This window comes from Ixodes scapularis, unplaced genomic scaffold, assembly GCF_016920785.2.
Source record: "Ixodes scapularis isolate PalLabHiFi unplaced genomic scaffold, ASM1692078v2 PGA_scaffold11__112_contigs__length_91849675, whole genome shotgun sequence".
NCBI classification, from domain to species: domain Eukaryota; kingdom Metazoa; phylum Arthropoda; class Arachnida; order Ixodida; family Ixodidae; genus Ixodes; species Ixodes scapularis.
This window is the reverse complement of record NW_024609837.1, coordinates 15,913,309-16,201,666: the sequence shown is the minus strand read 5'-3', so window position 1 is coordinate 16,201,666 and position 288,358 is coordinate 15,913,309. Positions and strand designations below refer to the sequence as shown.

General features: G+C 46.3%; 4 protein-coding genes and 1 pseudogene across 7 annotated transcripts; 3 read left to right on the top strand and 2 right to left on the bottom strand.

Annotated features, from left to right (window-relative positions):
* Nucleotides 1–46,995: 46,995 nt before the first annotated feature.
* On the bottom strand, nucleotides 46,996–161,168 carry LOC8043288 (insulin-like growth factor 1 receptor). The gene is made up of 27 exons (XM_029972774.3): nucleotides 160,737–161,168; nucleotides 116,829–116,962; nucleotides 89,539–89,616; nucleotides 83,755–83,999; nucleotides 82,231–82,504; nucleotides 80,614–80,801; nucleotides 78,286–78,460; nucleotides 76,866–76,964; nucleotides 75,346–75,493; nucleotides 74,628–74,848; nucleotides 73,402–73,537; nucleotides 73,267–73,320; nucleotides 72,300–72,457; nucleotides 71,111–71,290; nucleotides 69,773–70,001; nucleotides 68,345–68,636; nucleotides 67,488–67,626; nucleotides 67,088–67,254; nucleotides 66,085–66,253; nucleotides 65,198–65,297; nucleotides 65,074–65,138; nucleotides 63,252–63,394; nucleotides 58,722–58,786; nucleotides 55,761–55,893; nucleotides 53,930–54,234; nucleotides 52,731–52,865; nucleotides 46,996–51,782 (listed from the first exon to the last, which is right to left on the bottom strand). The coding sequence occupies exons 2-27, from the start codon at nucleotides 116,911–116,913 to the stop codon at nucleotides 51,188–51,190; spliced, it is 4,578 nt and encodes a 1,525-aa protein (XP_029828634.2). The 5' UTR covers nucleotides 116,914–116,962; nucleotides 160,737–161,168; the 3' UTR covers nucleotides 46,996–51,187.
* LOC8043301 (leucine-rich repeat-containing protein 49) lies at nucleotides 160,641–212,654 on the top strand. 4 transcript variants are annotated; one of them, XM_040207620.3, is made up of 18 exons: nucleotides 160,641–160,774; nucleotides 161,393–161,447; nucleotides 161,585–161,631; nucleotides 161,720–161,827; nucleotides 165,717–165,848; nucleotides 167,161–167,242; nucleotides 171,025–171,231; nucleotides 171,577–171,643; nucleotides 176,383–176,529; nucleotides 180,669–180,730; nucleotides 180,983–181,130; nucleotides 181,720–181,803; nucleotides 185,254–185,411; nucleotides 187,611–187,824; nucleotides 189,518–189,700; nucleotides 206,799–206,890; nucleotides 210,345–210,393; nucleotides 212,365–212,654. In XM_040207620.3, exons 3-18 carry the CDS (start codon nucleotides 161,604–161,606, stop codon nucleotides 212,560–212,562), a joined length of 1,959 nt encoding a protein of 652 aa, XP_040063554.1. In that variant the 5' UTR covers nucleotides 160,641–160,774; nucleotides 161,393–161,447; nucleotides 161,585–161,603; the 3' UTR covers nucleotides 212,563–212,654. The 4 variants fall into 4 exon arrangements, with proteins under 4 accessions (XP_040063554.1, XP_040063553.1, XP_042144765.1 ...); XM_040207619.1 differs by lacking the exon at nucleotides 160,641–160,774 and adding an exon at nucleotides 161,205–161,291; XM_042288831.1 differs by lacking the exons at nucleotides 160,641–160,774; nucleotides 180,669–180,730 and adding an exon at nucleotides 161,205–161,291 and having other exon boundaries at nucleotides 181,029–181,130.
* Nucleotides 212,655–231,375: 18,721 nt separating this feature from the next.
* On the top strand, nucleotides 231,376–236,533 carry LOC8043290 (endothelin-converting enzyme homolog). The gene is made up of 3 exons (XM_040207649.2): nucleotides 231,376–231,417; nucleotides 231,563–231,859; nucleotides 234,325–236,533. Exons 1-3 carry the CDS (start codon nucleotides 231,376–231,378, stop codon nucleotides 236,239–236,241), a joined length of 2,256 nt encoding a protein of 751 aa, XP_040063583.1. The 3' UTR covers nucleotides 236,242–236,533.
* A 16,103-nt stretch (nucleotides 236,534–252,636) lies between these two features.
* On the bottom strand, nucleotides 252,637–257,961 carry LOC115313783 (annotated as a pseudogene).
* Nucleotides 257,962–276,512: 18,551 nt separating this feature from the next.
* Nucleotides 276,513–278,485, top strand: LOC121046103. The gene has a single exon (XM_040499866.2). The coding sequence runs from the start codon at nucleotides 276,513–276,515 to the stop codon at nucleotides 278,463–278,465; it is 1,953 nt and encodes a 650-aa protein (XP_040355800.1). The 3' UTR covers nucleotides 278,466–278,485.
* Nucleotides 278,486–288,358: the final 9,873 nt, after the last annotated feature.

Here is a 288,358-nt window from a genome sequence, read left to right as displayed (position 1 = left end):
AGTTCGTCTCTCCCTCCCGCTAATGTGCCGCGACGGGTACTCCTCAGCGTCGAAATGAAACCTGGCGTCGACGCGCTACGCGCTGTTGGGCTTGAACCCAACATGAAACGAGTATCACCGAGCATTTTGTTACGCTCAAACAACCCTAGTTATACTACGCTTCACTTTAAGTAAAAAGTAACCGTGATGTGTACATGTTCAGACAGCGGGAAGCTAGTTAGATACAGTGGGCGTGCGGGGAGCTAACGAACTTCTCACCGTGTAGACATACACACGTCACAATTACTTTTTCATCTACGGCGGAGACCACCATAGATGATAAATAATTTTGCCAGTGAGATACGACCGCTAGCATGAGATCGTTAACGTGGCATCACGCAGTACTGATTCCACGACCGCTCGCCGGTACGATGCTCATCTAGATCGAAACGGCGAGACATGAGGGAGATTTTGTAGATCGTGAGTAAGGGCTTTGCGTTGCTATAGCGACAGCTCGTGCCGTCACTTTGAGGGCGGACTGAGCACGCGCCCACAGAGCCCGCAATCCGCAGCGTACGATTTCGAAAAGTCCCTAATGCAGCGACAGACCGCTGTTAGCGCAATAACATTTATACAGGATGGCTGATGTGCAGCGCTTGCTTCTAGCCATTTTAGTTTCAGGGTAATATCGTAATTCAAAAAATAAAAACAAAAGGGCTCCGGGTAAAGCGCCATCCGCGTCAGCCGGGGGGCATTGTGGCCGGGAGTCGCTGGTTTGGCGACAGCCTTAAAAAAAATATCAGATTTTACGCTCTTCTTTTCTCAACTAATTTTGTAGCATCGTTTTATTCACAAAACTGTCCCGTGGTCACTGCTGCCATGCGGTCACATCCGTTGCCTGAAGATAGTCCATGCGCTCAATGCAAGATCCCTGAGCGGTGCACAGGGCACTCAGCGAGCGGTTGCACGGATGGATACATGCATGCGGCTGAACCTTTTGAAACAAGTGGCAATTGGCGCCACCTAGTAAGTATCGTTAAATAATGACAGGTAACAGTAACATGACCTCCGCAATTGCCGGCGCGCGTAACCTTCTAGGGAGAGAGATCATAAAGGTGAAAGCGAGTTTAAAGATGGTTCGTCGACACAATACCCCCAAATAAAAGAGAACGAAATGCGTAACTCAATCGGCTCAGTAAAGTAGGTCACGGAAAAGTCCCCTGCGTATCTCCTCTGAGAACACCTTTTCGTTCATTTCAAAGTCAAACAAGTTGGGAATTCGTAAAATTTGAATATCCTTTATTTCTATTTATAATTGCAACTACCTTCGCTTGACCTTTTGTTTTCACTTGTGGCACATGCACCTAAAGAGTAAGGACCAACAACAGCCGACACAAAGTCCGCAGCGTTGCGAACATTCGTTCAAACGGTCAGCGCGCATGACAGCAAGTCGGCCTTCGCGAACCCAGACCGGACTTTCACCTTCACCGCACGAAAGCAAAAAGAGCAAGCCAGACGTCAAATCCTCCGCGAAATCGACCCAAGTTCAATGGGGAAAAGTGTTTCTGTTTGGTCCCCGCCCTGACACATCGGCCCCTGTTCTGCCCCCCCCCCCCCCCCCCCCCCCCCCCCGTCCCCCACGAAGCACCTAAAATTCAGCTCGTGGGATAGCAATACGACGCGTCAATGCGATTCGCTGCAATAAAAAAAAAAGAACACGAAAAGTAAGTGAAGAAAAATCTGAGGGAACTCGAACGCTGTCGCTTTCGGGACAAGAAAAGGGACGTTTGTTTCCCTTTTTTTATCGCGCTTGTTCTTCCCTATGCTGTTGTCATTTTTGTAGCTCGATTTGTTTCTAAAGTTGCAGTTGTTCCTGTTGTTTTGTTACCTGCTTTCCTGGTCTCCTCATTTTTTTTCTTCTTCTTTTTTTATTAAAACGTGAAGTTAGGCGATGTGGTAACGCATCGTATTGAGAAGAATAAAAACCAGATGGTCTCCGATGCCTTTTCGTGCGTCCATGTTTGATGGTTCTTTAATATTTTCTTTTTACTCAGAGTAAGTGGCCACACATATGCTGGATGACGGACAGGCGAACAAAGCATTCTTGACCTTTTGGAATTAATGATAATGGCAGTTTTACATGTTGTTCGCTGCCCTCGAGTTTCTACTTAGTACTGCTCGAAACATGGACGCACCGTTTATTACAATCCGAGGTCAAGTTACCAGGATTCATTTGTCAGCGAGTATATTTGTACCTTCGGACACTAAAAATTTATATTCGAAATATTTTATGTTACGAATGTCTCGACGGCAGGAACTTGTACACCTTTCACTCCCTATATACTCAACACAACTCGCCATTTCTTATTTGCAACTTTTAGCCATGGCAAAGTGGTGGTGTGGCAATAGCGTTCCCTAGTTCGTGGATGATAGACTTCATGCTCAAGAAGCTTGCTAACGTTTCTTCTAATACGAAAAAAAAGGAAAAGGCCTTGAAATCGCTTTCGTGTTCAACAAAGTTAGAATTTTTTGTGCGTCACAGCCCTAACCTCGTAGTGCTGTTTAACGCTAATCATCCAGAGACGACAGCCATTTCGATAGACGTCAATGCGGCTCCTACAAGACGTGAGAGCTGCGAGTAAGCCAACATTTGAGGAAACATTTTTTACGCCCTCACTTTGACTCCCTCCTAAATTAGTTCTGCCCCTCTGTAAAATATTTGTTATTTTGTTTCTGCAACTTGTTTGATATTTTGTATGCCTGCATGTCTTGTTAATGAAATGTACCCGCCTGCTAAAATCCCTTTCAGGGATTTCATTACCAATAAATAAATAAATAAATGAAATCTCTCTCTACTGCCCCTTGCTTCCAAACGGGCGAGGCTTCTCCAAACGATCAGAATATACCTCACATCTAGTTTCTTTCTAGACCAACTTTTGCTCGGAGCAAATGATTTGAGACCCACAACCCCAATCCGGTTGTGAGCCCCGGAAACACCCTACGCTCGGGAAGAACCGTCCCAACATAACAGCAACCCAGCGACGTTCTAGCCCCTTCAACCCAAAACCAATTCCACGCACTCTTCCTGCCCTCGCGAGCACGCAGGAAAGTCAACCTTACCCCAGCTCGCAGCGCTGTTTATCAGACTTCCCCCCTTCCTCTCCTTCTGTTCGATGCCCGAGGGACCTTCTTTTTGCACCTCTAACGATAGGCCAATGAACCCCCGAGGGTCCTAGCCCTAAAGCATCGCGCTACTTCTCGTTTGGGCGGTCTGGGGGCAACCCCTTCGTGGATCGGCGCGGTTCATCAAAAGCATTCGCGGCGCCCTTGCGAGGGAGGTCGGCACGCGGACAGCAAACATGCCTGAGAGACAGGGACAACCAACTACGCACAAACACGGGCAGCTCGAGCAGCGCGTCCCGTGATTGGATGGCTATCGGAGAAATTCGGCCTTCGCGCCATCGACCCAACACCGCGGCTCGTCCTAACAGACCAAGCATACAAGAGCGTATATAACGCTTAATACGGACAGTCCGGTTTTCTGTGGCGTTCTTGGGGGGGACTGTAACAGGATGGCACTTGATCGAGCTCGACCGCCTCTGCCCCCGTCATAACGAACAGAACATCCCGCGTCCGTCCAAGACAGCTTTCTAGTGTATTCGTACTTAGTTTCGTACTTGGATACGGCACAAACCGCTCCGATATAGCGCGGTTCGTACCGTATTGGATGTTTAAAAACGGTTCATTAAAACTTTCTATTGGGGAGGTTTAGGGAACCGTTTTTACACACATATAGCACGATGGGCCCTCCGGTACTAACTGCGCATTGCTGCAGCGCATGTGCAGTGCATACCGGAGGGCCCACCCTACAGTGTCGTATGTGCGAAAATGGTTTCCTAAAACTCCCCAATATCTGTAAAGGCTCTTTTATATGTAATACCCTTAAAAAAGGCAGCGACATCTTCTCCCTCCTCCACTGACGCGCACACTTTTTTTTTTTTTTTTTTACATTCGCACGTCGACTGTAGCGCCACCTGGATCGGCCCAAGATAGCAGACGGCCTTCCTATACTTGAGTCAGAGGTATGGTGCCTGGATCGCGTCTTTGACTGGTGTGTTTACCGCGGCCAAAAAAGTGGTCCCTCGATTTCCGCCTGATGACGTCATAAAAGTGTCATGCTGTCGCCGGTCGCGACCCTGGAGGCGTCTCAACAGTTATGGTGTATGTAGCAGATGCCTGTTCTGCTGCAGGTCGCTTTCCACTGTGACAGTTCACGGAAGCTAGTGCAGCCGGAAGTTGGGACGCCTAGAGGGACGCAGTGACGACAGCGACACTCGCGTTCGCTCGTGCTTTTTGCCAGCATTTCTACGGCCAACCGCCAGGATCGCGACAGGCAACAGCATGACACTCGCGTCATTTGTTGCCACATCGGGACCACTTTTGATGTATGGGCGGGATAGGACGCTAAACACACCAGTCGAAGACGCGCTCCAGGCACCATAGTCAGAGCGCAGTCAAAGGCTGAAAGACACGCGAATACATCCACACAGACTAAAACCGCACTGTCACAGTCTACCAGCATTGAAGGATGTGTTCAAAGAAAGACGATGAAAGCTGTGACGTTGCACAATCGGCGTTATTCGATTGGCGACATGAGCTCATAGCATGCACTGCACTCCGACAGCATAGGCATTCCTTCTCCCTCCTCGTTCCTCATGCACACTCTTATTGTTATATTTTGCTCTTTCGCGCTCGTGCGTTCACGGTAGCGCCACTTGGATCGGCCCAAGATTCGGCATTCTTCAAAGGATGTCGCTTCGTTTTCGTAAAAAGGGGATTTCATATGCGGTATTGGGAGACTGACTGCGGTTTTACTGATATACAGCCCTGATACAACGCGGCACTTTCAGTGCACAGTTGCGTTTCAGGTCAGAGCTGCGTCAGCGCTGTTTCTAGCGTTGGTTTATAATGATTCCATGAACGTGGGAACCGGCCCTAACAAAAACGTGCCTCCCAAACCTTTCTCAAATTCACTGATTGGGTAGTTTTGATGATACTTAGCAAGTCTCTAAATGAAAGCCTGCGTTAATTTTGACCGATTAAAAAATCTAAATGACAAGTTTCAGTTAATTAGTTTACGTATCGTGATGATTAGCCCCTATAATACATCCCCCGGGTCCATATAACTCACCCGCAGAAATCGCATAAATGTATACGTCTCGCGTTGTTGTTTTTTAACAAATCTTTAGAACCTACAAAATACAGCTTCGATATTGTATTCTGTAAACAAATACCAATCAAATTTATTGTTTTACAGTATACGCAAGAAACTGAACTTGTTATAGCCTGTTTTCTTATTAATGATCGGCGGCGAGAAGGTTACACTGGTGAGACCATTGCTCAAACCATGGCGTTCCCATTCGTGCTGCAGAAACACACTCCAAAGCGAAGCGATGGTGCTACAGCCCTTCATCTCACTCAACATAGGATTACAAAAGTGGTGCAAAGGTGCAAATTGTCAAACGCAAGAAACACTTGCAGGCCGTTTTACCTGACATTTCATTTGAATGCTTACAGACTTTAATGGTGATAATGATGATGATGATCATGTTGCGGATCTTTCATTTAGGACGGGCGGACTCGAACTGAGTCTGTGCTCAAGAGTAGGACATTGTAAAACTTAATGGCTCCTGAGGTGAAGATTTTTACATCAATCCACCAGCATCTCTTTCTCTTTTTTGCGTGTGGGTGACTTACTTGGAGCGAATTAACACGCCACGTATAGTGGCTTTAATATTCAAACCTTCCAAAACTAGCTGCAATTAGTTTTTTTATTGTATCAGTTCTTATAGTTGGCCCATACCCGGAACAAATTGAAGCTGTATTATTCTCGTAGTACAACAAAACAACAGTCTAAAAGTGGTGGTTTCGTCAACGCATCGCTTAAGAAGCCGAAGAATTAATAAAACGCCGTTTTCTTCGAACAAATTATAATATATATAGGTGTTTGAGAACTCTGCAAACTAAAAAAAAACAAGGCTAAGCAGCGACGTAAAAGTTTGTAATTATAAATAAACGAGTAATCAAACATAATTAAGGTAGCTATAAACATAATTAAGGTAGCTAGTAAATGGTAACCATCCCAATAACAACTAATGATAATTCATTTTAAAAGTCGAGTAAATGTACCAAAGAAACTTGCACACATTCCAACGCAAACCCTTTAATTTATTACAACGATTCACTTTTCACGACAAACTTATTCTCACCTGATCGACTCACATCTTCCAGGATTGATCATTCACATTCAGAATTGAAGTCGAATCCGTCAAATCACGGCTCAAAGATTGTTTAAACAAAGTTGTGAAGAGCGTATTTAATAGTGTGTTCTTTTCTCAATGACTTTTGTATTTTGAATAGTACTTGTTTTTCTTACGCTTGTTGGTGTATTCGGTTTAGGAAAATGTACCTTTTTATCTTGGGGGTCTCGTATTTCGTACTCCCCAACGTTATAATTTTAATATTGATAGTTCACTTCTTGTTTTTATAGCATAAAAATAGCCCATCTCTAACCAGTTATAGTTTTTCTTTACATGTACCGAATTTTCCTGCTTTCTTCCTTTCCCCTCCTGCGTTTGCGGCAAACCAAATGACATTAAATTATATTTAAAAGAAACGACTAGCATCTATGCTTCTAATTTGGTGCCGCCAGCATGCAACGTTAACTACGATTACGTTTAATAATTCTTTTATATATAAACCAGTATACATAGTTTTTTTTTTCTGGCAGATATGATTTTTACGTTACAAGTAAAAGTAACGTATAATAATCTAAATATAATTTCCCAATCGCCTTGGCCCCGTTTCTTTCTAAACACAATACTTGCATCTTTCTGCTTTCCCCAGAGCAATCCGAAATAACCCATGTGACATAAAACGATAAAACATTCGCCCTATAAAACACATCTAACGAAACCCACACATGAAGTAAAGCGAGCAGCACGAACACGCAAAAAAAGAAAGAAGAATAAACACCCAATGAGACAGAAAAACGACATGCCTAAACGAGCCGACGACGCAAACCAAATACGATGTACCCAAAAAAGAAAGATGAAAGATAGGATAAGGCTCTGGATCCCTCGCTCTTTCCCGACACCGCAATACGGCCCCACGCGCCATGGACGCCCAAAAAGAAACGAAATACACCAATAATAAACGGTCGGATTCGTCCTGAATGCACTAGTCATCGATATCGCCGCCCGCGCAGGTTCCCGGCGAGGACCTGCGCGAAAGAAGCACGCGTCGCTCGCAAACACAGCGTCCCGCGCGCCAAGGGGGAGCCGTAAGTATTCGGGAGCCGGCCGGGCGACCACACCTGCGCCAGACAGTTCAAAGGCGAGACCAGCAGCAAATCCCCGAGCCTCCCCAAATCCAGCATCCGTGTGCTGACGGCGCGCGCGCACTCCCTTCGCGATCCGAGCTCTTCCTAACCCAAAACCGGAGAAAAACAAACTTTAAACGACGAGGAAACAAAACACAAAAAAAAAAAGAGACCTTCCCGAAATAAGCGAAGCGTCGTGAAAGCTTTCGAGTGTGTGCCACTATAAGGGAGCTGGGCGAGATCGGTTCACCGGAAAACTAGGTTCTCGGGATCCACGACACGACATTAGGCTTCCGATGGCGGACAACTGCTTTGGCAGACGACTGCTCCCCGCAGTAGTCTGCCGGCGATGTTCCGCAGAAGTGCTGTCAGTCGGAAGAGCGTCTGCATGCTGCTTCGCGGCTCCTGTATGCTCAAGCTGGCCACGGTAAGAATAAAATCGTGCAAATAAAAATTTTTAAAATAAAGTTTGGCTGAGATTTTTTTTTTATGCGGCTTTCTTTTGCGTGTTTACGCGCAGCTACCGACATCCAAGTATTTGCTCGGATTAGTTAGCGAGTCAATTTTCGCTTCATAGTTAGATATAATTATTGAGTAGACTAAACGAAGGAACGTTGAACTGTTCTGTGTGCTTGAGATTCAAACCGAGATAAGGGACGACACCACCTTAGTCAGTGACGGGCGTTTAAGACCCGTTACGGGTCTTAAACGCATTGACGTAAACGGCGCAAATAAGTTACGTAAGGAAGAGACAACAGGAAGGAAAGAGCGCTGCCTCTTAAACGCCCGTCACGTTCTGCAGAGAGCCCCCCCCCCCCCCCCCCTTCGTATTAGGTGTATACACTTAATACGAAGGGGGGGCGGGGGGCTCTCTGTAGAATAAAGCAGACAAATCGGTTTCTTTCCACATTGTGAACTCAAATTATCATCACAGGTTTCTTTAGCGGTGGTTTTACTTTGCGAACTTTCAAGATAGAATAGCATCTTTGTACAGAGCGCGACACGGTTAGCGCGAGCAAGCGATCGCCGGTTTTCCCAGTTTTTTTTTTGTTTTTTTTGTTTTTTGAAACCAAGGGATGTCATTTAATTTGTTATTGCTATGGAAAGAGATTATTTAGTTCTATAATGTAAGCGATAAAATGTCGTGCTCGCTAATGCTATTTAGAAGTAAAATGCGAAAATGCGCCGATGTGGTGTTCGCGCTAACAGTGTCGCAATGTGTACATGTGAACGCAGAGCACCAATGCAGATGACCGAAGGAAGTCGACAGTCAAGTACGGTGCATCAGTCGAGAAGCGAAACTCATCGTAATCAAGTTAGAAATTGCCGAAACAACGATAGATTATACACTGGAGATAGCCTTCGTATAAGATAACTCCCCTGTTAAATGGATCCTTCACGCAACAAACAAAAATAAAGTTTAGATTGTGCAAACCCACTGCAAGTGTATCAGTCACCAGTGCAGCCTGCTTTCAATAACCTATGGTGCCGCACCTCTCTACAATTTTCCAACGCTCTTGTCGCCGTGTTGAGTGACAGAGCTTCAAGTATGGACAAACTAATCGTTTTGCTCTAGCCACAGCACTTGAGGCCTGTTCACACATATAGCGGAGCGCTACAAGCGTAGCGCTGACCTCGCGCTAAGCGCATGCTGACGGGAGCGTTCACCGGCTTCGTGTCGCACCGTCAATACTGTTGTTCATGGCAGGCAATAAGTAGAAGACGACACGTGAGAAACGCTAAATTAGCGCTTCGCTGCATGTGTGAACCGGCCTTTAGAGGGACCATGAGCCAATCTTTTTACTTTCGCTAAATACTACTGAGATTCACCCCTAACGTTAAAAACCGAATAAACTTGCCTTAGTTTTTTTTTTTTTTTTTTCTCTAAGCAATGGCAGTCGGCACATAAATTCTAGAAATATGAGTATCGTTCATTACCTCAACTCGCAGTGAGAACAAGCGGACGCGTGGCCTGGTGCCTATTCTATGCCGCCAACGTTAATCATAGCCACGCGCCGGGGTTAGCCGGGGTTGGCCAAGTAGAAAACGCGTGCTGAGCTTTAGGCATTGTTAGAGTTGGGTTATTCTCATTACCGCAGCGGTTAGACACGAGCCACTACCCGAGCGTCCTCCGAGACATTGATTGTTACGAGCCGAAGTCGAGTGCTCACGCAGTTCTCGTGTCCAATCCATGAGCCGCGCTCGTCTGTCGTGAGGCGGGTGGTTTCAATCCCCCAATTACGTCATCAAGCTTTGCGAAGGCGAGACTGAAGAAAATGGTCCCCTTTTATCCTCGCAATTTCACCGCGACCAAGAAGCCTCTGAATCAGTGGCGGTTCGTACGAGTATACTTAGGTCCAGACTAGGACCAGTACGCCTCTCCAAATTCAAAAACATTCCAACTAGGGTTGTGCGAATAGTGGTTCGAATAAAATAGCGCTGCGTCATTGATAGCCTTGACAGTGTAAGGAAAAGCCAAGACGACCGGTTCTTTCAACAGTGCAGAAACTAGGAATGAAGCTGGCGCTATTCGATTCAAACCACTATTCGCAGACCCCTAATTCCAACTTGATATTTTTTCATGAACCCGTTAAGCCGGTAGTCACACTCCTTATACACCACACAAATTACCGCCTGCATACAAATTCGAACGCGAGTCACCGCGAGATACGTGCTTCGAATGCCGCGTGACAATGAGTTCGAGGAAACACTTGGAACGCGGCATTCGAACCACGGGTGTTGCGATGACTTTTGTTCGCAGACTGTCTTTTGTATGATGTATCAGCAGTGTGACCCCTGCTTAAATTTGTCTATGTTTAAGCGTAACTGTCGCTCGTTCATTGTTTTTTTCGAAATTTCTTTTTTCGTATATGGAGTTGTTTTGTTTTTTTGTTTTTTACTTTTTGTAAGCCGCGTGTTTTTGGTGTTGGTGACATTCACCAGCATGGCGAGTGTCTTTGTCGACGACAGAAGTCACCAAGTTCTACCAGGGACCTATTTGGGCCCCATAAACCTATGCTTACTATGCTTTTGTGACTAGGGTTGGGCACTTAATGGATTAACCTAGCGATTAATCGATAATGCTTTAGTCGCGATTATTTTTTAATCAATTAATCGGTTAAATTTTGACTAACAAAAAAAAAAGAAATTCAACACTTTCACCACGCAGGCCTGCACGAGTACACCTGTATGAAGATAAACTTCCCGTGATAATCGGAGTTAAAGTAAACTTTAGGGGCGAGATTTGTAACTCCAAACACGGTAGAGAAGTCTCTACGTGTCCCAACCACTTCTACGCTGTGTGAGTGTCCATTTAGCGCAGTAGAGGCTGTTGTCAACAATGTATACGGAGCCCGCTATGGACAGGGAATATCAACAAACCTTTTTGCATTTGGGGCTGAAGTAATAATTTGTGAGTGTGGGCAGTGGCGTACGAACTTGTTTTCGAGTTGGGGGGGGGGGGGGCTAACGAGCCCCCCCCCCCCCCCCCCCTCGGGGGCCGGTGCCCTTGGTATCCCTTGGGCGCCGCCGCGGCCAGTGTTTGCCCTGCTCAGTGGCGGCTGTTTCAGGGGAGGGGGGGGGGGGGGGGGGGGGGGCGGGCAAAACAGATGCCTTGCCCCCCCCCCCCCCGCACTCTGAGACAGAGACCTTGGCGGGGGGGGGGGGGGGGGGGGGGCTTGCCCCCTCCCGGTTGGTACGCCTGTGAGTGTAGGTGTCTTTTGACTGCTCTCAACCGCGCATCAAGGTTGATTTAAAATCCGATGTTGTATACATTGCATCGTTTATCGCACATTCAGCATAGGCAAACTATTTAATTGTGACTTTTTTTTAAAACTATTATACGTGGAAATAACGAACCCGATTAATCGACTAATTATTTGATGGACTGATTATTCAGGTTAAAAGTTTTAATCGACGCACAGCCCTACTTGTTACCCTTTCGGTGATGTTCCTGCTGCAACTGCCGGGCCATTTTGACCGCAGACGGTTTAACCTCTCGAGTGTCGGCTCGTGTGCACTTCGAATAAATCCCTATACGTATATAAATTTGGTACCAGACGATGCTACTTTGTCTCGACGGCGTCTGTCCCAGTGAATCTCCACCCGGAAACACTTGAGGGAGCGGGAAAACACTGTTTCCGTACATGGAAGGACACCAAATGAAAGTTCATCAACATGGCATGGCGTCCGTCGTTCAAATTTTCAAGGAGATATGTATATATATATATATATTTAGAATAGTGCAGAGTCTTGGAATTTTTCAGGATCAACCCTAAAACAAAAATACGCTTTAGATAAAATTTCGAGCTCCCTAAGTGTAAATAACAATATATTTTTATTCGTTTTTTTTTTTTCTCGTTTTTTCTTCTTTTTTTTTTTTTTTTTTTTGCAGCTTGAGGGTCGCGTTACCCGATGCATCTTGTTAACATCCTTTATTAACATTGAGCGCCTTCACCCGACAACAAAGGACCACGTATGTGGGAAAACAGGCGACAGGCGCTACTGGGATTGTGCGGTTTGTAGAAGCAAAACTGCTTTTCTTGTGTATGTTAGCAACGCTGCTTGTCTGTTTGTTTAGTACACAAGAGCCTCAGTGCTTCTTTCTGCCCCAAAAGACTGCTCTTTTTTATTCAAGAAAATTTCCGTATCTTTCTGAAGAGACCTGTTCTTCCCAGCCTCAAAAAAAAAAAAAAAAAATTCTAGAAAAAAAATATATCTTTGCGGGTTTTTTTTTTTTTCATTTTGACACTAGTATTTTAAGATATTTGAGCGAGATGAATTCACCTTCAAATATGCCTCCGCATGAGAAGACGGATCCCGGCACACAGCCGTTGATGGATACGCTTTAGTGTACTCCTGTACGCTCCCAAGAGAACAGAGAGGTATATTTCACGCTGATTCAAGTTTCAAGTTGCCATTGTACACCATTCCACTTTTTACAAGAATGCTAAGGCTTCCGAAAAACTCGCTTACAGGAGGTGCGTGTTCACATAACGTCACGTCACGCCATTGGTCTGAACCGTAAGCTCCTATCGTACAGTGGCCAATCTGACTGTCGGTTGTCTCCTTCCCGAGAGCGATTGCGCTCAGGGGAAGAGACTGAACAGTACAAAATTGTGACGGGAAGTACGTATATTTACAGTTTAAAATTTTATCATTAAAGAAAAAAATGGTAGGTAAAGTTGAAAAAAAAAAAAAGCAATCTTTTATTTCGCTGTTTAAATATACTACAGTTTCCGGAGAAACTGCCCTCCAAGCGGCGCGCCGGGATGAGCGCTAGAAGTTTTCAAGCTCGCCGCGGCGTAGCTTTGTACACTTAACACCCGCCCCAAGTCGCGGCTTTGACTGCATTCAAGTTGATCGAAAAGCGATTTCTCTGCCCGTGAAGCATCACTTCCAGCTGAGGGAATATCCGCTCTAAAGAGTTTAATTTAAGACGACAATTGAAGCCGTGCACCGAACAGCACCAAATAGAAGAACAGACGCTCCAATAGAAATACTGGCTGCGACGTGCCGTGCGGGGAAGCAAACACATGGCTTGGAACCGCATTAGAGCGTTACGCCATGACCGAGCGTTTACTTTTTACGAAGAGATTCATCCCCTGAGCCATTCAAAATATTCTCAGAGGTATGACATTGCTGGAAAAAATAAACATGTTGGGAATATTTTTTTATTGTTTAGGCAGTCACCGAGAAATTCCATATGTTCAAAACGACCAGTATAAAAGACGGAAACGCAGAGCTCCGGCGTAGTGAATGGGTTAGTGTGATGTTTGTATGTGCAATGTATGTTTATGCGCCCAATGTATGTTCAGCTGATGCTCGTAGTATGCCTAATGGGCCTACATGTCTGTATAATAAAGGTTCCCGAAGAGCCCGAAGCGCAATGGAGCGTGAGGAAATAAGAATATTCTTTGCAGAACATGAATTGGGCGGTACCTAGCGCCACCTGGCGTAGCTACTTGCAATTACTCTGCTTGACCCTGCCGTCTGGTGGCAAGGAACCTTCTTTCACGCTACGCGATCAAGAGCAAATTCGAGTTTTTTTAAGAGCGGCTTTTGGATTCGCGGATTGGTTTGCCATTCCTCGGTGATGTGCGGTTGACGAAGGAATTGCGACTTGGGGAATAGCAAAGGTAAGACGTAAAGTGCGCGAAGTAACCATGGGTATCGGTTATCTCCGTTTAACATCGCAGTGCCGACGACGAGAAGACTGAGTAACTGGTTTCGAAACGAAAGTTTCTTCACCTGCGGGAGGAATCTAGCTTCGTAAATAAACAGTGTTCGGGGAAAGCTCGTGTTACGCTTTTATTTGCTGCTCCTCTCGTCCCGTACAAGAGACGTAGCGTCCTCGTTAAGCCTCACTGAGCTCGATTTGCTCGATTCGGGGCCGCCATAATGAGATGCAGGCGACGGAGGAACTTTGTTCACCTACTTCAAGGACGAAAGTTTCTCCCTTTCTAAAGGAACATGGGTTACAAGACCGTTCCTCCCCTTAGGAAGGATTATCAATACACTCTTTTTGAAGAGTGTGGGGTACTGACGGTTCTTTTTAGTTTCTGGTTCTTTCGAGCTTCGGTGTGAAACTATCACGGTGAACCGAACGCTCGTAGCCCATAAAGTACCGACATGGCCGCGAATGACGTTACGGGCAAGCTTTAGACCTTTTCCGCTTACTCTCGCCCCGACCGCCAAGTAGGCGTATCCGGTATGGGTAACGAAAAATATTAAAAAGTTTCAACTAGCAAATACTAAAAAAAATGTAGGGGAGAGAAAACGAGAATGGGTGACGGTTACGCTTTTCTCCTAAATGCATTCTATTAGCATGGCGACGGCAAAACAATCTTTTCGCCCATACTGGAAGTGACGACAATTCAAGGTGGTGGCGCCCTTGAAGGAAGGGTCTATAGGTATAGGCCATAGGGCGTACAGTCCTCAGATATTACTACTTAACTTCATTTCAGCCAAAGTCCAGACGTAGCCGATGCAACAAGCGCAAGCATGTGGTTCTGAAGAGTGCTTGCACTGCACGAGCGCGCGCCTGCTAGGCAGAGATGCTGAAAGCGCGGAGCTCGCGCTTGTAGCATCGGTTGCATCTGGACTTAAACTGAAACGAAGTATAGGCGAGATTTTCAAGCGCTGACGCCACCAAGCGGCAATGCTCGCAACTACAATACTCTTGGCCGTGCATGACAGATTGAGGGGGTTCGGTGGAAGAGTGGGCTAGTGCACACTAGAGCCACTCTATATGGCAGCGTAGCTGCCAGAGTAGCGACACGAAGCAAAATTATCTAGATGCACGACGTCAGAAGCGCTGATAGTGATCTCCATTTTGGGCCTGGGAGGTTGCCATGGTAACCGTGCTTCTAGCGACGCCGGGCGGCAACCTTTGTAGTCTAGTGGATATCTCCATTCGTTCATCGAAAATTGGTATAAGACGCTTGGCATCGCGGTACGGCAAGAGCCTCTGGAGGAACGGTGCCTGTATTTTTTTTAAAGTGAGACGATTTGCAGCCCGTGGACTGTCGGGCGACGAGAGCTGCTATGGTATCGTACGTGCACGGACAAGGCGAGTGGTTTTCGGCGCCGCCGGGATGTCGGCCGCTTCGTGGGACGAACGTACCGTCCTAGCACTTTCGGACTTCGCTCCGATGGAACAAAATGTGATTACGCCGGCCACGACAGGACTATTGGCTCGGGACATGACTGCTGCTCGACTGCCCCATAGTGAGCGAGTATATGTTTAGCATCATACTTCTTCAAGACCCGATCATCCCTTCAAGATGAGATTTTCTCACCGACTGGTGAGGAACGACGTCGACGGGGTTCAACCAAGAAGGACGGCATGGTGGTCTCTAGGGAATCGTTGACGCCATCAAAAGAGACGGTCGCTGGATATGAGGTGTTCTTGCCGACAGGCCAAATGCTCGTTCGGAAGTTTACCGTCATTCAAAAAGTCAATATTTTTATCTGGTGTAGCACAGATATCCGTGTTAAAGGGACCACGATTTTATTTTTAAACTTCTTCTTCCTTGCCTGTAATCCTCAACTCAAAAGAGAACTATGAAATCACGCAGTCGTGACATGCTAGGGCACCGGTGCGATGACCCCAAGCTTTCACCGTGCTTTTTAAGCACACCGTAGAACTTGGCATTCGCAAGTGACGATAAGTTTTTTCAGGACACTCATTGGCCAGGAAAGCGAATTCAAATATCCATGGACGAATTGATTGCTGACGAGCGCATACATCCGAGCGACGCAGTTTTCGTGTCCAATGCGTGAGTTGGGGTCGGCTGACGTCATTTTGGCTTTTGTAGGCATTGTAAAGAGGATATTTGGAACCAAGCACACTGACATTAAGGAGCACAAAGCGGGCCCAGCTACAGAAAATAAATATTACACTCGTAAGAAATAAATACGTCTGTAACTTGTTAATTACAAAGACGAACACACCTCTGAGCATCTAAGTTTAATAGTATGTGTTGATGCATTATTATATATCAGGACATTACATATACGTCACTTGAACAAGCGCCAGTTTTTCACTTGAAAAACAAACCAAAAAACACTGCGATCAAATGCAAGCTATTGCAACGAAAGCAAGTTATATCAAAATCTTCAGAACTGGCAATTCGTAAAATTGGCGATTAGTAAAAAAGGTTAAAGATCGCAGGAGCTTCCTCGCTAAAAAATGCTGTGATTATTCGGTGACCCAGCGCTGAAACAATTTCCCCAAGGCCCTACAAGCGCCGTATAGCTTTCGTTATGATTCTCAGAAATTAAGAATTTCAAAGGAAGCTAGATAAATGCGAAAAATTTATCCTAAAAGCTATGTGTAGCGCAAGTTCGTCTGCTTCTTTTTGCAGGGGTTGTGGTGACGTCAGAACGTCGAGATCTGAGTGGCTCCGAAAGAAGGATAATGGGTAGACTTAAAAGCAAGCTGCTTTGAGGCCTATCCACTATTCTTTATTCAGAACCAATCAGAGCTCGGCGTTCTGACGTCACCACAACCCCTGCTAAAAGAAGCAGACGAACTTCCATCACGCACATCGTAAAATCGTTGACTAGTATACTTGGGGGTTGTGTGAATATTTATACAGCGTGTAGTTGGTCAGCCATTTCAAAGTACGACGAGTCACTCGCTGTAGATGAGCAATTTAGCCAATGCAGTATAACCGCTAGCCTGGGGTCTATAGGTCATTAACGTGCACCACGCAGTAGGGATACACAACCGCAGGCCGGTACGATGCTCATCCAGATCGAAACGGGCAGGGGTTGGGATTGAACCCAGGCTCCCTGATTGATTTGTACAAAACGTAAACATCGCAGGAGCTTCCTCGCTAAAAGTTTGTGATCGTGCGGTTACCTAGGGCAAAAACAAATTTTCGAAGGCCCAAAATGCGACGCATAGATTTCGCATCGATTCTCAGACACTCCAACGTTCAAATAAAGCTAAGAGAATGCGAAAATTGCATGCTAAATGTCTTATCGATCCTCAAACACATCCGGAAACCCAAGCACCGCTAAGGCGATATTACTGATGCTGTCGCACAGGTGCTAATATCCAGAGCGATCTTGCACAGAAAGGGTATAAAGTATCATTCTTTCAGGTCTTCACGTTATACCTACGTCAGAAAGCACGAAGAAGCCCTAAATCGTCGGCAAGCTGCGGCACATCACGACTCCGCGCACCGAACAAACTCGCATCCACCAGCTCTGGGCGCTGCCATCTTACCGATGACATCATGGCTCTTAAGAGGTCACGTGACGAATCGTCACTCGGTTGCTACGGAAACCGAGCCAGCTCAGCTCGTTGCTATGGTACCGCGTGTGACCAATCTCGGTGAGAGGCGGCACAGGGAAAAGCGTGGCGCTACTCTGGCAGCTACGCTGCCATATCGAGTGGCTCTAGTGCACACTAGAGCCACTCGATAAGTGCACACCAGCTCGGAGCACGTGGAGTGAAACCTCGCGCTGCAGGATCCCTGGGGATCGAACCCAGGGATCCTGGGTTTGATCCCCACCTCCTGCCCGTTTCGATCTGGATGAGCATCGTACCGGCGTGCGGTAGTGTATCACTACTGTAAGTGCGGCGCTTTTGACTGCTCGGGTAAGGCTTGCGGAAGGCGAGAAAATGTTTAAATATATAAAATACGTCGCAATTCTCTCCTTCGATCGACCGAATGCACCAGGAAATCACAACAGTGCTCTTTTTGAAAGCGCTGTTGTGACTACTTGGCGCATCAGCCTAAAATACAATTTTGATATTCATGATTCCGAAAGCCAAATGAAGATGATTTATTTTTACAGTGGAGCTGTTAAGGGCGAGTTTCCCCAGTTTCTTGTCCGTGAACAAAAAACATTTTCGACACAACCTTCTGGACAGCTACTGCCATCTATAAGTAACGGCGGCAACCACACACTCGGCTTGCCGGTTGTCTGGTGTCCGCTGTTGCTCATAGATGGCAGCACATAGTACAGCTCCGCGCGCTCCGCGGCTCCCTTCCTTCTTCAACAAAATAAAAAAAAACAGTTTTTTTTTTTTCAAATACACAACTGTTTTTATTTTTCTTTAAGGGTGAACGGAATACAGCGCGATTTTCTGGAAAGATCCTGTCAAAGGATTTTTTGTACTTCTGATGCAAATCTGTTTCGTTAAAACGACTTGTTACATTTTATGAAGCAGCTTCTTTTCGTCTATTTTAGCAAAAAAAAAAGAAAAAAGAAATCAGACTATGAATATCGTCAAGACAACGTATGTAACAACTACAGTGCTTCCCGTATAAATACAACGGAAAACAATCAAATACACGTCGTCCGAAAAATCCGCGATCCGTCAATGAATTTTAGAAGGTACTTGAGCCGCAGGGAAATTCAGCTAAGTCGCAGTCTAGTAAACTGCATTCATTACTGCATTCTATGGGAAAAGTAGTCACAAGAAAGGTATTAAAAATAAACGTGTATGCTCTAGTTTCTTTACAATGTACTTTTCCCCACCCGAACATGAATAAAAATGACGGCGGCACGGTGTACATATAATCTCATTGCTACCCTAGTACACCTAAGCAAGTGCATAATAACGTTAGCCATCTTCTCAACTATACGGAAAGCCTCATGAATAGGCCCAAAAGCACTCTTTTTTTTTTCTTTTTGTTTACCCAATAAAGTAATCTCTTTCAAAGAAACACGAAGGCTATTCTACAGTTGATCGATGTAACGTCTCTCAAGTTTGCATTTTTCTTTGCTTTGTTGTTGTTGTTTTTATTGATATTTAAATGGAGCAAAAAACGTTCTGAATACGTGCGAGCAACTTAGTTGCCCTCTTTTTCTTTTAAGAAGGAAAGGCAGGGTGGGCGGTGTGAGTGCCGAGAGTATCGTACCGCGACCAATAAAATGGCGGCGTCATCGTACATGGGCTAAGCAAGATCCCAATAGGCCACGCCATGTGCTTCGTAGCTTTGAGTGGCTAGAGGTGTTTAAATCTGTAATTAGCATCGCCTAAGGGCTCAGAGGATACCAGGTGACGAGGATTTGAAACACTCACATAACACGTAACTAATGAACAAGGAAACCCATCGTGAACATTTGCTATATAATCCCAGAGAAGTGAAGAAACGCCGGGCGTGTCCTAATATAATCAATCTTCTCGCTGCGTGATCCGTGCTCTGGTGTTCTTATCGGCTAATATTAGCTGCAGAGCGATGATAAGATACGCGAGACTTGCGCCTGCCTTGCATTTCGTAAGCCCGTCAGTGATAATATCATTGAATTATAAGAATGAGAACATCGCGAAAGCCTTGGGAGGCTTCACTCCCCACCCTTCCTCCTCCAACCGCCTCCACAAGAGAAAAAAAAAAGTAATGTTGCAATCACACAAAACATGGATGCGTTATCAGTGGCCATCTTGCAAAGTACTACTCAGCGACAGGTGAAAAACACCATTGAGCTGAGAATATATAGTGTTAATTTATCATCGACTGTCCCTGCAGGTTGTATCCACAAAAATGCCGCAATTTGATGAGTAGGGCAGCGATATACCATTTCTCTTTTTTGGGGGGGGACTTACACCGCGAGTGTGGGTTAAGTTTAAACAGAGCAGGAAGTAAGTTAGCCCCCAGTTGTGAAGCCTGTTGCCTCTGGTGTAGACGAGGAATGTAGCCACCGCAGTGTATACCTCCGCTACCCTGGGGACGTTAACGTGCGTCACGTAGAAGCATACACGACCGCACGCAGGTACGATGTTCAACGCAGTTTGTTGCATATGCATGATGTATCGTTGTAAGTGTTTTCATTATTGATGTATCGCGGTGACTTGCATTGGCGTGCTGTTATGGTTATCATCCACGTGCCAAATCTTGCATTGATACCATGTGACGTCATTGTGAGCGCATCAGACTCTGGGGTGGTCGCTGTCTGGCGGTCCCGCCTGTTTGGGATAAACCGTATAACCACACTCGGCGTCTGTCGTTACAACACAGTCCAGCGCAACGTCACTTGATCAAAGTCAGTTGACGAGCTTCTAATCACTACCTAGGATGCTTGGCGTTTTCTTCGTGGCCCGTCCTTTCGGTGGCGTATGGACAGAAGCGGAGGAACCGGCAACAACGTTGGATGCACATTGCCTACGGTGGAGAGTGATTCTATAGAACTTCTGCCAAATTACCCAAGCACCAGGGAGCCTGCTGCGAATGTAGTTATTCGCGCTGCACGTACTAACTTCTGCAGCAGCAACTGTTCTAAAGCAAAAAACTTAAAACAAAATGGCATCTTGCACGCGCGCGTTCGTCAACGCCTTATTTTGGTTCTTTACCTGGAATCTTTTATAGGGGAAGGCGAGCGCGTGAGGCGCGTGTATACCTACATTCCCAACATTCTTTTTGATGTTTGATTAATTTAGCAAATGGGTCTATTGAGATTTTTTTTTTTTTTAGTGGTAAACATGAAGTTTGCGCAAGAAAAGCGTCGTTTGAAAACGGCCCTTCTTCGTTGCCCTTGGAAGCGCTACCGCTGGTGGCGCTGGGGAAGCTATCCGCCCAGAGCTGTATCCGCCTAGGGTGCCTACATGTCTGTCTGTATCAGGGTGAAGACATTCATTGTTGCCCTGGATGTGACAGCGCGTGACGCTCTCGAGCGCTCGGTGCTTGACTTGTGCGGTAAAATGGCGTCTATGCGTTAGCAAAAGCTACGCGCTCGAGCTGACTGACACCGGATTGCGCGCACTTCAAAATGCATAAAAAAACGACAGGGCGGAAAAATGGCTGAGATGTCACCACTCAAGCAAAAGCGCGCGTGTGTATGAAGGCACTCTATATCCGCCCGTTAAATGCTCACGTGCCAGCAACAACAAAAAAAAAAAGAAACCTTTTCGTTTTGTTTAACGACGCTTTTCCGTGCAGTTTGTCAACTGAGAGTTGGTCGAACCTAATCAAACGCTATCTGCTAGGCCTTTAACAGCAAATCTTGCGATGGTGCAGCTATAGTATGCCAGTACTCAGAAGCTCGAAGAACGATACCCGCGACAGTCAACCGGAGAACCACACACAGATACCACAAAGAAGAAGAAAAAAAGCGCGGCAATAAAACTGGGCCGCTGAAATATTGCGTCGGTGCACCCAAGACGCAATGTCGCATCGGCGGGCGAACCAGCCAAGCAAATCACAACTTGCAGCCAGCGAAACAGCAGCTGTCGAGAAACCACGCGCTCCGCCTCGCCCGCCGGTGCTCCTGCAGATTTATGGACGCCACTGCGGGGAAATATGGTGAAGTCGCAACTCTTCCATTGTGGTGGTGGTCTGAGCCTCGACGGCGATATCGTCGTCTGCGGCCGATTGATGAATAGACGAAGGAGGACATGTTTCATTACTTACGGCGATCGAGTCGAGGGGCTTCCTGCCGAGGATTGCGCTCGTTTTTCAGTCCGCAAAGAGGGGGGCGGCAATTGAAAATGGGACTCTTCACTCATCAGTTGCGAAGGACGTGACACGAACCGACAGCGCAAGCAAGCAACAACGGGAACAACGTATCCGTGTATAGTGTGACCTCGTGTTCGATGATGACGTCATCCGGCCGCTGGAGAGGTCGGGGATGGCTGATGGGACGACGTTGAGAAACAGTGTCGTTCGTACGGGCACCATTTTCCTGTACGCAGTCTGACTTGCTGAAGAGGGGAAACTAAAACACGCGGGGCTTTTAGAGCAGAATGTCAGCGTTGTTCAAGCGCGTCGTATACGTTGAGACGCTCCGACATGCTCATCAAAAGAATGCGTCTGTCTGTGGCGAAGTGCATGCATAGTCCTTTTCTGCATCGCAATAGACCCTTTCAGAAATGCAGTGCCATCTAGAGGTTTGAATGTCAGTCAAATGTTTTGTACGCTAATGGCGGTCGAAAGTCTAGTATATATTAGACAACGGCAGGCGTGCGAAAGTTTTGGTGTTTTTCGCCCTGTACGATTCTTTCTCTATTTGTTTCAGTTTCACTCGTGCCAAGAAACCATAACTCTGTACGGGGGCGCTCACTCGAGAAAATCTCTCGGTAATATTCATTACGTTTTATTGTCATGAGCAAAGTGAGGCATGCTGAAGCCCAGCACTCCGAAGATTCACGGGATACCCTCAAACGCGTAGCGCACAGACGCTAACGAGACTCATCACGCTGACATTGCACAACCTCGAGCGCTCAGGCAACGCATTGGTGCCTGGTTTCAAATTTTTCTTTCAACAGCCATCAAAAGGCAGCCATAAGCAAGTAAAGACGACCTTAGGCGATCATAGTTATCGAGGTGGCCAGACTAAATTTTGGAAAGGGTCTACTGCGTTGTTTTTAAGCCCGATCTCGTTGTTTGAGGCATTTCATTTCATTTCATGGTTTAAGGCATTTCGCTAGTATATTATTGTGCTAAACTAACACGAAGAAAAAGATGGCATTGCCACTAGAACGCTGCTATCTTTGTAGAATTGCCGTTGACAAGTGGAGAGCGGCAGGGACGAGCTTCAGTTGCCCCGCCGCCAGCCAACACCAAAAGAGTCAAAACACTTTTGACGATATCCCACTGAAATCGAGCGAAGACACAAACGGGACGCGACCACTGCGTTAGGGTTCGGTTGGGACTTATTCAGGGGACTCATTCAGGACTTTACCCACCAGGGTAGTAAAAGGAAAAGGTGTAGTTTGGCTTTTAACCAGTGCGAGCGCCTGTCGATTCTCGCTACCAATGCCGAGAGCAAGTCGTCTGCTTACTTGCGCAGGAGTTGCGATGACGTCAGAACGACGCCGAGCTCTGATTGGCTGTGATTGAAGGATAGTGGGTAGACCTCAAAGCGGGCTGCCTTGAGGTCTACCCACTATCCTTTAATTAGAACCAATCATAGTTCGCCGTTCTCACGTCTCCCCAACCACAGCAAAAGAAGCAGACGAACTTGCGCTTCGCATAGGGTGGCAGCGACCAGAAAATGTTTCCGTGGAATGGGGAGCAAAGTACGCGCATAACAGAAACAGAAAATAATGATTCTGTTCCGCCACTTCTTCTTCGTTTCTTTGGTAAGCGCAAGATTAGAATCGCGCAGAAAATGAAATACTGTGCGTTTGTTTACGTGTTGTTTACAGATGTAACGCACGAGTGTCAAAAACGGGTGATCGACCCCCGGGTGAATGGAAGAGAGGAATTGTTCCCGCGATCACGTACGGTCCCGTAATGATATGCCCGTATATCCATCACACCGGGCCGTTTCATAAACCTGCCCGAAAGAAAAAAAAAAAAAGAGCAGAGGCACAATAAAAAGACAACTGTTTGGTGGCGCACTTCTGTGTTTGCGAGGAAAGCTTCGTTAAAGAGGCGATGCAACAATTTTTGTACTTTGCGTAAATACCGCTTAGAACGGATCCCTCACGTTAATGACCTATGAAACACGCGTCCGTTTTTCACCCCACGCAATAGAAGTCCCAGAAAAAAAATTAAAGAAAAACGAACAGCGTTTGTACCCCCTCAACTCGCAGCCAGAACAAGCGGCCACATGATCTGGAGCCGATTATATGCCGCCAATGTTGATCATAGCCACGCGCTGGTGTTGGCAAAGCACAGGACACGCGCCGAGTTCTAGACATTGGTATGGCTCGGCTATTGTCGTCGTTGCAGCGATTGGACACGGGCCACTACCCGAAGGCTTCTCGAGCTGGTAATCATCACGAGCCCAAATCGAGCGCCCACGCAATGCTCGGGTTCAATCTATGAACCGCATTCAAATATTGTCATTGGGGTGTACTGCGATCCCCACGTTACGTCATCAAATTTTGCAAAGGAGAGATTGAATGAAAATGATCGCTTTTGTCTTTAAAATTACATCCGTAACAAAGGAGTTTCTTGGCCAGTGGCGTTGCGTGCGAGTATCCTGAAGTCTCACTAGTGCCATCAAGCTCGTGTAAAGTGAAAAAACATTCCAATTGAATATCGTTGCACCGCTCCTTTAATCATCCGAGGAGTCTGGGGAGCGCCTTTGCTGCGGAGAAATCGGCAGCAAACTTTCCGACCTACAGTCGACCGGCTGCATTACTACGAACGAGGAGCTTCCCCTCGTCTGCCTAAACATTACGATGTTAAAACTATTGTACTTCGAGCTACACGATAGTAGGAAGCTGCCTTTGCCCAAGGACATCCCCAAGTCTATTATTGGGTGGTCAAAACGACCATTTAAAGCTGCAGAGTAGCTCAGTGAAAAGGTGTCCGCTTCATACACAGCGGACACCCAGGTTCTTCCATTCAAAAAGTAAACGTACTGTTTTGTGTTCTTTTTGTTGTTTTTGTCAAACATTTTGCAATATTTACACTTCTTTTTTTTTACAATTATCACTGAAAGAAACAAATGTTGTGGACGAAATGTCGCTGAAATAAATGGTATGTGACTCCCTCTCTGAAACCTGCGAACTCAATGTAGTCACTTTCCACAAAATGCAAGGAGCATATAAATCGGGTAACGTCCGCCTTCCGAGGTGCCCGATAATGTTCTACAGGAGTTGCAGCCAGCCATTAGTCCTGATCCCGCTATTCTTTCGGAAACTTGTGCGGACTCTGCCGCACAATGCCATTTTCGGATGCAGAAAATGCAAACATGCAACATCTTGAGGACATTCTTTTCGAAAACGACCAGGGGCATTCACTACGGGCACTCACTACCTATTTCCAACTCGTCAATGTACTAAGCAACTCATCTTGAAGAGCAGAACAGCAAGCGGAACAAACATAACTGCGAAGCAATCGCACGGCAAACGGTTCCCACAACGGATGTCGCCTGCTGCGCGCGGCCAACAAATAAAAACGGAGAGAAAAAAAGCGCACTGTCGGGTGTAGCAAGGTGACTTTCGGCACTCATTCTCTCCTCTATATTTCTCCGACATCCGTGCGCATGTTTCGGCTTCGGTTTCGAGCAGTTGCGTTTCTTGGCTTTATTCAAAATATAAGTGACTCTGTAGCAAAATATTAATTGGGTAGTCGTCTGACACCATTATAAATCGCCCGGCAAAAACGAATTCGAAAAAAAAAATGTTTAAAGGGTATTAGTGTCCCTTTAAGCGCACGGCTGCGCGGCGGCGAAACAAGTCCAGAGATCGTTGGGTCCGCTCGACCGATATTGCTTCTCCGCAGTGCACTCCTACTTGAGGAGAAGCGCACTCAAGGGGAATAACCCGCCGCAATTAACACTTCGAAAAGTATGAATATTGCAGTTCCTTTGCAAGCGAATATCAAATAACGTATTATTTGAAACTACTATTAGAAAATTAGAATATTCGAGCAGCCTCACTCTTCGCACATAGCACATAAACATAAAAAACTGTACATTCTTATTTTACAGTAACATCGAAAACAATGTCACGTGCCAGACACTTTCAGTTTCCTTTACGGGAATCCCTTTCGGCGCAGATAGGCGCAAATATCGCACAAATACAGCCTCTGGAGCAGCACGTAGCAAGTTATTTGTTCTGTCGCAATTTGGCGCAATGGGCTCAGCAGTTCCACCACTGCGCTTTACGTCTTGCCCACTTAATCCTTCCAACCAGAGCGCGGTGTCTTGACGTAGCCGCGCGCCCTCCTCGTCTCCTTCTCCCCTTCAGTTTATCCCCGAATAGTCCTTTTCGAACAAAGTCCGAGTGCGGCCAACGCCCATGATCCGATGGAGCCACATCGAGAAGCACCAAAAGTGCGTCGTCACGACGCTCCTCGTGTGTGTCCGTTTGTGCCATCACGGGATAGACCAATCACGCGGAGAAACAAAACAAAACAAAATTGAGCAGTCCCCGCGTTAATCCACAGTATAACAAGTATTCACTGGCGGCCATAGCTGTGTGCGCGGCTGCTGAGCGCGTGCTGATGGCTAGCTTCCCCGGTTTTTTTTTTTCCAACGTGCATTCCACAGCATCAAGATTGCTGGTCTTAGCAGCCTATTAATGGGGGCTCGTTCAGAGCATGCGCTCTAGACATCACCCACAAATATGGCGCCCAGTGAATACTTCTTATACAGTCACAGCGACAGCTGCAACACGCGCACGTCTCGGCAAAATCGTTTGGGGGTCGGCGTCGCGTTGACGCACCGTGGGCTGTGCGTGAACAAAAGCGTTCTGAATGAAATCGACATATCTGTTTCGTGATCCGAACGCTTTTTGTTTTGTTCCATTCTGTTCCAAGCGCTTTTTTTTTTTTTGGATGAGCTCTTGGCATTAACAGTGCTACGACAGCGTTTTGTTATATGCTATTTTTTTTTTTCTTTCTTTCGAGAGAGAGAGGCTGTGCGTGCAGTTAGCATCGGGTACTACAGAAGAAAAAAAAAACTAGTTTAAAACGGGTTTTTAAAGTTCATGAGGGTAGTGAATAGACAGCAGTAGTGCAATGTAAATGAGAAAACATAAGAAACTTGCCGCGGATGAACTCTGTACAGAGTGGGAATTACTCATACAAGTTCAAATTGAAGCATTGGTGCAAGAAAGCCGCATAAAACAAGAATAGCGTCGAGAAGAAAACAGTCTTCGTCTGTATCTGTAGGGACTTCATGCAGAGGAAGGAAACAAGCCGGGCGTCTTTGAAGACGTCATTAACAATATTGACACAAAATCAGGAAAAGCAGATGAAAAGCGCTATAAAGGGGCGATTGTGAGGGCAAGAGCCACGAAGCTGCTGGTTGGGAAAATTGCCCACCAAGCGGGCCCTTGTGCTAGAAAAGAAATATGCGAGTGGTAACTAGATTGCAGAAGTACAGAGTTAAGAGCGATCACGTTATCATCCAGCGAGCGTTTGTTGATTATTATCAAACATTATTTGAAAATAAAAAAAAAGAAAGAAAAATTAAGGTTCCAATCCACGCTTTGAAGGTGGTTGGACAGCGAAGCTGTGGTATCACCTTCAACGATTGCCCACTTGCACTATAGACCTTTTTTTATGGCCAACGCCACCAGGTGGTGTTCCAGTCTTTGACGTCCCAAAGAACTTCCGGTTTATAAAAAAAAAAATGGGTTGCCGTAGCAACGAGGTCACCTTAAAACCGCTGCTTGAAATGTAGAGTGAACATTTAGCCACTAATTCTCCAGGTGAACGCTAAAAGAACGATGGAGTGCGAGATCTGTTCAAATGTTTCCAGTATTCTTGTAAACCAACTTGACTCCTCCAAGATGTAATATTGTACAGTCGAAGGCCCTCGTTAAATCTCCAACTTTGTTGTCCGTTTAGCATTTATTCTTTCCTAGCACTCGTGACATAAGCAAACTGAACAGGCTTGCAAAGGCGGTGCAACCGGAAGTCGCTTGGGACGTAAGCGGCAGTTCATATTTGTAAACGGAAAAAGAGTCTTCTACCAAATGATTGACGAAAAAAAAGTAAACGCACTGTACCAAAACTTTTTTTATATATAAAAAAAAACTTCGTACGCTGCCATTGCGCCGGCAGCTTATACATTCGCAATATTTACCGTGAAACGTATGAGGGAAGTGCTGCGTATTTCGCGTTGTTAGTGGGGCTACACTCTAAAAAAAAAGGGTATCACCTTACACCCTTTTGTCCCATATAATACACCCCAAAACTTCATTTCGACGTACAGCGCCCTATAGTCGAACAGACGGCACCAAATTTTACGATGGGCTTGATAACGGTGCGATATAACTTGTTAAATTGCTAAATTGCGTATCAAAGTCCAAGGGAAAAAAAAAACACGGAGCTTTTGCAGTACGGCCAAGAAAACTCAGATAATCTTTTTTTGTATTCAATAATACGTACATCAGCTACCTTAATAAGTTGTGCCACACGGCTATCAAGCCCCTCGTAAACGTTGGGGCCGCCTGTTCGATTATGGGGCGCTGTACGGTCGAATTGAAATTTTGGGGTGTATTATATGGGACAAGGGGTGTAATAATACACCTTTTTTTCTGAGAGTGTATAGTGACGTTACTCCACACTTCGCACTCTGCCGTTGCCGCGGCACCTCGTGCAACCGCAATCTTTACCGCGAAACGCATGCGGGTAGCGATACGTGCTTATCATCTATCACATGGTTTTGGCACTTGTTTTGTGGTTTTCTTATTGAAACAAGTGTCAAAACCACATGACAAGAGACAGGACCGCGCGAATGGTAAGGGCCCGCGCGTGAGTTTTCTGTCGACTACTGTTTTGTCGACGGAGACAAAAAAAAAAAAAAAAAAAACGACCAACGATTTCTAAATCTCTTCGCTGTAAAAAAGGTTTGATACCTTTTTCTGTACGGGTTACTCGCTGCTTTCTATATAAAACAATAAGCACAAAATAGCGCCTTTATTGCTTGAGGTTATTTGCAGATCTTATCAGGTCAATGCACTACTCGCTTCCTTTTTGTGTACTCATACCGTCCTTATCCCCCAAAATAATGACGCTGCAAAACCTCGACACACAAAAAACTATAGGCCGACTGCACTGGCTAATGTCGATTATAAAATCCTAATGAAGGTGCTGGCCAGATGGCTACAAAGTGTAATTTTGAAAATTGCGGGCCCACACCAGACGTGCGGAATCAAGGATTGCAGCATTTGTACTAATATGCACACCACTAGAAGTGTGCTAGAGGAATGCGACTCCGTGTACCAGAACATAGCAATGTTCCAATTAGAACTTTGACCGGGTGAGCCATCAGGTTCTCCCTTTTTGGAATTTTAGATTATATTGGTGTTGGTTCCGTTATTCTCCAAGGGGTTAAGATGGTTTATTATAACTGTTTTACAGAAATTCTTGTAAATAGGCAAGTTAGCATGCCGATAAATGTTTTCTCTTCGGTGCGGCAAGGACGCTCATTGTCTCCCTTGCTTATCGCTATCTATATGAAGCCTTTCTGACACTACATCGAGCAATTGAAAGACATCAGAGGGTTCACTCTTAATGAAACCGAAGTCGAATTATTAGCATACGTCCAGCGATATAGTATTTATTTTTTTTTTTCAGATACGCAGAGCATCTCTTTCAAGGGCCGTTGAGGCGACAAAGCGGTTTTGTGATGTCACAGTTTGTGCGGTTAAGTGGTCCAAGTTCTACGGGTTATGGCACGGCGAATAGATAACCACTCCAAGTTTCTTAAAAAAAATATTCAGCGGTCGCAGATGCCCCAGAAGTACCTGGGTGTTCCCCTGGAACGTTATCGAGAAAATAAGGAGTATTGGCGACGGGAAACGGAAAAGGTGAAGGTGGCTGCAGAGAATTGGTTGAAAAAAAGATTTGTATTTTTTCGCGCGAGCGACTGTGTGCAATATTTTTTTTTTATATCAAAACTCTGGTATGTATTTCAAGTCCTACATTGTTCCCGAGTCAACAATCAACGGTTCCATCGCGTGTTTGCGGTATTTATTTGAGCGTCGGAATGGAAAAAAACCAGCAGAACAAAAGCGGGTGGCGTTGGGATATGTCATTTTTTCATTCGACAACTCGTTTCATGATTTATGTTCGTACGCGATCAACCTAACATATTTGTTACCACAACAACAACAACAACTGCTACTAATTCTCGCCGCTAGCAACAGACGTCGTTGCTAGCGGCGAGAAGAGCCCGTAACAGCATGCGCTGTAAAAAGCGCAAGATCACTCATTGGTGCATGATTGGGTTAAAAGTCGCCGATTGCACGCCATGGCTGTGTCGAATAACTCGGGCACAACAACTCTAGGAGCTGGCCCGAAACGTTATGTGTGTTAAGAAAAAGGGAAGCTGATGTCAATGATGTTAACCTAAAGCTTCCGTGGAACCGCCACTAAAGCTCAAGTTTCAATCTCAACTTCCTGGGCTGTGCTCTCGAGTAGTTGAGGGCATACGTAGAAGTGATGAACACAATAAATTTTAACCCAAAGTGTCGCCCTGCTGCATCTAATTGAGCAATATATGAATCCTGTCCCTACAACCAAATATCCTTTCTTTAAATCTAAGGAATCTAAAACTTGATACATTAAAACGATATGCGGCTCTCCCTCCTCACTAATGCAGATAAACGAAATTGACTTGTTAAGGGAAAGGAGGACAAAGGCTTGGCTCAAGTTTTTGTTTCTTGTCGCAAATGATAGGTTTTCTATTAATCGCCACTCATATCTACAACCCGTTCCTACGAGATCATCAGCCACACTTACTGGCTCCTTACTATGCTCGCATCAATCTTTTTTTTTAATTTTATTTTTCCCTAGAACAATTAGTGACTGGAATTCTCTTCCCACTGAGTTAGTCGTGTCCTCCCAGGTCATGACTACATAGGATCTCACTGCTATATTGCCTTCTACTGCTGGTGCATTTTTATGTTCTGTATAAAATTTCTTCATTTGTATTTCCTGACGAAGGTATTGCTCGTAGATTGTCGTATATTGAGTGCAATTTACTCTTTCGTATTTACTCCTACTTGGACCATCTTGACCTGCAGTATGTTAAAAATAAATAAAAAAAAATAAAAAAAATGTTTAAGGTGGTGTTTTTTTCTTTTGCTGTGTCTTGGGAGTAGTCAAGCTGTTTTTAACGGCTTCTTTTTTCCCCAATGTCTCCACCAACAACGTATTATTTTTGTCGAAAAATACAAGATTATTATTATTATTATTAATCTTGCGGGGCTCCATATAAAAACGCAGGTATAGAAGAAAGCTATAAAACCGCCATACCTTCGAAGAGCTCGTATAACTTGAATGTCTTTCTGAGGATTAATCCATTGGCCGCATTATTGCTCGTCCGTTGGGAAGAAAATGTGTATCTTCTGTTCCCCGGCATAACTTTCCCGACACAACCCTTCGTCGCCGAGGGACGTAGAAAAAAGAGGGCCTCGGTCGTATCTCGTCTCCGCATTTCCAGCGACCTTCTACGCCGCACTCCCCGTCTAGCTTTTCGTTACTTGCGAGCCATTCGGCGTCTGATAAAAGTGCGTCGTCATGTCGCGTAATCTTCTTTTTTTATATTATATCTATACTTCGTTTTAAGTCCAGCCATAGCCTAACATTACGAGCTAATAATACCAATCAGGCAGCGTCAAAACCGCAAGTCACTCGGCCTTTTTCTGCTTATGATTGATTCGATGATGATAGAACACCGAACACTACAAAAACGTGACAAACACCGTGACGGTGCGCTTTTGCTGTTGTCCTATTGGTCCCATCAGCTCGTAGCGTCGGTTGCGTCGCCATTTCGAAAGAACGGGGATGACGACCACTGACCTCTTTTGTACTGGGTGACCCAAGGAGCGGCCAGTCTCTTTAAATCGACCGCAAGAATCGGTTTCTTAACCTATCGCGTTCCGATTTTGTACAGCGTTGGTCACAAATAATGCATCTTTTTTTTTTAATTTGCAAAGAGCGAATTTATCTGAGGAAAAGGTAACGAAAAAAAAAAAAAGGCTTAGCTCCTGTGGAAACGCAGCGAAGACACCGGTCTTCAAACAATACGGCGCCGATTCGCACGGGAGGCAATAGATGGCGCAAGCGGTCGCGACGCCAACTGCCGCCAACGAACGAGCACACGGCGCCGAGAGCCGGCGTGTTTAGCAGACAATGTTTTTGACTCAAAAGCGGCGCGCGTTCCGCAACGGCGACAGTCGCGGAACCAAAAACAGGCGCGGCACAAACGTGGCTAAAAGTTCGAAAGTTCGTCGAACAGGTTCAACCCAGTCGAACCCCGAAAGTTCGACCCAAAAATCCGATTCGACAAAGCTAGCGGTTGCGATAAGGCGCCCGCGCGATTTTTCCGCCTATTATCTAGCCCCAGCCGTGTACCTGCTCCACGAGTGGTAACTTTAGTACAATACTACGCTTCTCACTCGTCGAAAGTCTTTCTGAAAATGACTGATTTAGTGGTTTTCGATGACGCTGAGCAAGTTTCTAATTGGAACCATATGTCTATTTTCGTTAATTAAAAAGTTAATTAACGAATTTTAATTAATTAGTCGGCTGATTGTTACGATTAGCCCCCTATAATATGTCCCCCTGGACGTATAACTCACCTCCACAAGTGGCATAAGTGTAACTTTCACGGCTTTTTTTAAACAAACCTGGTAAGTTAAAAAAAAAACACCCTTTTTTTTTTGGGGGGGGGGGGGGGGGGGGGGGGGGTGGTTTCAACTCAGGCGCGGATTCGGGGTAGAATTTTTAAAATATATGTTTTGGGGAAAACTCTTCTGGTGACAGGGAGTGCAAACCGCAAGTTCAGGAGATTTTATTTTCTCGAGTATGGACATTTTAAACAGCCGAGGCGCAAACTGACCTTTCTCTCGCCTGTCAAAGGTGTCATGTTTCACTCCCTTCTACTTTTTGCCCTTTTTTGGTAGTGCAATGTAACTTTTTTCGACCACTCCCAGAATAGCGATTATTTATGGTCAATACTTTTATTGTGATTATTTATCTTCACTTTTGTTTTAAATATTATCAAAGTGTGTCCCTTTGACAATATCTGTCAAAGTTTGACCAGCTATTCCGTGTGACCTATTTGAGACATCGTAGCATATTTAGTATTTTCAAAAAGCTGAGTGTATACTCTTTCTATTGACAACAAATCTAATGTTGTGTGTAAAAGAGAAAGGACAGCAAAAACTATTTCAAAAATTTTGCAAATTGGAGGTCGGTTTTCTAAAAGGCCACCTTTTATTTGGCTGATTTTTTTTTTTACAGAAAATGTAATATTTTGATTGCATGACAGCTATAAAAGCTTGAAGTCTGATTTTGTTTGACTGTTTGGTCAGTAAATCCACTTACTCGCAAAAATACACTAGTTGAAAATGGGCGCCTCTTTTTTTTATTAGATACCTGTGAACACACTTATTCTCTGATAAATCATTTTAACACGATAATTTTTATGAAATAAATTTAGAAAATTTGCCAATATGACGTTTTTGGACGATATTTGTCATAGTTTACCAGCTTTTCCGTGTGACTTATATGAGGTGTCTTAACATATTTAGTATTCTCAGAAAGCTTACTCCTTCTAATGATAACAAGTTTAATGTTGTGTGTAAAAGAGAAAGGGCAGTATGTTCTCGTAAAGCAAGGACTATTTTAAAAATTTGCGAATTGGAGGTCGATTTCCTAAAAAAAAACTACCTGTTATTTGGCTAATTGTTTTTCTCTAGCTACATATCGCAGTACTTTATAAAGTAGAATGAACAGTAGATGTAATATTTTGTATGTATGGCGCCTGTAAAAGCTCAAATTTCTGTTTTCATTCACTTGTCGCCCAGTAATACAAGTGACTCACAGAAATAAACTAACTCATAATTAACTCCTTTACAATTTTTATAAGCTACCTGTAAATTTCTTTAATAAAAGAAGATGCAAACGGTGAGTTATTCTAATAAAGCGTCTCGGTCATAATATCTCGAATGTTTGTTTTTTAATTGTCAAACCGCCTCTCTGCAGCAATATTTGACGAAGTTCAGCAAGCTGTGCTGTGTGACCTAATCAATATATTTTTATAATCTCTACAACACCGTAAAGTTCCAATTAAGCTTTCTTCTGAGTATAATTTGAATGTTTTGCGCTAAACACGCAATGCGGAACATTCACCTGAAAAACGAATATTTAGAAAAATGTGCAAGTTTGAAGTCGATTTTCTAAAAATACCCACCTTTTTTTTATTTTATTTTTAGTTACAGTTAGGTAATATAATAATCTGTCAGGGCCTGCAAACAGAAATAGTAATATAGGGTGATTTTAGATAAGATCGACCAAAGGGTTTCTGGTCGACATTTTTAAGTCAACTGATGTTTTTATATGACATTGTCTAGTGTCTGGTATAAACGAATCCACACTTATTTTTGACCAGAAAAAAAAATTTGGAGACAAGAAAAATCGTAAGGCAGGGAGAGGTGGACAGTTGCAATAACGCGCACTGATGGAGGGGGCAAGTTTGAAAGTGAATAATTAAAACAATAAAATTAGGAGAATTTTAAAACTTTTTACAAACAAACTATGGGTACAACTTGCTTGTAATATAAAGTAATAATATTTATTAAAAATTTATTTAGTTTTCTAAAAATTGCCAAACATGCCTGCTCGAACGACAAATGGCAAACTTTGGAAATCTGTATCTCATGAAATAACTTAATCATTATTACATAACTTGCAGACATTATTTTACTAATATATGGCTATTATTGAAAAAATAAATAAGGTATCTGAGTGACACAATAGTTACAATATATTTAGGCAAACATGGGAAAAAAATCAAACAAAGAAAAATTCCAGTGCGAATAAAAAAAAAACACCACCTTCGATTCTTTTTTAAATTTGGGTACCCTGTTATACTCTATTTCGGCATTCATTTCTATTAAAAACATGTTGCATCATTGCACTGTGAAAGAAGAAACAACTCCCCAAAATAGGGTCCTTTTTCAAAGCCTACACTTAGCAGTGTCCTATACAAGAAGTGACTCTGAGTTCCAGTTTCATGAAACTTGCACAAATCTTTTATATACATTTATTCAGATGAGGTCATTGATAAAAAGAGCGATCGGTCACACAGTAAAAGGGAGGAGAAACTATATACAGCCTTTTACATAAGCGTACAAAGTGGTATCATATTAGAGACTAATGATTTGAGAAAAGATGATGCAGTGTGAAGTTGTACCTTCCGGTATATTTTACATCTAGAGTAAAATAAATAACTTTACTTACACACACAAAAACAAAGATATAATAGTAAGATATTTAGGTTGGCTGTGTATTTACGATTACAAACAATTTCAGGTGACGGATGCCATAGTGCCTAACTGGAGCAGCTTCGATGCTCTCGGTGTATGAATGAATCGTGGCAAGCCGATATATTTTATCCTGCTCGAGGATAACATTTTGGGATTTTTTTTATAGTGATCAGATAAAAATTATTAGTAACCACCAACAAAAACAGTAGGTTAAGGCCACGGTCCCACTGAATGTAGCAGTTTAGGTACTTTTTGGCAGGTCATTACTCATCTCCTTTTAAATACTGTTTTGTGGGATTGATGTCATTCGAAAGGCAATGCAATCCTCTTTCATTTGATATGTGTGTGTTGGTGTTTACTGTTCATGCGCATTTGTAGCGTTGCGAATATGATGGCGCGGACCCTCACTTGCTCCGCTAGTTCATGTTTTATGAACGATCCATTAAAGATAACACGGTTCCAATATAGCAGTTTTGTTAAGATGATGTCGGAGCAGAATGTAACGATACACTTTTTTGGTATTTGCACTACTTTGTTTTTTTCATCCCTCCAAATATTGCCCTAAAATTGACATTTTTCAGCACAAATATTTTTTTAATGACAAGAACTAGGACAATGAAATTAGCTACAGATGTAGTGCTTATAATTGCTAATATGCAGAAAAATATTTAATGTTGTGTAAAATTTTTTTGTTTAGATATTTTATATCAAACGCAGCACTTTTTTGTGCTTCGAGTCATGGTACTTCAAATGCCGCTGAGGAAATAATTAAACTACGATAAAATCTTTTATACCATTTAGATCTACAATGGTTGCCCAAGAGGTGGACGATGGCTTTTTTTCATTTTCGAAGTCATAACGCTCCAGGAGCCCTTCAAACTTACCTGTTTTTGACGCATATCTTTTTTGGACATCAAACAGATTTATTGGCATCTAATAACATTTATTGTTTGGAATAGATATACATTGCGATGTATTAGATTCTCAGAATGATCTTGCTTTGGTTTTTTAATAGGTGTAGAGCTTAGCTAATTTTAAAAACAATTAAAAACTGTTTGGGTGTTTTGTTGCGCTACTTGGCGGATGGCAGACAAACTGCTGATTTTTAATGTTCAAACAATTTCCGAGGGCGGCGTTGGCGTCTGTATCATCATCAATCTCCGTGTCTTTTTACCTTCACATTTAAAAAATATATTGGAAGATTTACTATCGACAAATGAATGGTTTAAGTACTGGGTCAGGTTAATAAATCTAATACAAATAATTACACAAGCGTAGCGTGATATAATGTGGTCATCATTCGATATGATTGAAATCAATAAACAATAAAGACGAAGAAGAAAAGAATACACCTGTGTTCACTTCGTGCCTAGAGTCACTAAATGAGCTCTAAAGTATCGGCGGCATTCTGTTCCCCAAAATTGTTTTGGGCGCCGCCATTTTGGGTCTTGCTCAGAGCAAACGCAACTGCCGATCACCATGATGCAAAAGTACGACTTCCTCAGCATTCGATGCGGTGCTAGGAAGCTGATGCTATATTGCAATGCTCTATCGCGGGTTGTTTAAACATTTGTGAGGGACGGAAAAGCGTTTCCTGTGATTTTAGATAAAGCTTCAGATAACTGGCCACCATGATTTTAAGCCACAATATGGCCAAGTGTCGTTACTCTGAACCGTAGATAATTAACTGGCACAAGCGGGAACAATGAGGAAGAGGCAGGTGTCAAAAGATAGTGGCTTGTGGAATCCACGGGGCTTACGTCATGGCCCCTCCAGGTATTACAAGCCTCTTGAACAAGAGCATGAATAGTGTCATTAAATAAGCTACGCTTCAGAGTAGTGACACCTGCCATACTTTGGCTTAAAATCATGGTTGCCAGTTATTTGAAGCTTTATCTGAAATCACAAGAAACGCTTTTCCGTCCTCCACTTTAAACAGTTTGCGACAAAGCAAAGCCACATTACATGAGCTTCCTAACACCGAATCTAATGCTGAGGATGTCGCACTTTTGAATTATGACGATCGGCAGTTGCGCCTGCTCTGCTCAAGCACGAAAATGGCGGCGTTCACAATACTGTCGGGGAAGAGAGTGCCGATACTCTAAGCGCAGCTCATTTATTGGCTCTACTTCCCTCAAATCTCCTTTCCCCTGACTGAAACTGAAACTAAATATGAATAATACGCTATTATTATACCTTATTTAGTTATAACCAACTACACATGATGAGAGGAGGAAGCGGCCGGGTAGGAAAAACGCGGGTTTTATGTGCAACCGTTCTTACCGTCTCAAGAGAAAGAACGCGCGAGCTTGCGCTGGTTTAAAAAAATACGATCCAAAGAAAAGAGGCGGCATGCTGTGTTCTTTGTGATTGTGCGTCTAATTGCTAATTGTTGTGGGTATGTTTATACAACCGGAAGGTAGTCTGCCTTAGTGGGCGTCTGGTGTCTCAGCTGTAGATGAAGAATTTAGCCAGTGCGGTACAACCGCAAACCTGGGGTGTTTAACGTGCACCACGCCGTAGTGATACACGACCGCACGCCGGTACGATGCTCTTCTAGATCAAAACGAGCAGGGGCGGGGAAGGTTCTGCAGTGCGAGCTTTCGCTCCACGTGCTCCGAGCTGGCGTGCGCTATAGACGCTTTGCAGCAGCTGTGCATGAACGCCGCCATAACTGACCTTCAGTTTTTGTTTCCTCTTGTTCCGTTTATTTCACTTCATCATTACCATAGCAGGCCAGGTAATTGCCATATTAGATTCAACTGTGTCCTTTTCTAAGGCATCGGCCTTTGTAGAGTATCGTCAACTACCGTTTTAGTTGCTCGGCATCTCGGTAAGACAAGAGAAGGTCAGCAATGGCGGCTATAATTTGGCGCGTGTGTAAAGCATCTATACTCCATTTCACCTTATGTTGTACCGCAGAGAAGGCTAGAAGCGCGAGCTCATAGCGTTGCTAGCTGCTGTTAACATACGAGAGCTTGTGCCGCCGAGGAGCAAGGAGCTCGCGCTTGTACCTTTTACTGCGGTACATCATAAAGTGAAACAGAGTATAGACCATGCACTCGGCCACCGATCCCCACCCCCCCCCCCCCCCCCCTTGTGCGTCTAATTTATATACAGGCAGAAGTATTTGAAGATCGACGATGGGCGTCGATCGTCTCGAGGTAATATAACGTATTAACATTATATAAACGATAAACATATTGAAGGACTGAACGACTCAATTTTTTAATTCTCGGATTGTAATAAAGCGGTAGCCTATTGCACTTACTGTTGATGAAGAGCAATAGGAGGTAACGAGGTAATAATTAAATGATGAGGCTCTATAAGGACGACGACATTAGTGGGTGTCGAACCACAACGTACATTGCTAGACTTGCTTCAAGTATCGTGTACCCAAAGACCTTTCTTCACCCGCAATAAAATATGGTAGAATCAATGACGATGCTTCTTTACAACTTTATGTGGAACAGGAAAACTGCACTGTGCAGGAGTGCGGCTTATTTGTTAATATGAGAGACGGATTTCTAGCACCACTCCCTGATTGACTGCTTGGAACAAAAATGGCTTCGTTGACGTAAAGTGTCCCCGTTCCAAAAGATTCTTGAAGGCTGCTGAAACCGCAAAGGAGTATGAGGCGAAAAATAAGAAAAATGAGCCTGGTGTGAAAGGTCCAAATCACCACTATAGCTTCTACTACCAAATACAAGGGCAGTTACACAATACACAAAGAGGGTTTGTGATTTATTTATTTTTACAATGAAGGGCATTGATATCCAACGTATTCAGAGGGATGCCACCTTCTGGTCAACCAACAAAGAGCCTTTTCTACTCAAGTTTTACATGGAAGGCCCGACTTCCGCTGAAATTCTTCAGGTAGACGAGTTGTCCGACCGAATAGACTGCCATTACCCCTGATTTGGGAATCTCTCGATCTTCGTTCGTAGGCCATAGTATCATGAGATCGAGGGGTGTGGCTCTTCGTCCGCCGAACATTGCTTCCGCGGGTGTTTTTACCGTGTAAGATGAGACCGTCGCGTGTTGCTGGAACAAGAACCTGGCGATTCTTCACTGAACTGCTCCTGCCGTAAGCTTCAAGAGCGCTTTCTTCGTTTCGCACACCATCTGTTCTGCTTGCCCGTTAGTTGGAGGATGGTATGGTGCACTAAGGTGATGCCTGATGCCGGTTTTCTTCTTTTTTTTTTTTTCAAACACCTGTTTATTTTATTTGAAGCAAGATTTGGCGCTTTATCAGAGAAAAGTATTTTCGGTAGGGCAAAAGTAGGAAAAACAGAGCGTAGAACGACAATGACGCCTTTGGACGTCGTGGCAGGCATCGTGTAAACTTCCAACCACTTAGAGTACGCATCGACAATGACTCCGCAAATGCGGATACGTTTCGCCACCCACCGACTGAATAATGAATCGTTTTCAATTACTTCTTATGATGGCGCTGGACTTGAGGAAGACTTCGAGTCTTTCCACAAAGTTAGTCCAGGTGCCAGCAGTGTTCGAAAAGTCGACAACGTCGGTAGCCACGTGCTGTGCTTCATACTGTGCGCTTACCATTCGCTGAGAAGAAACTTGCTTGTTCGTCTGCCACGAGTCGTCCGATATCAGGTCATCACCGCTACTCCATCGCCTGACAGAACAGATCTTCATTGTCCGCATGTCCATAGTTAGGAATCACGGCAACTTACAAATTACCGAACGCTCATAACTTGCCGTCGCTAAACGCCGTTCATTCATAGCCTCTTCATTGCAAATAAACGTCTTCCTATTTATTCTGATGATTTTCATCATAATCCTCCTAAGCTATACTTACAACATTATGTGTGTCGGTACTTCCAAAAATATTGGAACGGCGTTTGTTTTCTGGGAACCCTATAATGTAACAACCTTTACAACATCTTCCGGATCCCGTGAAACACAATATTTTGTGACGTTACTTTTCAGTCGTCATTGTAATAATGAGGTAAGTACCCTAAATCGCGGAGCAGTTTACTTGACGTCCGCTTCCACTGGTATTTTGGAAGATTGAGTCTACTGAGCGTGCATTCCTGCAGAAGTTTTCAATAATATGATATTGATACGTCAATCAACAAGTGATTCCTTCTTGGTAAGATTTATTGCGAAAACCCGTGACAACCGCCGAACCACATTTATACCCAGCCTGACATTTTCGCACAGAGGAGTTTGCTAGGCCACCCTACTTGAACCAGCTGAGCACAGCTGGCAGCGGCGCGAGCAAGGCCACGAGGGGAACGTGATGGTGCTCGAGCCATCCCTCCGTGAACCAATGTTTCGGCCACCCCACGGGTGCGTGTCGCCATCTATTGGTTGAACTAACGCTTTGTTCAAGATGGCTGCCGTGGGACCGCAGCCTTAAATACCCCGTGAAGAAAAATGTGATAAATAAGATGCCCCTGCATTCAAAATGAGCAGTCCTTGGGAAATCAAATTCGGCACTTTACGCTAAGGTTTTCCTCGCTGTACCCATTTAATAAAGTTGCTTCCAAGCAGATCCGACTGTCCGTGCTACATATACGTCACAGGTCCCTTCTGTTGATGACTTGCTGAGCCGCCACGCGTGCCAAGACTGAATGCCAGGGAAGGCGCGCACCGTCAGCCACTCTTCTTTTTTTTGTTCAAGATACCGAACAACCTCATTTTCGTCCAGATATACAAGATGCACGCCTTTCAGTTTCTTTGATAGAACGCTCACCATTGTCCTGGCCGTCTGAATTGCGCTTACTGAACGTTCTCTCAGGTTGTTCAGCGTGGCCTGGTGCTTCACGAGTCCGCCAACTCCGTCACATGCATTTTTCCCATGTCCAGATGCAGAAAATAACCACTGGGCTTGTGGGCAATCGTCCTTTGCAAATTGGTGAAGCTGGTAGCGATTCTTGAAATGACTGGCGGCGCCGTCACTTACGTACGTCACGTACGAGTATACCGCAACGTTGTCTTCAACCCACTCCTTCACTTTTTCTAGAGCCAAGCAAGCGTGAGCGGCGTCGTGACACAGGTCCTCACTGATGATGGCAAAGCTGTTTGTAGATTTTCTTGTCGTCACTACACATGTAAATATCGAAACTTTTTTTTTTTTTTTTTTCAGTGATATGCTTGCACTTCGTCAGGAAGCACGATGGTCCAGTTTTCAGCAAAGTCAAAATGAAAGACAATGCTCCCGCGTTGCATGCACTGTTTTTCATCGTAGATCGCTTTACCTTGCGTTTGCCGGATATGGTTGTGAAGTACCTAACTTCCAACCGTCACTTGGATGACTTTTAGGAAAGTCTCAGGTTCCAAAGTTTTTTTCACAAGGTCGCCGGACTCCCATGTTGCAAGCACAATCTCTTCATCCTCCGGGATATCAAGTTCCTCGAGTGTAAGAAACTGGCCTTTTGGGCAGTGATCACAGTCTCCTTGAAGGCACAGTTCTGTTGCTGGGTCGCACAGAAATGCCGAGTTCATTTCACCAGTGTTGAATGTTGAGCCTGTAACGTTCTCTAGAGCGGCAATACAAAGATAATAATTGGCGCAGCGCACACAAACGCACACTTCCTGGTGTGGAATACATTGGACCCATCTAGGGCGCAACGAATAAAATTTCGTTAGCCCAACGCCGGAATCGGGATGCTTGTCTTTGTATATACGGAAGGCCTCTCGTATTGAGCGTGTCATGAAGCGCTTTGGCACGAACGTTTTCTCTCCGTTGAGCATGACAGAGATGACGTCCTTCTGGTTGGGACTTTGGCGCGAACATTGTAGCTCGTCTTTCGTGAAGTACTCTAGGGCAGCAGACAGGTTCTCAGGGCTCACCTTGCACCTCGTGTAAGGATCCGGCTCATACCACACGCCATGCTTTTCCTTGAGTTTTCGGGATTTACTGATGAGGTACATTGAGGCCTGTGGAATCATCTTTTGAACCTCATTCTTCGTCAGTGTTGACGGCAGGAGTGTAAGCAGTTGACAACGTTCCCGGAGAGAGGTGGCGGTTTCAAAGGCCTGCCGAAAGTTGTCCACCCACTCAGTGCATGTGGAGCATGTTGGTTCGGACGACCCCGATGGTGCGTCCCTGTCGTACGCAATACGTAGCCTTGAGCGTATATTCTTGACAGCAACCTGCTCCAGTTCTGTCTGCTTTCTCTTGACATAGGCAGGCCTGTCCCGACTTCTTACGACGCTTGGTTGTCTCAGCGGCGACACATCTGTAGGTAGTATGCTGCGATTTAGATCTTCAATTGCTTCTTCAGCGGGCACAAATATGTCAGGGCACTGCTCTGAGCTTCGCATCGAGATCTCCTTAGTGATGTGCATGAAGCAATGGTAGCACAGGTAGTCCGTCGCACTCACTTTGGTGGAACAGTCAGGCGGAAGAATTTGCTTCAACGAGTTTAGGTCCAACTCGCCAACACTTCGAAAATTCCGCTGCTTTGGTATAGTCTTTTAGTGTTTGCAAAAGTAATCTGCACAAAACATTCGTTCGGAGCTCCAGGACGTCTTCATAATGTATACATAAATAATAGAAATTAAACCCCAACTGATGGCATATAATTGCCAAGTGAAAGAACTACTGGGTGCACAAGTGACAAGTCCGAGGCTGAGGAGCTCACTCACTGCAAACGTACATTTGAAAAGAGAGGTCACAACTGAGGCTGTCGGCAAAGCTTGATCCACGTCAAAGGAAGAAAGAGGGAAAGTCTCCAGACAAAAAATTGTGGTCAGCGGCCTTCGAAAAAGACTTTCCGGAATCGCACTGTCGTCCCTCCATATGAAAGCACCCGAGCTTGTACCACGTGGTTCATGACACAGCCTGAGCCATGTCGGCGACCGGTTCGCGAGGGATTGGCGGTGGGGTTACGTTGATGGTCACTCGGATTAGCCCTTGCTGTACTGAGCTACCGCCTGCAGTGCCTTATCGCCGGCTGGTGTCAACAACGAGAACACACACACCCTGTCTACACCAAAACTACAAGCGTTCACCGCACACGCGTCGCCGCCGCTTTTAAGCTTTTGTGAAATTGCTTTCTTTTGCCGCGGAGAACCGCCTTATCTTAACTACGCGCCTGAAATCCTTCCAGGCGGGCGTACACAATATCAAGCGTTTCGAGAAATGCCCGTGGAGTAGAACTATGGGAAAATTCCGAGCCCGCGATGTCGATATCGTCGCCGTTGTGTTAGTACGCCGTCGCGTACTGCAGTCCCCCGTTGGGGGAGGGGGGGGGGGGCGGTCTTACTACGATAACATGGCGACAGCGTTTACACTCTATGTATTTACGCGAGGCTCGAGTATTTGGGGATAATGCTGCCGGTTGGTGTGCCCCTTTGTGCCTGATATTATCGCCCGTGACGCCAGCGAGTGAGATGGCGACAGGCATGACTGCTCAGTAAACAGGCGTCGGCGGCCATGTTTTGCTGGTTGAAGCGAACCCCCTTGTCCTTGACAGCGAGCGGGGAAATGCGAAAAAAAGATTGTATCGGCCGTTTTGCCAGAACTAGCGACGAGTGTCGTCTGCGGTTTCCGGCAACTATTTTGCCATAATCGTGAGCTTAGCGAGGAAATGATTTTTGCTAGCCACAGAACACTACCACGCAGAAAGGGAATGCTTGAACATGTTTTTGTTCTGGATATATATCAGGGATATATATGAGAGAGAGAGAGAGAGAGAGATGAAGGTAGAGCGGAAGAGGGAATAGCATATAGTGTCGCAGGAGAATAAAGTAAACAAAGTTCCTAGTGGCCGATGGCTGCATGATCTTTTCTCGGATCACTAGTCCGTAATATGATACCTCTTTGTACACAGTAGTTTCTCCTTAATTTAAGTGTGTGAACGATTTCTTTAGTTATCATTGGCCTCATCTGAATAAAAATATATAAAAGATGTGTGTTAATTTCATGAAACTGGAACTCAGAGTCAGTTCTTGTATAAAACACTGCTAAGTGTAGGCTTTGAAAAAGGACCCTACTTTGGGGAGTTGTATCTTCTTTCTCAATAAAATGATGCAACATGTTTTAATGGAAATGAATGCCGAAATAGAGTATAACAGGTTACCTAAATTTAAAAAAAAATCGGAATTTTTCTTTGTTTGATTTTTTTTCCATGTTTGACTAAATATATCCTAACTATTGTATCACACAGATACCTTAGTTATTTTTTAAATATTAGCTATATAGTAGTAGAATAATATCTGCAAATTATATCATAATGATTAAATTATTTCATGAGATACAGACCTCCAAAGTTTGCCATTTGTCGTTCGAGCAGGCATGTTTGTCAATTTTTAGAAAAATAAATAAATTTTAAATAAATATGATTACTTTATATTACAAGCAAGCTATACCCATAGTTTGCGCCTAAAACGTATTAGAGTTCTCCTAATGTTATCGCTTTAGTTATTCACTCTCAAACGGGCCCCCTCCATCAGTGCGCGTTAATGCAACTGTCCACCACCTCATGCCTTACGATTTTTCCTGTCCCCAAGTATTTTTTCTAGTCAAAACTAAGTTTGGATTCGTTCATACCAGACACTAGACAATAGCATATAAAAACATCAGTTGATTTGAAAATGTCGACTAGCCATCCTTTGGTCGATCTTATCTGAAATCACCCTATATCGTTTGTATGGCCGCTATTAGGACTCCAATCTGGTACTATGAGCGTTTTGAACGGGACTTCGCATAGACGCTCAGCTGAGCAGAATTCTGACCTATGTAAGGTTTTCTATTTAATGTTAGTACGTGCATCAATATCTGAGCGTAAAAGCCAGTGAAACAACAATATTTATTTACTTGGCACTGGGATGATTTGCAAGGTGTCCGAGCTTCGCCCTATGTATTGACGGAGAAGATACGCAACATCTAGACTCCCGGACAAACTTAAGTCAAGAGGGAAGAGCCTAAGTAACCCGGCATGAATCACTGAAAATAGAAATGAAACCTTAAGACTAAACCATTTGAACCCTTACACGCTACGAAATGCTCATTATTTTACGAAAGGGACTGTACGTGCACAAAATAAACCGCACTTAATTCCTAAGCGTCAGATAGTAAATCGTACACATGTAATGCACTAAATGTTTGACATTAGAAAAAATGACAATTACATATCAAGTTCGGTATTTTAAACTCAAAGCCGAAAGCAAAAGGCCCCAGAGGAATTCTCTAACGATCTGCATTCCCCCGTATTGGGAGAAAGTAAGCGCTGGTGCCCGCACTTGTGGATGCGGACTTCTAAACTTTTTTTTACGTGCACTACTCCAAACTTCATCAATGTTTATGGTTGGATATTGCGATAACTGCTAAAGATAAATAGAAAACCTTGCATAAGCCGAAATTCTGCTCAGCAGAGCGCCTGTGGGTTTTTTAGAAACTGGACTTCAAACTTGCAAGTTCTTCTAAACATTCATTTTTCAGGCAAATGTTCCGCGTTGTACGTTTAGCGGAAAACATTCAAATTATGCTCCGAAGAGAGAGCTTAAAGGGGCCCACCAACAGCTTTTTGACCGGTTTGAAGTTCGCGCTTAAACGGAGCTCCATGAAAGCAGGAACACCGAGGAAAAAAAATATTACAGAAATTCGCGATATTTTGTGAGTTATTAGCAAATTAAATATTGCAGAAAACAACTTTAAATAAGCAAAACATTGCGCTTCATGACGTAAAATGAAACCGTTCGGCGATTGGAGCAAAGCGGTTGGCCAATTGGACGCGAGTTTGGTTGATAGCCTGTCGGCCCGGTCGGCTCGTCGGCCATTAGGCCTAGCTGCAACCATCGTAGCTTTGGGATCGGGTTGATAACATCGATGAATTTAGCGGGCTTATCAGGTTTTGAGTGCGGACCTGGGCGTCGCGCCGTACGAGGACACTTCACGCAAGCGCCGCGTCTCTGCCTCAGTCCGCTTCGACAGCCGCGGAAGACTCGTCTCCCGCAACTCCGCCACCGGAGCCACCTCGGCGAGTAGGAGGTACAAACTGGTGAGCGGCACCGTTGGGTACCATATAAGCTGGGTCCCGTCGCCGCACTTCACTCGAACAGTGAAAAGTCTGTCACAGCACTAAAAGAAAATAAGGGTTCCCTTGGCTCCTCTTACTGCTTTTAGTTGACCGGGACCGGGGGCGCACAAGGAAAAATACGATGCGCGCTGTCTGCACGGATCACTTGTCGTCTGCTCGCGATGGTACGTCGCGGACGCCGCTGGGAGGCGCGTATGGCGCTCTGACGAGGCGTACGAGGCGTTGCTTTCGCCCTTTTTGAACTTTACTTTGCAACTTTATTAGCTCTATAAAAATAAATTGTTAGTGAAATAATGACGGTTAACGTGTGATATACTTTATTTCGCTTCAAAATTCCTGGGACGGCTCTCGCCAATCACGAAACCCAGAAAATGTGACGTATAGTGAAAGGGAGCGCCGTTATGCGCGCGCCTTCGGCACCTCACGGCGCCACCGTCGGAGGAGGTGTTTCCGAGTTGTCAAATTAAAATACGATGCGCTAATATTTTCAAACTCTTTCGTTGTCCACTGGGTTTCCGGGACCACTAGCGTGTAGAAACCGCAAAAAAAAGTCGACGCTCAAATACTGTTGGAGGGCCCCTTTAATTGGAGCTTTACGGTGTTGTAAAGATCATAAAATATATTGTCGTCATCGAGGCAACCAGCATCAATAAAAGAGCTGCACTGTCTGGCTTGACTGCTGGTTGAGGACTTATGGGGACCCCAAGGAGGCCTTCAGGAACCCCATGTGAACCTACATTTGAAAGCCACTAATAGAATTCCACACCCGTTTGTTTTCTTTGGAACAGGAGGTGCCCATGGAAGAAATAATGTTCCCTGTCAACATTTGCCTTTTTTTTTCTCCATGTCGAGACTCGCTACACCTGGCGCCAAGTTTCCACAAGAATGCAGGTGCAAAGATTTGACTGCCTTGCGAGTTTTCAGATTTCTATAAAAAAAAATTTACCCCGAGCGCTCGACTGGCTTGTATCTGCGGCAGCATGTTCCGGTAATTTCTAGTTCTTTACAAGAGACAAGGCCAGCAAAATATAGAAAATGAATCATTCTGGCTCCCGTAATCCAAAGTTATTTCCACCGCCGTACGAACCAGCTAAGAGACCATAGGTCTTCGAAGCTGCTCCTTCAGACCGTTTCATAACTTGCAACGACCGACCATGAAATAATGTTCTTTATTCTGGCCACAAGTGCTTAGAAGAAAAATCACGTTCAGAAAGTATGCAACACAAATCTTTTTCTTCCCCTTTACAGGTATCCATTTTTTTCAAAATCATGTTCCCAGAAATCAGATTTTGCGCAAATCTGGAAGCAGCTCCACAAGTGACACAGCCATGTTTCTTCAACGAGCCACGATGCAGCAGAACGGCAACCTACCTTTGTGAAGAAGCTGCCCGTGTTTCACAGAACTCGGAGATTCCGACGAAGGAAAACATGAACAGAGATGTAATAAGGCGACGCAAAGAATAGTCGGCGTATAGAAATAAATAATGGTTTATTATGACGCATTATATTGGCACTGGAGTCTGACGCGAGCCTCACTCAGACTCCCATATATATATAATATATATGCATATATGTACACACACAGTATAATGTCGCATACCAACACAGAATGGTGTATTGTCCTATAATGCATATGTACAACTGAGGACGTGAGAGGGAATAAAAGCACTGTCGTTGTCACACACTCCGCACAACTGCGATTCCTGCTCAAATAAATACAAGCCGCACCGATGCACGTCATGCGGTTCAAACACAGAAAGACAAACACGGAGAAGAAAAACAAAATTAAAACAATTAGAGGAGGTGCCAATGCGTCCACGAAAACCTCTTTGTTAGTACGCTACTTCGCCGCCGCACACGAGAAAGGCCACAAACCAGGGAAGTCTTCGTTCCCTCCTTTTTCTGCTCGTGTCCGCAGGGTCACAGCCGAAAAGCGAGCCGTCCTTTCGCGCTTAAGTACACTCTCGACGCTGGAACGCGGCAGGGGTGCTGTCCGAAACCAAGGCCCAAGGAGAGATTGTGCCGGCCGGGCAGTCGTGGCTTTCCTTGAGGGGATGCAGCCTCCAAGCTTCTCCCAAAGACGCTTCCTCCAGTGATTACGCCTCACCTCCACAAAGGTGCTTCCTAACCTCTTTCCATTCGTCCGACGGTGTGGTTGGTGTCCGTTTTTGTTCACTACTGGCGAGTCCAGACTCAGAAAAGCATGTCACAACACAAAGAGAAATGTCAAATGCAATAGACGCAGCCTCGAAAAAAAAAATAAAGAAAGCATTGAATTCTGCAATTTTCTTCCCCACCCAGTCGCTCCAATTCTCTAGGAAGTTCCCGGCCGTGCCGTTGCCGAACCCACGCCCGCCATGTCCACAACCGGACGACCCCCGAAACGAAAATTTTAAAAGGGTGAATGTATTGACAAATAAACTACGGGCGGCCCTGCGTGCCTTCCTGCCACTCTGCAAGGCAAAAACAACTAGAGTGCATGCCACGAACCCAACAGGTACGGTGCCGCCGCACAACCGACACCCCCATCCCGAGAGGAACGGTGCATCGCGGGAAAACCCGCCTCGGCCACCCCCAGCTAGGCTTTCCTGCGGCGTAGCCGAGATACGGCGTCGCGTCGAAAAAGAAAAAACCACAACGTCGGCCGATTTTCAGCGTCGGCACGGCCGGAAGCACCCGCAAAGCACTCCGTGAACTCGGGGCCTTCCGGCATTTTGAGGTCGAATCGCCCCTTGGAGCGCGAGGGACTGCGAAGAGGCGCAACCGGGACAACCCGACTGGAACGGGGCAATCGATTGCTCGACCGGATCGGCGTCGCCTGCGCCATCGTCTCCGAGCAATCGGGTGCCAATCTAGCTTTCCCCCGCCAGACCAAGCGAGGCCGCACCGTACCGTAGAAGGACATCGAACGGGACGGACCCCACTCCCGGCAGCCATGGAATGCTCTCTCGACCGGTCGGCCAGCAACGACAACACGTGTGGAGCGACGGTCCCCAGAAAAACGCGAGAAGCTCGGCTCGCCGCCACAAAAGTCCTAGCCGCAAAGGCCACCCGAGAAAAAAGCACCAACAGACGCCGCGGGCATAGCCCCAGACCACACGAGCACGTCGGACATGCGGATATGCAGGGAGCTTACGAGAAACGAGAACCGTGTTTTTCGGCTCGGGTGGACAGATCATGCATCGCAGAAAGCTCCAAATCCGTGAGGGTGCGACCCCGGCGATTGAGATGGAACGCAAAACTTAAGAATGTGACGTCGCCTGGATCGAAAGGTAATTGGGAAAAGCGAAATTTCTCCACGAGCCGACGTCCACCTAAGCCTAATTTCGTTAAAACAAGAAATGAGACTGGGGGAGCGTGTAGCATCTATTTCAGTGAAAAAAACTTGTCAGCAAGAAAGAAAACAATATCCTCTTTCATGCTCAGGTTTTTTTGTTTCTTTTCACCGATGCTACATGATCCTACAGTGTCGTTTTTTTTGTTTTAACGATATTAGGCTTAGGTCGACGTCGGATCAAAAAGAAATTTCGTCTTTCTCAATCGTCGTTTGATCAAGGTGACGTGGCGTTCTCAAACTTTCCCGTTCTGTCCCATCCGCCAGCGTCACATTCCCACGAATTCCGAGTATACCCATCCGAGCCCAAGAACACGGTTCTTGTTTCCCGGGAGCTCGGAAACACCGCAGACACCATACTTTTTTTTTTTCTTTTTCACGTTTTGTTCTGTAGCCTGTACACAAAAAGAAAAAAAAAACAAAATGGAGCTGCGGGGAGGATGGGCGTTTTTCTGTTCGGAGAAGAGGCGAGAAACCGAGGCAACGGGCCTTCCGCGCACTCTGGACGTAAAACGGGAAACAAACGTAAAAACGACGAGAGGGAAGTCAGAGGCACTTATGAACGGCACTGCTCGAGAGCAAGCGTCGATCCTTCGTCCGCGACTCGCGGATCGCACCCCGCTCCTCGTGCGACGATAAATAATGCGGGCGGGTGCCTCGTACGTACAATGCGTGGCAGATCGTAAAACAAACGGGCAAAGCAAAACGCGGGGTTACGAGGGATGGCTAGAGAGAGAACAAAATTAAAATGTGTCGATGTCGCACACGAGAGCCTAAGAATAAAAGGGGTGGGGGGGGGGGGGGGGGGGGGGACGAAGAATGAACATGCAGTCTGCACTTGGGTGCGCTAGATAAAGCACATAAACAAAAAAAAACACAAGAAAACAAGTGAAGAACAAACCAAAGCAAGGGCAAACACACCACAACACTTCCGGTCTTTGGCACCACTGCATAACGATGGCACAGTTGTCACAAAACGAAAAAAGAACTCACTAAAACAGAAACCAAAATCGAACGAGGAACGAAAAAAAAAAAAGAAAAGAAAAACCCGTATGAGAAATATTGTTGCAGCCATCCTCTTCCTCTCGCGGGCACGGCGGCACTTCGCGAAACGCGACGCAGAGGTCGACGCGAAACCGGTTTCGACGGCACGAACCGTAATCCTGGGAGAAACCGGCAACCTTCTCCGACATGGGAGGAGGGAGTGGGGGGGGGGGGGTCACTGGGGCAAAGCTTGTCCTGAGTAAATTTCGAGGCCGCCGAACGGGGCAATCACACTGAGTTCCGTCTCTCCTGCCGGATGACCGCCGACCCCCTGAAGTCATGCCCGGGCCGATCCGGCCGATCCGCGCCGGAATAGCAGACGCTGCGCCCGTCGAAGCGTCCAAGGCGTCTGCGTGCATGTCGACTGTCAACGGCTAACTGAGCAACATTTTTTCCTCGAAGGCAAACTTGACTAGACGTAACAACCAAAACAAATAGTTCACAAAAAAAGAAAAGAAAAAAGGGCACGACAGGCATGTTCTAGGAGCCAAGTGGGAACTGGTCTTCAGAAAGAAAGAAGGATCTGTTGTTCTGATGTGCAACGGACAAAACGAAATTGGGGAAAAAAGAGCGAGCAGGGGCGGGACAAAAAAAAATGACTTCTCCGCTTGGAGCAGAAGTACCCGCTTGTCTACCTTGTGGTGTTATGGCCCGGCTGTACCCTCCTGGGCCGGTGGCCGCTGAGATGAAAGCTCTCCCTCGCCAAAGCCTCGCCCGACAATCACGGAATGTAGTTTGAACAGCCTGGCTTCCTCCTGGCCAAGCCTTCGAGCCACGAGAGACGTCCACCCTTCCCGGTGTAATCTACGAGGATCCGCACCTTCCCTACACGAAAACGTGCTCGGAACCTAATAAAAAATAGGCGTCGCCTCCTCAAAAAAAAAAAGAAAAGGAAGGAAATCTTTGAAGTGGCAAACAAGACTGAGGCACATCATTTTTTTTTTCTTTTGAGCAGCTCTGTGCCTTTTGCGGGAGGGCGCAGTCGTTCTCCGTCGCGGCGCGCACACCCTAAGACGCGGAGAATAATAAAAAAAAAGACGACGCGCCCTTTTGACAAACTTTGCCCCTCGTCTCGCTTTCCCCCCACGAAATAAGGCCACCAGCTGTTTCGCTTTCCACCCTCTCCCCGGGAACCACGGCGAAGCTCAGCAGCTCAGCACTGCGACGGCTGCGCGTTCTTCGGTCGCCGAGCAACCGCAGTTGGACGCCCGGCGGAGATGCGCCCCCGCGTGAGAGGAGAGTCTGCGACGGCCGTCGTCGCGCACAGAGAAGGAGGAGGAGCGGGGCTAGCAAGCGGTAGTCCGACTGCCCTGCTGCGAGAAGCACATGCGTCCGTTGATGATGCTTCCGTTGGACAGGTTGCTCACCTTGCTCCCCTTGCTGCCGTCCGACGGCAGCTTCTCATCGCGCGTCCCTGGCGGTGAGCACCCGCGGCGGCCGCCCGGCGCGCCGGCGCCACCCCCCGCCGCCACCGCGTCACAGCACACGTCCCCAACGCAGATGTCCTCGTCGTCATCTTCGTCGTCGTCAATGCAGTCAGAGAAACACCGCTGCAGCCTGTCGTCGTCCATGTCGTTGAGAGACGACGAGTCCGGGTTGAAGCCCGCCGACGGAGCCTGGCGTAGGGGCGTCTCCGCCGTCGAGTCCTCCTCTTCGTCCTCCGCGTCTCCGGCGGAGGGGGAGCCCCCCGCAGCGCCGCTCGGGGCGGAGGGGCGGTCTCCGGGCGCTCCGGAGCGCTCTTGCCCCTTGAGGTATGAGGTGTGGTAGAAGGAGACCTCCCGGAAGTGGCTGTTCACGTCGTTCAGCAGCATCTCGATCACTTGGACGAAGTTGGGGCGCAGCCGAGGGTTCCGCTCCCAGCACAGCGTCATGATCTGGTACCTGCGGGGCGCCGACGTGCGTCTCAACGTCGAGACCGGCGCTTGCCCTCCGCGACGGCAACGCGAGTTCTGCCGCGAGGCACGAAGAGCTATCGGAAATTAGCTCGAAGTTAGGCCTGCCGTATTCACACGAATGAGGGTCGACCCATTTTTCAATTCGTAATATCTGAAGTGGGGCCATCGACTTATAATCGAACCAAAACATTTCATCGTCGACAAAAACGAAACAATGGCGATATAAGAATACCTCGACTTTTTACACGTTCAGCAAGCTGTACCTGTAGCAATGCCCAATTTAAGGGCGCTTATTTGACGAATTCTATTTTTAGTATTATTTGCACGAACGAGTATTATTGATAGCAATTTGAAAATTGGCCCGAAAGTACAGCGCTGAACAATGCATGGTGCGCCGGACTGCCGGGGGTGGCAGGACTTCTTGTAAGAGCCATTCTAGAATGGCCTCTGGAACAGCCTCACTCCCCGCTGCATCTTTCTGCGGTTTTTGCACGATTCACGGTCGCACGTCGTTCAATCGAGTGTCAAAATCATGCTGGAGTGCCAACTATGTTTCTCTGCATGGACATGCGTGATCCGGTCAGTTTAGGTTTTCGGCGCTCGTTTATGGCCATTCTTCCCCCAGAAGCAACAAACAACTGCGCTGCTGGATGCAAGTTCAACTTGTCGGAGCGGGTGGTGCCCGCAAAAGCATAAATGTCGGAGACCTCTTTTAGGCCCATTAACTTCCCGTTGCCCAAACCTATACAACAAACTGCGGCTCTACTTCGAAATTGCGAGACAAATATTGGTACAACTAACTAATACTAGTTACGAAAAAACAGAAAAGCCTCTTCAATACGTGGCAGCCAACCCTCGAGCACGACCAGAGCACACAACTGGTACAGGGACCGGAGAGTGGCCTCAGAGGGAATTGAAGGGAGGAGCCACTTACAGCTTCTCCGGGCAGTTCTCTGGCTTCTCCATGATGCCGCCGCTGATGACATACTTGAGCACCTGCTCATTGGAGAGCCCCTGGTAGGGCTGAGATGCCAGGGTGGCCATCTCCCACAGCACCACTCCATAGGACCTGCGAGGGGCACGGGCGTCGTCGGACAAAGAAGCGAACAGACGCTGCGAAAGAATGAGGTCTCTGCCCCTTGGCCGTGCACAAGCACGTGGCAGACGGCAGAAAAAACGCAACCGCACGATGTGAAGACCGGGTTAACATTAACGGATTTTGTCGGCGGTTCCGTCGGCGGACCCTCGGCGACGCTGCAGAGAGCCAGCGGGTTCTCAGGTACCTATTTCGCCGAGTACGGCCGCGGCAATAATACGCTTTTTCGAGCAACGAGTGCACCGTCAATCGGCACGGCACCGGCTACTGCCCCGTTGTCCGACGGCAACTCGGCATTCAGGGACACTGTCAGACGTCACAATCCCGGCGACGGGCCGTACAAGTTCCAACGAAAGGCAGGAAAGGACGCGGGCATCGTCGTCGCCGCGACGCGTCCCAACTCCCGGGTGTCGAACACTTCCGTCAACCGCTCCGGCTGCCCGGAGTGACCGACACGGGCATCCGCTGCCAGGTTGTTGCGAAGGCGCGGATCGCACCAGTCCAATCCGCGCCCCGCGTCCGTCTCTGGGTGACATCGAAGGTTCGGCCCTCCGGCATCGTCGCCTAGAACGGGGGTTCTCCAACTTCGCGATTTCGAGAAACCCCCGTCTACCTCGACCAGCGGCAGAGTGCCCCTTCCCCATCCCCATCCCAACGCCGGCGGAATGGTACATGAGCCGACGAAGCTTGCCGACGAAGCTTGCCAAGAATATTGCACCTATTACGGGAGCGTATGGCTTACACTAGGTTTGTTCTATTTACCTGCACCGGTCCATAAAAGTGTAGGGCAGCGTATGTCTGGTACGTGTATCGAGATACGACCGAAACTAAAACCGTCCCACACTTTTCTGTGCTGGTGTGGTAAATGAGGGTAAATCGAATAAAGTTAGTTAGACATTGGCGAGTGGCTCGAATCTGCCAGGATAGCGCCCAAATCGGAAGAACACTTCGCTTAGAGGGACTACCAAGAGATATTGGGAGCCCACAAGGATGGGAAGCCCAGTGCAAGAACCCCTGAGCCAGATGGGTGTTCTCACCAGACGTCCGAGTGGCTGGTGAAGATGCCGTCCTTGAGGGACTCCGGAGCCATCCACCGCACGGGCAGCAGGCCCTTGCCCCCCTTGCGGTAGTAGTCCGTCTCGTAGATGTCCCGCGTCATGCCGAAGTCCCCGATCTTGACCGTCAGGTCCTCGGCCACCATGCAGTTGCGAGCCGCCAGGTCCCTGTGCACGAACTTGCTGGCCGTCAGGTAGGCCATGCCGTCCGCAATCTCTGCCGCCATCTGCAGGATCTGCTTCAGGCTGGGCGGCTGGCCCCGGGGCTTCGAGTCGTCCTCTTCCCCCTGCGTCAAGGTGTCTCTTGATGTCCCGCATCCCTAGGGCGGCGGCGAAGGTGTTGCGCAGCGCTCGTACGACACCCTCGGAGCGACAGAAATTGGCGTTTGAAATTTTCTAGCATTCAAATTGTTTCCAACTTATTTTCAATCTCACATCGTTCAGGCGGCATTCGAGGGTGTCATACGAGAATCCTCAGTGCGGGGGATATAGACGTTTTAACATTTTAACTAGGCACCTGCGAATGGAGGATTTTGAGTTCGAAACGTACAGTAGTTTGGGCCGAATATCTTATGTTTATTTATATATTTATGAACTCTGTCGCGTAAACAACAAATCTGTCGCAGCTACCCTAATCGAAGGGATTTATAAATCTGCTTACTGTATGAAAATATTATCTCATCCACTTCAATTTTGACAAAAGAAGGCAAGTGCAAATGATGAACGTGAGCTGGCAAGACATCGCTGCCTAACATGCACTCGCGTAATCGCAGCGAGTTAGCCCATTTGAAGGTGCTTCTCACCGAGCGCCTGTGCACTGCAGAGAAGTATTAATCACAAAGCCGAGGAGCTCCGCGGGTATTGCTTTCCCGCAACACTCAGGTGTTCGGCGAGAAGTGCCCTCAGCGGGGCTAACCCGTTGTGATTGACACCTCGAAAAGTATGTATACTGCAGTTTATCTCGAAGTGAGTATCGAATAACATATCATTAGAAACCATTATTCGAAAAATCGAATGTCCGAACAATCCCAGTTTTAACTCGAATTTTTTTTAGAATTTAGGTTGTTTCTGACTAATTTGTAATCTCACTGCTTTTGCAAATTACTAAAGAATTAGCTGTTTATGAGCGCAGCAAATAAGCAAATGAACGGATGTGCGAGGCTGGTTCAGAGGTTTGCACTTGAGCGTGACTGACTGCACTGCAACAACATGCAACTGGCTACATCGAGAGGGTTGCTACAGCAACCAATATCCGCATGGCATGTCCCAGTGAAACTCGAGAAGTCGTAACGCAGTCGGCCATGCTCACGTGTAAATGTCCAAACTGGCCTTCCAGATCACAAAGTTAAACATAAATGTTATCAGAGTTTACTTTTGGCTGCATTCCAGAGGACTGGTTTCAGAATCCATTCTTTATCGCAAAGTAAACATTTACTCCATTTCATTTCTGTTAAATTTTTAGAACCTCCAAAATTCAGCTCTTATCAGGTTAATTTCTGTCACATTCCATTTTCTTCATTACCATTCAAAAAAAACATTTCTTTGCGTTACATCTCAAATTCTCTCAAATTCAGTGTTTCTCCGTCACGTTTATAATTCTCCATATTAATAAAAAAAAAGAAAATATTTACTCACAAACAAATATAAAAGCATGGAAAGTCATTTTCACTGCGAGAGAGGTTTGCCGGAAATCTCTGGAATCACAGAGAACATGCAACCTTCTCCCCGTAAAAAAGGTACAGCCTAGACTGATTTCCGTTGGGACTTGAAAATTAAAACCCGACAGGACGTCACAGATAAGAAGGGCACAGACCTCGGTGGGAGGCCTGTGAGAGCGCAGGTAGCTCTTGAGGTCCCCGTTTGACATGAGCTCCATGATCACATACACGGGCTGGTCCTTTGACACGACGCCAAGCAGCTTCACAACGTGTTGGCAGCTAAATGCCCTGCAAGACGAAAACACAACACCCTTCAGCATTGCTCTCACAAAGGCCGCCGCGTCTTTCTTTTCTAATGCTGCTTGCGTTCGATCCGCCGAGAAAAACCCGACTTACCTTCGCTTTACGGATAAACGAGGAACAAGCGGAATTTGTCGGTTTGGCTCACTTTATTGCCCTCCCGCAGCGACGCCAAATCGCACGACATGGTCGTACGATGCGGTAGAGCGATTACCCGCACGCTTCTCACCTTTGACGCAGCAAAGTAACCGTCGCTTTGCAAGTCCCCCCTTCGCACGGTGCTGGAGCTTCAAGCTCGGAATCTTGGGGTCTAGAGTTTGATTCTTGTAATGCGACGTTTTAAATTTAGTTTTTCTTTTCAACTTATTGCAATTTCTTACAAATCGTGCATTCTCCTGCTTTTCCTGTAGTCTGCGTCACACATTTTATGACTGCTTCTCGCAGCGTTCCGTCACAACCCAAGATCACCAGAAGATTGATAAGAAAAGTGTGCAACCGAATTGCACGAAATTCCAATGTCTCGCGAAATTGGTCTATTACACCGATACTTCTTCGCACCAATATTGCTTTAGTTCATAAATTTGATGACCCAGTGTAGTTTTTCTTAGAGAAAACTTCACTGAAGCGAAGCGGCTTCCGAGAAGTTTGTTGCAGAGATAATTTTTATGTGCATCTTTTATGTGTGCCTGACAGGGAACTCAGAATGCTCTAATGTTGCAGATATTTAGTGGAAGCAGTATTCACTCTAGAGGGATTCAACTCTAATGAAGAGTAGGCTCGCTTAACAGCTACTGTCCCATTTCGCGTATATTTTTGGTACAAAGCAACTATAATAAAGCTGCATTTTTGTTCATTACTCCAGCCCAGTGGTTCTCAAATGGGGGTCTAGAAACACTTCGGGGTTCACAAAGGCATTCTAAGGGTTCACAAAACCCTGCCTCATCAATCAAACCCAACGTTAGAAGCAATTTTTTTAATTGATAAGATGTGTTTGGTTTTTTGGTGTGAGTGTCAATGGGAAAAGTATGCTTCACACTAGCCCTTAGTTATATCCATTTATTTAGGCATGGGCGAATAGACGATTTTGGGTCCAAATCGAATTCGAAGCGAATAGTGACTTTGGCCAAATAATTTCAAATCGAATAGTACAAGCAACAAATACCACAAGATATGTTTAAACTATAGTTTTATATTTACTCTTATTCGGTATTAGAAGCACTGCAATTGTTATTTTCAAGTGTACTGGGTTCTTGCGCTGCAGAACCCAGGGATCCCGGATTCAATTCCCACCCCTGCTCGTTTCGATCTGGATGAGCATCGTACCGGCGTGCGGTCGTGTATCACTACCGCGTGGTTAACGTTAACTCTTTCCCTACCATGGTCGACCTGGGTTCTTCCACACTGTTTGTACTGCTGCCCCCCAAAAGAGCTGGGCTCGTCCACATTGACTCGGGCTCCGACACGCAACCATGGATGAACTGGGCTAGTCCACGCGTTTCTAGTTAGCTTTGCCGTGGATAGGTGGCGCTTCACAGAAAATAAAAATGTGGTAGTTCACTGAATTTGGCAGACAATTGTTCCAACGCAGGCAACAGGGGATTTAAAAATGGCGGCGTGAACTTCTGGTCGCTGCGTTCGTAGTGACGATCTTCCCTCAAACTTGTGGCAAAATGAAGATATTGTGACGCCTCTTCAGAATCAGAAGACAAGGAAATTAATATTTCATTGGACGGCGAGAGCGATGCAACTGAGCTATTGAATTTTAGCTCGGACGACTCTGATTCCGATAAAGACATTGGGTCAGCGTGTCGGCACTGGACTAAATCATCATAGAAAATTCCCCTCCAGCCCCTCCACGTTTTGCGTTCACTACTACGCCTGGCATGAACGTCAATGTGCAAAATGATGTGCACTGTCTGTGGTAGTGCTACGCCCGGCCTGAACGTTGATGTGGAAGGTGATATGAACTGTCTGCGGTAATGCAGTGAAGCCAAACTTTAGTCCCCTTTTGTTTTGCAGTGCGTTCAAAGATTTCTCATATAATAAAATTTTTGGCCTTTGTTTTGCATATTAAATTTATAGGGCACATAAAAAAAAATTGGTATTTTCAAATAATTTTTTTTATTCAAAATTTTGGCGGTAGGCAAAGGGTTAAAGAACCCAGGCTAGCGGTTGTACTGCACTGTCTAAATTGCTCATCTACAGCGCGTGACTCGTCGCAACTTTGAAATGGCTGACCAACTTTAGTTGGTCAGCCATTTTAAATTTGCCGTTAGCCTTAGACCCCCTTTGCAAAACATGTATCTGCAGACACACACACACACAAGAAAAAAAAAATCTACACGCTGTATAATTATTTACACAACCCCAATTATTATTATATAAGTGTACCAAATCGGGAGCATGAAATGGTCGAAAGCTTGCTCCACCCTGCAGGAAATCCAAGCCAGAGTATTCGGAAAAGTCGAATAATTCAATTATGCCGAATACTTAAATTCGATTCGAAGCGAATACGGAATAGAACAGAATTTGATGGGCTATTCGTAATAACCAAATATTCGCCCATCCCTACATTTATTAAACCATTATCATAATTAACCTATACCTCTCACTATCCTCACCCCGAACGGGGTCCTCCACCATCCCCGCAGACCCACAGGGGTCCGCGAAACCAATAGTTGAGAACCGCTGCTCCGGCCAATACGCGCACACATTAGCACCCGCGCACGTGGTATGTATTGCTACCGCACGAGGCACATAAATGTGCACTTCCTTCAAATGCAAAGTTGTGGGTAATTGTAGATGTCGCGACTCACTTCATCACAGCTGCCTCCTGCAGGAACTCAATTCGCTCACGCATGGAGGCACTCTCGTTCACCGTCTGCAAGCAGAATACCACGAATCTGGTTACTCCCGGATACGTCCGGTGATCACAAACAAGTCGCAACAAACCTACGTCCCAACCGGGTTCCCAGGAATTCCCAGGGCCCCCAGTTTTCCTAAGCGATCACTGCCCCTAAGTGAAGTACTCTCCCAGTTTCAAGACAATTGGAGAACATCCGAGCCACACATTGATGCAATACCATGTTCAAAATGTGTGCATCACTATTTACAAGGTCATTATGCTTCTGCGCCACTTCACTGCATTGTTGCCAACGCCAGGAAAGGTTCCTTGGCCATCAAATTAAAAAGGAAGGCCATTCCCCGAGATGAAAAGGTTTGAGGGCCCCTGCCGTAAACAACAGTTCACATATGATAAAACCTCGTTGATACAACTTTCAGGGGACCGGGGAAATAAAACGTACGATCTGTGGAAAACACAAGGAACGAGAACGGGATTCGAGAGGCACCGGAGACGAGACAGATAGCAACTGTAACGAAACTACTTTACGCAAACATTCGTAGATGTGAACTTAAACTGGCTCAGAAAAGGTTTGTAAACATTCATAGGTGGTAAGAGTTTGTAGGTGCCATCTCAAGTACGGCCAGAAAAAGGTTGCCTATGGTCGTCCAAGCGAGCTCAAACAGGTCCATGAAAAGCTCGTGACCTCCCCCTGGCGCTTCAGGTGACTGAAACAGGGAGAAGCGGCCAAATTCTCCCTCGACCATCCTCGAGCAGGACCGCACTTGCATTATGCCTCGGGTCAGAGACGCTAGTGGTTCTTCGCACTAAGCCTCTTTATTCTTTATTCTTTATTCAATGATTACCCCGCAGTGCCCGAGGGCGTTACAGCAGGGGGGGTTACAAGGATGAAAAGAACACGTCTTCATTGAAACAGCACACTTGCTCTTCAGACAGCCGATTCCACTGTGCAATTGTTCGTACAAAAAAGGAGTTTGCAAACATGCATGTCCTAGCGCGGTACTCTCTAATTTTAAGACTATGATCATTACGACTAGAAACATAATAGGGTTCTTTTAAGTAAGTCTCGCTATTTATTCCCGTTTTATTTTTAACTATTGAGTATAAAAATTTTAGTCGCAGTTTTTCCCGACGTACGGAAAGTGGTTCCCAGTTTAACATTTTTTTCATTTCTGTACAACTTTCTTTCCTCCCGTATCGTCCAAGAACAAACCTAGCCGCCCTGTTTTGTATTTTCTCCAGCTTATCTATCAACGTTTTTTGGGCTGGATCCCAGACAGCACATGCATACTCTAAAATGGGTCTAACACATGTTAAATAAGCAGTTGTCTTTAAGTTAGGTTGTGAGCATTTTAAGTTACGTTGGATAAAATTCATTGCCCTGCCAGCTTTTAAGACTACTTCCTCTATGTGGGCATTCCATGAACAGTCAGATGACAATATGACACCCAAGTATTTGTAAGTAAGTTCCTTGGTTATAGGGTTATTATTTATAAAATACTGAGATTCAATTTGTTTCCTTTTCTTTGTAAAACAAAGGTTAACACACTTTTTGTGATTTAAATTCATTTTCCACGTAGAGCACCAACTTTGAATACGATCAAGGTCTGCTTGCAACTGGGCGACATCATCTGAACTCTTAATCTTTCTATACACTACACAATCATCAGCAAAAAGTCGAATACAAGAGGAAATTCCAACAGAAATATCATTAATATAAATTAAAAACAAAAGTGGACCCAGGACAGAGCCCTGTGGAACTCCTGATGTTACATCAACGTAATCAGATTTCTTGCCATTCAGTACTACACATTGACGACGCTGGAACAAGTAATTTTCTATCCATCTAAGCACAGCCGAGTCTAGATTTAACATTCTTAGTTTGTTGAGAAGAAGTGAGTGTGAGACCGTGTCAAACGCTTTTCTAAAATCCAAGAATATACAATCTATTTGCCCTCCCTCATCAACATCAGATGCAAGGTCATGATAAAATTCAACAAGTTGCGTAGTACATGAAAACCCCTTACGAAAACCATGTTGTTCATTAATCAGCAAGTTGTTTCTTATCATATGACCGATTACCTCTGAATATAAAATATGTTCGATGACTTTGCATGAGACGGAAGTTAATGAAATGGGTCTATAATTTACGACGTCTTTTTTTGGCCCCCCCTTATGGATAGGGACGACATGAGCTACCTTCCAGTCATCTGGCAAAAGTCCTGTGTCCAGTGACTTGGAAAAAATTAAATAAAGGTAAACCGAAATTGGGTAAGCACATCGCTTTAGTACACGCGGAGAAATGCCATCCGGTCCAGTTGCTTTTGTTTCATCTATGTTCTTTAACGCCTTCTCAATACCACTCATGCCAAGCTCAACTGGCTGCATTAATTCCACCGTACTAACAGTGGATGGATTAACATAGTTGTGTTTGGGCAAAAAGACAGACTGAAAGTAATTATTGAAGCACGTTGCTTTTTCTGTATCATCCGAAACTGTCTGTTGATTATATGTAATTTCACTTATTCCTACTGCATCCGATCCACATCCCTTTAAATACTTCCAGAAAAGCTTGGGGTTGGTTTTTAATCTGTCATTGAGTGTATTAAGATATTGTTCCTTAGCACCCTTTATGCTCCTTTTATATTCACGCGTAAGCTCAGCCAGTTTTTCAAGGTGATTACTACTTTTGGTCTTCTTATATCTATCAAATGCTCTCCTTCGCTTTTTAATTATCCTAAGAGTACTTGAAGTTACCCATGGTTTTCTTCGTTTTTTTAGCTTTCTAGAATCTATGCAGGGAACATATTTATCCGTTAATTGAAGCAACATTTTCTTGAAAACATCCCATAAATTATGGACATCATATTCCTCAGAAAGACACTCAAATACGGGAAGGCGGTCAAGAAGCTCTTCAGAAAACCCAGAGTAATTGCCCTTCTCAAAGAAAAAGACTTTCCTCGATTCGCATGAATTTACTCGTTTGATTTCAGTTTGGATATTTGCCACAACAGCGTGATGGTCACTGATACCAGGGATAATATTAACGGTGTTAATAAGATAGGGAGAGCTACAAAACAAGAGGTCTAAAATGTGATTATTCCTTGTTGGTTCACTCACATACTGCTGAAGCCCAAACGTATCCACAATGTTTTTCATTTCAAGATTATTTCGGCTACCAATCGTGCATACACAAGTGCCATCCCTCCACTCTAAGTCAGGCAAATTAAAGTCTCCCGCAAGGAGAATAATTTGGTTTGAGGCCTCAGAAACAATGTCGTATAACGATCGGATTATACTAAGATCCGAATTCGGTGGTCGGTAATACGATCCAAGAACATAGGAAGAGCTACCAGGTAACGTGACTGTACACCAGATTGATTCAATAGCGTCATGACCAAGTTCGAGTGGGGATGATCTTAGCGATGAATGAACCAACAAGAAAACGCCTCCGCCGAGGCGTGACCTATCTTTTCGATAAGAAACAAACCCTTTCGGAAAGACTTCGCTATCACTTATGGAAGCGTCTAGCCATGATTCGGTTCCGAACACGATATCAGCCTTAACTGAGTCGATTAAGCCTGCCAATTCGTCAACTTTATTTACGATGCTTCTACAGTTTATTACAACAGCAACTAGGTCACGATGAACGCGCTTTTCTTTTTTTCCTTTTTTCGTGGGGCGTCAGTCTTTTTTGACAGGAACAACTTGTTCGATTTCCGTATCCCATGTAAACACTTTATCATTTACGATGAGCTTATCAAAGTTTAGCTTTACACGGTTGCCACTATCCGCTTTTTTTGTTTTAGCATATTCCCAAAGTTTCTTTCGAATTTCACGGGTTTTCGGCGAGTAATCTTGGTCTACACTGTAGTTTGATCCCTTGAACTTTTTGGCGTTAGACAGAATATCCTGTTTTTCCTTGTAGGAGGCAAAATTAACGATGATTGGTCGTTTAAAGTTCTCACTGTGTTCTGCCTCACGCGGCATACAGCAGCAACACACGGTTCTTTTTCGTATGAATGCGATGGCGCCGTGACCGTAGCAACAGACGTCGCATTAGCTCTTGGACGAGCATGCCACTATGCAGTCGTTAAGTGGTTTGATTGACCTTCACTGTTCCTCGCGTGAAAGCGTTTGGGAGGCAGACAATCTGCGGACGTGTCTTCATGCGATCGATCCGTCCGTAAATCAGTTCTAAACTTAAAAGCCACGAAAACTAAAAAACCGGAAACATATCAACGAAGTTCTGCCATACACTAGCAGGCGATTGGCTTGTAAATACGCACCGATGGATGGCTCGGGTCTTCTAAAATAGTGCTTAAAAAGGAAAAATGCTTCACATGTGGGCAGAGACGGCCGAGGAAATCAGGGCACTTGAGAGTGGCCTGGGGGAGCACCCTAGGGTTCCTAGGAACCCGGTTTTAGAACCCCCTGGGCTAGACCAACAAGAAATACACCAAGCCGGTCTTCGGGGGCCCACCTTGACGGCGCATTTGGTCTCCGGCTTGTCCGGCTTGAGGTTGTAGATGAGCCCCTCGTAGACCATGCCGAAGGAGCCCTGGCCCAGGGCCTTGACCAAGTTGATGGACTCCCGGGGAACCTCCCATTCGTCCGGCTCGTACACTGCGCCACCAGATGGAGTTCAATGCCACGAGCGCTTTCGACGAGGCGACTGTCGCCTTACGCGTTTGTCGTGACGAAGCAAACCCCATTAAAGAATCCAGCCTTCTCGTGCAGTAGCACCCCCCACCCCCTTTCTTTTCCGTCGCAAGTTTGCAGAACGCTGGATAAACGTAGTAGTCGCTGACACACACAACCTGGACCCCTGGTTTTATTGCCTGTTTCCCGGCAGGATTTCTAAATGCCAGCCACCAACACTAACAAAAGGTGTTTGTGCCAGCCTGTGCCTACGGTGACCAACGGTTTAAGAAACACGCGGTGTGGCTCTTTACGCTTCTCGCATCGTGATACTGCGTTCTTACCGAGCAATGCCGAAATCTCGTTGTCTGCAGAATGATATTACAACAGTCGTGACTCGCCAGGCCCGTGTTTCTTAAGGTGTCGCAGACCAAGGTGGCAATCTGTTTCAGTCACCTAGCTCCGACACTTTCCTTGAATATCGGCGAGACACCTCCACATTTGCTAGACCTGCTTTTGAAGCTTATTCAAATTCTGGCATAACACTGCCCCTTCTCATGCTGCGCTTTAAGAAAAGATTTGTGGCCACGATTTCTCAACGTTAATTATAAACATGCAACCACTTGGAACGACGACCAAGAGAGGGCAGTGCAAGCGTAGACATAGCCGACGCGGGTCGCACAGCGGTAAATCTTTGGGAAACCTTTATTATCTTCCTGAGAGTCTACTGATTTTGAAAACGGTGCCTACTGATAACTAATCTACTGAATAGGCCTGTTGCTAAATTACCCAAGCATCAAGGAGAATGCAGGGAATGGTGTTCCACGTACCACACGTGCCGGCGTCTGCAACAGTAACTGTTCTAAAGCAAAAGCCTAAAAGAAACGGCATCTTGCACGCGCGTTCGTCAACGTTTATTACCTTGAATCTTTATATTGCCTTGTTATTTACCTTGAACCTTTTATATGAGGAAGGCATGCGCGTGCGGCGCATGCAGCGGTGCGAGCGTAGTTTTTGGCCACACACACGAAAAACCCACGGAACCCTAGCCATAAACAGCTTCATTGTAAAAAGAACAGAGACATAGCTTAATTAAGCTTGGTAAACCTCGATAAACCTTAGGGAAATAATGGCCTGACGTGGCATAAAAGCTAGCAGCACCAAATGCAAACCTACGTCACCATCATATGTGGTAGGCAGGTGAATCCAATGCTATCTTTTGCTGGAGGCCAGCCAGGGGGCCAATACACATAAAAAAAAATAAAGCTCACACCCAAGAGAGGTCAGACAAGAACATTCCGCACACTTTCTCTCCACAAACAGGAAAATCCGTCGGTGCGGGCACGCATACACTAATGGTACACGCAGCACAGCGCTTGGCACAATAAAACAACTTGCAAATCTCAAGCAGCAGTCACGTAGGAAAAATCCCAACTTGACGCAGCCCAGTTACACCCGTTTCACGAAGCACCGTTCCACTTCCGGCAAGTCGTCCGTGACCGTGCTGGTGATTTCTTTCCACCATTCTCCCCTCACCCAATTGTTTGCACCTGAGCAGCTTGTCGTTGGCGTCGGCACTGCCATATTTTGGAAGCATCGTATAGATGGTTGCGCCGCTGACGGAACGCAGCAAGCACCTGAGCCGACAAAGAACAGGCACTCACCCGAGCTGACATACTCCGGGTTGAAGGAAGCGTACAAGATGCCGCCGGGCACTTCGGGATTCCTCCTGCAAGAAAAGTCGCCTCAGTACCGGCCAATCGCGCGGGTCCCACCGACGTGACTCACTTCTTTCTCTGGTAGAGGACGCAGGTGATGGCGAGGAAGGCGAGCACCATCACCACCACCACCAGGCAGATGGCAATCACCGTGCCCTGCGTGATGCCCTCTGCAGGGGCGCGGCAAGGAGACGGTTATCGAAAAGAGGAATTACGGTACAATGCTAATGCATGTGTTGTCGGGCAGAGGGGTGGTTTACGTTTCATCTTGAGAGCTCTCACGGTCTCCCCATTTAGTTCACCTTCTATCTCAATCTCACGGCCACCTTAAAAAGATTGCTCTCCCTTTCTTTCCGAGCCTCTCCCGAACAATGCACGTTGTGTCAAAACTTCTGATTCATTTTAGTGTTCTGTTCCAGCATTATGCGTGGGCGACATTCACTTCGTCATCGTCGCCAAATTATTCATCACTATCACTTCGTTATCACACATTTTCTTTTGTTTGTTCTTTGAAGTGGCAAGAATTCTCGCTCGGGACGTTGGCTTAGAACGGGCATTCTTCCACGGCGTCACCAGGGGCACCACAATTGGTCATTCCATAATTGAGCCTACATTTCCAGCAGCATTGCACGGGATGTACGTGGCACAGTTGATACGAATTCGAAGTTCAGTTATACAGGTCAGTGCCAAATGCAAACAATAAATTTCATAGCCTAATTGGTGCTGCACATCTATCACGAGCAAAGTGCCCAACAAAAACAGAACTGAGCTGTCAACTTTCCTGGACCAAAATCTGAACCGTCGCTCGACGATCGCAACACCTTTCCAACTCCATCTTAGAAGTCACCCGAATGTGATATGGTTACTTTGCATGCGTAATAACAACTACACACACTCGTAGCACTGCGACCGAATTCCTTTCCAAGACTCCGGGAGTAACAAGAAGGGGATGCTTGCCAGAGCGCTCGTGGATGACGAAGTAAACGGGGCGCGTCCAGTTGCCCGGCCCTGCCAGGGAGGAGGCCATGACACGGAAGGAGTAGTTCCCCGGGGCCAGCCCGTGGATCACCCGCCCGCCGTGCCGGAAGAACTCGTGGTGCGACACGCAAAACTGGAACGGCTTGAACTGCGCATGCAGAGCACGCAAGGAATGCCTCAGACACCCGCATCTCCCGCTAAAACGACCGTGGACTGTACGCAGCATACAAACTACAGTCGCCAACCGATTTGTCGGATTTCGCAAAGTTTGAAGAAAAAAATCAGAATATTAGAGGAGTTCGAGAAATCAGCAGATTAAACAAACTTGCTTTAAGTCTAAGCAGGCTTAAAAAAGCTGTCAATAGTGTGTCACTTCGGGTTACGCCTCAGCTTGCGTTCGGACATTTTCTATTAGCTTGTGAATCGCTGAATCAATTTCTAGCGTTACGGTCAAGTACTCTCCGTGCTTCTTAGCGACACTTTGCGGCGGCGGAAGAACAGATGGGGCCGCGACGTCCAAGCCGGCGTAGTCCGAAAGCACAGTTCATTGAGATGAGATGAGAGGTGCAAGTCCATGACTGCAGAATGGCGAATCAACAAAGCAAGATGGTAACAATGACAAAGACGCGCAGCTGGAGAAAAAAAAAAGCCACAACATAGCGTACCTAGTGGTAGGACCCAGTAGTACTCAAGTAGCGCTGCCAAATCAGGCCAATCCACGTGCAGCCAACACAGAATCTATAATGGCGCCTTCTCGGCGACGTTTCGTGTCGATCACTCGTGACGACTCTGTCCGAAAAATCCAACTTTCGGACTTGGAGCCGTCCGAAACGTCGGTTGTGAGTACGCACCATCTCTATCGCGTGGGTCACAGTTCCTTCTTTAGGTCCAAAATGTCAAAAAGTCTGAATTATCGGCGTCCGAAGAATCGGTCGACGAGCATACGCGCAAGACTCTGTCATTTCTTGAGCCAGGGACCCACCTTCTCCTGGGAGACCATCTTGTATTCGACCTGGTAGGAGACGATGAAGCCGTTGGGATCCGGGGGCGGGGCCCACTTGACCAGCAGCCCCGCCCCCACGCTGTCCGACACCGTCGTGTTCTCGTACTGCACCAGCACCGTCGAGCTATCAATGTCGTCCGCATCCGCTACAAGGGAAAAGAAAAACGTCCTCCACCGCATCCAACGAGGCCCGATGCGCAGGAACCCCTCAAGTAGAACGCCGGAATCCAACGCCAAAATCCGACAGTTTTTCAAAACAAAACACAAAAACAAGCGTGCAAATGCACTGTGCGTTGAAAGAAGGCGTCACTAGAGGTCAGGGGGCAATGACCCGCGAAGCGAGTGGTTCAAAGCGACGCGCAGAGTCGATCGCACTCACCGAGCGGCAGGGTGCGTATCCGCGTGATGGACTCTACGCTGCAGCACATGGCGGACCCGTTGAAGACAGCGTCTGTGTCGCAATCCGACGGGTCCCCCCTGTAGTACTTGCTCTTGAGCTTCTGGTGGCAGGCCAGCACCTGCATCCCGGCACAGTGCACACTGAGTGTGGCCGTTCCCGCACAGGAGTGGCGTCGGGCGCCGCCCTGCCCGCATCGAGCATCGCGCTATGAGGCGACGACGCCGACGCGTGCTTTCGGCGGGTGCGGGCACGGCGGCAACGACTTCGTGCTCCCACCACCCGGTTCGGAATCTTTTCGTCGCGCTGCGGGAAAGCTTTCTACGAGGACAGATTAAAGCGCCGGACGCACTGCCGACATTAGGGGGTTCAATTAATTGGATCGCTTGAAGAACACGACGAACGGACAAGGGTTTAGAGAAGTCAAGAGTCGTTTGATGCGTGCACCCTTTCATCAAACCCCACGGACCCTTTGGAAAGTCGGACAACTGAAAACGACACCTATACTCACGACCTAGAGGTTGTATAATATCAAAATAATCGAGACACCGTTAAAAGGGTGCTACATCTGCTTATAAAAGAAATTACGGCAAACAACTTCAAAATTTCTACATTTTTAAGCTTCTCACTTTTTCTCCCGCCTCATTTTACTCCTACGCGGATCGGCACCGCATGTGGTGACCAAATTTACTGGGATGGAAGCCGCCAAGGTTTCAAGACCGGCAAGTAGTTCATCTAAGGACCGCGGCATATTGTTTGTAAAAGCACAGATGTCTATTTCCCGTCCCAAGTTCACCGTCTCCTTTTATTCGCAAAGATGGGAATGAACCCCCGCTCACTCGTATGGAGTACTCGGTGAAGTGGTGCAGGCCTTCCTGCAGCATCTGCGTCTCGTTGGCGACCCAGCCACAGAAGTGGTGGTGCTCGCTACCGTTGCCGCTTGACGGCGAGGCGCAGGGGTCCTCCGTCAACAGCTGGTCCCCCCGGGGGGCCGGGGAGGAGGCGGGGGAAACCGCCACGGGGACGGGCCCCTCCGTGGCCACCAGCGCATTGCTGCTCGCCTCCCCGCTCTCCCGCTCCCGAAAGGACCGCCGCCGCCGGTGGTCGCCTCCTCCGGCACCCTTCTTGGGCCTGGATGGAGAGGGCGCTCCCTTAGCTGGGCGTGGGTTTACGCGGGGGATGCAATGGTCTGTTTTGGGTGAAGATAAGAAGGATAAGCTCCTTCTGTAAAGCCCTCCATGCTTTCCGCTTGAGCAGAGTGAACGCCGGAGAGGAGGAATCCAAGGATTGAGGCAAGTGCCTTGTGGTAAGAGAGATCCTCGCTTCTCTTAACCTGCAACAAACTATAGTCCATAGGCAGACGCAAGCTTACGTGCGTGGATATGCGTGCATGCACGAACACAGATTCGCACGTTCTGTTCACACATGGGTAGAAGCTTACACGGGGACATACGTGTATGCATTAATGCAAGTTTACAGACGGCGGTAGCTGTCCAGAGTTTTGTGTCGACATTTATCTGTCCATGGACATGAAAGTGGGGAAACTAGCACGTAACAGCTCCGCTATGAAAACACAAATACTTCCCCAGGCCGCAGAAAAGCAAGTAACTGAGCCGCAAGAGCCTCCTAGGCGACGCCTTGAATTCTACCAGTCGTAGCAACGGGTCGAAGCAGCAAGGGCACAGCATACCAATAGAAGTGGGCATTGGCAGGAATCGAGGTGTCCAAACTCGCGGCATCCAAAAATTGCTGTCAACCAGCCAGGTTACAGGCAAGTGAGCCCAAACAGCAGTCTCCCCTTGTTAACGCTGCCTCAGAACATGTCGATTTCTAAAGTAATCGCAGCACAGAAACAGCTGCTCCTTGCTATGCGAAGTGCGAAAGTTTGTCTGCTTTTTCTGCAGGGGTTGTAGTGATGCCAGAGATGCCAAGTTTTGATTGGCTCTGATTGAAGGATACTGTGCAGACCTCAAAGCAAGCTGCCCTGAGGTCTACCCACTATCAATCAATCAGAGCCAATCGGAGCTCGGCCTTTCGACATCACCACAACCCCACCAAAAGAAGCAGACAAACTTGCACCCCGCATAGTCAACGAGAGGGAGAGAACGGCACGGCACCTCTTCCCAACGCCTCCAACGCATGCCCGTCGGCCCCCGCAGTGCTCATACTGAATCCCCGTCAAAGGTTGCACCAGAGGCGAGACAACTCCTCCGTGCCGTTCTCATGACTACGGTGGCCGTAGCTGGGGCCGCGGTGCACGAACCCACCTCTTCTGGAAGACTATGTTGTGGACCTTGTCCTCGAAGCTCGACCGCTCCTCCGCTTCGTCCTCGGTCAGCTCCCGGTCCCGCTGTCCCGGGCACGGGGCACAGGTCGCCTCCGCCGGGGCGCCGTTCTTGGGCGTCGCTGGGGCCTTCGGCACCGGCCTGTCCGGAACCTCGGGCGTGGGACTCGAACCCTCCCGCCCTTCCGACTTCCCACGAATCCCGAGCGCCGCTGCGCGGGAGACACAAGGGAAACGCGGCCGTCAAGCGATCCGCACGAAAGTCTCCCGCCGGGACAGGGCAGGAAAGCCGGTACGAGTTGGCGGCAAAGGCCCCGATGTGCGGGAATATTTGAAACTTCCAATACGAATAAAATATTCGTAATATTCGGTTCACGTGAGATTCGAGACATTCCTATTTGGCACTCCACAAAGATTCGGCTCCAAAGATAAAAAAATTCCAAGCAACGTTTTCGCTTCTTTGCTAAGTCGACGCAACAATGGCACGATGTGGCTTGTCGATGGAACGCAATTTGCGTAGGCTTCCCAACTTTGTGGCCCTACGATGGCGCCACGTCGCGATAATAAGCAAAAAAAAAAAATTGCATTGAAAAAAAAAACAAGAAAGTGGGGAAGGAAAGCCGAGGCAGGAACAAGCATTGAGCAGCGAAAAAGAAGTCCCTTTTTGCTCTCTGTTACTTGCCGCCTGCATAGAGAACTGCTGCGCAGTGTGCATTCCTCGCATCTATTTATCCTATTCTGCGTTTCTCCTTGGTCGAGCATCCCCTCACCCTCCCCGCACTGCCGCCGGAGCTCTGCGGCTTCGCTCTTCTTGTCTGGAAGAGTGGCCGCAGTGGCGATACGAGAACACGCGACAATCTGGCGGTGCGCAGGCTTGCCGAGTAAGACGGTCTGCAGCTGTGTGCGCAGGCAAAACCGCACCGCCGTCCTGCGGCGTAATCGAGCAGTGGGCAGTCAGACAGAGCGGTGGCCGGCAAAGCCACTGCCGCCCACCGTGGGGAAAACCCTAGCACCCTAACACCAAATCTAAAGGTAAGGAAGTCGCACTTTCGAATCCCGCCGATCGGCAGTTGTGCCTGTTCCGTACTAAGCACCAAGATGGCAATGCCCACAACAATATCGGGGGAAAAGTGTGCCGATACTTCAAGCGTAGCTCATTTAGTGGCTCTAGTTTGGTCTGTCCCGACCTGTGAGACAGCCATCATCAATAATAAAAAAAAAAAATTTTAAGTTTCACTGCTTGGTTTAGTTGACAGCCGAGGGCTTTGGGGATCCCACAAAGGCTTTCGGGGAACCCCAATTTGAGAATGGCCCCACTTACGGTCCACGCAGTAGTCTCGGCTCTCCCCCAGGTAGTGGTGCAAGGGGGCGCTGGGCTGGGCGATGCCCACCACCCGGTAGAAGCGCACGTCCCCGTTGGGGTACTTGGGGGGCACCCAGCTGATCATCAGCTTCGAGTCCTTGGACGGCGTCACCTTCAGGTTCTGTGGCTGGCTCGGGGCTGCAAGGGACAGTCGCACGCTTTGCAATCCCCACACCACCTCGCATTTTGTCGGTCGCCAATGTCTAGGGTAACGTCCGTCATAATAATCAACAGTGTTTCTACTGTAAAGACAACATCTTTAGCGTATTGGAGTGGCGGTAATCGCGCAGTGTTGTAAGACGTAGTTTACAAAAAAAACTTTCAACCTTTCCACTTTGGTGAAGGAAGACCAACGAAGCTGTACTATGGTGGGGACGAAGTAATGGCCGGCCGCAAGTTGGTAAGCCAGAGTGGAAAGGCTCGAAAGGTTTCCGCCATCGCTCATAGATGGCAATAGCTGTCCAGTTTCGTGTCATCATTTATTTGCTGACGGACAAGGCAATGGGGAAACTAGCCCTTAACAGCTCCGCTGTAAAAGAGGAGTTCCTGAATTAGAGGGTGAGCTCTGGCAAAATTTTCAATGGCCGGCGATTTGCTTTAAAATTGGTCCGACACATCGATAGACCCAATTAAAACTATGGGTCAAAATATTTTTTTCGTTTCGCCAAGTCATTCCATTTTTAAGTTAGGTCATCACCCTTTTGTTATTTATTTTTTTCCAAAGTGAAAGGTTTCATTGGCAACGCAACGAATGAGGGGAAAGACGTAATCTCGAAAGTACAGCCTGTTCCCGACGAGTTGTTACGAGAATATCGACGGTGCAAAACGAACGCCAAAGAAACTCTCTCCAGCCGAACACGAAAAACGCACAACGTCCTGCGTCTTCTGGACAGCCCTGCACGACCTGCCGGTTTTGTAACACGCGACCTCACCCCACCGACAGGCACACGGAAATTCTAATGTCGATTTCGTCTCTGCCCTTATTCACAGTTTTTGCCTCTGAATTCGCATCCCGAATTTAGGGGCAACGAATCGCGTGCCGCGGAGAATGAAGCCCGGGTGTGTCTCCAAAGTGTAGTGAAAAAAACCGCCCAAAGCCCTCCTCGCTCCACAAAACACTCTGTCCGGGTCGACGTGTGCCACCGACCTGCGGGTAGCGTCTTGAAGTAGGTGATGTCGCTCTGGGCCCCCTGCTCGGCAGTAGGCAGGGTGTAGGCCTTGACGTACACTGCGTACTGGGTGAAGGGCTTCAGGTGGGCAATGATCTGCATGTTCACCCCGGGGTCTGCGTCGGCCGTCTTCCATCTGCAAACGCCCCGGAGAGGGTGGCAGACGGATGGGAATTCCCGCAGGGTTGCAAGATATGCGCGCAACATTTGTGGCCATATTTTAACCCCCCCCCCCCCCACAGCCACGAAAGAAAGATGCCAACGATGAAGCGTGTAACAGTCAATATGTTTGTAGTCCAAATGTAAATAAAATTAACTTTCCTGTAGCCGTGCTAAATGTCCCTGGAACGGCGGCAAAATGTGTGTGGTACGGAAAGACAAACACTGGAGTCAATTTTGTTAACAGAACCTGGACGATTACCATGTTTTCCAGACTGTACACGTTGAAGAGTTGAAATTTTAGGCGGTGCAGATTATCAACAAACTATACAAGGATTTTTTTTTTAATAGCGTTATTACGACAAGACGTCATGAATTCAATGACGGACAGCTTATGTCAATGATGATTTCTGCACGATAAAAGCTCCTTTCTGCGCTAATCGAGAAGGCATTTTTTCTTTAAGGTGTGCCGCGTGCGACAATTTCCTTGTGCGAACAATGCACCAGATGCAGACCGGGCGCGAACTGTGCATTGGAAAATCTTTGTTTCGGCCCAAATTTTACCCCGTTCACTCCACACCGAGAACTAAGTATAGTCCAGAAAATACGGTGAATCACTTTCGTAAAATCCAGGCAATTATTACTAGGTTTTGTTTTTACCATTTCAAGTTCTTAACTTCTAGCTGCCATCACAAGCTAGAAGCCCATCTTGCATCGAGAAAACAATCTACAACAAAACAAACGGCCGTCGGAAAAAACTACAGACAAATCCACAAGCCTACGTACACGTCTCCTTGGCAAGCGTCCCGCCCGTCAAACAGTGTCACATTCTGGAAAGGCCTGCAAACGAACGCGTGAAACACGAGGTCAGACCTAGGCGACACGGGGAAGAACGTTGTACCCCGGCGACCGTAGACTCACGCTTCGCGGTAGTAGACCACATAGCCCAGGAGAGACCTGCGGTCGTAGATCTGCTTCTCAAACTCAAGGGACCAGTTGACCACTGCAATCTTGTTGCCCACTTTCTGCAGGGTTGCGTTGATCCGGTGAACTTCACCTGCCCCCCAAAAGAAGGAGGGATTAGGATCCGCCGATTCTTCTTTTTTTCTTCAGAGTTTGCGCGCGGCTGTCTGTGCATTCGTACGTGTATATTTAGAATCGTTGCTGCATATGTGCGCTGCTTATACCCATGTTCGCACGTTCGAGTAACGCACTCCAGATATACCGTTTCAAATGACCCTGCTTCGAAAGCATGCACCTGGACTCAACGTTATTACGTGCACTCGGTCGTGGAGCTGCGCATAGATGCTAAACGCCGAAGATCAACCGAATGGTAACTCCGTTTGTCAATGAAATCAGGTAAGCATTTGGAATTTGTTTGGAACCTATATCATACATGCTAATCGGTAATAAAACTAAACCTTTATACATAGACCCCACGAAGAACCTGTCCGCAGTAAAATTAAATTGTTCGCAAAAAAACGTTGGTATTAGTACAATTCCGACATCGGTACCTCAAATACCCATGCGAGCATCACAAGCACGCTTCGACTTTAATTTGCCCCATTCATACCTTGCTCAAATCAGTCTTCACTTACAAGAGGTTCAACTGCATTATCAGGAGCCTAAAGCATTTCAAAAGCAGCCTGTCACCAGCAAGACAATCCCAGAGGGCTGCTGACTACAGTCCCTCCAAAGGCCGGTACACACATGTGCGCTCGAGCGAGAGCAAGAGGCCCGTACGGGTTTTCCCTTCCAAATACCGTAAAACTTCTAGTCCAGCCCGGGTCCAAAAGCGTTCCGAGCATTATTTGCAGAATGGTGCCGCCACATTTCAACTCCGTGCAATGCATCGCGGAGGAACTTGAGGAGTCGACATGCGGCCAATCGCACCTGAGCGTGGACATCTGACCGGCCGTAACACCGAGCGTAAGCGCGAGGCAACATTACAGTGTCAGAAACGCGTCCCCAACCGGTGCGTTTCCCACGTCCTCAAACGTCGTCCCTCGATTTCCACCTCGCGACGTTGCGGAGGCGTCGTCTTGATCCCGGCAGCGGCAAAAAGAGCGAACGCCCGCTCCGCCGCGGCACGCCCTCAAGTCGATGCCTCGTCGAGAGCCGATCCGACGGCTCCGAGGGCTACTCACAGGCGGCCCGGTCGCCGTTGGTGAGCGGGGAGACGTCCTGCTCGCTCCAGTTGGCCACCTTGGCGTGCTCGTGCAGCTCCTTGATGCGCGTCAGGCACAGCTTGGGGTTGATGTGGAAGAACACCTTGCCCTTGAGCAGGGTCAGGCTGCTGTTCTTGGGCCGGCTCGACCAGTCCCACAGCAGCTGCAGGTTCTGGTTGTCCAGCACAACCAGGGAGTAGCTGCAATGGGACGTCGGGGCAAGTCTTAGGCATTGGCGGCGGGTAAGTTAGTCACCCAATTTGTGAACTAAAGAAACATAATGCTGATCGTCGTGTCGCCGAATGCCGAAGCAAGCCCGGGTGCCACGAAACAAACTAGTACTTCTCAGAAGCTGAAAACATTATAAACTGGCAAAGCACATAGGGGTAAGAGCTTGTGGCTTCTTTGCAACCGTTTAAAACACTAGATGTACGGGGCAAGTTGTCGTACACACCACTAGCTCATCAAGCCGTGGCACGATTACCGCACACTCATCGTGCACGCCGTGGTCTTTCATGCACCGTAACTATGTGGTCATGTACAACTTTAAAAATTTAGGAGTGTGAGAACGCACGAGTCAGGGTTTTCAGGAAACCACAACTTCCAGACGTAACGCATACCGCAAGAATGCTCGGACCGCCGAGGATGCTGGGAATCCGTGGGCGAAGACCGTCAAACGAAAGAAAGGGGGGCTCACTGTAGTCGGTCCAGGGCCTTGCCGTGGATGACGCGCAGCCTCTTGAGAAAGTTGAGGGAGATGAGCTGGTTGGAGCGCGTCACCTTCAGGTAGTCGCGGATTTCTTCTATCATGTCCAGGTTTGCCTCCAGTTCCTTCATGATGTTGCCTGCACCACATTGACAAGCTCGTTCAGCACAGGCTCAAGTCCAGTATGATACTAGGATGGGGCAATCTTGAACTCAAAGAGGCACGAAAGAGGATTCTGTGATAGTTTGTTCTTGGTCAAAACTGGTTCTATGGGCCCTAAACATCCTAAAAATCTAAAAATTACGATCACGCGACGCTGATTTCCTTATTTAAAATGTGATGAAAGGTTGGGACACACACCTTTCAGAGCAGATTTTTCCGCTCAGAAAAAAGAGGGCATTCCGCAGCAGCGGTGTCAGCGCGGTGACGATGGGTGCTCGTCGGCCAATCGCAAGCCGCCTCTGAGCGCCCATCGTAACCGCGCTGACACCTCTGCTGGGAAATGCCCAGCCTTTCCTGAGCGGAAAAATCGGCTCAGAAAGCGTGTCCCGACTTTTCATCACCTTTTTTTATAGGAAAATCGGTATGTCGCGCGACTGTAATTTTAGGATTTCTAGGATGCTTAGGGCCCGTAGAGTTAGTTATGACCAAGAACAGACGATCGCAGAATACTCTTTAGGGCCCCTTTAAGAGAAAAACATGAAAGCACGCAGCACATTACCCAAGTAATGTACAAAGTACATTAACCAAGCTCAGCTTGGCAAGAAATATAGAGAGAAGCGGCAGTGAAACGAGGAATTCTGGCTCAGCAAAATTTATAAGGAAATAAAATTCTCTAGTCGACGTGATTTCATTTTCGAAAATTAGTGAGGTCTGGCAAGCATTCTTTTTCATAATCTAAACCCTGAAACTGTTTCCCAACCCGTGACGTTTCCCAATTTCGCTTCTTGCAATATTTCGTTGATTAGGGTTCTGTTGCAGAGCAGCTCCGGCAACATCGAGGGTGGCACTTACCTCGTTCGCGAGCGGCAACACTGGGAATGCTGCAGCGGCGCAATCGAGCAAGCCTAACTTTGTCGGTCAATGGCGGTACACGGGTGACTTTGCATGCCAATTCACTCTTTTCGCCAGCCACGCCAAACTCCAGCAGCATATCTCAGCTTTGACAATACACACGAGCTGTCCTCTGCCATCGAAAACTATATTACGCAAAAATTCATACTGCTAGTTCGCAGCACAAAGTTTGACCACTAATGTGCTAAGAAAATAATGAAACAGCTCAATCTAGAAGAAGGTGCACTTGTTGTACGAAGAAAAGGGGGGTTGCGCAAACATACAAAGAATCGAACGTCAATCGAACGCAGCTTGCCAGCGGATTCGATATGCAGTTAGTGCGTGTCTACTTACCCGAAATGTTTAGACAGTACCTAGAGGAATTCCAGGGAGAGTGTGGCATCCATCAGATTGTCGCAGGAAGTAACGAGAATGGGGAAAGCGTTGAACAACCTTACCTCCTCCTCGTATCTGGATCACGAGAGAGCCGTTGATGTACGTGCAGCCTTTGACCCTCTGCGCAGACGACACACTGTCCACGAGGAGGCTGGAGCAGACTGCAAACCACAGAAGCACGTCTGTTAGAACATCCTTCACTGGCATGCCACTACTGCATGCAAACCCCACTTTAAAGAGAAACTCAACTCTCCCCAAAAAAGTTTTTAAGAAAGAGCCCGAATGGGAAACAGCCAATGCAAAATAAACTTTTCTTGCCAAAAAAAAATCTTAGTTGCGACGCACGTTTTGAGTTAGGAGCACTTTCAAACTGGACTTCTGTTTCGGGTCACCGACCTCGAAAGAGGCGAGTTTCGGAATGGTTTCCGACTTTTTCTTTTCCCGGGTGAAGGTGATTTTGAAATAGAAAGCGTTTCAGAGTCGCCGGCAACTCAAAATGCATCTTGCAACGTAAATATTGCGCTAAAACCTTCTCTTCTCTTGGGGAAAGATAGTTTTTCGAAATACAAACCCCATCTGCGCACCTAAAAAAATGCTTTCTCCAAGTTCCACGTTCTTTTAATGCTGTTAGCCCACTTTAAAGGGTGCCCATCAGTGCCATCCTGGCAGCGACATGTTTCAGTGGCGCCCTTTCACGCATCCTACACCTACACCTACCTACCCCCCCCCCCCCCACCCCCCCCCACCCCCCCGTCGCGAATCGGGACGGTCGGCAGCCAACAACGAGTTTGTCGGCGAGAGTAAAAAAAAATGTGGCAGAGGATCGGAGTCTTTGCGTCGTCGGACCGACACCATCAAGGCGGACAGCCCGCTGTGCTTTCACTTTTGTCAATGAGAGTCAACCGCCCTAAAGACGTCATAGTGATAATAAAAAGGAATGGTGCAAATGAGACCAGGGGCCCCATGCTACACGGCAGGACCAAGCGGAACCAAGGCACTGAGACAACGTCGTCTGCTGCAATTGGTCCACGTTGTGCCGCCGACCAATTGCAGCAGACGGCGTTGTCCCGATCCCTTGGTCTCGCTTGGTCCCGCCGTGTAGCGTGGAGCCCAAGGACAACCGAGGAGGCAGGCGCAGAGAAACAAACGAGGGTGCCTAACATGCCTCCTCCATTGCCCCAGCCCTTTTTGTGCCGTCGTTTCCCACGGCGATTCGCAAACCTGCCCAGGGAGGGAGGGGGGGGGGGGGGGGGGCAGGAAAGGGGGAGGGAGAGGGGGAGTTCTTTAACTTTTTAATCTCGAGAAAGCCCACCTCATTTCAGCCACAATGCGGCAAAGCAGCGCAGAAATCTGCAGACCTCGTAAAGAAGAAACGCCGCCTTTTCAGAGCGTCCGGCTCATGGCTAGGCGTCAACAGGCACTTCAGGCCTGCCAAGATTTAACAGGAAGAGGGACCGACAGCGACAGGAAGGGCGGACGCACTTTTAGGGCAGCGTCCTTGGCAAGGCCTGCAGGTGTAGTCATCCCTGACGTAGTTGCTGGGGCACTCCAGGGTGCAGGAACCGTTGAAGGGGATGTAGTGCCGGTACTGGGAGTCGCCGCCGTCCGCCTTGCGCTGCCGGCAGTATGCCTCGTCCACGCACCGGTGGCCCATGTACTGCGGGGCATGGGCGGCGGCATCACGCTTTGCCTCGTCCCGTTAAAGGGACGCTCCAGTCGTTTTTGGAGTTACCCATACAAATAGCATTCTCTGAGTACTCAAACTTTAGTCTTCACAGCATGCTATTTACTGTCTCGAAATGCAATATAGCTGTTGAAAAAAACCACAAGTGAAGATGATGTCGAAACCAACATTAAAACTTTGGTGCACTTCTCCAGCAGCGTGATGTCACAAATGGTACAGGCTTTCAGGTCGCACAGGTAGTCTTAAACCGAGTATGTCAAGCATTTTTATGTGCTTCTCGGTTAATGGGCCTCGAAGCATTTTTTTCCCACTATCAAACATCCTGTAATCAGTTTGGAACGGGCATCTACACTGTCCACTTTGTACAATTTCTGTCGTCACACTTTAGTGTTGCCAGTAAGGGCTGTCAGTTTGAGAAACACGATGAGAACGAAATCCAAAAATTCAACGACTTTGCAAATTTCTTTTTCTTTTGATGCAATACTTGGGGGAGTGGTACAGCCATGTCTAATGATGCGTTGAGCCAATTTTGAGGCAAATCTGCGACCATAAAAAAATTGCTGCAGTACCCCTTTAAAGGGGCACTGACACCCCAAAGGTCGTATTTATTTTTATTGTCTAAAACGATGCAAGTTGTAGTCATAGACACGCAAAAAAAACCGCATCGCGAAAAAAAATTTTCCCGCGCGCGCGCCTTTTTATTTTTGGCGTTTGATTTTCCCGCCTCTCGCCTCCTCGCTTCTTTTGATCGGCGACGTCAAAAATCAGGAAATTTAGAAGCTTTGTAGGCGACATCTCTATAACATTTAATTACGGCAATCCTAAAACATGTTTTTTAACGCAATTGCGAACGCACTACGGCCCTTCTTTTTGAAATACCAAAAATCGGGAGTTCGTTGTGGTGCCGTCTCCTGGATTTGTATCCTCCAACGGAAAACAGGCGACACCGCTCAAAACCGGTCCGCCGCAACGCCGGCGCTAGCCGGCGCTCGCTCCTATCCTCCTCGCTTTGGGTCGCCATGGCAACAGCAGGGAGTGGTGACAGGAAAGTGGACTCTCAGGTCTCCTCAATTTTTGACGTCAAGGCACCGGCGCCGATCGCGCGGGAACTTCGAATTCGGCATTTGGAAATTGTTTTTTTACTTCACGAATACTGAATTCCCAAATCTCAAATTTTGAGGGTAATGTCCCGGCATCGTTTTCAATCGTTTCGGATAATAAAAAAAAATATGATTTTGATGTGTCAGTGACCCTTTAAGGGAGTCGGAGAGAGTTGGACCTCATCACCGAACTTTAGAAAGTCCACCCATCACATTGGTGGATTGCCGAAAGCAGAATCGCATTCACATGCAATGGGGCGGTTCTCTGAATGTGTTTGTCGTTACGAGAGTACCCTGTGGCCTATTCGCGACAATTCCACTTATGACAACTTTCTGTCAGAACAAACACGTGTGCAGGAAGCAACAAACTTCGTGCGAGGCTTATTGGGCATAAATGCTAGTCCACTCGTATCTAGGTATCCTTCAGAATTAAACTAGGCTTCCTATCTCGGAGAGACTGCCCTTATGCTGTAGGACATCATTAAAACAAGCCAAATCATCCCCTTCGAAGATAAAAAAAAAAAAAATCTTTATCTTGGGGAGACTGATTTTATGCTGTACATTCCAAAAACCAACCAAATCCCCTTGTTCAGCAATCAAACGAGGTTTCAAATCTTGGCGGGACCGACCTCATGCTGTACAGCATCTCTAAAAGCCGGCCAAATCACCTTCTTCAGCAATCAAACGAGGCTTCATATCTCGGAAACACTGACCTCATGCTCTATAAGATCTCTAAGAACTGGCCAAATCACCTTCTTCAGCAATCAAACAAGGTTTCCCATCTTGAAGACACTGACCTCATGCTCTACCACATCTCTAAAAACGGGCCAAATCAACTTCTTCAGCAATCAAATGAAGCTTCATATCTCGGGAGAGTGACCTTACGCGGTACATCCCTAAAACCCGACCAAATTACCTCCTTCAGCAATCAAGCGAGGCTTGATATCTCGGGGAGACTGACCTTATGCTGTACAACATATCTAAAAAAAACTGCCCAAATGCTCAGCTAAGAGACAACTCACTCACCACGTAGGTGCTCGGGGGGCAGGTGGTGACGCAGCCGTTGCCGTATGTGTAGTGGAGGCACGCCGTGCACATGGAGAGGCCCCGGCCAGAGGAGCCGGCGCAGCCGCCCAAGCACTTGGGGTCGCAGCACCGGTCCCCCCGCTCATCGTCGCACGTCGTCTGGTTACGGTCGCAGCCCGGAGGACACACTGCGCCACGCGGCAGAGAATCAGCAGCAGCCTCAAGGAGCTCGTGGCGCCTTATAAGGTTATTTGGCTTTCAAAGTCTGTGCCTGCCCATTATACACTAAAGTCCCAAAACCAATTTGGCTGCCAAAGGGCTGTGATCGAGTCACCAGCGGTAAAATTATGTTCACTTCCTATAAATGCACTTGCTCCCAAAAAAGAGCCTAAGGAGAGATTAAAATATTTCTACAAATTGTGTTTGTTGTTTGTTTCCTCATCATCTTACACATATAGTTGCTTTCTGAAAGAGGCGAAAAACAATTTTAACTATTTTCTGCACATGGCATTTTCTAGAGTATTTAAAGCGTTCACTAATATCTACAATCCTTAACTGACAGATACCACATTGGTTGTGCGTTGAATGTCAATCAGTCAACTTACTCGGGTGGAGTTGTTATGTTCCTGACCAAAAGAGAAATTTCCTATTCCACAAGAATAGGGTACAGCTAGATTTTCTTAGAAAATAGAATGGAAATTAGGGACTTCCTTAATCCTTACAAAAAATAAAACAAAAAATGGGGCAGTCCATATAAAGAATTGAAGATCCCCAGGGAATATGAAATGTAGCTTCCTACCAAAAGGAAATCCTACGAAGAGAAAATAAGGAATGGCTAGGTTCAATATCCTTCGAAAACTTCCTACAAAGAAGTCCTTAGACCCATAAGAAAAAAAGAAGAATTAGAGATGGTAGAAAATCTCTAGGGAATACCTCATTTCCTACCGAAAAAAATTCTCTATTCTCTAAGAACATGAGATGTGTCTACATTCCCTATCTTTAGGTAATTTTTCATGGAATAAAGAATGGAAAATTAGAAATTCCTTAACCCCAATCGAAATAAAATAAAAATGGAGAATCATTAAAAAGAATAATAAGTGCCTGGGCAATAGGAAATGGCCTGTACCCAGGGGATGGAAAATATCTATATTCCCTACCAATAGAGAAAACAAATTCATTTTTCCTAATACTGAATGCCTAGATTCCCTATCCTTAAGAAACTTCCTATGAAATAAAGAATGAAAAAGAGCCTTTGCTGTTTTTTTAATTGAAAAATAAAATAAATCTGTAAATAAAAAAGGAATAGGAAATTCTTGGGGAATGTGGAATTCTCTTTGTGTTTTTAATGGGGAATACCTATATTCTTATCAAATAGAAAAATTCCCCATTTCTTAAAAATATTGTATGCGTAAATTCTCCCTCCCCAGGGGATAAGGAATTCCCATTGAATTATTGCCTGAAATAAGCAATTCCTTTTAACCAATGGAAAATTTTTAAAAAAGCATGGGAAAATTGATAAAGAGGAATGGAAATCCCTGGGTAACAGGAAATTCCCCACTCTTAGGGGCTACGGAATTACTACTCCCCTGCTCCCAAGAATAGGAAGGCTGCATTCACCCTTCTGGCAGCGCTCCCGGCTCCAGCAGAGCCGGCTGCCGCCCGTGCCCTGGGGGCAGTAGTCCGGGCACGGGGAGCACTCGGCAGGGTCCCTGTTGTCCTGGATGTAGTGTCCGTCCACCGCGTGGGGCGCGATGCGTCCCCAGTCCACCGTGTCAGCGTGGCACAGGTTGGGGTTCTTCTCGATGCGCACCGCGCCCCGCCGGATGTCCGTGAGCCGAGACAACCCCAGCTCCACCAAAGACTCCATCTCGAACACCACCAGGGCATAGTTCTGGGCAGTGGGAGCACCTTACGCTCAGGGACGCGGCGCCAAGGGTCCCCTACTCGGAGACTGCTACGAGCAGCAATGGCACAAAAAAGATCAGGGGCTTCTAAGTTGGAGACTTCGCGAGAAGGTCGGCAAGATCGCCGACCGCCACGTCTGACCAGTGCCAAGGTCACGCGTGACGCTGGCCATTGCGGCGGTCGGCTATGTTGTCGACTTTCTTGCCGAGTATCCAACTTAGAGGCCCAGGACAGTTGAGAAGACCCACACAGAAAGACAAACAAGGGCACTGACTTTCTGTGTGTGTCTGCTCTGTTGTCCTGGTCATTTCTGCACTGTTGCTGCCCGTAATGAACCACAAACTCTCCCCAGCTTCCATGTTAACAAGGTGTAGAGACTGGCTGAGCGCTTTCTTTCTTGAGGCAAGCTGGACCAGACCAGTCACAAAAGCACTCAGAGACTGTTGCAAACGGACAATAGAATTTACACAAGCTTGGTTACGCCGACTAAGACCAGGGGCACAGAATGTTTTGAATGGTTTGTGCTAGGTCTGTTTGGCTCAGATGAGCTCCGTCGGAAAACCGCACACATAAAAGTTACTCGACCCTGTTGCGCACACACGACCCTATTACTTCACTCTGTTGACACGCACATTAGAGGGTTGCTCGACCCTGTTGAACATACGGCAGGGTTGCTCGACTCAGTTGTTTGTGAACATGACAGGGTTGCTCGACTTTACACACATGATTTCAACTGGTATTACATCTTTTTGTTTTTATCACGTATGTACCACACTTGCCCTTTTACATTGTATAACTTTTTTCTTGTTTATTTACAATGCTTCTTTGACTGATGTCAAATGCTGGGCTAACTTTTGACCGTCAACCCTTTATTACCAAGGAGTCCCCTCAACAGTTTTGTTTGATAACCCGTTGGGACCCCTTCATCTTCATTTCTTCTTCTTCTAGTTGCTTTAGGGGAATTCCCAGTGCAATGAATATCAGTAAATGTTGTTGCTTTTCAAAAAAATGGTGTATGTCAGTGTTCGTCTCCCTTAAATGCTTTATTATTTCTTTCTCTGTGTTTGGGACTTCTGCTTGAATTAATATCTTACGAACTAACAACTTGTTTGAATATAAAAACATATTTTGAGTTGACAGGGCTGATCAACTTTGTTGTACACACATGACAGGGTTGCTCAACTCTGCTGCACACATGTGACATAGTTGCTTGACTGCGTCGTCAACCCCACTCACGTGGAAGAGTTCGCTGCCCCGTATGACAGCCAGGTTGGGAAAGAGGCGCCCCAGGGACTGCAGCCCGACTGCCCGGTAGAAGAAGAGGAAGCCCGTGATCTCCGTGAGCTGAGGGAAGCTCACGTTGCCCCAGAGCTCCTCGCTGCGGGTCAGCATCACCATCAGGGAGCCCTCCACCACCGAGCAGTTGCCCAGCTGGGACACCAGGCTGCTGATGCGGTTGCGCACCTCGATTCGGCCGCAGACTGGGGGAGAGGTTGCGTGATGGACACGGTTGAGGACAAGGTTGCGGGCAAGGTTGCGGGAACGTTTGTGCAACGTGGGGCCTAAGCAACAGGTGCATGGCTAGCAGTGCAGAAAAATTAATGATTGGCTTATGCACATTTTCACATCGCCAGCCTTCTACCTGTTCCATAAGCGGTAACTTTAGCGCACGCCCGCACTTCCCACATGTTTTATGTCATTCTAACATACAAGTTCAGCGGTTTTCAATGACTCTCGGCAAGTTTCTAATTAGAACCATATGTTTACTTCAACTAACTAAAAATTTAGGCAACATATTTTAGTCAATATTCGATTTATGACGGTTAGCCCCCCACATTATGTCCCACTGGCCATATAGATCACCTGCACAGACCGTATTAGAGTACCTTTTATGGCTGGTTTTAAACATCTCTCTTTGAATTATAATGAAACACCTTGCATAGACCATGTATGTAAAATATTAAGCCTGTTACAGCTCAGCTATAATGCCTAAAACACTTGGCCCCAAGATAGTTCTGAAATAATGGTTATTGTGCAAAATGTTTTAACATATATCATAAAAGCTAAAAATGCCCAGGTAGAAGTTACAGTAATTTTAAATTTCTATGTTTTGCATACTTTTAGACTTTCTTGTTTTGCGACATCACTACAGCGATGAGTAGAAAACAAGCATGTACACTCCCCGCGTAACACTGCTAGCGCAAACGCAACAATGTCCCTTTTCTGCCTTTTACTTGGACAGAGTATTGATGTGCACCAAATTTCACTGCTCAGGTTACTGCCCCAAATTATGACTTTCCACCACACTATAGTATTTTTGATGGCATCCATTCAATTTCAAGAAAGAAACAGAAAAAAGACAATTGCTTGTTTGTGCTAACAGTGTCGCGTCGTGTATAACTCTGAGCATAACAAACAAAAGAGCCATTAAATGAGCCCGAAAAGATGGGCAGGCTGTAAAGTCGTACTGAATTGCAAAGTTATACCGCTACACTCCAGAAAAAAATTATTCACATGAATGCGCTTCAGTTTAAAAAAAAAAAAAAGAAGTGAAAAGGTGGTTTTCAAGATGGGAAGAATCATAAGCAGTATTCAATTATGCTTCCAGATAAAGAATGTATTGTAACAATCATATATAGGATTGCCATTTCTGACGAAACGAGCACAGTGTTCAATTCAAATGTTACTAGTCAACAACTGTTTTACTGATCATCGGGGGACTTTGAACTCTGTCAGAAACCCTTGCATACAAGCCAAGCCGCATAAGGATTTTGGAAGAATTCTGCACCATGGATTCATAAAAGCCAAATAAAAATTGCCTGACCCATCTGAGTGGATAGAGTCACTGTGCTTAAAGCAGAAAACTTGACTATTAACTGCAGTGTGTCTATAAGTGGGAAACTAAAGAGAGCCACTGTGATATTGTTTTGTTGTGTGAACAAACAGGTCGCTCGTGGCTTGAAGTGTGACGTTCCAACCTGATAGCAGCACTTATCACTGCCGACCCTTTAACATACTATTATGAGGGTCAGAGAAGGTTCTTGATAGGTTAAAAATAGAAGGCTGCTTCACCGTCCACTGCCGAGTATTCCTTAGTGAACTGTGCCATATGTTTCAGGAAGGTACCACAGCCACTGAGGATGATAACAGAAGGGTTGCGTATGTAACTATAACTAAAAAGTTCAGAACAGAAAAAAAAAAAAAAAAGTTTAGTAACCATATACAAAAAAAAGAAGTGATTCGAATCCATCTGAGATTTTTCTCAGGCTGAGGAAGTTTTTAAATCCCTCAGCCTATTACAATTTCAAAGCCTACCAAAGTTTACTTCTGATAAATCCCAAATCCAGTAATAGAAGCGGCATCTGACCCTTTTTACCTGGTTTTGTAGCAGGTAACATATTCGTTTGGAGCAGCCACCAATGGTTTTGGAGCAGACACAAACATCTGCTACCAGACCACTTGAAAATGACTAGGTGATTGCATCGATTGCTGAATGGGTTTATCTTTGATAATAATCGAAATTTCCTTTTTTTTAGCGCTGAAGCACATTACTTTTTATCTTTTGTAATAAGAATAGATAGGACACAAAAAGAACACACAGCCTTCTTCCTTGGAAAAGGGGACACAGGTTCAAAATTAAACATAGCTCAACACCAGTTGAGATAAAGCCCCCCTCCCCTTTTGCAATCAGTAGCTTATTTAGCCCGTAAATATAATTCTCGTAAAATGCCTGCAAAACCAGCTAAGTAAATCTATGAATAAAAATATGTCCCCCTATGCCTTACGAACCTGCCAAACTCGAGATCACAAACTGCAAAAACAACACTCAACAAATATTATGAAAACCTACAGTGGTGCTTTAAAAGTGACACTGTGCTTTACCGGCATTGGATCCAGAGTTGAGTCAAAAGTTTGAAGCCCTTGACCACTGACCACTAAATAGGAACTACCTCGAATGAGGTACCTACTTAAATACACACACATTTTGTTTTTTTTATCCCCTTTCTTGACACAGCCTTTTTAGAGTTGGAGGTCAACCTACAGTCAAGACCAAAAAGGGTTGAGGTGTAATAGAACTCAGCATAACATCCGAGCCAATTGCGCTGACCCAAACGCGGCACCCCAGCGACGCGCTGGTGCGAAGCGGTGAAGGTTGACGCGGACGGCGCAGGTGCCACTGTAGACTGGGACCATGGTTCGTAGCCATGGCATGGAGGCATGTGGCAGACATGCTAATCATGTGATCTCATCACCCTGCTTCTGCATCATCACAGTAGCTGCCCATCCCCGCTATTTTGGAAAAAAAAACACCTTTCTGGAGACTTCTAGCTCCCGACGTCGCCGACACCGTCTGGAAATTCAGAGGGTGACGAGGCCGGCGCAGCCGATGCTACGATCCAATGGGATCAATCGAACAGTGTCCAAAGTGAGGCATTTGTCACCGTTCCGTACGTGTTTTTTCATAGGCTAAATCAATGACTTGCGCTTTTAGTACAGGTATTTGTGGTTGTATGTGTTTGAGCTTTCGACTGTGCTCTGACCCAAAACGAAACATATCTTGCGGTGAGTGAAGACACTGTGAAATGCATATTTGTACCATTTTCTTTTCCTCCTGCATTTCGTATATTAACCCCTTGTCTGTCTGCTAGTAACAAGTGTCCCTCCTGCCACCCCTTACAAACCATAAAGCCCGATCACGAGTGTGACTCGCTCTTCGGTTTCGGCGCTTGTGTAGCGCACTTTCTGGCAGATGGCAAAATCACTCCTGTTGCTCCATTTACCTTAGGCACTTTGTTCGTTTTGCTGTTAGACAAAAAGAGAATGCTCCATTTAGCCAAGAAAAAAAAAAGCAGTCGCTTGTAAGCATTTGCGCTAAAACAACATGGCCTTGGCACGGAGGTCCACTAGCCATCAAAGGGATACAAAACCATCTTTTTGAATGGAATTAATGCTTCATGCATATGTGACGGCCAATCCTTCGACCTTTCCAATTTTTAGGAATCAGGCGATAGTTTGATGGGAAGTGACGAGAGTGGTGAAATTGATGAGAATCCTGCAAGCATTCCGTCAACTTCGGCGTCTGCCCGTAAGTGGGACTCACATCAGAGGACCTGATTTAGAGCACGAATGACATCTGGAGTGTGTCTTCTTGTATTGGAAACTGCCCATTTAAAATAAAATTTTGTTGTGCGTTCATTGAAGAAAGAAATGAGTAGGCAAGGGGTTAAGGTCAACCAATAATAAATTAGTAGTATCTTTTGGTTTAGCTAAGTCCATCTTGGTGCAGGCGTGGCACAATTCTTAGCAAAAATGGCACTTTTGTGCAAGGTGTAGCAGAGTTTCATTCGTGGTGCAATTTGGTGCAAATAGCACAGTACTTCCATCACTGCAAGTCCAATGAAATCCGGAGGAGAAAACATAACTGACATTCACAAACACATAGAAAAACATTTTAAGTGTGAGCCATACCTAGAGAAACGCAGTCGGAGAACTGAACAAAAAGGTTGACTGGAAGTTATGCGAGTTTCCTACTCAAAGCACAGCATGTTCCCTTAGGCGTGACATGTTACGCTAGAAAGACTATGCAGCAAAGCAGAGCTATTTCTGCCAAGTCTTTCTAACGAATCCAACTAGACAAAAAGTTGCCAGAAAATATTCTCCAGGCATTTTATATACAAGACCCCTTTTGGACACAGAAAATAAAGTAACCATTCACTGGTCTTACCAAAGAATGCATGAAAAATTCAGAGGAAACAAAAAAAGGCAACTCAAAAGGGTTGCCTTTTGGAATTAAATCAAATTCAGTAGCAACAATCTTTTTTGTACTTGTCCTTTTTCCTGCAATTTAAAAAAAAAAAAAAAATTATAAACACTTCAAATTGTTTTGGGCAATTAAATTTTTATTATTTAAACTAAAGGTGCAGCCTCAGTTCAGAACCTGCCAGGTGTCATTAAAAAGCCGCTAAAACAGCTGGCTATCAGGAACCTCCAAAGCATGAGCCTCCATTTACTGCGTTGTGAAAAAGGCAGTAACTTTGGAAGTGTGCAGAGGCTTTGATTTTGCGGTAGCCGTGTCTTTACGGCCATTGAATCGTGTGCATCGAGGAAATGCCGATATCCTGTGATGCAAGTCCGCACGCAACCTTTTAATTTTTTATTTTTTTGTCTTCTTTCTTATTAAAGTGTGCTTCACAAATTAATGCTTCAAGACAATGCTGTGAGAAAATTTTTTTTTCAAAATCATCCCCCGAAGTTGATATTACAACTGATCCCGTCTATGTTTAGTCACCGATTCGACCATGCAATGTCAGTCGTCGTCACCAACTCATGGCAGTGCAGTCAAGTCGCTTGGTTTCCTGACTTTCCCCGTTTTCCCCCGATCATTCTGGCAAAATCCGTCGAGACAGGCATGTAGCCAGGATTTCATTTCGGGGGGGGGGGGGGGGGGGGGGGGGCACCCATGACAAAATGCTGTATGAGGGGAGGAAGATCCCCCCCCCTGGCAACGTGCCTGCGTCGAGAGGTTTGCTAATATGTCTAAATTCACCAACAATGACAACGGCAAATTACAGCAAATTGTCACCTCCCATGAGCTCCAAATTAATAGCAACCCTTGCAAATGGGGTGACCCACCACAGTTTTGCTCATTACTCGCTTATTACTCAATTTATTAATACTTATTACTATTTATTACTCATTACTCAATAGATAGTTCTGTTTGGTAACAACCGACAGAACTATGTATTGAAACACTGAAAAAGCTGTGACCCAGCCTTCCAAGACCACGAGACGACAAGAGCATGCATCCAGGTAATGCCTACTACCAAACGTCCCTTTTTTTCACAATGCATAAACTGAATTCCCAGAAATTTCTTCGACTTTCCCCCCAGGCTAGGCTGACCAAACCCCCTAACAACTGCAACCATCTTAACAACCACTGCTCTAAAGTCCTACTCAAAAGTATAGGGCTTCAGTTGAGCATTGACCAGTCGGTCGCAAGCTGTGGCAGGGAATTCTTACTCTTTCGGCCAGGGTCCCTGAGTGATTGGCTCTCTGGTGCCAGGTCCACAGATGCTCGCTTCTGGAGTGCCGCCATGCCTGCGGACAGAGAAGCAACGTCCATCAAATCGTGGGAACCTAGACCGCAAAAAAGGACTAGCCCACACGAGATAGTCCGAGAAGAAGCCGGGCAGGGCTAAGCGTGGGCAGCGACTTCTAAGGGCCACGAGGCAAAGGTTGCAAGAGGGACATACAACTGTTCCGAAATGCGTCCTTGGTGCGCTGGAACGCAAGGAGGGGACACACAGGGAATGCCCAATGATGAGGCAGTCGAGGGCGCGCCATTTTTCACCAAGATCGGGGGAAGCATGTGGACGCATTAAGCGGGTAAACAAACGCACGAAGTGTGCACAGAGCAGACGAGCTTGCACGCTGTATACCGCATGATGCGTAAGAAAGGAGGGTGTTGCGGACCATTAGAGTCATTCTCAAAATAGGAACCAGGATGCTGAAAAACGACACGCTTTGTGTGAATGTTTTCCCAGTTCAACAGCCAACATTAAAAAAAAATATTTAGCCTAAAGCGAAAGTATTGTAAAATACCACAGAAGCACCCACTTCGTTCAAGCGCCCACTATTAACATTTTCTAAATATGGGAATTCTGCAAATTATAGACCGACATGCGGCACGGCTCTTTTTACCAACACGGCCGGAAGGCCGTGCATGCGCAGAAGCGGCCAGGCTCGCAGTGTTTTCACCATTGCGCTGTGGGGCATGCGCTCGTTGTTGACATCGTAGAGATGCTTCTAGCTTTATATGTGCATCATATTTCTTATCAAAGTATGTCGTATGTTATGCCTGACCATTTCAGATCGCTACCCGAGCCTCAGCAGACGAGACCCGACGAGCCTCTCCTGCCCAAACGTCATCGCTAGTAGATCCCCGCAGCGCAGCCAGCGAATCTCACAGCGTCTCTCCAGGAGCGCGACGCCAAGACGGGAGCCGCTTTTCCCGCACCCCTCGTCGAGCTGCCGCTTGGGGCGGGTCCGAGATCCACAAACGATGACGTCATTCGCAGGCCTTGTCTTCAAAATGCGGTGCCCGTCTGCGCCGCAGGAGACGTCAGCGGTCCCAGGCAAGCTCAACGAAGAGCTCGACGTCTCGCGCGCATTTTGCCGGCTCAGTTTTGGTTCAAAGCCATGTGCAAAAATAAATTTTTTTTTTAAATTTAAACTTTACGATACGGTTAGACTATGGGTTTAGCATGAATTCTCCAACTAAATTATGCCCCAAAAATGAAAAGCAAAAAAAAAAGCTTATGAATGCTTTTTAGTTAATTATCTATCTAATTAACCCGTTTCTCCTCTTTTTGGGATGGCCCAAATGGCCACCAGCCACTTAGACCCAGAGCTAAAAAAAAAACCTAACCCAAGTTCACTTCTTTTTTTTTTTTTTACTATAAATTAAAAAAAACACCCTGTATTCGACGCGACCAATAGGATCTGGAAGTTCAAGGAATGTGTCTCCAAGTAAAAAGCACTGGTTCAGGCAATATCTATTCCATGTATTCGCTAAACAAAGCTCCGCTACTCTGAAGCAGGTACGTTGTCGCTTTCCCGCAGCACCCTCTTCCACACCCATTTTTACACCCTTCAGAAATAAAGAGCATTCCACTGGACCTAATTATAAAGGGTCTACCGCTTAAAATAGGGTTATGAAAGCACGTAACCATGGGTGTAAATATCTGGAACAATCGTTTTCACACGCATAAAAGTTTCGAGTGCGTGAGGCCGAGGTTTTCCCCGTTCGCCAAGTTGCGCTGTAACAGGGTGAGATGTGACGAACACGTGATGTTATTTTCATTTCTTTTTCTTTTTTTAACGACTCGGAGCTTGACTTTACGTGCACGTTAGCTCACTCGCAAAGCGGAAGGAAACGGGAGTGTCCTTATTTTGAAATATCGACGAAAATTCGAAACATTGTTGCGTAAACAGATTTGAACGCTTCGCGAAAGGCAAACTACATACAATAAACCGATATGTTTGTGTTACCCAGCTTACGACCTTCTAGAAAAAAGGAACCACGTAGCGTTTCTTGCGAGAAATGAAACCCCCTTCAAGTAGGGTGACCACCTTCCTGCTAGCGAAATGCGGGACACGCTGACCGGGTGTGTGTGTGTGTGTGTGTGCGTGGGAGGGGGGAGGGGGCGGGTTGTAAGAGAAGAACGGTATTATATTTCAACTGCAGCAACTGCAAAAAAGAACTTGGTGCGCATTCGAGCTGGTGAAAGTTTACCTTGGTGCTCTTTAACCCGAGACGTCACTTACGCAAGGACGACGGTCGCTTTCCGTAATGCTTGGTTAAGAAATGGTGTGCCATCGCCCTTACCTGTGTCCCGTTGTTCGGCAGAGCCATGAGTCGCGTAGTGAATTTTACGGCAGTGGGAATTTCGGGACATTTTGAAGAGTTTGATATTTCTTCCGGGACGCGGGACACGAGCCCTCAATACGGGACAGTCCCGCGAGTCGCGGAACGGGTGGTCACCCAACCTCCAAGCAATAACAAATGCAAACAGCGCAAAAAAAAAAAAGGTTTGTTTTATTTATTTCTTAATGTTTACAACGTCCACGCGCCTGAGTCGGCGATTATCGGAGGGCGCGTGCTATGCACGCGGCGACTTTCGAAAACCCGATAATAGGCCGAAGCATCCGGGTGCAAGCCAAACGGTGTGCTAATCATAGCCCCCGAGATTGCCATTGCGCGCGCAGCGGCTCTTTGGTGCACGGGAGATCTCGGAGGCCGCAGCTGACGGCGTGAACCGCCGCGTTCGGCTGCAACGCGCCCAGAGAAATATCAACCCACGCGGACCACTACAAAAACAAAAACCAAAACAAAAAATTCTTTAAAAAAAAAAAAAAAAAAAAAAAAAACATTGATTGGAAGTAAAAAAAATTTACACGATAACAATTTTAAAATTTTGTTATGGTAGAAGCACGCTGGATGAGACCAAGAAATGCGATGTGCACAACGTGCATAACGTTTCACTTGCTCATTGTCATATCGTTTTTTTTTTCGTTTTTTTTTTTTTTTTTTTTTTTTTAAATCGTTTTGCGAGTTTTGTTATTTGCTGGGTCACGGAACTCGTCAACCACAAAGCTGGGGGCCGAACTTCCCAGAGCATGCTGTATGAACTTTCGCGACGATGGCGTAACGCGGGACGAGGTGTCAATCGTATAAACTCTCTCGGGGATCAAATTCCAGCGAGATTGTGAAACACAAAGTCCTGGCGAGCTCCACCGGGGCGCGCGTGAGCAACACCGTGGGGCCCGCCGATTGAGCGGCTGCGCCGGGGACGTCGCGCCCGCTTGTCCCTACATCTCTACGACGCGTCATGGCGATTTCCACGGGCCGTCGTGGAGCGGGCCGGGATCGACTTTTCTGGAGCGCGCCTCTTCCACTGGGCGATCGGAGTCGAGACGGACGTGTTCCACTCGTCCGTTTCGGATCAGCTCCCACTCCAGATCTCGATCTGGATCCGAGAAAAGTCGCTCCGCCGATTTCGGCGGATTCGACCGGAAGCCAACCGGCCCTCGGCACGCACACGTGACTTTACTGCCGCTGCTGCTTGATGACAGTTGTCTAAACTTTCTCGTCGCGAGATCGTCGCTTGTGGAAGTTATTGGTGACGGCAAAGTGACGTTTCACGACTTTGGGAAGGGGTTATTTGAGGCCGAAATCTTCGCTTCGGAATCGAGGCGAAGATTGAACTTTGCGATGTTGTGGAGCCGTGCGCGGTGTACGCTACTTTAGAGCTCATCTTCTGTCACTTTCAACAATAGGGTCACCCAGAGACGGTGTATGTAGCGACGTCCGTAGTGTCCGAGAGATGAGGGGCGACGGAGGATGGCGATGTACGACCAACACACACGCACACACAAAAATAGGGGTCAGAAATTGCCATAGAAATGCTTCGGGAGAGAGAAAGAGAGAGAGAGGGGGGGGTGATTGTAGTGGAAAAGGGGGATATCCCTACCCCGAATTTCGTATACCTTTCTGAAATGTCTGGGCCCCCTTTATCCCTTTTGCCTTCTCTTTTGACGCCAGAGGGGGGGGGTTAATCGCCCCCCCTCCCCCCTAGTCCACCCCCCCCCCCCCCCTGGCTACAACACTCTCGTGCTCCTCATTAACGTCGATAGGCGAGACGGCGCGACCTCTCACGCCCTCTCAGGAGGCTATCTTTATCTTCCTGTACTCCTCCACAGAGATTCACGTGCTGGTTATAGTCTAGTCTCGACTATACTCCGTTTCACCTTCCGTCCGAGCACAGCGGACGCTAGGAGCCATCCCAGCCAATGCGGCGTTGATTGAGTGTCATGCGACCGTGAGCTCCCTGTGTCGCCCCGCCCCACCGGCAGGTCACGCGACTTTCTCCCGGCGCTGGATCGGCTGGGATGGCTCGTGGCGTCCACTGCGCTCGGACTGAAGGTGAAACGGAGTATAGTGTCTGCGGCCACACCTGGCCATCTGCCGAGAAATAAATCTCGAGGAAAAACACCCCACAGTGCGCGGCTTGCACGGGACTTTTTTGTTCAAACGCACCTAGTGGCCGACCGGGTGTATGAAACGAACGCATCTGTACTCGACACACGAGAGAGTGGAGTTCCTTCTTCGGCTGTCACGAGCTTTTCCGTCGCTCCGATTGGCTGGAGGTGACAATAGGGAGTTTTAGTAAACCGTGTTTCCCGCTCCGCTAGCCCTCCGCTACGAAGAAACCGCCACTGCGCCTGCGCGCCGATGGCCTTGGCTGTAGAGTTCCGGGTAGCGGAGGGGCTTACCGGAGCGGGAAACACGGTCTACTAAAACTCGCTAGTACATCGCTCGCTCTTTTTCGAGTTACGGGGACACAAAGTACAGACCTTAGAGATTTTTCTCTCAATCCTACAACCGTTGGAATCTGTCCAAGTTCGGGGGTCGACCGGGTAATACGGGAGACTTGGCAGGTACGGGAAGGAGAGTGCAGCGGTGACCGGAAACAAGGAAGGCGCGGGTGCGGAAATCGGCCCGAGACGAACGCGGGGAAGTGCGAGGGCGACGTCGGGCAGCGGACTCGACGGACGGACCGGACAGCGATCCTGGACGACGACGTCCCCATGACGCGGTGTGGGCGACCACCGCTGGGACTAGGGGCAGCTACAGTGGCAGCGGACCACCCTAAAACCTCGCTGATGACCGTTCCTTCCCGAACCCAAAGGTCGGCATTTTAGGTCGCCCTCACTCACCGACATCCTCACAGCCACACTCACCTAAACCCCTCACTCACCCTCACCCTCATAGCTCCACTCATCTTCAGCCCCTCACTCCCTCAGCCACACTCACCTAAACCCCTCACTCACCCTCAGCCCCTCACTCACCCTCATCCTCACAGTCACACTCACCTTCAGTCCTTCACTCACCCTCACTGAACCTCGCACTCACGCCCCTCACGCACTCACTGCCCTGACCGCCCTCACGGCCCTCACGCACTCATGGCCCTCACGCACTCACCGCCCTCACGCACTCATGGCCCTCACGCACTCACCGCCCTCACGCACTCATACCCCTCACGCCCCTCACGCACTCATGGCCCTCACGGTCCTCACAGCCCTCACTTACCCTTACGCTTATGAATTTTCCTGGTTCAGAAACTCACTCACCCTCACTTCACATGTGAAGATGAGGGTGAGTGAGGGCCCTCATGAGTAAAGTTTGCCGAAGTAGGCCCGAACCCCCCCCCCCCCCCCCCCCCCCCCATGCAATAAGCGAGTCAATAAACCCTCTCGCCAAGAGCGAAGTATTGCCGTGTCATGTTCATTCGGGGCCAGGGCCCGAGGGAATCGGTAGTTAGAAGCCCGCAAGCGACCGTTTCTTACGTTCCCATCGCTGATCCTTCATTTACTTGGGCGAACCCCTTTTACACCGCAAAAAAAAGGCCAGATTAAACTATATGAACAAAAACGGCATTTATATCAGAAAGAGATGCCGAAAACCAGGAACCCTATATGCGAGTGACATCGTCACTTTTCCAAAACATTTCTAACGTCGGCAAGTCAGTTTTCGGTTAGCGAGTAATATTTGCTATGCACATTATGCTAGCCTTGGGAGTGGTACAAATATTTTATACAAAAAATAAAAAAGCATATCACTTTACAAATATGAAACGATTCAAAATTTGTAAAACACGACCATATTACAGTTCACAGCACATGAAAAGGCGACCCTTCTAAACAAGATACCGAGTACCAATATAATTAAATAAAAAAATAGCATTTTTATTTTGGTGAAGAAGGAAGACCAGCGAAGCTGTACTATGGTGGGAATGAAGCGATGGCCGGCCGGAAGACGGCAAGCCAGAGTGGAAAGGCTGCGAAGGTTGACGCAATCTATGAGCGAAGGCGGTACTGTCCAGAGTTTCGTGTCAAGATTTGTTTGCCCAGAAACACAATAATGTAATATATATATATATATATATGTATATATATATGGGTGGTTTCATCTCAAATCGTGCAGACAAAAAGGGTCGAATTTTTAATTTCGACGAAAAAAATATATGTTATGGCGCCGTTTCTAAAACCGCAGTCGACACAAACCGCAAGGTCGTCGGATTTTTTGTTCTCGACTTATGAATTTTTAAAGAGGCCGCGGCGAAAAGCAGTGTTTTTCACACCCGTCGTAGGTCGGATGTTTCGCATGACCTCCCGCCATGGATTTTCAGTCCACATTATATTATCTTTTTTGAAGCACTCTGTGGACACATTTAAAAGGCTCCAATACCATGAAATAATTTTAGGCCTTTTGCTTTTTTTCTGTAAAAATGTCAAAAACACCTCCTCGGTCAATTGTTGACGAACTTTGACAATTAATTACTGGCGATCTACTTGGGTTACACCGATATTTTTTATGTCCACGGAGAGCCCGAAACACGCTCTTTATATTTATTATAAAATTCCTTGGCTGTATAAGATATCATTTGCGGTACGTTTACGTTAATATTATAAGAAAACCAAAAAGTACCATTTTTGAAATTGATTTTCTCAAAAAACCCATTTTTTATTTTTTTTATTTTTTGTTCAAATGTAGATATGATAGTTGTCTACACGAAAATCAGGCCTAGAAAGTGTATATATTGTTTGTATGTTCTACATTTAAGCATCAATATCGTACAAAAACGTGTTTTTACGGCTCGAAATGGACTTGCGAATTGCGCGTCTTCACAAGCTTGGAAATCGTTTTTTTTTTTTTTTTCTTTTTTTCAACGTTCCCACATAAAAATGAAATACAGTATTTCTACCCTGATATATTTATTGATTATTTAAATTTTATTATAGGCGGCAAGCTACATCGGAGGAGTTCCAAAAAGAGAAAGCCACACTTCTTAACAGACCAGCAGGTGTCGTAAATTTTTAACGTGTAGGAGTCGGCAGACGTCTTATTGATTCGGGGCCCTCATTGGCCTGCATGAACGTCCCGCCCTTTCGGAGCAAGCAGATGACCACGACCAGAGCCGTTTATACTGAGAGAGTTTGGCCTTCTTAAGGAGATTTTGGCAGTCTGACAACCACAGCAGCGTAGTCTGACAACCGGGGGATGACTACTTCCGTCCGCCATATTGTGGATCTGACTCATAGGAACTCTACGCGATTTCACAGGAATGAACAAGACAAAGAAGTAACGCCATATTGTGTTATCGCGAAATCCGCTGGTTCTAGCGGCCAACAAGCTCCGCCCATCGGCCAAACTCTCTCAGTATAAACGGCTCTGACCACGACCTTTCGCGCTCGTTGTGTTAGATGGGACGGCCCATGACAGTAAAGCGAGCAGCGCACCCTGTGTCACGAGGAGTGAAATGGTACGATTCTGTCGTTGACGCGGCGAACAGTGACAGCCACCCAGGAGGAGTCTGCCAGAGTATTGCACAAGGGAAAGCAAAGGAATCGTTGCCTGAAAGGATGAGGACACCACGGCCTTACAATGTCGACGGTCAACAACTGTTCTGCCAGCCAAAACAACGCCGCGCGCGCGCTAAAACCGGCGGCGCGGGACAGAAATCCCGCAGACGCACACACGAAGATGGGACGGTTTCATTAGGGATGTGGGGAAATTTGAAACCAGCCATTCGTGCATTGGTGAAACGATACCGCCTGTTTGCCCTAGTTTCGAGCGCCCTATCCTCACCTTGAAACGGCCGTGCTCTCACTCTCTCTCTGGGGAGATCCGATAGCACCGAAGGGTTATCTATTAAACTTGAGGAAGAAAACGAGAAGGGAGTGTTTAAGTTTAATTATCCCCACCAACCCGCTCGTTCTGTCCTTATAAAGGGTTATCTCTTTTGGAAACAGCAAAGCCCGGAGTCTGACATTAAAACGAGCGTGTTGGTAAAAAATATATTTGTGTTTGTATTCTGCCCGGAGACTAGTTGGGTCGAAGTCAGCCTCCTTGTCAACTATAACCGTTTGTGAAGAGCGGGCTTCTCCTGAGATGAAACGTTAGCGCCGGCTGACGTGTTCTTTTGAAAAAGGGAAAGGGAAAGAGAAAGTTTGAGTAACTGCAGAAACTACCTCGAAAGCTCCTCTCCAGATATGAAGCTTGAAGCATAGTCTCGGTTACCTTCTCGCGCATCGCCTGCTCGAATCTATTCTTCACTTTCTTTCGTACAGCCACTGTTCCGCACAGCCGTCGTGGATATGCGTAATAGAGGGAGGAACAGATTCGAGCATCATCTGGACGCCGTCATCCTGCCAGACTTCAATGTCGTGGGACCGACTCGTGTGTGTTTCTTCGCCCCGCTGAACTTTGTTTCTCGAGTGCGGTTTTTTCTGAACTTTTTTTTTTTATTTTTTTTTTTTCAATGTTTTTTTACTAACTGTTCGTTAGCACTGTTCAGTTGCTGGGTTTATTTTGTCATGGCGTAGCGGCCTGGCGGTGATGTAGAAAGCCTGTTCGCACGCATTTGGTTGCGTCCCGTTTAGGGAATGCCCGGGGGAGTTGGTTTTTGTTCTTGCCATGTGCGGCTGAGTTTTCCCGTCTTTAATAAATTATTGATTTTTTTTTTTTTTTTTGCTTTACCTTTACGTGCCGTCGACTTTGTCTGACTCTCCACCAGGCGTGGACCTATCGCCTTGCCACCACTCGTACCTAAATACTTTATTTATTTTTTTTAACGCAATTTTCGTTAAGATCGGAGTTGGGCAATTTAATTCCTCTTTATTTATTTTTATTTACTACCCCTCTCCATGACACACTCTGTGCGTTTCGGACCGTTTCTGTGTCACCACTTTTGTGTATTACGAAAGTGAAAGGACATTCCCTGGTGACCTGTGCGATGTGCGGTGAACAAGCCCCAGTGTTTGGTTTCGTAAAGAATTGTATATAATATATCGACGATGTGGTGACTTTCTTTGTCTTAGTAATATGACAGCTAATAGCTAGTCGTGCTAGTTTACTTTGAAAGGTTTATAAATCGAAACAATACAACGTCTGTGCCTTTTGGTTATTGAAAGTCTACTAGGCCTGCTGATTTGGTTAGATATGTATCTCATGGTTCCCGCTCTTATCAAAACATACATAAATATTCAATACCACAAAATTTGTTTATAATTGATTACAAAATGCAGAAGAAAATTTAAGAAAACTTTTTCACAATTCATAGAGACGCATGGGTCGCTATGTCTGACTTAGGTCTTGCAAAACAAAGACGTCTTGTTCCGATATTGAGGCCTAAATATAAAACATGCAAACAAAATATACACTTTCTAGGCTTGATTTTCGTGTAGACAACTATCATATCTACATTTAAACAAAAAATAAAAAAAATAAAAAATGGGTTTTTTGAGAAAATCAGTTTTAAAAATAGTACTTTTTGGTTTTTGCATAATATTAACGTAAACGTACCGCAAAGTATTATTTATACAGCCAAGGCATTTTATAATATATATAAAGAGCGTGTTTTGGGCTCTCCGTGGACATAAAAAATATCGGTGTAACCCAAGTAGATCGCCAGTAATTAATTGTCAAAGTTCGTCGACAATTGACCGAGGAGGCGTTTTTGACATTTTTACAGAAAAAAAGCAAAAGGCCTAAAATTATTTCATGGTATTGGAGCCTTTTAAATCTGTCCACAGAGTGCTTCAAAAAAGATAATATAATGTGGACTGAAAATCCATGGCGGGAGATCAAGCGAAACATCCGACCCACGACGGGTGTGAAAAACACTGCTTTTCGCCGCGGCCTCTTTAAAAATTCATGTCGAGAACAAAAAATCCGACGAATTTTCGGTTTGTGTCGACTGCGATTTTAGAAACGGCGCCATAACATATATTTTTTTCATCGAAATTAAAAATTCGACCCTTTTTGCCTGCACGATTTGAGATGAAACCACCCATATATATATTTTTTTTCTTCTCAGTTTTATACCCACGCCTTCGGCCTCCCGCCACCATGCCCGTCATATATATATATATATATATATATATATATATATATATATATATATATATATATATAGTTTGATGCAGAATAGGTTCAAGTATATTAACTCATCTTAAACCATTTATCCGAGAGACACCACGAAATAACATAATTAAAAAAAGCTTCTTGCCCCCCTGGTCTTGATATTGGTTAACCTTTGAAGCGCGAGCGGTGGCTAGCGCCACCTATAGCACTCTCACGCAGCGACACAAAAGTTCAATCACCTCAAAAAAAAAAAAAAAAAAAAATTGCAGTCAACCCGATTGTTCAACCAAACACGCAAGCAAGTCCGAGCGCAGCGGATGCTACGAGCCATCGGAGCCAATCCCAGGCCGTCGGAGTGTCATGTGACCTTGGAGAGAGGGGCACAGCGAAGCGCGGAAAGCGTAACACGGGCTACGCACGGGCTACGTCTACAGAGTGGGATTAGGGAGTTTTCGTAGACCGTTTTCGCCACTCCGCAACGCCCTCCGCCACCCGCTACGATACCCAGTTCTCTACAGTCAGGGCTATCGGCGCGCAGGCGCAGTAGCTACTTCTTCGTTGCGGAGGGCTTAGCGGAGGGGGAAACGCGGTCTACGAAAACTACTGACTAGGATAGCTCGTAGTGTCCGCTACGTCCGGAAGTAAGGCGAAACGAAGCGAAATAAGTTAATCAATCAAACTGCACTGTTTCGAACTCCATTTAAACCATATAAATATTTTACCGGAAAATGAATCCCAAAACCGCGGCTGGCTTAATCAGTGGCACAATGCCGTTTAGCCACCGCAAGAAAGAAGGGGGAAAAAAATCAAATTTAATCAGACAGCAGAAGGTAAACAATGAACGGATGAGTGGCTGAATACGGACGAAACCTTTGAAGCGAGCGGTGGCTAGCGCCACCTAGCGCCGCCTATAGCCGTCTCACGCAGCGACACAAAGGTCCAATCACCTCAGAAAAGAAGGCAAAAGAAAAAAAAAAGGCAAGGGGCCCTGTTTTTAAAGTCTACCCGACGGCCAAACCAAACACGCAACCCTGGGAATTCGGGATATACAGCCCGGCACAAAGTGGTACAATGCTTCGCGGTCCGACACAATGTCTCCACCGGCAAACACACAAAAAAGAAAAACAAGATGGGAACTAGCTTGGAACGACCGCAACATCACCATCAATCATCTTCTGTCGCTCGCTCCTGCCTTTCTTTTTCTTTTTACCCCCTTTAGTTAACGTTGACCGCTCGTAATCCCTAGCATAAAGCTGGCTCTCTCTGGTATAAGGGAACTACAATCTAAAATCCCAGTGTTATCGATGGGTTACCTCTTACCAACTAATCATTTCAGTTCACGCATTTTCTGGCTATATTTTGTTTAGCCGGCTTTTCTTTTTCGTTAATTTTTACGTTTTTGGTTGTGTGTGTCTGTGTATGTGTGTGTGTGTTTTTTGCCGCCTTCGCGATTGCGTGTTTAGAGCGCTTCGCCCCCCCCCCCCCCCTCTCCAAATACACACACACGCGCGCACACACAGACAAAAAAAAAAAAAAAGACGACGAGAAAGAGGATTGAAGATAATCAAAGACGTAGCGCGGTCGCATTCCGCAGAGGCCATTCTCTTTATACGCACACACGATATTTATGTCTGCTTCATTTTTTTGTCGCAACCGACAACTCGGCCTCGCCGCGTAAAGCGAACACGAAAACCAAAACAGTCCCCTACTGAGGCACAACCGGTTAAAAAAAAAAAAAAGGAACGGCAATACACCTCTTCAACTCCGTGTCAGTTTCCCTGCCCCTACCCCCATACCCCCTCCCCCCCCCCCCCCCCCCCCCCAAAAAAAAAAAAAAAAAAAAAGAGCGTTTGGCCCATAGCTTGTGTGCTGTGCGGAGCGTTACTTAAAAAAATCGGTTGCCAGAGGAAAAAAAATAGATAATAATTACGACGCTTTCAGCGTTTGAAACGTGAACGTTTTGAATTATCTGACTTGAAATCCACGTACGAGTATACTAATTCACCCCATAAAGGCTCCGGTATGTGATGGAAATAACCTCTCTGAAGGGAAAAAAAAAAAAGAAACGACTCCTTCGTGTCGTTATATATATATATACTGTTGCAAAGCGGTCCTTTTTAGAAAACGAAACGCATCACTGCGAGCTAGCCATATTTAGAACACGTATTGACTAGAAGGGAATGGCTAGCTTGAGGCCGCGAAACGATAGTGTAGCGTGAAGCACGTTAAAGACTCCCTCAAGTGCCTCTCTCCCTCCCCCATCAAGCTTGATGAAAATAAAGTTGTTGTTATTATTCAGAGACAACCAGACGCCATTTTAAGGCACAGACACACTTCATGCCGCATAAACACCGATCAGTACTTTTTTTTTTTCATTTTCTTTTTGACGCGAAGTTTACAAATAAGCCTTCGCCTACCATACCAACTCATTTTTGATAATCAAGCCAGAGCAGAACCCAGGGATCCTGAGATGGATGAGCATCGTACCGCGGCGTGCATCATTATACTGCGTGGTGCGCGTTATTAAAGACCCCAGGCTAGCAGCGGTTGTACTGCACTGGCTTGGCTGCATCGCATGAGACGAGCTCTTGCGATGCAGATCATCTTCACACACGAGCTAGAAACCGAAACAAAACTAAAACAATAACAACAAAATAAAAACGAGAGCAAAAGAGCGCCAGACTTTAAAGGGAGACTGAAATGCTTTTTTGAAAAAATGTCGTTCTTGATGTTATATCGTTTAAAATGTTTAAAACGTTTAAAATACCAAGTCCTAGACTACAAAACTGCCTATTCATCTCAGGGCAATAGAAAAATATATGGACTCTCTTTTTCTCGCGGACTAGATTGTCTGGACCAATGAAAGCCCTACAATGCGCACATATTCCGAATGATGTTACAATAACTCGTTCCGAAGAGACTCTGATAGGTAAACATAAGCACGGACAGAACAGCACCTCTGTTTTGTCCGTCTCTATGTTTATTCTTTGTTTTTATTTAACTTTACCAACGCGTTCACGTCGAACTAAGTCTAATAGGTACGCATTCGGATAAGACTCCTCTTTTTTCTCCGTGGGCGAAGCCATCGCTTGCAACTGGCCGATAAGCGCCCTTCACCGACCATTTCAGTCGGACAAAAATTCTTTCCAAAAAGTGCGTGTCGCGATCTTTGAACACTCTTTTAACGAGGAAATAAGCTACGCACGGTTGTGATTTCAGGTTTGTTGGCGTGCTAGATTGAGTCGTCACCACAAAAGAACGATCTCAGAATCGACTTCGTGCCCCTTTAAGACCGACGCACAACCTCGGTTTTCTCCAGTGAAGATAATCCCCTCAGCGTTCCTCTCTCTCGTAAACTGCGAAAAGAGCCAAGTCGACCCCTCCTAGAATCTAAGGCCGTAGCGCCCAGACTCGTGACGTCACAATGGCCGAAGCAGGGAGGCCACGTCCAGGAAAGGTGCCCACTCTAGTTCTTTGCGCCGGCCCTGGGGTCGCGAACTACCGCCAACGCGATCGCCGCTTCCTCAGCCTGCCCTAATCATAGAACCCTGGGCGTCTGCCGCCACTGCGATTGCGGCGACTCCTCGCACTGGGCCGGCACCATCAACATAGAGCGTTCCGTCTCTCTGATCCCATGTCAAAAGGCCTCAGATCTGGCCTTTCTTCTGCTGTCATCTACCCCTGGATGCATGTCCCTCGGGATAAGACGAACAAGTATTCTCCTCATTTCTGCCGATCGCTCATGGTCGGTGTCGGTACACGCGTTTGCGTTCTTCCCAGAACCGCCATCTCGAGTTTACCCATGAGCCACGTCCCGTTCGTCGTGGACGCCAACCTCTTCGGCTCAGCCACGAGGTGTGCTTTGGGAAGCTCATCTATCGTGTTGTGTACACCTAACTTTAGCAATGTTTCGATTACTGTCCTCTCGTGGAGGCCCAGCGCACTTTTGTACGCTCTTCTAATCGGGACATCAATTTTCTGTCGTTCCGCTTTACTCAAGACCAGGTACGGTGTGGCGTAATTGATCCTAGGGATAATAAAGGCCCGACCGAGCTGTATGGCTTTTCTCATCGATAGCCCTCCTACGATTCACAGAGCTGGGTAGTCATGGTATCAAGTTTATCGATGGTCGACTATAGTTGCCCCTGCATTGTCGAATGAGTTGGACGAGGATACGGATCTCCGTGGGCTTAAGAGACCCGCTTCCCTCCCACCAAAACCTCGATACGTCCCGGCACACTCTAATAATGATTCCTCAAGACAAGCAGTTTAGACTTCATCCGGTGCACACTGTATAGTCTTTCTTCAATGTCCGCGTCGCTCCCTTTTCGGCATCGCACCGGGAACCGCCTCCGGCAAACCCTGCAGCGCCAGGTTGAAAAGAAGCGGGGATAAAGCAGCCCTTTGAGGCGTCCCCCCCCCCTGAAGCCGAGCCCAAGCTATCGGATTTCACGCTCCCTAAGGTTAGAGTAGCCCTCCTGTCCGTTAGGAAACTTCGTACACGTATTCAAACTACTCTTCCCGCAGTGACCACGGTGCAGGCCCGAGGCTCCCCGCACTTTTCGAAGGAACCGGCTCCGGCGACATTTTATTCCCTCATACGGGCTCCGATTCTGGTAAATTTACGTCACGTGTGAGCTGCTGACTGTCTGAAAAGGAACGCCGAGACATTTCAGAAGGGAAGGGAACCGAAAGAAAAAAAAACTCCAAACACCGTTGCAGGGAGCGCACACGAGCAAGACATGGGTCGTTACTTTCGTTACTTTCGTCCCACGCCTCTGTGTGTCCCACGCCTTTTGTATTCTCTTGATACTACTGCACTTAACGTGGATTCGCGAAACAAGCCCCGCTAAGGCGTGAGTGACACCTGTGACAACTAGTCAACGATGACACTGGTCGATTACGCAGTGACAGCATGCGTTAACATTGCTTACACGATCGTAAGTGACGCTTGTCTACCCGTAACCGCGTTGACTAAACGTCTGCCGTATTTTTACTGCGACCCCTTTCGACGTGTCCAATCACGGTACGTGTCTCGCCATTTTGTGCAAGTCATTCTGTATAAAATATGCATTCATACAGTAATAATTGCGTGGCTCAATGTTTTTTAGTTAAAGCAATCACCTTTTTTTTTATAGACGTCTTATACGCATACCTCGTGCCATTTCATACCAATTCTTTAGCGGTGCAATGTTCTGCCCGTGTAATAAAAATGGTTTCTAGCCCCGTTGCTCTGGGCAGCTTTCATTTTAGCCAATAAGACACGCTTGTGTCACGAAATCCGCGTTGTTATGACGGTCGATCCACGCGCGTTGTCTTCGCTTCGACGCGCGCCCCCGATGGCCTTCCTTTGCGACGTCACGAGAAGAGTGCTACAGCCTTAGCTTCTAGGAGGTGTCGGCCAAGTTGGGGGCAGTTGGGGCAAGGTAAAAAGTGGAGAGGACATAGGAAAGGAGGAGGCGAGCCAAAAGTGGAAAAGCGCGAGTTGTATGTCGGCATTTAAGCCCCGGCCTACCGGGGTTACCCGGGAGAACAACGCGTCTCGTATTTTTTTACAAGGTCGTCCACAATGGTAATCCTACAATACTCCTCTCTCCACACAGATGGACGAGGTACTTACTGTACGTGCTGAGCATACGGTCCGTCTAGTAGAAATGAGTTTTAATTTCATCGCTCTTTATATCATCGGAATCGCTTACGCAATTCGGCGAAAATTTATCGCTCAAAGACGCCGTTCTTTCAATAACACAGAAGCGTTCGCGACCTTTCGCACGATATCGATGTTAAAAAATCGGCACGATAGGATGACAGAGCTTGTCTGAAAAAAAAAATAAAAAAAAAAAAATAAAGCGAAGTAAAAAAAAAATCGAGACGTAAAAAAAAAAAAAGGACCTTGGCTCGCGTTGTGACAACTTAAATAGTTGCAATAGGCGACACGACTATAAAAGGAGACGAATCTATTATCACGACCCCCACAATGAAAATAATAAAAAAAAAAAAAAATCTTGTATCCCAAAACAATCCGGCAGCGACAACAACGACCCGGGAAGGAAGAGGACGTCGACGCCGCCGGGACTGACGTCACTTCCGCCGTCTACCTTCTATGGCCGCACCCAAACACCCGCGTACCAAAAAAAGAAAAAAAAAAGATAGTAATAATGATAATCGCGGCCGAAACCACGGGCTGGCGATCAAAGAGGGAACAGGATCGATGCTGAAACCCCTCCCCATCAACAAGAAAAACAAAAGGAAAAGAACGTTGTGCCCGATATTGGTTTTTCCGCGCCTTTATGAACGACGAAACTTACAAATGGTGCCTTTTCCGGAGTTGCTTATGCGCATGTTCTGCTTTCGGCCGCAACAGCAATAATACAAATGCTATCGCTGGTTATATGTTTTCTCTCTCTCTCTGTATATATATATATATATATTCCTATTGCAACAAAATCAGAACGCAAAAGAATGAAACAACTATAGAAGAAAAGTAATGTCACTTTGCAAACAAAAACAAAACAAAACAAAAATAAATTAAATATTTTTTTTAACAAACAAAAAAGAAAAAAAAAGACTAAATGGTTTGTTTTAGTTTGACATCACTAGAAATAAAGCTGTTCATTAGGCCAGAGAACCCTCCCTTCCTAAATAAACTTCGTCGTCATCGTCAATGAAACTGCACTTTTCGTTCACAGTCATTCTTTCTTCCCCATCGCTATCACTGATGGGACGAAGTGATCAACCAACCTACCACGATGAAAAATGCACTTGTGGTAAAGAAGTATACTCTAGCTACATTAATTTAAATCGAATAAATCTTTTTTTTTCCCCCATTTATGCCTGGACAGACTTTGTAAAAAAGCGATGGCCGACAGAACTTCTACATAACCGAAGTGCGGACACTCAATCAGCCTCGTAGATCGTATATCCTTCGTTTAGATTTAGTTATTAATTGTATTTGGCTAATCTGTTAATATGAGAGCGCAAGAACGACGCAATCATCTTCCCAAGTTTTTTTTTTTTTTTTTTTTTTTGTCTACTCCTGCTGGTTTCTCGACTGCCAAAAAAAAAAAAAAAAAAACGCGTTCAACGCCGTTAAATTTAGCTGGAAAATATCCCACACCGCCCAAAGGCACGTATATGGGCGTGTGCGTGAGAACAACTCGAGATGAGACTAAAGGGGTATTCACACGAGGCACGCGCATCCCACGACGAAAACGTCAGGCTTTGCGATGGGCAAAAGCCTCGCGTTTTCATCTCGTGATGCTCGCGTGCCGGGGAGAAATCCCCGGGATTTCTCCCTCGTCTGAATACCCCTTTAAGGTACGTTTATACTCCAACGTAACGTCGACGGGCGCGGCGTAGCGCACCGCGCTCAGATACTGATTGGTAGCAGGTATCGAGTTCCTGGTTGACGGCCAATGAAAGGCGCGCGTTCTGCGCTACGCTGCGTTCACTGCGCTTAACGTCGGAGTATAAACAGCCCCTTAGGAACACACACGTAAACGCACATATATGTACGGAGTGAACAAGAAGCGCTTGTCGTCGCGTATTGCGCGCAGTTTCCCCAATTTGCAAGAATATAAAAAAAAAAGCGTAATCATGTTTTTTTTTTTTTTTTTTCCGACAAATTATTTAGAATTCTTCAGTTTCCAAGTACAGGAAATTTCGCGTCTTCCGGTAAACGCGGAAGCCCGGACAGTTACCTGGAAATCGTACGTCTACAGTAACCGAGAAAAAACAAACATACGTCTTAAGGTTTCTAATTTATGCGCACAAGGGGCCATTCTCGATTAACAGAGATATCACGGACAGCCGAGTATACTTGGCAAAAGCCCTCCGAGAAAAGCCCCGGCATTCAGAGTACGGAGGGAGGCCATTACAGCGCTCGCGGAGGCTGACGACAACGACCAAGCTAACCTCGGCTTCCGCGCTGGCCAAAGCACGCGCCCCCCACTCATCACCGGCGACGTGGACGCACGACGACGGGTACCCACCGATACGCGCCGTCCAAACGCACAGGAATGAACACCGGGGTCCCCCCCTGCTCCGAGAGCGCGTAACACACGGCGCACGTTCGACGCGAAAGACCGAGCCTATATATATATATGTAGCGATAACGCCAAACCACGAGACCTCTGGCACGCTTGTCGGTTTGTATATGTACATCGTAAGAATAAATTGACTTCCACATGAAATGAACCCGCGCCCTCGAAACGACAAATAGGCGCGATAGAACGAAGAAAAGGAGAAAAAAAAAAAATTCTACCCGGTTAGGAATTCGATTCCGGGACTTCTCCGAGGCTCTCTCCCGGGACTTCTCCCCTCATCCGAAAGCTGTCAGTGCAGTGGGGGAGCTACGCGCTCGTTTCATAAAATATAAACCACTTTAGAAAGTACTCCGTACCTCATGTTCGACTTCTCTCGTGTGTGTGTAATAGTCAGGCAAAACTGAAAATAATAAGTAGAACTTGGTCGAATTTTGCTGAAAGTTGGAGTTGGCCCAACCAGTCGCACATGGAGCTGGGACAAAACGTTATAGTACATTGCCGGTACTACCTTCGGTCTGGTGGTTAACGTTCTTTAGGGACACACTGAGGATGGGTGAACCCTTTAAATCGGGCGGCGGTTCGCGCTACCCAGCCAGCGTGTTTTAAAGCGCGATGCACGCTGTCGGCGGCATACGAGCCGAAAGCTAATTCTTTAGCGTGGTTCTCGCTCGGAACTCTTCCCCGGGCGGGAAAGCGACGGACCGCAAATATTGGCACGCACGTCGCTTACTACCAGCAGCACCGCCGATTCCGAGCCCACCCCTTTTTCCGCGCATTTCTGGGCCCATTCAGCGTCATTTTGTTGTATAAGAGTCGAGGACGGCCAGCATGCAGCATTCAGAACGGTCTCTCTCGCGGAGGCAAGGGCGAACGAGTCGGTCCCGAAAACGAGCAGCGTTCTCCTTCCGCATTCCAGCGTCGGACGCCCGATAGCCGTGGCCTCGCACGCACGCACGCACGCACGCACTCACGCACGCCCCCCCCCCCCCCCCCCCCCCACACACACACACACAAGGACGCCTTGCAGCAGCAGCAGACTCGTCGGGGAGGGAACGTACGCCCCTGCGCCCAGGACAAACCCGTCGACCAACGGGACACCAGGACAGGTGAGCGTCAGAGACCGTCCACCCCCGCCGCCTCGGACAGGTAGACCGAGCCAGACATTTTTGGGTGGACGGAGAGGACGACAGTCTAACCCTCCCCCTCCCCTTGTCTCCCTCACATACACACGCCAACAAACACATGCACGCATTCACCCACGCACAGGCGCTCACGAATGGGTTTCCGCGAACAATGTGTAAAGGCACAAACGAAAATGAAACTCGCGTAAACGCGTTCGTAGTGGTCACGTGAAAGCTTCGTGGTTACGTCACATGGTCAACGTAACATGTAAACTTTTACGGTTACATTAGGATCCCTCGTGGAGTCAGTGTAAGCGTCACTGCGTCGAGTCATAGATCCCGCAAAATAGTCAAACGCTGCTGCGGGAATGTGGTCGCGCGATGCGACAAAAAGCTTGCGCAACACGTCAAAAAAGAAAGACATGGTAAGCAATGTGTAAACATTGGTAATCACTCGATAACATTTCAAATAAAGTACGTAATAAATGTATTGTTCCGATTTATTAATAAACGAATAGGGAGAGATGGTTTTCGCCGTCCCGCAACGGCTCTCCGTAACCCGCTACGATACCCGCAACCCTACACTGAAGACTGAAGACCATCGGCGCGCAGGCGCAGTAGCGGCTTCTTCGTTGCGGAGGGGGGCTTAGCGGAGGAGAAACGCGGTCTACGACAACTCCCTAATGTTTGCTTTTATACGGTGTAAACAGTGGTAATGAGATATAAAGCTTAGTACTTTATAGTAAGCTATAATTTGGGAAAGCAAATATTTAAAGAGTACCTTACTTTATATTAAATAAAATTATGACCTTTCGCGCACGCGCACTAAAGTCGAACTTTTCGTTCGAAGTTGGAGCGAGTCGAACCCGGTCGACCTCGAAACTGGGCAGGAGTTCGCAGCCTCCCCAGATATGAGTTATGGGAACCAGGAGGAAATGGCCAAGGGGGGAAGGTCAGCCACCCCTCAAACCGAGCCGCCTTGAAAAGAAGAGGGGATTTCCCTCGGTGTCTACCCCCCAGACACCGATCGTTCCCCCTCCGAGCAGGTGGCCAGCTATGCCTCCAGCTGCCAGACCGTCGGGAGTCTTTCGGGGAGGGCTTTGAAGAGAAGGCGGCGAACCGTTCACAAAGGAAACGAAACCTGACTCGACGTAAACCGCACCACCGGATTCTTTTCTTCTTTTTTCCCACTTTATGATTACTCGCCATTGCGCCGCCGTGTTTTTCTTTTTTCCCCGCTTTAACATCACCCGCCACCGCTCCGCCGCGTCTGCCCAAAACCGATGCCTTCTTCTCGCTCACTCCACGAACCTACGTCCAAATCGAGGAGAGTTCGGCAGAGTATCCGCACTAATAGCGATCGTCACGCGACGGGTCCAGGTATTTTCTCCGCCTCAGCTTCGGTTTCCGGCCGCTTGTTGTTAATAATGTATTATGTTATACCCGAACCGCGAAGTATATAACAACTGGCGACGAGGATGGGATCAGCCTTCCTCGATGCGGTTCCAGAGTCGGCTCCCTCTGACGAGAGTTTCTAATGGCGAATTCCACGGGCCGTTTTGGAGCGCGCCGAAATCAGTTGACCAGATCCGGAACGGAGCACACGATCCGAACGGGGTCGCGCCGCCTACCGGATCCCCAGTGGAACTTGACCACTGCTCCGGGATCGGCGGATGCCTTCCCGTCACTGAACTGCCCGGGAATCCCCTTTCCGCGGCCACCGCGGTCGTTTCGAAGTCGTTTTCCCTATCGCGGCGCTAACACGTGTTCGACGCACGAGCGGCAGGAATGGCTCAGGAGCTTCTAGCAAAGATTGCCGGAATGCCCGTAACGCGACAAAACCTCCTCTTCTCCTTCCTGGAAAACGAACCGGCTGTCGAGCCAAGGGCCATTACGAATTCTGAGGCGAGATGGGCGAGATCAGGCGAGATGCCCCGCGAGAAAGGAAGTCACGTGTGTGCGCCGAGGGCTGGCCCGGCTGGCTTCCGGCTGAATCCGCCAAAATCGTCGGAGCAACTTTTCTCGGATCCAGATCGAGATCTGGAGCGGGAGCTAATCCATAAAGACCAGTAGAACACGCCCGCCTCGATCCCGATCGCCCCGCGAAATAGGCTCGCTCCAGGAAAGTCGATCCCGCAGCGCTCCAAAACGACCCGTGGAATTCGCCATTAGCCTTCCTCCGCGCTGTCGTTGCAGAGCGGGTCGGTGGCGCCATCTAGTGAGGGCGTACACAGCACTAAGCACATCTTGTTTCTTGCTACGACGCGAACTGCACGCACGACGGATGGAAGAAACATCTTGTTTCTTGCTACGACGCGAACTGCACGCACGACGAAACCTAGGAACCAATCCGAATTCGCCGAACGAAACGATCGGAGTCTCTGCGTAGGTTACGATGGAATCCTAAGATAGCTTCACACATCCGCCAACACCGCTCGGACACCTCGCCGTGGAGACCAAAGGGCATACTTCGACGTGCTCTTTCACGTGCTTCCCGACTTCAAGCAGCGAACGAAAAGAAACGTATTATACGTACTCGAAACTACAATGATCGGTGTACGCCGCTCGATCCACGCATTCCGGAAGCAACGACAGCCATCCCACCGCCACAGGCAAGGCGTTCGTCACTTGCTGCCTACGAGCGGCTGACTTGTTTTGCCGAACAAACAACTTTCACCCGAGTGCTTTCTTTATTCCTTCTTTTTAGCCGGCTTCTTTTTGTGTCAATAACTTGAACCTAGACCTAGATCTTCCGGTTAGTAGGTGAGTATGGAACTATGGATTACTCTACACCTCATTTTTCGTGTACGTATAGTTCTTTCCGAGGTGACGATGGTACAAACGTCAACACGGATTGAGCTAGAACATGTCTCGGTAGCTATACGCTATAGCTACGCGATACCGGACCAACGTGCACTTGCTTTGCCGAACGTCACGTAAGCATGGAGCCCTAAAAGTTACCACAGAAGGTAACGCAGTATGGTGATGCCGCGCGTGCGTGCTATTTCAACACTCGATTAGCTTCCACGGGCCACGGCAGCCTCAAAACCGCGCAAACTGCGAAAAAAAAATTAAAGCCGTTTACAAACGCCGAATTAGAGCGCAGCTCTTGAGGAGGAGGAGGAGGGAAGGGTACTGAGAAGAGGGTATACCCCTCCTCCCTCGTGATCCTGGGGGTCACGTGACCTTACGGTAACGCCGACGCCGCTCAAGCCGGAAACGGGCGCCTAAGAGCTGCGCTCTAAAACGACGATGGATTGCCGAGTCTGACGCCTGCTCGGCCATCCTGGCGAATGATTTCTGTTTGATTTGCCTGCGTCCGACAGGCTGTACACTTCGCTTCCGCTCAAGTTCAGACGCAGCCCATGCTACAAGAGCGAGCATGCTCGGGCGGTGCAGGCACTGAACAGTGCTTGCACTGCAAGAGGTGCTTGGCAGGAACGCTGGAGGCCTGGGCCGGTTTGCTCATCTTGCGGCTGCGGTCGCAGCTGCGGCCAGGAGGGATTTTTACGTCACGTGACCAGCTCCATGGGGACAAGGAAGTACCTAGCGTCCCTGCCTTATGGCGGAGTGATCCGCATCGCTTCAAGCAGAAAAGCCTAATTTCGCTCGCAGAAACTGATTGCAGGGACTTTCATCTGGAACCTAATTGACCACCCCTTTATACTGTAGGAGCGGCAGGTAAAGTTACGGCCAGGGAGGGTAAATAGGAGCCAAAATAAAGAAGAAACCATAGGAAACAAAAGGGGTAGCAGTATATTTATCTATCTCCGCCGGCGCCGGCGCTTCACCCCTTTTGCTATGGTCGAGAGGTTTAAGCGCCGGTACTTGTCGTCGCGGCGTGAAAGTTCCGGGTTCAAATCGCGCTAGGGACTTGTTTTTTTTTTTTTCTTTTTTTTTGTATTTTGTGAGCGTCTTAATTTTTAGCTGTAATCCTTTTTAGGAAGTCATCCACTTGCAGTACTGCGCCTTACACGGTTTTTTTCTGTTAGTCCCACCTGTTCAATCGAAACATCGGGAAGGAAAAAAAAAAAAAAAAAGATGAACGCAAGTTAACGCGCTAATACAATCATTTCTTTCCATTTGTTGATCCAAAGTCATTTTAGGAGTTTGCATTAGAGTGAGGGACCTACAATGACTTTGGATCATAAATTAAATTAATTATAATGAATTCCATTTGTTGTTCCAAAGTCATTTTAGGTGTTTGCATTAGAAAGAGGGTTTGCGATGTCGACACCTGATTCATTTTTGCATTCGGTCGTGATCGTCCGCTAATCTCACTAAAATTCAACAAGTAATGTGGTAATATTACAAAACGATTGCCACAACAAAATGTAAAGAGTATAAATATACTTTTTATCACATTCCATGCAAGTAAAAGTATAATCGCTTTTATTTCGGTTTTACTACTTTCTCAGACGTTTGACTTGCTGCCTTGCCTGTGGGATTTCGCTCAATCAGTGTAGCCACAGCTGCTAGTCTTTTTTTTTTTTTTTTGCTTGTTTTTTTTGTTTCTTTTTTTAATTGTCACAACTGCAGTTTTTATTAGTCCTAAATAGGCGTCTCTTGTTATTGAAAGGAATCGTAGCAAGAGCGTTGTATATTTAAAAACACATAAAACTAGTTGCTGGGGAAAGGATGCGTGTTTCGGCTCCGTTAGTGTGAAAGCCATAGCGATGCTGTTATCTTGGTTTCCTTTTAATGAACATTATGAAATGATTGTGTTAGCGCGTTAAAGGGACCATGACATGATTTTAAAATCGAGTTTCATCCACCGCACGTCGTAAAAGGTGTGAAAAGAAACACAAAAACACAAAAATAGGGAGCCCAAAAAAAATTTTAAAAGAAAACTGGACTCTTTTGCGCCTTCCTTCCTTCGCCTGTTCACTACGATGCATACGCAGAATCGGTGCACGTCAGCCGAATCCACATCGCCTATTGGGTAAGAGCCTACCTCACCAGCACCGCGATCGTAAACAATAAATAGCCGGCGAATGTTTCCTAAAAGTTTTGTTAAATAATATTCAGATCCACATTTTGTAGCATAATTAGAGATGTGTGGCGAAAATTGCCAAATTTGATCATGCTGAGAGCCAAGCGCCATCTATCGTGTGGTAAACGAAGCAACTACTGCGCGTGCGCAGTAGGGCAGGGCCGCCAGTTACTTGGGTGACGGCGACCGACGAACATTTATTTTGTTTGTTTTCCTTCCTCTCAAAACTCTGACTGACTGAACGTTTATTTTTCTACGTGTTCTTCCCGCGCGTGCCGACTTCAAGCAGCAAGAAAACAGTACTGAAAACAGACCACGACGAACAAGAACGCTGGATTCACCGACTCCGACGAAGCGTATAGGCCTAGCAGGCATTCCGACTCGGCGCTGCGTTGCTTCGTCGCAAGACCGTCTGCCTACGACCGGCTGGCGTGCTAAATGGAATATGCCCGCGCGACCCTTGTGGACCCTTCCCGTATTATAGTTTGATCACTGACCTCAATTCTAGATTAAGAGGTGAGGTCAATCTCTTCCCCTTGTTTTCCGAGGCAGTGTTGACGAACACTCGTCGAAAAGGGACTCTCGTCGATTCTATCTTCTTGTTTTGTGTGATATAGAGCTGAAATAAACGCCGTATGGATTGCCTTCATAACACGGTATGTACACTTTGTTATTGGTATGCCATTTTTATTCTGACAGACTGCACGTCACTGTCGACCCCGGTCCAACCTTTCTTTGCCGAGTGTCGCGTCAGTATCGAGTTGCAATCGTAAAAGAACGGTCCCGAAGCGCTTACCAACAGCGCGAATACAAGACTTCCATCAAGCGCGCGCGTCCGCTCCGAGTGTAAACAGGTATTTACGTGGCTCTTGCTGACACTCGTAGTTCAAACGTATCTTTTTTAACGTCGGCTCGCTCCTGCATCTCCGAGGCCGCGAAAAACGCCATTTACGTCGCTTTGCAAACGACTGACACGGGCCGGCCCTTCTGCCAACAATGACGGGGTGGTGACAAGACTCGCTGCACTTCCCAACAGGCATACCGGCGTATGGGACTAGTCCCATGCTGTCGCTGTAGCGCAACATATCTCATTGAATTTCGCTCAGCTGCGATGCGGCGATGAGAGGCGCCGATTCAGGAAATACGTCGGTGACATCAGCGCAGTAGAACCTACCGGCGCACCCCAACTCGTTGCCGCTAACACTCCCATTCTCCTACTGCCGAGAGAACTTCCGGTTCCGGAAACGGTCTACGTCACGGCTTCTTTTGCGGTCAGTTGGAGAGAATGAAAAAGTCGATATTTCAATAATTTTTTGTGTAAAAGTTAATAAACCGAGACGAAAACGGATGCCTGTTCGGCATTCAGTGAACATTGACGGTTTAATGTAAAAGTTATCTGGAAAAAGTAAAAAGGTCATTTCATGGTCCCTTTAACTTGCGTTGATCCTTTCTTTTTTCTTCCCGGTGTTTCGATTGAACAGGTGGGACTAACTGTAAAAACCGTGTAAGACGCAGTAGTGCAAGTGGATGATTTCCTAAAAAGGATCACAGTTAAAAAGCAAGACACGCGCAAAATACAAAAAAAAAAAAAAGAAAAAAAAAAAACAAGTCCTTAGCGCGATTTGAACCCGGAACTTTCACGCCGCGACAAGTACCGGCGCTTAAACCTCTCGACCATAGCAAAAGGGGCAAAGCGCCGGCGCCGGCGGAGATAGATAAATATACTGCTACCCCTTTTGTTTCCTATGGTTTCTTCTTTATTTTGGCTCCTATTTACCCTCCCTGGCCGTAACTTTACCTGCCGCTCCTACAGTATAACGGGGCGGTCAATTGGACTCCAGTTGAAAGTCCCTGCAATCAGTTCCTGCGAGCGACATTAGGCTTTTGTGTTTGAAGCGATGCGGATCACTCCGCCATAAGGCAGGGACGCTAGGTACTTCCTTGTCCCCATGGAGCTGGTCACGTGGCGTAAAAATCCCTCTTGGCCGCGGCCGCAGCCGCAGCCGCAAGATGAGCAAACCGGCCCTGGAGTTCGCTCTTGTAGCATCTGCTGCGCTCGCTCCGGTACTGCATTGTCTTGCAGAATCTATAGTGGTCACTTGACAAGCCTCCGAAGCCAAGACTCACGAAGCCGGGTCGCTGGGTCCTGTTCCGTAGGCCGCGGAGCCAGAGTTGTCACGCTAGCTGCTTGAGCTTAATTTCGACGAGAAGTACAACGAAAAGATTAGATCGAAAAAAACTCTAAACTCTCCTTCAAAATACCGAATGAAACGTGAATTGTGAACGACAAACCTCAGCCTACATGCTACCCACGGAGCGCAGAACAAGTCATCTGATCCTTGCTCCTACATCACGACAAGGAGCCGTCAGGTGGCGCAACTCTATCTGGTGTAAGTAGACACACAACCATGTGAATTTTTCTTACCCGTCATATCGCGCAAGTGAGACACAAAAAAAAAAGGCTAATTTTAGAGATTGATGCAGCGTAGAGAAACGTGGAATTAGGGATTCGGGAAGTCACGTGGTTTCTCGTTTCCTAGTCTGTCTCGGTGTACCCAGTGGCCCAACGGTTGAACCGTTCACCCATGTGTCCTGCTCGGGGTGTCCCGGGCACACGTCGCGTGCGTCGCTCGACTAAAGAGGGAAAAGGAAGAGAGACTCACGTAGCGTCGGCTGCAACCAGTCGGCGGCGGCCACGGAGGCGGCGGCGACGACGACGAGTAGCAGCAACGTGGCGCGGGTACCCATGAGCCTGCTACATGGGCAGGGCTTCCGCTGCACCACCACGCCGCAGAGCCTGCAACGGGAGACATTCGGCATAAGGACGCGCACACTCGCCCATCTTTTACAAAAAGGTGGGCGCGAGCGCATCACAAAAACACAAAAATAAACAGAACGGGGGTACCCTTCAAGATGGCGTCTGCTGCCCAGTGTACCCAGCAAGATCGAGCTTTTTTTTCACTGTTATCAGACTCTTATAGCGGAGCTGCCAAGGGCTAGCTTCCGCAGGATCGTGTCCACCAGCAAAGAAATGATGACACCGAACTCCGGACAGCTACCGCCATCTATGAGCAACGGCGGCAACTAGACAACCGGCTCGTTGCCGCCGTCGCTCATAGATGGCGGTAGCTGTCCAGAGTTCGGTGCCATCATCAATGAGCGTCGGCGATGTGCGCAGCAGCGCGAATGGTTCCGCAACCGCCGCGAGGCCGCTATCGCCTCAAGTTCCACTGCGCCGAGCGCTTCAGATTCCCTCGCGAAAGAAGAGCAGATCGCTCGACTGGAAAGCCACCGCTGAGAACAGAAGCTACAGCTTCTTCACCAGAGTGGAAAGGCTGAACATGTTTTGAAAAAGGGTGTATAAACACGTTTGCTGTGCTTCTCGCCACGACGCACCAGGCCGTACCCGTAGCACATCCGCGGAGCCGTCAGCGAGTGAATCTCTTATCGACACAGACACGCAAGCTACCGTTTTCTTCGCGCGAACGGCATGTTTATTACCGAGCGGAAATTACGTTCTTCGGACGCGTCCGGTCAAGTTCAAACGTTTTTCATCGTCCGAGGCTTTGGGAAAAGTTGCGGTTGCCCTGGATTCGGCTCGTGACGAAGGCCACCGAGATATATGGCTGTACAGCACCGATGAGATGGCATTTACGTCTGCCTAAAATAACGTGACCGCCAAAAACGCGGTGCACGGAAGTCAGTATGGGTGCGTCTTAGACGCCCGATAGATATGCTTCCCTCTATAGAACCGACGAGACGATATATCTCACTAGAAAAAATCGGAACAAGCGCGGTACGAGATGACTTCCCGCGAGCGCACTCTGTGCAACTGCGTGGCTCGAAGACCCATATCCGCTCGAGCGGACCCGGCAGGAACTGCTCGGAATTACGATAATAATAACTTTCTGCAACCTTCGCGAAGATTGAACACGCTTCGCTTTACTTGAAAGGTCGCGCGCTGATCAACATTCTACATAGTGTTTACATTCTTCGCATCGTCAGATATGAAAGAAAAAAGAAAAAAGTCCTCAATATTCTTCTATAAGCAAAACTACCTGCACAGTTTTTTTTACTAAGTTTTGAATGCATTTATTTTCTTTGGCATATTTTTCGCCATTTTGGTGCTCAGTGCAAAGCGGGCACCATATAAACCCCTTTTCAAACGTCCGCTCAAGTGCCACTAAATAAGCTACGCTTCAGAGTAACGACATTTGGTCATATTGTAGCTTAAGATCATGCTTGCCAGTTGGCTGAAGCTGTATCTGAAATCACAGGAAACGCTTTTCCGTCCTCCACAAATGATTAAACAGTTCTCGACAAAGCAAAGCAATGTTACACGAGCCTCCTAACGCCGAATCTAATGCTGAGGAAGTCGCACTTTCGAATCATGACGATCGGCAGTTGCGTCTGCTCTGCACAAGCCCCAAAATGGCGGCGCCCACAACAAAGTCGGAGAACGGAGTGCCAATACTCTCACGCAGCTCATTCAGTGTCTCTAGTTCGCGCCATCGATTGTCCACCATTGCCTCATCCCATATACTCGGATCATGTATAGAACACAACGGCTGCGTTCGGCGCGAACCTCGCGACTCGGCTCGTATTGAAAACGACGAGTCAGCGTTCGGCATGGATGCTATAATGGCTATGCCCTTTGCACCGGGCGGAAGCTTGCGCCACCTATAGCCTAAGTTTAAAAAGACAAACATGATTGCTCCCGCCCTTCTAAGCTAATTTTCTCCCCCTAACTATATATCATTCATAACAAGGCAGTGTGGGACATCACCAGGATGACCAAGAAACGGCGACCATCAATGTTGCTACACAAACTAAAAGAAAAAAAAGGGGGTGTCTGGTGGCGATAGTTGCATGCGATTCAAAAACGCGACTTTCCAGAACGTGTAACCTTTTGAGGAAGCTCTCGGGCGGTGTCCTTGTTGCTGTTTGCCGACTGTTTTTCTTCTTTCTGCTGAACGGAAAACCGTTTCCTGCGATTTCGGACCAAGTTTTCAGACAACTGCAAGCCGTGATTTGAAGCGCCGAAACGGTTCGAGCGTCGTTCCTCTCTGTAGCAATATATAGTGACTACTAGTCACGTCGTTGTTACGTCGCTGGCACGTGCAGCAGCGCCACAGATCGTCCGCTCGAAAATGAGAACACCGACGGACTTCAGGCACCGTCTTGCCTGAAAACGAATAAATCCATCGAACGAGCGTGCCGATAGCTCGGCGACAGAAAGGTTGTGATAAAAAGACAGACCGCTGCCCTGCTTAAAATGGTTAGCCCAGCCGCAGCGAATAAAGATACTTAGATTCGAAAGCCGAAACACCAGTTAGCGTTGCGGGAAACGTTTGTTCATGCCTACCGCCTAAAAACGAATTGACGTGCTATCGAACGACGGTGTGCCGGTATCGGCGGAGCTTCCGTCTCGCTGCGAGACGGAACCGACGGAGCCGGGGAATCTCTCACGAATTTGAGGGTTCCCTGCGTCGACGAGCGGGTTCGACAATGTGGTCTTTAACTTAAATCAGAACAGCATGCATGGTCACTAAATAGATCGGCCAAGGTAACCTTCCACATATCTGCACGATGCGAGTCTTCAAACCTTTCAGGAATATTAAAACGTTCGGAGAAACTTCATATCGGCTTCTGCCACCCGTAACCACGGTCGGAAGGAGCGGGTGTGGCCCGTCGATAGTTTCTGGCCGTGTTCCAAAACTTACTCGATCTAACCCTGGGTACAGGTGGTTATCGAAAACCTACCCGCGTCCAGTGTTTCTCCATTTTTGTTGTCACGTGACATAATCCGTCAGGGTAACTCGGATCCATTTGAGTAGGTTTGGAAAGCAGCCTCGGCGTGTCGCGCTCCTGTACGATATGCGCCGTTTAGTTGCTGCGCTCGGAGTATGAAACTCGGAGCGTCGGAGTAGGAGTAAAAGAGCCCCGACTTAACGCGCCCATTGTTGCCTGAGCTATTGAAGCGTGTTGCAAAAGCTTCGAGCTATGCCCTCGAAGCTGGACAGCGCTGCGCACCGTTTGTGGAATACGGAATATAAGAACGGCACGAGCGTCTTCCTTGAGCAGATTCCCGAAAGTTTCTGAAAAGTTCTTAAAATTATCATACGACGAAGTTCCGAACTTTCGAGTATTTTTGAAGCAAAATGTTCGTAAGGATTGCGTACGTTGCGACGAAATCCAGATTTCGTCGTAACGTACGCAAAACGTACGAACATTTTGCTCCGGGAATACTAAAAAATTCGTAACTGTGTCGTATGATAAGTTTACGAACTTTTGTTGTCGTAAGAACCTGTCTGATCCGGATAAAACGAAGCATAGCTCTCCATGTGCCGTGACGACGACAGCGCCACCGCCAACAGCGGCGTAACGCCCACGATCGCGCGTTGCCAATTTGACATCAGCTTGCGAGACACCTTCGAACAACTTTCACTTTCATGCAAAGCACGCGTGTGTGTTGACAACCGCTATTTCAAACTAAAGAAAGAAGAAAAAAATAAGGAGACGAATACGTATTGACAAAAGACGAATGCGTATTGACAAACTCCCAACACCGCGGGCCATTTGAGATGCGACTTTGGCTACCCACCAAAACAAAACTTCCAAAACGCGCCACGAACGGACGACAATAGGCAGTTTTAGAACAGCGCACGCTAAAGCTTTGCGCGTACGCAAAAGAATAGCGTCGTCCCCACACTGCGCATGCGCACGCTAAAGCTTTGCGCATACGCAAAAGAATAGCGTCGTCCCCACACTGCGCATGCGCACGCTAAAGCTTTGCGCATACGCAAAAGAATAGCGTCGTCCCCACACTGCGCATGCGCCGAACGCTAACCACGTTTTGCGCTTTGCGTGCGCTATTTTAGCGTATACGCTATTTCTCTGAAATTGCGTGCGTATATCATCTCATCACGAGTCCTCCAAGGAGGACTCGTGATGAGAAATCGGCTAAAGCCAAGACGTGCGCCGTTAAAGACCGCATTCTTATCTTTAAACAAACCGGAAATGTTACTCTAAACTGTGAAAATGTGACTGTGAAATAAAAGTGTATCTTGAAATAAAACTGTGAAAATTGTGAAAATGTGAAATAAAATTGTATCTTGGTGGCGTTGCAAGCGTGAGATGCTTGGGCTTTTGCGTCGCGGCAGAAAAACGCTATTCTAAACCTCCCTTGCGTAGTGTGCGCTAACGCAAAGCGCTAAATTTAGCGCTACCGTGCGCTAAAATTGCGTACGCTATTCTAAAACTCCCCAATAGGCAGTTTTAGAATAGCGCACGCTAAAGCCTTGCGTACAAAAAGAATAGCGTCGTCGCCACTGCGCGTGAATTGCGCGCGCAGGCAAAGAGTCTTTGCGCTTGTTTGCGCTCCTTTTCCGAAGAGGATTCGTAACGAGAACTTGGCTGAAGCCAAAACACGCGCAGTTTAAAAAAAAAAAAAAAAATGGCCGCTCACACGACCGCGGTCTCTCCCACGACCGCGGCGTCCTCGCGACCGCCCTGATGCAAAAGGGTTTTGACGCTACTGAATACTGCCATTTTTAACGCAGGACGACAGTGCACTCCTACGATCACTCCTATGGGAAGTTGACGTCAGAAACGTTTTTGCAAGACCCGGCAAGGGGGGGGAGAGGGAGAGAGAGAGAGAGAGAGAGAGAGAGAGAGGGGCAATAATCGCCGGCTGCTTGCGACGCGTGAAGGTTCACTCTAGTCGAGGCGACGCAAGCGGACGCGACCGGTAACAAATCTGAAATTTTACTCTGAACCAAAAATAATTTTTTTTTCTCTCTCTCTCTCTCTCTCTCTCTCTCTCTCTCTCTCTCTCTCTCTCAAATTACAGCTTTTCGTGCGTGCAGTGATGTGATTGGCCTAAGCCGCTTTGGAGCACCTTCTGGAGCAGCCAAAACAGAGTTTTGGAGCAGCAAAACTGGCTTTTGGAGCAGCTAAAACAGTGCTTCGGAGCAGCGAAAGTGGCTTTTGAAGCAAATATTCTTAGAAAAAAAAAAAAAGATATTCATTACAAGTGGTGTACAAACGAAGAACACATTGCTCGCCGCAATCAACAAATTATAGTCAAGATAGACAACCTGGGAGTCTTTCAACGTGTAACTGAAATGCCAATGACATGACACATTTGCAATGCTTCAGTTAAATGATACAAATATATCGAACCAAACTGCACGGCTGGTACCCAGCACGCTAGCGTCGGAGCGTCCGCACACGCCCACGTCTATCATTGAAATGTTTTTTTTTGTTTCTTTTAAAGACGCGAGAGGAGAGACGGGGCGAAAAGCCATGCAAGACCGGATGAACGATTGATGCAGGGTACCTTGTATCGGACGGCTGCCTGCGCCACCTAGCTCGTGTGTGCTCAATTACGGTATACTCAGTTTAGTTTCGGTTTTCAAAGGCGCCCGAAATTGGTCCTTAGGCGCAGGCTTGGCGCAGATTACCCATATTTCGGCGAAATGTAGCAGGATGTAGCAGGGTTAGCCCGATGGCGCAGTTTGGCGTAATTGGCACAGCAATCACATCACTGTGCGTGTGAAATAAAAATTGTTATTGTGTCTTGGCGGCGTGGAGAGCGCGAGATGCTTAGGTTTTTTTGGCGTCGCGGCTGAGAAACGCTGCTCTAAAACACTCTCACGTAGCGTGCGCATACGCAAGCGCTAAATTTAGCGCTAACGTGCGCTAAAATTGGGTACGCGGTTCCAAAACTCCCTTACGCATAACACGCGTTATCTCGCATTCACGTGTACTTCTCCGTCCAGAAAAAGAAACCGTTATGCAATGAACGAGAACATTTCCGCTTCGTTATCTCCGGTCTCTTTATTTTTATTTTTTTAGTGAGTTTGGGTGCGTCACGTTCGATTGTAACCAACGTTGATTGTAACCTCTTAACGGATAAGTGCATACGGTGGAACCCTTTTTAATCGGGCGGCGACTTGCGCCACCTAGCCGAAGTTTTCAAACTCGACAATTACCTAATCTTCGATCAAATTCGGAGTTAACGGAGAATGAAAGCCGTACAGGATCCCACATCGCTGCTGAGAACAAGCCTTCATTTACCTTAGAAGCAAATGGCGGCAGAGCATGCACACGTGGGTGTCTTGCGTGTTCGCAGAGCTTGGTGCATTTTGTCAAGGGGCTTTTCTGCGTCCGGCGCACGGACGAGACCTATTACCGGTGGTCCTGTAACACCTTCAATGCGCGTCTATATTTTTTTTGAGCGTCATTCTTTCACAACGGGCTCGAAACAATTCTGATACAAGCGCCCATTTCTCCGATAGATAGTGCGAACATTTCACAACATCGACATCCACAGCCCGGTAGACAAAGATGGCAGAGGCAGCAAAAAGGACGCAGGAGCTAAGGCACGAAGGCCTTTGCCACACCTCTACGTCTTGTATACAACATATATTCTGCTAAAGGGGCAAAACTCCCAAAGCAAATGTGAAAAAGCACATCGCTTAGAACAGCCAATCTCCTAAAGCACATTTTTCACCAACGCGATGCCTCCGTCAATCGCGGCAAGTTTGCAGTTTCCACCGGGAGCGCGCACACGAAGTTCGCGTCGGCCTCGGACGCTTCCTAAACATGATGCGACCTTGCGCATGGATAGTCGCGAAGGGCCGACGCCCGAAATAGACGCCACAACAACGCGTCATTTTCCTTAAAAGAACAGTTACGCAAAACGACGCCGCCACTCAGACCTTCGCATACGCGAAGGCGAACAGTGAAAGGACGGTTGAACGCCAGGTGGAAACGACCGAATAATTGACGGCAAATAAAATAAAAACTAAAATAAAAAAAAAACTCCGCCTGTTCGCTTTAGTGCGGTCCTCGCAATTAGCTGTCCCAAGTTGGTCGTAATTTGTATACAGGAACGGGATTACACATGTTTGTTCTTGTTGCGGGGCGCCAAACGCGCCCCGCAACTCGACTTCGTCGTCTGCGTCGCCGCCCGCCGTTGACCCTGGCAAGTTTCCTGGACCCATTCTTTACAGAAAGGGAGCTACGCTTTGTAATTTTACCAGAAAAACAAAAAAAAAAAAACTGACCTGTGAAGTACATTTTCGACGAAAAGTTTAGATTGCTACGTGCAGGCGTCGAATTTTACGGTGCATTTTAGGTCGAGCCTGGTGACTTGGGACACCCTATATATCATATGGTACACGAACACGCGAGCCGCTACGATGCTCATTCAGATCGAAAAAAAAGGGAAGGGGTGAACCAAGGATCCCTACGGCGCAGGGAAGAGGCTTTCTCCCAGCTGGAGCAGAGGGAGACAGTGGATAACACTGACAGCAGCAGTGTAGAGGAGGAACAGCATTGTGTAACAATGAAACCACCACAAGAGAATGGAATAAGGCAGAAAAAGAGTTTCCAGCAGGCACAGGGACAACCCCAGACAACATAACATAACCATGAACTAGGAAAAACAAGCAAATTGAAGTTACGGCATGCGATTAATCAAATAATTATGGGAGGAGAGGTACCCAATGATTGGGAACATAGTAAAATAAAACTAAAATATAAAGGCAAAAAAAAAACAAAAAACAACTAAGGTAACATTAAGGCATATCGCCCAATAACGATAACGTCAGTTATGTACAACAGATTAGCTATGCAGATAGCAAAGCGGACAATGGAGAAATGGGCAGAAGATATGCAAATACTAGGTGAGCTTCAAAACGGATTCCGAAGAGATAGAAGACTGGAAGATAACTTATTTGTCCCCATACAATGTATAGAAATAGCAATGAAGAACCAAACTCGTTTGTGGTTAGCTTTCTTGGACATCAAGGGAGCGTACGATAATGTAAGCCAGGAAAAACTCTGGGGTCAGCTGAAGGAGTATAATTTAGACACAAATTTGGTTAGGTTTCTTCAGCAGGTGTAGACAATAAGGTAGATATAGCATGGGAAGCAGAAACTATGCAGCCCGCAGGAATAAAAAGGGGGCTCAGGCAGGGCTGTCCATTGTCACTTCTGCTCTTCATGATATACCTCAGTGAAATGGAAAAGAAATTAGAGCAGAGCAACTTAGGTGTTCATGTGAGTCATGTGGAAGGAATACCAGGACTGATGTATGGGGACGACATAGTACTTCTGGCAGATAACCAGGATACGTTACAGGAACTACCGGGAATGTATGGAGAGGAAGGAAACACCTCGGGCATGAGTTTTAGTAGTGACAAGTCTGGAATTATGGTGTTTAACGACGAAAAGAGGGAACCCCTAAGGATATTGTAATGACCGTGTAGGAAAATACAAATATCTGGGAGTCTGGCTCAATGAGGGAAGGAAATATCAAGAGGAACATCAGGAGAGTATGATTAGAAAAGGGAAAAGAAGTTCACCCATTATGAAGCTCAAGGCACTATGGAACTATAATAGATTTGAAGTAATCAGAGGTATATGGAAAGGAGTGATGGTACCAGGACTGTATTCTGGCAATGGTGTAATGTGCATGAAATTACAGGTTCAATCGGGATTACAAATTCGACAAAGACGCGCAGGCAGATTGGCACATGGGAGCACATGGAAAAACACCAAACGGGAGACATGGGATGGTCGTCTTTTGAGAGCAGAAGGCAATTAGAAAGTTGAATTTTGAACAGAGGTTGACCGAAGTGGATGATACGGGTGGCCACAGAAGGTATTAAAGAATTCATACATAAAAATTTTAAACACAAAATGGAGAAACCGAACCCGAAAGCTTACATTTAAATCCCTACACACTGGTGATGGGGTTGAGAAGAGTACTTCACCAGAAAAGGGAGTGAAAGAGGCAAAAGAAAAATGTGGGAGGTAGAATTTACAGGACACAAAAACAGGACATAAAAAATGAAATTGGGTTCGACAATTTAGTGGGAAGTTCTTTTCTGCTTGAGCCGAGAACGAGAGTTTTGAGGACGTATAGGGCTAAATTTCAGGAGATAGACACATTACGCGCTGCCTGCCATTATGAGAGCGAGACACTAGAGCACATGGTTTTGAAGTGCACGGGGTTTCGCCCTGCCCTCCCCGAAGGGGTAACAGATTTTGGTTCTGCCAGGGCGTTGGGTTTCGCTGGCGACGATGAAAGGACGGGAGATAGAAGGATTACAGTCACAAAGAGGCGACTAGAAGATTGATGGAAATTATCTAGGGGAAATTGAATGATGCACAACTAGCACAGCCGGGGACAGACGGGACAGAGGAAAATTGGGATTTCCTCCCGCGTGGCCCCGGCCCAAAGTCTCAAAACAATCCCCCAGTGGGTTCAATGTTGGGGTAACGCCGACAAGGTTTGGCCAGAAGAAAATTGGCTAATTCCTCGCCGGGGGGGGGGGGGGGGGGGGGGAAGCCGGGGGTGACGTCTTTTTAGTTCTTTTGCCCGATCCCCCAAAGGTCATCCAGTGATATCCCACACTGCCTGACGATAGTTAAGGAGAAACAAATTGGCATTGAAGGGCAAAAGGAGTCATATGTTTGTCTGGTTAGACTTTGTCCAAGTGGCGCAAGCTACCGCTCGTTACAAAGGGTACAGCCATTAACCTCCATCCATCCATCCATCCTGCGTTCTGCAACACAAGATACAGAGTATGGATGGATGCGGCTGAAACCTTTGAATTGGGCGACGACTTGCGCCACCTAGCGAGTGTTTTTTATCGTTTTTTCTTAATACTTATTTAATATAGAGTTATATATCCAGGTATTTATTCTTAAGCGCTACATACGAACCGTACGACGGAGGCGCCTCTATACAACCGGGTGCCCACACCTACCGCCCTACGGGTAGCCGGGAAGGGAATAACAAAATATTCGCCACTGTAACGACGAAAGCGCCATCTCTCGGAAAAGCACCGCAACTCAAACGCTCCGAGCCCACGCAAACCAAGCGAGGCGTACCGCGCAATCGGAAGGGGATCGGCAACGACGTCTTCGCGACCAGGCGATCGTCCACCCTTCGACAGACCGACGTCGGGGCCACTAAGCACAGCGCGGCCGCCAAATCCAGGTCGAGCAGGGACTCGCGCGCCTATCGTGGACATTCACCACGAAGGATCGACGTCGTCAATCAACAGATTAATACACTCCGCTACGAGGAAAACACACGCAGTCGGATAGCAGCGCAACAGCCTTGGCCAAACGCTCGTCGGGGTCTGCAGAGATTTGACGTTATGGACGCATGCGGCGTCACGGGCAAAGCGTCACACGAATCGATCTTATTTACCTAATATTTACCATTTCAAGAAAACAAAAATTCCCTAAAAAAAAGCCTGGTAAATATTTAATTTTTGCGAGTACGTAATTTTCGCGTATTTCGCGGCTTCACGAATATCACGAAAGTTTTATAACGCGACTATAGCAACGAATACATAATAGATATAACTCCAAAAACAAAAATTGTACCCGCAAAATTTTTACAAAATCGGAGCTTCGCAGATATGTTCGCTATATTCAGCCCTCCAAAAATGAGGTCGTTCACAATATATCGTTTTTCCCTTAAAAGAAAAAAAATAAATCTAAAGAAAAAAAATATGCCATGGGGAGTTTTGAGGAAGAGAAGAGACGGGTTGCAGGTTGAATCATCTCCTAAAACGACTAAAAAGAAGAAAAAAAATGTCTCAATTCCTGCGCTTAAAGCGCACGTGGCGCGAGTACTAAAAGCTGGACTGAAACCGCACTACCAAACATGCCTTTGTCTTCTGGCCTACGGGACGCGTTCCATGAGCACGACCGGAAGACTTCGGCGACATATCGAAAAGCTCACATTAGGGCCACGAAGTTAGGCTACAACTCACGACACTTCAATCACCTCGCTGCGTAGGAATGCGAAAGCATTCCTACACGCAGCGCATTCCTATACTTCGTTTCAGCTTCCGTCCGAGCGCAGCCAAAGCTACGTGTGGCCGGAGCCAATCACACGCCGGCAATAGGTCACGCGATCTCGCCTGCACTTTTGTATCACTCCGCTGCGCCGCCGGTCGGCCGCGCCGCCCGCGCTCGCCGAGTATTTCGTCTGCTACGGGTGTATCAACGATATCGTCTGCTACAGGTTTTAAAAGTGCCCTTTCACGTTCTGAAACTTAGTCACAGGGGATGTCAGTACGTAGGCTGGCCGGTGGCATCTGTGTCCGAGCTTTCCACCGGTTCGGCATAGTTTCAGGTTGTAAGTGCACGTTGCAAGGTCCCCGATGACCCGGCCGTTGATGTTTCCGTGTATTGTTTGGATATACCAGGGCGCGAGGCGCAGTCCTTTCCATCAGCTTCTCGGCGTTCAATATGATCGGCAGGTAAAGGGGTGCCCTGATTTCTCCGCGGACGCCCGGACGCTTTGCTTGTTTACAACGCATTCGCGGAACGACGCGGCCGGAGTCTCCTGTCGAATTTGAAAGTAGACACTCATCACGACTTCTCGCGCCTGACGCCCAAACGTGGCTTTGCGAAAGGGCGTTTCGAAGCGACTCGGTGAGGAAAGCAGCGAAGCACATGATTCGACGGTTACGGGAACGAAATCACACAGAAAAACCGAGCGCTGCCGCCGTGTTGCCAGCGGATATACATGTTTTGACCAAACCACATGCTTTTACGTATATTTATAGAAACATAAACTTCAAAGATTTGATTCCTTTAGTTGCAAATCATTCTCAGCAGTACACATCTGGAACATTGTGCAGTTTTTACGCACAAAGCAGTTATTTGAAAAGCAATTAGTTTTGTGAACTACTTTGTCGTGCGTAGGAATGCTCTTCTCGAAGTTGCGAACCGTCCCTCAGCCTTTGGCTGCGCTCGGACGGAAGCTGAAACGAAGTATAGAAGCAGCGCGCCACGTCTTCTTCTTTCCCACGGCGCTCCGGCGGTGACATCACGCTCCCCTACTGCGCAGGCGCGGCAAACCCCGACGCCTTCCGTGACGATGCATCTCCGTTGCTGCGCTTTTTTTTGTGTTTTATTTCTGAGGCGCGTCCGCTTTGACCTTCTGCGTTGCTGTGCTTTTCTTTGTGTTTTATTTCCGAGGCGCGTGCTTGAATCTAGGTGCCGTTTCGCTGAGCCAATGTGAATTTAGGTGCCGTTTTTCGCTGCTACAGACAACGCCGGCTTCGCCCCATGGGATGGTTAATGCTTTCGCATTAATAATAAACGCAGACTGGGCGTTGTGAATGTTTGCACAGCGAATACCGCCAACGTGACGATACTGGTTGAACGATGCGGAGCGTACATTTTATTTAGGCCTGTGGACGAAGATTGCTAACTTGTTCTAGCTCTCAACGACGATCAAACATTAGACCGATTCGTTCGACAATTAAATGTCATGTCTTATATATATATAAAAAAAATAAGAAAAAATCAGTGGTTAGTACTAAGGCGATAGAGTCATAACGTTGTTACATCCCTTTCGAAGTGCCCTATTTAGTCGCGTAAATTCCCGACCGAACGCAGTCGCCAAGTAGAACGCCCGCGTATATACATATACAGCTCCCCCGGTAATAAATGCCACCGTTTACGAACGCCGCGTGCTCGCGATATCATCATCCGCTGCCACGCGCTGACCAAATAACCGGGCAATTACCTCGCTCAATCAATCATCTGTCTCCTCCGTCTTCGTTTCGTTCTGTTTTGTCGAACGGGGGCAACCTTGACGCAAATGCCTTTTCAGGGTGCACGGATGTAAACACGCAAGTTCGTGCTGGAAAGAAGGGCGGCCCCGTTTTGACGCCACGTCTTTCTTGGTTACGTCACCGGAAGTCCCACAACGGTAGCATTTGCGTTCCGACAAAAACATGGTAAAACATTGGAAAAAAACAAAAATGATTTTTTCTTGACAATTTTAGGTTGAAGTCTAAACCAAAACGTAACCCAGGTTAGCGTGCTCGTGCACCTCATGCAGGCTGAATTGTTGAGACACATCGAGAACGCGATGCACGGATACTCCGTCAGCGTGCAGCCGAGTCTCGGACGAAAGCAGTACAACTGTCCAGCCCGGTTGTAACGAAGTCCACGGGAATCGAAAATCAGTTCGATATATCCGATATTTCGTTATAACCGACTTCGCTTATAACGAAGTCAACGGGAATCGAAAATCACTTCGATATATCCGATATTTCGTTATAACCGACTTCGGTTATAACGCAGTCAGCGGGAATCGAAAATCACTTCGATATATCCGGTATTTCGTTATAACCGACTTCGGTTATAACAAAGTCAACGGGAATAGAAAATCACTTCGATATATCCGATATTTCCATATAACCGACTTCAGTTACAACGAAGTGCAGAAGGAAATGAAAAATCGTGATCACTTCGCCATATCCGCTGTTTCGTTGTAACCCAGTTCGGTTATAACGAAGTGCCAAAGGGAATGGGAAGTCGTGATCGATTCGCTGTAGCCGCTATTTCGTTATATAACCGACTTCGTTATAACCGGTCGCGACAGTACCCAATCTGCGACCTACGTTGCCTTCTTACTCGGGAGGCTTCGAATGATCTCAACTGCCCTTCGCTGCGCCAAATACCTCTCGCTGCTTTGGCACGGAAACCTCCGAAAACGTTCATCTTTGATCAGGCTTCAAAGCGATATTCACGCGGGGGAGAAACGCGCGGAGGGATCTACGTCGAGTCGACAGCGACGAAGTGCCGGGGAAAGAAACGTCAGTGTTTACAGCCCAATGTAGCGCTTTCCGCTTCTTACTCCACCAAGGACGAATTCTGTGGTCACCCTACATATTTAATACCAAAGCGTTTAACGACAAGATATGGTTAAACGCGTTGCATCGCCAAATGTTGACGTTTCTGTCGCGTGATGTGCATGCGCTCTGGGGAGAAATCTACGGTATTTCTCCCTCGCAGTGGTGCTACTGCCGAGACCAGATTTGGAGCATTTTTTGGAGCACTCAAATATTAACTTTGGGAGCAGTTTGGAGCACCAAGATATTCATTTTGGAGCAGTTTGGAGCACCTAAATGTGAATTTCGTAGCACTCTGGAGCACCTAAATAAAAATTTTCAAAACACATTCGAGCAGTGGTGTACCAAGTCTACACCTGGATACTTAAGAGAGCCCAGGTGTAGATTGAAAATTTTCGATGCCGCTAAATGTTACATTAGTAAGTTTTTTCACACAAGTATGATATATTGGTCGCAAAAAGACATTGAAAATGAGAAAATCAACACCTCTCAGAAAAAGTTTGCGAGGAGCTAGGAGGCACTACCTTCACAATAAAATGGATGACAAACCGACTCATCTAACTTATTACCCCTCGTTTATTTCAAACACAAGGAGCTTATCAAACTACTCATCTAACATATATCACCTGGTTTATTTCAAACACCATGAGCTTATCAAAAGCCTGCTCTTTAAAGTTTTTGTAGCTTTTCAATCAGACTTGCAAGCTTGGTCCTATTTTCAGCAAGACTTGCGTTTGCTTCGGCCAAAGTGAAGTTCACCTTCACTGAGATAAGTGGCGCTAGAGGCCGCCCAATTTCCATCATCCGATTTTGGAGCAGTTTGGCGCAATTTCGAGCACTTTTTGCGAAATATTATCAGGATGGCGCAGGAAAACCTCTGGCGCAAAATGGCGCAGTTGGAGAGTGGAAGCCCTGCTCGTGTTGTTTGGTGGGGTATTCAGAAAACCCTTCAAAGGACCCCCCAATTTTTAAGATAAAGGTCTCGAACCTCAGTATTTTTTATGGGTAACATATTTGCGGGAAGTTCGCTTTTGCTCTGTTCATTGTTTTTTTAGGAGCGAGCTGACGTCATCAGTCTGAAGTGCGAAAAAGGCAGATAGTTTCCTTCAATTCCATTGGCTGGCGCGCGCAGACGGGGCTCCCATTGGCCGCTTTGCTCGTCAGTTTCCACGACCGCTCACCCCATGGCGCTGCGTTTCCATCAGCGCGGAGCGTTCAAGGTCACCAGGGCAGCACACGCGCCGACCGGCGACGAAAAGCACGTGACAGATGAAAAAGGGAGCGGACGAGTGGCTTGCATGCTTTCGCATTCACAACTCATAAAAAGTGCTTAGGAGTACCTCGATTTTTTTTTTTCACTTTTACTTTTAGTGAGGGGAACCAAAACGATTATCATTACGATTATTACTACATTTCTTCGGATGGTTGTTTTTTCTTTGTTGAAAACGATGTGCGAAATTATGTAACCTCTCTCGTTTCTATTTATATGTAATATGCATTGTTACTAACAAGTGCATCGAGGTATAGGCTTCGGCCATTACTGGGCACTTAAACAAAAATACAAAATACAAATACTAGGGCTGGGCAAAATATCGATTAACCTACCGATTAATTGATTAATGCTTTAATCGCGATTAATTTGTTTAACCAATTAATCGGTAAAATTTTGACGAACCAAAATTAAATAAAAATGAAACGCTTTCACCATGCAGACATGGTGAAAGCGTATATGCGTAAAGCGTACACCTATATGAAGTGAAAAAAAAAAAATTAGGTGAAATATTAACTTAAGGTAAGCTGTAAGGGGGAAGTTCGCAACTTTAGACAAGTCCAGAAGGTTACACATGTTCCAGCGATTTCAACGCCGTGCGAGTGTCCGTTCAACGCAGCAGATACTACTGCGAGCAATCAAGGGAGGCCGCCCAATTCCCGGAGAATATCAACGAACATTTTTGCCTCATGGAGCTGAAGTAATAATAGTGTGAGCGTTTTTGAACTGTTCTCAACTGTATATCTAAGTTGATTCACAAACAAGATTATTGCGTCGTTTAACACATATTCAGCAAAAAAAAAAGTGCAATTTTTATTTTTAAACAATAACATTTATGCACGAAAAGGAACGAGACCCATTAATCGATTAAAGGGTGGCGATTAATCGGGTTAAATTTTTTAATCGACGCCCAACCCTAACAGATACAGAGGAACAGAGGATGACGCCGACAAGGTTTGACCAAAGAAAAATTAACAACGCCCTCGCTAGAAAAAAAAAAAAAAAAACTGCAGGTGCGTTTGTGTGTGTGCGTCTGTGTGTTTTTTTTTTTATTTTTATTTTTATTGTAAAAGGTTATTTTGGCGAGATCCTAAACTGCCTGGTGACACCTACAGAAATGCAAACGGGTAAGAAATTTGCTTAGAAGAGTGGGGGAGGAAGCGTATGGACTTTTTTTCACAAGGGCGCCGCCATCTTAAAATACCATCACTTCCAGTATGGGCACAAACATTGCTTTGCCGTCGCCACGAAAATAGAATGCATACAGGATATAAGCGTAACCGTCACCCATCCTCATTTTGTCTCCCCTTCATTCTTTGTCCACTTGGTTGACATGTTATAGCTAACTGTGCTGCGCTGCGAAGTTAGTTATGTAGAACCAACTAGCCCAAACCCAAGTCCAAGCTTTGTTGATATGTTATATTATTTTTTCGTGGCCCATACCGGATATGCCTACTAGACGGCTGGGAACGAGAATAAGCGAAAAAGGTCTATACGATTCCTCACCCGCCTTTCTGTACGCGCGATCCATACAAATATTTATGTGGTCTTTGAATTGGCCAATAGCTAGCGCCACCTAGCTTCTTGACCTAGGTGGCAACTGGGTCTTTCACGGCAGTTCGCATGAATCTAGTGGCTCTGTGGGTGAGGCTAAAATTCCCGTTACTAACTTACTCGCTCAGTAACTGTGACGAACTTTCCGTTAATAACTGCAGTCACAAAGAGGTTAGTAACATATGTGACAAGCAGTTACTAACCTATGGTACACAACCTTTTGCCCTAAAAATGTACCTTTTTTCCCCCATTTTTAGGCTAGGTGGCGCAAGCTACCGCCCTTTGTAAAGAATACAGCCGTTAAAATCCATCCATCCATCCAGCGACCTCGAGGGCCAGGGCGCCGTGCAAGCGTCCACGACATGCTGTTCTTGTTGTTGTATTCGTCGTCGTCGTATCGTCACGGCGGTACTGTCCTTGAAACGTCGGAGCAAGCGTCCTCTCGGTAAACAATCGTAACAGCGGGACTACGAAGGACAAACACGACCGTCGGCTCGCGAGCCCGAAATAGGCTGCTGAGCAAAAGACATCACCAAACAAAAACGCGAAAAAAAAAAAGAAATGGGACGGGGAAGGGCAAGCACTACGAACAAAGTCACATTTACTCGAGTTAGGGGTACATTTACATATCCTTACAAATGTATCTAGTTAGGAAAGCGGTCATAAAGTGTAAAGAATAAACATATACTTGAGTGAAATGCGATTAGGAATACAGTGACCTTCTTACAAACCTGTCACTCACAGTGAGGTCACATTAAATACAAGATGAGTAAGTCACAGAAAAAAAGAAAGTACTGAATTTAAAAATACACTGACTTTTTTTTTTTTTTTTTTTGCAAATGGACAAAAGATAATTGCAATTACTCACAAAAAGTAGCTGAGCCACATTTCAATTATTTTTTTTTAGTATCCAATGAAGTCAAGGTATCCAGCGAAAAGTCATAAGTTATTGTGTGAAAATAATCACGTTAGAGTTAGCCGAGTAAAATATAACTTAGCAATAAAACGTTCATTTGCCATTTTATTTCACTAACAGTAATGCGAGCTGGTCTCTCGGCAGCTCTATTTTCAACAGCAGACTGAACGTTCACGACCCTAGCTGTGACCATCTCGACAATCGCTTTCCGTAATTACGCAGTAAAGACATTCATCCAATTATTTTAGCTGCACGCCAGCCTTAATTATTGTTAAATGGCGTTTTCCAAGCCTTTATTTGAGTTACACGTTATTGATAGGGAACTCACCCTGCCATCGAAATACCTGTTTTGTCGTGCTGCCGGTCCGACATTCGCTCAGCCAGCGATTATAGGGCACAACACACGTTGTCCAACACAAGTTGCTGCTGTTTTTGTTGCCGAAAGCTGTCATACGGAGGCGACATTTTTCGTTGTTCACGTTGTGCTGCTGTTGCTGCGACGTGACAGGTTTGTCGGACAACCGGGGGAGCGAACAAGTTGCCCGACAGTTGGACAACGTATATTGTGTTGCTGTTTCAAAAGTAAAATTCGAAAAAAAAAAAAAAAAGTGCCGACGTCGCGTTTCCACTAACAGTGTCGCGCAGTGTTCATATATTATATGCCGCTCTGGCGTTTTCCAAAACGATCCTTGCCTATACCGCTTCACAAACCGATATCTTTATTACATGTAGCCTAGCGGCCGCATTACGAGTAACAGGCAATAAATCAACTTAATTATATGCAACTCAGATCGCCAAACGTACCGTACTAAATCTCTTCGAAGGCTAATCCAGTTAGCGATCAGGATTCAGGCGACTCGGGCAAAGCTTGCTTCTCATAACCGCTAGTTGTTCATTATTTTTTTCCCCTCCCTCGCACTTCGCGGAGATCCAAAAATATACGAATTATCGCGGATTAATTCAACGGCAAACGTCCAAAACAGCTGCGACTATATAATAAATCTGAAGCAAAACAAAATTTACATATGCCTGGGAAAAAAATAAATAAAAAAAGAGCAATCGAGTGCAGCATCTAGAACAGATTATAGTTCTGGAATCGGCGTCCTCGCGGCAGCTGATGCCTCGGCGTCGCGCGACAGGTTTACTGCTTACTCGTAGACGCAAGGCCCGACCCTGTCCCCGTAATAAACTCGGTCGCCACAGAACTATCCATTGTAATACAGCAGTCCGAAGTACGGTACGTCATGATCCACGTTCAGTCAAGAAACGCAACCTTCCCTAGCACACCATTCAAAACTGGTTCCCGCAAAAACAAAAAGTGTGTGTGTGTGTGTACACAGCCTGACTTAGTTTGCCTCAACGGGCGACGAGTCTCCCAGCTGTAAATAAGCAATTTAGCCAGTGCAGGAAAAGCTCTGGCTTAGGCATCACGTAGTGCTACACGACCGCACTTCAGATCGAAACGGGCAGGGGTGGGGATTGAACCCAGGATCAGCTGGGTTCTGCAGCGCGAGCTTTTGCTCAAACGCCGGCAAGAATATGTGCCTGCAATGACAAGAAGTAGGAACACACAAGCTTGCTCGCTTTTCGCCCTAAAGGCAAGCTGTTTATTAGAAAATAATCTAAGACTGTATACTACTTGTTAGTGGGGAAAAAAGCGCCGCATGTTGCAAACATGCAGCGAATCGGAATCCAATCTCGCGAGGCTGGGTTCAATGTGCCGTTGACGACGCCAGTTTATTGGAAGTAAACAGTTGAAATGAAAAAAATGGCGTCTACTTTGGTACGGGGGTGGTCTCTGATGATCGCTCGAAGCTACCTTCCTCGCTCAGGTGGATCAGATGATATTCCACGGTGTGATACGGTGTTATCAGGAAAGGGCCCGCACTTGCTTTCACCTAAAAAAAAATGGTACGCAGCAGCTCACGCCCGAAAAAGAACCTCAGTATTGCCTATAAATGTCCACCCTCTCACGTCAAAATGTTACAGCTATAAAACCGCTGCGTTTCCCCCCCTTTTTTTCATATTCGGCACGCTAACAATTTTAATCTGGCAAACAGACTGAGGCTCACTGTCGGTCAATTTATGACACACGCGACACACCATGGGGTCACGTGACTTTACAAAGTCGCGTGACGTCACACTATCATGCGACGTCAGAAATTCAAGTAACGTGCTGAAGTCACGCGACCCCGTGGCAAATGACACCATTATGGACTAATTACTTATGAGGCCATAAGGCCATACACTTGTAAGGCTGGAATGTGTCGAACAAATTAACCTGTCGGGTTTTCTGATTGAATTCGGCCTATAAAACACTCTGGTAATAATAATCAGAAAGGTTACGATCTTGACAGGTTTACACCTGATTGCCCACCACCATCATTATTATGCAACAAATAAATACGGCGCTTGTGCTAATATAGTGATGAGCAATCTGCCAGATGTACACGATGAATGAAAACGTTACTACAAATATATCAAAAAAAAAAAAAAAAACCTAAATTGCGTTTAAGGTGGTACCGCCAGCGCGAAATATGATGACACAATTATTCCGGACGAATTAACAGCTAAAGGTTTAGCATCAGCAATTCTGCCATTGCTTTCGGTAATATTGCCGGTGTTTTGATGTCTCCAGGATCTGAAAACCTGGTAAGTTAAAAAAAAAAAAAAATGCCGAGACACCGTTGGATGTGTCAGGCTCGGATGAGCGAGGCGCCAGCTCGCAGGGGTTGCATCCTGCGCAAATAATTATGTAGCCACGACGGCCACGGGATGGCGCTTCCGTATCAGCTGTGCGGAGAAGCATCGACGGCCGTGCAGGGGCCGTGGCTTTCTTGGGGCTAATGAAGCGGTGAATATGCAAAGCATGTACAATTTCTTTTTTTTTGTTTTTTTTTTTGTTTTTTTTAGAGGAGTTCAAAAAGGGTGGACGAAGAACCAATCCTCGTCTGCCACGGACGTGCGAAAGCGATCAATGCAAGATGACAAGCAGTTTCGCGACCGTCATTAGCCTGTCGAAAGTGAAACTGCTTATTGAGTCGTCAGATGGCACCAAATTTTGAGAAAAAAAATTGTCTATTGAAATGAATATGCTGCGCTGTAACTTTTATCGATTTTTGAGCCTGACTGAAAGCTGTATATTTCGTCGTAAGTTGGTATATTGTACGGTTTTGTTACCATCACTCCTGTAACGACGCGATTCCAGGTCAACAGTATTAATAAATAACAATAGTCGCTTACGTCACGGTCAAAATTATTTCAAGCCCGGAGTGAAAGAATTACGCGTAAATGTTTTCACATATATACAAGCATATCAAAAGTGTTTCATGTGCTACTCAACAGATGGCGCCAGCGGTTACAGGAGATCGCAACACGCTCGCCTTTTTTTCAGCATCGGAGACCGATGCGGCAAAAAAGGGCAGCGTCCCCGTCTGACTTTCAGCTGCGACATCTTCTAGAAAGCCACCAGACGCGGCGAAAGTCGTTGTTTTCGTTTTATTTAAATTGCTCATTGCAGCAGCTGCTTTTGAAACACGGGCTGGTTGATGAAGTACGTGTCAGGAATTCCTGTAAGTGGTTCTTTTGGAACGGAAGGTAAATTAAACATTCTGCGAGTCTTCGAGCAAAATGTCAGTAAATAATCACTATAGTGGGTGACAGGTCAAGAACGAAGTGGAAGCTCCTCCCACCCCTTTCCACTTCAGCGGAGCGAACGGTGGAGAGGAGGTCGCCTCCCCTCCACCGTTCGCTTCGCTGAAGCGGAAAGGGGTGGGAGGAGCTTCCATTTCGTTCTTGACCTGTCACCGACTGTAGCTACCGAACGGCGCGTTTAACTAAAGCACTGACGGTTCAAATATCACTGTACCGTTCCTAATAAGATACAAAGTACAGTTGCCAAAATAATGATTTAATATTTTTTCCTAAATATCTTTTAGACACACGCAAAGCAAAGGGGGGGGGGGGGGGGGGGGGAAATCGCGTTGACCGCTCCGCGGGTGTCACTTCCCTGCAGGTCACCAAAGCACGCAGGGAAGCAAACTCAACGGAGCTAACTACTAACACGCCCGTATAAAACACAAAAAAATGACAAACACGCAGGAACCACCGGAGTATTCTCACTTTCCAATACCACAATCGAATCAAAAGGTCCGTCGTCTGAAGCGATAACGGTAAGTTGTGAAAATTCGTACAAACCCACCGTAACGGTCCAGTAGCGAAGCAAGCCCTCGATGTTTGGCGCTGTTTGTCGTATATATGACGCAGCGATCAAACAAACCGCGCTTCGAAACTTTCGTGGTTTCTGACCAATGGTAGCTTCTGTTTCTTAACGAACGGAAGCACGCATTCACACGATAACCATGGAGCGGAAATTCACGGTAACGGGAACAGAAAGAAACAGAAAATGGGGCTACAAATGTGTTGCTGCAACTTGTACCGATAAAAACGTCGCGTACACTGTAGGACACTTCGACCTGCACTAAGGTGGGGTGGAAAGCGCACGTACGGTGAAGCTTAGACCAACTTAGGTAGTCCAAGAAAATCCACGAAAAATATAACATTTTGTCACTTTCGCCAACGTTCTTCGGTGAGACTAAAATCACCTGTACATCGTGAAAGTTCGAAACCCAGAAAAAGGAATTCATTTTTTACTGACGCAATAGACATTTTGCAGAACGACTGAAATGTGGAGGAGAAAGCTGGTTGGAATGTGCAGTTAACTTATATTACGCGGTTATATTTGCACCATGTTAACTCTGACCTTTTTTAGGAGTTTTATTTAGAAAATAATTTACTACCATGCTGCACACGGAACAATAACTCCGGCCTGCTGCCTTACACTGACCAAAGAGAAGATAGGCAAAAAAAAAATCACTGTAGCTTGAAAAGTCCCTCTTCCCAAGATGTCTCTTTAGCGTAAGGCGTAAGATAATAGCGAAGATACAAAATAACCGACAACTGCCGCTCGCTCCATACGACTAAACAAACGACACGTTTGTTTCACTTCAACACGCGCTGCAGCGAGCGGAATATCTTATTGTGCCTGAAAGAATGTCTCCCCATTGTGCGTATACTGAGCGTGCCCCATTTCATTTCGCGCGCGCGCAACAGTGTCTAAACCGCAGCTCTACAGAATGCCATTGCACAAAGAAGTCAGAAAAACGCACACAAGAAATAAAAAGGGCTGTCCGCGATGGATGCACGAAACCGAGCCTTTTTTTTAAATCGGGCGGCGGCTTGCGACACCTAGCGGTAAAACTGCGAACTAGCCGGAAGAGGTCGCTCAGCGATGCTCCAGGCGGCACCTCTTCTCCCTCTCGTCTTCCTCGTGGTTGTGATGCCAGCTTGCGGCGCGATCTCGAATAAAGTAAATCGACGAAAAATGCGAGGAAATTCGTTCTCGACGTTCATCAACACATCGAAAAGACGTTGTCTTCCTTGCATTGCCTTCCCAGAAAAGGTGAAGCCTTCGGAATATACCGCTTACGCAAACACACGGTCGCAGACTTAAAATCTGGATAAGCAGTAATGATCCAGTCAGTTCGCAAGTTTTTAAAACAACTTCTAAAGCGCAACTTTTTTTTAAAAAACTTCTAAAGAGAAGTGCTTACTATAGAGTAGTCTTAGAACGGTATACAGACATAACTATGTTGAAGATCCGAACAGTTTACTCGTGTATGGGTAGCGGAGTTCGGTCTATAGTCTGCGCCTGTTAACACGTCACGCAAGCACTATAGTACTGCCCAGAATAAAAAGCCCCTCCACAGCTGTGTAGTGCGCCCCAATAAATTGCAGGTCTATCTCACACAAGCTTTGCGCTTGTTCCCTAGTGCTACTCGACAAAAGTTAGCAGGATGCGCGTAAGTATACGATATTATCGCCGCGAAATCGGCGGTCATCGTGCCAATGTTTGGGTTCAGGCGCGAAAATCAAGCCCCTCGAGATCTGAGAACACGATTGGCGACAACCGTTGCATTTATTTACACTGGAACTTCCCCGTGGCCAAAACATCGACAGTCCAAAATCAAACCTACAAGTTTTGCGCATTGTTCATACGCTCCGAAAAGTAGTATTTACGAGATTTGGCTGTCGAAAACAGAAACGATGCTTTTAGCGTTGGAAACGTGGTACGTCTTGGTAAAATAACACGTATTTGATCTTAAATTCACCCACATACATTTTGATTCATCACAGAAAGGTGGAAATAAATAATGTAACGCAACGAGCCGGACCTTTTTTTTTTTTTTTTCTTTTGCGGTTATAGAATACGAGTATAGAAGACAATGGTTGCGTAACTTTACGTGGCGACAAGTGGCGTGTTTCCACTCCCCGCACTAATTTTGGATTAGCGTCATTAAAATACACATTTTCATCACTCCTAAATGAACTCGAAAGTAGAAAGATAGATACTAGTAGAACATCTTAGCGTGTGCTACGTGACATGCTATTGGAAACAGTTGTATCAACATGCTTCTATACTTCGTTTCAGCTTCCGTCCGAGCGCGGCAGATGTTACGAGCAAAAGGGCCAATCAAACAGCGTAAAGAGCGCAACGTCATGGCGCGCGCTCTGCGCTTGATAGGACTAGCCGGCGAAGGAGCACGCACAGAGAGCACGCTGCTCCTATCAACTGCAGAGAGCACGCCATGACGTTGTGCCTCTTTCGCTGTTTGATTGGCCCTTCGGCTCATAACATCGGCCGCGCTCGGACCGAAGCTGAAACGAAGTATAGTGTTTTGTTTGACAAACTAACTTTTTACTTGCTGTTGTATTTTTTTTTTTATGCATGTCGATCGGAGACTAACAAACAGATTGTCTTGATTCAGTTTTTCCACAAGACCTTTGCAAAAAGAGCTCTCTGGCCGCCGCCATTTTGCGACTCGAGCGACCCCTACCAACCAAAAATATCTGCTACCCGCCTGAGCTGTGGAGTTAAATTTGGGGGTTTTACGTGCCAGACCAACGACGGGCATCTGGCACGCCCCAGCGGAGGACTGAGGATTAATTTGGACCACCTGGGGATCTTTTGACGTGCAACCGAAAGCTCGGTTACCACGGCGCCTCCTCTGCAATAAGCCTCTGTCAGATTGCGGGCACCTCGGCCGGGATTCGAACCCGCCACATGGGGATCCGTAGGCCCCCGAGCTGTGGAAACCCCGGACAGTGCGGTTCCCCACCTGCATTGTGCATCCGGAGTTGGCCGGCTTTCCTTGAAATTTTTTACTCAATCTGCCTGTTCAGGATGCTTGCGTGTTTTGTGTTATCTTCCACTGTGAAAACCAGGGAATACCAGGGCCGGGCTCGTAGCCTGCTCGACCTTCGCAGGAAACGAGCGAAGAGAACGAACGTCAAGCAGCCCGCGACGCGGGCCGTTCGACGTTCTTCGAGGATTATTTCCGTTAAGACAATCTCCGAAAAGACTCCCCGGCTATGTTCCCGGTTTTGGCGAGAAGTAGCTGACAAGGTCCGGGGGTATGGGAACTGAATAGACACGTTCGTTGATCTGCTTTAGTGCTGTGTAAAAAAAAATATCACTCTTCAAAACGGTACACCAAGACAAGCCGGATTCCGTCCGATCGTCGAGAAGTGACTATCGTCAACACTGCATTATGGATATGCTGTGTTATTTGAAAGCTTCCTCAAATCCTCTTCGGATAATGCGGCACCATGGGACGTACAAGATATGTTCGATTGATGAGACTCGTTAAATGTCATAATGTGAGCGGGGAATTATGCAGTTCGGCTATCCTGTGCTTTCGGCTGAGTGTATGGTGCCGTTAAAGGGCTACTCCACCGATTTCTTCATTGTCTCCGATTTGCTTGAAATTTTGCTAAACTAACCAACAAACATCGCGAAAATAGTATCCCAAATATTAGGTCAAAATATTGTTTTTTCGCGAAGTTATTGAATTTACAGTTTTGGTCCTCACCGTGTTTTTCAAGATCGAAGTCTCTACTGGCAACAATGAAAAAGTGACGTCAGTGGAAGGCAGGGGTTCGCTCTTTGGGCTGTAGATTTTGTTTTAAACTGATTCGAAGCAGTTTCATGGTGTCAAAAGAATGCTTGGGAAGCTCGCTGCAGTACCCGCGCTCCAGCACGGAACAAATGATTGGCATATTCTATTTTTTGGCTGCTTGCTGGACTGACAAGCCTGCCTGCCACTGACGTCACGGCCCTGAAAAGCGCGCGTATATTTGAATGTTGGTTTTTGCATCATTTTCATTTGCCGATTTCGCAATAACTATTATGAATTTCGCGATTCTAAATAGCATACCGGAGAGAGTAAAGGCCGGGGAGTCAGAAAATATAGTTAGTTGAGGTAGCTCAAATAATCCGTGGGGTACCCCTTTAAGAAGATCAACATAAGGTGAAACAAACATTCTAGTTGGATTTGTTCTGTCGCGCACGGACTCGGCAAAAATAGCTTTCATTTGTTTGTTTTTGTTCCCAAAAATAATGCAATGCTTTCTTTAAAACTCCGAGAAATTCTCTTCGCCATAGAACACAAAAGAAAAAATAAAGCGAGGCAATCGTGCCGCCTACGCAGGCTGCCACAGCCTACTGACGAGATAACCCACAGCCCAGCGTAGTCAGGCAACACTGACGTAGACTCTCAAAACCAGGGAGCAGGAACGCGCGCTGTAAATCGGTTCGTTCGAGACTGACGCTGGAAAGGTCTAATTGGGTTTTTCAGCTATTCTGAAAATTTTTTTCTGTTGCTTTCTGCCATGGGGCGCACGCAGGGCATCGTCAAGCTGCAAATTTGCTGTTTTTTGTCTCGCCTCCTTTTTTTTTTTTTTTGTTTTTTGTTTGCACAGCAAGGGAAATAAAAAAAAAAATGTCGCTATTCCTGGACGAAAGGAGTGAAACAGGAAAACTGTGTCGGCCAGGGGCTCGCGTTCACTCCGCGCTTCCCCGATTCAAACACGCGCCTCCGTCGAACGCCCACCTCGAGTTTAGTTCGCAACTTAGCCGCAAGGAGCGCCACAATCGAACCCCCTCCCCAGCAGACGCTCCGGGCGCCGCCATCTTGATCGTCCGAGTCAAGCCCACTGTTGCCAACTGGCGCCCCCCAACAAAGCATGTTTTTTCCTTTCCAAACACGGTGGCCAGACTGTCTTAGCAGCACGGCGGGAAGTCCCAAGACAAACCGAGAGCGGTGAAAGAGAGCGGAGACAGACGCTGCCCTTGAACCAGTAACGCGGGGCCGGCGGGGAGAAACTGGGTGGGCGAAACTGGGGCACCGGCGGCGGCGGCGGCAGCGGAGCTCCACTTGCCTCGTTGCGCCGACCGTCAACAACCTCCTTCCACCGGAACACGCGCAGCAGCAGCAGCAGCAACGCACTCCGGTCGGGGCGGCCGCGCATCGCCCTCGGCGAACAATCGACGACGAAAACAAGGCGCCGTCAAACCTACCGCAAGAAAGGACAAACGACGCGGAAAAATACCAAGAGTTGCTCGCAGCGTGCAAAGGCCTCCTCGATTGTTGAAAATGAAAGCAACGAATTCCATGGCTGCGTCCGTCCATTAAAAGGGCGACTCCCGTCAATATTTCTGAGTTTGGAATTACCGACTGTTTCGAGTGATGTGACTGGTCCGAGTCATTTTCGAGCAGCACTTAGAGCCGCCGAAAGTCAATTTCGGAGGAGCAAAAAGAACTTTTGTAGCAGCATTTTTATTCCTATCGATGCAGACATTTATGTTAAGATTCGTGTGTCGGTGCGTCCAATGAAAAGGCGATGTCCACATTGCCTTCTGACTTGTGTGCAACCCTTAGCGTCAATTGAACAGCAGGAGTGAGTCCCTCAAACACAAAATCACAATCAAACACAATCTTTTTTCCCGGCGACATCTGTGGACTGGAACGGCCTGCCTGAAATCATCGTCTCCACCCAAGACACGGCTCATTCCGTGAATTGTTATCATCACATCTCCTATAACCCCACTCCCTTATGTAATACCCTAACTCCAGGGTTCTTAAGGTATTTAAATAAATAAATAAATAAAAACTAGATTTTATTGGCGTAGAGGATCACCAGACAGGGTGAGAAGGCGAGTGAAGAAGGACAGCACAAACTGCAGTGAATGGTTATTTCAGGTACAGAATCTCACTGAGATAATACAATAATATAGAGCCCATAAATTAATGGTTCCTTCGAGTTTTAGAGGTTGTAACAAAACATCAATTTATGATTCATCAAAGCACTTGGCATTTGAATATGAACGTGAATTACTTTTTACGTGTACAACTTCATGACAAAAACGGCACGTGAACAAAACCCAAAAGCAATCCCGCCGAACTCATTAAAGTTGTTCCCGAGCTTCCATCCACTGCTCCCTGCCAACTTCGTTCTAATTTACTCACACCTATATAGAAGTGAAAGCTAAACAAATGAGTTGGCATAAATAAATAAACATACGAAAGAGCGCATATAAATTTTCCTGCAATACCGAAGTATCCTCGCTAAATCTCGAATTGGAAAAAAAGGTATCGCCAGGACATCGTAGTGTACCATACAAACGAGCCAAAGTTGTATTCAAGAATTTTGTCGCGTCTCGCTCTGGGGGAGTGCTTTCCCCTTAGCACGGTGGTGTGCTGCGGCGAAGCAAGACACGCAAAATCGCCACGATTGCACTGCGGTTTTCTCTTCTCTGCAGTACACCAGTGCACGAGGAGAAGCGCACTCAACGAGACTAACTAATCCTCCAGCAGAACAGACGACAAACGTGAGAATTATCGCGAAACTTCCGAGTACTGTCTGCCTTTCACACCAAATGCGATCGAATAGTACGTTATCTGAGACGATAGTGAACAGTTCTGAGAATTCGCATAAGCATATCGTAACGGTCCGGCCGAGCAGCGAGGGCCTGAGCTATATTTTCACTATCATTAAAGTGAAATCAAGTTTTGGCGCAACGTTGGCGCAAATTTCTCACGTTTTGGCAAAATGTAGCAGGATGTAGCAGGGTAAACACTTTGGCGCAGTTTGGCGCAAATGGCGCAGCAATCACATCACTGCTGTTTCTAGCTCAGTCAGTGTTCTTAAATTACAATTTTTTTTTTCTCGATATTATGCGTAGTTTCGTAAATATCACGGCTCAAGGTTTGAGTTCGGGCGTCTACGGCAAAACCGAAACTACCGGCTCTGGGGGAACCTGGTATTCAGCGCACAGCTGAATACCAGCGGCGAGGACCCGAAACATGCTTTTCAAACCCGACGAGAAAAAAAGCGGTAGCCCGAGGAACGCGAGTAGCACGAGCGGACATTCCATCGCTCGGGACAAGTGCGTTTCGGCGTCTCGCCGCAGCGGGGCGCCCGTTACATGACTCTCCTCTCATCCGCGTTGTCTGCCGCTCTACCATTTCACTTTGGGCGGTCGCGTCTCGTGGCGATATCTCAGGCTTCGTCAGTATAGAGGAGCCTGCGGTATACTGCTCCTGCCGAAGACGCGGTAGAAGGGGTGCAACCGTCGATGCGCGGACGTCACGACGCCGGTAGCCATGGCGCGCCAACCAAATCACTCGCCGATGTAAACTGCATCACCAACGAAGGCGCAACAGGCGACGCCGATGTGGACAGCGTCGCCAACAAAAGCGGGACAACCAGCTCAATCACCAACGTAAGAATGAACAAACAAAAAAAAAAAAGGTCACCGTTTCACGCAAAGGCGCTTTCACGTAACTTTCACTCCCAAACTTGAAACGCGCAGTACGGTACACCTTGGTCGCTCGTCCAGCGGGTGACGTAGTAGTCATTTACTTCATACGCAGTGTTCAACGTTACTATATATACCCGTTTTTACCTCAAGAAAAAAGGAAGTTTTGCGCATTGTTCACACGCCGCACGAATTAGTTCTTACAATAGGTGGTTATCGGAGGAGGAAGCGATGCCCTTTTGCATTTGAAACACGTACGTACGTTTTGATAACATGTATCTAATCTAAAACGTTCCTACATGTGTCTTAATCCTCTATTTAAAGGAGAAATTAGTCATGCTCTGCGAGCAGCCGGACTTCTCTTTAGTTCTCGAGGGGAAAACGTGTATAGAACAACTCAGTTGGGAAACTGCCATTAGAGCCTGCTTTGAAAACGCTGCTTCGATTCGTACTCGAGAACCGATCTAATGGCGATCGCAACGCCGCCGTTTCTCCTGCAGCGGCCACTCCGGGAACTGCACGTCTGTATCGGTTCCGGTCGTGTCGCGCAAGGGCCGGTGGCGCCATCTCGCAATGCCACTTCGCAGTAGCAATATAAATGAACTTTCATGTTTTGGAGTAAAGTGGTAAGCTGGACGACTTGGTAAACGTTTTTGGTATATGTCTTGATTCGTCACTAAAGGGTGGCACCGTTATCGTATTTAGTTTGGTCTCTGTGGACGCGAGCGGTCCGGGTTTCAAGGGTGAGTTTCCCAACTGGGTGTTTTAATACGTCGGTAGTGTTCGAGCTCAAATGTCAAAGTCCTGGTCCGTAGCGAAACGGAACCAGCAGCGTTGATGCTCGCGATCGCGGGGGTATACATTTTAATGGCTGGACGCAGACGTGCTAACGGCAGTACCCTTTGTAACAGGCGGTAGCTCGCGCCACCTAGCCCAGAAACTAAAAAAAAAAAAAAAAATGATCCCTCCCTTCGCCCTTGTAAGCCATTTTGCTTCCCCTCTGACATTTTGTAACCATCACCAGGCGGTTTGGATATCACCAGAATGACCTCCAAAAAATAGAAAAAAAAATCCACTAAAAAACAATTTTGTTGTTGTTGTTGTTTGTTTTTTTCTGGCGAGGGAGTCGCCAATTTTCCTCTGGCCAATGCCCAAACGTAGTCGGCGCTACCCAGCACCAGGCCCGCTGGGAGACAGGGTTGAGACTTTGGACCTGGCTCGATCATAGTGGTCAGCCGCACTTTTACCGATTTTGTTTTTACTGCGTAGTCAAAATTCCAATAAAACGACTGATGATACAAAATAAAAAAAGGATTCCACCTGATTATTTACGTCGTTTAAACAAACGAAAGAAAAGCCGCTGTGAGGTAGAGAAGTCGAGCGAGCGACGAGGAAAGTTCGCGGCCGGCAGCGATCACTTCGTGGTCGCAAGTGCACGCGATGATTGTTGCGCACTAAGCGAAAACTACCCGCGACTGTTGTTGACATCGACATCAACTCGGAATAAATTCGATTTAATAAAAAAAAAAAAAAATACTCGGGCCTTTCAGACTACGTTGTTGCGTTCTGCGGTGCAACAGATACCTGGGTAGGCTTCTTGGTAGTGACGAACACACAACACAGACGAAAGAATGTTTAGTCCCTCACACTTTGACCTACTTTTTTTCTTTTTTTTCCCGAACGTCTTTTTGCAAATGGTGTAACGCGAAAGCTTTCTTATCACAAAAAGGACAACAATGCGTAGGGCTATATTAAGAAAAGAAGTACGCGATGTAGCGTCACCAGTTGAGACGCGTACCACGATAGTGGTCGGGGTATACGAACCTCACACTTTCCGATTGTTTTACGGCGTCGAATCTATCCAATTTCGAACATGGAAAGCTGTTTTCCATACGTCAACATTATAAAAAAGTTAATAATAATAATTTCAGCGATGAGGTGATTACGCGAAGCCTTTCCGGCGCCTGGTGAGCAATTGGATTGCCCAAAGAGACCGCGCCCCGGCTCATTCCAAGCTTCGGCGCGGGGGAAGGCCTATGTCGAGGGGGCGTTCGACATCGGAAAATGTCTTTTTTCGCTTCGAATTTCTTTCTATCTTTTTCTTTCTTAAAGACACGTGTAATACGTGGCGACGAAACGGGCAGCGCCAGCGCGACGCCTCCGAGTCCGGCTCCCCGAATGAGCTCGGTGACGCGCAAACGGCAGATAATCTTCGCGCGCGCGCGCGCGGAATTCCAGGAATGGACTCATCGATCCAGACTACGGCCACCACCATCAGACGCAGATACGACAAAAAGAAAAAAGAAAAAAAAAAAAAAAATCTCGGCGCGGACGTTACGGTAAACAACTTTTTCATCGGGGCAAACAATCCCCCACGACCGGCGTCTTGCCGCGCTCCGACGAGCTCCGCGTCTCCATCTCTTCTCTGTCCGACACCATCTCGTAGACCGCGGGCAGAGTCAGGGCGTGCGCCAGACTCGGAAAGAGGGCTTGGCATGCTCTCTTGACCAACCAGAAGCCGAAAAGAATCCCCTAGTGGTCGTAGCGAGAAACAGTTCTGATCAAAGGTATATGTTCGTATGTGGTTTTAATAAGCGCGTAGGAGTGGAGTGTAGTAACTCTTTGTGGTTGAAAATAGGGTACACGTGTTGTTTTCATCATGACCATGCAGAAAGATGTAAGAAACGAATGCGCGGCTCAACTCTGTTTTGCTAGGACAGAGTGTGACCGCTCGGACGGTAGATTCCCGGCCCTCGGAGCTTGGCGTAAGGATTATGTCGATCGTTCCGCTAGTCGCACACGTCCACCATCATTTTGGATGAGCGTGATTGAAACATCACGTGCGCCATATTTTCAGTCACCGAGAGTTACTCCGATGCAGTTATCAGGTTTGTTTCTCGCGACCACCGCCAGGGTATTATTTCCGGCTTCTGGTTGGTCACATTCGAATTTCTAAAGACGCCCCGGAGCACGCCCAGCCCGCTTTCGGCCAATGGCGCCTCCTCATTTGTCTCCTATACTTCCCAACGAACGGCGAAACTCTCTACATATACGGCTCTGTGGTGTACGAGGCGCGCGCCCGACGTCACTGTTGAGTGGATGGATAAAGGGAGGCTGAACCCTTTGAAATGGGCGGCAATTTGCGCCACCTAGCCAATGTTCTTTTTTTTTTTTTTTTTTAGTTTGTTGATTTTTTAATTGCCCCGAGCGGCAAATGTTGGGTTCGGCAAAACCTTCATTTGCCGCTTTCTCCATAGCTATTTTGAATTCAGAAATAATATAGATATCGTGCCGCAATATCGCTCCGTCAGCGCAGGCGAAGAGGTTTAAAAATATTAGGACGGCAAAATTGACCGCAACGTTGCACCCGAGACTGCGGTGTGGAAAACAAACTTCTCAAGTCGAAGAAAGAGACAACAGAGGAGACGTCACAATGGTTTGAGACATTCTCTTTTGTCTTATCCTTCATTTGTTTCTTTTCGCACCCCAATCTCAGGTGTCACATTATGATGAATTCTTACCAGCTCGCCCGCACACTCTTTTTTTTTTTCTTTTTTTCATTAAAGAGAGGACATTTCTCAACGAGAAGATTCTGAATTCGATGCCATTTCTCAAGTTAACTACTCCGTGGCCACTTGGCTTCATCCCACATTCGCCGCCGTTTCCGAAAATAGTTCATGCACTCCTGATTACCCCTCAGGCAACGCATACCAGCCAAAAAAAAAAAATCACTGTATAGGGGAATAAAAGTGCATCATGAAAGTTTGTGTTAAAAAAGTACCTCTACTTTAGTTTACAAGTACACTGCATTAACAGTACTTCATACCTTGCACCCGGTGTACTTACTACTTGAAGTATACTTCGCCTCTCATTTACTGTATACTCTACTATAATTACATTTTAGATTACCTTCGCCCAACACTGCCAAAGAAGCACTTTGGAACACTTGATCCCAGTGTATAAAACGAAAGTGGCGCTACCTTCCGGGTCCACCCGCAAACGGGCGTACCCGCGATCATATCACCGCTTACTCGGTAGGTTTTTGTTTTTGGTTTGTTCTTCTGATAGCGCCAAAGGTGTTTTCTATCGCACCCTTTTCAGCGTCTTTTTTGCTGTTTTTTTTCGGTTGTTTGTTTTCGCGCTCAACGTGCAAAATGCCCGATTACCATTGCGCGAAGCCGTGTTTTTCTTTACGCTTATCGGAGCAAGCTTCGCGCTCCAAAGCGCGTTTTCGCAACTATGACACGCAAACGGGTTCCAGGTACAAAAGCGACCACAGCGACACCTCTCTTTTCCGCACGAGCAGCTTCAAGGCATCCCGCGTGCGTTGCAACCGTCGGCGACCGCTTACCATAGAACATTTCCCATCTGCAAATATTCCTTTTTATTTTTTTTTTCTACGCATTATCATTTTTTTACGAGCCTGAGGCTATTTAATACCGCGACTCCAGCAAACTATAAGGGACGCGCTGGTCAGGCAAAATGGCGGACGAAACGAGGCATATTCGTCGTTCAGCACGCGGATTACCACAAATTTCTTGAACTGCAGCGTAAAATCGGCGTTAGATATGAAAGAAAAGCGATTTTTCGACGGTAAAGACCTTCTTTTTGGCCAGCGCGTAGGAATGACACGGCGGAAGCATAAGCATAATTACTGGAAACGATGTTTGTTTCTATGCTGCCTGCGAGAACCAAGCAGCGATAGCAGACGACACAGTCGAAACGACCTCCTCTTCCGAGCTTCTCGAAGTTGCCTCTACGCGGCGTCGGTTTCGCTGGAGTCGCTAATAAACCCCTTTCAACCAATCTAACAACAGTAAAAAAAAAAATATATATATATATATATATATATATATATATATATATATATATATATATATATATATATATATATATATATATGTCTGGCTGGGTGCCCTGGGCAGTGGACGCCATCTTGGAGGATATTCCCGGTTTGTTTACGTTACTTCAGTACGAGTTGTAAAATATAAGTGAGTGTTGGTGGCTATGCGAGCTGAAAGGCTTGAGGTTTCAGCTTCTAAAACGCGCAGTGCACGGTTGTCCGCAATCCGGTGACCACGGGCCCACCGATAACGCGTTATAGCAGGTAGCAGACGGCACGCGAAGCAGGTAGGCTCTATGTCTAGAAGCAGCTTCGCGAAAACAGCGTCCCTTTCCGTTTCCTTGGATGGCACATCACGTGTGCACATTGCTTACCTAAAGGCCAACTTTGATTAAGCGGCAATTCTCACTAAACTGTTTTTAAGTTCTGCCTCAGATTTTAACATATGCACAAATAAAGTACGTATACCTTAAAACCTGTTGCACTAAATTAATTGTATTGTTCGACAAGTCGCATTCGCTGTCGAATAATTCTCCCACGCCTTGTCGAACGTAGTTGCTCTAACGATGAATGTTTGGAAAACAATTGTTAGACGTATTAACTACAAAAATAGTGTGATAACGTCACTTTGAATTGCGCTTGGCAGTCTAAACGCGGTAATTAATCAACCATTTAAAACCACCAGATAACTAGCACGCGAGACCGTAGTTTAACCTATCTTACCTGTCTACGAGTAAAGCCTCCGCATAAAGAAAGCCGAATTCAAAAACCGATAGCCGCACACTTTTCACGAATAACAATATAACTCTATCTGTACCAGGCGGCCAGGCTCACTTGCAAATCTCCGCGTCAAACGGGTCTCGCCACGTCGAAGGGGGCCAACCAGAACGTGGCTGGCATTTAGTCAGCAGACATCAGGCCAAAACAAAAACAGATACTTTTTTTTTTCGCTAATTCGGGCAACTAAACCACTAAACGCAGCAACTAATGGCCATTTCGTCTGGTGCCCGCATCGCACCGGTGCAGTGCGGTTCGTGGTACACGGAAGGAGAGGGAAGCTTCCTTCTCTCCGCGCCAGTGTTTCGTGTACTAAAGTGGAAAGAGTTTACTGCACTAGACGGGTGCGGTGTGCCCCAGACGAATAGGCCATAAACGTGCCCAGACTGGCACGAGCGACGCGGTATCCTCCAAGGTGGCGTCGGGGCTATAAGCGGCCATTTCTCGTGGAGTTGATCTCGGAAACAGTGCAAAAAAACCTTCGATCTGGTAATACGCAGATCGGAAGTCTTTAAAAGCTACGTGCTAGTTGGCGCCACTGCGTTACCTCGCCGTAAGCGGTCATAAGCATGCATTCAACTCAACCTCACTAGTTGGGCGCAGCACTGCGGAAGCTACTGGCGAGAGAGAGAGGGGGGGGGCAAGCTTCTTTTGTACGAATTTTTAGTGACAGGCTAATCTCCGAGGAAGAGCAAAGTAATGCGAGGTTCACAGAACGGGGTCCGGATAAGAGGAGATTTAACTCTTCCCCTCCTTTTTAACTGCTCGGGTTACGCTCTCGCCCCTTTGCCTTCGGCAACGCTGCGCTCAACTAATGAGACAGTTGGGCGGCGCAGCACTCTACCACAGGCGCGCGCTTTTCGGGACTAATTCCTGCGTCGATTCGAGGACTCTTTGCCTCGTGGCTATATCTTACGAATGGTTGATATGTGAAGGTCTTCTGCTTTCTTTTTTCTGGCGTGTACGTTAATCCCCTAGTCACTCCTTCCTCCCCAGGGCAATAGCTACAGAACACGCGCATAGTTTTCTAATCGGTGCGGAAGTTACCACGGGCGCCCACGGCTTTCGCGCAGAGACCGAAAAAAGCCGGTCCCGAAATTTCAACACAATGTAAAACATAAAAACAAAAGTTTAATGACCATTGCCCTGCTCCCCCCCCCCCCCCTTCCTTAAAAAAACGAACAACACACACACACAAAGGAAAAAGAAAAAGCTCGTTTTAGGTTGTTTTTTACCCGTTTCAGTAAACGCGTGCACATTTGTTTCCTCAACATAACCTTCATCAAAGCGGTGTGCAATCATTATTAGCCCGCGGCACCTCCTTGATTTCAGCACTTTGGGCTTCTTGCCAGCATTCTCCGAGATCGCAGTCGACGATTCACGCTCACGAAAACGTTTCAAAATGTTCGGAAACCTCAAAATGTTTATCGAGACTCCCAAATTAATCCGCACAAAAAAAAAAAAAAAAAGAATTAACTGTATTTTAATCCCACAGATAAGGTCGGGAGACACAAAGGATGTAACGGAACGACGCCCAAATTTCTCTCGTAATTTATTTCATTTCCCCATGGCCTGTGGGGCATTACAGAGAAAGGAAATATACAAATGCACACTGAAAAAAAAAAAAAAAACGAAGTAAGCAATTTTGTTAGAAAACCATTAGTCTGGCGTGTTAGCATAAGTGATCAGTTAAGGCCTCTTTATATAGTTTAATCGACGGTATGTTTACCAGACGTGAGTAATTGTTATTACGAACCAATTATAATTAGTGGGACTTTATAAATATAAAGGGACGTAAATGATATTTTTTTTCTTCAAAACGTTTTAATTTTTTTATATGGGTAATTTACACTTTCTTTTGTTTTTACCATGACATCGAATATATGCTTTGGTTAAAAACACATTTCAAATTACCATAAGGCATTTAACACCCACGTGTGGTTCGTTTCACAGTACCCTTCCAATTTTCGACTCGCTTATTATTTTTCTTTCGGACACGTGATATAATACCCGTGCCACACGGGCAACTCGAATGCCATGTACAACGAATGATATTCGTGTGATCAACGAATCAGCTCGCGATCTGTCGCGCGTGGAACGCCCCCCACGCTCGGAGTGTCGCGCGCTGATTGGCCGATCGTTCAAACGACATTCGTTGTAAATGGCATTCGACTCGCCCGTGTAACACGGGTTATAAGTTTGCCACGGTTCCAAAAGCTAAAAGAGATCAAAGATCGTGTTCAACGAGAACACGAAGTTCGTTTCTTTGCAACAGACAGCATTTGGGCTCCGGTGGTCGCCATTTTCTCGTTGAAATGTTTCCCCAAATTCGCGTCTCACCCACGATGGTCTAAGCTTTGACTGGAACAGCTTACAGGCCGAAATTGCCACTGCACCTTCCGCTACTTCTTTTGCGACGCTACAAAATTTACCCTTAAAATACAATCGCCGCACTTGCAAAGTTCAACTGTTGCCTTTCTTACTTTGTTCCCTGCCTTTCGAAACTGCCGTTTTTCACCTTCGTGTCATTTATAGTTTGCTTTGTTCTCAATTTCAATGCATCACCTTATGTTGTTATGTGCTCCGCGTATATTCTTCTTTGTGTTTATTTTTGTAGATGTGTACCACCCCACAATAATGTCTTAAAAGAACGCTGCAGATGCTGAATAAATAAAAAAAAAAAAAAAAAAAAAAAAAAAAAAACATAAGCGTTTTGAAACTTTGACACCGTAACCCAAGAGCTAGGGCTATTTCGGGTGGAGTTTAACCTTTTGAGGGCTGTGCAGGTTGTTTTTGCAAAACAAAAACCACACTTTACCTTTCTCAAACAACCTGCTGTTGTAGCTTTCGGCAGTTATTTTATACGCCGAATGTCAGACATTAAAACGGCAGAATTCAAAATACAAAAAAAAGGGGGAAACTGAAGGGGCAAAAATCAAAATAGAACTCACGCAATATCGAAGGGATCCTAGCTGCGTAGTGCCGTGCAAAAAAGCACCTCGGGTTCCCTTGGTCAAAGTTTCGGTTTCGATCTTCCAACCTCACTTCACGACACCGACACGCGAGCATGACGTCACGGAGCTGCCGCGGCGCTGCGATCGCACCGGAGCTGCCGGAGCTAGCCGGAGCTTAGCCGGAGCCAGGCAGTGTGGGCAGAAGAGCGCACGTTTTGCATGGGCGTCATAGCATTTCAGCATGCCGCAAAAGCTGTGGAGCCGCTAATTGCACCGAAAGGTGCAGAAAAGCTAGCGGACTGAGTTTTCGCAAGTTCCCGGTGGACTCGGCTAGGCGCAGAAGGTGGACAATATCCGTGGATCGAAAAGAATGGTCGCCTCGCGCAAACGACCGTTTGTGCGGCAAGCACTTCCTTGAATTTAAGTGTAGCTTCCATTTCAATCTTCACCCCGAGGTTTGCTTATGTGCAGGGAAACCGTCGACTGATCGAGACCATCGAGATTTTGTTCCCACGATGTTCGCGCACAAACCACCGGGCAAGCGCTCGTCGGTGGCTCGCTATGCCCGTGGTACCAAGCGGAAGAGATCGGCGACAGAAAGGACAAAGCGTTACCGCTTGTCGTGCCTTGGGGTAATGGAAGTAGTAAAAATATCACACCTTGACTTGAAGACGCTGTGTGTATTTGATCAATCAATAAATACACTGCAGCAGACCCACAGTCTGCTGATCCCGCCGGCAGTGCGGGAACCGGCTCGAAATAATCGTAGACCTCGAGAGACTTGTACGCCTGCACCATGTCGGCCGCGAACTGGCTCGGCGCAAAAAAAAACAACGAAATAAACGACGACGTGAGCCGTCGACGTCGGTGGCAGCAACTTCTCGTCGCAAGTCCAGCAGACCTTGTTAACGGCGTACGGATCGTCGAAGGCAACGCCGTCCACGCACAGCTTGTCTCGATAGCGCTGCCCTTCAGGCTCGGGTATAGAAAGCTCAAATAGTCGGGCATAATGTACGACATACGTTGGCAGGAAATACGACGCACAAAATAAAGCTCGAAGCGTCTCCACAACGTCAACAACGAGCGCACGCCACAGAACGCAAGAGCGAAAACACGGAGAGCCTGACCGCTCCTGCCCATGCAGCTTATGCGCATGCGCGGTCTTCCGGCCGTGTTGGTAAACAGAGCCGCGCCACGTGTCGATCTAAAACGCTGCAAAATATTTGTTTTTCTTCTTTTTTTGATGTGCTAGAATTTGTGTGTATTTAAACGCAAGCCTACCATACAGATGGAAGAACAAATATACTGGGTCGGTCATCCTGTTACCTCCTCTCCTCAATGGGCTTCTTTTAAGATTCTCCGCGAGCCGGGAAGGTCGTGATGCACTCTGGAATGGCTAGGTGGCGTAAGCTACCGCCCGATCCAAAGGGCTCAGCCGGATTCATCCATCCATCCAGGAAACCATGGGGCGCCAGAAAGGTACGCGACCCGAGGCCGGCCACAACTCCTCCCACTCAACACAAAGTCAAGCAGCGATGAGATTGACCCGAGTCATTTTGTATGTAGCACCTTTTGGAGAAAAGTCCATTACGGAGAGCAGCAAAACGTACTTTTCGCAGCACAAGCCCACACTTCATTTTTTTATTATTATTCGTACCACCGCGAATGTTACATGTTAAGATACTTGTGTTGGCATATATCCAACTACAAGACGTGCGCATGCTTTGCCTTCGCACTTCCGTGCAAACGGCAGGCGTGATTTTCCCCCGATACAGAACTAGCTCTTTAGTCGCACATATAAAAGCGCTAGATGTGGCAACGAGATGCTGGTCGCCGAACGACAGTGTATAAGACTGCTGCGAGTGGTCAGTGTAAGTACAAAATAAAACTTGAACCAAATAGCATATTCCACTAAAATAATGTTAGAATAGTCTTCAGCGCACAGATCGATGTTTCATTCGAGTTCTCCAGGGGCCCTCAACTCGTCAAACACAAAGTTGGCGCTCCGTCAACTTCGGCCCCAACTTTGTGTATGACGAGTTTAGGGCCCCAGGATGTAAAAAAAATCAAATTCCTTATTCAAACTAAAAAAAAAAAAAAAAGTTTGTAGTTAAATTATGAAAATCAATGTCATTTTGTGTGTAGAACCTCATAATTACAGAAATCAGCAAGTCAACGATAAGTATGCCTTCTTAAAACAATCCAGCCAAAGTCGTTAAGGTTATTCCCAAGCTACCTCTGATGCTTCATCTAATTTTGTTTTAATTTATTATATTGGCTGAACCTCAAACGCATAAAACCTACATAAAGGTGACAAGTAAACAACGGGGATGAAATAAAAATAAATCTATAGAACAGTTGATATATATTTTCTTGCGGGTACCCTCGCTAAATCCAAAATTTTAAAAGGTATATCACCAGAATAGTGCAGCCTATCGTAACTAATAGCTGCAGCGTCATTCAGAATTTTTTTTTGCTGCAACTAAGAACTGTTACATTAACAGTTGTTTTTTTTTTTTTTAATATACCAGACGCTTGCGTGTTTAACATACCTCCCTGGGGGAATGCTTTCCCCTTAGCACTCTGATGCACTGCGGCGAAGCAAAAAAAGCAGAAATTCGAATTTGCCATGCTTACTTTGCAGTTGCCACTTCACTGCAATACACAAAAAGAAGCGCACTTTGTAAATTAGCCAGACCAGACCAATCTTATGAACATAAGGAATACAGCAAAAATTCCGGGTACTGTCAGAGTTCGACACTGACAGCGAGATCAAATAAGATAGTGTGTTACTTGCGGCTAAAATCGAAAGTTGTGAAAATAGTGAAATAAAGTTTTGGCGCAATGTTGGCGCAAGTTCCTCACATTTGGGCTAGCTGTAGCAAGATAGCACACCCTGCTACATTTGCCTTTGGTGCAAATTGCGCACATAGCAATCACATCACAGTTTTTGACAGGTCCTTAGGGCATCTGGAGGTTCGTGTTTCAACGGGGCTGTCAAGATGGGTACACTGCAAGCGAGTGCCGACTTAATTTTAATGCAGTGCCGGGGTGCACTACTTCGTCAACGGGGTAATAGAAGTTGAAACTATTCAACTCTTCTCCATGGCCAAAGGAGGTTCCATGATGCAACGTGCGCAGTGTTGCGCACGTAGCAATTTTTTAGGAGTAGTCTGTCAACATATTTATTAACCACCATCAAAACAAACAAAAAAGAGAAAAAAGTTGAAATACGACGTTTGAACTGTCATATTTCCAGAGGCTTGTAAGAAGACTGACCTTTTACTCTAGATTAATTTCATGACACCTAAAAAATATAAAAATATAAGTAGAATCACCTTACATATTATTCCACACCAATCGTCAACTGAAAGCTAGGACCCTTCATAGAAGCACATCTAGGTACCTTCAATGCCTCCAACTTGCGCCAAATTGATTGGAACCGCCTTTCCTCAGCATAATTACTAGAACCACCGATTTTAGAATTGCCATTACTAATTTGTTGAATCGTGTTTCGTACTAATTTTGTTTTGTTTTTCTTTTCATTGTTTTTACTTATATTTATGTTGTAATTGCCTTTGGGCCCTCAGACAACATAAACGAAACAAATCTACTATTACTTTCTGCCTGACTTGCCAGATGACAAAGCGTGTGGATTCCTCGTTCACTGCAATTCAAACTAATGGGTTTCATCTTTCTTCTTTTGCGAGCTTTACGCTTTGATACTTTGATTTTGCAACGTTTTAATTGTCCGGCCCTTTGACTTTACGGGTTTTCATTTCTTGGTGTTTCCATGTTCGGCATTTACAGCATTCAACGTTTTGCTTCGAACCCTTTCGGGAATCAACCGACTATCAAAACCTAAACCACGAATGAACTACTGAACTAGCGAGTAAGGACCCCTGGTGAAAAAAACGTCACTGCACGAGAAAGTTATATTAGACATCTTTCCAGATCTTGTCGTGTTGAACAAAGACAAGAGTCGCGGAGAGAGAGTCGTCTGCTTCTTGCCGCAGGGGTTGCGGGGACGACAGGACAACGCCGAGCTCCAGCTTTGATCGAAAGGATAGTGGGTAGACGTTAATGTCAAGTGCCTTAAAATATAACCACTATTTTTTTTTTAATCAGGTAATATGAGTTTATGCGTTTTGACACCAACGCAACCCCTGTACAAGAAGCAGACGAACTTGCGCCGAAACTACGTTCAAACGCTGACGTGGAACAGGGAAGACGACAGTGTTCGACGAAAACCTCGGCATTTCTTCCAGCTGAGAATCGTGGATAGTGCACGAACCAAAAGGAGACATCCCTAACGTAAAACACACGCAAAAAGAAAAAAAAATTCAACGTTATTTTTTTTTTTTTGTTTGTTTTCTTCTATTAAATGATAGCAGCGAGCGTTCACGAGCATTGCACGTGATACACAAACCCGGGAGGCAAGGGGGGAACGGCGATGGGAGCTACGATGGCTACGAAGGCTTCAGGCTATTTCAGTTTTAACAACGCTCCTGAGAAAACAGGTTATCTATTCTCTCCGCTCGGAATTCCGTATCCCGTTTTGCCGCTTTTATTTCTTGCACGCTTTTTCTTCCTTTCTTTTTTTTCCTCCACTTTCCAGCTCCCCCGTCGAGTAGTTTTGTTATGCGATCGAATCCGGCTGAATGACGGGAACGAACACGCCAAACGTCAAAAGGCGTTCGACTACGCGTGGGAAGTTCGCAGGATTCGCCGCCGGTTTCATCCTACCCCCCCCCCCCCCCCCCCCCCCACCCTTTTTCACTCAAAAAGGCCGGCACGTCAAACAAAGTACAAAAAAAAAAAGGAGCACAACGAACGTCAGCTTCAACGAAAACACGCACGTTCAACAAACGGTAAACAACAACTCGTGGCGTGCCAACTACAAGCTACCGTTCGTGTCATAACCTGCGCTAAACGTCCGCATCATCGTGATACAAGTCGGAGAAAGAAAAGGAAACAAACAGAACGCGGGGTTGTGTATTTCGTCGACCCTGAACGCGCACGCCAGTTGAGACCGATCATAATAAACAAGCCGACGCCGCCAATGCGCCACCAAACGTGGCCTAGCTTGTTTAGGCCTAGCACAACCTCGGCACCGCCGACCGACCGACCGCGCGCGCGCGCGACAGCTACGGGCGTCTTTTTGCCGAGAAACGTTTATTGTTTAGACGAAGATCAGCACACGCGGCGGCGACAGAGAGACGCCAAGTTGACATGCATCAGCCCCCTCATCCCCTCCCCCCCTTCACTCTCGCAATGGTAGGTTCCGTACTCCACGCCACGAGCTCAGCCGGCTCGGCGTTCTTTTTCCGAATGCGAGCAACAAAAAAACATCTTTCTTTCCGTTCAGCCCCAGATTGCTCCGGCGACGCGACGTGCACCGCATCGCCCACTCCACGCATGGCCGTTGATACAAGGCGGCATAAATAGAAATAAGGACGAAAAAGAACACACAAACACCACAAGGAGATGGTATCGCGGACGCGAGTAGCCCCACGGCGAGCACAACAATCCAGAGTCGAGTTCGTTCCTTGGAATGCGGCGGTCATCGGAGACGCGATCCGGCGTCGGCGTGACAGTTCGCTCGGAGGGTTATTTAACCCCAAAGCCGCCTGGCGTTAGAACACGGTCGCACGCTGCGAAGGCGCCGATCCGCCCGCGAAAACAACCACGCGGAAACGCGGACCCAAAAGGCGGATTTCGGCTCTGATTCCGACCGTAAACAACAAGGGGAGCCCGAGCGGGACCCGATCAGGGACCCCCGAAGCGTAGTAGCGGCGTTTCTTTCGGTGTTTTTTTGTTTGTTGTGTGTTCGGGGCACGAGCGAGAAACGGAGACAGGCTAACCCTCGCAAGCGGTCTCCCGTCTGGCCGAACCGCCAGACCGTCTCACCTGTTTCGACTGGCAGCAGCGGATCAGAAGCCTCGAAGGTGGTCGTAAACGGGGAAGAGCCCTAGACGCTCGAGCGACACAGACGTGGCAAGCATGGGCAACCGTCGAACGGTCGGTGCCGTGACGCGCTGCTGTAGCTCACACCAGCACACACCACAACACACACCAACAGTAGTAGGTCATGAAGGGGCTCCGGTAATAATCCAGCAGAAGGGCGCATATTCCGACGGGAGGACCTCTTCTACGGCTCGAACTTTGGGAGACGCCGCGTTCGTGCCACTTTATCAATCATTTCCGTACATAGCCGCTTAGACCAAACAACAGTACTCGTTGATTGGCCAGCAAAACAGAGGTAGAGTCCAAGTATCACGAGTGGAAGGGGGGGTGGGGGGGAGGAGAGGCGACCGCGTAGGGTCCCGCAAGGATGTAAACAACTGCCGCCGTTGCCAGACGACCGGTGAGCCGCGCCGACGTGAACAGAGAAATCAATTCCGAAACTAGCGTAGTACGCGCGCCACACCCCTACTAACCGGCGGAACATTTGTATCCTTTCAGGTTAAAAACGAACCTTTCGTAACTTCTTTTTAAACGGTTCAAAATAACTACGTTGAGACAGGTAAAAGGTTAAGACGTTAGGACGACTTGAAACTTTTCAGGAGGCGGACATGGCGGAGACTTGGGCCGTAGCCTCTTGGGCGATCTTCGATATCTGAGTTGTTTTTTTACAAGTTTTGACGAGGCAAATGCGTGTGTACGGGCCGTACGCCTTTATTTAACACAAACATCGAATAAAACGATATCTATCTACCCTTTATAGTGCTGAGCTAGTTGCCAAATGTTCTTTTTAGGTACTGTCCACTGTCGGTAATGAGCTTGCTGGGGTCTTCATCGCGCGGTAAGTGAGGAGTTTATGCCTTACACCGTGCTTGCTAACGTTTACCAACTACCCCAATTGTAATATTTGCTAAAATATACTTCTTCAGAACAAGTTGCTTCGAGACGTGGGCAGCGTGGTACGGAATCTCGCAGTGCTAGTCCACCGAAGGACCTGCGCCACCCGTGCCACCCCCACTCACGGACAAGAAGTGTAGGTAAGGAAGATGTCTTCGCAGGTTTCAAGCCCGTGTTATTTCACGTGAGACTGATCTCTATTACGTAAATGCATGACTCGCATTCACATAATATCAGCGGCCATTGTTGTGGTCTTGTAACACGCATTTTGCACCACTAACTTTGTGGTGCAGAGACGTCACTTGCAAGTCATGCACAGTTAAATTTCTTGAATTAAATTTGCAAAAGGCATATTGTGAAACCTTCTCAAGTGATGTTGGAGGTATAGATTTAAGCACCAACCTATAGCATCTCATTTTCCCGCTTTCAACACCTGTTTAGCTTGGAGATCTTTAGTTTAACATCTCTTGAAGTTGGACAGCCCTGCAGGTGAACACCAGAGGTTCCTAAGCTAAAGAACTTTCACTGCATGTTTATATAATTGCTGACAGAGGCTCTAGACCCTGTGAAAAATATATGATTTCCTGTTCAAACATCATCAAGGGTATAGCCCTTGAGCACATGGTTAGGAGGCGCCGCAGTCGAGCGACAGTCAGCATCTCTAGTGGCAAAGAAGTGTATCGATGGTCAGTCACTGGCACATCGCCTTCTTCTCACGGGCGCTTGCTTATTTGACTGCAGACATTCCTGCATATATTGAAAACGTAGTGACGGTTTGTCTGAGGTAGAACTGAGCTGTTGCTTTGGTATTATGGACATAATAGGGTGTTTTCACTGACAAAATTTCGTCCACCATTTTGTTGTTGTGAGCTATCTGGCGTGTGTCAAACTTGAGCATTCCAAGAGTTTACATGACCCCTCCAATTCGTAGAGCAGCTTATGTCTTACCACGCTGACATCATCTCAACCGGTTGCAATGTAATCCTTCAAAGTAGTAAATTTGTTTGGAAAAACAAACTAACAACAAAATTACGGATTGACGTCATGTGCAAACAACCTAGGCTCTCCAAGCATTTCCTGGATAGTCAACTAAATGAACTCTGATGCAGAAAGGCACTCGTGGAATAATGTATTAGGTTGACTTCTGTCTCGGGGTGTTAATCATTGGGATTAAAATTCACTAAATCATGTCTACATTTTTTTTCGTTTTTCTTTTTCGATTTGTATACAGAATGTTTTATTTTGCGCAACTCGGGAAGTGTGTTTGAGGTTTGATTAATTTTATTCACGTTATTATTTTATTTTTGGCGAACACTTGCAAGAAGCTTGTTTTATTTTTAGTTATTGTCTTTATATTCATAATAAAAACTGCATTAACACTCCAGAATAGTTCGACGGCTTCAAACTTTGCGAATTTGCCAGTATGTCGTATTTAATATCTTACGTAAATAAATGTACTGATCTAGAATAAACTGGTCAATATTTTCTATCTGAATAACATATATGCGTTACCAAGTTTTCTGGGATTTTTTTCGATTTAGAAGGCCTCAGTCACCGCGATAAATGGCTGGTTTAAAATATGTAAGCGCTGATTTGTTTCAGCAGTTGAAATTTTTTGACTGCCAAGTTGGCGCATTGTAATGTGAACTGAAAATTAAAGTCATTGTTGCAAGAGAGATAAGATGGTGTACACCCTTTTGCCTTAACGGAGCATGAGGCCACAGAAGAAGAGTTGGCTGTGTATATTTAAAAAATGACCGCATCTCCACGTGGTGAATGATGTTGATTGGGGCGAAGCTCTGGTGGTGCTGATGATACTGATTTTGTTCATAGGTATAGTGCTGATGGCGTTGCTTTTTTTTTTATTGCTCAGAGGTAGTACTGAGTTCCGGGTTGCGTCTGCGTGGACGCTGAGCCGCGGCATGCCGAGCTTTTCGTTCGTTTTCATTCATGTCAGAAAGAGAATGTGTGGTATGAAACGTGGTTATATACGCATTTGACCGCAGCGCCCTCTCCTGTATAGACGTTGAGCGGCTACATGCAACGTTTCATCCATGACAGAAACACTAGCTCTTGAGTTACTGTCACATCTTAGAGCCTCCTACTCGTCCCGCAGTCGTGGCCAAGTGGTTAAGGCGATGGATTAGAAATCTCTTGGGGTCTCCCCGCACAGGTTCGAATCCTGTCAACTGCACAAACCTTTTTTCTTTTTTTAAGAAGATAGATGGGATGGCAATCGATGTGAGCACGGACGCCGGACGGACAAGGCTAGACCTTAAAGGGATACTTCAACGAAATTTGAAATATTCCCGTCGTGTTCAAAAATAGGTTGAATATGATCCACAATATTCGTAAATGACAATCGCACGTTTGTATTTTGATCCTGGTGGCTGTATTTTTCGTTATAAACGGCCCACTCTGGCAAGCGCTCGGAGAAGGCCCAGCTTAGAGCACGTGACATCCAACGCAATCATAACGTAGGTCGTCTCAAGACGAGCAAAGCTACGGCGAGGCTGACGTCGAGAGGATGGCCTAGTCGTTCCAGCCACCGAAGCGGCTGCTTTTGTACGAATTTTGAGTGACGGGTTAATCTTCTATAATCTTCTAGGGGGACAATAGCGACTTCTGCGACACACAAAGGCATTCTTGGGAAGAGGTGAGTTCCTCCTTCCCCCCTTCTCTCGTCGTGGCCGGAGACGAGACAACCTCCGTCACTAGCTGTCAAGGTTCCTAGACGAGCATTACAAACGAGGCGTTAGCGACATCCACCAGGTGCTCTTTGCTAATCGTTTAATTCGTTTTAAAATTCCTTTTCGAGACTTTTTTTAACAAGATATTGGTATGTTCCATGTGATACTGCTTTTTTGAACACATATAGACCAAAAAAATGAGCGCCGAAATTTCATTGTAGTATCCCTTTAAGGAGCTTCGCCCCTAGAAGCCTGTTATTAATGATCAAAATATATACAGATGTATTGTTTTTAAAAGAAGTGTTGTATAGATGTTTGGCGGTACTTGAGCTACATATTTTACACACCACTTGGATAAATATGCGTGCTATACTGTGACAGTGTCTCGGCTTCAAATTAGATTAAGTAAAGCACTTCAAATTTTTTACAAATTGATAGTCAGTATTGGTCAAACAACAAATAGTAACTCGGCCAATCTGCAGTTAGCACTCTGGAACTCTTCACCCAACAACAATATCAAGTGCCACAAAGACAGTGTATCAGAGTCAGAACACTATTTTGGTATCTTGAAAAAATAAAGGCAAAAATGCTTAATCATTTCTTCCGCCAGTCGCACGTCAGAATGTTCTGGCGTGCGGTTGGTGTTCTCATTAAAAAAAGCACTGTCGCAAATGCAGTTTTGATGGTTTTTACTGAGTGCTACAACAAAACAAATTAATCATTGAAACACAATATCGCTAGAGCTCGGGATATAGATAAAATAAGTACGAAATGCAGCATTATATCTCCAAGCATCACTTACCACGAGTCCCTCTTCCCATGTCCGGAAAGCAAAGACCTCGTGCTTGTTGTCTTTGGTGTTTTACATGTTAGGGTGAGACACAATATAGTTTCAATCAGAGGCTTGAAAAAAAAAAAAGACAAAAGGTATTTGTTTGTTTGTGCTGTCGTGCACTATACCAATACGAGTACAGCATCTTCAATGGCACACATGATGAAAGGGACTTCCCATCGTTGTGGGAGTTGTGCACCAGGTGGCTCGACCTGTCAAGGCTAACTCCATTGCACGGTCTCTATTGAGGCTGTGCCAAAAAGTAGAGTCCGGCGTAACTCTACTTTAAAGTTTCACGGGAGTTCGTGACAACTTTACAAACCGAAACTTGGAGCAAAAGACTAAGAAAAGACAGAGAAGGGGGCTACATAAAAGGTTCATTTAATGACTGAAAAAAATAGATTGAGCACACCTGTGGGCAGATCGACCAGTCTGTAGCAAATCCACACATTTGTAGCGTGAAAGGAAGATAAACATGACATGTATTTTATGTCCATAAACCCAAAGGTCTGCGGGACTGCCAGAGCTCTTCGGGGAGCTCTTCCGAGGCCGTAAGCGTCCAACAGGGCCCGAGCCGGCTGTCCAGAAAGTCGTCATCTTGTCGTTCACTTCCATCCCCATCAGACTCTAAAACCTCAGGTAGGCCAAGTTTATGTTGAATGCCGAAGTTCGAGCTCGAGCTTTTAGACGCAAGTAAAGCGCCGTTGACACATATGTAACCGAGTAAGACCGAGAGAGACCAGACCAGTTTTTAAGCCTTTTGCGACGTCTTAGGACCGGATGCGCTGCAGCGGAGCTGGTCCTAAGACGTCGCAAGATGCTTAAAAACCGGTCTGGTCTCTTTCGGTCTTACTCGGTAGCATATCTGTGAATGGCGCTTTAATTGCGGCTGCTTTTCTTCCGAATGGTAGCTTTTTTTTTTTTAATGGCATATTTTTTAAAGCAGATTCCCCGGAGTGCTTTTGGGGGTTCCCTCAAGCACCCCAAATTATATCTTTGTCGTCTACCTCTAAATAATGCGCTTTGCTGGTTTCAGGCGACCACGAAACAATGTTCTTACTTTCACTTAATGCTGCTCCGAAGAACCCCTCAATATTTATAACCCACAAAACGGCAGTGACTGTCCTCTCCACGCACCAGCAGTGGCAGAAAGAAATGTAGGAAAAACTAGAAGCCACAGCTTCATCTCACAGCCAGAATGAGTGACTGCATGACCCAATGCCGATCGTATGTCACCCATGTTCTAGCTATGCGCTGGGATCGCCTGTTCACGTCACTGCAGGGATTGGACACGGTCCCCAACCCAAACATTTGTCTAGGAATGGATTGTCTCGAGCTGAAGCCAAGTACTGAATGCAGCTGTGCCAATCTTCAGTCCAACAGCTGCATTTGACTATTGTCTCTCTGGGGTGATGCCCGCGACAAATCATGATCTCTACAACTTTCCCAACTGGCTTTGGGAAAGACTGTTTTAGTGTCAATGCTGTGGCCACCCTTGAAAGGGGCAGACTCAAACAAATGATCCACTTCTAGACTTCAAATTATGCTGTAACAAAGGAGCTTCCGGCTTGTCGCAAGTATGCTTGTGTCCCACTCACTCGTGCTCATGTAAGTCGTATTGCACTCAAACCCAGTATGGTTTCGGGGCCACTTTAAACAAAATTTAAGCTTGTCTGGTAAATCGCACGTAGAGGATGAAAGCACTGAAAAATCAACGGATGGGTGAAAGGATGACGAACGTCGCAGAGCATACTGCTGTGCGGCGTTCGTGGTCGCACATATGTGAGCCAAAAATGTGTTATTGCTAACAAAACCGGTAGGCTACTGAACAATTGTAATGCAAGGTTTCCACAAGGCGGGAAGAGTGTCTTGGATGTCATTTAGCGCATGTTGGGGTTCTGGAAGTGGGAGATCCCGTGTGCTATGCGCAACAAAACTTTTGCAATTGTAGGTGCCTGTCTTCAAAAGGAGTTATTGCCGTGGAGGTCACCTCAGGAGAAGGCCAAATCCCCCACTGTACTCGTTCTCAACAGGTTCGTGGAGAAATTGTTTCTGTTTAACCCTTTGACGGTCGAGTTTTTTTTTTTTCCCAAGAGATGTTTCCCAGTGGTCCGGTTTTATTTCCAAAGGAATAGTATAAAGAAAGGGGTCATTGCGCAGGTTTTTTCTCAATTATCTGGAGGGAGCGCGTACAGTGCTTTCAAGCTGTTTAGGTTTAAAAGTATCAAATAAAAATATTGAAGGCAAAAAGTTGTCATCTTTCATCCACTTGATCTCATTTTGGCGCATTCACTTCCTCGACATTCTAGCGGTTGCAGATACCTAACCGGAAGTACTGTATGAAACTTCTCCGTACATCCTCTAAATTTAATTCCTTTGGTTCCGATTCGGACTTTGGAAGTCCGAATCGGAAGGACCAGTGCTCCCATTGGCAATACCGCCAGAGCGGTGTCGGCATGCAAAGTTGGCATCAGTGAATGGAGCATCGAATTTAAAAAGCTATAAATAACCCTGCGATGCAAAGCAATGCACAGCTCACCAAAGACTCAACGAATTGCAAGACCTCTCACGGTGCATACAGTTTCGTATTTGGACGGTCACTTTCAAATGTATAATCACCGTACGTGCACTGCAACGACCGCCAAAGGGAATGAAATAATTTAGCGTGTACGCGCCCATCGTAAGTTGGAAATCGGCTGTTGAACATTCTTGAGATATCATTCTGGATTAAGGCACCGTTAAAACCTATCAATCTTTGTCCACAGGTATTGTGACATGGTAAATGAAACAGATAGTTTGTTGCAGCCCTCATATGTCCTATCAGAGATTAAACTAAACTTGGGGATGGGGGAAAGTTGGCCTGTTGGATTCCATGCTCTACAAGTGATTGCCTCGAAACTAGTCATTCTACTATCTGCTTCGGACATGAAGGTGTTCTGTCGTTATAAAATTCTTGATGACTGCTTTGCAGACACATTATAACGTATGGTGGGACAATTTCTCGGTCCCTTGTAATTGAGGTGCTTCACTGAGTGCATTAGAATTTTTCAAATATGACGCAAGAGAGTTGTGGATGTAAGCTGAGAGATTGTGTGCTTTAGGAAATAGGAATACTAATATATATAGTATATTTTTTTGCGAGAATTACTGTTATTGAACAAGAAAATGCGATGCCATGGTCGGCGACAGGTGAAGAGCTCAGGGGAAGCTCCTCTCACCTCTCCACTTGAGTAAAGTGAACTCCGGAGGGGAGGTTGCCTCCTCTCCAGTGTTCACACAGCTAAGGTTGAAAGACGTGGGAAGATATTTCTTTTTAACCTGTCGCCAACCACAGGTGCATTGTGCCTTCTACCGTGCCCTTTTGGGTTCGTGCTGGGACCTCTTCGACGTCGACATGCGCAAAAGTCTCACATATAGTCCCATCACGCAAGTTGTGAGACTTCAAGATGCTGTCGGCTTATTTGTGGACCTACCTACTGTTGGATGCATAGCGGGAAAATTTGGTCTTTCAAATTAGGGTGGTTAGTTACACATTTTAAATGGTGGAACACACACAAGTCAGCTCCGAGCATGGCCCTTGAGGAAGTACAAGTCAAAAAACAATAATATTTTGTAAAATAATTTATTTTGGGTTTCATAATGTTTTATTATTTTTTAATCTTCTTTTTTGGTTTATAAATATATTTAGTGCCGGCTATAATCGCAAAATTAGTCAAATACGCATTTGGAGACGTCCGGGCAACCCAGAGCTGCATGAGTTTGAGCCATTTTAATGCGGAAGCATTAACTGCCTCATGGAGCGAGCTGACGTCATCAGTTTGAAGCGCGAAAACGGCTCCCAGTTTCCGCCGCGATCCCAATAGGAGCGATTCGCCTTCGGTTCCATTGGCTGACGCGCGTCGACAGGCCTCCCATTGGCCGCTGCGCCATGGTGTGATGATGTGAACAGGACATAGAAGAAAAGGAAGACAACATCGCAGATGTGATGGTTCAGGCGAGCTCGTGCAGTGTGGTTTTGAGGTTGGACACAGAAGGAAGGAACACAGCTCAACGCCATGGGCCCCAGCAGCCAAGTAATGTCCCGGATGGACGTCTGAGGCCCGTGGGGGTACCAACCATGCTTGCCGGGGAAACACCGCTGGCTACGAACACCGAGCCCTCGCCATCCGGAAAACGCCTAGGGCATTTGAGGTTCCGACAACACCAGAATTGTGCGACGGCGAGTGAGCAGGACACCCCAGACTTGACTTCGTGTATATATTTTTCGTGGTTGCAATAATGTTATTATTTTGATTCTTTTCAAACAATATATTTTTCCTCACATCCACCTTGTCGGAATCCCGAGTCCATACTTCTTACCATCACACATGGCCCCTGAGATCCCGAAGCGCGTGCGCACGCTAGTACGCAGCAGACGACAAAGGGAGCAGATGAGCAGGCGACAAAGAGAGCGGACGAGCGGCTTGAATGCTTACGTATACTTCGAGCTTTTTTTCTCTGCGTGGTTCTTTAAGTTAACTGACGTCGATCGCCATCACGTTTTTGTTGACAAGTAGGCCCTGCCGTCTGCTCTTCATTGCATTCTTCTGTAGCTTCAATTTCTTACAGAAATTAATTAACAGAATATTTTGTGCTGCATCGCCAAAGAGTATAGCTACACATCTATGGTAACATTCGAATGTGTTTTTCTTTTTATGGGGCATCTTCACAGTTTGTGCACAAGAATTTCTGTTCTTAATATCGGCCTATCAAACCAAATTTGGCTTGCATATTCCTTAGAATATGTAGAATGCAACTATCTAGGTTTGGTTAGAACATATATTTTTTATATTTATGACAAAATTTAAGAAATGTTTGTTAGTCCTTTGAAATTGCATTTTTGCTATTTTTAATTGTTTTAAAACGAAATAAGTGTTCCACACATTATTTCTGTTGTTTGTTGCACTCAATGGTTTAAAAGGAGCAAATTAGTTTATTTTACTACGCTTCACAAGGCTCATGTGTGCACTAGAACATGGTTTTTTCTGCATGTACATTGCATTGAGAACCTAAAAAAAAAATAGGCTATATCAAATTTAATATCATATGTGTAAAGGCAAAATTAAGCACCATAAATTGTGGAAATTTCATTTCAATATCGTAAATAATTTTTAAATTTTCCCCTGGTGCGTATCTCCTTAACATCAATTTTTTGTGCAGCAGTCTAGAGGAGTGATTACAAGAGGTGTGCAAATATCAAAGTTTATGTGAACTGTGCATGCATACCAAAGGTTGACCTACAATAGCGAGCAAGATTTCTTGGACCATTGAGCCACACAGGGCGCTCAGACATGTCAGCCATTTCTCCTAGCAGGCAGTGAAGGTTCATGCGCATGTGGCGGTGCAAAGCGGCGAGGCTAGATGCCAGAGCACTGTTGCAAAGCAGTGCATCCTGACATGAGAAACTAAAGAATTCCCAAGATGTTATTTGTAATTTTAGAATGCCAAAAAAATCTTTCAACGGTAGAAGTGTGCTGCGAAATGGAAGGCAAATCAGCTATCTTCCTGACAAAGTCGGGAAGGTTTGGTGTGCAGACCCAGTCAAGCCAGATTTTGGCGACTTTTTGCCCGTATCGTCGACATCACGTAAATATTGATATCAAAATAAATTTGAATTGAATCGGAGATTGCTTTTATAGTATCGGCCACCATCAGCAGATGCAGCTTGTGCAGAAATGCTGCCTTTCATGGAACTCTAAAAAGCGACTGTGTAAGCTTATTCATCTCAACTTCGGCCCCCACTAGAGCTTTTGTTTCGTCCCATTTTCTCGAACAGACGGCACCTAAAACAATGTCCACTCATTACCGGAGAAGAGGACAACCTAAAAATCCTGCGCTGCCGGCAGAACCACATCACGGAGATAGAGTACCTGTCCTCACTCACAAACCTCTGCATCCTGGACATGTGTGACAATGAGCTCAGGACAACGTCTGGCCTGCAGGGACTCCGGTCTCTCAGGGTGCTTCTGCTCTCCGGAAACCGGTGAGGACGTCGAAGGGCTTTCTCTTTTTAAATGCGGCAGTGTTTCAAGTGAAAGTTTGTGTTCCCCAGAAACACAAGCAAGATGATTGTTCCTGTGTACTATAACATGTCTGAATTGAAACTTAACCTAACTTGACCTTCTTTCCTTTGCATGAGTCTCACTCCTGATACTCAGTGTGGACGTGTGTAGTCGGGCTGAAATATTTTGAAAAAACCTCCTCACATCAGTTAATATTTTAGAATTATACAGTAAGAGAACCTTAATGTTGTATAACCGTTCGAGAAAAATCTGTGGTTTATAGACCACAGGTGTTCGGTGCTCTCACTTTAACACTCTTTTTTCAGGATTGAAGAGCTTTCTGGTCTGGAGACTTTGACTTCCCTTGAAATTCTGAGTGCCAGCAATAATTTGGTATGACCAAAATTTTTGAATTTGGCAGGCAAACACATTATCAGTCAGAATTGAAATGGTAGTAGTTGGGAAACATCTTTGCAGTTGACCTTGACTTTGGAAGTGTGGGGTGACATTCCCCGACTTCTGACCAGGGTCCGCTCTCCCTTTATCATCTTGTATCTGATTCTTCCCCTAAGCAGGTATGTCCCTTGACATGCTTGTGCCCTTGTTGAAAGTAAACCCTTTGTGGCAACCAAGTCCTCAACATGGGGGCAACAAGCATCATGCATCCCCTGTTGAAAGGAGTGGGAGCTGGGGTCAAGCGGTTTGACTTTCTTGACAGACTTATTTTCTGTCTAGATATATTAAAGTGCTGCTGGTGTTTCTCCTTCTAGTTTTCCTCTGTTTCTCTGTTTTCCTACTAGTTTCCCTTAGTTGCTCTCCTTTCTCTTCTGGTTTTCCTAGTTTCCCCACTCAATTTTTCTGTTTCCCCACTAGTTTCCCTGCTACTTCTCTTCTGTTTTTTATGCCAACTATGCATCTAGCAGACATGTGTAGTTGATCCTGAACCTTCACAGAAAATCGTGTTTGTACAAAGCATGCATGAAAACTCATGGATGCATGAAGGCATTCAGAGCTCATTGAACATACTGTAAAATACCGCTGAAGCACCCATTTCGTTCAAGTGCCCACTAATAACGTGTTCCAAAATTGGGAATTCTGCATATTATACGCTAAGCCCCCGATTTGACCAGACAAGCGCTCATGTCTAGATTAGTCAAGTTTCCGTGAAAGTAGGGTGGGCTCTGCCCTGGTTTTTTGCGGTAGAGTCTGGGATTTTTCAGATCTGCATTTTGTGTTTTTTAAGTGTGCAGGGAGGTAGGTTTCAGAAGCCATGCTATACAGAGAATTTGTAGTTTTTAGCAAGGGAAGCTCCTAAAAACTTGGGCTGTCACTCCTCATGCACCATACCGCTCGGTAACAACAATCTTTAATAAAATCTTGGGCCACATTCCATAACCTGGCCCAATGTTATGGGACCGTGTCCAATTGAAAGTGGAGAGGCTGTTACGGTCCGACCATATGTGTTATATCAGGGGTCAGACACATAGTCAGCATTTTGATTGGGGGCGGGGGGCTTGCCTATGACAAAATGCTGTATGAGGGGGAGGGGGGAGAGGAGGCCCCAGCAAAATGGAAGATTTTGGGGGGGGGGGGGGGGGGGGCAGGTTCCGTGGGCTCCCCCTGCTATGTACCTGTCAGGGGTAGAGCTTCACAAAAACAATTATGGCATGTAGTTTTTCACAACCGACAGTCAAATTGCAAGCATTGGAGCTTTGTCTGATTTAGTTAGTGCTTAATGAAAACTATTTACCTAATAAATATTGCTTCCTTCCTCCACCTGGCAGCGTGAGCTCGTTTCAATTTTCGCCTACCGTAAAATCCCGAGAGATGCTCCACCCCCGAAAGATAGCCCACCCCTATTTCTGGCTTGGTTTGCTATATTTTTTTAAACACCGAAAGATAGCCCATTCCTATAAATCGTAATGCTGGGATCAGTGATGGCCTCGTCGTAAATACGGCTAGTTAGCTATGGTAGGATCTACATGAACATTGCTGACTGGGAAGTACAGATATCTTTGCTTTATTGCCGGAAGGGACACAACCTTAAAATAGCAATTTTTTTAACTTTTCTTGATTGTACATTGAAAGTTAGCCCACTCCATATTTTCACCCGATTTGCTCTTGATGTTACGTGGGCTATCTCTCGGGATTTTACGGTATGTTTGTGATAGTCGGCTTTTAGTCAAACTTCTATCAAGATTTGCATTACTCATTTAAAAATGTCAAATTTGGTCAAGCTCAAACCTCGCCAGGTGCACAGCATCCCTTCTTATGACAGACTGCCACCATCGCAGGCACTAAGAAGAAGGGCCCAAGTTTAGAACTGTATGTAAAAAATTGCCCGCTAATGACAGCTATGTTTTTCATACTGATGCATCAACTATGTAGTATGTATGAAAGGATGTGTTTAATGATACGATCACGGTTCATCCGAATATAGGGGTGGTATGAATTTTTCAGAGTCCCCGGGCAAACTCTTTTAAAACTAATATGTTACTATTTGAGATACTATCAATGCTGTCTCGGGCCGGAGGGGATCATGCGAACGAATGTGCCTATCTCAAAAAGGTAACAATCATTGTTTACACATCCTCTAGGGCAGCATAACTTGACTACAACCGTTGCAGGTGCTTTTGTGTCATTATTGCTCTGTTCTTTCTGCATGCGTGTCGTGCAATCACAACAACGGTGGCTGCAGTAAAAAATTCCAAAACATACCCACATCCAGCATTGCTGCACTTTCTGTGTCGTCGCTTGATTCAACTTGCTGGAGTAACTCGTATTCACCTACATCCAGGGTTGCTGCTTTAGTTTTGCTGTCATGTGATAAGTTGGCTTTAGTAACTCTCAATCACTCTAGTGAACTTGAAAAGTGACTTTCGAAATCATCGTTGATCATGTGATCGCCAGACCGGCATAACTCTCCGTCAAACGTTGAACTCTGTTTGCTTTTTTTGTTTTTTAAACCAACTTTTGGAAGGACGTTTATTGTCTGCCCAGCGTGTGAATTGGGACTCGATTCGAAACGTCTTGCGAGAGGAAAGCGCAGTTTTTCAGGGAGAAGCTGGAAGTTTTGAGAAAAGTGGACGAGGACCCAAAGAGAAAATGCGCAGAACTTAGTGAAGGAGTTAGGCCTGGTGCCTAACTTGAGAACGGACAATGAAAAACGTTCAGCATTTCGGCATCAATGTCAAGCAGGCAAAGATTGTGCAGCATGTGAAGCTTGAAGTGTCATTGGCGCGGTTTAAGAAGGCGACGGCGGCGGGTTTTGACACCGACATGCAAGGTGCTGAGAGAAGAAGCGGACGACAACGGGCTTTCGCTTGGCATTGAGAACTTCCATGCATCAGGCGGTTGGCTGTACCATTCTAAAGCTAGGCATGGCCTGGCATATAAACGAGTCTGCGGCGAAGGCAAGAAAGTGGATGAATCTGCCGTCACTAGCAAACGCTCTCCCATTGCTAATTGCGAGTTACGAAGCCCATAATATATTTAACGCTGACGAGGCAGGTGTCTTCATCAATGTACAAGAAGAGAAGAGCCTTTGCTTCGAGAGCCAGACTTGCATGGCCAGACAGTAGAGCAATCAGAGAGTGACTGTTCTCTTTTGTTGCAACGCCGACAGTTCAGAGAAGATGATGCTTATTGTCGGAGGCAGATTTGACAAGCCGAGGTGCCTCAAAGGTGCGGGCCGTTTACCCTGCATTTACAATGGCAAACGAGAAGTCTCGGATGACGGGGTGCCTTTTTCCGGGCGTTTCTTACGTACCTTGCCAGCAAAATGTTGTGCAAGGGCAGGAAGATCCCACCGTTCCTCGACCGGTGCGCCACGCACACGAAACAAGTCAACCTCAAAAATGTTAGCGTAGTGTTTCCGCCGGCTAACACAACAAGCCACCTACAGCCTCTAGACGCTGGCGTAATTCAGAATTTAAAGTGCCATTTTGAGGGGCTTCCGGTCCAACGTCTCCGCTCGCCAAGATAGATCGGCAAGACGAGGAACTTCAGATCAGCCCCACGTACGCTTTGCACTTTCTCTTCGTGTTTTGGGGCCATATTACTGTGAGCATCAAGGCGAACTGCTTTTGCAAGTGTGGATTCGTATGTCCTACAGTGGCTGCTCTTCCGGAGCCAGAGGAGAACAACTTGACAATTGAGGACTGGGATCAACTTGTTGCTGAGGGACCGGCCTTTGATTTCATTACTGTGGACGACAACATTGCGGATTAAGGACTGTCGAGGAAATTGTTGACGAAGTGACAGCACCGCAAGGAGAGTCAAGTAGCGAATATGCCGACAGCGATGCAACTAAGGACGAGCAACTTGTGACAACTGCCGAAACGCTGCATGTCGTTGACGTTCTTTGGCGCATAGTGAACTCGATTAAGATCAGCGACGACAGATGCACACGTTTTAATGTCCTTCAAAAGTGTCTTCTGGGCGACGTCGAAGGAAAAAAAAGGTTGAGAAGAACATTAGTGACTTTTTTGGCTGGCAGTTTTATGAATAAATGGCAAGTAACTTATCCCTTGATTTGATGTACGTATTTGACTTGTTTGTTGTTCGTATGAATTTCGGATAATACAAACACTTCCTGCGACCCCGCGAGATTCGTATCGTTGAGTTTCTACTTATCTCTTCCCCATGATCTGTCCGGGCAGTGGGAAGTTGGCAAAGTGGCTTCTATTGGCCGTCATCTCTACATTGAAGTATGTAAGAGCCGCTTGTGAGCTTCTGTATATGATCATGAAATTCATCAAAACGTCCAAATGTAGGGATGACGGTTAAATAAAATAAATATTGCATTTTAATTTCTTTTTTAGGAAATTGTATATGGTGACATGGGTCACCTATCTAGACAGTTTAAAATCATTTGAGTTGGCAGTGTCCTTTCAATGCAGCTTTCAATAGCAGAAGTGTTGTAAGTTGGGCGAGTTGGTATGATGACATGATGAACAGAACAGCGCACACGAAGACAAGGACAGGGAAAAGGAACATGCAGGACACACAAGCGCTGTGTGTCCTGCATGTTCCTTTTCTCTGTCCTTGTCTTTGTGTGTGCTGTTCTGTTCATCATGTCAGCTTTCAATAGGCTTGTGATGCATAAATTGGGTTCCATTCTTATTTTGCAGATAAAAAGTGCAAGAGGTCTCGAAGGGTTAAAGGAGCTATGTATACTAAACTTGTCATCCAATCAGGTCAGTTGCCTGGGCTCCGAACTAAACCAGCTCACACAACTGACCGAGCTGTACGTGGAAAAAAACAGGGTCACGAGCATTGTGAGTCTTCTATGGTTCTTGCATCTCAACTTTGCACAGTGACTTGGACCTGATAGTCCTCCTGCACTCTGTTCACGATGGGACCATCGGTCACCAACATGATCTACCATATCTTCCAGACTGTAGTCCATGGGCTAGACATGTTTGAAATCATTTTGAAAAACAGCACGAATACCACACGGACAAGAAGGAGGAACACACAGGACGAGGCGCTGACTATCAACTGTCTATTCAGAACACATACATAGAAATTCACGCGAGGACGGCTTCTTCTTTTTCCTCTTTTTTATTTATAAATCGAGACTATACAAGGATTGATTTGTTGAAGATACCTTATTTACTCACATAATGAACGCACCCCCCGCAACGGGTACCACTTTTTAGTCTTTTTGTTTCTCTCGCGTAATGAACGCACTTCCGATTTTCAGCTCCGCAAGTTTCAAATTGAGTCCAACTTAGCTAGCTACCAAGCCAGTTTTCTTTTGCCGCCAACCGGTCGGGCCAAGTCAAGCCAAGCCAAGCCAGGCTGCTCTCGTAATGGCTGCAAGTGCATAGTTGTGAAAGTGATCAACCATGAAACCAAGCAGCGCGCACGCTTGACGAGGCTTGGGTCGAGGATATGCCCAGCCCCGAACATTCTTCGCCTATCGCATGCATTGATGTCAACAAACACGCTATCGTCTGCGGTCTGCTTTCGAACAGTGAAATCGTGAAAGTGGTTAGGCCCAAAAACAGTCGCGTCGCTCTCCGTGCTGAGCTCGCTTCATAGGGTGCTTTTCCTGCGGCAAAAAGGTATGCCGAAAGCACCCTAAAAAGGTTCGCAATTTATTAAAAAAATGGTTACTGTGGCGCGCCCCCGACCAGCCAGGGGTACACCTCCATCAGTGGAGACGTGCCACAGTACCTTTCCGTGTCATATTGGCACCTAATACAACATTTGCGCAAAGTGTGTACATGCGAAAATTTTGCCCCGCGTAACGAACGCACCTTCCAAATATGTGTCAGTTTTTTAGGAAAAAAAGTTCATTATGCGAGTAGATACAATAGTTTGTTACGACGAGATGTGATGGGATTTTGTGAGTGACAGGCTAATCATTGTTTCCATGTCAGATCGTACAATAACTGTCCCGGTCATATTTTTATTTTTACAGCGGAGCTGTTAAGGGCTAGTTTCCTGAAGATCGTGTCCCCCGCAAAGAAATGTCGACACAAAACTCTGGACAGCTACCGCCATCTGTGAGCGACAGCGGCAACCAAACAACTGGTTTGCCGGCCTCGATCAATGATGGTGGCAACCTTTCCAGCCTTTCCACTTTGGTTTTCACCAGAGTGGAAAGGCTGAATTTCTCTAGGTGTCATCCAAGATGTCGTCCTCGAGGTCGTTCTAGAAGTCGTCCTTGAGGTTGTCCTTGAGGTTGTCCTTGAGGTTGTCCTAAAAGTAGTCCTTGAGGTCATTGTGGAGGCCCTCGTGGTCGTCCTAGAAGTTGTCCTTGAGGTTGTTTTAGGCGTCGTCCTTGAGATTGTTCTAAACGTCGTCCCTGAGGTCGTCTTGAGGTCATCCTAGAAGTTGTCCTTGAGGTCGTCCTAGACGTCATCCTTGAGGTCGTCCTAGACGTCTTCCTTTAGGCGTGGTCCTTGAGGTCATCCAAGAAGTCGTGCTTGAGGTCGTCTCATCATAATACAGCTTTGTTGGTCTTCCTTCTTCACCAGAGTGGAAAGGCTGAAAGTTTTTCTGTAAGAACTATATGGAAAAGCCATGTAATTGGGAGGAACATTCAGCTATACTTGAACACCGTAGCAAAATATTTTCCAGAGATATAAAATTGAGAAGCTCGATGCATGGGCATTGCCGAGATTTCACTATGGTAATTTGCTTAGCTGCCAATGTTATACCAAAGCAGGCACATAGTTAATATTTTTATCATTTATATTATAGATAATTTACAACATGCACACCAAATATTAAAAATTACAATAATGTATTTTTATGCCATCAAAATTACGAAACATGTAAAAAAAAAACATTTTAGAGGCACATTCATAAATTATTTGCCAGCAAACAACTTTATGCAAAACGTTGCAAAATATGTCAAATTTTTTGTCTTGAAATGTAGCTTACGAATATACAGGGTGTCACAAAAGAAAATTTACACGGTCTTTTTTACCGCAAAAATAAACTAGGCATCCCCGAACGCTCATTCTCCGCCCAAAGGTAGAGCCAGAGGTCACAACCAGATGCCAAAGTTTCAGCCCGATCCGATAACTTAATTAAAGGTTATAACGGATTTTCTGAAAATTTCAATGAGAAAATGGCGGCCGACGGAGTTTTCAGACACATGGGGCTCTATGGCACCAGAAACCGAAAACGGGCAAAAATGGGCTCCATTTTCCCATTGAAATTTTCAGAAAATCACTTATAACTTTTGAGTAAGTTATCGGATCGGGCTGAAACTTTGGCATCTGGTTGTGACCTCTAGCTCTACCTTTGGGCGGAGAATGAGCATTCAGCGATGCCTAGTTTATTTTTGCAGTAAAAAAGACCGTGTAAATTTTCTTTTGTGACACCCTGTATATAAAATATTTGCTTAGCCATCATTGTAGTCTTGATATTAATGCAGAAACGTAAGTCATTTCTCTAAAAGTAGCAAAATTGCACATCAATATTAAAAATCTCCATCTACTCTCCTTAACTCCTTGCAGTAACTTGAACTAACTTGTGATGGCAAAATATTGAGTAGCATATGACCTCCGATGAAAAGAAGGACGACAAACTTTCACTCAAATGGAGCTAGCTTGTCTTCGTTATAGGGGCTTTGCCGCACAACGTCAGCACCAAAGAGATTTTTTTTTAAACTGGATAGGGTATTTCTATGTGAGCTCATTCAATGATGCTCATTATGACTTTCTGAGAAGTGAACGCACGCAAATGAGCTGATTAGGAAACACAGTCTAACACCCTGAGATTAGGAAGTTGGTCGGTTCTCGTAATCTTGATGGAAATTATCTTTGTGGGTGCTTGGCGGCATATACTCAATGTCGGTAGCGTGTCTAATGTTGAAAGGATTTAGCGTGTCAAGCCACGTCTGGCCAAATCTGTGCAACGTCATGTTCTGTTTTCTTTATCCTTTCTTGTTTTGGTATGGTCGAAAAAACGTGGCTGTTCTTGAGATTTTGTGTTGTGTTGTTCCTTTTTTATTTGTTCTTCCTTTTACCACGGCTTTATATAGTTTTCTCGCCTCATTATATGAACCCCAATCTACTGCGAATTCTGGTTTGGCTGGCTTGTGCCTGCCTTGCCTGTGCTTGTGAATTACTACACTGCCATTTTCACACCCTTTATTACGACTGTAGTATATTCATTGACAAGTAGGGATAGATTTGTCTTTTATGCACTGAAACATATATCAGGAAATTCAAAATGCTGATATGACGTGGAGTGTTTCAAGTATCAGTGCTTCAAAGGTCTGTACATCAGACTCTCGAGCACCTTGGTTTTTTATTGGAGCTCGTATGTATGATTGAAAGCATACAATCATGTACAAATGCTTTTGGTATTAATGCAGTGTATTAGCCAATCTCTTTGACTGCTCTGTCTTTTAAACAGCCTTACAAGGTGTTTTTGTGCTTATAAAACTGCTTGGCCTGCCGATCAACCTCCCCTGTAAATATAACTAGAGAGCCAAGACTGTCAGGTTCATAAGCCACCCTGGTTCATGGTACAATGGGTTCATTGTAATGATCTTTTTGACCGCTCAGCCAGTTTTGTAATATCCCGAAATCTTCCCCGCCCCCGAAAGATAATCCACCCCTTTTTTGGCATGAATTGTTTTTTTGTTTTTTTCTTCAAAAACTCCGAAAGATATCTTATTTTTAGTAATTGCAGTACCCTGGCCAATGGGACCTCGGCTGAAAGGGGGTTAGTTAGCCACGGTGGGAGATAAGCAAACATCACACACCGAAAGTTAGCCCGTTTCCCATTTTCACCCAATTTGCTCTCATTTTTAGATGGGCTACCTCTAAGGATATTACGGTAGTTCAGGGTTTTCTAGGACATGCTCTCACACTGTTCTCCAATTGCAAATTCTGTAATCTGTGCACTCTGCTCGAAGTGCAGTGTACTTATGGAAGTGAGGTTTCAGGACTGCTTGCAGGAACTCCCAAACCTGAAGAAGCTCTTTCTCAGCAACAACTTTATCAAGAGGTGTGTAGCAGCAAGGCATACCACAGAGCTTTGCGATTCCAGCTGCACTTCTGGGGCCCTAAGCTGGACACTTGGCAAAAACGTCGGCGAGAAATCTGGCGGCTGCAATTGGCCAACGCCACACTTGACCTTGGCGCCGCCAATCATAGCCGCCGAATTTCTCACCGACGTTTTCGCCATGTGTCCAGCTTAGGGCTCCTGCTGTGGCAGATGTCGCGGCTAGCGCACCACTCCAGCTGCATCTCTGTGCAGCTTGGATGACGCAGCAAATTTGATGTCCTGCACATCACTTCTTCAGTTGTCCCTGAAAGGATGTCCAGTCACCCGTCTGCAAGGCTACAGACAGGCATTGCTCACCGGCCTCCCCCAGTTGAAGTACCTGGATTATTCCTTTATCACCGTAAGTTCATTCCTCTGGCAGCACTGATCGCTTTCCTCAAACTTAATCACACAACTTCGTCGCTAGATTTCCTTGCTTTCTGGTACACATGTCGTGACTTTTTTTTTTTTTCATTTACAGTCCAAACTATATAATGTCGCAGACAACGAACGCTCGGAGATATCCAAAACGCAAATCAGAAATGCGGATTTAACGGATGTTCGAAGGTATTCGTTAATGCTTTAATAGGTTCCCAAGCTGGGTTCTTAGGAACCCACGAGGTCGCCAAAGCACCCTCAAAGGCTTCCCAAGTGTCGAAATTTTCCCTTTCGTTCCTTTCCTGAAGTAAAAACATCCTCTAGTTTAAGGTAATTTTTTTTTTAGATTTGAGCCACCTAATAATGTTTAACTATGTGCCAAACATTCCCTAATGTCAGTTTACAAGGTCTGCAGGCATCTTCACTGCCCCACTGCATCGGTGCCGAGATCATCCAAGGGGTTCCTTGGCTATGTTATTCAAAGCAGACGGGCATTCCCCGAGATTAAAGAGTCTTAAAGAATCCCTGCACTAGGTCATTCACCGCAGTTCCCGTCACTTATTTCTACAAAGGAAGAAGAAAGACGACGCGCTCGCCTTTCTTGGCAGCGGGAGACACGGCGAAGGCGGCGTCTGACCCAGCTAAGAAGACACAGAGTGAGTCACTTCCAGGCGGTCAACAGGGTTCTTATCTGTTGACACTCTCAATGCCCACCCTATCTGAGATTATCTGAGCCACCCATGATCCGCTAATCTCTCGGGGGAGACCCTGGCTTATGCGTAAATCTGCTGAGTTCACGCTCGCCGATAAGGATTCTCCCGGCACAAATCTGCAAGAGGGTGCGGACCTTTGGCCCCGAACCCCTCTAAATTGAGTTGTTTGTTCCTTCGTAAATGTGTTTGCTCTTTTCGGAGGAGGCTTTTAGCCCGATCCTCGTTTTCCACTGAAAATTGGTGGGGGTGGCAGCAAGATGTCACTGACCTCTGTGTCTCTGGACGAGTGCTTTGTGTGTGGATTGACTGTGACGAGGAAAGTGTGAGGTGCTGCTGCGATTTCGATCCTGTGGAAATTTCCTAAATTTCTGAAAGGTCGATGAACCCAGCTTTTCTCGCATCCTACTGACAAGGGACGACTCCAAAGAGTTGTCATTCTGAATGCCACATATCATTAACATATGATTAGCCATTTGTGCCCACCTTTTTTTTTTGTTCCTTTTTTTTACTATATGCAAATAGAATTGTCTCCACTGTGAAATTTTCATTGCAACTGCCAACATGTTCTTTTTCATTTTTGCGAGGTCTTTGTTACATCTATGGCCATCAATATTTTGTACTAATTTTTGAGGAGTATATTGTTTTTTTCTTTAATTTTTGCATTGTGTCATTTCATGTAACGTTCCTACGGAAATGCCCCCTGGGCAGAGTATAGGTACTTAAATAAATAAATAAGTGGATGAAAGTGTTTGCAAAGACTATGGGTGAATTTTGAGCTTCAAAATTGTTTCTTTTCATCTGGACGACAATATTTATAGTTATACATCTAAATTAACATCTGGAGGGGAAGTTTGGAGTTGTTGCCTTGAGATACGCTAAATGGATGCCGGCAAACTCACTTGCCCCAAAGCGTCCTCTGCGACTTCTTGTTCATCCTGTAAATTCGGCCTTCATCCAATCCTCCCATATGCTAGCCGCTGTCGAACCACTAAGGAAAAATAAAATCTCAAGTTTGTGGACAGAGAAAACACCTTTCGTGACCTACGCATAGTTGCTAGACTTCGCACACTTTATTGGTGACTTGTGACTCGAACTGGTGAAAAGAACTGCAACTTTGCGAGAATGGAGCTTCGGAGAACTGCCGCTGTGTGTGTTTTTAGTCGGGTTAGAAGGTGGTGAAATGCAGAGCATGTAGTACATATTCAAGGCGTATTTTTAAAGCCAAGGCATATTACAAAGTGTGGTATCCATTCTATATTTTTAGCTCTTTATTTTTTTTTTATGTGAAAAATGCTGAAGTACTATAAAACTATATGACCTTTCACACGCGTCTTTGGAAAGTTCCTCACAAAATGTGTAAGCATCCCTGAAGAAAAAAAATGTTTTTCACTGCAAAAATGGCCTATGCATTGCCAAACGCTCAATCTCGGCCTAAATGCAGCACTAGCAGTCCTAAACAAATTCTAAAGTTTCAGAGGTTGCCAGTGGGGTCACTACCCTAGAAAAAATCAAATTTCTTCAAAAACAGTTGACTTTAGAAAGTTCCATATTTAACATCCCCCAGCATGGTGTTCTCAGAAAGTTTCCTTTCTTTACACTGCATAGTGTTTTTTTATAAATTATTTTCAGTCCTACAATGCTAAAGAAAAGGCAGAGGTTCGAGCACTTTGAACGTGTTTTTCTCCGTTCCACGTTTTGGCGTAGGTAAATTTCACCACTCAAGGAAAACTATTGTTTGGAAACAGGACAAAAGGAAAGGCTCACTCATGGTGTTTCCTAACTTAAATTTAATGGGCAATGCAATTGTGGCATTGTTTTATTACTTTGTGGCTGTCTTTTATCAAAAGACGTTGAGATTTCGTCATCGACATAAAAGGCAAAAAATTTATTTGACTTTTCAGCGCGATGTTAGCATAAAATAAATTAATTTTTGGAAATTTTATTTTTACAGTTGCATTATCTGGGCCTTCTGCTGCATAGGTATCTAGTGAAGAAATATTTGGGGTTTAGTTTTCTAATTATTGATGTTTTCCTGATAAAAGTGACTATAATTTCTTTCACAATTCATGTGCACATATAAAACTGTGCTGCATTCTGCCTTGCAACTGCCAGTTTATACTCTAAATTTGTCTTCATATTAAGCCAAAGGTTGACCCCCTGGGTTGTGTCCTTCTTTATGCTGATTAAAAGATTACTACCCATTTTCTGAAATTTTTAATGGGAAAATGGCAGCCGACGAATGCCCACCGATACATGGAGACGAGTGGCGTTAGCAACCATGAACGAGCCCCATTTTCCCATTTAGAGTTTCAGGAAATAACTCACAATTTATGAATAAGGTAATGGTTACTCCTGAAAGTTAGGGCGTGTGATTTGGACCGCTATACTCCGTGTCACTAGTTGTGTGCAGTGCAGGCGAAGGCAACACCAGGCGACTAGAGAAAGGGCGAACACCAGAAAGGTGGGACGGGAGAGGAGGGCAGTGAAGGAGAGGAGGTTTCTTTCCTCCTCTTCCCCAGCCTTCCTAGTGCTTGCCCTTTCTCCCTGCCCCTGGTGTTGCCTTCGCTCGTAATGCACGCAACTAGTGACACAGAGTATAGTGCTTTAGTCAGCAACGCATAGTTTATTTTTCTGGCAACAAAAATAAAAAAACATACCTTGAACCTTTTAACGGGAGATATTTGGGGGGAAAAGGCGGGCAGGGGAATCCTCGAGTTTTGCCGACCCGCCTTTTCCGTTTCTAAAACCTCTATGCTCCCTTCGTTAGGCTACCTAGCATTCGCTGATCTATAAATAAAAAAATTGAATGGAGTAAAAAAAATGAAGAGTCAACAATAAAATACAAAATCCAACCAAGTGTAAGTAGGGAGCAAGCGAGCAGGTGAAAGAAGAGCCAAAGAGTGATGCTGGGGAAGCGAGAGAGCCCGCGATGGCGGTGGCAAATACTTTTGTCGGGTCAAGTCGGGCGCCTTGTCAATCACAAGGGCCAGGTTCTCGTGCAACTTGCTTGTTTGGCGCACGCACGCTTGCATCCGGAGACTTCTAATAAGAAGGGTCTGCCCAGGTGTTCTCAGTTCTTCGAAATTGCTATTTTTTGGGGGGGGCAGCGGGGCGGGCGATGATATCGGGATTTCCTTTGAAGTAGATATTTTCGCAGGAAACACCGGTCGGTCAGAGTTTGAAGGTGTGCGTACGTTCTAGAATATTATGATATACTTTTTTTTCTGATACACGCTACACATCATCGAATCAGTTGAACTCACCTTTAGCAATTGAATGCTAAACAGTGCGGGACCATGCATGACATCCTTGATGATTAATTTCATTTGGTTGACCATTCAAGCTGCTCAACTTAAATTATGTTTTGTGACTCCACATCTTGCATCCTGTTAGGCACTGCTAGATGCTGCCATCACGTCAAGCCGGCTGCTTTGGGAATGCCCGGACCCACAGGCCTCGCTTTCTACATTGAAAGAGAAGACGTTTATCATGCTCCCTGCAAGCCAGCACGGCTCCACTGAAGATGAGTCTTCCTCGGCGTCTTTATCGACGTAAGTATGGGCATGTTGTTACACATCCAAAAAAGCACATCCAAAACTTAAAAAAATAATGCAAAAAAGTGAAAGCCGTTTACAACTCCCTGTAACACCGAATTAGAGTGCAGCTCTTGAGGAGGAGGAGGGAAGGGTACAGAGGGGGGGGGGGGGGGGGGGGTCACGTGACCTGGGGGGGTGGTCATGTGACCCCCTCCCCCAGGTCACCGAAGGTACCCGAGGTCCTCGGGGGGGGGGGGGGGGGGGGGGGGTCGCGGTTACGCAGACGCTGATGCCGCTCAAGCCGGAAACGGGCGTCTAAGAGCTGCGCTCTAAAAAAAATATTATGTTGTTTTTCTTGAATACTTGCAGTCATCAGCTTGATGGAGCAGTGTAGGGCTATTGGCATCTGTAGGTATGTGGTACCAAAGTATATGACCTATTGCCTTTTTTTTTCTTTAGAATTACTTGTGAGGCTGTTGGAGATTAACAATCTCCACATTTTTTGTTGAAGTTCTCTCCAAGTCCAAATGCTAGTCATTTGTTTTTCATTTGAGCAGTTTTAAAATTTTTCCACATAGATTTTGGACTGTACTAGCACGATCAGGGTAATTCTGTCTTTCCAAAAAGCTGCTTCATGATTCGTGTTGACCATGTGACAAAACTTGCCAGAATAGATTGAGCCATGTATTGCAGCGGCCACAAAAGAAGGAGCCAGTCCATACTAGGACAAAGGAAGGAGGTTGTAATAGCAAGTTTTCACCACTGCACTTTGGTTGCATGTGGAACGAAAACTTACTTCTATCAGGTGTAAGGAGCTCAGCTGTAACTGGTGTCAGGTCTGGTCGAAATGCACCTTAATACTCAAATTTTTCAGCCATTCTGCACTGTCCATATTGCTTTTGTACAGCCGGGACACATAGTTAATACTCTGTCTAACGAAGATGGGGGGAAGCTGCAAATTACTTCATTAAATCGAGGAATTTGTGAAATCGAAAATGGCATTTTTCTTAAATTAGGTTTGATAAACCTACCGCAGAATACCGTGAATCCTCCCATTCCATACCGCATTCCCAAAGCGCACATGCGTCAAAAATGTGGTGTACGAGTGAATGAGTTTTACTCCATGAAGACAACCCGTACTGCTAGTGCGTGAAGGAAACTTCACCGGGGCTATTTATACTTCGGAAATCAGACGCTTCGTGCACGTCACGGGCATCAGATGGTTGCTTTGCATCTTTGCTACTCTCGTGGTAGTGCCAATTGGAGCACTGGCTCTTCCGGTTCAGACCTTTGACGCTTCTCAGAATTTAATTCAGAGGGTGAGAGCTTACCATCGAAGGGAGAAGCTCCGTAAAGTACCTCCAGTTTGAGGGCTGAGACCGCCAGAATGTTGCGGAAGCAGACGCGCCAAGATAAAACCAAATGGGAGGTGGGTGACAACTTTTTGCCTTAAATATTTCCATCTGATGCTTCTAAATCTAAAAGGCTTGCAAACCCTGTAGATGCTACCGCTAGATATTTAAGGAAAAACCTGTGCATTGATTCTTTCTTTATGCTATTCTTTTTTAAACAAAATTCAACCCGAGTGAGCCATCTCTTGGGAAAAATAATTCGACCGTCAGAAGGTTGAACGAGACATAGTATTTGGCTAAACTCGTAAATTGGGTTGTAGTGGTACAGATTAGAAAATTTAATGCAATTACAACTCCCTGGGGGTACCTGGGTAGGCTGCAGGTTTTGTTTAACAAACATGTGGGGTGTTTGCAAGTCAGTCTCACTTTCTCTTTTTTAATAGCTCTAGCCCCTCTATGTTGCAAGATAGTTAATGTAGTTACTGCAACCCTCAGGACTTCTGCAATATTTCTTGCTGTTTCTGATCTGTTTCGTTGAGTGCACTTCTCACTGCGCACCGCTGCACTGCAGAGAAGTGACACCCATGAAGTGCACATTGCTATTTTGCGTATGTCTCTTTGCTACAGTGCAGCCGTGTACTAAGAAGAAAGAACGTCTCCAGGGTAAGGCAGCGACCACGTATGCATTGGGCATCTGAAAGCATACTTGTGTGTTTCAACTTTATATTACTACATCAATGTTTGTTAAAAGAGCGGTTTGTTTTAAGGAAGGCGGTTAATATAACAGGGTAGCAGTGCATAAGAAAAGTGACTTGAAATTTACAACATGCTCGCTGCCCAAATAAGCCAACCACTATTTCAGGTGTGGTGCTCTCGACGATGCTTACTGCCAAGCAGCTGAGCTAAAAGACGTCACTGTGGAAATATATGGTCCTGGAGCGATAGCCAAGCTTCTTTGCCAGTCTTTGAGTCAGAGATCTGTCGCCTCCATCACTGTGCTGAAGCTGAACTACGTCTGCTATCAAGATGTCTTCCCCGACTTGGTTAAGCTGCGGAAGAAGTTTCCAGGCATTAATGTACGTACGGGAGCTGGATTCTCGAAGCGTCTAGAACGGGGGTCTCAAACACGCGGCCCACGGGTTGCATGCGGCCCACTACTCGCTGGAACCCGGCCCGCAGGCAGCCGGCTGCGATTCTCGGTTCCCATGTCTCGAGCGCTAGAAATGGCATGTGTCATTCTGATTTCATCTTGTCGAGTCATTTTCGCTCGAAAAGTAGCTCTGCTCTTTTAACGTATTCACATAGTTTATGCATATCTGTGTTCATTTTCCCTTTGTTTCGCTTTATTTTTTTCTTCTCTACTTTTTGTAATGTACAACAATTGGGCTTCTAGGCTGGAAGCACAAGCTATTCGTTGAAGGGTGCATCTCGGCTGCACAAACTCTCGATCAGCAGAAGCAACTGCCAAAGATAAAGCTACAAGCTTGGGATTCTCGCCTTCAAAAAATATATTACCATTAGGAGTCAAGTATTTGTTCATAGTGTTGTAATAAAAATAGTCTGGAAAGCAAGAACTGCCAGATTAACAGATAGCTTTTAGAGACATGTTGAGCTTGCTCCGCTGTGACTTGAGCAACGAAAAACGACGGTGCACTTGCTCTCTTGTTCTATTAAAATTGCCAGCAACCTGGTGGGGTGGTGTCATTTTGATCATTTTTATCACGTCAGGTCAGGGCCCAAAGTAGCCAGACAAACAGATAAAAATCTAAAGATGTCACTGGCAAAACTATGAGTTTACAAAAAGCATAGAGCACCCCCACTCATCTTACGCTGGCCCTTAACCTTTCCAGTGGGGGCTGTCTGGCCCCCACACTCAATTGAGTTTGAGACCACTGATCTATAGAACTCGAAAAAGAACACAATGTGTGAGTTTTTTTAACCACAATGACGTTTTCAAGTAGTATGTACCTACTTTCCAGTATTAGAACGAACTTCCGGAAGAGCTTAGAACTCTCTCGACAGATTTTCTTCCTGCGTCCAGTCACTTTCACCGAGGACATGAGTCAGAAGAAATTGCATCTTTATCATCCGAATTCTAAAAACTTCCGCGATTAATTCTCACACGTTGCGTTAATGTTACCCCACCAAAACAGCGCTCGTGTGTTCTGTTTTTATGTCCACATTGTTCGTACCGCAAGCACTTTACCCGATTGATTTACCGGTATCTTTTGTGCGATATTATGTTTTTCTGTGATTGCCTCGTCTGTTATATTTTATGTTCCACTACACTGCATGGTTTTGGTTGCCTTGGCCTTCCTATCAGCGGCCGACCAGTCGAGTGATGAATACTGTAAACGACTTAATTTTCGTGAGGACCTAATTTTCGCAAATCGCCTACAATTCACGAAAAATAGGTCCCGCAAGCATTTCCGGTAAAGTGTAAACACATTGAAATCTATATTGAAATCCCACCGTGTCACGAAAATTAGAACCCGCGAATTATTCCAAAACTTCAGCTTTGACCTAAATCGCGAAATATATTGAGCCCGCGAAAAATAAGTCGTTTACAGTAAAAACATTTTAAAAATATTTTCGGTGTTTGCTCGCTGATTTTGTCCTTTGCACTTGAAATCAGCAAATGGTCTCGCTTGTTAAACAAAAATGGTAACATTCTGTGCTGTTTAAAGCTTGTAGGCTACTGTGGGGTGTCCTACTTGATGCGGTAGATTTGTTCCGTTTTGTGATTGTGTTACTTTTTTGTTTCCACAGTGTCTTTATCTACGGTGCTGCAGAGTTGACAAGCTGTGTCACCTCAAGATGCTGTCGAGTCTACGAGGACTCAAAAGCATCACCGTTGAAGACGCCGGCAATGGGGTTACGCTGCTCTCCATCTGGAAGCCTTACTTCATCTTTTGCCTTGGGGATGATGTGGAAACGCTCAATTCGAGTCCAGTGAGTTGTCTTCCTAATCCTTTACCCCAATTAAACTGTACTGTTTTTGAGTACTACAGCACGGAGTATAATTTACAGCTGCTCCAAAGATAGTGCGCTGTCGTTATTAAAAAGAGTATAAAAGTGGGCAAGTTATGAAGAGGATCTTGGGACATCATTGGAGCCACTGAAAAACGTTTCTTGCATGGTTCAGGATTTCTGGAAGGGGAGTGGGGAGGGGAGTGGGGAGGGGAGGGGCGGGGGGGGGGGGGGGGGGGGGGGGTCTGGGGGACAGGACAGGCGGGCAGATTTGGCTGGGGAGGACCTTGCAAAAAGATCTGTGGTCACAGGCAAAGCATTGCCGAGATCTACTTTGTTGACCTACTTCACCAAAAACTAAACATTTCTTCCAAAGCAAAAGTTGGTGTACAGTCAAACGCCTATACTACAAAAATGGCTGTTTAGGGAGGACAAGGTGCTTAAATTCGCGGAAAGGTTCATTTTTAAAAAATCCAATATTTGGGTGCCTCAAACATCTGAGCACCTCTGTGCAAAATCTCACGGTGTAATTCAATCTCAAAATATAAAACACGCTGTCATTTCTGCGCTAGAAACGCACCAAGAAACAGCCCAAGAGAGAAAACGGACGTCAAAACTCATGCACTTCGCATTCCACCATTGCGCGGTTGATCGCCGCCATCTTGGACTCATTGGAAAGGTGTTTTCTTTGTTTACGTTTGGGCACCATCTAAAATAGTGTCAGCCTTCGGAAGCAGAGATACTATTGCAGTTTTCTTTGGGGAAGATAACGCGCTCCTGATTGGTTACTGAGCTCGGGCCACGGAGAAGGCTGCTGCTGTTGGCCGGAGCGAGGGCCCCCTCTCCAAAACTTTGTAGCCTTCTCTCACTCCTTCGCTCCCGCACACGCCGTAGGGAGCTGTCGTCTGCTACCGCGGCCACATTGTTGCGTGTTGACTCCTGTCAACAAGCACGTTTCTTGGCGTTCGCCTGCCTGGTTTTGTTTTGCGTCTTTCCGGAGCCATCGCGATTGTTTGCAATGCTTAGCGACACTCGTTTGAAGGAGTCTATGCAGCATGTGTACGGAAAACGGAAACAACGCGCGTAAAACAAGAGCTCGCCCGCATCGCCAGTCATGTTGCGGGCGGTGGACTCCGAGAAAGTTTTGCTACCAACAGCTGCGTCGTTTTCGCCAGCTCCTGAGCCGGACAACAAAATGGACAGCACTGTCGGCGGTAGTACGCTACGAGTCGACACGCATTTCTATTCGCCGGATGAAAGCGCAGAATGCGCAGCACAGGTGGACACTGCAAGCAAGACTTGGCAGCAAAGTCCGCAACAGGACGGAAGTTTGACCTTCTGAACGTCACCCACAAAAATGAAAAGGTTGATTCTGGTACTCAGTTTATCGTCGTAGATCTGAAGGTACTCAACACATTTTTCACGTCCACGAAATGTGGGCAGCGCGGATCGGCCGCGCCAACGCTGGAGAAATTCAAGGGACAATAGTATGGCCTGGCTGTGAAGTTTGAGTTGTCGTGTCCTGCGTGCAACTTCAGTGAGGAGCATTTCTCATCTCCCAGAGCTCAAGGAGAGGCAAGAATTACACCCCTTGAAGTGAACGTGAGAGCCATGAAAGGCATTCAGTCTATCGGCAAGGGGTCAACTGCCCTCACTGACTTCTGTGCAGCCTTGAACATCTCGCATAAAGGCCCCCATCACAAGACCTTTCAATGCCATTTGCCAACTGTGATGCAAGCCTGTGAGCTGACAGCAGCTGCCTGTGAATTAGAGAGTGTGGCAGTTGTGAGGGAGCTCTATGTGGACTTCCTCAACCCGGCCAACAGCGTCGACGTGATGTATGACAGCACCTGAAAGTAGCGGGGGTCGCACATCCCACGTCGGTGTTGGCTCCATTGTGGAGGCATACGCTGGACTTCTGATCGACCACGTCGTTTCGTGCAACCTCTGCCTGGTCTATTTTCTTGGCCCAAAGCCTGAGGATGAAGGGAACAGTGCATGGTTTGCAGAGCACAAGCCAGAGTGCAAAAAGAACATTGACTGTAAGTCTGGGCAAATGGAGGAGGCGGTGTTGACAATGTTTAGGAGGTCCTTCGAGAGGCACGGCCTACGGTACACAACGTTTTTTTTTTATGGAGACAGAAGGACCTATCGATGCCTTGACAGAGGATGCAGTGTACGGGTTCGTGGAGATTGAGAAGAAGGACTGCCTCAATCGTGTCCACAAGCGCGTAGGGTCGGCTTTGCACACACTTGTCGACATGAAGAAGGCCCAAGGCAAAGCACTGGAGTGCAAGGGAAGGCTGACTCAAGACAGGATCAAGAGGATAGCCAATTACTATGGTTATGCCCTGCGGAATCACAGCCACGACGTTCCAGCAATGCAGAGGGCAGTGCAGGCCACTTTTCAAAACATGTCAACCACAGATGAGTCTTTCAATCACAGCTTCTGTCCCAAGGGGGCAAACTCTTGGTGCTCCTACAACAGAGCTTCGGTCAACAGTGAGTATGAAATGACCTGCCACCTACTGAGCAGCACGCCTACCTGCTGGTGGTAGACGTCGAGATTAAAGATTCTTATACGTGGCACTCTGGCGTGCGGTAGCATCTCGTTCTTTCTCCGCCAACCTAACATGGTGTCAGAAGTGGGATTACGGCCGGAAATCAAGAACCGCTACCAGCACTGACTTCCGAGGCATTCAAGGAAGCAACCCTGCGCTGGACGAAATGGCAACCACCGCAGCGGGCACATCGTTCGTGATACAGCCACCGGAGCCATTTTCTTTCTCGTCTCCGAACGAATGGCCGAAATGGAAGAAGCGCTTCCAACGCTTCCATACTGCTTCGGGACTCAGCACAAAGCCTGAAGAACACCAAATCGATGCTCTCCTTTACATTATGGGGGACCAAGCCGAGGACATCTTTAGCACATTCCAGCTAACCGAAGCAGAAGCCAAGAAGTTCGATACCATCATGGGCCACTTCGACGCGTATTTCATACCGCGAAGAAACGTCATCTTTGAGCGAGCTCGATTCAACTCCCGGGTCCAACAAGAAGGCGAGTCCATTGAAGAGTTTGCCACGTCACTGCACGCCTTGTCCAAGTACTGCGACTACGGCCCAATGCAAGACCAGTTCGTACGAGATCGGCTAGTCGTTGGCATCCGTGACAAAAAGCTCTCCGCAAAACTCCAGCTTGACGCCGACTTAACACTTCAAAAGGCCCTAGAGTCAGCGAGGCAAGTTGAAAACGTCCGTCAGCAGCAAGTCGAGCTGAATCAAGACATCAAAGCCGGCAGCAGCGTCAACAAGCTTGACACAAGGAGAACTTCAACTAGCCGCTTCTCTGGGTCAAGCTCCAAATCACCAGGCAGACTAGAACACAAAGAGTCTGGTTCGTTCAAGACGAACAGCCAAGAATGTCCTTGGTGTGGACGAGCACGCCATCTCAGAAAGTCCTGTCCAGCTCGACACGAGACTTGTAAGAGTTGCCATAAGAAAGGTCATTTCTCCGGAGTCTGCCTTTCCAAGAAAGTCCGCTTCGTTGGACAATCTTCAGACGAGGATGACGAGGTTGGCTTTACTGGAGGAGTGGCACATCCTCAAGCTGACAAGTGGGAAGTGACGGTGACGCTTCAAGTGGAAACCGTAAAGTTTAAATTGGACACGGGCGCCGACGAAACAGTCATCTCGCCCTCCATCTTCCGGAAGCTCTCCCCACGACCGCGCCTGGTAGCACCCCCTCGTCAGCTTCACGGACCGGACGGAACCCTTTTGGCAACACAGGGGGCAGCTCTCCTCAACATCACGTACAGAGACCGCACTTCGGTGCAAGACGTTTACATCTTGGAAGACCTCCGTACGCCATTACTAGGAAAGCCTGCTATACAAGCTTTGCAATTGGTATCGGTGGTCAACGAGATCAGCCCAAGCTCCAATGTTCTTGACGGATCTAAAGTCGACGCAAGAACAGAGTTCCCTGCGCTCTTCAAGGGGCTCGGCAAGCTCCCTGAAGCGTACCACATGCAACTCCAAGACGGCGCCAAACCGTTCGCACTAAGCTCTCCACGGCGAGTGCCGATCCCGCTCTACGAAAAGACGAAAGCAGAGCTTCAAAGAATGGAGAGGATGGGAGTAATATCACCCGTCGAAGAGCCAACTCCTTGGTGTGCGCCGATGGTAGTTGTTCCAAAGCGAAGCGGTGCAGTGAGAATATGCGTTGATTTCACAGAACTCAATCGCTACGTACTCAGAGAATGGCACCCTATACCGTCCGTCGAACACACCTTAGGACTCCTTCAGAACGCAAAGTACTTCTCAAAACTCGATGCAAACTCCGGTTTTTGGCAAATTCCACTAAGCGGAGACAGCAAGCAGCTCACGACTTTCATTTCGCCGTTTGGACGGTTTTGCTTCAACCGGCTCCCTTTCGGAATTTCTTCAGCTCCGGAGCACTTCCAGAAACAGCTCTCGAGCATCCTGCAGGGAGCAAGTGGTGTCGTATGCCACATGGATGACATTCTCATCTGGGGCTCCACTCCCGCAGAGCATAACACCAGACTCCGCATCGTTTTGCAGCGACTCTGCAACGCAGGTCTGACGCTCAATGAGGAAAAATGCTCCTTCAACGTCCAAGAATTAACATTCCTGGGCCACAAGATCAACGAGCATGGCATCCGTCCAGACGATTCCAAGGTTGAAGCCGTCAAGGCCATGGACCCGCCTACCTCTAAGCCAGAGCTGCAGAGGGTGCTGGGAATGGCAACGTACCTGGCTAGATTTGTTCCGAACCTAGCAACCGTCCTTCAACCACTCAGCTTTATGCTTAGCACTAAGCAAGAGTTTGTTTCGGGATCCGCTCAACAAGACGCGTTTGACAAGTGGAAGGCGATTTTATCGTCACATCCAGTCCTTGGAGCCTACGACCCTAGAAAAGAGACTGTAGTGACGGCCGATGCGTCTTCTTACGGAGTCGGCGCCGTATTGAGACAAAAGCAAGAGCGAAATAAATATAAAGTCATCGCGTACGCTTCCAGACTGCTGAGCGACACCGAAAAAAGGTACGCTCAAATTGAAAAAGAGGGTCTAGCGCTTGTCTGGGCTTGTGAGAAGTTCAGCGATTACCTAGTCGGCAAGTTCTTCAACCTCGAGACCGACCACAAGCCTCTGGTGCCGCTTTTCTCAAGCAAGGCTCTAGACGACCTCACTCCGAGACTGCAGCGTTTGCGCATGCGTATGATGAGGTACAACTACAACATCACATACGTACCAGGAAAAGAAATTCTCGCCGCAGACACGCTATCAAGGGCACCTCTCAAAAACACATTCCCTCTGGACCTAGAGAGAGACGTTGGCGCTTTTGTCCAACACATCAGGTCCACATTGTCATTCAAAGACACATGTCTTCAGTGGATTATTGACCACCAAAAAACAGACCTAATCTGCCAAGCCTTGAGGAAATACTCTCAACGAACTTGGCCCAGCCGGCGAGACCTTGACAACGACGTGAAGCCCTACTATCAATATCGGCATCAATTCACTGTTGAGGAGGATCTACTTCTCTACGCCTCAAGGGTAGTGATCCCAGTCAAGTGCCGACCCGAACTCCTGAGACTTCTGCATGAAGGTCACTTCGGCATTGTAAAGACTCAAGCCAGAGCGGCAGGCTCTGTATGGTGGCCAGGTCTACAAAAAGATGTGGAAAAGACAGTAAAAACATGCCATCCCTGCATTGAAAAGTCAAAGAACAGGAAAATGCCTCTGCTTCCGACTGAATTTCCCGACAGACCATGGCAGAGGGTGGCAATGGACCTCTTTTACCATGAAGGTCACTGGTGGTTAATTGTGACCAATTATTTTTCTCGGTACCCAGAAATCGCACGACTACAAAGTCTGACTACACAGGCAGTTGTCACACACTGCAAGTCAATATTTTCCCGACACGGTATACCAGAGGTCGTTGTTTCCGACAACGGACCGCAGTTTTCTCGTGTAGCGACGTCTGCGTTTTCTACATTTGCAAAAGAAAATGGATTTCAACATGTGACATCCAGCCCTCGCTATCCACAAAGCAATGGGTTAGCGGAGGCTGCAGTTAAAATAATCAAAACTTCGATGTCAAAAACGGGAGACCCCTACAAGACACTTCTCTCGTACCGAACGACACCTCTAAAGAACGGATATAGCCCTGCGGAACTCCTCATGGGAAGGCGGCTTCGAACAAACGTGCCTACAGCTAGCAAGATGTTACTTCCCGTCAGCCCCGACATTAATCGACTAAAGAAGTTTGAGAAAGAAAGTCGGGAACAACAAGAAAAGGCATACAATCGCCGCCACGGAGTTCGCGACCTGGCGGACATCGTGGATGGTACCGATGTCTGGGTTGTAGACCTCAAGAGAAGGGGTACTGTACAGCAGCCAGCCCAGGAGCCAAGGTCCTTCATCGTAGAAACGGATGAAGGCACCGTTCGGAGGAACAGGACCCATCTTGTTCCCTACACCGATCAAAACCCGGCGCCTGACTCCTTACACGAATGCCAAGATACCACGCATGCCCACAGCAAGAATGGCCGCTGTCTAAAACAACCTAGGCGGTACTCTCCTTAAGAAAGGGAGATGTGGTATGAAATGACCTGCCACCTACTGAGCAGCACGCCTACCTGCTGGTGGTAGACGACGAGATTAAAGATTCTTATACGTGGCACTCTGGCGTGCGGTAGCATCTCGTTCTTTCTCCGCCAACCTAACAGCCATTTGCCAACTGTGATGCAAGCCTGTGAGCTGACAGCAGCTGCCTGTGAATTAGAGAGTGTGGCAGTTGTGAGGGAGCTCTATGTGGACTTCCTCAACCCGGCCAACAGCGTCGACGTGATGTATGACAGCACCTGAAAGTAGCGGGGTCGCACATCCCACGTCGGTGTTGGCTCCATTGTGGAGGCATACGCTGGACTTCTGATCGACCACGTCGTTTCGTGCAACCTCTGCCTGGTCTATTTTCTTGGCCCAAAGCCTGAGGATGAAGGGAACAGTGCATGGTTTGCAGAGCACAAGCCAGAGTGCAAAAAGAACATTGACTGTAAGTCTGGGCAAATGGAGGAGGCGGTGTTGACAATGTTTAGGAGGTCCTTCGAGAGGCACGGCCTACGGTACACAACGTTTTTTTTTATGGAGACAGAAGGACCTATCGATGCCTTGACAGAGGATGCAGTGTACGGGTTCGTGGAGATTGAGAAGAAGGACTGCCTCAATCGTGTCCACAAGCGCATAGGGTCGGCTTTGCACACACTTGTCGACATGAAGAAGGCCCAAGGCAAAGCACTGGAGTGCAAGGGAAGGCTGACTCAAGACAGGATCAAGAGGATAGCCAATTACTATGGTTATGCCCTGCGGAATCACAGCCACGACGTTCCAGCAATGCAGAGGGCAGTGCAGGCCACTTTTCAAAACATGTCAACCACAGATGAGTCTCCCAATCACAGCTTCTGTCCCAAGGGGGCAAACTCTTGGTGCTCCTACAACAGAGCTTCGGTCAACAGTGAGCAGCCACGTGGCCACAAGAACGCACTCCCGGACTTCGTTCGAGAAGCACTGGAACCAGTGTTCACCAGGCTCAGTGATGAAGACTTGCTTGAACGGTGCAGCGACGGCAAACGCAGAACCCAAGTGAAAGTCTGCACGCCGTCATCCGGGCTCAGACTTCAAAGAACACCCATGCATCACTGTCCAGTGTACAGAGGGCTGTTGCCGAAGTTGTGAGCATCTTCAATCAGGGTCAAAAGAAGACCAGAGAGTGTGGTGGCACGGTTGGGCTACACTGCTGGCAGCGTTCTCATCAGGAGGAGCGTCGAGAAGGATGACAGGAGATTCAAGAAGGCCAACAAGGTTTTTTTGGACAGAGACAGCATGAAAAAACAGCTCTCCACAAGGCACAGGGCAGACACAGTGCAAGACTACAGTCCCAAACTTCTTTAAAGACCAGCCAGCCTCACCTAGGCCAGCATTTTTGACACCACCCCCAAGAAAAAGTTCTTCTTAGGGCTAAAAATCCTTTGTTTATCGGGCTGCTTCTTGCAAACGTGTCTCCCCCCTTGTCCACAGTTCAAACCAGGCAGATTCTGTCTGCGTCAGGTTGAAACATTCAGACATATGCATGTTCAAATTTCAAAGTCGATTTTCTCAGCTTCATTTTTTGAACCATATGCTCCAGCCTTACGGGCTTTTTTTATAAACTTCTACTCAGCCGATTCTTATGAACTTGGTATTATTCTCTTTAGCAATAACTAAACAGCAAGCTTAAGATATTTTTATTATGGTATTTTTGCTATGATAACATTAATATAGTGGAATCTCATTAATTCAAACTCTCTTAATTCAAACTTGCAGATAATTCAAACTTACATGCAGGTCCCATCCTATGCATTTCTATGGGAAGAAACTCCTGGTAATTCAAACTTGGCTTTATTTAAACAAATTTTTGGTCCTTCTCGAGTATGAATTAACGAGATTCAACTGTATTTTATAATTGGGCATTGTTATAGCCTTTATTTTATGGCCTCTAATTAGTCTTGTGTTTTTCCTCCATATTATTTTGTCTTAAAGAAATTAAAATAGCTTTAGCTTGCATGGCACATCTTTCAGAACCAACTGAGACCGATTTTAAAAATATATTTAAATAAAAAAGTGTTTTAAAACCCCGTAAGAATTTAGATGGGGTAATGAGTATTTTAATTACATTTGTAACTTTTTACAAGAGACAGATATTTTGAATCTGATCGCACTACCGAAATCAGCAGAACAAACCACACAGCCATTCCAAATATCAAGGAGATAAGCCAATATATATAAAAGTAAGTTTAGGAAGCCATAAATGATGTCTCGGCCAGTCTCCTATGCGTTCAATGTGTCTGACTGTTACAACAAATTACAACAAAAGCAATTTTGCAGCACCACAGAGCAAAAATTAGCAGTACGGTATTACGAATTTCGCAAGTGAAAAATAATCGATTTCAAGTAAATTGTCGCTCTCAAGTGACATGCATAGATATGAGAAATACCGCGGCAGCAGCGACAGTTCAAATCGCACGGCATTGCCTCCATCTCGCTGCGCCACGCTGACGTTCTTGGTTTGGGGTCTAAATAACTTGGTGGGGTGCAACCTTGTGTCCAGATGGCGCTACATGACTATGCTGCTGCATAGAGGGCCTGCACACCCTGTATGCAGCAGCATAGTCAGGCAGTGCCATCTTGAAATAAGGTTGCAAACTAACAAATCATTTAAACCCTTAACCGAGAGTGCGCAGTGCGGTCAGCAAGGCAGCGGTAGAAGCAGTGCGACGAAACTGGCCTACTTGCTCTCACCATTGCATACGCTCCTCTCCATTCCTAGATGAGGTTTTTTTGCAACGCTCCATCTGGGCGATGCACAAACTTGTTTTCTTACTTCGCATGTACTGTAATCCCTCGTTATAACGAAGTCAATGGGACGGGAAAAATATTCTATACAAGCGGTAATTCTATCAAAGCGATAGGGCCAAAAAAACATTACCAGCAGCCTTGGTGGACGGGAAAATTCAGAACACTCTGACCATATATTTAATCAAACAAACCTTTGTTGTGAACATCTCGCGGCAGCTTTGCGGTGTAAACAATAATTAAGTGGAGTTTGCCAATAATTTCATCCGGTCATCAATTTTCCTCGAACTGTGCCAGGCATCGCAAGAACACTGTGACTGCCGCTGCACTCCACTCTGTTTCGAAGCAGCTGTAGGATGTTTCGCGTCTCCGCAGCCGTCGGTGTTTCCCGAGGTGCCTCTCCGACATCGCTTCATGTTCACCCTGGTAGCACACCAGTTTTGTGTCGACATTTACTTGTTGATGGGCACGACACTGCGGAAACCAGCCCTTAATAGCTCTGCTGTAATGAAGAAGTGGTAATCTAGGCTATACTCTGTTTCATACTTGATGTACAATGCTGTCAAAGCTGCTGGCACGGACATGGGGTTTGATCTCGCATGTCATATGCATGCATTCTTGCACAGACGAAACGATAAATAAAGTCACGCGCTCGCGCCTTTAGCTTTTACAGCGTGGTACTATATGAAATGGAGTGTGAGATGCCTGGATTCTGCAGCACGACCTTTTGCCCCGCGTGCTTCGAGCCGTGATGCACTAGTGGGCTTGGGTCACCGTTCCCCTTTTTGATAAGTTGATTGTCAACGTTCAAAATTTAGTTTTTAATGTCACTCATACTATATTTGTCGCTTTAGTGAACCCTCGTTACCTTCAAGTTCTAAAAACTAGAAAACAAAATTGGAGATAAGTGTAGTTTCGAGATAAGCAGGGTAACGAATTTTCATTCCTCTGATTGCACATTATGCGAATGGAACCCTTCCAACAATCGCACCAATTGACTATTGGCACTCACAGGGTGTGCAGGGCCAGAGAGAGATCAAAACGACCATAACAAAATTATCAACAAGCAATACTCGTAAGATGAGACAGCAAGACAGGAAGTAAGAACCCCCCCCCAAAAAAAAAAAGAAAACCTGAAAGAAACAATAAGAAAAAGAATCAAAGACAAAAACCAAGAGTGGATGATGACGTTGAGCGCTAGGGAGAGAGAAACAGCGGCATGACCGCCAAGCCGTATCGGGGAAGAAAAAACGTTCAGCCTTTCCACTCTTGTGAAGAAGGAGGATCAGCAGAGCTGTACTCGATATACGCGCACGCGCCCGTTTCCCGTTTCTTCTTGTCTGACATGCCGCCGATCGTGGATACGTCTCCGGGTAACCACAGTCCCATGAAGCGCACGCGGTGCACGTAACGCCAAACGGGTAATCTACAAACTCCCTCCCGATCCTCGCCGTCGCGCCCGGGAACTGTTCAGCCGGCGTGGAGTGCAGTCGTCGCTGGGCCTCGCGCTTGCACTTGGCCTCCGTCGCACGATTGTCGTCCGTGGCGTTGACCCGCCGGCGGTGTTTACATCGCTGCATGGTTCTGTTCTCGGCGGAGGTTTTCCAGGCAAGCGATGTGCTTTTCTTTGGCAAGGGAATCTGAAGCTCTCGACTCAGTGGAAGTCGAGGAGACAGTGGCTTTGCGGCGGTTGCAGCCCCATTCGCGCTGCTGCGTACGTCGCCGCTCCCCAGTCTTCTTTCCCCAAAAAGGCACGCGGCCGACCCTTTCTAAGTCCAAACCGAAACTGATAAGAGCGTAGGAAGCAGCACTCAAAACAGACGAGGATGAAGAAACACACGTGACGAGCACTGCGCTCGTTACGTGTGCTTCTTCTTTGTCGTGGTCTGTTTTTCGTGCTGTTTCCTACGATGAATTCCCACCAACGCGCCCAACTATCCATTCTTTTACGATAGCTGGAGAGGTTGCCGCCATCTACGAGCGACAGCCGTAAGCAGGCTGGTTGTGTGCTTACTCAACATACTGGACACGATCCTGGGGAACCTAGCTCTTAACAGCTCTGCTGTAAAAACTTTCAGTCTTTCCACTTTGGTGAAGAAGGAAGAGCAGCAGAGCTGTAGCTTCTGTTCTCGGCGGTGGCTTGCCAGGCTAGGGGTCTGCTCTTCTTTCGCAAGGGAATCTGAAGTGCTCGACGCAGTGGAACTTGAGGCAATAGTGGCCTCGCAGGTGGTTACGAAATCATTTGCGCTGCTGCACACTTCACCGCTCATTCTGTTCCCACTCTTCTTCCCCTGAGGAAATGTTGCCGTAATCTATGAGCGACGGTGGCAACCAGAGTTTTGTGTCGACATTTCTTTGCAGGAGATACGATCCTGGGGAAACTAGCCCTTAACAGCTCTGCTGTAAAAGAAAACCAAAGGAAAATACCCTGGAGGATCCTTAGAGAATGCGTTCAAATGACTTTTGGGAAACGCCACATATGTCGCCCTTTGGGAAGCGCTAACGCTGACCCTTCCACTTTTCTGTTTTTGTTTTCTCTTTTGCTTCCTTTATTTTTTGCTGCCTCTTTTTAGCCTCGTTACAGGGTCAGTGCTAGCGTTTCCCAAAGTGGGACGTGTGTGGCGTTTCTCAGAGGTCATGCTAACGGACTCCCTAAGGATCCACCAACGAATCTTGCTTTAATTTTTTCTGGCCTCAGTTGCACGCAGACTCGCTTCAGCTTGCCGCTTCTTGCGCCGCATTTCAGCCAGCCGAGCTAGGCACTGCTTCCGCTCCTTCCTCTCGTTCGACCACCTTGCACGCCTAGCGACATCACCCGCTGCCTGATGCTGCTTTCGCTGTTCACCGGTTTCTTCCGCGCGCATTGCCTTCTGCCTCGTGACGTCAGCTCCCTCTCGCCTTCGTCCTTCACTACTCTCCTTCTCTCTATGCGGCGCGCTTCCCTTTCCACTGTTTTGTGTGCAAACAGTTGGCATTGGATTTTCCCTGTCATGTAGGTACTAATGCTAAAGCATTAAAAAGTAAGACAAGAAACGTCCTAGATGCCGCTCTGCGCGTTGCTGCGCTCATGACACAATATACTTTTTTTTTTTGTGCTTGTTTTTGGGATTGCTGTTTCTTTGTCAACCAACCAGTGTTTAGGTCATCAATTTATTGTTTGCAACGCCCTGATGGGAATTTTTTTATTTTTTTTTATCGAGGTCAGTCTTGAAAACTTTTCGAGATAAGCAATGAGGAAATGTTTGTGCCTATGGGAGTTCATTTTATGACATTTGACTTAACCAATATTTCAAGATAGTTAAGTTTGCGTTAACAAGTGATTACTGTACTTTTTCCTCAAACCTCTCGAATGTAGTGAAGGTACATCAATATGCAATGGCACAAATTCGGTTTCGCATGATTAATTTTTCGTGCCCAACTACTATAACAAAGTGACCTATACTACAAAAGCTTTTGTTTGTCCTGTGGACTTTGTTATGAAGGAGTTTGATTGTATGTTGCTTTTCCTAAAAAAAACTCACCCTCGGGGCTTAGGGAGGGTAGTCGGACCCACCCTCCCACTCCCTTTTAAATCTGCTCCCATCTTTGGTCGTGTCTATCAAAATGCACAGATGTCCTTTGCTTTTGTCAAGTTTCAAAACTGTCCAGAGTAAATTAAGGAGACCTGCATGAATTCAGCTCAAGCAAAGGTTCTTCAATTATAGTCACCGACTGATTTTGCGGACTTCGCAGGGACCGATAAAACGTCTGAATAATAGAACAGCCTGAAAAATCGGCAGATTAAAAAACTTGCCTTTAATATACCTAAGCGGGCTTAAAATAGTCGTCATTAGTGCCTTGCTTCGGGTTGCGCCTCCACTTGCATCCGGCCACTTTCTCTTAGCTTGAAAATTGCAGCCTTCTTTTCTAGCGTTATGGTAGAGTACTTTTCGCACTTCTTAGTGACACTTCACGGCAGCGGAAGAACAGATTGGGGGCCATGACGTCTAAGCCAGCGTAGTCGGAAAACGCAATTCACCGAGACGAGATGAGAGGTGCAAGTTCATGACTGCAGAATGGCAAATTAACAAATCAAAATGGTAACAGTGATTATGATAATGACGCGCACCTAGAAAAAAAAAAGCCGTAGCGCAGCGTCACCTAATGGCAGGACGAAAGGCCCGTTCAACCGAGTACAACCGAGGGAGACGAGATCTGTTAAAACTTCTTAAAATTTCTTAGGACGAGGGAACACTGGCATTTTGGCGCCATCTATGCGGTGACCCTGGAATTGCATTTCACAAGAGTGAGGGTTTTGCGGAATTTCCGAGGTCAAATGTGTGTAATACCTATAAGAAAGGCTCGTTTATAACGTTGACAAAAGTTTTTCGAGCCAAGAAGGGAAGAATAATTCGCGAGAGAAATAGAAAATATGCCGGACCGCCAAGTTTACACTGCTACCCAACAGATGGCACCAGTGTGTCCCCTGGTTGTAAGAAGTTTCAAGGCACCTTGTTCTAAGAGGTCGCAAGAGTGTGAACGGGCCTTTAGCAGTACTGTCAAGACCGTTTATAATGAAGTCAACAGGAATTTGAAATCACTTTGCTATATCCGCTTCTTTGTTATATCTAAACTCCATAAAAGTAATGAAAAAAAAAAAAAAAAAAAGTATAACACTGGTTGTTATGGGTACATGTTTATCGTTCCTGCAGAAAGCAGCTGAGGCTTCCCTGCTCACGCTGTCTGCTAGATCAGAGCCGCTTCTCGCCAACTGCAAAAATCTGGTCAAAAGAAGATCCTGCGAGCTACGTACGGACCATGTTGACAGCTGCAACAGCAGTTATAGAGGATGCTGACGGCATTCTTTACGTTTATGTGCACTTAGTCGAGGATGGTGGCACGCTTTTGTTTTAAGGAGATCGCCTTCGTTTTCCCCGTCGAAGTGCCAGCGGTGCTGGTCTGGCTACTGTTAGTGGGATGAGTCGTCGAATCGGTGCTTGAGCGAAGCTAGACTAAAGTGCATCCACACTGACCAGCAACCATGCGACGCCAACTCGGAACACGAAGCAAACAAAGAAGCACGCATGGCACCGAGTTCGTGCTCAAGTTTGTGTTTTGTCGGTAAAGAGAGCATAGATTTAAGAGGGGGCAACTGCTCCATCAGGGCCACGTGGTTTGTGGGCCGCACTTGCACAACGAGCTGCAGACTGCAAGGAGTAGAAAGCGTTCACCGCCTGCAAACGTGCCCACCTCTCTACCCGGTCTCCTCGCCACACTGACCACGAGACTGCCGAATGCTCCGCCAATCTGCCTATGAAGTGTTTGCCATTATGTTGCAAATTCTCTCGATGGTTGGAGTTGCTCCCCCATTTAAATCTAGGCGCTTTTCGTCATCTCCGTCGGTATGTAGCCGCTAGCGCTCCGAACGCCCCTGTCAGCACACTGTGACGGCTTCTCCGCGTGCGATGCAGAAAAGCCGCTTCCCAGGTGAGGAGCAGGCGACTATGCAGAGGCTGCTGCCGGCGGCCTTTGCAACATGTCTATAGCCCATTCTGGGTGGCTGCTCGGCCGCGGCGGCAAAATGCAACAATTAATAAACTTTCCAATTTTTTTTTAATTATCTCTAAAAATTAGTTTTGCTTTATCCGTTGGAACTGTTCAATTTCCTTCCCTAAAAACAGACACAAATACACTGAAAAAGTGCAAGGGAGAATGGGAAATTGTGATCGCTTCATTATAACCGCTATTTCGTTATAGCCGATAAATTTGTTATAAACGGTCATGGCAGTACTCGAGTATCCCTGCCAAACCAAGCCAATCCATCTGCGGCCAGCATAAAATCTTAAATGAAACTTCTCAGTGGTGTTTCCCGCTGACCGCTCACGACGATTTTGTCCGAAAACTCTATCTTTCGGACTTCAGGCTGTCCGAAACACCGGTCATGAATATGCACTATTTCTATCAGGTAGGTCACAGTTCTTCCTTTAGGTCCGAAATATCGAACAAGTTTGAATCATTGGCATCCGAAGAATCGTCTGGCGACTGTGCTTTATCAAAACTACCTTTTGATTTTTTTTATTGACATCTGCTTAGCAGCGTACGATGCTTAAAATATAAAGATGAAGTTCCAAGAAAATGTACTGGTATCCATGCATAACGGTTTAGGTTCTGAGAACACAAATAAAACATAATCTTTATTTTCTGGCATGTGCTGTGACACTGGATAGAGTGTTTTTCATGTACAGTTGAACCTCGATGTAACGAAGTCGGTAAAATTCGCAATTTACTTCGTTACATTGAAATTTCGCTAAATCGAAATTTGGCTTTAGCATGCGAAAAAAAATTCCGAAACATTTTACGGGTATGAAAACTCACCGAAAATGACATTTATTTAGGGGCGAAGTAGTCCGCGAGTTTTGCTTGCGCCTTGTCCGACAGTAGCAGCGGCGTCATACGGCGTTCGAGCGCCCAGAGCGCTTGCACGGCATCCTGCTGCCCATGCGACGCCGTGTACCTCCTCAGTACGTCCATTGCGTCGAGCACTTCCCGAGTGCTCGTGATCTCGGCAGTTTCTTCAGGATGGCGTCCAAAACGTTTGCTTTCTCATCCAAAGAAAGAACTTTACGTTTCCTTATGGCAGCAAGCACGTAAGTGAACCGCCCGGTTAAAAAATAAAGCTGTTTAGTTTAGGCAGTTTAGGCGGTGCCAATGTTTTTAACCTACACAGCACTCTTCACCGCACAGTTTACTTGCCCCCTTGCCACCCTTGCGCCCACAGTGATGCTTGCGCCGCTTGCGCCCACGCTCGCAAGACGATAATCGGTCTTTTCGGTCTTCTCCTAGATGGCACTGCCCGTGCGGTCGCGCCATCACGTCGCTCCCCCGCTGAAGTTGGCTCCCGCGCTACCCGCGGTGCAGTGGAGTGGACTATGGTTATCAGTGAATGTCAGTGGTGATGCTGGTATGCCGTGTTAACTTTTTGCTCGGCATTTTCTGGCCAACCTCGCGGAATCCGCTTTGCCGCATGCCTCGCCATTGCTACCGGCGCCGCATCCTCGGGCAGCCTGGGAACGTTGGAAGGCCTGTCCCCGTTAAGTAACCTATCAAGCGCTCGCGTTTGCGCATAATTTTTTTTTTTTAACCACAATTTTTTTGCGAAGTTGTTTTTTAGAGTTGATTTATTTATTGCCTTCTATGGCAATGGCACTTCGTTATAGACTTAGACTTCGTTATATAGAGACTAAAAATACATGGGGTCTATGGGCAAGAAATTATGAAAAATAAAATACTTCGTTAAATCGAAGATTTCGTTACATTGAAGTTCGTTATATCGAGGTTCGACTGTATAACTTTATTGACCTGGACAAGCTTAGAAGTTTCGATTTATTTTATATGCAGTTCGCAAGACTGGGTGTTGGCTGTTCGTGTTTTGCCAGTTGCCTGTCTTTCTTTGTAGAGGCATTTGGCTAAGATATTTTAAGCTACGCATCAATGTCCTGTATCTTTTATTCTCAGTCGTGGAAGCTCAGTCATCACATTACTTTTTGATCTGTCTACACAAAAAGATGGCAAAGATAAACGCCCCAAATCGTCTGATGCTAAATTTACTTTTGTATCATATGCTTGTTAACCTACACTTCCAACTGTCACTTTTTGTCTAAATTTCAACTTGTATGTTTCTATTTCTTAGATAACACTTGTCGAGAAACAAAAAGCAGACCTTCTCTTCAGTGGTATCACAAAGTTTACGGAACTCGGGTCTGAACTGCGGAGCCTTGACCAGTAAGATTTTCTTTCTCTCGTATTAGTGCTTCAAAACTGTTCTCGATTTCTAAGGGGATCCCAACCTACAAGTTTCATACTGCAGTAACAAGATTTTACTTATGTTGATCGGTGTTCATGTGCATGATTGATTCTTGCTGCGAAAAAAAGCACATGCATCATATTTTTCATGAAAACAATCAGAAAGCAAATCTTACCCATGAAAGGACCCTATAGCAAATGGCTAGGTCTGTGAAATTTTGAGATTTACTGAGCACACAAGTGTCAGGCTCAGTAGGGGAGTGCAGATTTAGCCTTTGGGGGCAAACATTATCCCCGTGTTGTCACTTCCTAAGTCCTTCCAGAAGTTCTAGTAGTATGTGCGTGTTGTTTGGAAAAGTTGATGTGCAAACCGTTTTCATCAAAAGACGACCTAGTGTTCTAGTAGATGTGGCAGCAGACAGTGTTAAAAACAAATATCTTTCCAAGTTGCTGATGACAGTTCCAGAAGTCTCTTTTGAACTTCAATTTTGGTGAAAAATTTTCTTTCTTGACAGATCCAGCTTATCAGTGATCGTACATCACTGTTCCTGGTGTGAGGAAACGTGACATTTTTCTGGTGCTTTCTTGACGTTGCAACAGACATTGTAGGCCTCCCAAAAGCGGTGGTTTGATTGCTGCAAAGGAGCACTTTTCCTGCTACATCCTGCTACGTTTAACGAAAATGTGTAGGGAATTTGCACTAGCCGTGTGTCAAAAGTTAATTTCACTTTCTCATTTTCGGCAGCTCAAGCCCTCTGCAGTGCCGGATTGTTGCATTAGTTATTAACAGTCCTCGGAAGTTCCACAATATTTGTCACTGTTCCCAATATGTCTAGGTTGGCTAATTGGCTCCGTTGAGTGTGCTTCTCACTGTACTCGGACGCACTGCGGCCAAGCAACACACGTGGAGTGACATTGCGATTTCGCACATCTCCTTTTGCTGCAGCGCAGCTGTGTGCTAGGGAGAAAGAACTCCTCCAGGGGGGGATTGTGTCCACGCATGCGCCGGTATCTGGAAACAAAATTGGAACATCATGTATAGGTTACAGACTGATGCAGTATCTTTTAGGGTGTGTATGTATCATTCGTCATGATATAATCTTTTTCTTTTTTTCTTTTAATTCGAGGTTTTAAGATGGATGCTCAGGTATGGCGAGATGATCTTGAATGGATTTGGTGGCACTCTTATTTTTTTTATGTCAAATTTTCATTTAGTTTTTGACTCAATAGTTTTCGGTCTGTTCGAGAACGCAGTCATTGAAGTTTAATCTACACTAATTGAGCTTTAGCATTGGACAGGTTGAAACTTAGGAATAACTTTAACGTGTGTTTCAAGGGTGCCTCCTGCAATGGACCCTTTTTATAGATAAAAAATGGCCGTCGTCATAACATTCTTGTTACTGTGCCTGGTGCTGTTATACACAGCTGTACAGCTAGTTGAGTGCTTGAGGGGGTCAAATTGTCTAGTTCACAGTGGATGCTAATGAGTAGTAGCACAGGACTATGAAAGCCAAGGGGGCATTGTATTTTAGTCTTACCATGCCAAGAAATTAATCTTTTTATTTATTTATTTATATATCTGAACATACTGTCGGCCCCTTCTGAAACCAGGATACAAGTGGGAAACATAATTATGTTTAACAGGATATATACAACAGCCCAACAATCAGTTGCAAACATGGTCTGCACTGCCTTGCTCCAAAACAAGCAGAATACCTAAGTTACACATCTGCAACAGTGGCGTACGCAGGATTTCATTTCGCGGGGGGCCGGACCAACGAGAGTAAAGGGGGACAAGATAAAAAGAAAAGAAAGTCCAAGAGAAAATAAAAGCATGTTCATTTTTTTTATAATAACTATGCATTCTTTTATTAAGCAATTAAAATAAAGTTTTCATATTGGTTTTGGGATGATTATGGTACATAAAAATGATGCCCCGGAAATTCCCCAGCAGGAAGGCATTCGCATTTTACTTTTTTTATTTACAAGTCAAGTCAAAAGAAGGCACCAGAGTAAGCAGAAAACAAGAATCATAAAAACAAATATTTTATGAAGCACGACTCCAATGCACAAAGCCTCCAGTCATCGGGGCTGATAAAACAATGATGCATAAGTAGAAACGCGGAACATCTTAATGGATAGACGATAAGCACTGGAAAGCTGCTCCACCATAAAGTACTCCCTATCTTAACCTGATCTAACCAACAAAAATCTCACGTGATTTGTTCGTTGGTGTCGATTTCTAAGGTTTCCGAAGTCCGCTCACAAAAGAAAGTCAAGGAAGTCGCACAACGCAACAAAGGGACGATGTAAAATGGTTTACACACTCCCATATTGCACTTGGCTCTCGTCCTGAGGCAACAGGTCGCACTCTTGCGCCCCTATCTCACGCGGTTCTCAAACTGCTGATGACAACTTCCGTACTCGAACCTTGAACCGCAAATCCCGCGCCTTTAGGCGCCTACATTCACTTTTCTAAGACTTTTCCCGCCATCCGAGGAGCCAATCAGATATCGCTCTTTTTAGACCAATGGGAGCCACGCGGTACAAAACAAACAAACACATACAATACAAAATACAATTAAGAAAGGACACGTGCATAGACCCCCGAAAACTCCTAAAAACCTTCGCCCTAACTGTCGACCGTCAGCCGGACACCGCTTCAAGGAAAAACCCCTCGTCGGGGTGCAAGAGCAGTACCAGCGCTTCTTCTCAAAATAAAAAAAAGGCTACAAAACATCGAGGGGCCCCGCTGTGCTCGAGCGAGGCACAGTGCATGGTACGCACCCAGAGCTGGGTCCGTGGCGACGACAAACCAGCCCTGGCGGCTCCGCGAGAGGGACATGGGGCACTCGCGAAGCAATAAAAGTAGAAGTAAAGAAAGATGTTCGTTAATTGATTATTTTCCAGTCATATTAGATAAAAGACGCTAAAACTAAAAATTTTTTATTATTCTTACTATGTCATAAATGGCATATTGCATTCCCTTCCTTTTTTATTTCCTTTTTTTTTACAACTTCTCCACGAAGTTTGATATTGATAAACCCGAGAGTCAGTAACCTCGCCGACTCCCCCCCCCCTCGGAAATTTCGGGGTAAGGGGGGGGGGGGGGGGGGACCGCGGCCCTTTCGGCTCCCCCCCCCCCCCCTGTGTACGCCACTGATGTGCAATAACACTATTGTAACACAACAGATACAGCCAATGTCGCTATAAAGCGTTAAAAATTGTGGATGTGAATATCTTAACACTGCATTGTATTTGAAGTTCGAATGATGAGAATGCTTAGGCGAGAAAATCAATTTTTACTACTACAAAATAGACTTTTGGCTGTTCCAGTATTGACTCTAAAATGACTCGTATCAATCACATTGCTGTCAAAGTCACAGATAAGAAGGCTGACAGGAAATATCTTGCTGTTCTTGACTTCTCCTAGGTGTGCTGATACAAGTGTATTTCAGGTGAAGCCTGAAGGGAATCCAGAGGTTGGTATTTATATATTCATTTTTCTTTTATTGGGCCTTTTGTAACAGTCTTTAGTCCTAGAAAATCTACTTTAGTGAACAACTCCGCATCTAGTGCAATATGAAAGGGGGAATATACAAGCAAACCAGATCAAATACAAGGGGTAATCGTATGGAAATAAGAGATACGACATGAGGTATGACGATAATGTACTCTGTCAAAGGGAAGTAAATGCAATAGTGTTGTGCGAATATTCTAATTTTCGAATCTTAGTAGTTTTGAATAATATGCTATTCAGTATTCGCTTCGAGATAAACTGCGACATTCATACTTTTCGAAGTGTCGATCGCGGAGGGTGAGCCCCGCTGAGTATGCTTTTCACCGAGCACTTGTGCACTGCGGAGAAGTAATACCCGCAGAACTTGCGGTTTTTGCCGGTGTTGCTTCCCCGCAGTGCACAGGTGCTCGGTGAGAAGCGCACTCTACAGGGCTAACCGACCGTGCAGCAATGTCTTGACCACCCGCATTCATAATTCACGCTTTCGTTCTATTTGTCAAATTTGAAATTGGAACAAATTTTGTTTATAGCAGGCAGATTTATAAACCCCATTGATTAAGGTAGCTGCAACAAATTTGATGTTTACGTGCCACATTTCATAAATATGGTTGGTTGCCTTGTATATTGCAATCAATTGAGTTTAGAAGTAGACAACTGGAAGGTTAGGAACGACCTTCACGAGTTAAGCTGAATTTTCGCTTAACCATAGTGCACGGTAGTGAAACAATTATCAAATATTGAACAGTTTTAAAAAACTTCAATATTCAATTCAAACATTTTCGGCCAAAACCTCTATTTTCTCTAAAAATGCAATATTTGCACATGCCTTAAATGCAACATTGGACAGTTGATTTTATAAAAAAATGTCATGAACAATTGCGCACCAGAATGTTTGCACAAAAAAGAAAATAATATGGGCCATGTTGGAAGTGTAGATAATACAGAGCGGCTGCGAGCTTCTTGCCAGTGAGTTACTGAGAATGCAGTAATGAAGCGTGTCTTGCACAGCGCAGTACAAACTGCCCATGTCTAGGGGCCATCGGTAGAAAATTTTAAATTCACACATCTCCTGTCAAAAGAGAAACAAAATTTGAAGCAGCTACTCGTGATTCAAATTAATTTATCCGTTAAGATAAAGATTCTTGGCGAATCGCACTTTGAGCATGCTGACTTAGTACTTCGCCAACGAAAGAATGGCTTGCAGCATGGCATGGACTCTAGTTGGTTCATGAATAAAATTCTGTTGTCGTTTGGAAAGCTGGCATACCCATGTTTTGTTCCTGGGCAATGCTTTTCTTGTAACATCATAAACTCAATCTTTGATGAATCACTGTATTATTTGGTGGGATCTGTGTTGCTCTGGCATATTATGCTTGTCATTGTTGCTTTCTGTTACCTTGGCATTTTAATGTAAATCCTCAAGGATACATGTTACTTCTGTAGCGAAATTCATGGTTCGTATATTGCACATGTTGAAAACTATGGTTTGCAAGAAATTTCTTATAATTTTTAGCATGCACAGTGTGCACTGAAATTTGTAGCGTCTGCTGGATTGAAGCAGCAAATCTCTGTTGGTACACCTATTAGTTATAAAAATATAGAAAGCAGTATAAGTGGACTTATACCATGATTGCATGTAGCCCCTCAGTTGAAAGCCTGACCTGTAGGTATATTCCTCATTATCATAGGTCACTCAACTTAGGTACATTGTGGAGGTACAGCTCTGCCAGAAATATCAAGCCTGTTAAAGAACACATTGTATTTATATCTTGGGGTCAGTGTTCCTTTAGATTGGATTCTAAAGCATTTAGATGTTGCTTCATTGAAAGACAGTCATCTTATAAGAATAAGAATAAGAAGAGTCTTGACAGCAGTCTTTTGATTGTGAAGTTTTCATAATAGCGTAAAATATAACGTGCTTTTGCATTTTCAGTCGTTGCCGTCTCAGATTGTGCGAGATGCCTTCAGGAGGGCCGAAAAGCAGCAGATGTTGAGGATGGCCTGTCATCATGCCTGGACTGCCATCCTTGCAAGGGCTGTGGCACCTGCAATAGTCAGATATCAAGACCTTCCAAAGGCTATGGAAGCTTCGCTAAGAAAGGCCCTTGAGAAGAGCCATTGCTCAACTTAAAAAAGACTTATGTGCTTAGTCCTCGATTAGCGAAATAAATGCGATGCAAACTCGATTTGCAATAGGTGAAATGGAAAGTGAGAGAAGGAATATGTTCTCTGAGTGATGCTCACTCATCCTTTGCAATTTTGTATTGGCATATTCTTTCACGAATTTTGTGCTTTTTTTTTTAAACAAAAGCTACATCTATCGTCCCAAAAATAGAGATGAGTAGATAAATTTTATTAAATGCCTCTTTGTTTAACTTTGTTTCACTGTTCAAAGGGCCTCTGACACGCCAAAAAAAAATTTTTTTTATGCTAGGCATTGAAATGGCATGTCAGGACATTACAGAAAAATCGTTTCACTAAAGAGTTGCGTTCTTTTTTTATATAAAAATAGAAATAGGAGGCCGAAGTCAAGGTTCCCGCCAGTGCACTGTGACCTAACAGTGTACCGCAAGGTGTCGGGGCGGTCAGAAGGGAGGCATCGACCTACGTCACTAAAAGTGGGTTCGCAGAAAGTCACGTGAGTTTCACTGAAACTCACTAGTGGAACTGAAACGAAGTTTCAGTTCCACTAGCTCTTTATCGCTGCACCGTTGACCAGTTTGCGTGCCGTAAAAGTTGAGGAAAAAGAGTCAGTAAGGTCAATGATGAAAGCGTTGCGAGTACAAGCCAGTGTACGAGTGCATGTGATCAGTCCGATGATACGGAGCTATACTGGGCGCAAAAGAAGCTATCAAGTCTTGAAAAAAAAATTTAGAACGCTCGCAAAAATTAGGATTGCTTGCGTACGACACGCCCAATTGCATGGCTGAACATCTAGACGGTGGTTTAAAAGCGCAAAGGACTAAGAAGAGAAGAAGGGGACAGGACAGAGCGCTTACTTACAACTGTCAAATTTAATAGAGCATCTAGAGAAAGACAAGGTGGAAGTGAAAAGGGAGAAAAGAAAAATGAAATAAAATTAAAGTCACTGCTGCTATTAAGAACATATTTGGTTTTAGAAATCGAAACAAAAATATTTTGACTGCAGCTGAAGGCAAAGTACTTGTCACGTAAAAAAAAAAAACTGTCTATACAGCAAAATGAAAAAATAATAAAAATTTGAATAGTAGGAAAAAAGAAAAAAACCATTAGGCAGAGCGACCGGCTAAAACGTCTTGAGGTAAAACACCGCTAGAACTGAAGTTCTTTTTGTGTTTCAAGTCTTTAGGGCATACACCGAAGGAACTGAAGTTCTTTCTGTGTTAGGGTCACTGATGGGGCGCTTATACACTTGTCGCCACTGGTGAGGATGACTTGAGCCTCGTACAGCTCTCGAATGTTTTTGTCACGGAACCGCTTCAGAACTTTGGTGTTGGTGAATGTTGGTGAGCATTTGCAGTCTCTGACATGCACCGCAAGATGTCCCGATGGTGCCGATTTCAACGTTTGGGCATGTTCTCTTAATCTCGTATTGATACATCGCCCCGACTGACCTACATACACTTTGCCGCAAGTAAATGGTATTTGATATATCACTCCACTTTGACATTCTACATACTTGAGTCGATGTTTTACACTGCATTCTTGCTGTTGATGCTGTTGGCAATTGATCTTAGGGCAGAGCCTTTTTAGTTTGTCCGGAGCTGAAAGCACGACTTGGACTTGAAACTTCGCAGCTGTTCTCTTCAAGTTGTGGGACAAGCGGTGTATATATGGCAGAACTGTCGGTCGGTGTTTCTTGTGTTTTTCAGTGTCATGTTTTTATTTGAGGTCATCAAGGATTCCGCGACTTCATATATTATCGAACTGGGATATCCCGACGCTTTCAGTCTTTGTACTTGAGCATCAAAGCTTTCCCCCACAAAAGAAAGGTATCTTTATAGGTTCCTGTGTGGCGCCTATATTATGTGATATTTACTTGGCCCAATGTGATCGGGCAGTAGCCAGTACACTTTTCAACAGCCATGTATCTCATATTTTTCGATACGTTGATGATTACCTCGTTCTTCTTCAACATGGCCCAAGTGAGAATGAGACGCAACTATGCAACATCATCCGATCTAACTTTTTAGAAAATGGCCTGGGTCTCAAGTTCACCCAAGAGTCACCAGTGAACTCCAGACTCCAATTTTTAGATCTAAGACTGGTTTTCTCTGACAACCACGCTTGCTGGATGTATTCCCCTCGATCGAAGAAAGGTCTTTTACAGTATGATTCGGCTCATTCCAAAATTATTAAAAGAGGAATTGCAAAAAATTGCCTGAATACAGCTCTTAAAAAATCTTGCGTACACTCAGCGGGGGAAAGCTTTGATGCTCAAGTACAAAGACTGAAAGCGTCGGAATATCCCAGTTCGATAATATATGAAGTCGCGGAATCCTTGATGACCTCAAATAAGAAACATGACACTGGAAAACACAAGAAACACCGACCGACAGTTCTGCCATATATACACCGCTTGTCCCACAACTTGAAGAGAACAGCTGCGAAGTTTCCAGTCCAAGTCGTGCTTTCAGCTCGGACAAACTAAAAAGGCTCTGCCCTAAGATCAATTGCCAACAGCATCAACAGCAAGAATGCAGTGTAAAACATTGACTCAAGTATGTAGAATGTCAAAGTGGAGTGATATATCAAATACCATTTACTTGCGGCAAAGTGTATTTAGGTCAGTCGGGGCGATGTATCAATACGAGATTAAGAGAACATGCCCAAACGTTGAAATCGGCACCATCGGGACATCTTGCGGTGCATGTCAGAGACTGCAAATGCTCACCAACATTCACCAACACCAAAGTTCTGAAGCGGTTCCGTGACAAAAACATTCGAGAGCTGTACGAGGCTCAAGTCATCCTCACCAGTGGCGACAAGTGTATAAGCGCCCCATCAGTGACCCTAACACAGAAAGAACTTCAGTTCCTTCGGTGTATGCCCTAAAGACTTGAAACACAAAAAGAACTTCAGTTCTAGCGGTGTTTTACCTCAAGACTTTTTAGCTGGTCGCTCTGCCTAATGGTTTTTTTCTTTTTTCTTACTATTCAATTTTTTATTATTTTTTCATTTTGCTGTATAGATAGTTTTTTTTTTACGTGACAAGTACTTTGCCTTCAGCTGCAGTCAAAATATTTTTGTTTCGATTTCTAAAACCAAATATGTTCTTAATAGCAGCAGTGACTTTAATTTTATTTCATTTTTCTTTTCTCCCTTTTCACTTCCACCTTGTCTTTCTCTAGATGCTCTATTAAATTTGACAGTTGTAAGTAAGCGCTCTGTCCTGTCCCCTTCTTCTCTTCTTAGTCCTTTGCGCTTTTAAACCACCGTCTAGATGTTCAACCAACTAGCCCCCCAACTAATTCTGATGCAATTTCTTTCTTCTACAATGGGCCCTTTTCCTTGTCTTTCCCCTCTGGACTCTATTTCTATTTACATCAGTGTGATCGCCAACACAACCTGCAAAGCAAGATTCTATTCTGCCGCCATCAGACATGGTGCGGTTCCACCGGACTTGGTTGGGTTGTTTGGCTTTGCAAGACCTTCCCAACATCATGCAAAAAGAATATGCAAGATTGTCCGCTCCGAGATGTGGAGGCAGGTCCGATACTTCAGATCTTGCCTCTGGGTTCTTGCGGGGTGTGGAGACCCCGGTGGCGGCCAAGGACGAAGGTACAGAACCTTCCTTGACAGAGCAAGTAAGGAAACGGAATTCCTATGGTCTTCATATATTCCGCATATAAAAAGTCTCCGTGCTCAAAATAACCAACGCAAGGGAGAATCCGTAACGTTGTTGGGGGATGCTACAATACCGGCGGAGATAGGCAAGATACTCGAAAAAGGACCAAAATTCTGCACACCACCAAAAATGCAGGGCGTAGAGCTGGTGTCTAAGATACACGACATAGCGGCAAAGGCCCAAGAAGCTGATAGACTTCGATGTGTGGACGATTGTGTTGACGTGCTGCTACAGACTGGTCAAGTTAATGACAAGAATATGAGAATTCCTACTATTGTCAATTATTTCAAAACGAATGACCTAACCCTTCTAGTTTCTGATAAAGAAGGAGGTTTCGTTGTCATTCCTAGGTCACTCTACCTCGAAAAAGCAGGGCGGGCCATAGAAAAAAACTTTAACAAGTTGCATGATTTCAAAACCAAAAGTGTGAAGGCAAAGGCGCTTCAAATGTGCCACAGACTTGAGTTGGAGCAATTGAGGAAGACGATTACTGCTACCAAAAAGGACAGTCTGGATATGTTTTTCACAGCAAAAACGCACAAGAACGAATGCCCTTTTCGAGTTGTGGTCACTGAGAAAGGGTCTTGGCAGGGTCTAATGTCACGGTTCCTCTTAAGCCATTTGTCTAATCTCCAGCTGAATGACCCATTCCTAATAGCAAACTCGGAGGAACTTATTAAGTATCTGCAACTAAATGCGATGACAGTGCGCTTTGGGTTCTCACTTGATGTGGAGGATCTATTTTACTCAGTACCACACATCAAATTATTAGCAGCAGTAAGCGAATGTATTGAAGCCAATGGAACTATTTCCTTTCAAAACAAGTGCGGCATTCCGGTAGAGTCCTTTTTAGAACTTTTAAAGTTCTACCTTTCTGCTACAGTCGTCACTTTTGAAGGTGATTCTTTCCTACAAAAGAAAGGTATCTGTATAGGTTCCTGTGTGGCGCCTATATTATGTGATATTTACTTGGCCCAATGCGATCGGGCAGTAGCCAGTACACTTTTCAACAGCCATGTATCTCATATTTTTCGATACGTTGATGATTACCTCGTTCTTCTTCAACATCGCCCAAGTGAGAATGAGACGCAACTATTCAACATCATCCGATCTAACTTTTTAGAAAATGGCCAGGGTCTCAAGTTCACCCAAGAGTCACCAGTGAACTCCAGACTCCAATTTTTAGATCTAAGACTGGTTTTCTCTGACAACCACGCTTGCTGGATGTATTCCCCTCGATCGAAGAAAGGTCTTGTATGATTCGGCTCATTCCAAAATTATTAAAAGAGGAATTGCAAAAAATTGCCTGAATACAGCTCTTAAAAAATCTTGCGTACACTCAGCGGGGGAAAGCTTTGATGCTCAAGTACAAAGACTGAAAGCGTCGGGATATCCCAGTTCGATAATATATGAAGTCGCGGAATCCTTGATGACCTCAAATAAGAAACATGAACCTGGAAAACACAAGAAACACCGACCGACAGTTCTGCCATATATACACCGCTTGTCCCACAACTTGAAGAGAACAGCTGCGAAGTTTCAAGTCCAAGTCGTGCTTTCAGCTCCGGACAAACTAAAAAGGCTCTGCCCTAAGATCAATTGCCAACAGCATCAACAGCAAGAATGCAGTGTAAAACATCGACTCAAGTATGTAGAATGTCAAAGTGGAGTGATATATCAAATACCATTTACTTGCGGCAAAGTGTATGTAGGTCAGTCGGGGCGATGTATCAATACGAGATTAAGAGAACATGCCCAAACGTTGAAATCGGCACCATCGGGACATCTTGCGGTGCATGTCAGAGACTGCAAATGCTCACCAACATTCACCAACACCAAAGTTCTGAAGCGGTTCCGTGACAAAAACATTCGAGAGCTGTACGAGGCTCAAGTCATCCTCACCAGTGGCGACAAGTGTATAAGCGCCCCATCAGTGACCCTAACACAGAAAGAACTTCAGTTCCTTCGGTGTATGCCCTAAAGACTTGAAACACAAAAAGAACTTCAGTTCTAGCGGTGTTTTACCTCAAGACTTTTTAGCCGGTCGCTCTGCCTAATGGTTTTTTTCTTTTTTCCTACTATTCAATTTTTTATTATTTTTTCATTTTGCTGTATAGATAGTTTTTTTTTACGTGACAAGTACTTTGCCTTCAGCTGCAGTCAAAATATTTTTGTTTCGATTTCTAAAACCAAATATGTTCTTAATAGCAGCAGTGACTTTAATTTTATTTCATTTTTCTTTTCTCCCTTTTCACTTCCACCTTGTCTTTCTCTAGATGCTCTATTAAATTTGACAGTTGTAAGTAAGCGCTCTGTCCTGTCCCCTTCTTCTCTTCTTAGTCCTTTGCGCTTTTAAACCACCGTCTAGATGTTCAACCAACTAGCCCCCCAACTAATTCTGATGCATGGCTGAAGGTTCGGACACCGAGGTCGTCGAATCATCGCATACTCTCCAGGCTGAAGATGCCTGCCGTCCCTCGGAAATGCATGCAGTGTGATTTCTTCAGTTGCTGAAATACCAAGACAGTCCCTCACACAGCACCTTCTAGGCATTGTAGTTGATCACGTCAATTCACTGACTCCTCTTCTTTTACCTTTACAGCAACATTAAGCGATGAAAAGCAGATAAAGGAAACCTTGTCTGCTTGGATCGCTCGTGGAGGTACGGAGAACAACAAAAATATTTTAAAAAATATTACACGCGCTCGCGGTAGGCACGAGGAGGGATACAACTCACGTGACTTCCGCCGATGCCTCCCTTCTGACCGCCCCGACACCTTGTGGTACACTGTTACGTCACAGTGCACTGGCGGAAACTTTGAATTGGGCCTCGTATTTCTATTTTTATAAAAAAAAACAAAAAAACTACGCATTTCTATAGTGAAACAATTTTTTGTAATGTCCTGACACGCCATTTCAACGCCTAGCATGAAAAAAAAAATTTTTTTTTTTTTTTGGCGTGTCAGGGGTTTTTTGATCAGAATCATTCCATGCAGGGTGTCGAACCGGAACCGAACCGAACCGAAAACCGGAACAGAACCGTTATTTTTAGCCGAACCGGAACTGAACCGAACCGAAATCTTCGCCGCCATCTTGGAACTGAACCGGAACTGAACCGGAAAAAAATATAACGGTAACCGGTTCAAAACGGTTCACGGTATTTCTTTTGTTAGTATTACAAATTTATTATTATTGGCACGTGTATTCCTCTACGTATTGATCAAATCGTCATATACAGAATTGCAATGTATAATAAATCCTGGTTTTTCGCGGCGCTTTCTTATTGGCACTATGATTAGCCATGTGTCACAATGTCACATGACGTCATGATGTCAATCCATGCTGTCGAGTAATGTCACATCACGTGACCCCGTGACGTCACGTGACTCACCGCGTTAAGTCGATTCGAATTGAGGACGTCGCTAGATCTATTAACGTTGTTGATACCGTGACGTCACATGACATCACAACTTCGCACTGAGAGTCACGTGACACCATGATGTACCCGATTGTCATGATCCCGAGTCAAATGCTCTGGTTCATGACAACCAGTATCGCCAAACATTCGGGTAACGCTCGTGTTCAACTCAAAGATTATGATGGGCCCGAGTCCCACTAAAGCTAGAAACAGAAACAAACGAAAGCGACAAGCCTCAGACACATGCAGCATGTTCGCGATGGTACCTTTATACGGCTTTGAGTTGTTCGGTGCTCGCGAAGTTAGCACGAGTGTTTACAAGCCTGCAAATGGTACCATCGTGTGCATGATACTCGTGTTTGAGCATAGCCTTCTTTATTCTACAAAGCCTGTCAAATCGCGAAATACTCTGGTTTAAGGCTAGCCGCTGTCGTTTGTTTCTGTTTGTCGCTTTAGTGGGGCTCGGGCATTATAGCCCAACTAAAATTATATCTGAAGATCAGCCCAGGCTCTCTGCTTTGCCAACCCTGCGTATGACTATGATAAACACAGACGGTGTATATATTAGGATCAGATCACGTGGCTGATAGTTCTAATTGTGAGTTGAGGAGGGGAAAGCTGTTTCATTTCTTTCTTTCGACTGTCTGCCATTTCGCGGAGGGGCAAACTAATGGATGCTTTTGCAAGTTATCAACGTCAAGGATTACAACTTAGCGGTATTTATTGAACTTAAGGTAAAAAAAAAAAAAAAAAAAAGATGCTGCACGACCCATTTTACATGTATGCACACCATTGAGGCTCCCAAACATGTTTTCGTTATTGCTGAACTGCCTCAGAAAGTTGTCCCGAGAATAGAAGTGTTAAAGGGTCTAAATGTGACGTATTAGTCGGACGTTACATGGAACTATTAGTGTGTACGGGAGGGATACCTGAAAAGAAAGATCCTAGTGGCCTCACGGGGATAGCCGAACGTTGGCAGCCGCTCTAAGTCTCACAGGAGTGTCGCTCTCAAGTTCTCCAAGTTTCGACCGCCCTGTATTTTGTTTAACCTTCACAGTTTGGTGCAAAGTTAAAGCAAGGAAGAATTACTGTTAACAAGTGACACAAATATAATTGTCGAGTGAACACCACTCAATACGGAGCAGGCAATCCCTGAGGAATAAAAGGTATCTTGAGGAGCAACTAAAAAAAAAGGGAGTGGGGAGGGGGGTAGTTTTAAAGCATACTGTGTCGTAAAGATTCCTCTACCCCACATTTTCGGCGCAGACTAGAAAGCGTGGCCTGGAAACGATAGTGACAGATGGGTAGTTGGTACAACTTTTATTTGTAAAAACACTCTTGCCAGAAAGCACGTTTTCGTCGTGCCAGATACTCGCGCCGTGCCTAACGACGGTGTACCAACAAGAAAAATGTGTGCCCCTCAAATACATAGCTTGCACTGAGCGCGAAACTTTTGCAGCGTGCATTTTGCCAAACCGGATTTGATTTTCTCAGCTAGAACAACTCGCAATGACAACCAGTATCTAGTGCGATTACGTCACGTGCAAACCTTGTTAAATACTTCAGCTTTCTGGTGAAGTGCGACGTTCGCAACACCAGCAGTAGACGTCCAATGTGTAAAGTTGTGTAGTATTTATAGTAGTCTCGCGATGATATACGGCAGCCTAATGAAATGTTGGAGCACATGACTGATAAAGAACAGAGTCATGAAGTAAGGTCTCAAAACGAGTGCACGTAAAACCTGAGATAACATTAGCCTCCCGAGGTAGTATCCCGCGACTTTCGAGCTGAGGCAAGCTGATGCCCAAAAGTGATTTATATTAGGATTCTAAAAAATCTTTGTTTGCCCTTCGCGGAACCTATGTTTAATTAGGAATATCATTTTATGCATTTCTATGCATTTCTTTTTGCAGTAAAGCGTTGTGTAAGGGATTATTTAGAAAAAATTGCGTGTCATCTCCTTATTTCTGCACATTTCGTGTATTTGCCTTCCGATATATCATGTGACCACAGTGTTTTTTGGCATGCCCTGCAACCCACTATTTTATACTGCAAAACAGCTAACAAAAGCACGTTGCCGAAGACACAACAGCTGGCTATTTTCGAGTATCGTCCTTCCGTGTCGGTCTCAGGCGGTTATGTGAACTTCATAAAGTCAAATTTATCGATGATAATAAAAATATACTTAATTCCTGTCTGAAGATTTGGCAGCATAAATAGAAGATTCTCACCTCCAAGATATATAAGTAAATGCGCCTTTAAATTATCTGAAAGATGTCCGGCAAATATTTTTCGGCGCTTTTATCCACTATAGACACGTTATAGGTGATTTTGAAAAGATTTAAATAATGTTTTTTTTTATTATTTTGAAGCTAATTTAAATAACTATGTGTGTTCCTCACGCATATATAACTTCTCAAATATATAGAAGTTTATTATCGCGTTTTTTATGTGTTTTTACTATCGCCTTTTTTTACTGGAACGAATGGTGGAACTATGACGATTGCACACTTAAACTCTCAGAAAGTGTCCAATTAGGTAGCTTCCGAATTGAGTAGAGCATGAAATACCACTTTGTTCTATTTAACAAAAATCATCAATTAGCGAGGGTGATGCTTATTTGCAAATTAAATTGACCTGCATTTTGTCAAGACCAAACCTCAACATCCAGGCTATGCCAGTTTATCCAATATAAGAAAATGTTCACATGGGTAAGCACTGTTTTAGGACAGATTCGATCTCAGTACTAAGGTGCTCATAGGTTAGAGTGAACAATTTCAGCCACTCCTTTTCGCATGATTCGTCGCCCGCATCATGGTGCTGAGAGCAAACAATATGCTAGTTAGAAAAACAAGCATTGCGATTGTCGCTTAGTGTTCCTATAAAATATAGACTGGAAGGACTTGTCCCGTGACTTTCGTGACATTTTGAAAATTATATTCCCTTAAGCTCAGTCGTCTCGTCATCATATATATATATTGTGAAACGTATTCCGTAAAACACATTTCATGATATATATGGCGACGAGGTGCCCATTTCATGATTGTATTCACTGTAATTAATTCCTTAGTTCAAGGGCAAAACCACGATTCAACATCTAATACTGCGATACAAAGTTGTACCAATCACGGGTATTTTAGGCAACCTACTTCACTTCCGAAAACATTTCGATTCAGGTACAATATATGTGACTCTGGTAAACGAAGGGATGTTGAGTCGTATAAACACGACGTTTTGTTTGTTAATGTAGATTTTCCTTTCTTGTTGTGTAGGAATAAATAACAGAATTTTATAATTTTGGTACCTGAGAATAAAACTGAATTGAACAAACAATAAAAAAAAAACTATATACTGTAAACGACTCTTTTTCGTGGGCTCAATATTTCGCGATTTAGGTCAAAGCTGAAGTTTTGGAATAATTCGCGGGTTGTAATTTTCTCGACGCGGTGGAATCTCAATATGAATTTCAATCTGTTTACATTTTACCGAAATTGTTCGCGGGACCCAATTTTCGCGAATTGTTGGCGATTCGCGAAATTCTCAAAAATAGGTCCTCGCAAAAATCAGATCGTTTACAGCAGTTAGTTTCACGGCCTAAATAGCGCCTATTGACAGAACAACGCGGAAAATATATTCTCAATTTAGCGGTTCAAACCGGTTCGAACCGGTTCGAACCGGTTTGAACCGTTATTTTTTGCGCCCCGGAACTGAACCGGAACTGAACCGAAAGCCGTGAACCCGAACCCGAACCGAACCAATAAAAATATCGGTTCGACACTCTGATTCCATGTAACACCGCATATCCGAACAATAGTATAGGCACTTCTCTTGTCATCTGTTAGAGGTTTGGTTTTGTGCAGGAATCGGGGTAGTTCTTGCAATAACTGTGCAGCCTTGTATTTTGCTTTCAGAACAGGCAAAGCAATGGATGCGCGTGCCTCCTCGTGCATGCATAAGTGAAAGAGGGTGTCGCGTTCAACCGGGGTCGTGCGCAAAATCAAAAGAGGTAAAGCACAAGGGCGAAACAAATCAAAGGTATATATATTTATATAAAGGAGAAAAAGAAAGTGTATTAAATAAAAGATTCAGATGAAATACAAATTACAGGAGGACCCTTAACACTGCTTACGTGTAGGAATGTGAAAGCATTTCTACACGTAGATCATTCCTAACGCCACTCCACAGAGAAGCCCCCTTCCTGGCGCTGCGGCCCGCGCGCCGATGAAAGGGAGAGAGCGGCGGCCGCGGGCGCACCACCTTCTCCATTTTCCTGGCGCGCGAGCCGCAGCTCCAGGAAGAGGGGTTCTCTGTGGGGTGGCGTTCCTTAGAGCTATGACGTGTCGCAGCCAATGGCTCTTATTGGCTGTCGGCCATTCTGGGATAGTCTTTGAGGACAAGACGGGAGCTTGCCGGTTGCTGGGACGAGGCCTGCCGCCAGTGTACTTTCTCCAGAACAGTGCCGAAGTAGAACCGTCTGGTCCGGCAAAGTTCTCTCGCACGCAACCCCCAACCTCGGATCTCTCTCTCTCTCTGCTCTAATTCTTCATCTTTTTTTCAATGTTGACAGAGGGTATGTGGGAGTCTGAAGTGAAAAGAAGTTGGTCTGTGTTAGCATATACTGCACACAAATTTTTACTGGTCTTCATACTTTCATTCTCTTTTTAACGAATACGCCTCGCAAGGGACCTCATTTTCGTCTTCTGCGCATGAGAAAGGAAGTAGCGGTGACCAGGCGGTGACGTCAGAACGCCGAGCCCTGATTGGCTGATCGCGACCCCCTATCTGAGCTTCGTCTGCTCCTTTGCAACGTTGTCTGCTCACAACGTCGTCTGCGTCTGTCTTACCTTTCCTGCGAATTTCGGAAGTGCCGGTCTTTACGGGCGAGCTCGACTTCGCCTTTCAGAGAGGGCAGACGAAATAACTCGAGCGGTACGTTGTTTTTGTCTAACAACTAGCAGACGCGCATCAAGGAGGGAAGTCAAAGGACTCACCGGCGAGGTGTCCCGAAGCGTCGAGGTTTGTTTGCTATGAACCGAGAGGGGTGAGCGTGTTAGTGCCCGCAAGTTCCCTCCCAAATACTTTTTTCCTCCTTTCGTGTGCGGCAAGACCCCTCACTCTTTAACGGCGTCGGCGGTTTGGCGCAGTTAACGTCGTCTGCTTTACGTATGCTAGTCAAAGCGATGGCTGCTTTACCTTTCCTGCGTCTGTCGGAGATTCACCGCTTTTTCACCGGCGAGAGTTACCGTTCCCTGGGGAAACAAGGAGATAACAAGAGGAAGAAATTGACCTCTTAATCTAAAATTGAGGTCAGCGATCAAAGTATAATACGGGAAGGGTTCACAAGAGTCGCGCGGGTATATTCCATTCAGCACGCCAGCCGGTCGTGGGCAAACGGTCGCCGAATCGCGGAGTGCCTGCTAGGCCTAACTGCCGTGCTCGCTTGGTGGCGTTCGGTGGAATCGTGGCCGTTGGAACTTTTCCCGGGTGTTTGTGGATCCAGCGTTCTTGTTCGTCGTGGTCTGTTTTAAGTACTTTTTACTTTTTTCTTGCTGCTTGAAGTCAGGACGCGTGAGAAGCGCACGTAGAAAAATAAACGTCCGTGGGTCGTCGCGACCGCTACGCTGTCGGCCATGCTGATTTGGTCGTAAGAAGTGCGTAAGACAGCTTCGGAGCTGTCGTAGGGTTTCATCGTAACCTGCGCAAAACTTGCGAAAATTTCGTTTCGTGAATACGAATTTGTTCTTAAGTTTTGTCTTACGCACATTTTTGGCGTAATATCGTTTCGTGAATCTGGCCTCTGCACTTTCGAAAGTCGCAGGCAAGGTAAGACAGACGCAAACGGCGTTGCGAGCAGACGACGTTGCAAAGGAGCAGACGACGCTCAGATAGGGGGGTTGCGATCAGCCAATCAGGGCTCGGCGTTCTGACGTCACCGCTACCCTCTGCGCAAGAAGCAGACGAACTTGCCCTCCGCATAGATAACACGGCATAGTAAGAGCATCAGAAATGTGCTCTTGCTCCCGCTTGCAGACTGGAATCCACTGGGTGACTTGGATAGACAAGTTTCTCAGGTTTCCTCCCTATAGGGAGCAGATTGCCAATTACAAATATGTAGTTTTTATTTTTTTATTTATGAAGCTACGAGTATTTTCCTTTGTGATAACCACAAGCATTGTCTAGTCATAATTGCTTTATTTATACAGCCTTTATGACTAGTAAAAGTGTTGTCTGAAAATAAGTGACTCTAATGTCTCAAAAATTAACGCTCTATTATCATCTAGGCCAGTGGTCTTCAACCATTGATGTTTCGCGGATTCCTTATGGATCGGCGGAGATGATGGAGGACCCCGTTTGGGGTGAGGGGAAGAGAAAAGTATAGGTTATTTATGAGAATGATTTAAAAAAAATGGATATAACTGAGGCCTGCGTGTAGTAAAATTCTCGTCGATCTACACACGAGAAAACTCGCCCGGGTCCATATCACATGAGCGAATGACGTTTTAGCGAACAGCGGCATTTGACCGCTTCGTGAGATCGGTCTATTTGACCAATCTCGCTGAGCCCCCCCCCCCCCCCCCCCCCCCCCCCGGCGCTGCGTTTACGCCGTTTTGCGGCGACAGTTTGCAGCGGCTCATTACAAAATTGTTAACCCACTTGGCCCACCCCGAAAACGCCGGTGCACACCCAGCTCGACGCGCGTGGAGCGAAAGCTCGCGCTGCAGAACCCAGGGATCCTGGGTTCGAGCCCCACCCCTGCCCGTTTCGATTTGGATGAGCATCCTACCGGCGTGCGGTCGTGTATCACTACTGCGTGGTGCACGTTAAAGACCCCAGGCTAGCGGCTGTACCGCACTGGAAAAATTTTTCATCTACAGTGTAAACCAGTGTCGCCCCTACTGGCAGACCAACCTTACGCTGTATAAATCACTAAAACGTCCAATTTGACTTTGACTTCGCGGCGTCCGACTATTCGCTAAAGTGTCATTCGGTGAAACGTGGGTCTTCGCTAAAACGTCATTGGATCAAGTGAGTGCCTCCCTGTTTTAGGCCACCAAATGTTCACGAATGCTTCGATGTCTGCATCTGCAGAGCTGACTTGCGATTAAATACCGAAATTCAAAACTCGATAGAATATATTCTCAAGGTGTGTTGGAGCAAGCATGTAGGTCTGAACGGCGAATTTTAATGGAGAGCTTTAGTGAATCGTTCCGACAGCCCCAATAAGGAGTATTCACTGGCCGCCATATTTGTGAGTGCTGCGTAGAGCGCATGCTCAGGACGAGCCCACATTAATAGGCTGCTAAGACCGGCAATCTTGAGGGTGCGGAATGCACGTTGCAAAAGAACTGTGGAAGCTCGCCATCGGCACGCGCTCAGCAGTCGCACTCACAGCTATGGCCGCCAGTGAATACTTCCTATAGACGCTTTACAGCAGCTGTGCATGGGCGCCGCCATAACCGCCCTTCAGTTTTTGTTTTCGCTTATATTTTTCACTCTGTTCCATCATTACCACAGGAGGACAGGTTACAAGCATTTTAGATACGACGGTGTCTTTTTCCCCAGCATTTGCCTTTGTGGAGGCTCGCCAAAGCCCGCTTCAGTGGTTTGATATCTCGGTAAGACAATAGAAGGTCGGCAATGGCGTCTGTAATCTGGCGCGTGTGTAAAGCGTCTATAACAATGCGATGCACGCGTGAAGGCGGCATCGGGTGGTGCCCCATTTGTGCTAAATTACACCATCAACGAATGTCTGCTATATCTTGTGCCAAAACGCCCTATCTTCGGTGTATCTTAATATTAAAGAATCGGAAAGAAACGAAAAAGGTAGAAATATGGATTCACAGTAGGGTTCCAGCTTAGGTCAGAGGATCAAAGGGGTAAACAGATAGGAGGAAGCAAAAGGATGGAAATGTACGCCGAGGCGCTTGCACCATTGGCGAAGCGGCCGTACCTGTGGCTTTCCTGCACTGCACTTAAAGTCTGCTCCTCACGTCATCGGATCTCAGCGAATAGCGGCGGCACGTGGAAAACACGCGCAACTCTGGCTCCCGTAGGAGCGCACAGGAGCTTGCGCCACCTAGGCGGGAGCGGTAACAGTAGCGAACCACGCGCGCTTCGGGATCTCGGAGGCAATGAGCGAACAACGGCAATGCCTCCGTTGCTGTAGGATAGATGGCGCGAGCTGCCACCCAACGCTGAAGTCCCTTGATGAATGTGTGTGCTCATTCGCGTGCGCGCGCGACGCTTCGATATTGTCGGTTTAAACTGGAGACCTTTCTTCCATTTGTGAAGATATAAAGCCCGCTTCACATCGTACGATTATGCTTGCGAATGTCAATCTACGTTCTACTTTTTCTTATTACTTACCTAACCAGGCGGAGTTCCGCCAAAATTTTTACATTTAATGTCAATCTCGTGTAAACCCCCCCCTTCCCCCCCCCCCCCCCCCCCCGAAAAAGAAAAAGTTTGGGGTGATAGCACGGATTTCAGCTGCCGTTCTCGCCCTTCCTGAAAAATTCGGGTCGTCACATTGGAACGCATGCGCGGGATAGTGGGGCACGCGTATCGGTACTCTCCTTTGTTGCGCGTTAACCGTTCACGGGAAAGTGGGGTACATGTGCCGTTCTCCTTCTCTGTCGCGCGCATGCGCAGTCTCGAGGCGAGGCGCTCACTAGATGGCCCTCCTATAGTAGCTGTATAGGCTCTGCTATACAGTTACTCTAGAGCCGCCGTGCCAAAGAAACGCTGGAGGTGAGAGTGACGTTTAGCTAGGGATGAAGGCCACCGACATCTGCAGTGAAACGCAGCAAAAACAACACCGTAATCTTTTAGAGCGCAGCTCTTAGGCGCCGGTTTCCGGCTTGAGCGGTGTCGGCGTAACCGCGCGGTGCATTATGGGAAACGTCCCATAATGCACCGCTGTGACGCGAGCTTTGCATTATGGGACGTTTTCCATAATGCACCGCGCGGGAGGGAGGAGGTGAGGAGCACGGGAGGACTAGATGAGAAGGGAGGAGGACAGGGTACGGATGAGGAGGAGGGGCATACCACACCCTCCCCTCCTCCCCCTCAAGTGCTGCGCTCTAATTCGGCATTACAGGGAGTTGTAAACGTCTTTTTTTTTTCTTTTTTTGTGCGTGGGCGGCGTTGCAACCGAAGATACCTAGCACAATCGCACCATGTGGAATGGTCATCAAGGATTCGCGTGCTCAACGTGCGCACCTTTCATCGCATGTATCGTATTCCTAGGCTTTATGAGTACAAATATGCATGTAAGGAGAAATTCAACGAACGACGTGTCAAGCGATTCCATAAAGCGTTCGGTGAAGCGACCTTCGATTAAATAATTCGACGAAAGACTGTTCGGTATGGTTGAATCAAATACTCAGTACTTACATGACATTTAGGCGGTAAAATGCAGTTGTCAAATAAGCTACACACTCGCGCCGAGACGCGAGAAGGCTTGTACATCACGACATTAAAAAAAAAAAAAAAAAAAAAGGGAAAGGATGGGTGAGAAAATGTCCGGTTCCCTGGCTAGAGGCGCCAAGTGAACGCCACCCCGTAGCCAACGTTGGTACCAGCCACGACATCGAATCGTTCCGTAGATTAACCAGGAAAGGCAAGAGCATCGTCATCGTTTCGCTGACGAAGAAGACGGAAGAAGCTTCGTCGGTCGATCGCCACCGTCGCCATGTCGGACACTGAAACAACCGAGGAGGACCTGTCGGACACTGGCGAGTCGGAGAAGAGATCGGGAGTAAGGACCCTTAAGACATAACCCAATGCGCGCGCGCAGTGAAACGCCAGATTCAATCCTCTTGCGTAAAGCTTGACCCGGGTGCATTGTCCGGTCATGTTTAGTCCACAACTGCTTTTGTCTGGCGTCATCTTGACCGCTAACGGAATCCTCGCTTGACATTTCAAATATCGTGGCACGAGCTCGAGTCCCTATCGTGAACCTAGACACGGGGCCTGCGACGCGCTGCACCCTCTGATCCTGACTCCTAAGAGCTTCCAGCAAAACTTCTCAATATTTTCTTCCTCCAAGTGTTCCAGTAGTACGCACAGGGTCACACACTGGGGCTGAAGGACAGATGGGGTAGGCTAAGACGTCTAATAGGCGATTCCGTTTTGCCATCTTTTAACGCGGTCGAGGGAACGGCTCGCGCCATCTTGCACCCGCTGTCAATCCTGGTTTATCGTAATCAGGGAGGGCACAGCTGAATAATGACGCGGGCCAAAAAAAAAAAAAATGTTTTATTGGGAACTGCGCGGGTTTTCAATATCTGGCAGACAGGTATTCAATATCCGGCATCATCGCGCCGGTTGCCGTCTTGAGCACATATCGCAGTGTCATGTGCGCGGTCCGCATGTTGTGCACCCCTGGTACACATACTCGTCTCCTTCACCATGTCGAAAGATGCCCTTGATCTTAGAAGTACAACGATAATAATCCCTGAAGAATTGGGTCAAAGGACAAACACATATCTCCAACACAGATAGGTGACTGGTGCGCGAATAAAAATCCGCCTGGTCCTCTTATTGAAACAAAGACCTCTACATTTTCAGGTGGAGCGCTCTACTGGAAATGGAGAGGTCCCTGGTTCGATACCAGGTTTAGGGGGATTTTTTTCAGTCACTCACCAGTCACCTAGCTGTGTTTTGATATTTGTGTTTGTCCATTGTCCCCCTTGTTCCCCCTTCTCCAGGGATTGATATCGTTATTCTTGTCTAGATCGCTGGCACCTTTGCATTAATTGCATTCGCGTCTCAAAAGTTTTTTTTTTTTTTTTTTTTGCACGTGCGCAAACGAATTAGGTTTTTTCGCACCAACTCGTGTTCATGACGTCGGACCAAGATGGCGTCGCTGCCTGTGGGGCGGAGCATGTGCATGTGGTTCGACCTTCTGAAAACGTGTACTTATACATGTGCAGAGCCGCAGTGTCGGCAACGGGCTTGTTTATAAACAATGTGCGTGTGTGCAGAGGTTGGTAGCATTCGCGTTTCTTCAACTTCCATTCTGCTGTTGTCTACGCCACGTGTTCCGTCTCTGCCATACAAATATCTGCTCCTTTATTTTTTAAGCCTACTATAAGTTAAGTTAAAAAAAAATAGAGTGAGTAAAAAAAAATAGTTTACGCGATATTTAGACACATACTGTATCTGCATCTCCGGGTAATCACTCTGAAAATATAGGCACTTCGCATTACGTGGCACAAGCTTTTGGATGTCCATGATGATGGGGCTCAGGGAAAGACGTCTCTGACGACTCACTGTCTTTTGACGCTTGATGAAATGACTGAGGAACCCGTCGGCAACTTTCTTTGAGCAGGGCATTCGAAGGTCTCGTTATGATAAGTACCTAAATATGCGTCTGCGGTGATTGTGGAGAAATAGCTACGGTATGTTTCTACCCATCGGCGGTCGAAAAAAACAACAACAAAACAGCTTTGCACTAAACATACGAATGCTGTACTTCGAAACAAACTAGTCCTTCTTAGTTTTTGACTAACGCGCATTTAGGATTTAAAATTAAAATGACCGAGGGAAAACGGGGAGGAGATGATTCATGGGGGAATGGCTTTGCATACAAGTCGGGTATTGTGAACCAGTCGTCCATCTAAAAGGTAAACATTTGGGAGTTCTCCGCGCGCTGTGTGCTAGATTTACGAAGCAACACATGTAGGGCCATTTCAATGTGTTCACTCGAACACACGTGGATTTCAGACTTGGGCGAGGTCAGCCGCTAACCGTCGTCTTTCCAGTGATCATGAGATTGCGAGGCCTGTCCACGCCTCGCGGTTCTTGTCGACTTAGTAAATGAAAAGACAGCTCTTTATGGCTCGTCTGACTATGGAACCCGCATGACCCACCGCGCTGCAGTGGAACGCCGAGCCCCCGAGTCGCAACCTGCTCTTCACGAGCAAAGTGGAAAGCCTACTGGGCTTCGAGGTGGTCGGGCTGGCCGGTATCATCGTGTTCCTGGTCTTCTCGCCGCCAGAGAAGCGCGAGGCCTCCGAGTACCTGCTCTGCTCCAACCTGACCTGCTACAACCTGCGTCGGCATCTGCACTCGGTCATGAACCTGTCCGAGAATCCCTGCGACGACTTCTACAACTTCGTGTGCGGACAGTGGTCCGACGCGCAACGCAAGTTCGACGACCAGTTCGACTACCTCGAGGTACCGCGACCGGGACGGCATGGATGCAGGGCGTACCGCGATCGGGCCGCGGTACAGGGCGTACCGACAGGGCCTACTGACCGGGACAGCAAGGGAGGCGAAAGAAGCCGCTGTTCTGGAGCGTTTCTTTTGTCTCCTGGATCGCTCCTCGGCAATCCACATGCTGTTCAGTAGAGACGCAGTCGAAGGCACGAACGCGTATAAAACCAAGAACGTACATGCTAAGCGCGCTAGTCAGTGGGCCTTCCCTGTACATGATCTTCTTAGCAATAATAAAACACCAAAAGAAATGTAAAAAAAAGCATAACGTACACCAAGACGTTGCACTTTTGACGCTGTTTAGATTAGTCCCATCCACTCGTAGCGTTGGCTGCGCCCGGACTTCAAAGGTGGGAGTGAGCGTAGGGGTGCTGCTCGAGACAGGCGTGCCAAGTGGAGGGATGTCACGAACCCGCTGACGTTTGAGTTCAACCAGGTTTAAATTTTTCCCCAACTTGAATTTCGACAAAAGTACGACACACGTTCGAATATTATACGCATGTTCAGTAAACCAGTAAACACGTATACGTTTTCCTTTTTATTCTATGAATTGATAAATATCATCTAAAATTTAGAAAAAAAAAATATAAATCGTTTCTCTTTTTATTTATTTTAGAAGCATTGTTTAGGTTGTCGGATGTCGACGAATTTTGCTTACAGTTCGAAGGTTCGACGAACCAGTCAAACCTCGATGTTCCACAAAAGTTCGTGACATTCCCAGCTAAGTGACGCAGCAAGCGTACACGACAAATTTGCCGCCGGACGTGACGTTTTTAATCGCATCCGGTCGTTTTCGAATGCTCTCTAGACCGTGGGATTCTGAGGAGTCCACATTCGCCCCTGAAAACAGCTTACAAGCCTAAGGTAATAAATTACCGCCGCCAGGCTTTCGCCGTCTAATGTTTGGGAACGGTAACGTTCGGTGGCTTCATCTTCAAAGAGGACAGGGTACTAAAAGCGTAATCTCGAAGACATAAGAGGCCTTTAGGTACTGATGCATACTGTGATACCGTTAAACCCAACGCGCTATCTCAGTGCAGATCAGTGGCGCATGCCGTGATACGATCATAACAAATTGCACCATTCCTTTTTCATTTTTGTGCAGTTTGGCAGGTTAGATGTGAACATAAGTGGCTAGACGAATGGGTATATTAAAAACGGTTCGTGGTTTCGGAACTATACGCCTCAGAGAGTTGACATTGGTCTTGATCAGAGCGTATATGTAGAGAGTTTGGTCAATGGGACGCGGGCAGAGCCAGGGCGTGCGGCAGTCTCGGAAAGAGGGCTTGGCATGCTCTCTTGACCGACCAGAAGCCGAAAAGAATCCCCTAGCGGCGGCAGCCAGAAACAGTTCTGATCAAAGGTCTATGTTCGTATATGGTTTTAATAAGCGCGTAAGAGTAACTCTTTGTGGTTGAAAATGGGTTCACGTGTTGTTTTGATCATGATCATGCAGAAAGATGTAAGAAACGAATGCGACGCTCAACTCTGTTTTGCGCGGACAGAGTGTGACCGCTCGGAAGGCAGATTCCCGGCCCTCGGCGTTTGGCGTACGGATTATGTCGATCGTTCCGCTAGTCGCACTCTTCCACTATCATTTTTTATGAGCGTGATTGAAACATCACGTGTAGCATATTTTCAGCCATCGAGAGTTACTCCAATGCAGTTATCAGGTTTGTTTCTCGCGACCACCGCCAGGGTATTATTTCCGGCTTCTGGTTGGTCACATTCGAATTTCTGAAGACGCCATGGAACACACCCAACCCGCTTTCGGCCAATGGCGTCTCCTCACTTGTCTCCTATACTTCCCAACGAATGGCCAAGCTCTCTACATATACGGCTCTGGTCTTGATTATTAACCATATATTACACTATTTGACTCGGGCCGATTCGGGCCCATCCTTAGAAAACGCGTGTAAGGTATATCCACATAGTACAGTGCTTCGCGGCTTGCTAAACTTACGTAATTGAGCGTTGCAGCGACATTTAATGAATTTTTATTATTATTATTTGCTTTCTAGGGCTGTGAACATTTACAAACATATATGTGTAACGTATTGTTGTCTGAGCATGAGAGATAAAAAGAAAGCACAGGGTATATATATTATACCATGCCGAAAGTGTTATCCGAACGGCACGTTAAATAGGTGTCAAAATACCTCATCATTTGTAAGGGTTAAACGATAGCAAGCTTCCAGAGCACTGATTACTGGCACGATGTAATTTATGTCTAAATGTGTATATAAATAAGAATGCCGTAAATAATTATCGCTCGGTTTCTTCAACAATTATTCACTTAGTGACCAAATTATTACTGCATTAATATCCTTCCGAACGTGGCAGGCAGTATTGGGCTGTGAATGTTGCGGCGGATGCCTGAACCTGTTTCAAACGGGTCTAACCAGCCTAAAACTTTGTGTCCCCAGTACAGGACCCACAGTGTGGCGAAGATGATGCTCGAGGCGCAAGAAAGCACATTTCCCGCTCCCGACAAACCGCTGAATGTGAAGCAGAAGGCCGCGCTCAGTTACCTCGCTTGTACGGAGGTCTACCTCCGCAGACTGGATGGGACTTCTAAGCTACAAGACGTATTCGACAAGCACGACCTCCACTTCTTCAAGGGCTCAAGGATGCCCAGCAGCTCCGATCTGCTGCAGATCCTCGTGGCTCTGGCGCTCAACTGGAACCTTCCGGTCCTCTTTCAGATTGTCTTAGCCCCGGACCAGAGGAAAGCGAATAAGAGGATCCTGAGTTTCGGTTTCAGCGAGGCCCTCATTGAATGGATGAAGCATAGGAAGCGGTTCCTGGCTCCGGAGGCGTTGGTGCGCTGCATTCGAGAGTTCGTCAACGTGCTGTCCACGAACAACGTTCGAAATGCGACTCTGGCGTCTGCCCTAGTCAAGATGGACACCGAGGTGACCGCTGCCTGGAGCGCTGCGGCGGCCTCTTCTGGCAGAGCTGGCCGCTTCCTGCGGTTCGAGGACATAGCCAACGGCCAGATGACTAATGTCGTCTGGCTGGAAGCCATCAACGGCAATCTTGCCACGAAGACGAACTTCTCCTCGTCCGACGAGATCTACGCTAGTGATCCTAGGATATTTCGTCTGGTAGACGAGTTCCTCGTCAAGTACAGCACGAACGAAGTTCGCCATTATATCGGTTTCCACGTAATTCGACAACTGGCACCTTTTACGTCGTACAGGTTTGTCATTTCGCTGTTTGGCTACCCCGAAGAAGACGATGGCCCCATATTGAAGTACGTGGCGGACAAGTGCGCAGCCGCAGCGACGCAGTTGACGTCATTCGCCTTAGCTATGCTCGTCTTCGAAGGCGCCTTGCAGGAAGAACGCATGACAGAAGCCCGGCACTTATACATGGAGCTGAAGAACGAGACCAGAGGATCGCTGTCATGGCTAGAACCCGGGGGTCGTGCAGAGGCCGAAGAGCGGCTTGACAACCTCAGGTTCATGATCGGCTGGCCGGACAGGTTCAACAAGACAGAGGCCATCGACAAGTTTTACTCGTACCTACCCGACTTCAAAGGCTACTACTTTGAATTCTATCTCACCTCCGTTCAAGCGCTGAGAGACAAGCAGAAGACCCAGCTTGTGGCAGACCCGAAAGCGCCGGTCATCGCGAATGAGGAGGACAGTGTGTTGTCCGTGCTGAAGGCGACGGCGCAGTACTCCAACTGGCACGGGACGGTTTTTCTCCCACCCGCCCTCCTCTTCGAGCCATTCCTGTTTGACGCAGGGGACGCCTTCAACCTTGGCGGCCTGGGACACATCTTGGCTCACGAGCTGTGGCACGCAGCCTTGGGTGACGTCACGACGGGCATCGCGTCGGACACGGACACCGTCGTCAGCGCCGTGCGGCTCAGGAAGCACGCCTGTCTCGCCCAGAGGTTCGTGGACGCTGGGGGCGAGGCGAAGGACATGCACGACGCGTCCGTCGAGAACCTTGCCGACCTGATGGGGCTGCAGGCGGTGTACTCTGTACACAAGAGGACCAACTTGTCGTCGGAAGATGTTGGCACGGGTTTTACGCCGGAGCAGTTGTTCTACATCGGCACGTGCTTTAAGTGGTGCTCGGCGACCGGGTACGGGTCGAGTAACCGATCTCTGAGCTTCACGCCGGCCAGCCTGCGGTGTAATGTGCCGCTGATGATGGCTGCGGCTCAGGGCTTTGGGGAGGCCTTCGGCTGCAGGAATGAGAGTAAGATGATGCAATTTGCTTCGGCAACGTGCGACGCCACCGATTCGGGTCTGCCGGATGCGGAAAATGTGACCGTCAGTGTATCGAGTTACGAGAGCAGAGTCTCGGACGTCACTCACGGTGGTTAGGACAAACTCTAGGCAGGAATCGGGTGCTACCTGTTATACAAGTATTTTAAAACTTAATTGAGGTGTTTTTGTGACGTCTGGTTTTAATATAATTGAAATAATTTAAATACCATCCCCAGAAAATCATACAAGCAGTCTTCAAACTTGTCGAGCAATCTCTCTATAAGTATTTATTCGCTTGTGTTAGCTATTCCTAAGACTTGTTTCTTCTAGTTCTTCGTAAGTGCTCCGAGAAGGATTATATTTGAGATTGATTAAAAAATGTTGTAGTTGTAGTTTGTTTTTAAACAGTAAGTTATAATTATGGTTGCCCAGTGTTTTGTCTCCTTTGTTCAGCGGATCTGGCTCTGACATATGACCCAACTAATTAGAGTTTTAGAATAAGGGGTTCCAATGCGTTCTCTAAGGAGCTTGGGGCGTGGCACTGCGCAGACACAAGTTTTGCGCATGCGCATTGCGATGGCCCAAGCCCATCGGGGGACTTACAGCGTTGGAGCCCCCTATTCTAGCACTCTATTTAAAAGTCTAGTGCGTTTGCCCGCTAAGCTTTAGGTACAGCTCATACGCAAGAACCCCCAAGCAGCATAGATTTGGCCAGTCATTGGCCAATGGTCCTTTGGCCTGTGGCTAAGCAGTGGCTCCATTGGCCGATGACTGGCCTCTCTCTGGCCACTGGCTACAGCCATCGGCGTGCAAGCATGTGCAGCGTGCGCTTAAAGGTAGCATTGACAAGTTTGTAAGTGCACGCGCACTTGTCAGCACGAGCGGAGACATGGCGGCGGCCAGACGCTCCGATTGCTATCGTCTATAGACGCTTTTAGGCAGCTGTGCATGGGCGCCGCCATGACCGACCTTCAGTATTTGTTTCCTTTTATTCCGTTCGCTTCACTTCATCATTGCCACAGCAGGACAGGTTATTGTCACTTTAGGTGCTGTGTCCTTCTCTCCAGCATATAGACCTTTCTTGATTGAGCCTCGTCAACGCCCGCTTCGGTGTCTTGGGATCTCCATAAGACAAGAGAAGGTCGGCAATGGCGGCTCAGTCAGGCGTGTGTTTAAAGCATCTGTAGAATGTTCATTTCCACAAAAATCGCTTGTTGGGAAGGGTTTGATATTTGAACGCGTGTGCACACCACGAACATACGGATAAACCTCTCGCTTAAAGTCATAATAGCTCGTGAGTTCGTAGAGCGCCGAGCATGGTTTCATACCGAAATATCTCGAAGCGCGCATTTCCTTTTATGTGCTGGTATTGAGATTCATTCGATTAAATGAATAACCAATCCACTTGTGTAATGCACGACATGCGGCAATCAACAAAACAATAATGAAAGTGATTGCACTGCCCAGCTTCAGCATACTTAAAAAAAAAAAACATCTCCACGAATGAATTTCTGAAACGTGACAAGGAAGACGCAAAGGTTGTCAGCGCGAGTCGTTCTTTTCGTTTGGGCACTAGGCTGACTTGGGCACTTTACGGGCGTACAAGTGTTTATTAACAGTTCAGCAACTCAGATGGCGTTTTAAGGCTGAACTCCATGGAGCAAAATATGCGACGAATAACTTATGAATGTCGACCTATCGGCACGCTCGCCTTACGCGCGACGTAGCAGCCACTGGGCTGATTCCCCGCGCAGAGCAAAATCCGCCGGGCGAAATTCGTCGGTTTTTCGCAGCATAGTCGTCCCATGGATTTCAGCCTTTAAACCTCCGAAAATGGCCCCTGGGAAAAACGAAGCGGCGCCCGAGGTTGAGGGGGAGAAATCTTCAAGGGTGAGTGTAGTAATAATAATGCTACGAACTTGCTGACCTACGGCATGTACTATCGGTATGGTGCCTGGAACGCGTCTTCGACTGGTGTGTTTAGCTGCCTATGCTGCCCGTACATCAAAAGTGGTCCCCAAGTGGCAGCAAATGACGACACAGAATCCGGAGTGTCATGTTGTTGACTGTCGCGATCCTGGCGGTGGGCCGTAGAAATGCTGGCGAAAAGCGCGAGCGAACGTGAGTGTCGCTGTTGTCACAGCGTCCCAGGCGTCCCAACTTTCGGCTGCTGTAGCTTCCGTGAACTGTCAGTGGGGAGCGACCTGCAGCAAAACAGGCGTCTGCCATGTCCACCACAGCCGCTGAAACACCACCAGTGTCGCGACCGGCGACAGCATGACACTTTTATGACGTCATCAGGCGGAAATCGAGGGACCACTTTTTTGGGCGCGGTAAACACACCAGTCGGAGACGCGTTCCAGGCACCATACTCTCGGGTTCAAATGAAACGCGAACAGCAGAGCGCGTGGCCGTCGGTACATGCTGCGCCTCCTGGAGGCCTGGAGGCTAGAAGAAACCGTTGAGCTGTATCCGCCAGTAGGCTAAAGATTTTCTTGATATTTCGCTTTTGAATGTCTCTGCAGCCAGCTCTCTGGAACTTCCTCAACACACGCTTTATACTTAATTGGAGAATGCCGGCCGTCGCTCGCTAGAATTGTTTTCACTTTATGTGCGAGCAAAGTGGAGTCCACACGCACGAGCATGTTTCTCTAAACTGTGCTTGCAGGACTGCACGACCGCGGGGGCTTGGCACGGACGCTGAAAGCCCGGAGCTCGGTCTTGCAGCTTCTGGTATACGCTCGCATCTGGAGCGCTTCTCCGACTGGTGCGTTTACTCCGTCCTCAAAAGCAATTCTTCCATTACCACCTGAGGACTTCATGTTGTCGCCTTTTTTTGATTCTGGTGGTCACACAGCAGCGAATCCGGACGGAGCGGACGCCTGTGCTGCTGTAGCTCGCTCTGTAGCCAGACAGTCGACGGAAACCAAAGCAGGCAGCAGGCACAACATGAGGCGCCGCGACAACAGCGACCCTCCCACTCGCTTGCCTTTTTCTCCAGCATTTCTACTACCAACCGCCAGGATCGCGATATCCAACAGCATGACACGCCGGCTAACCTCAGCGCTAACCTCAAACCCTGGGTCTGGGCTTTTGACCGTCGATGAGCTGGCAACGCATGCCGCGGGGGCCACCGACGATCGTGTACCAGGCCAAGACCTGTGTTTGAGCGCCAACAAAAATATCGCGTTCGATATTTTCGAACGCGATATGTAGGCTCCTATTGCGTTCGCATCCAGGAGCCTACAGCCGGCCGAAAAGAATTACTGCCAACTGGACAGAGAGGCGTTGGCCTTAATCTTCGCCGTAACTAAGTTCCGTCAATACCTCTGAAGAAGGCACTTTGAAGCAGTAACAGACCATAAGCCGCTGCTTGGACTTCTTGGTCCAAACAAGGCCATCCCAGAGCGAAGCTCTCCCAGAGTGGTTCGTTGTCCCCTCATGTTATCTGCGTACGATTACGCCTTAGTCTACCACCCCGGCAAGACAATTGGACACGCAGATGGATTGAGCAGATTGCCATTAAAGAGCAAGCACATCACCGTGGAGCCGCCAGCCGACATCTTCATGTTGGAAGGGTGCTACCCTCGAGGGCTGTCGTCAGCCGTAGTAGCTCAGGCTTCAAAGGGAGATCCTCTCTTGTCAAGGCTTCATGACATCTTGTTGGAAGTTAGCACCTCCCTCGGGAGGCCGAATGGATGCCATTCAAAGTTCGAGAGCACGAGCTCAGTCTACAAGAATTAAGACTCCGTGCTCTGGGGAACCAGAGTCGTGATTCCCGCGTCTCTTCGACAGGAAGTCCTTAAGCTCATTCACGAAACTCACCCGGGCATTGAAAAGATGAAAAATATCACCCGAAGTCACCTATGGTGGCCTAACATAGTTGAAGACATATCAAACAGGGTGAAGTCATGTGTGACCTGTCAGGAATATCAGCACTTGCGTCGAGCAGTGCAGTCAGCATCTTGGCCCTTTCAAGAGAAACCGTGGTCAAGAGTGCAAATTGATTTCGGTGGTCCTTTCCAAGGTCATTACTTCTTGGTCGTCGTGGACGCTTTCTCCAAGTGGGTTGAACTCATGCCTGTGTCTTCTCCATCTTCAAAAGCAACTATTAACTGCTTAAGGACCATTTTTTCAACTCATGGAATACGAGACATTATTATATCTGACAACGGAACAGCTTTCACAGGTGCGAAATTCTTGGAGTTCCCCAGAAGACACCAGATCCGGGGTATCAAGGTACCAACCATACCATTCACATCAAACGGTGCTGCTCAACGCGTAGTTAAGTTAGTAAAAAATAAGTTGAAGAAGGCTGACCCTGGCGACTTTCAGACCAAGATCGCTAGGTTACTTTTTTAGTACCGGACAACACCTCATGGCCGGACAGGTCGATCGTCTGCAGAACTACTCATGGGAAGGGTGCTGAGAACCCCTCTCAAAGCCCTGCGTCCGGACCTTCGGAAAAATGTAGTAAAAGAACTGAAGCAGAAGCTACACCAGGACAAAGAAGCACGTCGTACTGAATTGCCGAGGCCTGACTCTATCGTCATTGTAAAGAATTTCAGGCATGGTTCATCGTGGTTGCCAGCCACTGTTATCAGACCAACAAGTTCATCGTCCTTCGAAGTACAACTGGAAGACGGAACCAACTGGCACAGACACGGCGACCATATCAGACTTGACGACAGGTTCCCACCGGTCACGCCTGAGTTGCCAGAAAGAAATGCAATCAATTCGTTTTTGCTGAACAACCACCAGCCAACGCAGGAACAACGGTGCAAGTAGATGAACCACCGGAGGCTCAAGCATCAACGCCACTGCCATTGTCTCCACAAAAACTTGTCGAGAGTTCGATCGCTACAAAAGACACTCCAGTTCTACGCAAATCAACGCGCCCCAAAAAACCAGTGCGTCGTTATTCTCCCTGAACAACGATCTGGGGTGAAGGAGTGTTGCGATTGCTATATACAAAAGCAAGCGCCACCGTCGACACACACGAGTGTTAGAAAATAAAGAGGTGCAATGCATGGGCGCCGGTGGTCGCAAGTCTCGCGACAGCAGTTCAGCATGCGCCTGGAACACCGCCGGACGTGGCCTGTCTCGGTATTTATTCGCAACATTCACGACCTGTAGGGGGCGCACTGGTACCTATCAAAATGGCTGTCATCTGGATGATCGTCGTAGAACAGCAGTACGAGGCTGGATCTGCGACACCTAAGTAATGCTAGTTTTGCTATATACGAGCAGTGTTGGAGCCTTAGTTTATTTTTGCACGCCAGGAAGGTGTTGGCAAGCACCTTTATTGTGAAGCCGATCATCCAGGAGCTAGGGAGCGCGATTCTCACACCGCGGTACCACCATCGCTGAAAGTTGCGAATTACTATAGTCGGATGCAACCTAAGAACAATCTTTTAGCTCCACCCACAAGCGCATTGCGCCCATCTGAAGTGCCTCCGCCGTCGAGAAAGTAGTTCGCTAGCAACGTTGCTTTTTCTTCCTCCAGGAAACATGTCTTAAACTACTACAATATTTATTTAATTCATTCAGGACATTTAAATAAGTTAGAATACGTTTTTGTCAACGAAATAGCTGTTTAGTAAAGAAAGAAAGAAATTCATGTCCAATGTACCGTCTTCCCAATTCATTTTCTGTCCAAGATACTGTCTAACATACCGTCTAACATACCTCTCAGCAGTGCTAAGCCTCGCGCCCGCTTCGAAATTTTCGTTGGCGATAGCGTCGCTGGATTCTCACGTTGTCGCGCAAAAACTGCTGCAAACGCAAGCCGATACCATCAAGATTTCGTGGCGTAACCTCGGGCACGTAAAACACGGTGCAAAAAAGCAGAATAATTGTCACAAGAAACTATAGCATCGCGTTGCTAAGGCCAGCAGCCATGTTGAGCTTTTTTTTTTTCAAAAGGATCGCGATTGGTCCACAGAATCGTGACGTCATGAAAACAATTGGCTGGCGTTTCTCGGCGTAGGATTACATTTTCCTCTGAGAGGCATTTCCGCTTTTTTCTTAGCTTGCAACCGACTGTACCTCGTAACACTACACAAGACCCAAAATGGCGGCGCCTACAACAATTGAACCCGTAAGTGATGACGTCACAACACGGCGTCTGGGTCCAAACAAACCGTTGCTAGGGACGTTGCTATGAACTAATGCATGGAGACTCCACTTGAGGCTAGATTTTTGTTTACAAGTAAGTAAATATTTTTTTCTAAGCAACCTAACTTCTTGATATCTAATATAAAGATGTTCTTGTCATCTCAGCGTCGTATTTCAACAAAGAAAGCCATTTCTGAAGTATTACATTCCGCTTGGCTTTGGTAGCAGACGACACGATAGATTCGCTGGCCTCTGTTGCAGCGGGCGTCTTCATTGAATTGCGTCGGTAAACGAGCGACAAAAACAAGTGCATCGCCGTGACGGTAGAGGCCGTGAAGAACACAGCTTAGTTCAGAAGGGTGAAATACCGTAAAATCAAACCACGTCGTGCAGATCAGTTACGGCGACGACCTGAAGTGCATTACCGGCGTAGTTCAGGCCAGCACGAGAAACAAATCGTACGCCATCGAGGTAAGTCGTTTGTTATTGTTATTATTGAAGTTGTCAGGTCATTAAAGAATTCCATGTCTACCGCGATTTCGTCGTATTTTGCTTCTTTTTTTTTTTTTTTCTTACCCCTTGGTGTACATCGAATTCCGTGGATGTGCTCTTTTGGTGAAGATCTCCATCGAACCCGCGATGCGAGTACAATCTGTAATAAACTCACCTTATGTTTTTTATCCAGTTCTTTCGCGCTTTGGAGTCTTGCGGAAATCTGAAGAAACTGCAAGAATCTTTCTCCACGCGATGGTTACAACCAGCTATGAAGCACCGTCCCATAGAGCGAGTCCGCAAACAAAATTTGGGATCTCAACCGATCGCCTGTTTTTCTCACGGGTGCAATGCGATTTTTTGGCAGACGATCATCTCAATCGACGCCTGGACTTTCGATAAACCATATTTTGTATCGCACCCCACTATGGATTCTTATAAGTGTCTAAAACTCATTTTATTTCAAACAAATGCAATATCAGAATGTCGTCTTTATTCAAGCAATTCAGACGTCGGCGCCGGCTTGGCCGGTGGGCATGTGGCAGACGGCACACTACTTGCATTCGTCGTCTGCTGCAGGCATCTTGAGGACCCTAGCAACGGTTTGTTTGGACCCATGACGTCGCATATTTTAGAAAAAAGCGATTACCGGCACACTTCTGTCGAAACATATATGACATTTAAGCTTACTTTATTTGTAATTTTTAGAAGTTTAAATCCTACTCCTGATTTTTGAACGGTCCGGTTTTCGTAGCGAAACCTAGCCACATGTATTTGTCCATAACAACGACCCTAGCAACGGTTTGTTTGAACCCATGACGTCACACTTACGGAGTCAATGTTGGGGAACGGAGTGCCGATACTCTAAGCGCAGCTCATTTAGTAGCTCTAGGCATGAAGTGAACTCGGGCCAACGTTACACTCGAGCAACGTTAAACTCGGGTGTATTCTTTTCCTTTTAGTCTTTACTGTTTATTGATTTCAATCATATCGAATAATGAACACATTATATCACACTGCGATTGTGTAATTATTTATCTTAGATTTATTAACCTGACCCAGTACTTAAACCATTCATTTGTCGAGAGTAAACCTTCCAACCTATTTTCTAAATGTGAAGGTAAAAAGAGACGGACATTTATAATGATACAAATGCCAACGCCGCCCTCGAAAATTTCTTGAACATTAGAAATCAGCAGTTTTGTCTGCCATCCGGCAGGTAGCGCAACAAAACACCAAAGAGGTTTTAATTGTTTTTAAAATTAGCTAAGCTATACACCTATCAAAAAACCAAAGCAAGATCATTGGGAAATTTAATACATCGCAATGTATATCTATTCTATACAATAAATGTTATTAGATGCCAATAAATCTGTTTGATGTCCGTTAAAGAAATTCGTCAAAAACAGGTAAGTTTGAAGGGTTCCTGGAGTGTTATGACTGAAAATGTAAAAAAGCCATCGTCCACTTCTTGGCCAACCGTTGTAGTTTTAAATGTTATAAAATATTCATCATAGTTTAATTATTTCCTATTTGAAGCACCGTGACTCGAGGCACAAAAAATTGCTATGTTTAAAATAAAATATCTAAACAAAACAAAATTATACAAAATTAAATTTTTTTTCCATATTACCAATTATAAACACTACATCTGTAGCTAATTTCATTGCCCTAACGCATTTCATTAAAACGTATCTGTGCTGAAACATTACAATTTTAGAGCAATATTTGGAGAGAGGAACAAAAGAAAGTAGTGCAAATACCAAAAACGTGTATCGTTACATTCTGCTCCGACATCATCTTAACAAAACTGCTGCTCTATTGGAGCCGTATTATCTGTAATAGATTCTTCATGAAACATAAACCAGCGGAGCATCTGAGGGTCCGCGCCATCACATTCGCAACGCTACAAATGCGCATGAGCAGTATAAACAAATGCATACATAATATCAAATGAAAGAGGATTGCATTGCCCTTCGAACGACATCAATCCCACAAAACAGTATTAAAAAAAGATGAGTAATGACCTGCCAAAAAGTGTCTAAATTGCCACATTCAGTGGGACCGTGACCTCAAGTTTACCAATGAAGAGAAACGACTCATAGTGGCAAGCATTTTGAAGAGTTAGCATCTATTTCAATTGACTGGGACGTACACAGGCTCCATTGTTAGCGCGAACAAGCGACCCCCAGTTTTTTCCTTTTCTGTCACAAAATAAAAAAAAAAACAAAAAACAGTACGAGAAAACAATTTGTGTGCTGAAAAGTGCTCATTTTGGGCAATAACCCATCCGGTCAAACTTGGGATCCCCAACAGTCCTTCAAAGTAAAATACAAAATTGCGCCTACGTCGCGTTCGCACTAACAGTGTCGCGCAGTGCACGTCTACGTTGTAGCGTTTTAAACATCCCCGAGTGACGAGAGCGGAAAACTGTACAACGCATTCTTCATAATTACAAATTTATCCAGCGGCAGTAAAAAGCAGCTACAATTAACGAGTGCAATGCTCCGAGCATTGCGTCCCATTTTCAGGCGTAACCTTACGCCGTAACAAAAACAAAGAAAAAATCTTATTTCGCCGACGTTTATTCACGTGCACTGTGTCTTCTCCCGCTCCTCTTTCCAGGAAGGCTGGTTTTTGCGTCGTAGTCATTGTCTTGTCGCATCCACCGGCTTCGTGCTCGCTCTGAGTCACTCGCAACCGTCAACTTCGAAAAAAAAAAAAAAAAAGGAGCTCGTTTAAGCAGCCGTTTAGCGCGGGACACGACACGACGTCCCCTGGTTCGTTTTCACACCTGACAGCTGAGCTGCGTGCTTCTTCAGACGCGCTTGACATGCTGCTCTTGGCCATTGTCCGCCTCTTTGTCCGACTGGGGCCTCAAAATGAATGTATTCGCAGAACGTAGCAAGCGGGCACATCGGTAGTTTAGCCCCATGTTGCCGTAAGAAATCGTTAAATAATAGAAAAAAAAGAATTTCATCTTAGTTTAAATTGCAACTTACAAACATGCTGTTCATGTAAGTATTGTCAAGGTATTAGGCGCTGGATGTGTTAAGTTCTTATTTCGAACTCTTTTTTTCACGTTCCGTCCATTGAAATGCACGGTGAAAGTAACCAAGCACGCAACTGATCTCACAACATCGCCGTGTCCTTCCGTACGATAAAGTCCGTCTGCTATGATCAACGTCAACCATGGCAACAAAGTATATCCTGAATAGACGCATACGCGAACGCAGCCTCTGAAGCCAGCAATAGCCGACGCCATTTTCCGAGTACCGTCTTCTAACAGATTTGTAACATGAGCTCCGTGACCCATTGAATTGTTGTGTACTCGCCACTAACTGGTAGCGCCACCTGCTGCCATGCCGGGGATTTGGGAGCGTCGAACAAGTCTGTACTGTACCCGGGGACCACTAGGGTGCCTCAATGTTCTTCTGCTTAGGGTGATGCCACCCTTTGTAGTACCCGATGCCGACAGCACGTGCTCACGGGGAAAATACAAAGAAATCGACGAAAACAAAATGTCGCCATAGCAGAGTCAGAGCCACAAACGCGTGCAGGGACACGCTCTTTCACGCGCTCCTGAACAAAAAATAGAAATTAATGTGTGGGACAAAATGGCGAGATGCCACCACCCTAAGCAAAGCGCACATGAAGGCACCCTAGGGACCACCGCTTTTCCCGCTTGCCGCCAAGAAGTCATGTTAACCTAAATAGTGAAACTTTTCCGACCGACTGTTGCATATATAACATAAATCATTACTTAAAAAGGGAATGAACAAATCTGTGTAATTACTCAATTTATGCTGACTGCTATCCCAACATCTAATGTCCGCCGAACCTCATGAACACAGAGTGAATACGGCATTCTTGTAACTGTCGCCCTCTCTCTCTGTTCGAATTAAAACCTAACACACTGTATATTAAATAGCGAAACATTTAGGGGGCTGGAAAACTAATCTGCTAGCCTGCTGACTTTATTGTTTAGGTTTCTTTTTTTTAATTTCTCGTTTAACATTTTATAAAAGCAAGCGTGTTCGTGTTCGTGACATGCGTTGATAATTCAGCAGTGGGCTTTACCCCGAGAGGTGTTAGGCAAATGGTGCATTGGAGAGATTACAATGGCTGCGCGAAGCTTGGCGACGTGTTTTTGTTCACGTTCACTTCTATTGTTTTCTGGACCTGCTGTGCTTCTCAGGTTAGCAACCGGAGACGTGTAATCCTGGAGCCAAAGTCTAGAAGGAAACCCGAACAGGAGCACAACGCGTTTGTTTCTAGATAGGTGACTCCAGTCATTGATAGTCATTGTGGGACCGCGAGAGTAGTCAGATGCCACAATACGGCATCTACTGGCGACGTACCCGTCTAAGAGCATCGCTGTGGTCGGCCCTCCACGATTGGATGTACGCCAACTATGACGTCTTGATTACGATGAATTCTACTTTCATTCAATGGAAATAAGAGCAATTTCAGACTGTCAACTTCGACGGTGCTACAACTCCGAGCTTATACCGGGATTTTTACGCACACCGTCGAAATCGTCGCTGGCAAATTGATAACCATGGTCGTGACGTCACTGGAACCATAAGAGGGAGCGTCCGAAACACCTCGTCACTAGTGCGGGGCGCAAGCTCCTCTGCTTCTTTTTGCAGAAATTGTGCTGACGTCAAAATGACGAGCTCTGATTGGCTGTGGTCGGAGGATAGTGGGTAGACGTCTAAGCCAATCAAAGCTCGGCGTTCTGCCGTCACTACAACCCCCCCTGCAAAAGAAGCAGACGAACTTGCGCTTCGCGTAGTCAATGACAAGGCGAGAATGGCAGGGTGTCTCTTTTGAACACCCGGCCTCCAGCGGCAAGCGCACGCTGCCTTCGGGCGTGCTTCGGATGAGCGCTCTCGAGGGGCACGAGACGCCGAAGCACTATCGAAGGTAGAGGAAGCTCGCGCTGGATCCGGGACAGCCGATCAAGCTCCTCCCTGCCGTTCTCACTTTGTCCGGTACTACATAGCGTCTACCGCCGGATGTTCGCCCGGCGAACAGACAGTCTAGCGGGTGTGGGAGTTGTCAAACGGGAAAAAATGTCTTATTGCGAACGGTGGAATTTATTTTTTACTGCTTTTCAAGTTTAACTTTTGTTATTTTTTAGTTTTTATTATTCAATCACAAATTGCTTCAGTTCCGTGGTTAGGTCATTCGTTTTGCTTATGCTCAGCAAAAGTTTGGTATGTGAGTGTAACGCTCGCGACGCCGTTGAGAAATTACGGTGGAAAACATTGGAGCATATCTCTCTCACTGATTTGCGCGTGATTGTTTAAACGTGTTTATGAAATGTAATAGATAGAACGGACTTCAAAAACATTTTCGCGATACTTTCAAGAAAGGAAGAAAAAAGAAAGCTGCCTATGGAATCTTGGAGATGTTACTGATAACTTGGCGTGTTACTGTTAAGTTTCAAGCGATGCCAGACGAGTCAGACACGATGCAAATATGAATTTTTCTGCAAAGCTCCCGAACTCGGTCACCGAAGCTCCGGACTGCCACCAAATGTTTCAGAAGAGATCAGAACGATGGCGCTCAACGGCGTCGGCAGCTATGGCAACGCACCTGTATATATACCCAACGATAGCAACAAAACGAAGCACTATAGCTCTGTGCACGAAGGATGGGAGTCACGAAGGTGGACTTCTCTTTAGGGGTACTTTTGTTTGACAAACTCTTTTTATAGACTAGAGGAGAAAAAACAACAAAAAAACACAAGATCGACAAAACCAATGACGCATTCATCGTGCGTTTTTTGCAACGTGGTAGAGGGGCTTAGAGCGATAAACTGGTATCCCGTTCACCGGGCTAAAGGGAACACTGGACACATCCGGACGGCGTCGATTCTTGATTGGTATCCATTATCCAAGCATACGAAGGCGCAAAGAAACAGCACTTCGGCGCGCTTAGGTAGCTTTGAACACGCCGCGAGACCGGCGAAGCCTGCTTTCGACAAGTTGTGCCTTTTTGGCAAAACTTCTCGAAAGGCCGTACCCGTGCGGCACGGGTACGGCCTTTTTGCTTGCAGTTGAAGGGTTGAAGCTGAAACGAAACCAAGTGCAATGTCCCGTGTTCAGATCAAGGACACATTTTTTAAAAAATAACCATTATAACTGTTTGAAACGAGTAATTAGACCCATAACTCTTTTTGTGGCGTGTAGAAAACTATTGTCAAGACCCTTAAAATAAATTAAAAAAAGAAAAACAACAACATGGGCGACGTGAGGGAAGCCGCACTGCCATCGACCAGAATCAATGGCAGCGTCCGAGGAATGCGGGCTTCACCCCGTCCCGCCACATGGCATAATAGACCTATTGATAAATTACCCAAGCATCAAGGAAAATGCATGGAATGGTGTTCTACGCGCCGCACGTGCTGGCGTCTGCAAGATTAACTGTTCTAAAGCAAAAGCCTAAAACAAATGGCATTTTGTGCGCGCATTCATCAACACTTTATTTTGGTTATTTACTTCGAATCTTTTATACGGGGAAGGCGTGCGCGTGCGGCACGTGGAACACCATTCCCTGCATTATCCTCGATGCTTGGGTAATTTAGTGATTTTGCTGCATATATGTCTCCAAGACATGTTTCTTTCCGCGCCATTTGTCTCCACAGTTCGTTCTGGCGGTGTCTCCATGGCATTCCGAAATAGTCAGTGCTTCGATAGACGGCAATGCTGCGGTCGCCTCTATCTTTAGCTCAGTTAGCGACCCCAAACTGAGATCGTGGAGCTCTGTTTGCGCTAACCATGGTTTCGTGCTCACCACAGTTTGGTCAGCGCAAAACTTCGGTTTAGGGTAACTGCAGTTAGCTTAACTGTAGCCATGGATGCCCGTGTAAATATAGTCCCCTATGGCAAACGCATGAAGATGATCGAGGTATGACGATATACTTTTGACTACGCTCGGACCAGAGAACGCTGAACGCACCGCTTGTGCTCGCGTTCCAGACACGGGTGCGAGCTGCGAGCGGAGCCATCTGTTCGGTCGCAATATTTACGAGTAGCGCAGATGCTGGCACCGGAACAACAGGGCGAAAGGGTGCAATCTGAAACCCTCTTCCCCCTTCCGACTGGCCCGTATTGACAGCTTTATCTCTTTCCTTGGCGGTCTGTTTACCCCTTTGTTCTTCCGCCCTCTCGTTTCGTACCGGAAGGGGGAGTGCAAAAATTATCGAAGGAGTTAACGGACGTAACAAAAATCCGCGGACCTAAATAAAGAACTCGGCAAGCCTTCCCGTGCCGCACTTCCGTATAGGAAGTATTCACTGGACGCCATATTTGTGGGTGCTCTTCAAAGCGCATGCTCAGAGCGAGGTCACATTAATAGGCTGCTAAGACCGGCAATCTTGATGGTGTGGAATGCACGCTGAAAAAGAACTGTGGAAGCTCGCCGTCAGCACGCGCTCAGCAGTTGCGCACACAGCTATGGCCGCCAGCGAATACTCCCTATTCGCGACTCCAGCAAAGCGGACGCCACCAAACGGGAAAACCGGGAACCAGCCGGTCCAGGTCGCTCCGCGCCCCTCCGCGTCTCTGGTGGCTTTCGCGGACACGTGTTGTCGGCGCAGTGGCGAACAATGTAATTTGACGAGGGTCCGAAAGTTTGCATGAGTGTTCATTAGTGTGGTGAAGCCTCAGTAGGTTGTTTCCTTCCATCACGTGTTTGAAAGCCCGTTTGCTCCACAACAGACGGTCGCGTTCTTTCGATTTCCTGGATGGGGAGGAATCACGGAAAAATGTTTCGATTTCTTGTCTGTCTCGAATCACATTCAAAGTAACGACTACTTGGTAACTGATCAGTGGTTTCTTTATAAGGATTTAGAACAGTGGACTGAGGACGACAGACGAGGTGTTTCACTGGAGGGAACACCAACGTTGCCGTCAAGTGAATGATAAGGTTCGACAGCTGCTTTTCTTGAGTTTGGTTGTGTTTGATTAGCTTCAAGCTTGTGCCACCCACGCCGGGCGGTGCGTTGGCTATTCATTTTGGCTGCTTTTCGCCGAAAAAGCCTCTGAACCACACTGAAGAGTTGGGCTGATTTCGCAATTACTTGATTCAGGAAAACCTGCTCGCTGCGTATGATTAATGAGGGAAATTATCTGCTTTCAAAAGGTGGAGGACGCGTCTCGCAAAGTTAGAAGCTGTCACGGCATTATGATCTATCGCGCCTCCAATATTTATATTATACCCCCGTCGAAGCCATCAGCAATATACGTCAACATTGCTCAGGTTTACCGGCCACAGAAAATGCTCATTTTCTCCGTTCAGGTTTCGAAGTGAAGTTCAATGCAGAGAGGTTCTGCGTGAATCTCCGATGAAGACTCTCTTCAGTTCGTCCGCATTCGTCTCCGTGCTACCGGCTAGAACCATTTGGCTAAGTTTAAGTAGTATCTCTCTGTCTGTCAAATATTATTCAGCAGTTAAGCTCATATTTCAACCCGAAGAATATACTAATATCGTTTTAGTGGGACATAGTTCGTAATATAATACATAACCCGCTCGTCAAAATGAATTCTCGATTGCTACTAAAACCAGAATTGAAATAAGAGTATCAGCTACGTTGTGGGGCACCAGCGGGTTAAAATGCTCCTCGGCTCAAGAAGCGCTCGATCAACTTTCGTAATTTTCCTGCAACCTGTGTTGTTGACCACACAAAAGCTCGATTTCGTGGACAGATAAGTCGCATGGTCGGGGCATGCGAGTTAGCTGAAAATTGCTCTCGGTGGAACAATTCTGTAGTCATCGCCGCTTTCCTTAGATGATCAAAACTGATTAAAGTCTATTACCGTCTCTCTGGAGCCCATAGTTTCGGTTTTGAACGAAATCTCCGAAACGAAAGCTTGACATGAAAAGAGCTAAAAACAACGGGAAAACAAAACTATGCTTTGCAAGTTTATGTGCACCGGCTACACTTAACCATTTCAGTTCAGATACCTATAAAATTTGGCATTAAACAAAAGAAAATCTGTTAAATTGAATGCACCACCCGTTCAGGCAGCCCGGCTGAGCCGACGCGACCTGGACTCAGCCGCCATGTTTGTTTGGTGGTGGCGCCCTCTATAGGTCGCTGGAGTCGCGAATAGTCTCCGACCGTCAAGAGGTCGCGCGAGCGTTGGAAACACTGGCCTCGAATAAACGCGTCTAAGGTGCCTCAATAGAGAGTATTATAGGATAAGGGGCATAAATCTTTTTGGGCGCACCGAGCAGCTTGCGGGTGCGCACAGAGCATGCGCGGGATTTCTGCGCATACCCAATGGGCGCGTTCAGTAGAGGCCCCGGAGTCAGGGAATCACTGACTCCTTCCACTGGACGGCCAAAAGTCACTTCCGGTGCACGTAACTCCGGGGCTTCGGAGTCAAGCTCTGAAGCACCGAGTCCGGAGACGGTGCACGTAGAGTCAAAGGAACTAAAGATGACGTCATTTCCTGACTGGTGACGATTTTCGGCGAGAAAATCCAAAGAGCTCTGAATCGCGAGTCACTCCGTTCGGGGGCAAGGGAGGCGCTACTAAACGCGCCCATTGCGACGCCCCAAACTGCTTGTGGGCACCAACGCGTTAAGGCCTGTTCACACATGTAGCGGAGCGCTACAAGCGTAGCGCTGACCTCGCGCTAAGCGCGTGCTGACGGGAGCGTTCACCAGCTTTGTATCACACCGTCAATACTGTTGTTCATGGCAGACAATAATTAGCGGACGACACGTGAGAAGCGCTACATTAGCGCTTCGCTGCATGTGTGAACCGGCCTTTAGAGTCTCATATTTTCTAAACCTCTCGTTACGTCCTGTTTAGGGAAATGAATACATTTCGGCATGATGAGCAAGTCGCTTGCTATAAGGCGGCCAGGCGGTGCAGGAAGTTTTCTAGTGAATCTGAATTAGTGATGCTGAGGTGAAGGCTATTTTAATCGAATATAGTTCGTGGAAAAAACAAATTTTCGAAGAAATTTATGCGGGCCTGAAAATTGCTTATATATCTTGGGTGTGAAGCTCTAGTGTTCGTTCTGATGGAGAAGTTAAACATGTGGTCTGTGTTGATGTGAAGGCTGTCCGTGATGATCTGAAAGAGAGTTCTCAGCCTGTCAGTTATCGCGCGGTGGGAGAGAGGAGTCAGGTCTGTTTGTTCCATTAATGATGTCGGCGAATCGTACCGCCCATATTTATTAAAAATAAATGTCAGGAATTGTCTCTGCAGAATTTCTAATTTTTTTTTTTTTTAATGACGACGCTTGCGTATTCCAGTGTTGGCGTAATCAACGTTTTATATCCTAGTAATTTAACTTCAGGGGCTGCGAATTTAAGTGATCATTTTTATTGCCAGAGTTTGTTTGTAGCTTCGGAGGTAACAGAAGCAATGTGGGAGTTCCAGGACAACTTATTCGAAATAGTAATTCCCAGATACTTGTACTCTGAAGCGCGGTTATGTGTATGCCCGTCTACGCTGTAGCAAAAAAGGTAAGGGTATTTCTTTAGTTTTATTGACATAGTTACACACTTGGAGGGGTTCAAATTCATTTGCCAAGTCCTGCACCAGGAGGCAACTTTAGAAAGGCACATGTTTAGTTTCAGCTGGTCATCAGGGGAATCAATGATGCTATATAGAATACAATCATCAGCAGACACTTTGATATTTACATCAGTATCAATAAAATAATAGCGATGGGAGACAAGAGCCTTGCGATACACAGAATGTAACAGTTCATTTATTCGAAGCAGAACCACTAAAGGAAACAAATTGCAGCCTATTTGTCAGAAATGCGTGCAGCCAATTTAAGATTTGGTCATTTCTTTTAATATAGCATGAATCTTCTGTAACAGATGCGAGGCAACATCAAAAGCCTTAGCCAAATCTAAAAATTTAACATTCACCTGTTCGTTTTTATTGAGTGCGGAAGAAAAATCATGGATAGTAAATAAGAGCTGTGTGGTTGTCGAGTAGCCCCCTCTATATCCGTGTTGGTGCGGACTTAGTATTTGATGTTGGTCTAGAAAGCTAGGGATATGCTTCCCAATTATATGCTCGAGTATTTTGCAGCACTGAGATGTTATTGAAATAGGACGACAGTTTCGCAGATCGTTTTTTTTTGCCCTTTTTTAAATTGGTTGTATTTAAGCTATTTTCTAGTCACTTGGTAAATTTGCATTTGAGAGAGATTTAAAAAAAAAATTGATACACAAATATTTTGCTATCCTTGGAGTATACCGTTTCCTTGGGTAGCATATCGTGTCCCTGAGTTTTCTTGCAATCCAGATTGGTTAATGAATTGAGAAGACCCTCTTCTGATATGACAAGATCACTTAGAGAAGCAAAGTACCCATTAAAACCAGTTGCTATCGTTTTGCTATCTTGAGTAACAATACCTCCGACGGAAAAGCTCTTTAGGGAGACCCGTTTCGGTAAAATATGACGCCAAAACTTCGCAGGTGACGTTTTTATGAAATTGACAAGGGTTGTACTATGGTAATGAAATTTAGCATGTTTAATTTTAGCTTTATGTTCCGCGACAAGACGTTGGAGGGTGTGAGACGGTTGGTTTGAGTGAGCCCTTTCGGAAGCGTTTCTCTGTCCATTAAAATTTCTGCCCAACTGTATTATTCCTCAAGAAATCTAAGGACTCGTCTTGCCTGGGTTTATAATCCTTTCAGGAACGAAACGGTTAGTGCACTCGTCTGCAATGTGTTTGAATTTACCCCATAGCGTGTTTGAGTTTGTATTAGGGCTACAGGAGAACGAGACAAACCCCTCGTAAATTTCTCCGAGAACGTCAAGGATGGAGTTATCATCTGCCTTGTCAAAATCATATACGTTGTGTCATTTGCCGGTTTATACGGAGCCGGTTTGAATGGGAGTGTAAGAAATACGATTTTGAGGTCGTTGAGTCCTTCCTCAACAGAAACCTTAGATGGATTCGAAAGTTCAAGGCTAACAAAAGTTAGATCAGGGATTGATTCCAGCACCCCTTGAAATCCCGTGCGTGATAAAACGAGCTGTTATAAACCAAATATAAACGCAATATCTGATAAACACTCCGAGCTTTCACGGTCCGGTAATCCTGCCGACGAGCATTTCCAATATATATGGGGAAGGTTGAAATCTCCGGCAAGAATAATTTTGTCGTTACTGTGCACAAGGCTCAGATATAGCTTTTCAGATCTTCCAAGAAGGAAACGTGGCTGCCAGGGGGTCAGTAAACAGCACCCATTAAAAGGGACGTATTATCAACAGTTATTTTATACCAAAGCCATTTCTGCTGACCCTTGCTCGTCAAGCTGCAGGCATGATATGTTATTCTTTAAGACCCTCTCACACTGAGGCAACACGATGGCAACAGCAACACAACACGTTGTCCAACAGTCGGGCAACTTGTTGCTCGCTCCCCATGTTGTCCGACAAACCTGTAACATCGCGGCAACAGCAGGGCAACATGAACGACAACTAAAATGTTGCCTCAGTAGGACAACTTTCCGCAACAAGAAGAGCAGCAATTTTTGTCGGACAACGTGTGTTGCCCTGATCGTTGGCTGAGCGAATTTCGGGCCGGCAACACGTCAACAGAGATAGCTTCGATGGCAGAGATTGTTCCCTGTCAATAACGTCTTTCTCGAATAAGGGCTTTGAAAACGTTATTTAACAATGAAGAAGGCGGACTTGCAGCTAAAATAAATTTATGAATATTTTTTATAGCGTAATTACGGAAAGCGATTGTTGAAATAATCCCAGTTATGCCCGTGTCCCACTAGAGCGACAGACAGAAACAAACGACAGCGACAAGCCTCAAACCAGAGTCTTTTGTGATTTGAGAGGCGTTGTAGAATAAAGGAGGCTATGCTCAAATACGAGCAGCATGTGCGCGAGTGTATCTTTGCCAGACTTGCAATCGCTCGTGCTTACTTCACGAGCACCGAACGACTAAACGCCTGCCAAAGGCACCATCGCGAGCATGCTTCATGGGTTTGAGGCTTGTCGCTGTCTTTTGTTTCTGTCTGTCGCTCTAGTGGGACAGGGGCATTACAGTCGAGAGCGGTCAGTCTGGTGTTGAAATTAGAACTGCCGAGAGACCAGCTAACATTACTGCTAAGGAAAGAAAGTGGTATGCCTACCTACCCTCTGTTAAAGTATAATAAAAATAATCAAGAAAGGCAAACATTTAAAAATGGAGGCATTAAAATGGCCATTCCGATCATGATTGTTGATGCTTTGATGCCAGGACGCTTTGGGGAATGAAGCGACCATATAGCAGGCGGTAGGCAAATAGACAGCTTTGAAAAATATTTATTCCACCGATTGTTGTTTGAAAATTCGGCGCCCAAGATTGGGCGCCGAATTTACGATTCGGCAAAAGTTCGGCCCATCACTACACTTGGTCTCAGCTTAGGTTCGAGCGTGGCCGTTGTTATGAGCTGAAGGTTTTATCAAACAGCGCAAAAAGCGCAACGTCATGGCAACGCGTCTTGATAGGACGAGCCGGCGGAGGAGCACGCACAGAAAGACGGCGAACACCGCTGGTCATATCACCTGCGAAGAGCACGCCATGACGGCGTGCCTTTTTCGCCGTTACATTGGTCCTTCGGCTCATAACGTTGGCCACGCTCGGACCTAAGGTGAAACAAAGTATAGTGTGAGTATAGCATGACACGGGCACCTTTAATTTCGGTTGAGTGTGACCGAAGCCATGCTTAATTGTGGTTAAGGGTTCCCGCTTAACCAGCATATTAGGGAGTTTTCGTAGATCGTTCTGGCGTCTCCGCTACGCCTCCGCTACGTTATCCGCTACGCCTCCGCAACTACTGCGCATGCGCCAATCTAGCGCAGACCTTGCGCAGTTGCGGACGTGGTTGCGGAGGCGCCTTACGAAATAGCGGATCTCGAGATACGCTGGGCGTTCGATTGTGTGTCTCTTTACCTATCTTATTTTATTTATACATATATACGCGTATAAATAAAGAACACAACGACGACGACGTTGAGCGGATGACGCACCGGGCGACGGCGGTGCCTCAATCTGAGCCCTGGTGGCTCGGAGGCGGCAGCTTCTACTTTGACTGGGCTACCTCCCTCATTGGAACCTGATGCTTCGACCGCAGTGGACCCCAGTGAGCAACAGCGCCATAATGTTTCAGAGGCTCCTTCATGCACCGATCGAACGGTGTGCCAGATCCCCCAGCTCGCTTCTCACCCGCCCAACCCGCCTCCACGAAATCTGGACCTCTGCAAATGGGACTGCCATCCTCCCCAATACCAACAATCAATGTCGTCGTCATTATGCATGTATATACTCGTGACATTATCATGTTCACTAGACGCGGCACCGCGGGCCTTTATGGTACGAGCTGGTGCCTTCCCGCGGTGCCGCGGCTCTCCAGAGCCAAATAAATAAAGTCTAAAGACTAAAGACAAAATTCTTTGCTGATCAACAGTCGGTGGCGCTTAAAAAAAAAAAAAAAAAAAGAACAATAGTGTTTCCCCGTTTATAGAATACAAATTCCAAAACCACACCATACCAGTGGCGCACATCGGTGAAATAACATAACACCGCTTTGGCGGTTCCGAAAGCACCAAATAGACATCCTCTATTTCCCTCCAACTTAAACTGGACAATAAAAGTTTATCCTCGAGAACGCTGAGCCGCTGCATCTTCGGGAAATGGCGGAGAACGCTTCTACGAACATAAAAAAGCGCGAGATGACAAAGAGAGGATTGGCCTGGCCGAACTGAATCTGGCTTTAAGCAAAGCGCGATTACCGCAAGCTGGCAAGATATACTACAAATAATTTATCCAGAAAAAAGATTAACATTCATAATCGTAAACTAAACATGTGTTGTGTTCGAAAAGAGACACTCTGAATAAACAAATACATGGTTGCAGTAATATGCGTTTAATGTTTTATATAGTGCTTTTTACGACCGCTAGTGGCGCTGTCATAATCGCAGTACCGTAGCCCGCAGAGAACGGTCTACGAAAGCACTTTTTTGAGTCTCCGCTACGCCTCTGTTAGCGGGTCTCGTAGCGGGTAGCGGATAGCGTTGCGGAAAGGCCAAAACGATCTACGAAAACTCCCTATTAGTTAACTGGTACCGGACTAGCGGTCGACATATCGAGGAGGCATCTTTTAAGTTCCGAGGGCAGTGTTAGGCGTCAAGCAGCTCTACTTGAAATCGTTCAGAAAATTTACATTGGCAATCGCCATTACTCGGACACGTAGCGAGTGATTAGTTCCAAGCCCTCGCCGAACGCTGACTCGGCCCTCGTGCCCATTACGTGCTCAGAGTAGGTGATCGGGAAATGGCGGACAGGCGATAGAGCGGGCATTTGAAAAGGGTCTAATGGCCTCTCGAGGCCACGGCAATGAGTCTGTTCCTTGAACTTGTCGTCAACAACAAATAACAAGCAACAAACGACGCACCAATTAAAAACTGAGATTAGCTCAAAAGTTTCGAGGAAAGTTGAAGGGCCTCCATTGCCGCGGCAAAACCCACCAAGAATCTCTAGGCATCACAGGTAGCGTGTTTGTTCCACACAAGCTGGTGAGAATTGAGCGCACCTTTGATTTCGTTCCGGAGTGGCTAGATAAGGTTTACGCTGCAGTGTAGCGACAGCCATCTTGCTGCTGAAAATCGTGGCTGCCAGTTAGCTTTAAATCTCTTTCTCAAATCGCAGGAAACGCTTTTCCGTCCTTCGGAAAGGTTGAAAACACAGGTCCGTGACAGGGATGAAAGATACCGCCTGAACGTCCTAACACCGCATCTGCACACGCGTGGAAGTATACGGCCTCTGGGCGCCGCCATCTTGATGCTGGTATGGGTAGATCGTCCGATAGCGAATCGAGCATTGCGGAGGCGTACTCACCACGGGCTCAGCAACAGTGCTTGACTATCAGACGATCTACCCACACCAGCATCAAGATGGCGGCGCCCAGAAGCCGTACTTGCAAACGTCTATAGCTCAGGAAGTTGGATGGATGGCTAGGTGGATGTTAATGGCTGTACCCTCCGTAACGGGTGGTAGCTTGCGCCACCTGTACCTGAGTCTACAAAGATTAAGCATATGCCTCTCGCCCCTCTCAAATCGATTTTATCCCTCTATCACCAGGCAGTGTGGAATACCCCCAAAAATAGGCATTAATGTATCGGGGAAAAAAGAAAAAAGATCTTTCCCTTTTTTTTTTGTCATTGTTGCCAGTTGCACCCTGGCGGCCTGAGAGTGGGGTGCTGGTAGTGTACACGTAGCTTCTTTAGCGGCTCTCACCAAGAGAAACGCGTGGCTCATTGATGTTCGCGATTCGTTCTTCGGCGCTTTTATCGGCGAATCCCACCTTCTGATTGCTGAGAAGCGACAGTGAGATGCCCGGCGCTTGTCACGCTCCGCCTTTTTCTTAATATATGCCGTCAGCGACTGTATACATCAACGCGTTGCCCACGAAAAATGAGAGAACGCCGCTACATGGACAGTAGCGTGAGTGACCGGAAAACATCACTTCCACCATCCTTTTTATTTTTAGGGGACTTCTGGCAACACCACCTAGAATAATTGAAGTGCCTGCACACTAGAATTTAGACGTCATCACGGCGAGATTGAACGAAGACGCGGATTGGACGCGAGCGCTGCGCCAGTTCTCGGCTGGACCTCGTGTCCAATGAACGCGTCGAAGGGCTCTCGGGCTCGGGTTTGTTTGCTGAGTAGGAGCCATCCGACCGTGGTGACGTTTCACGGAGAAAGAGGGGGGGGGGGGGGGGGGGGGCGTTCGGAGGCCTTTATTATTCTAGATGGCGTCGCTTCTGGCCGAGGTGATCACTTTCCAAAGCCACGACCACGCGCGTGTTGGGCTGTGGATTTGCAGAGCCGTGCATTGGCAGAGTTTGGTCAACCATTGGTTTGAATAGGCGAGCGTGTAAGCCGTTTTAGTGTCGCTAGAGTAAAAAGGTATGCCTCTTGATGACTGAAAATGTGGCGCATGTGACATTTTCGTCACGGCCATATTCGACGGTAGAATAACCGAACGCGTGCGCTCCAAACCAGAGCAAACTGCGTAGTGGCGATCATTGCTGCTTGTTTTCTATTGACTCTATTGTCACGGAGACACCGAGATGGAACGCTTCTATTTCACGATTTAAATGTCGTTTGAAATATTGTGACGCCGCGGTCTGCTGATTGGTCGACGCTGTGTCGCACTCTTAGTTTACGCTCTAACCGCGGGGTGAATATTCGGCGCTGGCGGCGGCCCTTGCTCCTCCCATTGGCGAAACTCTCCTAATATACGGCTCTATGGATTTGTTAACATATTGGAAAGTTTCCTTGTGAATGGTCATCCGTCGAACCAGAGTCATAGTCTGCGGAAACATGCACAGCGGATAGGTGTCTGTGGTCTAATGCAACATAAGAACTATAACAGAGGCCCCGCCTACGAAAGAATAAAAAGAGCTTTGCTGAATGCGCAATGCGACAAGGCGCATTGAGTATTGTGCGAAGCAGTGTTTTATGCAAATGCATATCTTTAAAAAAGAAACAAAATAACTAAAGATTGTTTTTCTTTTTGTGAAGTTTTGTTTTAAACAAAGATTTACACTGAACATAATAACTGCTCGGTGATGTTTACGGTTACCGTTATATTTCTGAAATTAGTTTCGCTTTGGCTATTTTCGGTTTCGGTTTTCAAATGTCGGTTACCAATTAAGCGTTCCTCGAATCCGTCTTTATCCTGCTTTTTAGTTCCTAAAGAAAGCTAAAACATTTATGTTATAACGTTGCTAAGTATCAAGATTGGCGTCCCTTTTGCTATACTATACTCGGCGTCAACTATTTTATGGTACATGGCTTTCCCAGTGCTGCAGCCTAGATGCATCGTAACTATTCCGGAGATTTGCAAGGGAGGGATGGAGAGATTTGTTTCCCTCCTCTGTATTGTTTACTTGGATTTTGTTATTAATGTCTCTGCTGGCGCCCCCCGGAAGGAACATTTAAAATTTGTCTGGTCTTGGCAGGCACCGTATAAGACTTCTGCAGTTGGTGGTTGTACATCACTGCGGCCACTCCGGCCAGACGCAATCCGTTGGTCTGATCATCGGAACGGCGTCGCAGTCAGTTCGTGCGCAAAGTCACGTTTGACGCCGCGATTTGATTCGTTTGCGATTGAAACCTTGATGTCGCCGAAGGCAACACCCTCACCAGAGGTCTCCGACTACACCCAAGCCAGCAGTGAGCTCAAGGTGCATACGGCTCGTGCATAACCTGACAAACGCCTAAGGCTATGGCCTTCATGACAGCCGGTATCAGCGTCGAAAGCGAGGCAGCTGACGTGCGCTCTGTATACTGTGGCTATTTCCTGCCGAACGTTTTAATGCGTTCTACTACGAAGCTCGTATTGGCTTGCTGGGACGGTAGCTTGTCGTGTTTGCCGTAAAGCGCTAAAAAAAGAGCTCTGGAAAAAAAAAAAATTTAGAAGATATTTAGCGCTGTTTGTTCCGTTTACTTGTTTGTTTCTCCTCGGTGCTCCCATGTTTTGGAGTTATAAAAAAAAAAAAAGAAACATCACAAAAACAGCGTGCCTACGCTAAAATGCTGGCGCTCCCCCCCCCCCCCCCCCCCCCCTTCCTCCTTTCTGTGTTCTCCGGACCTTCTGACTTATTCACACTTGGCACATGCACGTATGAAAAGCACGTAGAGATGCTCGGCCTTCCTATACTAAACATCGATTACTCACGAACTATGTATGGGTGTGGTGTAGGTTTAAAAAACGGGAAGCGAAAAACCAACAATAACAAAAAAAAAAAAAGCATTTTTAAAGCGCTCTGAACTTGCAGAAAATCTCAAAGTGTATCGTATTCCATAATTTGTCTTCTCAGTATAAACACAATATACAAATATACAATTTTCAATGGTCAGAATGCAATGGCACGCGCTTTACGTGGCTCAATTCCAACGCGATACTCCAAACGTTTCGCTCGTTGTCCCCAGGGGCGCGCTTGGGACACTTTACAAGTTTCCAGACTACAAATAATAAACGGTATTTAAAGGCTCGTTTGACGAGATTGTACATAGATAACCTTAGAAGAGGTCCTTTTGGTTTGTCGCTAATACTTTGTGATCGGGAGAGATTCAAATGTGTCTTAATCGACAATCATCAAAACCCTGCCGTCCTTTTATTCGTTTGCCTCATTTCGAACTTGATTTTTTTAAACTAAATTTAGCATGTCTGGACTTTTAAAAGAAGCACTGGTTTTCGTAAAGAAATACACTTTATATATTTATATATATATATAGTGAACGAAGAGGGGAGAAGGTGATTATTGAATTTATTGCATTAAAGTTAGGGAAAGGGAAGTGGCCGGGATGGTCTAATCGGTTAAGGCGTCGACCCGGACAGGGGAAGGTTGCGGGTTCAATCCCCTCTCCTGGCCCAATTTTTCACCAGTTCTCTTTCCCTTTCCCTTTCGCTAACTTTAATGCAATAAATTCAATAATCACCTTCTCCCCTCTTAGTTCACAATATTACCACGGCTGCACTTGTCAATCTTCACTCACTCCCAATATATACATATATATAGGGTGTTTCCGGAAACGCAGGCCAAATCGCTCCTGCGAAAACTAAGCATCGCACAAACAAAAAGGTTGATGCCGTGTTAGTCCCAAGAGTCCAGTTAGAAAAATAATAACGTTTAGAAAAAATATATTTCTTAAAGTGTTTTAGAGAGTAACTTTTTATTTGTTTATTTCAGGGCCATAGTTTCAATTATAAACTTACTGGGCATCATCAATAACCCCTATATCATCCCTTTTCAAGCGTGTTTCACATGCAGCGATTTTGGTCCTAAAGCGGCGTGATTTCTGCCGTCGCGGCGCTCGTGCCGCAGAATTGCTGGTGCTGGCCAGAGCGCCGCGACGGCAGAAATCGCGCCGCTCTAGGGCCAAAACCGCTGCATGTGAATTAGGCTTTAGACAAGTATAAAGCGTGGCGAACATTTTACCATATTTTGAAAAACCCTTCAATTCTGTATACTGTGTACTTGTATTCTGGTTTCGGATTCTTATCCAAGCGCATCTTGGCGGCAGCTCTCCTGCCCTCCAACGGCTGCAGCGCGGAACCAAGGTCAGTCCAAAAGTCAAAGCTCAATCTTGCAATGTCATGCTCTTTCGAACAGCGAGGCGTTCCTGGTCGCCTGGTCACGCGCGCGCGCTACACTACTTCGTTTTTTTACGAGAGAGGAAAGGGAGGCGGGGCGGAGACTGGCGAATAGACCGATCTCACTAAGCGTTCGGCGCATGCGTGACGCCGCCATAACTTTAGTTCTCGGGAGGCAGACGGCCGTGCACGCGAGGGCTCGTGCCTTTTCGTGCTTTACACGCGCAATGCTCCAGCGAGGTTATCGCACGCGCAAAAAGACTAAAGTTCCCTCGATGCATTGCGGCAGCGGTGGCGTAGTCAAATGGCTGGTGAGATCGGCCTATTGTCTGGCCTTGGTTCGGCGCTTCGGCCGTCGGAGGGCAGGACGGCTACTATCAAGATGCGCTTGAATAAGAATCCGAAACCAGAATACAAGTACACGGTATACAGAATTGAAGGGTTTTTCAAAATATGGTAAAATGTTCGGCACGCTTTATACTTGTCCAAAAAGGATTGATATAGGGGTTATTGATGATGCCCAGTACGTTTCTAATTGAAACTGTGGACTTAAAATAAACAAATAAAATGTTACTTTCTAAAAAAAACAAAACAAAAACTATTTTTCTTAACGTTATTATTTTTTCTAAATGGTCTTTTGGGCAGACACCGACACGGCATCAACCTTTTTATCTGTGCGATGCTTAATTTTCGCAGGACTGATTTGGCCTGCGTTCTCTGAAGCACCCTGCATATATAGAATGCAAAGCTAAATAACCCATAATAAATCCATTTCTAAAAAAAGAAAAAAAAAAGGTAGAACTGATTTGATAGGGACATTTAGTAAACCGTTAGCGTTCGGCGTACAACAGTACTAAAGTCTTTGAAACATGCTTTTAGGCGCGCGCCCCGCCGTCGGTATCACTTCAGGCGCGTTTGAAGTCCCATGTTTCAAAGGTACGGGGAACACGGTAACGGTTTCCTGAAAGTCTTTAGCAAGATGTCTTCAGGTCTGCCCACTAACCTTCAACCAGAACCAATCAGCGCTCGGTGTGTTTCTGACGTCAACGCAACTCCCGCACAAGAAGCAGACGAGCTTGCGCTCCGCATACAGTCCCCATCAATTCGATGAGCCAAACCGAAATTTTGAGTTTTCCGAGAAAATGTCAATACTTTGGTTTTTGAACGGTTCAGACGGATTTTACCTACACCAATTTCTGAGTGCCAGTAATCTTACGTCGTCGCCAAGAGTTCGAATTTCACGGTATATTTTAATGTCATCGTCGTATTGCAGGAATAAGGAGTGCGAGATAGCAAGAAAGACATCACTGACGCATAAAAAAAAGTAGAGGGCCTGAAACGGATCCGCGAGGCACATTGGGTTGTGGATATCATATTATTAACTCGTACAAAACCCTTTACACTCAGCAGATAACTTGCGAACTATTCTATCACGTTTTCACCAACACCGTAGTAAGACAATTTAGATAGTAACATTACATGGTCAACCGCGTCAAAGGCCTTGCTTGAATAAAAAAATAAACTACGTCAAGTTCACCTTGCTTACAGACAACGCGGGAAACTATTGACGTACAAATAACCAAATTTGTTGTTGTCAACCTGCCAGGAGTAAAGTCATGTTAGTTAGGAGTGATGGTATTTCTAAATAAGAAAGATAAAAAAATTTATGATGAACAGTTTCGAAAAGCTTTGAGAAGGAACTGAGAAGGGTGATCGGTTTATAATTGGAAACATCGCCACTCTTCCCAGACTTAAGCACGGGAACAATTGCAGCGAGCTTCCACATGTCTGGGAATATTCCGGGTTTTAAAGAGTTATTAAATATGCACAAAAGACAACGGTGAATAAATCACGATAGGTTCTAATTAGAACTGCTGGTACTTCATCGTGACCAGATGCTTTGGTTTTGTTTCCTTAATACTTTGCAGATATTTTTTTGTTTACTCAAATCGAGTGTAGCAGGCCCCAAAAGTCCTTCCGGGTGAGAATCAGGAAAGGGAGAATTTACGTGATCATCGAAAACAGAGCTGAAATGATTAGAAAATATTTCTGATGTGCTTCTTTTGCAGAGACACCATCTATAACAATTGTATATGGTCTCTCCGTTCTTGCTGTAGGCAAACCGAGGTACTGCAAGAAACTTTTGGTTATTTACCGTTAAATCAGACTCCACCGTTTTTTAATGCACCTCGCGATCTCGATTCAATAATATTTTACATTTTTTTCTGCAATGCTTGAATTAAGTTTTTCATTTGAGAAGGCAGCTTCTCTTCCCCTTCTGGTTCAGGAACTTTTTTCGCTTGAAGTGTGTTCATAACTCAGGTGAACACCAGTCAGAAAATTTAGCTTTGAGGTTTTCTTTTAAAGGAATATATTTGTTTATACCATCTTGAAGTAATTAAGTGAATTTGGTGGCATTATCATTGACCTTCTGGCTATGTAAGGTTGGGGACCAGGAGACTTCTGAGAAGTGGTGATAGAGTCCGATGTATTCTTTCTTGCGAAAGTTATAGCCCTTGTACGATAGGACATTGCATCTGGTAACACCTGATGGCCTGAAAAATATTAGAAACACTATATTTAAAGCGGGGTGATATTTATCTAGCGCTACCATCTGTACTTCACTAAAGGTTCCGCTTATATTATTCGTGTTCGAAAAAGCATAAGTCGGGAATTTTAACCAAGAAAGCGGTCAAGAAAGCGGCAAAAATAATGAGCAGGTTGCACTTGTGCGAAGGAAAAGGTTGTTCAACAAATTGCTAAGATTCGTCCAGTCCATCCCCGGGGCATTAAAGTCTTCTAAGATTAAATATTTAAAGGAGTCGAGCTTGATCACAGTTTCTTCTATGTTAGTGAGGCAATTACTCAATTCATCCGGAGGAACTTGCGAAGAGAGATAAAAAAACGCAAATCAAAATACGCTTTTGGCGGTTGCAGCCCACCTCAAGCCACAAAGGTTCGGGATGTTTTTATAAATACGAACTCCTTGTTGAAACGAGACCCTTGTCCGGGGCAATCACAACAACACCACCCAGAGCTGTCACGATCGCGACGATGCACATCAAAACTTGGTGGAAAGTAATCAGAATTCGATATTCCTGATCATAGCCAGGGTCCCGTAAGACAAACCACTGAAAAGTTTGCTAAAGTAACATAAAAAAAGTATCATCTTAAGTTCATAAGCCTCGGCCATTTTGATAATAAATTTCTAAGCTACTCATCTTTGATTGTGATAATTATGATAATAATAATAATAATGGCGATGATGAGGATGATGATGATGCTAATAATGATGGTGGTGGCGTTGGTGATAATGATGATGAAACTGTACGGGCGCCGCTTGACGAGTCCCCTCCCCCCCCTCCCCCCCCCCCCTCCCCCCTTAATCCTTAGAAATGGCAGCATAGTGTCAATGTGAAAAATCCATTTCTAAGCGATATTTACTGAAAGTATAAAAATTGTTCCATCGTTCCTTTAAATGTAGCGGAGAAATTGATCAACAATGTTCTCCTTCACTCCCCGAAACGACTGTTTAAATGTCTTCTAATCAAATTCAAGGGATCGCTTTGTATACTACAATATAGGCTATCTGAACTTAGGAAAATAGAATATAGAGAGAAAAGGGGACAGACATACCGCTGCAGGATGTCTGTCCAGCGGTATGTCCCAAGTTCACCTGTCCCTATTATAGTATTGTGCACCAACAAGCTAAACTAGAGCCCGTTACTTTGCTTCGTAAACATTTGCGTTCCATGCAGTATACATGACTTCACAGGTAAAGGTCACCGATAAGTTTGTACTGACTGCCGTGGCAACGTCGCTTATCTCTGGGAAATTCCAGCGCACCTCTTCGGCAGTTGTTACGTTGCAGCAGGCTGCATATAAGCGTAGCGAGGACAACGCACAGCTGCTACGGTTTCCGCCACACTTGGCAGTGAAGGCTGGGTTTCCCCGGGACATGCAACTGTACTTAGCATATCTTGTGTTTCTTTTTATTCCCCCTTTGATTGTATGTTTCGGGTCTGCTTCGATGAAGCGTTCCAGAGCTTGCCACACTTCCATGTCGTCTCTGGGAAGCGATGTCGACCGTGAACGGAGTGAACGGCGCCAAGGTGTTTTGTGCGAGAAGCAAGGAAGTATACTGGGGCTCCCGACGCAGCGTGGAAGGATACGGCGCTGGTTCCCTTTCGTCTTCGGATGTCTTTGCGCCGTAAGTTTGTCGGCGTTCCGCGCGGCCGCTCTGGATTGCTGCATGTCTGTAAGAGGATGCGGTTTTTATACCGTAGTTACACGGGCCCCCTTAACTGCAGTTAAGTGGAGGTCAGACTTAACCCCGGCTAAAGGTGCCTGTTTAGCTGGAGTATGTATAGTTGGCTGTAACTTCTAAGCGTATTTAAATAAGCGTATTTAAACGTAACTCGGGTTGAGGACGGCCGTCGGACACCCTTAACCGTAGTTGGTCTGACGTCACTCTCACCATGGCCTCCGAGATTCTAGGCGCGTAAAGCTCTCTTCCGACCCTTCCGAACGCTCGTTTGCCCGACCAATAGCCTCCTCTATTGGCGACGTGCGCGACCGAAAGCGTCGCTGTGGTCGGCCTTCCACGATTGGCCGAACGCTGAATATGACGTCAGAAAAGGATTTATCATGGACGGAAATAAGAAGAACGAAAGAACTTTAATTTTGACGGTGTTGGCAGTGTTCCTTTGAGAGCGCAATGATTTCAAGCTTCCACCATGTTCCTTACAAACATATCGAACTTGTTGTTTGGAAGGTAAGGACGTCACAGGGGGAACCGTAGGAGGGTGCCACCAAAAACATCTCGCCGCTAATACTGACAAGGGCTGGCAGATCGCCACGAGAAGCGGCCGCCGAAATTCAAAAGAAAGGTAGAGCTGCAGACAACGGATGAGAGGAGAGCCACGTGACGGGCGCCCCGCTGCGGCGAGACGCCAAAACACACTTCTCCCGAGCGATTGAACGTCCTTTCGTGCTCCTCGCTTTCCTCGCGCTACCGCTTCTTTTTTCGTCGGGTTTGAAAACTATGTTTCGGGTCTCCGCCACCGCTGCAAAAACTGTGCGTTGACGGCCAGGTTTCCCGAGAAATGCTCTGCGTTACCCGATCCTCGCGCTCCAAATCTGCGACCGGCACTCCATGGCTCCGTCGTCGAACTGCCAGGCTTTGTGAGTATGGAGGATCATTCGAGTCAGAACTCGGCGTTCCGACGCCCACTCCCACTCTCGTCTCCTCCTCTCCCTCAATTTCTCGCCGTATAGCAAATAGCTTCTCCGGAGCTGCGCAAGAGGATGCTAATGCAGAGCCGTTATCTTCTTTTTTTCTTTCTTTATTGATACTGTCAATCTCTCGCGAGATTGTAACAGGAGTGGTACATCGAAACACTTTTAAGCTGCGACAACATAAAACAAAAATCGGAATATGTGGTAACATTTACAACGTCAGGTGGTAGGCTGTTCCAATCGATGGATTGTACGAGGAAAGGAGGAGAACGTAAATGTATCGTTTTATATTTATTGTTTTGCTGTGTGTATATTGGTAGACCAGGAGCAAAGGAAAAAGATGATATTTTTCTTTCTCTATTCCAAGCTCGTCATTGGCGATATGGCAAAGCATCTCGAGCGTTAAATGTGCGCACGCCGTGTGGACCCTTTTTACGAGGGCGCAGCCGTCTTGAATTTTTGTCACTTCCAGTATGGGCGAAAACACTGTTCTGCCGTCGCCACGCCAATGAAAGACATTTAGGATATAATTCTAACCGTCACGCATTCCCGTTTTGCTTCCCCTCTATTTTTTTTAACTATTTACAGGTTCAAACGTTTTACTACTTTTAGTCGCTCATAATGGGTACGCCTGCTAAATAGCTAAAAACAAAAGTAAAAAAAAAAAAAAAAAAAAAAACTTGTATTTTTGTAAACAGTGCAAAGGCAGAGGCGCGTGCTCGCTGAAACGCGAATCAAGTGCCACTCAGCTCGTGCGCTGGCTCTGGCAGTGCTTTCTTTCACCCAGCCTTTCCTGAGACGCCAGTTTTAGCAAGCTGACCCTGAAAATAAGTAAACAGCGGGAGAGATTATCGCAGAAATTTCCAATGCAGCGAAGAGGCCGAAGCTGCCAACGGCGCCTGCCGGTACGGAAGTCACACTGCGAGACGAAGTCCGAGGATTACTCGATGAAAGAAACGACAAGAAGCGAAAAACGACAGAACGGAAACGATGGGAAAATTAAACGAACAAAGATATCACGAAAGAAACGATGTGATATAAAGTCTCAAGTGAATCGACTAGACCAAAGAACCCCCGAACCGCTCTTACCTCCTATTCAGTGAAGCGATCTGCGAAGGAATAATGAGAACGACATTTCGCCCACTTATTCTCACAAGAGGAAGGGTATGCTTGGGTCATAAACTTTATTGCGACTCGCTAATGACTCGGCACTATTTTTTCCATAGGGTGATTGGACGCGCAGTTTATTGGAAAATAAACAGGCGTGCATTTATTCTATATCATTCCCGGTTTTGATAGGAGCAATTCACTCGAATTTCAGCCTACCGCTTCCTCGAAAAAAACGTAACGCGTGTTGTGGAGAGAAGCAACGAGGATAATTCGGGTAAATCCCTTTTATCCGGGCAGCAAGCCAAGCAAGCTCGATGATGGTGATTTCCGGCCACTTACCTTGCGCCACTGCGCGGTGGGAACAGCCTCGAGACATTTGTTTACTTCTATATCAGCCTCTCCCGACGAATGGAATGGCCTGACGGAGAGCTTTAGGCGTCGAGAGTCTCGGGGGCCAAGGTAACACTTACCTGCGGTTGATGGTGTCCGTTTAACTAAACCATTATTTGAGTGAGTTCGATTTTTTTTTATATACAAGTGATTTAAAAGTTTGAATCAGAAACTGCTCCTATAACGGTGCAGAGAAACATTAAACAGAGGGACACACGACACTCGTTTATTGCGAGTCTTTATTTCTCACAGTTTCGTGTTCAAAACGTACACCACAAAATTAGATCTCGTACACCAATTAGTCTCGTACACCACAAACTTAGATCTCGTATATCACTCAGCCTCGTACACCACTTAGTCTCGCACACCACACACTTAGATCTGAAAGTTCATGGAGAGAAGTGCGGGGCGCCACACGTCGTCGCGAGAGTCTGCAGTCAGCGTGCGGCTTCGTAAACTCCGCTCTACAACCTCGTGTTTGCCGAGTCTCCCTATTCGCGACTCCAGCGACCTATAGGGGGCGCCACCACCAAACAAACGTGGCGGCTGAGTCCAGGTCGCGTCGGCTCGGCCGGGCTGCCTGAATGAGTGGCGCATTCAATTTAACAAATTTTCTTTTGTTGAATGACAATTTTATGGGTATTTGAGCTGAGACAGTTAAGTGTAGCCGGTGCGCATAAACTTGCCGAGCATGGTTTTGTTTTGCCGGTGTTTTTTGTTCTTTTCATGTCAAACTTTCGTATCGGAGACTTCGATCAAAACCGAAACTATGGGCTCCGGAGAAACGGTAATAGACCCTAATTAGTTTTGATTATCTGAAGAAAGCGGCGAGGGCTACAAAATTGTTCCACCGAGAGTAATTTTTAGCTAACTCGCATGCCTCGACCATGCGACTTATCTGTCCGCGAAATTGAGCTTTTGTGCCTGTTCGCGTTTCAAGAAACATCTCCAGTCGTGTGCTTGGTCAAGAACACAGGCTGCAGGAAAATTACGAAAATTAAGCAAGCGCTTCTTGAGCCAAGGAGCATGTCAACTCGCTGGCGCTTCACCAAGCAGCTGATACTCGTATTTCAATTCAGATTTTAGTAGCAATCGAGAAGTCATTTTGACGAATATGCGGATTATGTATTATATTACGTACTATGTCCCAGTAAAGCGATATTAGTATATTCTTCGGGTTGAAATATGAACTTAGTTAACTAAGTATTAGGTGAACTGCTGAATAAAAGTATATTTGACAGACAGAGAGATACTACTTAAACTTAGCCAAATGGTTCTAGCCGGTAGAACGAAGCCGAATGCGGACAAACCGAGGAGAGTCTTCATCGGAGATTCACTCAGACTTCTCTGCATTGAACTTGACTTCGAATCCTGAACGAATAAAATGAGTATTTTTTGTGGCCGGTCAACCTGAGCAATGTAGACGTATATTGCTGCTGGCTTCGATAGGGTTTATAATATAAATATTGGAGGCGCGATAGATCCTAATCACGTGACAGCTTCTAACTTTGCGAGACGCGTCCCCCACCTTTTGAAAGCAGATAATTTCCCTCATTAATCATATGCAGCGAGCAGGTTTTCTGAATCAAGTAATTGCGAAATTAGCCCAACTCTTTCAATGTGGTCTTTTTCGGCGAAAAGCCGCCAAGATGAATAGCCAACGCACCGGCCGGCGTTAGTGGCTCGAATTAACTTGAAGCTGATCGAACTCAAGGAAAGCAGCTATCGAACCTTCCCATTCACTTGACTGCGCAACATTGGTGTTCCCTCCAGTGAGATGCCTCGTCTGTCGACCTCAGTCCACTGTTCTACATGCTTATAAAGAAACCACTTATCAGTCACCAAGCAGTCGTCACTTTGAATGTGATTAGAGACAGACAAGAAATCAAAACGTTTTTCCGTGATTCCTCCTCATCCAAAAAATTGAAAGCACGCGACCGTGTGTTGTGGAGTGAACGGGCTTTCAAGCACGTGATGGAAAGAAACAATCTACTGAGGCTTCACCACACTAATGAACACTCAGGCAAACTTAAGAAATTTTCGGACCTTCGTCACATTACATTGCTCGCCCCCGCGCCGACAGCACGTGTCCGCGAAAGCCATCAGAGACGCGGCGGGGCGCGGAGCGACCTGGACCGACTGGTTCCCGGTTTTCCCGCTTGGCGGCGTCCGTTTTGCTGGAGTCGCGAATAGGGGCCAAAAGAAGTAACACACTGGCCTTGCGGCAAAAAAAAAAAAAAAAAAAAAAATGAAAAAAAGTGTCCGATTGAGCGGCTACAGAAGCGCCTCGTCGCGGCTCGCGTTGACTTCGTACGCTCGCTATATTCCCGACTTGAACCAATCGCGCAAAGTGAATGCCTCACGTGTTCCTGCGATTTCTTCTGTGCGTGATCGGTTTGATAGGTGATAAAAGAGACGTGCACGGATGACAAGCGCCGCGTCCATATGCACTTTTAGATCCACCTGATCGTCTCCAACGATTCGTACTATACGTATATAGCGTCGGCTGGGGTCGGACTTGATGGGAAACCGAGTGTATGCAGTGAATTCCGCCTCGTTCTTGCTATTTACCGATCGTATCACGGGGACGTGCAGGGCTGTCACGGTGTAGACTAGCCGTGGGAGCTGCTCCACAATTCCGCAGCCGTTTCGCAGATATAGGTGTGCCGCACAAGTCGCAACGCGAGGTCACGGCGCGCAAAACGCTTCTTTATATTTTTTTTTTCCTCCGGCAGCGTTGCCACTTACCACCACTATCTTTTCCGGAGCGGACCTTGTATACACAAGTCGAGCGCGTTATTTCGACGATGCTGTGGGGTTTGACGCCGCTGTGTGTGTTTGATTGTTTCTGAAAATAGGTTGGCGGAGTTGTGAAATCCCCCCCTCCCCCTCCCCCCCCCCCCCCCCCCCCCCCGCGCCGTCGAGACGGATGAGTTGAAGAGGCCAGCGCACGTGCCTTGTGTTGGTGAACACACATTTCTGTGTTGGCAAACACACAACGTCCCTGTGGCGTGTCAGCAGATAATTTTTTCATAGTGTCTCGAGCGAACACGTTTGTACGTTGTACGGGCAGTAGTACTACAAGTACTACAGTGTACTAGATTACTTGGGATAGTGTTGGGACCTGAGCGGCCTCGGCAACGGGAGCTCGTGAGGGCACGTCTATTGACAGTTTGTGGCGGCGCTGTAGGCGAGTTACCCGGAAAAAATCGCGCAGCCCGCCACGTTTGGCGGAAGATGCGTTTAAAATCGACGACGCTATTGCTTTTTTTTTTTTTCACTTTGAGCGGTGCGCGTGTTGGTATGCCGATCACGATATCATAGTGCCGTGTGTTCGATCGAAATATGTTTTGAATCTTGTGTGTTCTGATTTTGCGGATGGTGAACGCGTAAGTGTAGCGCCGAAAGGCCGTCGGCAAAACGGCGACAGAACTCTTGCTGCTCACCTGGTTGCCAAACGGGCTACATCAGAGTGAAAGGCGTGTAAACGGCGTCAATTCTCGGCGTTCCAAAGGACAGTGCCACAAGGGATCTTCGAGAAAAGAATATGCAACGATCGGACACACGTCTTGAAGAAACAAGCGCTGTCTGCGAGCTGCACTTCGAGCCCCGCTTCATCCTTCGAGACGATATGTCTACATAATTCGCGGAAAAGAAGTGAGGATTCCTTGTAGGTATCCCGCGCTCACGCCAGACGCGGTGCCGACTCTGCTGCCAAGTGTACCCCAGGACCTCAGGGGTGACCCTCCCGCAGGACGAGAGGAGAGGAACCGGAAGGCAAGTCCACCAGAGTCCATCGTTGCAAAGCGTTCGGGACTCGCTCGGGAAACTTGCCCTTTGTCACCAGTGGTGAATAGCGAAGCTCCTGCCGTTGGCATATTCAGATCCCTGAATATGCCAACTCCCTACTGGGCTGTTCACAAGTTCAACAACTTTTACGGCGTTCCTTATTTGGAGCCTGCTCTTGAGCCGAAGTCCAACAAGATCAGCATCGAAAGGGCGGTGTTCATTTGTTTCGACAACTTACCTGATGTGGTATGCCAAGTATACCTTCAGGGCCATGTATGCGCTGCACATTGTAACCATGTATTTTCAATGCCGTGCTGTAAACGATTACAACTTTTACCTTGACTTATTTACGTGTGCTGTTGTTTCCTGGTCTAAATGATGTGAAATAGTTGCTTGTTTTCTTCTTTGAATCTTAAGAAGCATTACTTTTTCAGCCGACATTGTCTCAATTTTTTTCTCTGAAGTTTAATGCTAAAACGCGTGATAAAAATTGTCACGGCTTATAAGCCATTTCTTACAAGTGAACGTCGGGTGGTCCTCGCATGGTCGTGGCGGCCATGAATAAATTTAAGATTCTCATCTCCTTGCAACCGGCGCTTGGGAGGTTTGTCGCACAAATAAATACAAGAATGAGTGACAAGCAAAACGAGCTGCTTAAAGTCGAACTGAAGAAGAAGACAGACAGAAAAGAAGGCAGAGAAGTTCACCTGGGGTACTTAAAAGACATATCAAAACAATCTCGGGCTTTAGTATGTGCCGTTTCGTTTCACTTGAAATCAAATAGCAACAAAATTGCTCTCGAGTTTTAGATATCCCCGCAAACTATCTAATTTTTGGCCTTTTCCAACCAAGGAAATTGGAATTTCATTTAAAATGCTCACCATCTGACGAATCGAAAGTCGCAGGTAATTCTACGCTGAAAAAACTTGCAATCCGCTCCTTTGAAGTCGCAATTGTTTTGATGTGAAGGCAGAGTAATGTAGCTTGTACCGCCCAATACATTGCAGCATCGTGTTGCCCACGGTCGCGCGGTACGATCGCTGGTAGGTCATAGCTGTATCAGAAATCCTATTTGCACTCTTCCAAAGCGGCACGAAAAATTCATATTTTCGCGCCTGCAGCCGCGCATGCGCACACCTTCTGGGTAACGCGCCGGTGTCGACACCTGTCGCGATCAATACCACGCGCCTCAGGCGAGCCGCTCTGGTACCAACACTACCCAAGTATTCTAGTACACTGTAGTAGTACTGCATGCCGCTTGAAGGTTGCATAAAATGAGCTTACTGGGTCTAACAACAACAGCAAATGTTCCCAGGATACTGCCCTGTCTCGTTAAAATGTCGATCTCCGTTCCCATCCAAAGTCGCCCGTCCTCGACCCTCATAACGAGACAAAAATACACAAACCGCCCCAGTTCGCTCCCGAAAGATTGTTTATATATATAGCGGAATATTCATACTAACCGGCTTCGTATAATAATGGAGTTCGTATTAATGAGAGAGGGATGACTCGGTAGTCTGGAACAACTCCTACTGGCGGCTGGTTCTTGAAAGACGAATGGCACCTGCCGCTCCGTGCACGCGTACACACACAAACGAGACTCAACCGAGCACCGTCGCCGACGGGTGTTGTCGCCGGCGGGTTCTTCACACGATGCACGCCGTTGCCAGACGACATGTTCCCAGCGGAAGTGACGTAAGACGCGCTTCTCTCGAGGCGCGCAACGCGCGCGCGAACCGGTCCACGCACGCGGGTTGTTGGTCAGTAGAAGCTTGCGCGTTTTCTCTTTCGGATCGGTCGAGTGGAAAACCGCCCGTGGCCTTCGCGAGACTGGTTCTTTTTTTTTTTCGGTGCGTGGAAGCGGCGGGAGCAAGAAGGCAGGAGGGAAGATTCACCCGGCATTCAAACAAAACACCACATGCGGCCGTTCCACGTTCGAGATTCTCCGGTGAGTAAATAACTCGAGCGTTTCTTTTCTGTCTGCCTTGCGTCGGCAAACGTTTTCTCCCACCGAATTATTCGCTGTCACTCGTCGCTTTCTCAAGTGCCCTATTGCGATGATCTTGGAGTTGTCGGAGGTGGAAGGCTGTTGGTCCCACCGGTGGTGAAACGCGTCCCTGCCTGACCCTTGTGATCCTTTTCCACGCCGTCGAGGTTATGGCCGAGCCGAAGCCTAGCGAAGCTGGAATGCGGAAAACGGGCACCTTACGGTCTTTTTTATTCAAGCATCTAAAGGAATTAAGAGTCTGGGGAGTTTTAGCGGATTGTCTTTTCGTAGAACGCTATTGAAATCGAACGCTAGCGCTGCCATTTAAGCACGCTTTGAAGCGCGCACCCTTAGCCCTAGTGACGTTCAAAAACGGCTTCCTAAAACTCCCATACTCTTTTATATCAAACGATATAATTACTTGTAGAAAAGATTATGCGAAGGTTTCTTGAGTGTAAGGGTGCGCTAGCAGTAACTGAAAAGTCTGCCGCACCGCAATGGCCAACTGTCGGCGTTCATTATACGTAATCTAGCACGGGATTACAAATAGGACATAGTCCACAATAGTTTCTTTCAAAGCAGACTTTGTTTAGGCAAAATACGTTTTATATGCGTGCTAAGAGATATCTAGGAAGTACGCGCAAAAACTCCCAGGGCGAAAAATGTCAATCCTGCCAGCTCGTTCGAATTATCGTTTGGGTTTCCTTTTGGTTTATCAAACGGCCTTGATTTAGAAAGTCCGCCAGTCACAAGCTCTCAGCTGCATTTGCGATCGACCCGCCACGCATCGCATGGGTCGCGAGTGTGTTTTTCCCGAGGTCGGCCCTCCAAAAGCATTTCCAAAAGTGCTGCGAGTCATCCAAGTGTTACCTCTCCAAATGACTACGCTTTCTAAGAATGACCGCTCAAAAGCAGGAAAACTTTATTGTGGCGTCAACTGCGTCGGGTCTCACGTCCCACTCGCTGCCGGCGCCTCCTTCTCTCCTCATTGTTAACCGCCCATCAAGCGCACATAAGCATTCGTAACTCCTTTGTATTCCGTTACAGAGCCCGCTCGCCATGATGGTGCGGAGAGTCATCTAGCCGTCCCAACACCGTGTAAGCCATCATGATGCCGACTCTATTTTTCGTGCTAACGAGCGTCTTGTCAACCGCGACAGCAGCGTTCCACGAGTACGAGTACAACTGCAACACCACAGCGCTTCCATGGTCTGTAAGCCGTGAAGACCATCCGGTTCTTTCAGAAAACGGTCTTGAACGTCTGCTGCAATGTCCCAAAGACCTTCACGGCTGCAGCTCGGATATAACCCCCTGCGAGGAAGAACGCTACATTGTGACGTGTTCGTGCGCGTCCAACTGCCAGGACTACGGTGACTGTTGCTGGCAGGCTGGACCTTCTCTCGAAAGACACTCTTCTTCCTCTTGCATCAGACTCAACGTAGAAGGAAAGTACGAGAGGGATTTGTACATGGTCACAGGGTGCAATCCTACCTGGCCGATGGATGATACCAGAGAGTCTTGCGAGGCCATAGACAGTTTCCAGGATACATTCTATGTCATCCCAGTGACGAGCGCAAGGAATGTCACTTACCGAAACGCTTTCTGCGCACTCTGCAACTACGACCTGGACAACGCGACCACCTTCTGGAACGCAACAAGCAAGATTCGCAGGTACTTTAAGGTCACCACACCAGACATGGCCGACGAGAACAAGCCACTCCATCTCAGACCATGCGCCTTCCACACCAGAATCAACGATTCTTGCCTGGAAGGGTCGGACTCCGAAACCGTACGTAGATGTCACACTTACTTCGCCCCAGTGAAACCCAAGGGAAATGAGTCCGAAGTCATCTACAAGAACATCTACTGCGGCCTCTGCAACGGTGCTGATCCATTAGAACTCGAGTGCGCCCCGATGTTAGTGGTCCCAGAAACGTGGTTTCTTCCTCAACTCAGATCTGGCAGACCCAACTTGCTTTCCTTGCTGAGACCAGTTTTGACCAGTGACTCCTGCTTCTCGTGGCACAGCAACAAGTGTTACATCCGAGCACCCCAGTACCGCTACAACGCTAGCGTTACTGGAGCCAACGCCAGCCTAGTGAATGGCACCAACGCTACTGCATCTGAGCAACAGCCCTACGACATCCAAAACTACTTGACCGTTGTGTGCGTGAGCCTATCTTTGTTGTGTCTGCTCCTGAAGGGCCTCGTGTATATACTCTTCAAGAGTTCACGAACTTTCTCTTCTAGATGCACTCTGTGTCTCTCGGCTACATTGTTCTGGAGTCAGCTGATCTTCCTTCTGGTCAACAGCCTGGAGGTTCCCCAGTCTGTTTGCACGGGGTCAGCTATTGTTCTCCACTATGGCTTCCTGTCAACGTTCTTCTGGACGAGCGTCTTGTCGTTCGATATCTGGAAAAATGTAGCAGGCGTCAGGCTCACCTCTGGGAGGAGCAGTGGCTTCATTGCCTACTGCCTCATTGCCTGGGGTGGACCATTGGCGATCATAGCTATTTGTGTCTTACTGAACTGGACAGCTCCGACATTCGTGCTGTCGCCCCGATACGCACGCCGCGGCTGTTGGATAGGGAGCTTCTGGGGACAGGTGACTTTCTTTTTGTTCCCGATGTTCGCCTTGCTAATCCTGGATATCGGCCTATACGTGCACATCGTCTACCACATTCGCAAGACCGTCAAGCAAGCCGCCAACTTCGACTTCAGGGGTGGTGCACAGCGTTCTCACATGGCGCTATTCATCAAGCTTGGCTTCATCATTGGCACGACATGGCTGCTTGGATTCGTGGGAGTTTTTGTGAATAACATTGCCATGGACATCATCGTCATCATCTTCGTGGGGCTACAAGGTGTTTACCTCTTCTTCGGCTTCAGGGACTACACGTACTTCCTGCCGAAGCGCCCGTTCAGAAAGGATCTGGCCCGAACCACGAGCGCTTCGAGCGCGAACACCGATGTACCGACCATCGAGAGGCACCCCAATGGAAGTTTGCGTGAAGGTGTGCAGAGAGGACCCGCCTTCAATACGTTCGAGAAGTTGGAGTGAGAATGCGTCTATTCAGGCTGTTATATTTATACCATGTTCGTTGTCGAGCTTCGCCCACACAAACTGTCTCGCGTTATTTGTTTGTACGGAGACCATGAAACATGAGAAATACGCAACATGTCAGTGTTCCTTTCTCTGCTCTTCTGTGACCCTATTCTTCGAGTGCTGGCATCGGGAAGCAGTGTAGACAATAGATAAGTATTATTTTACTGATCTTTTTTTGGAGGGGGGGGGGGGCGGAGGGGGGCAGTCATACTGCTTGTACATCATACATAAAACACGGTGTTCGTTTCAGACATGATGCCAAATTTGTCTGCGGACACGCTCAATCATGTTCGAAGTTTCATACATACATATATCTGTTGACAATGTTGGTACGACCAATTCCACCGGAGTGTCGTCCGAAGAAAAAAGACGCCTCAGACAAAGTCTTCTGATTCTTTTGTACAGTCTATTCGCGGTGAAACTGCGGCTTAATGCCTGGTAAACAAACGATGCACTTCTTCGACCACTCCAACACCGTTCTCGCGTTCTTTGGCATAACTGACCGATTTAAAAACCCATTCACGAACATTGCGCGTTCCGAGTGACCGACCAATGCCATCAGAAAAAAAAAAAAAAAAAAAAAAAAAAAAAAAGGTCCCAGCGTGGACGACCGAGATATTATACGGCCGCGATCTTTCGTGCCTTCCGTGCGTGCCACCGGAAAGCGCCGCCTTTGTTTGGCACGCTTTAAGGGCGGAAGCAACCCTATCGAATCGCGAAGTTTTTCTGCCGGCGGCGAAGGTCACGCGAGTCTTGATGGCGGTGTAACCTTGGCTCCAGCGCGGACGTACGATGCTCCAGGGAACAGTTTCGAGGATTCCGGGCCTCTTCTGCTGTACCCCCGGGGATAGTTTGTCCCACCAAACGGCTGCCTTGCTTATGCTAATGCCCCTCGGCTGCATCGCGCGCCCCTCGGGTTACGGCCGTGGTATAGAATAGCGTTCGCATGGTGAACCTCTTCAACCCGTTGTGCTGGAAGGTTTGACGGTATATGAATGGCAGTGATGTCTATGTATTAGTCTTATAGCCGTTTTGCAGCTCTTCACGACAAAACTGGTAAACCTCGGAGTGGTAGGCTGTAGGTGGCGCAAGCTGCCGCCCGTTACAAAGGTATAGCCATTACCATCCATCCGGTAGTTTTTAGTGCAAATTATTTCCAACACACTCGCAGACACGTTCGAGTCATACATCTGTATGAAGCTAATATGCTTCGAATATGCCTGAAGCGTCTCCGCAGAGAAACTCCGCGTCCTTTGTACGACGTACGAGTGTGATCACTCATGACTGGTACAATTAGAATGCTGCTTCCGCTGCACTGTCAGTTTACGGGACACGGGAGTATAACAGAGCCGAACATATACTGCGTAGTGGCGTGCGCGCGAAAAGTAAAAGCATTTCAGTTGAAAACGTCTGTCACTTTTTGTGCGCATGCTCTTGCGCTGTTGACTCTTTCGCCTTATTGCGGTATTTTGAAAGCTTCGAGTACAAACTATCTTCTTTTTTTTTTTTTTTTTTTAAGGGTTCATGTCCGTAGGCTCGGAGATTAATATGTCGCCGGCTTTGTTGAAAAGGGAACATCTGATTTGACTTGAAAGTCGGTCAGCTTAACAGGTTTGGCTTATGTCGGAATGATTGGTTAATTTGCTCAATATATGTCTCCTAGCGCAGCATCGTGTTTGAAAGGGTCTTGAGAACGTGGCTACAAATTATAGAGTGAGGCGCTTTTTTAATTCGATCATCTTCCAGCGGTCAACTAAAGTAGGTCAATATATCACGTCACAAACACAACTGGCGGTGGTCGCGGTGTACATCCCCATGTGCAATAAATCTTAGCCTGGAATTGCCACTTCAGCGAGCAAGGTTGAAGTGGCTGCGTGTATGACAGGCCAACACTGCAACCGATGCAGAGTGAAGACTTTATTGGAACGATAAGGAACTCCGAGCGGCGAACGCTTACTTTTCAGAGCAAACCAAGGCCTCTCGACCGGCACTGACGGGGTTACTTTTAGATTGTAAAGCAATTGCACCGCGGAAAACATTCGTAAAACGTTTGAAAAGTAATTGTCAGAAATTATCGAGAATTAAAAATGACGGATATCTATTGCACTACTTCTACGAAGTATTATTACTTTGAGATTACTTTCTTATTAGTTCCCACATTAACACGGCAGAGCTATTATTTTCTTTCTAACACTATATGCATAGCGTAAAGCAGCCGAGGCCTTGTCTCAGTGGAGTTAAAATGATGACCTCGTTGAAGCTACATCTGACAGTGAAAAGTTTCGGCGCGGCTATGTCTGTCTCCCACCGCATTGATTTTTAAATATTAATTGTTTTACCCATTAGTGTTTTCCTACGTCAACCTATTATCCTGGTGCTTATCTCCACCGCTTCCTAAGTCTCACTTCACATTTTACTATAGTTTTTTCTAATTATTACATTACTTAAGCACATTCTACGCAACATATTTCATTACAGAAATTATTACTGGAAAGTAAATGGTCACTGCAGCGACGCAATTTACAGGTACACTCTCCGGCAATATGAAAGACCCACTGGGAGCGCGTGGCCGAGGCGGTGGCTGGCGGGGGCGTTGCAAGCGCTCCGGGCAATTCCATTCTGCTTCAAGGGGAGGACGCTTACTCGGGCTCAGCTAAAGCGAAACACGTTTATCAGATTGTGCTAAGCCCCAAGTTAGCGTCCTCCCCTCGAAGCAGCATGGAATTGCCCGGAGTGCTCGCACGCCCCCGCCAGCCACCGCCTCGGCCACGCGCTCCCAGTGGGTCTTTCATATTGCCGGAGACTGTACCTTTGCTTTCCACTGTGAAAACCCTGAGGAAGTCGGTGACCTAATGTGTAAGCCACCTCAACTCGGAGGTACGTGGAATGAAAGCCCGCTCTTAGCTGCAACGTCCGGGGGTTCTTGGTTTGATCTAGAGTCACTAAATAAATTTCTAGAATACCGAAACTCCAAAGTTCCGCGCCGTAGCGCTCAAATTCATCAATATCAGTGTCGCCATTTTTGGATCCTTGCATAGTACACTGTACAATAACTTTACGCATATCGCGTCGCTGACGTTGTCGAAAGGTTTTTCAGGTAAGTGTGTGGCGCGGTGGATGGTCGCTTTAAACCATTTGCGACATCATTTACAATGCAGTCTAGCTGCACTCGCGTAATCATCATTCCGTGGTTCGCGTTAAGGACACCCAGTTTAGGAGTCGAACCTCACTGGAAAAATATATAATTTTGAGATATCTGTCTAAATAAAAAAAAGAATAATTCATTCGACGAGGGTGGTCTGTGCCGTGTGTGTTTTGCAGTGGCGAACTTTATCGCTTAGAGCTTAGCCGCTTACTTCTGCCATCACATTAAGCCGCTAGGAGTATTTTGTTTACGCGTGTCGAGCATTAAAGGAACTGTCGTGTAAATGCCGAAGCATTTAATCGATTTATTTACAACTGCATACAAGATGTTCACGACTGGACAGAAACAGGATAGATTGAAACATAGTATCAAGTTCTTGTGATAGCTTGACAATTGCTTTGCTGGCCAGATGAAGCTTGCAGTTAAGTTGAGCAATGATTTCCCCATGACGATTCACAAGGCAGTTGGCCGTCGACGCTATCTCGGTAAATGGTTATGGCAGACAAATGGAACTGACGATGAGTTACGAGAACGGTTTGATATAGTATAATCAATTACTTTCTAAAGTGCCAACCCCAAGGATGTTTGCGTCATTATTCATTCTACCTGAGCAGCAAGATACATCTCGTTCATTGGGGGCATCAAGTGACATACCTATATAAGACCGTGCTGTGAAGGCTTCATATGTTTTTGTGTCACAAAAGAGTAAAACAGCAATGTAAGCAAGAATAAAAACTCAAATGACAACCGCCTAAGTGCCCATTCACACAAGACTGTTCGCTTAAATTGCTTTATGAGTCACACGAATGTTCGTGCTTTGAAGTTTGCATGCAAAGCTACTCTTTACATTTGTTTACGCTTTGTCAGAATGGAAGCGATTTGAATAAAAATAACTGCAATATAAAGCTTATTCAGAAGCATGCCGTTGTTCCAAGCATCGTTCGTGTCGAACCACGCTCAGTCGAGGCAGTCTGATCGGCTGCTAGTCGACGAGCAATATGCGGAAAAGACAAGTGAAATGCACTGACCTCACACACCTTGCTTGCTGTAGTGGGCTTCGAATTCTTTCGTTGTATAATGGCAAGCCAAGCACTTCTCCACTTCACATTAGCGTTCTTGCCGGCAGAGACTTTTGCTGTTCTCTGACCTGCTTCGGCACCCGAAAGCACAGTAGGTAGACGCATGGGAGTGGCCAAATACGAAACGTTAAGATGTGATTCCATGAAAATACGACCACCTTAACGACGAAGTGGCTGAGAGGCGACCCGGAGAGTTGCAGCAGAAGCTGTCTGGACCTAATATGGTGGCTCATGGCGGCGATTAGAAAAAAAAATTATAATGATAGTGGCGGCACACGTAACTGCTGCCGTCCAGTGATGCCGCAGGAAACCAAAACATAAACGGCTAGTGTGGGACTGTTGTGGGCAAAGTATTAAAGGATGGGAATGCGGTACTCTGACAGACTATTCAGTGACTCTACTCAGGTTTCCCCCCCTGCCTGTTTTCCTCTGGATGAATAGCCTACCGGCGTGCGGTCGTGTATCAATTGATACTGTGCGACGCACGTCAAAAACCCCACACTAGCAGTTGTTCCGCGCTTGCGACATTTCTGATTTACAGCGTAAACGATTGCCGTCTTACATCAGAGGCTAGCCGACTTTACATATGCTATCTATTTTTCGTTTCACTTTAAAGGGCCGCTGCAACGATTTTTTTTTCTACTTTGCGGAAATACCGCTTAGTACAAATCAGTGTTGCGGAGCTGCCACTCCGGAGTTGGAATGATTCAGGAATCATTCCTCATTTTTGCGACCCCGGAATAGAATAAGAATGGAATAACGGCAACGTTCGGGGAAATGGAATGGAAATGGAATTAGATGCCTTTGGCCCGGAATGGAATGGGAATGAAATGGGGGCCCGGTTCCTTACATTTTTTTTTATTCATTTAATTTTTTTCTTTTTTTTTTTACGTTTAGCTATACCGAGTTATCAGCGAGTCGGTTGCTCAGAAATAAAATGAGCGGGAAACTGAAAACCCGCGTGGAGCCCTAACAGACTTATACGCAAAAAAATGCAATACAAAAAACAAGCGTCAAAGCAAAAGAACAAAGGGGGGAGGGAAGATGGGCGGCAGTGGCGCCTTCCACCAGTGAAGTTCAACACAAACCCGAATGCGTCTGCGCCTGTTGCACCGCTCAAGGGTACGTCATAAGTCGACGTGAACCTGACCCGCTGAGGCCAGACGTGGCCTCGCTGTGCCGACCCAGACTTCGTATTCCTGCGACTCGTCTCGAGCGCGCTGTTTCTCGGAGAGCTCACACCTGTGCCGCTATATCTCAGGTCGCAATCCACAGGTCTCTCTTTGGATGATGCTAGCCGAAACTTGATGACTGCCATTCATGCGTAGGAGGCGGAAGGTTGGCAGGTAAGACCGTCACAACAAGGATGCCACCGTATCGATTTTTCAACCGTAAAAGAAGATAAGACATGTGCTCCAGGGTGCTTCAGGTGGTCCACCCTGTTCTCGAAAATTCCAAATGCAACTGCCTGCGTGGTCTTCAACGAGGTCACCTACAACGAAAGTACGTATTGTCTTTTCATACAGCAGCGTGGGTAAATTTTCATGTTCAAGGAAACACCTACAGATACAAGAATACTAGTTCATTCCACCGTGATGTCATGTGATCAGTGTTGAGAGGGGCGCTCTTATTGGACAGGGAACTGATGATGTTTTGATGGAATTTATTTAGAGGTCGAAGTCTTTTCGCATCACTGGTCAGAGAGACAGGATGCCAGGGAAGGGACCGCGGTCAATCCTTGATGGAACGTTTTTTGGATCCATTGAAGACACCTCTTCGTCCGGAACCACTACCTTTAAGGCCACGGTCCCACTGAATGTGGCAGTTTGGGTACTTTTTGGCAGGTCATTACTCATCTCCTTTTAAATACTGTTTTATGGGATTGGTGTCGTTCGAAAGGCAATGCAATCCTCTTTCATTTGATATTATGTGTGTGTTGGTTTTTACTGTTCATGCGCATTTGTAGCGTTGCGAATATGATGGCGTGGACCCTCACTTGCTCCGCTAGTTCATGTTTTATGAACGATCTATTAAAAATAACCCGGTTCCAATATAGCAGTTTTGTTAAGATGATGTCGGAGCAGAATGTAACGATACACTTTTTTGGTATTTGCACTACTTTGTTTTTTTCATCCCTCCAAATATTGCCCTAAAATTGACATTTTTCAGCACAAATATGTTTTTAATGACAAGCGCTAGGACAATGAAATTACCTACAGATGTAGTGCTTATAATTGGTAATATGCAGAAAAAAATTTAATGTTGTGTAAAACTTTTTTGTGTAGATATTTTATATCAAACGTAGCACTTTTTTGTGCTTCGAGTCATGGTACTTCAAATGCCGCTTAGGAAATAATTAAACTATGATAAAATATTTTATAACATTTAGAGCTACAATGGTTGCCCAAGAGGTGGACGATGGCTTTTTTTCATATTCAAAGTCATAACGCTCCAGGAGCCCTTCAAACTTACCTGTTTTTGACGCATATCTTTTTTGGACATCAAACAGATTTATTGGCATCTAATAATATTTATTGTTTGGAATAGATATAGATTCCGATGTATTAAATTTTCACAATGATCTTGCTTCGGTTTTTTAATAGGTGTAGAGCTTAGCTAAGACTTTGACGAGCGTGTTGGGACAGATGTAACAGTAAGAAAGCACAAAACAAACAGAGGGACAAAAACAGACATGTACAAGCTTGTACATGTCTGTTTTTGTCCCTCTGTTTGTTTTGTGCTTTCTTACTGTTACAGCTTAGCTAAGTTTAAAAACAATTAAAAACTCTTTGGGTGTTTTGTTGCGCTACCTGGCGGATGGCAGACAAACTGCTGATTTCTAATGTTCAAAAAATTTCCGAGGGCGGCGTTGGCGTCTGTATCATCATCAATCTCCGTGTCTTTTTACCCTCACATTTAAAAAATATATTGGAAGATTTACTATCGATAAATGAATGGTTTAAGTACTGGGTCAGGTTAATAAATCTAAGAAAAATAATTGCACAAGCGTAGCGTGGTATAATTTGTTCATTATTCGATATGATTGAAATCAATAAACAATAAAGACGAAGAGGAAAAGAATACACCCGAGTTCACTTCATGCCTAGAGTCACTAAATGAGCTTTAAAGTATTGGCACTCCGTTCCCTAAAATTATTTTCGGCGCCGCCATTTTGGGCCTTGTTCAGAGCGAACGCAACGACCGATCGTCATGATCCAAAAGTACGACTTCCTCAGCATTAGATGCGGTGCTAGGGAGCTGATGCAATATTGCAATGCCCTTTCGCGGGTTGTTTAAACAAACATTTGTGGGGGACGAAAAAGCGTTTCCTGTGATTTTATATAAAGCTTCAGATAACTGGCAACCATGATTTTAAGCCACGATATAACCAAGTGTCGTTACTCTGAACCGTGGCTAATTTACTGGCACAAGCGGGAACAATGAGGAAGAGGCAGGTGTCAAAAGGTAGTGGCTTGCGGAATCCACAGGGCTTACGTCATGGCCCCTCCAGGTATTACAAGCCTCTCGAACAAGAGCATGAATAGAGTAATTAAATAAGCTAGATTTCAGAACACCGACACTTGGCCATATTGTGGCTTAAAATTATGGTTGCCAGTTATTTGAAGCTTTATTTGAAATCACAAGAAACGCTTTTCCGTCCTCCACTTTAAACAGTTTGTGACAAAGCAAAGCAACATTACATGAGCTTCCTAACACCGAATCTAACGCTGAGGATGTCGCACTTTTGAATCATGACGATCGGCAGTTGCGCCTGCTCTGCACAAGCACCAGAATGGCGGCGTTCACAGCACTATCGGGGAAGAGAGTGCAGATACTCTAAACGCAGCTCATTTATTGGGTCTAGTTCCCGTGAAACTCCTTTTCCCTGACTGAAACTGAAAATAAATATGAACAATACACCATTATTATAGCTTATTTAGTTATAACCAACTACACATAATGAGAGGACGAAACGGCCGGGTAGGAAAACGCGGGTTTTATGTGCGACCGTTCTAACCGTCTCAAAAGAGAGAACGCGCGAGCTTTCGCTGGTTTAAAAAGGGCATCCAAAGAAAAGAGGCGGCACGCTGTGTTCTTTGTGTTTATGCGTCTAATTGCAAATTGTTGTGTGTATGTTTTTACAGCCGGAAGTTAGTCTGCCTGAGTGGGCGTCTGGTGTCTCAGCTGTGGATGAGCAATTTAGCCAGCGCCGTACAACCGCAAACCTGGGGTCTTTAACGTGCTCAAACGCAGTAGGGATACACGACCGCACGCCGGTACGATGCTCTTCCAGATCGAAACGGGCAGGGGCGGGGTGGGTTCTGCAGTGCTCCGAACTGGTGTGCGCTAGACCAAGCACTCGGCCACCGACCCTCCCCCCCCCCCCCCCCCCCCCCCCCGCCTTGTGCGTCTAATTTATGTACAGGTATAAGTATTTGAAGATCGACGATGGACGTCGATCGTCTCGAGGTAATGTAACGTAATAACATTTTATAAATAATAAATTTGTTGAAGGACTGAACGACCCAAGTTTTCAATTCTTGGATTGCCATATGGCGGTAGCCTATTGTACTTACTGTTGATGAAGAGCAATATGAGGTGACGAGGTAAGGATTAAATGATGAGACTCTATAAGGACGACGACATTAGTGGGTGCCGAACCACAACGTACAGTGCCAAACTTGTTTCAAGTATCGTGTACCCAAAGACTTTCTTCACCCGTAACAGAATATGGTAGAATCAATGAGGATGCTGCTTTACAACTGTACGTGGAACAGGAAAACTGCATTGTCAGAAGTGTGGCTCATTCGTTAATATGAGGGACGGATTTCTAGCAGCCTTCCTTGATTGACTACTTGGAACAAATGGCCTTGTTGACGTAAAGTGTCCCCATTCCAAAAGATTCTTGAAGCATACTTAAACCGCAAAGGAGTATGAGGCGAAAAATAAGAAAAAGGAGCCTGGTGTGAAACGTCCAAATCACCACCATAGCTTCTACTATCAAATACAAAGCCAGTTACACAATAGACAAAGAGAGTTTTATGATTTAGTTATATTTACACTCAAGGGCACTGATATCCAACGTATTCAAAGGAATGACACCTTATGATGAATCAACATAGAGCCTTTTCTACTCAAGTTTTACATGGAAGGCCCGACTTCCGCTGAAATTCCTCACGTAGACGAGTTGTCCGACCGAATAAACTACCATTACTCCCGATCTGGGAATCTCTCGATCTTCGTTCGTAAGCCATAGTATCATCAGATCGAGGGGTGTGGCTCTTCGTCCGCCAAACATTTCCTCGGCGGGTGTTTTTACCGTGTAATATGAGACCGTCGCGTGCTGCTGGAACAAGAACCTGGCGATTCTTCACTGAATTGCTTCTTCCGCAAGCTTCAAAAGGGCTTTTTTTCGTTTCGCACAACATCTGTTCTGCTTGCCCGTTAGTTGCAGGATGGTATGGCGTACTAATGTGATGCCTGATGCCGTTTTTTTTTTGTTTTTTTTTTTTCTTCAAAAACTTGTTTATTTTATTTGAAGCAAGATTTGGTGCGTTATCAGAGAAGAGTATTTTCGGTAGGGCAAACGTAGGTAAAAGAGACCGTAGAACGTCATTGACGTG

What these genes read in the sequence shown, in the direction of transcription:
- LOC8043288 (XM_029972774.3), bottom strand. Translation starts at nt 116,913, where the DNA reads ATGGGTACCCGCGCCACGTTGCTGCTACTCGTCGTCGTCGCCGCCGCC. An exon ending in CCGAGACTACTGCGTGGACC is followed by an intron (nt 70,002 to 71,110) that starts GTAAGTGGGGCC and finishes TCTCCCGCGCAG; the next exon opens with CGGCGCTCGGGATTCGTGGG. An exon ending in GATACGCACCCTGCCGCTCG is followed by an intron (nt 67,255 to 67,487) that starts GTGAGTGCGATC and finishes TTTCCCTTGTAG; the next exon opens with CGGATGCGGACGACATTGAT.
- LOC8043301 (XM_040207620.3), top strand. Translation starts at nt 161,604, where the DNA reads ATGAGCTTGCTGGGGTCTTCATCGCGCG. An exon ending in ACTGTACTCGTTCTCAACAG is followed by an intron (nt 167,243 to 171,024) that starts GTTCGTGGAGAA and finishes TTTCTCGAACAG; the next exon opens with ACGGCACCTAAAACAATGTC. An exon ending in TGGATTATTCCTTTATCACC is followed by an intron (nt 181,131 to 181,719) that starts GTAAGTTCATTC and finishes ATTTCTACAAAG; the next exon opens with GAAGAAGAAAGACGACGCGC.
- LOC8043290 (XM_040207649.2), top strand. Translation starts at nt 231,376, where the DNA reads ATGTGTTCACTCGAACACACGTGGATTTCAGACTTGGGCGAG. An exon ending in GGATTTCAGACTTGGGCGAG is followed by an intron (nt 231,418 to 231,562) that starts GTCAGCCGCTAA and finishes ACCGCGCTGCAG; the next exon opens with TGGAACGCCGAGCCCCCGAG. An exon ending in ACCAGTTCGACTACCTCGAG is followed by an intron (nt 231,860 to 234,324) that starts GTACCGCGACCG and finishes TTGTGTCCCCAG; the next exon opens with TACAGGACCCACAGTGTGGC.
- LOC121046103 (XM_040499866.2), top strand. Translation starts at nt 276,513, where the DNA reads ATGATGCCGACTCTATTTTTCGTGCTAACGAGCGTCTTGTCAACCGCG.